Raw genomic sequence first — 247023 nt, 5'->3', positions numbered from 1 at the left:
ATGGATCTAAGGGTCTTGTGGGACCAGCCGTGGAGCACAGGCCCACGAAAAACAGGGCGGGGAGGGGTGGGTAAAGGGAGACCCTTGCCCCATTCAGTGGGCACCCCGAAAGGCTAGACCACACAGAGAAGCATAATTCAGGACCCCTCACTCTGCACTGCCTTTTTTAAAAACCCCCAAGAAGGGCTCAAGCCACACGTGGAAATAACCTGTAAACTTGCTGCTCTCTAGAGAAGAAATTTCATAAAGGTTTCCCAAATTTGACAATGATGGTAAACATTTTAGACACTCCAGTAACAAGCTGTGGGATTGAAAGAAACTTTCTTTTACGTTTATATAGAAATACATCTATTTTTTAGTTTCTTAAACTCTAAAAATAAAAAGAAATTTCCATCAGTTGTGCCAGTGGAAATAATGTCTCTTCTTTCCATTCTCTCTATTTGAGATATAACATACTTATAATTAATAATATTAGTAGTATCATATTAATATTTATTAATATACAAGATAATTCTCCTATAAAGAATCAGCCCAAAAGTGTGGGGAACAGGTGTTACACAGGTGTGACACACAGGTGTGCCTTACTATTAAGAAAAGTAGTCTGTAATTTTTCTGAATTGACTTATCTTTTGGTTTGGAGCATTTTAGCTTTTATGATTGATGAACTATGTTTTCTTATTTGAAAAGAAACTAAGATGTGTGCCTACGTATGTGACCTTTAAGAAATATGTATATTTGGTCTTCACCCACAGTTCCTGACTCACAGCTCCTAGAACACCTGGAATTTTCTGATCCCATAGGACATATGGGAGCATCTTTTGCTATAAGATTTGGTCTTTGTTCTCAGTTCCTAAAAGCACTTTAGGGCCAAACAGGTGACATGGGTGTCCCATTTTGTACTTGGGTGCCACGTTTGTATTGTATTCAGTGACATTTTTTGTTCCGAGGAGGGATCTCAACATTTGTATAAATGTCAGGCTCCACAGAACCTAGGACTGGCCCTGCTGCTGGATCCAGGTGAACAAGAGGATGAGCTCTATCCCCTCACTCCACACCTGTTGCAGGGGACATTGCTGAACAAAGCAATGAGGGCTAGGTTCCACAGACTTGTGCTGCACAAATTCACAGCAGGTGGTGGTCTAGCAAATCTCAAGCTGGGATTATCGAAGAACAAGAAACAACAAGTGTTGGTGAGGATGTGGAATAACGGGAATCCTTGTACACTGTTGGTGGGAATGTGAATTGGTGCAGCCACTGTGGAGAACAGTATGAAGGTTCCTCAAAACTAAAAATAGAATCATCAAGCACTTTCGTTTTTGAGTACTTATCTTTAAAAACATGGAAACAACAATTTGAAAAGATATATGCACCCCCATGTTCATGGAAGCATTATTTACAATAGCTAAGACATGGAAAGAACTTACATGTCCATCGGTGGGTGAATGAATAAAGAAAATGTGCTATGTGTACACCATGGAGTATTCTTCAGCTATAAAAGAGAAGGAAATCCTGCTTTTGCAACACATGGGTGGGACATGAGGGCATTATGCTAAGTGAAATAAGTTAGACAGAGAAAGACAAATACCATATCATCTCATGTACATGTGGAATCTTAAAAAAAATCAAAAATCAAATAAACTCATGGATACAGAGAACTGATTTGTGGTTCCCAGAGGTGGAGAGTTGGGTCATGGGCAAAATGGGCAAAAGTGGTCGAAAGGTACAAACTTCCGGTATAAAATAAATCAATCATGGGGATGTAATGTACATCATGGTGACTAGACTTAATAATACTATTAACTATAATAGTATAGTTAAGAATACTGTACTGTATATTTGAAAGTTGCTAAAAGACTAGATCTTAAAAATTCTCATCACAAGAAAAAGTTTTTAGCTATATGTAGTGATGAATGTTAACTAGGTAGATTTGGTGATCATTTTGCAATATATACATGTGTCAAATCATTGTGTTGTACACCCGAAACTAACATAATGTTATATCTATATCTCAAAGAAAATATATATATATATAAAAGATTTTTAAATCTCAAGTTGGGTCCTTAGATTAGAGTGGTCCAAGGCTACCAGGCAGTGTTCCCTAGTTGAAAGGCTCCACTGGCCTTTAAACACCTGCTTAATGAATTACTTATGTTAAATCCCCTCTGCCGAAATACATAGTGTGGCTTTTATGTTCACTATTGGCCCTGGACTGATAAACTCTCAAGAGATGAAAAAAAAAAAAATGGGGTGATTTCAAATGCCCTTATGATAAAACTCACAGTCAACTGGAAGTAAAAGAGAAGTTCTCTAAAAAGATAAAGGGTGTCTTCAGAAACATCATATTTAATGGAGCAGCAAAGGTTCTACCCTAGGAAGGCAATAAATATAGGTAAAAGGTATAACAATTGACAGGAAAAATAAACCAAAGAGGTTTCTCTTCATAAAGGTTTATGCATACAGAAAAATCCAGAAGTATATACACACACATTTGGGGGCTTAATAAGAGAGCACAGGGCTTCCCTGGTGGTGCAGTGGTTAAGAATCCGCCTGCCAATGCAGGGGACACGGGTTCGAGCCCTGGTCCGGGAAGATCCCACACGCCGCGGAGCTACTAAGCCCATGCGCCACAGCTACTGAGCCTGTGCGCCTAGAGCCCATGCTCTGCAACGAGAGAAGCCACCGCAATGAGAAGCCTGCACACCGCAATGAAGAGTAGCCCCCGCTCGCTGCAACTAGAGAAAGCCCGCGAGCAGCAACAAAGACCCAATGCAGCCAAAAATAAAATAATAAATAAATACATTTTTAAAAAATAAATAAATGAGAGCACAATTACAAGAGACAAATTGCAAATTTTAAAAATCAATTGCATTCCCATATCACAGTAATAAATAACTGGAATTTTATGTGAGAGGCCATTGACAATAGCATCAAAAATTAGGATATACCTGACATTTAGAAAGGAATATAACAAAAGTATAATGTGCATGACCTCAGCGGAGGAAATTATAAATCGGTCTTGAAGGACATTAAAGACGGAAATAAATGCAAAAATATGCCACATTATAGGTGTGGAACAACAGAGTATAAATATGCATTCTACCCAAGTTCATCTGAGGAATGAAAACAATACGTCACCAAAACCCCAAGGGGATTTTTCTGTGGAATTCGATAACTCCATTGTAAAATTTATAATGAAGTAGACATTTCAAGGATAGCCAAGGTTACCAAGAAGAAGAACAATGTGTGAGGCACGGCTCTGCAAGATATCAATAAGTAGTACAACGTCGTAGAAGATAACTTATGTATAGAAAGAGGGATAGGCCGGTAGACCGATGGAACAGGAGAGGGAAGCTGGAAATAAACCTCAACCACAGGAAGCGTCCTGTGTGACAGAGAAGGTGATACGAAGAAGTGACAAAGAGATAGCCTTTTCACCAACTTTGTGGGCAATAAGGGATCTGAAACAGTCAAATGAAATTGCACCGCTAGCTCATACCAGGCACAAAATCAAGTGCAGATGCTCTGAAGACCTATTGTTTCGGAAAGACAAAACAATAGAGCTGTTAGAAGACAATCTAGCAGGAGGTGTCCATGAACTGGTGGTAGGGAAAGATTCCTGAACAAGACAGAAATAGCACCATCTATAAAAGAGAGACATTGAAAACTCGAACTGGATGAAAATGAAGAACTGTTCATAAAAGACACCACAAGAAGTGCCGAACCATCAGCCGTCAGGTGGGAGCAGGTACTTACAACACGTATAACCATCAAAGTGTCAGTATCCAGGATATAAGAATTTCTATGAATACATAAGGAAAAGGAAATACAGAAAAATGGGCGCAATTGAGCAGGGGCCTCAGAGAGGACAACATTCAACAAGGCCATCAATGAATGGAAAGCTGCTGCACCTCACTGCAATCAGGAAAGCGCACACATTAAGACAATAATAGGCTATTACTATACGTGCTCCAAGTTGGCACCTATTAAAGTACCTGCAAACACCAAGTATTAGGGAATGTGTGAAATATAAATTGGTCCAAGCATTTGAGAGGAAATCGGCATCATCCAAGTAACTGACGATGTGCTTGCATCAGGGCCCAGAAATTCCACTCCTTGGATGCATGTTCTAGAGCAGCCATGACCAATGGCAGCCAAACCCCACATGTGGCAATCGACTGCTTGAAAGATGGTTATAAGGATGGGTGCTGTAAGGGGCTACACGAAGTGCTGCTATAAGGGCTAAATACACACTGGAGTTCCAGACTTAGTACAAGGAAATGAATGTAAACTATTTTGGTATTCTGAGGCCAATTCCGATGTGTCTGTAATTTCACCCACACCACCAACAAGCAATTCTCAGACACCAGCAGGGTGCTCTAGAATTCAATTCAATCCAACTCAATTCCGACAGTGTCTACCTGTAAATAGCATCATCCCACAGGTTAAGAGTTCAGTCCTTAAAGACTGCCCCTCCCTCCCACCTTCAGATGCCAATTTCAACTCCAGGTTGTTACCTGTACGTCTGATCTGCTGGCTACCGATAGAGGTTCCCAAGACTCTCTCCTCAAGTTCAATAAATCTGCTAGAGCAGCTCACAGACTCAGAGAAACACTTCACTTCAGAGATTACTGGTTTATTATTATGAAGGAATACAACTTAGGAACAACTGAATGGAAGAGAGGTATAGGGCAAGGCATGGATCAGGGCACAGAGATTCCATGCCCTCTCCAGACCTGTCACTCTACCACCACCTCCACCTGTTCACCAACTTGGAGTTCTTTTGATCTTCCACACTTCTGCGTTTTTAAGGGAGGCTTCATTACATAAGCATGATTGATTGGATCACTGGCCATTGGTTATTGATCCAACCTTCAGCTCCTCTCCCCTTCCCGGAGGTTGGGGGGGGGCAGAGATGAGAGTTCCATCCCTTTAGTCACATGGTTGGATCCTTTGGCAACCAGTCCCCATCTTTAGCTATTTTCCAAAAGTTGCCTCATTAAAATGACAAAAGACACCTTTACTGCTCTCAGCACTTAGGAAATGCCAAGGGTTTTATAAGTTCTGTGCCAGAACAGGGAAGAAGACTAAATATATGTTTCATGTTATGAATCGCAATATCACACTACCACATTGATAATTTCATAATGATTACAGATTGATGAAATAGAGTTTTTAATTTATTTTATGGAAGTATAGTTGATTTAGAATGTTGTGTCAATTTCTGTTGTACAGCAAAGTGATTCAGTTATACATATATATGTTCTTTTTCATATTCTTCTTCACTATGGTTGATCACAGGATATTGTATATAGTTCCCTGAGCTATACAGTAGAATTTGTTATTTATCCATTCTATATATGATAGTTTGCATCTGCTAATCCGAAACTCCCAATCCATCCCTCCCCTTATTGCCTTCCTCCTTTGCAACCACAAGTCTGTTCTCTATGAGACAACAGAGTTTTGATATACTCGTTAAAAAAAAATATTACAAAAATTAACTTCACCTTTAAAACTTTTTCTTAATATGGCATTTAGAAAACTTTAAATAACACATATGGCTCCTAGATAGAGCTAACATTATGTTTTTTATCAGATAGTGACCATAGAAAAAATATTTCCCATGTTCACCAGGATATATAGTCAGGAATCCTCTGGCCTTCGTACCACTGACAGTAGAAGCAGCTCTCAAGATTGAAATTTCAGATGTTGCCTGGGGACAGCCTCATTCCACTCACCCCACATACTCTGTCCTGGATGTTGGGAGTCAGAAACAATTGGGGTGGATGAGATGGGAAGAAGCTGCAGCCGGAAGCCACAAGGTAGAGACAGAAATGCAGAAGAGGAAATTTCCCCATACCTTGGGCAAGGAAAGCTGGCCCCTGAGGCTAGGGAAGAGGCCAAGCTGGCCCACCTCAGGGGCACAATGCCCACCCTAATAAAAGTAAAATAGGGCTTCCCTGGTGGCGCAGTGATTGAGAATCTGCCTGCCAACGCAGGGGACACGGGTTCGAGCCCTGGTCTGGGAAGATCCCACATGCCGCGGAGCAACTGGGCCCGTGAGCCACAGCTGCTGAGCCTGCACGTCTGGAGTCTGTGCTCCGCAAAAAGAGAGGCCGCGATAGTGAGAGGCCCGCGCACCGCGATGAAGAGTGGCCCCCACTTGCCGCAACTAGAGAAAGCCCTCGCACAGAAACGAAGACCCAACACAGCCATAAATTAATTAATTAATTAATTAATTATTTTTAAAAAAGTAAAATAACCCAAACGATTGAGTTGGGGAAATGAAACAACTATTTTTACATTCGAGGAGAGTTACAGACTTCGTATCAGTGAAAGGAGTGTGTATATCATACATATACTTAAAAAAACAAATTAATAATTATATTTTTGTTGAGGTGGTATTCACATGACATGAAAATACTAATGATAACTTTGGATGTATCCACTTTTGGAGGATGAGATGAAGAGGAAACTAAAATGACAGTGGATGATGAAGTAACTTCAATGAGGAGGCTCCCTCTTGTGGAGGAGAGAGGAAGCACAGTTGAAAGTTCTAGACCCCATGACAATGGAACGAGGATTTGGGAGATGCCTCTTGGCGCCAGCAGCATGGGCACCAGACACAGACATCCAGGAAAAGACTTTCTATGTTGAGAATGAATGGTGAGTTTTTGCAACATGATACCTAGTATCCTATTGAAACTGTTTCCTGTCATGAAGGACTATTTTCTCCTGCTGCCCCCAACACTTACATGAAATACACTTGTATTTAGTGCTCTGGAAATGCAAGAAGATATCTAGCAGAAAGAAAACTTTAAAAAACATTCCCATGTACAACTGCATCGAAAAGAATGAAATACCCAGGAATAACTTTCACCAAGGAGGAGACAGATCTGTACTCTGAAAACTATAAGACATCGATGAATGAAATTGAAGAAGACACAATGAAGTCAAAGATATACCATGCTCATAGATTGGAAGAATCAATATTGTTAAAGTATCCATTATACCCAAAGCAATCTACAGATTCAATGCCATCCCTATCCAAATACCCATGGCATCTTGCACAGGGCTAGAACAAATAATCCTCAAATCTGTATGAAGCCAAACTCACAGAACATAAGTCAACTACGCTCCAATTTTTAAAAAAGACTCACATCCAGAATAAAGAACTCAAATCAATATGAAAAAGATTGCCCAATTTTTATTTTTAAATGGGCAAGAAGCAAAACAGGAATTTCACAAAAGAACACATTCAAATGACTCAACATCATCACACATAAGGGAAATAAATTAAAAAGGCAATGAGGGACTTCCCTGGTGGTCCAGTGGAATAGAATCTGTCCTGCGATGCAGGGGAAGTGGGTTCAATCGGGGAACTAAGATCCTATGTGCCGCAGGGCAACTAAGCCCAAGCGCCACAACTACTGAGCTCGCGTGCCTCAACTAGAGAAGAGAAAACCCGCACTCTACAACTAGAGAGAAGACCACGCACCCCAGTGAAGAGCCCACGTGATGCAACAAAAGATCCCGTATGCCACAGCGATGATCCCGCATGCTGCAACTAAGACCCGACACAGGCAAAAATAAAAATTTTTTAAAATTTTTTAAAAAGATAATGAAATACTGCCACAAATGGATTGCAATGCTGAATATTGAGCAGGCAAGTAATACAAGTGCTGCTAAGGATGTAGACAGATCAGAACACTCATATATGATGGTGGGATGTAAATTCATTTGACTACTCAAGAGAACTCTTTGATGGTACCTTCTAGAACTAAATATATGCCGACCTTATGATGAAGCAGTCCCATACTCACCAGGAAAGTGGTGCTAGTCCTCCTATTTTCATCACAATATTCATAACAAAGTTATTTTGAAAAAGCCAAAGTTTGGAAACAAATGCAATGTCATCATATTTTACAGTCGATACATAACTGGAGAAATAGTCACACGTAAAATACAATTTTAAAGACAAAAACTATAGCAAAACCAAAAATGAATTATCGATACATGTAAAAACATACATAATCTGAAAAACATAATACCGAGAGAAAGTACAAAGGTTGGCACACGCATCCATCGGGACAGAAAAGGGAGAGCTAAACAATGAATACATATTTCTTCTTCTTTTAATTTCTTTTTTATCTCATTTGGGGACTGTTGGGATTTCCCTGGCGGTCCAGTGGTTAAGACTCTGAGCGTCCACTGCAGGGGGCGTGGGTTCAATCCCTGGTTGGGGAACTAATATCCCATATGCCACATGGCCAAAAAAAAAAAAAAAAGAAGAGGAAGAAGCCTTATTTGTAACAGATCACTCAAAAATAATGGTAGATGAAGAGATCATTTTGCTGAAAACTCTCACAGGAAAACTAAAAGGTAAGAATGATTTTATTATTATTATTATGTTACTTAATAATACGTTCAAATAATGAAATGTTGTGATATTTTACACTAACTATTATGAGGTAAGCAACTTGAAACCAAGAAAGAAAATCTGTGTTCCTGATTCTACTGTGTGTGGATGTCCCCACTGATAGGGAAGTTTTGGAGACCAGAAACTCAGGTGTTAAGCAGGTAACTTCCGGGTCATGAGAGGAGAAGCCCTCTGCAGGGCTGGCGATGCAGAGAGAGGAGCCGGGTGGAGGAGAGGGCTGAAGGACGACCCACGGCACAAGCAGGGTAGCAGATGGGGAGCGGCGCTTCAGAAACAATGGGGCGGGCAGTGAGGGTGCGTCATCAATAACCATGTTTTATTTTCTGCATCTTATGACGTTTTGACATCTTAAGAAGCTTGCTGGCCTGAAAAGGACAGCGCCTCGCAACTGTTAGAGACAGAAAAGGGCTGTTCCAGGACCTCACCTTTAAAATGCAAACCAATCAATCGCTACCCCATAATCCCCAACCACCCCTTTGGCTACCCCTCACTCGCCAAGCCACCATTTCCCTTACCCGAAGTCACTCACGAACAGGTAACAGACTACTACAGATCACCCCTGCCGCCCAAAGCCCACCAGAATTATTCAAATGAGCAGATCCTAAAGAAATTTCCCTGCGCAGCCCTGCCTTTCCCGTGGAAACCCCAATAAAGGCTTCTCCGCACCTGCTCCTGCTTCTTGAGCAAAACCAGGTGCTTCCCCTTTGGTCCTGCCCAGCGTGACGTGCCACCTACTCTTGGAAGGTGTAAGTAATAAAAGTCTCCTTTCAACGGTATTGACTCTTCATGTCCTCACGCAAATTAAAAGCTCGTGGTTGCAAATGAGGGTTTGAGTCGAGCGTTTCCGGGGAGAAGCTGACAGTGATGGCCCCACGGCTGCCTTCCGGGCTCCGCATCCTCACGTGAATCCCGTCTTGAGAAGGAGGGAGGCTCAGCCCTGCTCCCTCGTGGCCTCCACACCTGCAGACCAACACTGTCTCAGGTCAGAGAGTCGGACAATTTAACTCTGGCTCCAGGCAGGATGGGCCAGCTCAGCCCCACCGGGAACTCGAGGGCCATTTACCAGACTTCCCTGGAGAGGAACGGGTCTGCTGACCTGGTGTAGTAGATCCAGGTGAGGCCATAGGTGAGCAGGAAGCCAGCCCCCATGAGGGCCCCTCTGATCAGGGTGAGGACCAGGGGCCAGGAGCCCTGCTGAGCCTCAGTCACGCGGCTGCGGCAAGACGGGCTTTCTGGGGAGGGCAGAGAGGGGTGAAGTTCTGTCCCCAGCCCCCAGCCCCTCCCACACTCCAAACACCTGCCCAGGCTGCCTACCCTGGCACCTGTCCTGCAACTCATTCTGCACAGCAAGGCTGACGGAAACTTGCTGGGAGCCCAGGGGGTTCTGAGCTCGGCAGGTGACTTCTCCTTCTGCAGCGCCTAAGCCTGGCAGCTCCAGGATCTTGGTGCTGGAGATGCGGGTGGCGTTCAGGGCTGGGGACGGCCGGAACCAGCCCAGCCGTGCGGGGGGGTTGCTGTCAGCCACACACAGCAGCCGCAGCGCCGGGCTCTCCGAGATGAGAAGCGCCGCCGAGGCCCTGTTCTGCAGAGCCTTGAGGGCTTTGGGGGAAAGTGCAGCGAGAGCTCGCGGACGCCGAGGTCTCATCCCTCCCGCCCTCCCAGGATCTAGTTGGCCTCTCCCTCTCCTCCCCTGGCCCGCTAGCTTGCTTCGGTGTGGCTTCCCAGGCTGGACCCTCACACCCGAAGGAGCTTGACCCAACGTGTCCGGGCCTCGTATCTTCAGGGGAGGCTCAGTGTCTCAGTGGGACGTGCCCGGGCTGCTTGGTGGAAAGAGCACAGAGAGCCTCAAGCCTTGGGAAACTGAGGCAGTGAAGGCACCAGGAAATGGGCCTCAGGAGGCTTCTGTGGAGGAAAGCCACAGAGCAGAACCGTGGTGAAGCGAAATGGGCTTTGACCAGAGTGCGTGAGTGCGTATGTGTGTGGTGTGTATGTGTGTGTGGCCTGTGTGTGCATGTCCATGCGTGCATAGGTGCATGTCTGTGTGTGTGTATTGCATGTGCATGTGTGTATGTGCATTTCTGTATGTGTCTGTGTGTATGTGTAGAGATGTGGATTGGATATCTGTGTATGTGCATGTATATATGTATGTGTGTGCATGTGTATATGTGTATTGAACCTGTGTGTTGGGAGGTGGGGGAGGGAGGGTGGTGATTTTTATCCTTGCTCTTCCCATACGTGATGGCAGTCAAGCCCTAATCCCACCCTCTCTGCTTGGAGGTGGTCCCTGGAGCTGGACCCAGCCCTGGAGAAGAGCGGTCCTTTCCTACCTGTGACATTTCTGAAGCACAGGTTGACGCTGAGGTTCCACGGAGCATCTAGGATGGAAAGATACGGCCTTGCTTCAGAGGCGAGGAGTGGGATGCAAACTGACCCAGCACCCAAGGAAGGAAACCAGGGAGCGGGGATGGCTGCCCTTCATGGCCTCTCCCCACCTCGGCTCCCAACGCTCAGATCCATAAAAGAGTGAGCTGGCCCTCGTTCCATCCCTGCCCTCTACACACACACACACACACACACACACAGACACACACAGGCGACTGCCCTCAGGGACCCAGCCCCCCTCCAAACTCACAGGAGACATTGAGGCGGATGGTTCTCTCCATGGTCACTTGATCTCCTTGGAGTTCCACACGACAGGTGAGGTTGGTGCCATGGTCCTGGCGCCTCGGGGTGAAGGTCAGCACCGAGGAGTGGAGGGTCTCTGGGTCCACGGCGTCAAGGGCATCCCCCGCCCAGGAGAATGAGAAAGCTCTTCCCCCATCACAGACTAGTGACAGGCGGCAGGTCAGGTTTGTGGGGCGGCCGGACGCCAGAGCCTCCAGAAAATGGATGTCAGGTTTCTGTGTTGGGGCTGAGGAGGACAGAGGGAGAGGCCTGGGCCCCGGGGGTGGGGGGCCCAGAGTGTGACCCTGAGAGGGACCAGTGCCTCAGAGCCACAGCTCACCCCAGGTCCTGTGTCTCTTCTGAACCCCTAAACCCCGAGACCTGGAGCAGGCAGTGGTCCTGTGTCCTGTTCCTGTTCTAATACGGGAGTCTCCACGTCCCAGGGTCCTCTCCTGGGCCCCTGCCATACCTGTCACCTGCAAATTCAGCTTCTTATCTCTATAACTGTATTTCACATCTTTTGCCTCCACTCGGAAGAAGTAGACTCCTGTGTCGCTCATCCTGGCATCTCTGATGTTCAGGGACCAGTTCTTTTTCCTGGGGTCCCAGAGGAGGTGGAATCGGCCCTGGGTCTCTGGCTTCACTTGTCCCCCTGGGTTGTTTGTGGCCACAGGATCACTGCGGTGTATGTTGTCCCCTTCCCGGAACCAATAGATGACGGGTTCGCCAGAGTAGTACCACGACCTCCGAGGGTAGGAGAAGGAGAAGGGCACGTGGACGCCCAGGCACACCTGCACCGTCACTGATTCCTGCACTCGGAGCTCGTACCCTTGGTCGTCCTGCAGGGACCCTGGGGGACACAGAGGCTCCGCTGCAGCTGCAGCCCCTCCCCCACCCTCGCCGCCCCTCCTCCCTCGGCCCACTCACCCCCCCACAGCAGGGGCAGCAGGAGCAGGGGCACCATGTCCGCGTCCGCCAGCGCAGAGCCCGGGTCCAAGTGCTTCCGTCAGGGAAGGAGGCGCCGCGAATGTGGGGAGCGACCGAGGAAGCCCCAACCGGAAGCCAGTGGGTGACAGAGAGACAGCCTTGGCCCAGCACAGAAGGGGAACTTGGATGCCACAGGCCAGAGGACGGGGAAGGTCAGGCTGGGAAATCATCCTGTTTCCCTCATCTCTCCCATTTGCAGCTGCAGACCGTGAGCTACTGAAATGTGAGGCTTGTCTAGGCTCCCGAGGCCCCGTCGCTGCAGCCCTTCCCCGTGCGCTGTTGTCTACACAGGGAAGACAGCATCATATGTCCGGCTCCCTGGGGATCAGAGCCTCTGGGGGGGGTCAAAGAGCAAATTCCTTATCACATGTGGGAGGGAGCCCAGTCTGAGGGCCCAGGTGATGGAGGCCCGCCCCCAAGTCAGGAGAGAAGGTAAGTTCTCAGCAACAAGCGTGTCAGTTGGACATGACTTGGTCCACAGTGGTCACAGAGCTGCGGTCCCCACCAGCGACCCTGGAGCCTCCCGACCCCTCGGAGTCAGGTCTCCGTTCCCATCCCTGTCCTCGTCCAGGCAGCCTCAGACTCTCGTCCTGGTGTTGGTGCCCAAGGCAGACCGAGCGCAGGGCGTTTGGAATGTGGGAGTTGAAGGCAAGGAGTGCCCGGGTTGGAACCCAGACACCTGCCTACCTACCACCTCAGCTGCCACCTGTTCAACTTTACCAAAGTTACTTAGCCTCTCTGTGCCTCCGTTTGCTCATATGAAAAACAGAGACACTAGCAGAAATGCTGTGTGAGGATGAAATGAGCTCATATGTGTCAAGTGCTTAGGACACAGGCTGGCACTGATACCCGCGCATTCAACTAAGGCTCTGAGGGCACCTGCTGTGTGCCATGCCCCCATGTAGGGGCTACGTAGGGGCTGGAGATACAACACAGGATAAGCTCCTAGGATGGAAAAGGTGGGTCAAAACTCTGAGTGGGTAGACCAACATTTAATAAGAAAATTAAGCTACACAGTCTCTTGGAGAATGATGTAGTCTAAGGAAACAATCATAAATAGGAAAGCAGGAACTCCCATGGTGGCGCAGTGGATAGAACTCCATGCTCCCAACGCAGGGGGCCCGGGTTCAGTCCCACAGGGAACTAGATCCCACATGCATGCCACAACTAAGAGTTCGCATGCCACAACTAAGGAGCCCTGGAGCCTTAACTAAGGAGCCTCCCTGCCACAACTAAGACCCAGTGCAACCAAATAGATAAATATTGAGAAAAACAGGAAAGCAGAAGAGGAATTGTTGAGAACTGCTCAAAGTTTTTAAAACGTGGCCGGGGCAGGCCTCATGGAGAGGGTGACATCTGAGTAAACACATGAAGAAAGTAAGAGAATGACTCCTATGGGTATCCAGGCAGAAGTGATCCACCCCGAAGGAAGAGCGCATTCAGAAGTCCCAAGGTGGGAGCGTGTGTGGTGTGTGTAGCAGCAGCTGGATGACAGGGTAGCAGAGTGATTAATGGGGTAAATAAGGAGAGTAGGACTGAGAGGTATCATAGGTCAGATGATGATGAAATTTTGAGACTATTGTAAGAACCTGACTTTTACTCTGGGTGTATTAGGGTTCTCTAGAAACAGAACCAACAGTATGTGTATACGTATATAAAGAGATTCATTATAAGGAACTGGCTCATGTGATTACAGAGGTTGACAAGTCCCAAGATGTGTGGTCAGCAAACTGGAGACCCAGGAGTGCTGATGGTGTGGTTCTAGTTTGAACGTATGCAGGCTTGAGACCTAGGAAGAGCTGTTGTTTCAAGTTCGAAGGGAGGAAAAATACTGATATCCCAGCTGGAATGCAGTCAGGCAGGAGGAGTTCCCTTACTCGTGGGCAGGTCAGCCCTTTTCTTCTATTCGAGCTTTCAACTGATTGGATGAGGCCCACCCACATTCAGGAGAGCAATCTGCTTTACTCAGTCTCAACTGATTGGATGAGGTCCGCCCACATTCAGGAGAGCAATCTGCTTTACTCAGCCTACTGATTTAAATATCAATCTCATCCATGGGGTGTATATATATATATACAATGGAATACTACTCAGCCATAAAAAAGAACAAAATTTTGCCATTTGTAGCAACATGGATGGACTTGGAGGGCATTATGCTAAGTGAAATAAGTCAGACAAAGAAAGACAAACACTGTATATCACTTATATGTGAAATCTAAAAAATAAAACAAACTAGTGAATATAACAAAAAAGAAGCAGACACAGATATAGAGAACAAGCTAATGGTTACCATTGAGGGGGGATATAGAGGTGGGGGAGCGGGAGGCACAAACTATTGGGTATAAGATAGGCTCAAGGATGTATTGTGGGGCTTCCCTGGTGGCACGGTGGTTAAGAATCCGCCTGCCAATGCAGGGGACACAGGTTCAAGCCCTGGTCTGGGAAGATCCCACATGCCGCGGAGCAACTAAGCCCACGCGAGCCACAACTACTGAGGCCCACACGCCTAGAGCCCGTGCTCCGCAACAAGAGAAGCCACCGCAATGAGAAGCCTGCACACCACAACAAAGAGTAGCCCCCGCTCACCGCAACTAGAGAAAGCCGGCGTGTAGCAACAAAGACCCAACGCAGCCAAAAAAGAAAGGATGTATTGTGCAATATGGCAAATATAGCCATATAGCCAATATTCTGTAATAACTGTAAATCGAAAGTAACTTTTAAAAATTGTATTAAAATTTTTAAATTTTTTCAATAAATAAAATAAAATTAAAATGTAAACAAAACAAACAAACAAAACCCAAACAAACAAATATCAGTCTCATCCAAAAACACCTTCACAGAAACACCCAGAATAATGTTTGAGCAAATGTCTGGGCACCTCGTGGCCCAGCCAGGTTGACACATAAAATGAGTTATCACACTTGACTGACTTGTTGTGATTTCAACAACGATACTGATGTGTGTGTGTGGGTTTCTTCCGCATCACCAAGCAATTAACTCAATTCTGACACCACCTCCCTAAAGATAGCACCAGATCCCACAGGTTAAGGGCTCAGTCCCACAAAACTGCCTCAACTTCAGACACCAATTACAAGTCCAGGTTGTCACCTGTGCTTCTGACCCACTGGCTATAGATCAGAGGTTCCCATGATCCCCTCCTTGGGTTCCATTAATTTGCTAGAGCAACTCACAGAACCCAGAGAAACCAGTTTACTTACTATCTTACCAGTAATCTAGATTACTAGATTATTACAAAGGATATTAAAGGATACAAATCAGCAGCCAGATGAAAAGATGCATAAGGCAAGGTATGCGCGAAGGGGCATGGAATTTCCACGCTCTCCTGGGTACACCATTCTCCCTGAATCTCCACCTGTTCACCAGCCTAGAATCTCTCCAAACCCCATGCTTTTGGATTTTTTGGAGACTTCACTACATAGTAATGATTGATTAAATCAGTGGCCATTGGTCATCGATTCAACTTCTGGGGTCCTCTCTCTTCCCTAGAGGTCAAGGGCATGGGACTGAAAGTTCCAACCCTCTAATCACCTCTAGGGCTTCCCTGGCAACCAAACCCCATCTGAAGTGCTTCTCAAAAGCGGCCTCATTAAAATAACACAAGACCCCTTTATCACTCTCATTACTTAGGAAATCCCCAGGTTTTTAGGAGCTCTGTGCCAGAAACAGGGATGAAGACCAAACATATATATTTCTTATTATAAATCACAATATCACAGGTGTGAAGGCAGTTCAGGGCTTGAGCGGAAAAGGGGTTAGGCTCTGATTTGCTTTCAGCTGATCACTCTACTTGGCTGTACTGAGCCTAGACTCCTCCGCCAGGGCTGTTGCAAATGCCTGGGATGTGAGATGGGGGTGGCCAGCTCAGACCAGGTGGAGTTGGTGAGAAGCAGACCAGAACCTGAACACCAGAAACCCTTTCAGAAGCAAAGGGTCTACTGTCCAGGAAGATCTGGAGCTGAAGCACCCGTTATATACCTTCCCACAAACGGCCTCCGGTCCAGACCTCCCCTATCATTGGTTCTGCATACCAACCTCCTCCTCCCCTAATTCATAAAACTTTGACCAAATCCAACTTGGGGAGACGGATTTGAGCTTTGCCTCCTGTCTCCTTGCTGGTCGACCCCTCAGTAAAGCTTTTTTCTTTTCTCAAAAGCCAGTGCCATCATATTGGCTTCTAGGTGCATCCAGCAGTGAGCACTTTGCTTGGTAACAGTTGCCGATGTGAAGCCACCATTGCCACAGAGGCAAAGACTTTAAGGGATTTTTTTTAAAATATTTATTTATTTATTTAGGCTGCTCCGGGTCTCAGTTGCGTCCTGCGGGATCTTAGTTCCCTGACCAGGGATCGAACCCGGGCCCCCTGCATTGGGAGCACGGAGTCTTAACCACTGGACCACCAGGGAAGTCCCTAAGGGATTTTTAAAGAAGAGGATTGGGCACTCTACTGGGAATGTGTGGAGTGAGAAATGCACATTAGACAAACAAATGGAGAATCAACAGATGCTCATTCTATGAGTCTGGAGTTTAAGGAAAAGTTCTAGCTGGACACACGAACTTGGTCTGTCACCATGCAGACAGCATTTCAAGTCATGAGCCTAAGAGAGATCACAGAGGGAGTGAGTTTAATTGGAAACGAGAAGGGAGTTCCCTGATGGCGTAGTGGTTAGGATTCCAGGCTTTCACTGCCGTGGCCCAGGTTCGGGGAACTGAGATCCCGCAAGCTGCGCTGTGCGACAAAAAAAAAACAAAAAAAAGAGAAGGAAAAGAGATGAGGACCATCTCCAGGGGCTCTAGGAGCTGCATATCAGACCCAGCTTCCTGCTGAAAATAACTAAAAATACAATTTCATTTTAAAATAAATAATCACTGTAACTGTTCTGAAAATCCTCAAAGCGCTGGCAGGAGAGAAGAATTTTCAGTCCGAAATCTAGGAGAGGGTGGAAATCCAGAGAGGGAACCCAAGTCACATATGCCCTGGGGGAATTCTGAACATGAAGAACTTGAATTTGAGGCTTCATGGACCTGAGGATCCAAGTCAGACTAGACGTCAGGGAAGGGAAAAGCTTGGGGCTCGTGGTCACACGTAGCTTCTGCACAATCTCAGGCTCTGTCTAGGGGGATGGAGACTAGAGCAGGGCCAGCCCTGCAGGTGGGCCTGCACTCCCCACTCCCCGCCCCCACCCCGGGGTTACCCAGTCATTAGTAGGGAAGGCAGAAGCATCTCTAGGCTGGAAGGTCAAGACCCTGCCCTTGAGACACTTGGTGACCTGGCATCTGGGACCTGGGACCATTTACTGAAGTGCTTGCACCTGGAGAAACGTCTCACTCAGCAATAAAATACAAAGAAACTATAAGGGACTAAAAGTAACTGCATGCATGGGCAAGTGGAGCAAATTATGAGCAACAAGATACAAAAAGACCAAAACCCAACTGCCACTTCTGAGGTGTGGGGAGCAAAAGTAGGGTCCTGCGCATGATTCCTGCACACGGCACCAGCAAGGGGGTGGGCAGGCCACCTAAGCTACCCCCTCCAGCCCACCCACTGATCTGCCCCTACCCTCACCCCATGTAAGGGACCAGCTCGCCCCCCTAGAGAGCGAGCAAGGGCACCTTTCTGCAGCCCAATAAAGCCCAATAAAGCCTTACCTGAATTTCTCATCTGGCCTCTCATCAATTTCTCTTTTTTCTTTTTAATGATTATTTTATTTATTTATTTATTTATTTATTTATTTATTTATTTATTTATCTTGGGCTGTGTTGGGTCTATCGTTGCTGCATGCGGGCTTTCTCTAGTTGCGGCGAGCAGGGGCTACTCTTCGTTGCGGTGCGCGGGCTTCTCATTGTGGTGGCTTCTCTTGTTGCGGAGCACGGGCTCCAGACGCGCGGGCTTCAGTAGTTGTGGCACGTGGGCTCAGTAGTTGTGGCCTGCAGGCTCTAGAACGCAGGCTCAGTAGTTGTGGCGCACGGGCTTAGTTGCTCCGCGGCATGTGGGATCTTCCTGGACTAGGGATCAAATCCATGTCCCCTGCTTGGCAGGCAGATTCTTAACCACTGAGCCACCAGGTAAGTCCCTCATCAATTTCTATTGATTAAAGGGTCTAAGGACCTGGGTCTACAACACCCTGGTATTACTTCATTCTCTTACCCCATGTTCTGATTCATCTATCAGGAATGGGAGCACAGACAAGATCAGGGAGCGGGAAGGAAGTTGCTTCTAGAAGCCGCAGCGCATAGACGGAAGGACCAGACGCAGGGATGCTGATTGAACAGAAAAGGAAGTTTCCCCGTAACATTGTTACCAAACGCAAGCTCATGTGCCCGATGCACCGTGAAGCCAAACAAACCCAAAAGTCAGAGTTTGGAGAAAGGTTTATTGCAGGGCCATGCAAGGAGACAGATGACTCACGCTCAGAAAAACCTGAACTCCATGAAGGGTCTCAGCAAAGCATTTTTAAAGGCCAGGTGAGTGAGGGGTGTCCCAGGGTGTGTGATCAGCTCGTGCACAATTCTCTAATTGGTTGATGGTGATCAATACTTAGGCGCCAGAAGGTCTGGGGGCTACATGTTCCTGATCATCAAGTAGTTAATTTCTCCCATTTGGTGGTGGTTTTTAGCATCCGGAAAACTCAGGAAATATACATGAGATACTATTGTCGGCATACTTCAGAGAAGAGCTACGGCAGAGGGTGTGGGGGAGGGGGTCTTTACCAGGAAGGCCCCATAGGGTCCTGCTCGGTTGCAACATCTCTGGGGAAGGAAGAGGCTGAACTGGACATCCTCAGAGCTCGATACTTGGTGACAGCCTGCCTGAGAACAAGGCCAGCAAAGCTACAGGGTGAATGATTTTTTTTTCTTTTTTTGGCTGCGCTGCATGGCATGCGGGACCCTAGTTTCCCCTCTCCCCCCACCCCCTCCCACTCCCACCCTCGCATGGAACTTAGATCCCTAACCAGGAATCAAACCCATGCCCCCTTCAGTGGAAGCACGGAGTCTTAACCACTGGACTGCCAGGGAAGTCCCAACAATTTTTTTTTTCAAAAAAGGAGTTTGGTGACACTGACCAAGTCCCAAAACCCTCAGTGCCTGAAGCCAGTACACTTCAGAGCTTTTCAAGCTAAGTGAGTCGACACTTTGTTTTGTTTTCTCCATCAGGCCAACTTGAGCTGGAAAGATCTCGCGTGTGCCTAACACAACCTTGCCCCTCACTGCCAGGCGCACACACCCTTACCTCCTCTGCCTCAGCCCCTGAAGCTACCCCAAACCTCCCCGTGAGACTTGCTTTCAATTTCCCAGTTCACAACCCTTCTGTGGACTTCTGGGAAACACGCTGACCTATGTTCATCGTTTTTAGCAACTCCTTCTCTGATGCCCATTAATATGAAATAAAAATGACCAAAACCTGCCGTAGAAATAAACAAAGACCAATGTCTTAGTTCAGGCTGCCATAATGAAATACTGGGGGGCTTAAACAAAAGGAAGTTATTTCTCACAGTCCTGGAGGCTGGAAAGTCCGAGATCAAGGGGCGGGCTGATTCGGTTCCCTGGTGAGGGCCCGTTTCCTGGCTTGCAGATGGCCGTCCTCTCACTGTGTCCCCCTGCAGCAGAGAGAGAGAGATTGAGAGAGCAAGCACTGCTCATTCTTCTTATCATAAGGACACTAATTTCATCATGGGGGCTCTACCCTCATGACCTCGTCTAATCCTATTTACCTCCCAAAGGCCCTACCTCCAAACACCATCACTTTGTGGGTAAGGGCTCCAACATATAGATTTGGGTGGGGAAGCAAACCTTCAGTCCAAAACAACCAACCAAATGAGAACAAGCAGGGGCCACTTAGCCAGAGCTTGCTGTGACAAGGGAGTTGGCCACCATCATGTATGTTTTGGCGGACACTCAAAGGTAGGCAGAGCAGTGGGGGAGAGTCATAGAGGAGAAAAGAGAAGGCTTCAGGTGTGCGCTGATGGGGACTGTGGACCTGGGGAAGCTGGAGGTGGGCTGAGTAGAAGTGGGGCATGCTATGTGATTGGTTGGGGGTACATATCTGGCTTGTTCTGATTGTTTCTAAATTGGGAGCAGGGACCAAAAACTAGGGAAGCTGCCATCAAGTCCTGCCCATTTGGGACTGATTGATACAGGGGTTGTTGTTTAGCTTCCTGAAAGGTTGCCAGAGATATGGTCTGACTTTCTACAAGTCTGACTTGTTGATAGCAGGCTGGCATCGTGGGCTGGTTTCTGTAGATGATGGGTTGGTTTCCTGGGCTTGGTGCTGCCCATTGTGGGTTAAGGTTCTATTTTGACATATGTTCTGAGGTCATCCATTTGTATATTCAGACTCTCACAGTGTTGTAGAACAAACCCCACATTCAAGAAGAGCTGCAAAATCATCTCAGGGAAAGGACCTACACAGTTATTTTTTCAAAACAAATCAGTTACCTTCTTGAATGTCTAAACAGAAGACGCAGGACTAGTCTGGTGGTTGAGCTAAAGAACAGGCTAAAATTTCTCTGCCTGGGCTTCCCTGGTGGTGCAGTGGTTAAGAACCTGCCTGCCAATGCAGGGGACACGGGTTCGAGCCCTGGTCCGGGAAGATCCCACGTGCCGCACAGCAACTAAACCTGTGTGCCACAACTACTGAGCCTGCACTCTAGAGCCTGCAAGCCACAACTACTGAGCCCACATGCCACAACTACTGAAGCCCGTGCGGCTAGAGCCCGTGCTCCACAACAAGAGAAGCCACCACAATAAGCCCACGCACTGCAACGAAGAGTAGCCCCCCGCTCACTGCAACTAGAGAAAAGCCTGCACGCAGCAATGAAGACCCAATGCAGCCAAAAATAAATAAATAAATTAATTAATTAAAAATAATTTCTCTGCCTAATTAAATTATGTGAAGCCTAAGATTATGGCTTAGGGAAAAAAGACTGGGCAGCCCTGGTCTCAGCGGCAATGGATGGTGGGGACAGGACCTCATCTTGTGTCACGAGAGATGAGGTCCCAGCAGCATGGTGACAGGAGACTCACAGCTGGTATGGGGCTTCATGGCGTGGAGAGAGACACTGGGGATTAATATCCCATTTAAGTTGCTTCCTTTTTTGTGGGGTCATTCCCTGCTGCAGTCCCCAAACTTTAAGTATGTTACACATAATCCCATTGGATTCATAGTGCTGGGGAATGCCAGAAAGAAGTTTTTGTTCCCATATTGGGAGAAAGGACATGACGGCAGATGATATCTAGGAGAATGACATCATCCACAGAAAGCCTCTCAAATAAGATGCAGGGCTGGTAGTTTTGCATTTCCTGTACTTTTTTGGCATGGGAACTTCAGTTATATTCTCCTGATATTAAAATCCTGGAGGACTGCAAGATTTGGAGGACCTCGTTTTGTACCATGCATGATGTTAAAATCCCTGAGGGTATCAATCTGAAATACGACAATTTGGACATAATTGAAGGAGGACAGAAGGAGCCAAGAACAAAGGCATAACCACTGTCTGAGGACATGGTATGATGTAGTGAAGTTAAAGAGTGGGGAGGAAATCATGCAGGGCTCCGCTTAGCATGGATGTCAACCGTGGGAAAGATGGCATCCACACTCGAGCAGCAATGACTCCAGGGCTGAGGAAAAACACGAGGCACCTGTGAAGATCTGGCTCTGATTTGGTTTCTGGTGAACAGGCAAGGTCTAGCTCATATTTGTGTTTTATTTGGCTGAAACGGTTTGGAAATATTTTAACTAAAAAACTTAGAATATTTAAACATTGGGAAATATCTCACAATAACACGAAAGCCTTCTTGAAAAAATCGGAAGGTCTGATATTCTCACAGAGTAGCCATCAGCCGAGGCTGAACAATAACTGATCTCCTTTACTTTGCTACACTCCCCACCATGCACTCTCGTCTCCCTCCGCTAAAGCCAAATCCAGGTACCATTTGTCAGAACACGTGCCCAGTTGTCTTCCTTACACTAGTCTACTTCACTCATTTACCATAGCTGCCTTGTCCATGTAGAGATTTGATCTGGGAGGCCCTGAACCTACCAAACAAAAATCCCACAAGCTGTAAGGTGTCTCTAACTGGACTTAGCCAAGGTCAAGCACTCCTTGAGAAAGGAGAAGAAACCAAAGTTCAAGGGCTCCCCCTGCTGGACTTGGCGAACTTAGCATGTTTAACATATGTCAGAGGTTCAGTTTAGGGAAACCATGTTCCCAACGTGCAGATGCGATAGGCCCAGCCTCCAACAAAAATATGACACACACGCAGAAAGAGAACAAAAATGACATAGCAAGAGGACTTCTGGTGTCAGTCGTAACATTCAAATTGCTTGGAAGTTGTCAATCTCATTCTGACAATGAGAAAAATGTGAACAAACTGGGAATCAATGATTTTTCTCAGACCCATCAGAGAACTGAGATCACAGAGCAAGCCACCACCCCAAAATCTAGAGAGACTGGAAAATCCAGAAAGTTACAACTGAGATCTTTCTCTTCACTTTCTGCTCAGCTTTGCTGTGAACCTAAAACCGCTCTAAAAAACTGTCTATTATAACAACACCACTACTACAGTCGAAAGAGATAAACCAAGCATCAGAACAAGACTCTGAAATGACCCAGATGTTGAAATTATCACACAGGGAATTTAGAATAGCCATGATTACTATGTTAAAAGTTCTAAAAGAAAAAAAATAGACAACATGCAAAAACAGATGGTAATGCAGCAGAGAGATGGAAGCTCTAAGATAGAATCAAAATGAAAGGCTAGGAATCAAAAACACCGTTAACAGAAATGAAGAATTCCTGGTCTGTCTGACTGACAGCAAACTAACGCCTCCCCTGCAACACTGAGATGGGTCCAGGAGAGAAAATCCCTCAAGTCCTCGGGTCCTGGCTTGGGGAAGTATTGACTTTTTAAAAATATTGAATATTCTAATTCATGAACACGATATATCTCTTATTTAGGGCTTCTTTAATTTCTCTCAGCAACATTTTCCAGTCTTCAGGGTAGCGGTCTTGAAACTATTTGTTAGTTTTACTTTTAGATATATTGTGGATTTTCATTCTTTTTAAAAAGATATTGTATTTTTAATTTAATTTTCTGCTGTTGCTAATATGGATGTAGAAGTTATTTCTGTGTATTGATTTTGGTTACAGCTACTCTGCTAAATTACCTACTAATTCCGATAGTTCGCTCGTATATTTTGTTTGCTTGTTTTTCTTTTTGGTTTTTGGCCACGCCACGCAGCTTGAGGGATCTTAGTTCCCCAACCAGGGACTGAACCCGGGCCCATGGCAGTGAAAGCGCAGAGTGCTAACCACTGGACAGCCAGGGAATTCCCTCACTTGCATATTTTGTGTTTTCTCTGTACACTGTCTTGCCATTGGAAACAATAATGTTTTGCTTCTCTCTTTCCAATCACTATGCCTTTTATTCCTTTTCCTGCTTCATTGCACCCTCTAGTAATTTCATTACAATGTTGAATAGAAGTGGTTGGAATAGACATCCTTGTCTTTTTCTTGACCTTAGAGGAAAAGTGTTCAGTATTTCACTATTTAGTATAACTGAAAGCCCATGTTACATAAGTACAGTGAATCCAGGGCTACGCACCAAAAAAAAAAAAAAAAAAAATTCTAGATAGTAGTTTGTATTTAGTTTACATGCAGGTTTTAAAAACTTTTTAAATTCATCAGTCACAGTTTAACACTTGGAGATATCTCGAAACAGTCTGAATGGCTAACTTCTCTTGAAAAATTTAAATATCTGGCATTCCCATGTGACAGAAATCAGCTGGGGCTGAGGGGGAGCTGCCCAGCTTTACTTTGCTGCATTCTCCCCTGCTGCGGTCTCCCCTGCACGGAGGCCAAAGTTCAAATACCATTTGTCAGTATACTTGTCCTGTTGTTTTTCTAACCCAAGGCCTCCTGCACTGACTTTTTTTTTTTTCATGATTTTTTTAAATATATATTTTAAAATTTATTTATTTTCTTTATTTTTTTTCCGCTGCATCTGGTCTTCGTTGCGGCCCGCGGGCTTCTCTCTAGTTGTGGCTTTTGGGTTTTCTCTCTCTAGTTGTGGTGCCCGGGCTCCAGAGCTGCAGTTTTTGCGGCACGCAGGCACGCGGGCTCGCGGACTCTCTCGTTGAAGGCGTGTGAGCTCAGTAGATGTGGTGCACGGGCCTAGTTGCCCCGTGGCATGTGGATCTTAGTTCCCTGACCAGGGATCGAACCAGCATCCCCAGCACTGGAAGGCGGATTCTTTACCACTGGACCACCAAGGAAGTCCCTGCACTCACTTTTATACCTGCTTTTCTACTGTGGGGACTTAATTTTGTATCTCCTGGGAAAATAGATGCACTGACGCATCAAACAAAAGTTCCTCCAGCCAGAGGCTTACTCTCTAACTTCATTCCTCAAGAGTGGATTTGCTCAAGCTGAGGTAGGAAAACAATCAAAGTCTAAGACCGCCCCCTGCCGGACAAGGCGCACTCAGCAAGCTTGACTGGTAAGTTCAAGGAGAGACCAAGATCTCCAATTTCTTCCAAAACACTTCTGATAAAATTCTTTAGAAATTTATTTTATTGAAGTATAGTTGATTTACAATGTGTTAATTTCTACTGTACAGCAAAGTGATTCAGTTATACATATATATACATTCTGTTTCCTATTCTTTTCCGTTATGGTTTATCACAGGATATTGAATATAGTTCCCTGTGCTATACAGTCGGACTTTGTTGGTTATCCATTCTGTACATAATAGTTTGCGTCTGCTAATCCCAAACTCCCGATTCATCTTTCCCCCACCCTCTCTCCACTTTTTACAGATAATAAAATATAAAAGGAATATAGCACGAAAAAATTAGAGAGTATTTTAATTGATTAACTGTATCAAACAAAAAATGGTAGGCTGTAGCAGCTTCCCACTTATTGGAAATTACAGAGAATTTTCTTTTTAGATATAAGCAATGATAAGACACCAAAATCAAAACAGAACTAGAAAACCTAGGGGAAATAATTAAGGAAAAACAATGACAATTAAAAATTAAAATGGACTTAGGAGAATAAAATACAATATTTGGCACACAGAAAATAAAAACCAGTGGCGTAGACTCCAGGGTTGGGACAATCACTCAGGATGAGGGGGAAAGAGCCAACCGTGAAAATGATGAGAAGAAAGGGGCTAGCTCGGGAGGAACCTAATTACTCGGAGAATTCTTTGTTCAGTTCATTGTTAATAACTAGAAAATTGGGGATAAATGGATGATTTTTCAGGAACATGTAAATTTCAAAAAAAATCTCAAGAAGAGATGAACATGTTAAATAAATTAGTAACTATAAAATAAACTGACAGAATCATATTAAATTATTTCAAACTATCTACAAACAGACAATGCTGATTCAATGTAAACTAAACATAAAAATGAAAAGTTGGGGACTTCCCTGGCGGTCCAGTGCTTAAGAGCCTGTGCTTCCACTGCAGAGGGCGCCAATTCCATCCCTGGTCGGGGAACTAAGCTGCCACATGCTGCAAGGCACAGCCAAGAAAAGAAAGAAAGAGAGAAAGAAAGAAAGAGAGAGAGAGCGCGTGAGAGCGAAGGGGGGAGGGAGAGAGGGAGGGAGGGAGGAAGGAAGAAAGAAAGAAAGAAAAAAAGAAAGAAAGAAAGAAAGAAAGAAAGAAAAGTTTTCCCAATTATCTGTATAGAGCCAGCATCATTAAATATAAAAACCTAATATGGTAACATGAAAAGCATTAACTACAGATGAATCTCCCTTTTGAAGGTTGATGGGGAAATTCCAAAATAGATAACTAGCAATAGAAACCTCCAGTAAATTAAAAATATATACCATGGGGAGTTCCCTGGTGGCCTAGTGGTTAGAATTCCAGGCTTTCACTACAGAGGCCCAGGTTCAGTCCCTGGTCAGGGAACTGAAATCCCACAAGCCGCGGGATCACATATATGTGTGTGTGTGTGTATATGTGTGTATATATATATATATATATATATATATATATATATATATATATATATATATATATGTATATCATGGCCAAATGGATATTACCTAGGAATACAGACATGATTGAATATTCGAATATCTATTAAAATAAATCTTCATTTAAATAGATCAAAGGACACTGTGCATATCACTGTGTTACATGCTGAAAGGGAGCTATTAAAATTCAGGTATCATTTGCAACAAAAATCCCCTTATATAGAATTATTTTCTTAATCTAGAATTCTATCTACCTACCTACCTATCAAGTCACATAAAACCAAAAACAAGCTAAATGCTTCTATGTAAAACACTGCATTGGCCTACCCTGGGATTTTTCTTTTCAGTCTTTACTCATTTCCAAAGCAACCTCATCTAGTCCGAAGGCTTTAAATACTATCAAATATTGACAACTCCCAAATGTACATCTATGTATATCTTCATCCTAGTCCTCTTTGCAGAACTCCAGACTCATTTTTTTTTTTTTTTGGCTGCGTTGGGTCTTCATTGCTACATGCGGGCTTTCTCTAGCTGCAGCGAGGGGGGGCTATGTAGTGCACGGACCTCTCATTGCAGTGGCTTCTCTTTGTTGCAGAGCACAGGTTCTAGGCACATGGGCTTCAGTAGTTGTGGTTCACAGGCTCTAGAGCGCAGGCTCAGTAGTTGCGGCTCACAGGCTTAGTTGCTCCACAGCATGTGGGATCTTCCCAGACCAGGGCTCGAACCCGTGTCCCCTGCATTGGCAGGTGGATTCTTAACCACTGGACCTCCAGGGAGGTCCCTGTAGATGTATTTCTGATGTATTTGTGGGGGGAGCTGAGCTCCACATCCTACTACTCTGCTATCTTGATTCTCCCCCCACTTCTCTTCCTCTTCTGATCAGTAGATCTCAGGTGTGGCAGAGCAAGATAGATACCTGTGCAGAGAGGTGACCTGGAATGCAGTGTCTCAAACAGAGTGAGGAGAGTGTCTACCCAAGAATGTCAGAGAGAAGTGTCAGAACCTCACCTAGGCGAGGAGGGCATTTGCGTGTTGAGAGCGTCAGGGTTGGGTGGGGACATCCCAGTAGGGGAAGGGGAGCCGAGCAGAATAAGGACCACCGCACTGGGAAGGAATAGTGGCTGTGATGGGGAACTAGTTACACTCAGAGGAACTAATCAAGGGAATTCCCTGGCGGTCCAGTGGTTAGGACTCCAAGCTTCCACTGCAGGGAACACAGGTTCAATCCCTGGTCGGGGAACTAAGATCCCACATGCCATGCGGCAGCCAAAAAAAGAAAAAGAAGAAAAAAAAAAGAGGAACTAGTCAAATAAGTAAACACATTATGGCTAAGGGGAACAGATTTCCCTTTCTCAGAGAAGGGATTTTCACATATGGGAAGGCAGAAAACCAGAATGACCCAAGTGGTATTGGGTTGGAACTAGAGGTAAAGGAGTGAACTCATGAATTTCAATATGTGTTTTATGAATGGATTAATGAATGTGTGCAGACGAGAGACTATTTCCAACTAAGTCAGGAACGAGACAATAAGCTCCCACTGTCACAATTATTATTTAACATTCTAACCGTGGGGTTCTTGGTTGTGAAGGAAACCAATTTGGGTTAACTTAAGCAAAAAGGGAATTCATTCATAGGACATTGGGCAGCTGACAGATAGGATGAGAAAGCTTTAGTTCCAAGTTTAGAAAATGGGTCAAAACCCAAGGAAACAATGGAAGGAGAATCATCGCCAAGTTTGCCGAGGGACAGCCTCGTTCAGTGCCAAGGCCATCAGAGGGAGCACAGGACCCTTCATGATGTCTTTATAAAGTCTCAGTTCATTCAGACACCTGCACACTAGCCAGTAGGTTTCAGGGAAAGCAAGTGTCTAGCCTTTAAGTCCTTGGTGGTAGGAAGTAGAACTTCACCCAACGGTGGAATTCCCAAACAGAGAAATATAGTTCAGCTCCTCAGTGCAAACTATATTTGCATACCCTCATTGTTCTGAGAATGCTAGCTAAATGCAATTATAAAACAGAAGCAAATAAGAGGTATAAATACTGGGAAGGATGTATCCTCATTATTTGCAATTACTGTGATTATATACCTAGGACATTCAAAAAGTAACTGGAAATCTATTAGAAGCAATATGATGATGCATTAAGGTGTCAAGTTATACCACAGTTTTTCAACTTTGACACTATTGATATTTGGAACTGGACAATCCCTTGTTCTGGGGGGGGAGAGGGAAAATGTCCTGTAGGATGCTTCGCAGCATCTCTGTCCTCCACTCACTAGATGCCAGTAGCAGCCCTCTCCCCCACTCAGTAAGGACAAGCAAAAACGTCTCCAGACTTTGACAAACGTCCCCTGGAGGGAGAACAAAATCACTCCCATTTGCATCAGATTAATTAATTTATAAAAGTCAATAACTTTCATCCATTAAAAAATGACCAATGGAAAATTATTTTTGTTCCATCTGGAATGACATTGTGTATGGTGTGAGATAGGGATCTAATTTTACTTGTTGCTTCTTCATCAGATCTTGATTAGTGTATATAGCTTATATCTTGCCAAGTCAAAGAACTTGATAATGAGTTCTGTTTTTCTGTAAATTCTCTTGGGTTTTCTAGGTAGGGGATCCTATCATCTGTAAAAGATGACAATCTTGTATTTTCATTTCTCACTTTTACACTGCTTGTTTCAATTTCCTGTCTAGCTGCCTTCCCTGGTACTTCAGGAGCAATTATAATTGTGTTAATAGTGAGACTCTGCCCCAGTGTTCATAGTAGCACTATTTACAATAGCCAACACATGGAAGCAACCTAAGTGTCCATCGACAGATAAATGGATAAAGAAGATGTGGTATATACACACACACACACACACACACACACACACACACACACACACACACACACACAATGGAATACTACTCAGCCATAAAAAAGAATGAAATAATGCCATTTGCAGCAACATGGATGGACCTAGAGATTATCATACTAAGTGGAGTAAGTCAGACAGACAAAGACAAATATCATGTGATATTGCTTACATGTGGAATCTAAAAAAATGATACAAATGAATTTATTTACAAAACAGAAATAGACCCACAGACATAGAAAACAAACTCATAGTTACCAAAGGGGAAATGGGAGGGATAAATTAGGGGGTTGGGATTAACACATACACACCACTATATATAAAGTTGATAAACAGCAAGGACCTACTATATAGCACAGGGAACTGAATTCAATATTTTGTAATAACCTATGAGGGAAAAGATATAATTGAATCACTGTGCTGTACACCTGAAACTAACACGACATTGTAAATTGACTATACTTCAATAAAATTTTAAAAATAAAAATAGGGACTTCCCTGGCGGTCCAGTGCTTAAGACTCTGCATTCCCAGTGCAGGGGACACGGGTTCAAATCCCTGGTCGTGGAACTAAGACCCCACATGCCACATGGCTCAGCCAAAAAAATGAAATAAAATAAAGTGAATTTAAATAAATTTTAAAATAAAATAAAAATGAAAATAAAACTTTTTCAAAAGATGAAAAATAAAATCTTAGATTCTAATCAGCTCTGTTGGGGGATCGCAAATGAATGAATGTTCTGATTGGCCCGTATTGGGTCACATGCCCAAGCTATGTGTTTTGGGGGAGGGAGGAAGAGCGTTTTGCTAGAACATTCTTGTTAGAGTGACCTGGAGTGGGTGTCTCACAGGAAAGACAGGCTCTATTACCAGAGGAAGGGGAAGTGGATGGCTTGAAAAAACGGTACCCAATCCCACTCCCACTCCAGTCTCCTTGAACCTCAGAACCACCTTCCCTCCCTTTTGCTGAGATGTGAAGAGTGGAGCAGCTGAAGGCTTTCACCATTCAGATGACTAGAAGGCATGGCCCTAAGGGGAAAGAGATAGGCTGTGGAGGAGCCCTCCCTCAAAAATTACACCAACCCCTCCAATCCAGGAAAGGGTTAACAGTGGGAGTAAGATTTGTCATCTTCGTCCCACCCACCACCACCACACACACAAAGAAAAGGTGGCCCTGTCCCCAATTCCTGCAAGTCCACCAGGGCAAATTGCCATTTGGGATTATTTAATGGCACGATGGGAGTATCTGTTGCATTTGGATCCTCTGGTATTTTTGTGCTCTGCCAGCCTGAGGATTATCGCACCTGTGGGGATTAAGTGGTGCTGCAGGGGATTGTCTTGAGTTTGGAGTTTAGCCCTCACATGGCAGCATTCTCTGACGGTGCTGTAGGATTATCTCCGGTTGGGGGTTGATTCCTCCCATGGAAGGATACTCTGCTACTTGGAAGTTCTTCAGAACCTGGTGCCCCCTTTTCTACAGCATTAATAAATGAGTCCTTGATCCAGACCTACTTCAGGGCAGGTTGAAATGTCTTTCTGGCTAACAGTTCCTGTTCCAGGAAATTGGGGATGGCCTTATGAAGGGTGGGGTGTTTCTATTTTCCATTGGCTTGCTGTTCTGAAGGATAATAGGAAAGGTGGAACTCGTGTCTCAGGAGTTGATGGGAATGGTGGTCTACCTGTATCTTAAGGGGATGGGAATTATGGATGTTGGGTACCAAGGGCTGACAAGAACTGTAGTAGTTGTGTGCAAATGTCAGATGGGAGTGGTGGATCCCGAGGCTCAGGGGCTGATGGGAATGAATGGTGAATCCTGAGTCTCAGGGGTTTATGGGAATGTTGGATCCTGAGTCTCAGGGGCTGATGGGAATGTTGGATCCTGAGTCTCCGGGATTTGTGAGAATTGCAGTAGCTAAGTCTTAGGTGCCAAGGGATTTGTGAACCTTGTATATCAAAGAAGGATGGAAATAGTGGTTCCTGTGGGTCACTAACCAATGGTAATGGAGGGCTTATGTTTCAGGAACTAATGGGAATTATGTTCTTTTATCCCAGAGGCTTAAGCAAGTCCCAGCCTAACCCATAAACCATTTGTTATTCATCCAACCCTCCATTCATTCATTTAGCAAACATTTTCCTGAGTCTCTGCTCTGAGCCACACCCTATGCTGAGTGATACTGAGGACAGAGATGACTCAGACCTCAATGGTGCCCTCATTGAATTCTCAGAGACAGACCCAGACATCGAGAATCACAGCACAATGGCGGGGGTTGGGTGGGGGAGGTGGGGGGGGGGAAACACTTCCCTGGCAGTCTAGTGGTGAAGACACTGCACTTCCATTGCAGGGGGCAGGGTTCGATCCCTGGTGGGGGAACTAAGATCCCACATGCCACATGGCGCAGCCAAAAAAAAAAAAAAAAAAAGAGAGAGAGAGAGAGAAAAAAAAAAAATACAGTGGGACCAGGGTTAGTACCAGGAGACGGCAGGGTGGTGTGGTTACTATCCTGAGCTGACTGCAGGGTATCTGGGGTGAGTGTAGACTAACAGTAATTCTGGATACCAAGTCAAGGTACAGGGTCTGACAAAAGGTCCTTTTATCAAATGTGAATTTGTGTGCATGACAAGTCTAACCTCTGCTGGACAGCAATCCCAGGTGAGTTGCACATTTTCCCAGAGGCAGCCCATCTCCAAAGAAAGGGCATAGAACTTGGAGCCAGAGAGGCGTGGGTTCGAATCCTAGCTCTGCCATTCACTTTGTGAGCTTGGGCAACTCACTGTTCAGAACTCAGTTCCCTCAGCCTTACATGAAGATAAAACAGTTCCTAAAAATAAGACTGCTGTGTTAACTGAATGACATAATGTATAACAAATACCCAGCCCAGGGCCTGTCCCTAAGTAGACATTCAATAAAGGGTATGGTTGTCATCATTATTATTCCTATCATTAGTAATTAATGACAAAATGTAAAGGCCCTAGAAGTATTTATCAAATATCTGGGTTCAGCAGCTTAAGAGCATTGTAAGAAATCAGTTCTTTAAAAAGCCCAGTAATTTGCATATTCATAAGCATTAGTTTCTTTATGTTAAAAAAAAAAAACCCCTCCTAATTGATTGAATAAGTAGGGACGAATAAATTTATACAATGGAATACTATACAACCACTAAAATGAATGAGGTACCTCTATAAGCTATATAAATATAGGAGGATCTTCAGGATATAGTGTTTAAAAAAAGCAAAGTATAGAATAATATGATCCCACCTGGGGACAAAAAAGGCGGGGTGGTATAATATATGTGTATAAATGTATAGAATTTCTCTGGAAAGATACACAAGAAACTGGTAAGCATAAGCTGTCCCCAGAGAGAAGTGGGTGGCCAGGGACAGGGCAGGAGGAAACTGCATTTTTCACTGGTTGAGCTCCAGAACCCTATACCCACCACATGTCTTCCCTAAATGTCCTCCGGCCCTTGATGTCCACAAGGTCCCAAGCTGCACACAGCATCTTCCCTCTCCTGTACTCCCTTCTTCCTACTGGTTCCCCATCTGGAACAACTCCTGTCCCCTCACTTTCAGGGCCAGACTTCTGGCTGTTGTATCTTCTTCACCTCCTCCATCACCCCCCTCACATTCTCTGCCCCACCACCTCCTCTGGGTCCCCAGGGTCCCAGCCCCTGATCAAGCATCCTCTTCCCCAGCCTCCCAGCCTCCAGTAGTCTCTCCCCCTCAGCTCATCCCCCACGGCCCTCAGAGGGGTCTTTCTGACACCCAGCTCTGACCCTGCCCCTCCCCTTGCTCACAGCCCTCCAAGGATCCGGGTCACCCTCACGGGAAAGTTCCCAGCCCGGCCTTCCGAGCGAGGAGGAACCCGGCCCCGCCCACCACCCCAGCCTCCTCTTCCAGGCTCCTGGGCTCCCGTCAGACCTGACTGCCTGCCCTTCTCCCAGAATGGCCCCTGGTTTCCTGCCTTTGGCTCTCTGCTTGAGCTGTGCCCTCTGCCTGGAACGCCCTTACTGCTGTCTCTCTCTCTCTCCCTCTCCTCCCTCTGTCTCTCAACAATTCAGATCTAACTTCTCCCAGTTCTTGGAGGTCACAATCACAACCACGGCCTTCTCTGGAGGTCCTTTCAGCTGTGCCGAAAGGATTCCTCCCACAGACGCTGGGTCCCTCCCTCTGTCAAACCCCGACCGCCCTGAATTGGAACTGTCTGCGTCTGGGTCTGTCTCCTCCGTAAGACTGTGAGCTGCGTCTGCAAGGGCAGATCTGGGTCTGATTCACCCTTCTCTCCCCAGTGGGTGGGTGGGTGGAGAGCCCGAAGCCGAGGGAGGGGAAGGAGGCCGGGAGAGCAGGAAGGGGGAGAGAGACGAGGGGGGAGAGGAGCAGACCCTGATTGGGGGGGCGGGTGATGTAAGGAGAAAGAGAGAGACGCGGAGACAAGAGACAGGGAAACGCACAGGGCCAGGAGGAGGCAGGCAGGCAAAGAGAAGGAAAGGGAGGAGAGGTGGAGGGGACGAGAGAAAACGGAGAGAGAGGAGAGAACCGGCCCCGGCCGAGGGAGGAGGGAGGGAGGGAGGAGTGGGAGCGCTGCCGGCTCTGCAGCCTCCCGGCCCCTTTTGTCCCTTCCCTCCTCCCTGCGTCACGCTCCCCGGGCCGGCCTCCCCTCCCTGCTCCCTCCCCCGCCCCGCTCCTCCTCCCCGGGGCTGGATGGAATTTTTTCCCCTGGACCGGGGCCAGCTCCGGGGCGGGGGGGTGGCGGCGTGGGGGGGGAAGCCAGGCCGGACTGGGCCTGGCGATGGGGAGGGGCCGGGGCGGGGGCCCCCTGGGGAGGGGGCTGGTCCGGCGGGGTCCCGGGCGGGGGAGCCGGGCCCGCAGAGCCGGGAGGAGGCGCAGGCCGGAGGGAATCGGGGAGGAGGGAAGGAGGATGGCGGGGACGCCGGGAGGAAGGGGAGAGGCCGTCGGGCGGCGGAGGCGGGGAGAGGATGGAGAGCTGTCGGCGGCGGCGGCGGGGCCCGGCTCAGCCCGGCCCGGGCGCTGCCCACCGAGACCCTTCCCCCCGACGCTGGAGCTGCAGAGCCGTGAGTCTGCGGAGAGGGAGGGGGATGGGGCCCGGGACCCGAACTCCAGGGTCCCTAAGGGGAGGAGGCAGCCGGGGGCCTGGATTTCTGGGTTCTTGGAGGAGGAGGGGGCTGGGAACCCAGAGTCCTGAATCCTTGGAGGAGGGGACTGGGGGCCTGGATTCCGGGATCCAGGAGGAGGAGCGGGCAGGGAACACCTCCTGGTTTCCATTGGGAGGAGAGAGATGGGGCTGGGGTAGCTAGGTTCGGAGCTGGAGCCGACTAGGGCGAGATGCCCTCCCGCGCCCTCAGGGGAGGTGGAGGGAGAGAGTCTGGCTTTGGAGGTGCCTGTGGCAACGGAAGGGTTAACGTCTGGCTGGAGGGGAGGGGGAGGGGCAGGGAAGGGGCTGCGGGGCTTTGAGGGGTCAAGGGTGAGCCGTGCAAGTGGGAGGGGGCTGCAGAGGAGTGGGGGAGGCTGTCTGGGCTGCCAGACAGGCCAGGGTCAGCGGCGGGGGCAGGGGATGTCTGGCGGAGGAGAGGCCCAGCATCCAGGCTCCCCTGGGGACCCGGGATTCCAGGCCCCAGCCCCCTCCTCCCTTAGACCTGGGAGTCCGCGACCCAGCCCCCTCCCTCAGAATTCCAGAATGCGAACCCCTAGCCCCCTTTACCCCAAGATCCAGGAGTCTGGGCCTCCAGCCTCTCCTCCCCTCAGACCTGGGGCTCCACGTTCCAGCCCCCGCTCTCCACGAAAGCCCAGTGTTCGGGCCCCCAGCCCCTTCCTCCCCAGAACCCAGGAGTCCCCACCTCCTCTTTAGCCCCAGCTGGAGTCCAGCCCTCTGGGGGTTAAGGGGGCGGCGCCAACTGGTTGCCATGGTGCCAGACTGTTTGGGTCTGCTCTCTGACCCTTGGGGGCTCCCCAGGGTCTGCAGAGAGGGGGAGGGGGACCCAGACCTGGGGGAAGTCCAGCTCCAACCTTTTCCCCAAATCCGGCCTATGGGCCCAGGGAGTTCAGGCCTCCACCAAGGCCTTGTCCAGTGACCTTGAACAAGTCCTGACCCTTCTCTCTGGGCCTCAGTTTTCCCTAGGAGAAATGTGTGGGAGGAGTGGGGAGATGCTCAGGTCCTGCAAATCTTTAAGATTCTCAGCTTCCCCTCTGCTCTCACCCCCCTCCTCAGGCCCCAGGCAGCCCCGGGGCATGCTGGGAACCCAGGCCTGGGCTCTGGGCCAGGTTGTTGGGTGGGGGGGCGGCGGGGGCAGCCTCCTCCCTTCCCCTTCCTCCCCACCTTGGCCTGACTCTCGCCCCCGCCTGAGGGTCTGGGAGGTTGGGAAGGAGGGAAGGGGAATGAGAGCTGGGACCGTAGACCCGTCTCTGGCCCCTTCCTCCCCCCTTGCCTCCTCCGCCCCCTTCCCGCCTCTCCTCCCCCTCCTCAGTAGGTCGCTACCCCAGCCCTGGGCCCCTTCTCTGAGCCACCCCAGCTCCAGACCTGGCTCCGAGCTGCTGCGAGGGGGAGGGAGAGAGGGAAGGAGAAAGGGAGAGAGAGAGAGAGAGAAGGGGAGGGAGGGAAGGGAGGAGAGAGACCTAGGAGGGAGGGAAGGAGAAAGGGAGAGAGAAAAGGAGAGAGACAGAGGGGAGCAAAGGAGACAGAGGGATGGAGAGAAGGCGGGGAGGGAGAGGGAGGCAAACAGGAAAAAGGGGGAGAGGAGAGTGAGACAGGGAAATTGAGGGAGAGAGAGAAGGAGAGGGACAAAGACGGGGTGGGGGGGGGGAGAAGAGGAGGGTGAAAGACAGAAGGGAAAGGAAAAGAAAGAGAAAAGAGAAAGGAGAGAGAACCAGGAGGGGGGGAGAGGAGAGAGAGACGGACTGAGAAAGGCACCGTGAGGAGGAGAAGGCAGAGCTGAGGGGGAGGATGGGCAGCGCAGAGCCGGGGAGAAGCACGCAGAGGCTGGAGGAAATGGAGACCAGGTAAGACAGAGACTGAGCCAGCGGCAGCAGAAAGAGACACGGCAGGACGGGGAGAGAGAAGCAGAAAGATGGAGATGGAGCCGGAGACAGTGAGAGCAAGACAGACGGAGCGCTGGACAGAGGCGGAGGCTCTCAGGTGCACAGACTCAGCCCAGGGGTGGGAAGGGTGGGTGCTGGTCCCGCTGCCTTGCAGGCCTGGCCCCTCCCACTCACCAGCTGGCTGGGGCTCAGCCTTCCCACCTGCAAAATGGGGGTGTGATGGCACCTTGAGCCCCTGCCTGCCACATGACAGAGGCCTGGGGCGGTATCAGCGCTCAGGGATCGTAGCTGTCAGTGTTGTGCATGATGAGAGGCCAAAAGAAGGGAAGAGAGAGGGGAAAAAATACCCAGAAAGGCTTTGACGGTTTTATATCCCGTGGGCGGTCTCCACACCGGTCCTGGATTTCCAAATCTGACAGGTAGGTAGGGAACTGTCTTGTCCAAGGGACCAAACTCCAAAACAGGTGAGGTTCCCTCTGACCCGGGATCCAGGAAACCAGGCTGTGTCTTCTCCAAGGAGGCAGGACTGGCCGGACTCCCAGGTCTGAGGGAGGGGGCTGGGGGCCCGGCTTCCTGGGTCCCCAGGGGAGAAGGGGGGCTGTGGACTTGGACTTCTGAATCAGGGGGAGGAGAGGGGGGTAGGGGGCCTGGATTGCGGGGACCTATGGGGAGGAAGGGGCCTGGGGCGTGAATTCTTGGGTCCCTGGTGAGGAAGGGGCCGAGGGACTGACTCCTGGGTTCCTTGGGGAGGAGGGGGCCGGGGGCCCGGATTCCTGGGTCCTGGCACCCACCCGTAGAACCGACCTTGCGGGGCCTTCGCCGCACACAAGCTCGTGTCTGTGGGTCCGTGTCGGGGGCTCACCATCGCGGCTGGGGCCTCCCCGGCCCTCCCCGCCCTCCCTGGCCCCCGTCTGTCCGTCCAGTCCATCCGTCTGTCTGTCCACCTGCCGCGCCCCCCGGGCTGAGGTAGGAGGTTGTATAGTTGAGGAGGACACCCACGGAGATCACTATACGGCCTCCTAGCTTTCCCCAGGCTGCGCCCTGCACGGGACGGCCCGGCGGGGACCCCTGACCCTGGTCCCCTGCCCCACCCCGCCAGGCTGGGGAGAGGGGCTGCCGCAGGGATCCTAGGAGGAGAGGCTGGGCTGCTCCTCGTGTCCTCGTCCCTCCATCCCTTCCTCCCCCTTCCCTCGAAGAGTTCCTCTCCCATCAGGATATCTCTGCTTTGCTTTCTCTCTGTCTGTCCATCCCCGCTGCGTCTCTGCACAGTGACCTCTGAGACCCTGTCTCCATCTGTCTCTTATGGTGCTTTCTGGGTCTCTGACGCTCCCGATGTCTCTCCATGGCTCGGTTTCTGTCTTTCGGGCCCTCACGGTGTCTCTGTGCCATGTCCGTTTCTGCTGCACCCCACTACCACACCCCAGGGCCTGGCGGGCCCCCGCACACCGTACTGCCGGCCTCTGGGTCCCTGAGACCCTTTAACCTGTGAGGACGTCCAGGGTCACAGGTGAGGTTCTTGGGAGCCTGGCATCCGGCCCAACCATCAGCCTGGGGTCCGACCCCTGACCCCTGACCACTGACCCCACACACCCTTCCTCCCTGAAAACCCTGGAGCCTGACATTGGACTGGAGACTGAAACCTGACCTCTGACCCCGTATCTTGAGCCCCTCCCCCACACCACGGTGACCTCACAAAAGTCTCCAGCTTCTCCACAGGCTGAGACCCTCCGCTATGGCCCTTCTGGCCCCAGGGAGCGCTGTGCCGTCCGCCCTGGTGGCCCTCACGGTTTTCAGGGCCTCCGCCTGGGCCTGTCTCCTCTGCTTCACGTCTTACAACGAGCGCCTCCAAATCTGCCAGATCTTCACCGGCCTGGAGAGCCCCGACCTCGGGAAGTGTGAGGAGGCCTTCACAGATGCCTTTAAGGGCCTCCTGGACACTGAAATCAGTGAGGCGACCCCCCCACCATCCTCCAGGGCCCCAAGGGGGGCATGTGGAGGGAGGGACCAGAGAGGCCTGGAGAGACTGAGGGGGATGAAGGCTCAGAGACGGGAGGATGGAGACTTGGGGGGGGGCAGAGACTCAGAGACAGGAGGACAGAGACTTTGCGGGGGCCAGAGACTCAGAGACGGGAGGACAGAGACTTTGCGGGGGCCAGAGACTCAGAGACGGGGGACCAGAGACTCAGAGAGAGGCAGAGGAAGGTCCACTTTGGGGACGTGGTGTTGGGGGAACCGCTTCGCCCCAGCTCCTGCCTCCGACCCCCAGACTACGATGAAAGGAGCCACCTGCACGACGCCTTCACCCAGATGAGCCACTCCCTGCAGGAGGTGGCGGCTGCCCAGGGTGAGTGGGGCGGGGCCGGCAGCGGTGGGAGATGTGGGCTTGGAGCCCCCAGGAGATGGATGTTTTTGCGGGGAAAGCCCAGAACTTGACAGTGATCTCGGAGGAGGTGACGCTTGAAGCTGAGGGAGCTGGGCAGCCTTGTCGGGGAGAGGAGATGGGCAGGGGCTGGTGGGGACAGTGCAGAAGTAACTTAGAGTCTCAAGCCAGCTGAGATCAGGGAGATGTGCGTTCTGACCTCACTGTGTGGCTTGCCCTCTTCCTGGCTATGAGATTCTGGATGCATCACGCCCCCCCGGCCCCCCCCGGGCCTCAACTTACCCATCTGAGAGATGGGGCAATCTCCTTGCCTCCCAGGGTGGCCTCAGAGCTCAGTGGGAGGGAGGGGCACCCCCAGTGAGACAGACTTCAGGGAGGAGATCTTCCTCTAGGATAAAACACACATATTCCCTACAGTTAACAAAGTAATGCCACATTTTTGACATGTGAGGCTATTAGGGGGCCGGAAGACAGGTAGGAACAGGGAGAGAGAGGATGATTCAGGTGACAGCTGTGAAGGGAGACAGGCACACGTGACAGCCTTGGGGTGGGTGAGACACACACTGTAGAGAAACACATGCGTGTGCCGGTGGGGAGGGACCTCAGGGCTGGGGCGGCCTTTTCGGCCCAGGGGCAGCCTGAGCAGTGATCACAGCAGGCCACCGTGGTCACGTGACACAGGATCCCCCCCACCCCCATGCCCACAGTGTGCTGGAGACTGGGGGTGGGAGCGCTCACTGCTTTGCAGCATAAACTGGCCACGTCAGTGGTCTGGGGGCTCTGCACTTATTTCTGCATCTTAGCTGTTAACTTCTTTTGCTTCCTGCTCTTGCCACGGAGCTTTTTGACAAAGATCCCTAAACATGACGAGGTTCCCATCTACCCAGGGGGCGCCCGGGGGGTCCAGCATGGAGAAGACTTCAGCTGCGGATCCCCCGCCCCCAACTGGAGAGCTGAGGAACTCAGAGCTGGCTGGGGAGGAGGGAGGAGGATTCCGGGAGATGCCTTTTCTCCCCAGTGTAGGCCAACTTGTCACAGAAGGTTTTGAAAAGAGCAGAAACAAGTCCAGCTCTGGGTGTAGAAGACCCTGGCGAGTGCTGTGTGTGGGACCGACTGGAGCAGGGGAGAGAGTGGAGGCTGGGAGGCCTGGGCGGAGGCTGCTGTGAAGGAGGCCAGAGCTGGGGCGGGGGTTGTGAAGGTGGAGAAGAGGGGATCGGGTGGGGAGAGTCAAGGGCAGGAGGGATGGGGCTTGGATCTGTGAGCTCTTCAGGAAAAGGGGAAGAAGAGGGTTAGGAGCCGTGCCCGGGGTCCGGCTCCATGCCTGAGGGGGCAGTGGGTCATCCCTGAGACGGGGAGCCTGGGAGGAAGAGCAGGGATGGGGGCAGATGGCCAGCTGGGCGAGGATGTAATGACTGCGAGGGGCCTGGGGGACATCCAGGGTTCAGCTGGGAGTCAGGGAGACTTGACACTCTGTCCTGAAGGAGCAGGGCTGTGAGCTGGGGAAGGGCAGGGTCAGCTCTGGGTGTAGAAAGATCCTCTGGGGCCATATGGAGGACGGACTGGAGGGAGATTGGAGGCTGGGAGAAGCTGGTACTCCACAGGTATTTATTGAATGTGACAGGGACACAGCTGTGACCAAAAGTGCAAGCCACCTGCCCTCAGGTTGCTTATGTTGATTATTAAACATAATCAGTGAAATGCCATTGATGTCAGTTGGTGATCTGTGCTGTGGAGGAGAACAGAAGGGGAAGGGAATGGGGTGGCCGATGGGGTGATCAGGAGAGGTGCAAATGGGAAGGTCCAATTGAGCAAAGACTGGAACGAGGGGACAGTGAGAGCCATGAAGATAACCTGGGGAGAGAGCTTCCAGGCAGAGGGAAGAGCCAGTGCAAAGGCCCTGGGGCCAGTGGTTCTCTAGCCCCACAGTGTATGTCAGAATCTCCCGGGAGCTTATTAAAATGCAGACTCCTGGGCCCCACCGTCTGTTTCTGAGCAGTAGGTCTGAGGTGGGGCCCAGAAATGGACATTTCTAACAAGTTCCCAGGAGCTGCTGCTGCTGTTCTAGGGACACACTTTGAGAACCGCTATGGCGGGCCCTTGGTCTGACTTTAACTGAGGTGGCTCCTCTTTCCAGCTTATACCCAATGACCGTCACTTTAGCCAGTCTCTTCGGCTTTTGCTCTTGATATGGGGAAGCCATTGGAAGATTTTAAGGAAGGAGGGTGTCTGACTAAGGCCACGTGGGTCAAGGGCTGAAGCAGAGAGACCAGTGAGGTCAGTGGTGGCTCGGACCAGATGCGGTGGTTCAGGTGGGCCCAGACCAACCTGCCCCTTACATGGAAGATGCTGTGTTTTGTTTATATATTTTTTTGCTGGCCATGCGGTGCGGCATGCGGGATCTTAGTTCCCTGACCAGGGATCGAACCCGTGCCCCCTGCAGTGGAAGCTCAGAGTCTAAACCACTGGACCACCAGGGAAGTCCTGGCAGAGTTACTTGTTAATTATCTTCCTAAAGGATATCCTTGCATCAGCCCTATGAGGTGGAGTTTTATAGCCCCATTTTCCAGATGGGCAAGTTGGGGCTCAGCTGGACAGGGAGGATGGACCCAGGAGATATCTGGACCCGACATATATGGGGTGAGGGGTATGGGAAGAATCGATGATGACTCCCGGGTCTCTCCCAAATGGAGGACCTGAGAGATGGACGTGCTGACTCAGAGTGGCTCCCGGTGGTGGCAGGTGACACTGTTAGTGTATATAAACTATGGAGTGGCTAATATGGTGTCAAGGAGGGCAGTGTGTGTACCACAGGTAGTGGTCGCATGTGGAGGCTCTGGAGTGGGACCACCTGGGTTCAAATCTAGCTTTGTGACCTTGGGCCGCCTTCCTAACCTCTCTGTGCCTTGGTTTCCCCATCTCAAACTTGGGGATGGGAATACCAGTAGGTGACCCTTCTATAACACGGTGTGCCAGGCACCCTTCCAAGCACTTAGAGACATTATCCCACATGGTCATTAAATGGTACCTGGCGCATAGTTTGGAAGGGGAATGCTTTTATGTTGTATGACATTAAATCCTCCCCGCCAACCCTGTGAGGTAGACACCAATATTGTCCCCGTTTTATGAACGAGGAAACTGAGGATCAGGAAGGTTAAATACTTGGCCGAGGTCACATAGGCAGGAGGATGTGTGATGGCTAGCTCAGGTGTGAGACAGGTGTGCTTATAATTGGAAGAGACAGGACTCAAACCCAGATGATCAGAAACAGTTGAAGTTCCTAATGAAGCACCTCTTTTGGGGGAGACTTTATAACATCCACCCGCGCCCCCCCTGGTGGTTCAGTTGATATAGCCCCTGCCCCTTGGCCTCTCTGGATATTTCACTCCATCCCTACTTCACTCCCATGCTTCTCCCCTGCCCCATGGCTAACTTGGTGTATCCCTTCCCCATGAGTCATTTGGTTTGGTCCACAGATATTCCTTAGATGCGCCTCCTCCAACATCCTGGCCTCTCATTTGAGCACCCAACTCGGACCACATCCTCCTGACCATCCTGCCATCTCCAGACCACACGCCTGCCTTGTGGCCAAGGAGAGACCACTAAGTCCTTGACCCCTCATTTTAAACCTGCTTCCTGGCTTCAGTGCCCCCTCCAGCTTCTACCCAATGATCATCACTTCAGCCAGTCTCTTGCCAGTATTCTCAATTCCCTCCTGTTTTGTATGGTTTTAAATTGCAGAGAAACCTGCAATGGCTTAAGTAAGCTAGAAGCTTATTTCTCCCATTAAAAAAAAGTCTTGAGGTAGGCACTTAAGGCTAGTATGGCAGCTCCATTTTCCTGGGAACCCAAGCCTGTTCCAACTTTCTGCCTTACCATCTTAGAGTATACCCCCTTATCCTCATGGTCCTTTATAACTGCTAGAGCACCAGCCATCAAATCTAAGTTTCAGGCAACAGGATGGAGGAAGGGGAAGGGATCAATAATATGGCACCATTTCTCTCTTAAGGCTACTTTCTGTAACTCACACATGACATTTGCACTTAATCTCAAGGAGCAGAAGTTGGTCATATGATCACAGCTAGGTCACATGACCACAACTAGCTGCAAGGGAGGTTGGGAAATGCAGTCTTTTAGCTGAAGCTGGGAAGGGTGCTTTCTCAGCTAAAATGCAGTATTATGTTACTAAAGAGAAAATAGATATTTTGAGGCAACTGGCAATCCCTGTGTATTTGTTTGCTAGGGCTGCTGTAACAAAATACCACAGACCGGGTGGCTTAAATAACAGAAATTTATTTGTTCACAATTTTGGAGGCTAGAAGTCCAAGATCAAGGTGTCAGTGTCAGCAGGGTTGGTTTCTTCTGAGGCCTTTCTCCTTGGCTTGTAGATTACTGTCTTCCCTCTGTGTCTGTGTCCAAATTTCCTATTCTTCTAAGGACATCAGTCATATTGGATTAAGGCCCACCCTAAAGACCTCATTTTAACCTAATTAACTCCTTAAGACTCTATCTCCAAGTACAGTTACATTCTAAAGGCCTGGGGGTTAGGACTTCAACATATGAATTTGGGAGGGACACAATTCAGCCCATAGGACCCTGCCACGTTTCTTGACTTCCAAAACCACCTCCCCCTGTAAATCATTCCACCCATCCACTTTGAAAAAGCCCCAAAACCTTATAGCTTGGAGGCCATTTCAGTGGTCAAAACTCAAACATCCATAAGGACAGAGAACATAAAAAGAGTGAGGGACTTCCCTGGTGGTTAGGACTCCATGCTTCCACTACAGGGGGCACAGGTTCGATACCTGGTCGGGGAACTAAGATCCCACATGGTGCCATGTGGCATGGCCAAAAAAAATAAAGAAGAGAAAGAAAAGGGGAAAAAAAGGAGTGCAAGAGGGATAGAAATGAAGAGGCTGGGAGCTCTGTAAAAGTGAGTGTGTGCCCTGTCTGAAGGGGAAGGCTGCTACTAAGCTCCAGCTAGCTGCTGCCTCATGGAAATACCGTCTCTCTTACAGCTCTTCCAAGTTTCTTAAAGGGATGCCAAACATTTTATGTGACTTTTCCCAAATTTTACATGATGGCAACTGGTTCATTTTTAAAAATACTTTCCAGGCCAAATATAACACATCCAAAGGATGGATTGGGGCCACTGCCTCCAGCTGTGGTCTCCATTCCAGTTGGATCCTGGAATTCATTCTACACATACTTATTTCTAAGACTCAGGGCCCTCTCCTGGGTTCTGAGGACACAGCACTAAGAGACAGACTTAAATGATCACTATGTATATATAAATGTATGTATTTGCAAACTGGTGAGAGCTATAATGGAATGAATGGGGCACTATTAGAGACAAAAATAGGGGACTGGATTAGATTATACTTGTGGTCAGGGAAAACCTCTAAGGAGGTGACACAGGGTGTGACATGAAGGATGAGTAGGAGTAGGGGTAGAGATGTGCTAGAAACTGAAGGTGGCATGTGCAAAGGCCCTGAGGTGCTAGAGAGTATGGTTCTTTTCATATTAGGGGGAATGAAAGGTGGGTATTAGGGATGGAATAGAGAGGGAGAGTAAGCCAGACCATATAGAGCCTCGTAGGCCTTGAAAGAAATGTGACCTTTATCTTCCCTTTCCCCTCAACAAGATAACACAGATGATGCTGAGGGGTTCCATCAGAGAGATTAGTCCAGAGTCAGCAGAAGGAAGGAGATGTGGGGATTTGTCAGCCTTTGGGGTAAACAGGGTAGGAGGATGTGGCATATACCAGAGACATGGGGGTGGAGAGGGGTTGGGGGAGGGGCACAGGCACGATGACAGCGAGTCCTGTCAAGCTCGGCCAGCCTTGGGGAAGGGTCTTTACTACAAGGACTCCCTCTACCCTCCAGGGTCCTTTCGGGTTGCCTTTCCTCATGCCGCGGAGAAAATACAGAAGATTATATTACAGCTTAAAGAAGGTAAAATAGACCATCTCCTTCCCCCAGGCACAGACAATTAGAAAACCCCACTCCCGAGACCCCCATCTGCTCCCTTCAGCACAAACCCCCGGCCCGATCTCTGAGCCGAGCTTCCCTTGGCGGGTCACTCGGGACACAGCCTCTTCCTCTGCTCGGACCACTGTGGGTCCGGCCCCGCCCCTCCGACGGAAGGTTATCTCTAGCTGGGACCGCTTCTTAGGACGGTCCTGTCCCAGATTAGCCCGGGCCTCTTCCTGGATCTCTGTGTCTGGCCCTGTGCACTCCCTGAAAGGTTTCCCTTCCAACCGGGCCGCCTTAGGGCCTACTTCCAGCCTGACCACACCTCTAACTGGGCCCCCTAGTTAGACTGTCCCCTCCGAGCATCGCCCAGGATCTAAGCCCGCCCCGCTTGACGGAATACACCGGAGCTGGCCCTGCTTCCTTGGTGAGAGCAGCAGGCCTGCCGCCCTTTTCCCCCGACCCCGTCTGCCTGACCTCTTAGTGGAATGCTGCAGGCCTGGCCCCGCCTACAGGTGGAATGCTGCAGGCTTGGCCCCGCCCCCTAGGTGGACCGCGGCAGGCCTGGCTCTGTCCTCTTGGAGGAATGCATCCGGCCCAGAAACGTTTCCTCTAGGGGAACTTCAGGTGGGCACCTGCCGCGACTTACAGGGTAGTAACGCTTGCTCTCTCTCCGCAGTCCAGGCCTGCATCCCTCCCTGCGGTAAGCACATCATTCAAAGCTCAGAATTGCGGGGGAAGGGAGGTGGTAGGGGTCGAAACCTGGGACAAATGGGAGAGGATGGGTGGGCCTCTGATCCTAAGGGGCCAATACGAGCCATGGGGAAAAGTAAGTAAACCAGGTATTGTTCACAAACCTCATAAAAGGTGGGTCCGAAAACCAAAGCAAACCAATAGGAATCCTAGAGGCTGGAGAGTGGTGAGAGCTGGCCAATGAGCACAGGGAAGGCGGGGCCCAGATTCTGTCTGGCAGGTAGAATCCAAGGAGGTTAAATAGACCTTAAGGTGGCCGAAGGGACCCGGGCTAGGGGAGGCAGATGGAGCCCAGATCCAGCGTTCCCGTCCCATAGGACTCCAGGAGGTCGCCCGGCGTTTCCGCTGCCGAGGGTGCTACTCCACGGTCTGCGACCTCCCGCTAGACTGCCCAGGTGAGGGGCGTGGCCTTGAAGGGCAAGAAACCTGAAAAACTGGAAGAGGGAGCTGAGTGAGGAGGAGGCGTGGTCTGGGGGTGGGGCCGGACGTGGGCGGGCCGAGGCGGTGATGCGGACTTGTCTTCAGTTCAGGACTTGACGGTGACTCGGGGTCATCAGGCTATGTTCTTTTGCACTGTGAACTTCCAGCTGCCTAAGGAAGAGATCACCTATTCCTGGAAGTTCGCAGGAGGAGGTGTGAGTCGGGGAGGGTCCAGCATGAAGAGTTTAGGAGGCGGGTGATGCTTTACTAGAGGATGGGGAGTCAGGATGCAGAGGGTGGGGACTCGGTCTAGATTCAGACTTCGTGCAAGGGGAGGGTCTCGGCATTTAAGGGTAAGGGGCAAAGCTCACAATGCACAACCTGAGCTCAGGGGTGGGTTATCCGTAAAGGTTTTCGGCGGGAGAGCAAATACTAGGCCCAAGAGGCGGAGTCAAGACTTAGGAGGCGGGACTATGCGTGAAAGATCGACAAATAAGAGCTGAGGGTGGGGCCAGGGCTCAGGAAGGCGTGGTCTAGCTCGGGGGCGGGGCTTTACGTTGTGGTTTGGCGAGTCGGGGCGGAGAGAATCTCTTCTGGGCGAGGGGCGAGGGGCCCCCCTCCTCTCGCCGCTCCAGCCCGAGCGTCCCGCAGCTCCGGACTCAGGACCTGTCCTACTTCCGAGAGATTCCGCGGGCCCGAGGATACCTGGCACGGATCCGGCCGGTGCAGCCCACGCACCGCGGGACCTTCTCTTGCGTGATCACACACGACCAGCGCCCCCTGGCGCGGCTCTACTTCTTTCTGAACGGTGCGGGCGGGGCGGAGCTGCGCGGCAGGGGCGGGGCTACGTGAGGGGTGGGGCTCGCGCCCGGCTGACGTGCGCGTCCCCGCAGTGACAGGTCCGCCACCGCGCGGGGAGACTGAGCTCCAGGTCGCTTTTCGGGAAGTGTTGCGCTGGGCGCCACGGGAGGGGGAGATGATCGAACCCTGGACGCCCAGCCTGGGCGAGCTGCTGGCCAGGCCCGAGGCTCTGACGCCGGGCAATCAGTGCCTGCTCGCGGTCGCTGTGGCCTTAGCCTCAGCCAGTGCGACCGTGCTGGCGTGGTGAGTCCCTGGGACCCCAGAATCCCAGCATCTGGCTCTCCTTTCCCAGACCCAAGGGTCTGGGTTTCCAGCCCCTCCTGCCTCAGATCCAGAAGTCCGAGTCTCCAGACCCTCTTACTCAGGAGTCCAGGCCCCCACCCCCTCCTTCCTCAGGCCAGGAGTCATAACCCCCAACCCCTATTTTCTCAGATCTAAGAGTCCAAGCCCTATCACCCACCTTTGGGACCTAGGCTCCAGGACCCAGATCTCTGGTCCCCAGCCTCTCCCACACACACACGAACATCTCCTTTTTTCCCCAGGATATTCTTTCGATGGTACTGCAGCGGCGACTAACAAAGGTATCTTTTTTATCCTATTTCCATCCCTAAAATAAAGAATCTTATTTCAGCTCTCTAGATTCTTTCATCTTCGAAGGTGGTCACTACTAACTTAGGAGGAAGAGCGGCACACCCCAAAGGTGCCCAGGTGCCCATGCCCCCATAACGACGGTAAGAGGCGCAGCTCAGGCTCCTGTACTGAGGCTTTAGGTGCAAGCCCAGGCCCCTCCGCAGATTTGTGGCAGCATCCTGGACATTTCCGCCTGCAGCAGTCACCCTTAAAGAGTTCTTGATATCGCCCTGAAAGCCTGTTCCTCCCCCAAGACTTTCTTGCTGTCGTAAAGGGCACCATCATCCACGCAGCTGCTCAACCAGAAACCGAAGTTGCGTTTAATTCCTCCTCCACTTCCAATCTAGGTCCAAATCTCAGCCTTTTTAATTCCTAAATATCTCATGGAGCTGCGCTGTCTCCGTGGTCCGCCACCATCTCTTGCGTGTATCACTGCGGCAGCCCGTCGCCACTGGCCTCCCTGGCTCTGCTCAGCCTTGTGTCAACGCAGTCCATTCTCCACAAAGCAGCCAGAGTGATTTTTTTTTTTGCTACTTTGGCTAAGGTTTTATTTTTTTAATTTTTATTGGAGTGTAGTTGACTTACAATACTGTGTTCCTGCTGTACAGCAAAGTGAATCAGTTATACACATACATATATCTACTCCTTTTTAGATTCTTTTCCCATACAGGTCATTACAGAGCATTTAGTAGAGTTCCCTGTGCTATACAGTAGGTCCTTATTAGTTATCTATTTTATATATAGTAGTGTGTATATGTCAATCCCAGCCTCTAGAGTGATATTTTGAAGTTTGTCAGATCAGGTCACTCCTCTGCTCAGAACCCTTGAGTGGCTCCCCATTGCCATTGGAACAAAATCCAGTTCCTTATCAAGGCCTCCAAAGGCCCCCAAGGTTCTGGTTAACTTTGTCCCACCCCACTCTTCCCCCTTGATCTTTCTATCTTGCAGTTCCTCTGGCCTTTGCTCATTCGTTGTATTCATCATGATTCTTCACATTCTCTCCAGGACCTGGGTACATACTATTTTCTGCTTAGAATAATCCCTTTTTTGTCTAGTTAACTCAGTTATGATTTCCCCTGAATGGCCTTTACATGCATTAACCCATTTAATCTCCAGGACAGGGCTGTGTGGGCGGGCACTGTGTTTATGTGCCTGACTCCACCTTCTTCTCCTCCCCCTCTTTACTCTCTAGCCCCACTGGCCTTCTTTTTTTTGCTCCTTGAACATGCAGAGTTCAGTCCTATCCCTGGGCCTTTGCACATGCTGTTCTTCCTACTTGAAATGACTTTACTCTGAACCTCACAAAGCCACCTCCCTCTCATTGCACAGGTCCCAGCTCAAATGTCACCTCTGGCTACTCCCCTCCTCCCACATGACATCCTCCTATTTTATTTTATTTTTTAAATTTATTTTTTATTTTTAATTTTATTTATTTATTTATTTATGGCTGTGTTGGGTCTTCGTTTCTGTGCGAGGGCTTTCTCCAGTTGCGGCAAGCGGGGGCCACTCTTCATCGCGGTGCGCGGGCCTCTCACCATCGCGGCCTCTCTCGTTGCGGAGCACAGGCTCCACACGTGCAGGCTCAGTAGTTGTGGCGCACGGGCCTAGTTGCTCCGCGGCATGTGGGATCTTCCCAGACCAGGGCTCGAACCCGTGTCCCCTGCATTGACAGGCAGATTCTCAACCACTGCGCCACCAGGGAAGCCCCTTATTTTATTTTTTATTTTTTAATTTTTTTTGGCTGTGCCACGAGGCTTGGGGGATCTTGGTTCCTGACCAAGGATCGAACCCGGGCCCTCAACAATGAAAGCACTGAGTCCTAACCACTGGACCACCAGGGAGTTCCCAACATCCCCCTATTTTAGCTTGTGCATTATATGTGTTCAGACCTAATGTAGCCTTATTTTTTAATTTGGTTTTGTGTCTTCCCCGCTTAAAAGGTAAGATCCTTCATGTTCTTATTCACCGATGTGTTCCCCTTCACTGATTCATTCAATCAGCAAATATTTACTGAGCGTTTACTATGTGCCAGGCATTTTCAAGGCACTGTAGACACAGCAATGAAGAAATCAGAACAGACAAAAATCTGCACCCTCAAGATAGGCGGAGGGGATTAAGAGATACAAACTATTATGTATAAAATAAATACGCTACAAGAATATAATGTACGGCACAGGGAATATAGCCAATATTTTATAATAACTTTAAATGGGAGTATAACCTATAAATTATTGAATCACTCTGTCGTATGCCTAAAACTTGTATAATATTGTACATTAACTGTACTTTAATTAAAAAAAAAATTCTGCACCCTCATGGAGTTTAGATTCTCATCGATGGTCAAAAAATAAACAAGAAAATTATGCAAAAATGTGCACCAAGGCATATGATAATATATGTGATGGAGCAAAAAAAGCAGGGAAACAGATAGGGGGTGTTAGGGGGAGGAGGGTAGCAATAGGATCTTTGGAGAAGGCCTCACCCAAGAAGGTGCCCCTAGAATAAAGACTTGAAGGGGATGAGGTATGAGCCATGTGGATATATGTGTAAAGAGTGCTCCAGGCAAAAGAAACAGCAGGAGCAAAAGCCCTGAGGCAGGGGTGTGCCTGGTGTGTGGAAGAATAGCCAGGAGTTCAATCCACTGGGAGCAGGGCTTTAGGAAATGAGTATGCAGTGAGGTCAGAGAGAACACGGGGGGGACCAGTTCATGCAGGACCTTGGCCACCCTAAAGTCTTGATTTTCCTCCGTATGAGATCATGGTAGTTTTTGAGCCAAGGAATGTCATGAATTGATTTGATTTACATAGCTCCTGCATGGATAACAGACTGTAGGGGGCAAGGGTGGAAGCAGAGGTCACTGTTAGGTGGTAATCCAGGCATGAGATAGCAACTTTAATCCAGGGAAGAGATGCAGCTCGGGGACAAAGCAGTGACAGTGAAGGTGAGGAGAGTGGTCCTAGGTCTGTCATGTAGGTAGAACCAGTGGGATTTGCTGATGGGTCAGAATGTTGGATAGGAAAGAAGAGACAAGGGTCAGGATCAATGGTCAGGACAGCAGCAATGTCCAGTAGAACTCTCTGCCTTGATGGAAACGTTCTAGACCTGCCCTGTCCAGTATGGCAGCGACCAGCCACGTGTGGCCATGAAGCACCAGAACTGTGGCCAGTGCAACTGAGGAACTGAATTTTTAATCTTTAATAGTTTTAGTCATTTAAATCATCCCACCTCTGTGACAACAGAAGTCACAGAGGCATGTGTCTGGGTATCCTTAACTAGGGATCAGAGTCTCTTTGCTTAATTGACTAGGAGCTCCTGGAAGGCAAATTCTGCCTCTTAATTGCTTCTGTATTTGCAAACCTGGCAAAGTGTGTGGAATTCAATAGGAAATCGATAAATGTTTTTGTGGCCGATTGAATCAAAGAATGAATGAAATGAAATGATGGTGTCGGGTACATAGTAGGTGCTCTGTAAGTATCTGAATGAGGAGTTGAGAAATTCCACCCTCAAAACAGCCCTAATCCACGGGACTCCTATCCCTGTGTTCCAAAGAGGGAGTCCAGGCTCCGAGGAAGGAGGGTATCCTGTCTAGTTTCAAACAGCTGGCACCCCAGACGGAGCCACGAGTTCCCAGTTCTCAACCATTCAGCCCCCTTAATTCTCAAAAAAAAAATAAAGAAAAAGAAAACGAACGGAGGAGGTAGGCTCGGAAGAAAATAAATAAAATTATTATATCCTAATCACACAGTACAAATGGAGGTTAAATAAGAACAGGGAGAAATCGGGGGCCCCAGGACAGCATATGGGGACCCCTTTCCCCCCCTGCCCCTAAAAGCCCACACCCTGTTCAATAAATACCCCTCCCAAGAGACCCAGAAGTCCCAGCCCCCTAAAGAGTCCAGGCTGAAGAGTCTTGGGTCGAGCCCCTCACTTCACAGAGGAGGGCAACTGAGGCCCAGAGGGTCACCCGGCAAGTTCGTGGTTCCGGGGACCCTGGTAGGTCTCCTCTGGCCGCCCCCGGAGCCCCGCTGAGCGGGCGCCCCGCGCATTGAACTCACACCTGGACGCGGTAGCCCCCCGCCCGCCTCCGGCAGAGCCTCCGCACCCACACCCAGTAGAGGGTCAGCATGATGGCCCAGTAGCCCACGTAGGCGCCGGCCCCCGCGGCCAGGTGGCGGGCCTCGGCCGCGCGGGAGGCGCCGCTCCAGTCGGCCCGGGCCTCGTGGACCACGCTGCGGACCAGCCCGCCGAGCAGCAGCAGCGCCCACAGGGCCAGCGGCAGCACCGGCACGTAGTTGGCGGCCAGCCGGCGGCGGCCGGACGTGCCCCAGCCGCTCTGGCTCATGGTCGCCAGCGCCAGGAACTTGGCGGGCAGGAGGCCGCCCATGTAGAGCGGCGCGTAGAGCGAGAGCAGCAGCAGCCGCGGGCAGCCCCGCAGCCAGGCCGCGAAGGCCGCCTTGGCCAGCGCCACGCCCTGCACGCACAGCAGCACCCAGAGCAGCGCCCACGGGCGGCCCGCGTAGAAGAGCCGCAGCACCGTGGCCGCCACGAAGAAGGGGAAGAGGCCCGAGACCACCGCCTCGTAGGTCATCCACGCGTGGTGCCGGTGCCACCAGAGCGCGTTGTACAGCCACTCGCGGAAGTACGACTTGGACCAGCGCGTCTGCTGGCTCAGCCAGCGCAGGAAGGAGGAGGGCGTCTCCGAGTAGCAGCGGGACCGCGAGGTGTACCTGGACGGGTGGGGGGAGACAGGGCCGTCAGCGCGGCTCCCCTTGGGGCCCCCGGACAGAGAGCGGGAGCCGGAAATGGCCCCTGGGGCAAGTTTTCTCAACCTCTGTGGGCCTCGGGGTTCTTGATGCCCACCTGGGTCCTTGGACTCTTTCATCAATAGAAATCGATAAAAGGCCAGAGGAGAAATTCCAGTAAGGCTTTATTGCGACTCCTGCTGCAAGTAACAGGTTCCCTTGCTCGCTGGGGGAAGGGGGAGGGGACACGGGGACGAGCTGGTCCCTTACATGGGGTGAGGGTCGGGGCGGATCAGTGGGTGGGCTGGAGGGGGTAGCTTAGGTGGCCTGCCCACCCCCTTGGTGGTGCCGTGGGCGGGGATCTTGCACAGGACCCTGATTTTTCTCCCCACACCTCAGAAGTGGCTCTTGAGGTTTGGCCTTTTTGTAGCTTGTTGTTCATAATTTGGCCCAGCTGCATATGTGTGCAGTTATTTTTAGTCTCTTATAGTTTCTTTGTATTTTGTTGCTGGAGGAGATGTTTGTTTAGGCGCAAGCACTGCAGTAAAGGGTCCCAGGTCCCAGCCTGTCTCATTCTCCTATGTAAAATGGGGTCAATAATGGTTCCTACCTAATAGATGAGGATTAAACGCTAAGTGCTTAGGGCCAGTATATAGTACTTGCTCAATAGATGATAACGACCGCTACTATTTTTATTATGACGAATGTAACTACTGGCATTACTAATATCACTGCGGTATTACTAATGCTATCACTAATCCATCACGAATACTATTCTTGGCAGGCACCATGGTGAGGAACAAGCCAGGCATGGTTCCTACCTAGGGTGGCCCATGCGTTAGAGCTTCTCGATGGAACCACTGCGCTCCCTTCCTGTGGCTCTGGCAGACATGACTAATCAATCCCTCCCCGGTTTCCAGCCCAGCCGACGCAAAGCTAGAATCGCTTGTACGGAGCATCACCTTAGGTGGCCTCCAGCAGTCAGTTTGTTAGGAGGGGTCAAACTAGTCTATCCCCGCGGGCACTGTTTGACAGTGTCCAGTCTCCTTCCCCTGTGTCACCTGACATCCTCAAGGTCCTCCCTGCTAATCCTCTTCCTCCCTGCAGTCTGTACTCAAAACAGCTGGAGGGATCCTGTTAGAACAACATGCCACCCCTCTGCTCAAACCCCCTCCTCGTGGCTCCCTCATCTTAGTTCACAGTTCTTACTGTGGCACACAAGCCTTTCATGCGTGGACACCTCCAACCCCAGCCCCGTGAACTCTCCGTCCTCTCCTGACACTCTCTCCCTTGCTGCGCTATTTCCCGCCCATCCTTATCTTACCCTAATTTAACATTTCACTCCCTACCTGGAAACTTCCTATTCCCCTTCCTGGCTTTATGTGTCACCTTCGCGTGTATCGTTATCTAATACACTATATGTTCTACTTACATATTTTATTTATTGTCTGTCTCCCCAATCAATGTAAGCATGAATTTGCATCTCTTTTGTTTGCTGCTGCATCCCCAGAGCCGAAAACATTGGCAGCACTTAAAGAATATTTGTCAAGTGAATGAATGCATGGGTTCCCTTGGTATACCCCGAGTTGTCTCTGGTGCTGTCACCGAGTCTAACTTCATAGAAATCCCTTTCCTCTGAACTTCACTGGTCTAGCCCATACACCCCCTGAGCCTCATTGAATCACATCTCTTCTTCCTGAAGCACTTACTAGAGTTTAGGCACTCCCCTCCTCTCCCACTTGAATCTTCTCACTCACTCTCTCACTAGCTAGATCCCACTCTATTGATCTCTTTCTCTCCCCACAGATTGGGGTAATCTGTGCTCTCCATGGTAGGGCCATCTGGCCCCATCTGAGGTTGTATCTTCTAGGCGGAATTCCCACCCTCACCTTGCCCTACTAAGTAGAGTCCACGGGGTCACATGGTTCAATGCAAATGCCCCTGTGGTATCTTCCACTCTCCCCTAATGTCTCACTGGCTGTTGCTCCCTGATTCAACACAAATGCCACTTCTGCTCCATAGGGTTTCTTTCCCTCTCCCCTAAAATCTCACTTGATAGAGCTCACTTGAAATTTACTTTAGGTTTCGAGAGTTTCCAGCACACGCACACACACACACACACACATTTGCTGGGACTCAACCACCCTAACCCTCAGCTTACTTGGTGGCATAGCCCATGCTGAGCATGCGGTTGGTGAGGTGACGGTCATCCCCAAAGGTGCAGTGGGTGCCCAGGAACTTCTGGTTGTACCAGGCCTCAAGGAACTGCTGCAGGAGGTTGTTCCTGTATAGGCCTAGGTGGGGAAGGGAGTACAGGAGCATCAGCCTCTGCTGTTGCCAACACCATCCCCAGTCCTATCTCCAAACCAACTCGTCTCCAATCCCAACCCCATCCTTAACCATCTTCATCCCATTCTCAACCTGTCTCCAGTGACAACTCCAGCCCCAGTCCTGTTCTCAACCTCAAATCCTTCCTCACCCCCACACCCATCCCAAACTTGCCCCAGTCCTGTTCCTGACCCACACCCACTTTGACTGCAAACCCATCCCCAATCTCGCATCCATTCTCAGCCCCATCCCCTACCCATCCTCATCCAAAAACCCATCTCCAACCCTAAACCTAGCACCAACACTGTCCTTGACTCCAAACCCATCTCTTCCCCTTCCCCAAACCCTCCCCCAGCCCCAATCCCAATCCCCATCCACACCCTTTCTCCAACCCATTCCCAACACCAAAAACCATCCCCACCTCCAATTTCCAATCTTATCCCTATCCCCAGTTCCTGCCCCAGCCCCATCTTTGTCCCCAGTCTCAATCACATCTTCAATCCATTCTGGCTCCCCTTCTCCCGTCCCTCTCTGCCCCATCCATGGCCCTCCCAAGCCCTACCCCTGCTCACCTAGGGGACCACTGATGCAGGACACGCAGTGGAAGTAGCTCTGACAAGCCCGCTCCACATTGAAGGCCACCCAGTACCGCAGGCTGCTTAGGAAGCTGACCCAGGAGTCCAGAGGGTTAAGGATCCGCACGTCGCCCCCAACAGCCCCTACCCGGGGGTCCTCGTCCAGCACCTGCACCAGCTCCAGCAGTGCCACAGGGTCCAGCCTCGTGTCTGAGTCACAGACCTGTCAGGTGGAAGGGACCAGGGTCAGCCAAGATCCCTGCATGGGGTTGGTAATTGAGGGGAGGGCACCAAGGGATAGGGAGGAGCTGGGACACTCTGCAGCCAATCTGAACACAACTTTGAATTTTTTAGTCACTTTCAATATCTAATCACATTTTAACATGACCTCTTCCCCAACACCCATGCTCTTGTATAATACCATCTTCTGGTGTGTGGGCAAGATCTGTAACTTGCTTCTAACCAATAGAATATGGCCAAAGTGATGACATATAACTCTCATGATTGTATTACCTTGTATGGAAATGGTGAAGGAGTTTTGCAATGTAATTAAGGTCCCTAATCTGTTGGCTTTAAGTTAATCAAAGGGAGAGTATCCTGGGTGGGCCTGACCTAATTAGGTGAGCCCTTTTTTTTTTTTTTTTAGGTGAGCCCTTTAAAAGAGGGTCTAGAAGTCAGAGACTTTCCCTTGCTGGTCTTTTTAAAAATTAATTAATTAATTAATTAATTAATTAATTTTTGGCTGTGTTGGGTCTTTGTTGCTGCAGGCGGGCTTTCTCTAGTTGCGGCACGGAGGGGCTACTCTTCGTTGCGGTGCGCGGGCTTCTCATTGTGGTGGCTTCTCTTGTTGCAGAGCACGGGCTCTAGGCACACAGGCTCAGTAGTTGTGGCGCTCAGGCTTAGTTGCTCCGCGGCATGTGGGATCTTCCCCGACCAGGGCTCAAACCCGTGTCACCTCCATTGTCAGGCGGATTCTTAACCACTGTGCCACCAGGGAAACCCCTCTCTTCCTGGTCTTGATGAGGCAAGCTGCCATGAGTTCTATGACGGCAAAGAAACAAATTCTGCCAACAAACACATGAGCTTGGAAAAGGCCCCTGAGCACTAGATAAAACCCAGCTCCAGCTGACATCATGACTGCAGCCTGATGATACCATGAACAGAGGATCCAGTTAAGCTTTGCCCAGACCCCTAACCCATGGAAACTCTGAGATAATAAATGTGTTTTGTTTCAAGCTGCCAAATGTGTGGAAATTTGTTACGCAGCAATTAAAAAAAAATAATGCAGTGCATTAATGAATGAATCACTACATTGAATGGATGAATGAATGACAAAATGAACAAATAAATCTCTCTATTGAATAGATAGGTAAATGGATGGGTAAATGAACAAGAGAATCTCAACACTGAATGAATGAAGAAGGGAAGAAACAGAATGGACCAATCTCTACATTTAATGGATAAGTGAATGAATAAATGAATGAATGATCTCCATACTGGATGGACAGATGGATGCACGAATGAATGAGTGAAAGAAAGAATCTCTACATTAGATGAAGAAAAGATGGAATCTCTCCATTGAATGAATGAATAAATAAAGGAATGAATGATCTCTGTATTGGCTGATTAGATGAATGAATGAGTGAAGAAAAGAAAGGACTACAATGAAAGAAGGAAGGGAAAGAGGTAGGGAGACAGTCTATATTGAATGGATGAATGAATCTTTATGTTGAATGGATGGATAAAGGGATGGATGAGTGAATGAGTGAGTGAAGGAAAGTCTCTGCATCAAATGGATGAATGAATGAAGAAACGAGGGAAAGAAGGAAGCAATCTCTTCGTTGGATGGATAAATGAATGAATAAAATGAAGGAGTGATTTCCCTATTGGATAGGTGGATACATGGACGTGTGAATGATTGAGCGAAGGAAAGAATCTCTCCACTGAATGGATGAATGAGTAAAGGAAGGAAAGAAGAGGTTCATTCCGATCTCTAGATTGAATGAAGGATCCGAGGGAAGTGGGTGGGATTCGGGGTGTCAGGGCCACGGATGCGGCGCGGGTGCCTTCCACTCACCTGCACGTAATCCACCGAGTCGCCGAGCGCCTTGAAGGCGGTGTACATGACCTCGCGCTTGCCGCCCCAGCGCTGCGCCACGCACACGCACCTGCGCGTCCTCACCAGCGCCTCCACCGCCAGCCGCCCGGGATCCTCGGCCTCCACCTCCCGGTAGGCGCCCTCGCCCGCCGCGCCCGCCGCCGCAGGTTCCCACGGCTGGTGGTAGTTGCTCTCCCACACGTAGGTGGCGGGGTCCTCGTCGGCGAAGACCTCGCGGAACATGTCGACCATGTAGAGGTCCTCGGCGCGGTTGCCGTCCACCACCATGAGGATGCGCAGCCGCGCACGCGGGTACACGAGGGCGCGCGCGGACACCAGGCACTGGCGCAGGTACGCGGGGTCCTCCTGGTATGCGGAGATGGTCAGCGCCACGCTGCGCGCCGTGGCCGCGTCCGGAGGGCCCCGCGCCGCCGCCCGCCGCGCCGCCGCCGCCGCCACCCGCCGGTGCTCCAGGTACGCGAAGAGGCTCTGCGCCACCAGGTGCACCGAGAGGAAGGCCCCGTAGAGGCCGAAGGCCAGGAGGCCGTAGCGATCCGAGGCCAGCGGCACGCCGGCGGCGTAAGCCCAGGTCATGAGGCCCAGGATGAGCAGAGCGAAGGCGATGGTCAGCACCCTCCGGGCCAGGCCGGAGCAGTGGCGGGCCGCGGGGCTGGGCTTGGGCACGTCCTGCCAGGGAGCGGAGAGAGGGGATAGGAAGGGGAAGAGGGTCCTGAAATGCCTCCCCGGGGGAAGGGAAGCCCTCCTGGGTTTTGTTTCCAGGCCAGTGATATAACATACCCTTTTCGTAAAGAAAATCCCCTGGGTACTGCAAAGTTATTTTCATTAATGAAAATAAATGTGGAAAACAGTTATCAAGGCTGAATGCCTGCTTATATTGATTCTAATACATTTTTTTCCACATTTTTAACAGCTTTTAAATCCACGAGGATTACACTCAGTGGAGTGTCACAGTTTAATAAACAAAGGTTTCCCTCCTCCTTCTTAGTGGCACAGAAAATAATGATTCATCTCATAAAGGTTTCTTAGTGTTAAGATAATACTAGTAATACTAATATACATCTAAAAGAAGAATGCAGTGTGATATGCGCCAGGCAGTGCTCTAAACCTTTTATAGGAACTAACTTATTTGAATCCTCGCAACAGCCCTATAAGCTAGGTACTATTATTACCATCCCCATTTTACAGATGAGGCAACTGAGTCACACAGAGGTGCAGCAACCTGCCCAAGGTCTGCCTGGAAAGCAGAGAAGCCAAGGTTTTGTTTGTTTGTTTGTTGCATTAAAAAATTTTTTTATTGAAGTACAGTTGATTTACAGTGTTGTGTTAATTTCTGCTGTACAGCAGTGATTCAGTTAAACGTATATATTCTTTTTCATATGCTTTTCCATTATAATTTATCACAGGATATTGAATATAGCTCCCTGTGCTATACAGGAGGACCTTGTTGTTTATCCATTCTATATAGAATAGTTTGCATCTGCTAATCCCAAACTCCCAATCCTTCCCTCCTCCCCCTTGGCAACCACAAGTCTGTCAGAGAAGCCAAGATTTGAACCCTAAGAATCCAGTCACTAAACCACAACCTTATATACTGGCTTTACTCCTCAGGAGCGCCCCGGGGCACAGATAGTGTTTCCTGCCGCCACCATACAGATGGCAAAACTGAGGATTGATTAGCAAGGAGGAGTGGCTGGCAGGGCCAGGTGTCCAGTACATGTGGATGGAACAGCTCAGAATCAAAGGGGAGGAGGTGCCTCTGTTTTCTCATCTGTAAAATGGGGGTTTAGCCCCTTCCATGTGCCAAGCACTGCTCCATGGGAGGTAGGTACTGTTACCCCCTCCTGTTACAAATAAGGAAACTGAGGCACCAGGAGGTGTATTCTCTCGTCCAAGGTCACTAGGCTCCACCGTCCTCTACGCTAAACCGCCTCCTCTGTCACCAGTTCCCATCTCTTGGGCTTATGATGAGTTAAATGAATCACTAAGCTGTAGAGCTGCACTGTCCAATAGGGGACCCACCAGCCACATGTGGCTACAGGACACTTGAAATGTAACCAGTACCACTGAGGAACTGAATTTTTAATTTTATTCAATTTAAGTGTTTAAATTTAGATAATGATCCTTAATTCAGTTATTGGAAAGCTTTTATGCCTGTTTGGAACAAGTAGGGTCTGTGAAGCTTCTTTTTCAACTAAATTTTACAAAATCTAAAAATACAGATCAAGTATCTCCAGTGAAAATATAGCATCTGCATGAAATGTGCCACACATCTGGATTGTGAAGCCTGAATGCGGAAAAAAAAAAGAAAGTAAAATATCTCATGCATATTTTTGCGTTGATTACATACTGAAATGATAATATTTTTGATATATAGCAGGGGTCGGCATACTATGGCCTCCTTTTTCTCTACGGCCCCGCAAGCTTAGATTAGTTTTTATGTTTTTAGAAGGTTGAAAAAAGTGAAAAGAAGAAAAATACTTTGTGGCACATGAAGATTTTATGAATATACACACTATTATGTATAAAATAAACAAGGACCTAGTGTATAGCACAGGGGAGTATATTCAATATTTTGTAATAACCTATATGGGAAAAGAATCTGTAAAAAAATATATATATATAACTGAATTACATTGCTGTACACCTGAAACTAAGAGGACATTGTCAATCAACTATACTTCAATAAAAATAAAGAAATAAAGAGAATTACATGAGATTCAAATGTCAGCGTCCTTACATCATATTATTGGCACACCACGCTCATCTGATTACATATTGTACACAGCTTGATTTCTCACTATGCCAAAGTTGAGTAGTTACAATACTCAACTGTATGGCCCTCAAAACCCCAAATATTGACTGTCTGGCCTGGTACTGAAAAAGTTTGCTGACTCCTGATAACTTGGGTTAAAGAAAATGTTATTGTTAAAATTAATTGCACCTGTTTCTTTTTCTCTTTTTAGTGTGGCTACTAGAAAATTTTAAATTATGTGTGTGGCTTATATTATGTTTCTCTAGGGCAGAGCTAAGGTACAGCTTTTAGCCTGGTTCTAGTAATCGGTCAGTATTAGCAAGTATTATTTCTTCTGGAATCCTCCTTCTCTGTCTCTGCCTGAGTTTCTGGGGGTGGCCCAATTCATGCTGGGGATCAGCGAGATGGCTGGGTATCTGGAGGGTTCTAAACCCAACAACAGTCATGATAACACGTGTCGGCTATGGACACACAACTCCACACGTATACTCACACATGATGAGAGACACACAGAGCGTGCCCCCATAGGAAAACACTCATGTTCTGAAAGATGACTTCAGACACCTGCCCTTAGAATTTAGTGATCCTGAAACTGACATCAGCTCCCCACCCACCACCACCACTGACAGCCACACAGGTGAACTCCAGGACACACGCCCTTCAGCAGGAAGGAAAAACACCAGGAAGAGATGCCCAGGCGGCAACCAACACACAGACACCCACCCGTGGGTCTGGAGCAAAGGGGCAGATGCAAGTTGCAGAAAAAAATAGTAACAGTTGAGACTGAACCATATGAAATTGCCATTTTCACCAGTCAAGAGAGACCGGAGATTGGCGATTTCATTTGGCTCAACTTAATATTTACTGAACACCTGAAAGTAAAATCCAGAGCCCCGTGTCAAGCCAAGACAGCTCTCCTCTCCCGTTCCTGGGCGCACAGACGTACACGGATTTACAGCCAGGTCAGCACCGGCAGGCCACACCTGACGTGCGTACAGGCGGGATGGCACACGGACTCACAGGGTCGCTGTCCGGCTCAGGAGCACACGCGAGGTCCCCAGCACTGGCGGCTCCCCGCACACACGTGGTCACACACGTACTGGTATTCCCCCCGGCACAGCCGCAGTCACACACACACGCACTCACGCACACACCTGTCTCATCGCTGTGGGTCCGGCGGGCCTCTCTCCTCGCCTGCTGGCTGCTCCCCGAGTCTCTCTGCTGCCCGAGGGCTGGGGGGCGATTTGAAGAGAAGCGCGGGCGGGGGCGGGAGGAGGGGCTGACGTCAGGGCTGAGCTGGGCCAGGGGACCTGAGGTCACGGCGGAGAGCCAGGGAGCCCCACCCGCTTCCCGCCACCGCCCGCCCCGCGCCGGGCCTCCCTGCCCAGCGCCCCCATCCTCGCCGCCCTTCCGTCTCCCGCTGAGCTCCCCCCGCTCGCACCCCCTCCTTTCCCCGTCCCTCCCCTCGATTTCTTCTCTCTCTCTGCTCTCGTCTCTCCCTCCACTTCTGGATTTCTCTCCATCACTTTCTTTCTCCCCACCTCCCTCTTTCTGCTCTCTCCCGCGTGGCTCTCTCTTTCCCCCTCTCCCAGATCTCCTCGCCTCCCCCCTTCTCCTCCACCTCAGTCTCCCCACACACTGCCCCTCCCCTCGGATCCTCAGAATCTGTCTGGGATTGGGTTCCCCGGGGACTGGTCTCGGCCACTGGCAGATGCAATCAAATGCACACACGTGAGTGCTTGTGGGTGTGACTGTGTGTGCGCTGGCCTGGGGGGCCTTCTGTCTGGAACTGGAGCTGTGAGTGAACGTCTGAACGTTCAGTGCCTAATTGATTCGGGTCCACGTGCGTGTGCTTGTGTGTGTGTGTGCGCGCGCGCGCGTGTGTGGCACGAGCGCGTGCATATGTGCCAGGGTCTGGGGAGGGGGTTGGGACATTGGGATTTGTCTCCTCAGAGCCTCCAGGGTAAACTCAGAGTTGTTGGTCAGCTGCCCCCAGGGAGCCTGGGAAACTGAGTCAGAGCAAAAGTGGAAGTGGCCTCGCTCAGAGACCAAAGAGACGGGGCGGGGGGTGGGGGGTGAGGGTGGGGGTGGGGTGGGGTGCTGGGGTGTCTGAGTCCCCAGCTCCTCAGGACTAGACTCAGTGATAAATGTCATTGTTTCCATGCCCTTCTTTTCATGATTTAAAGAAAAAAAAATCTCTGTATCTAGTTCTTTCTCTCTGCTCCTCTTAGTATGAACTGATGATGTCTGTCTCTCTCCCTGTGTCTGTGACTCTGATTATGTATTTCTGTACCTGACCATCTCCTCTCTCTTTGTCTCTGTCTTTCTCTGAGCCTATCATTTTGTCTCTGTCTCCCTGGCTTCGTTTCTCTGTCCGTCTGCCTGTCTGGTTCTTTCTCTCTGTGTTCCAGTCTCTCCTTGGCTTCCATTTCTACCTGCTTCCTTCTGGGTTTGTGTCTGTCTCTAAATTTCTGACTCTCCATCTCCTGACTTTCTTGTTCTGTGTCTCTCTTTCTTTCTCTCCTTGACTTTTTTATCCTTTTTCTCTCTTCCTTCCTCTCTTTGTGTTTCTCTGCCTGTGTCTCTCTTTGTATACTTCTATCTCCTTCTTTCTGTTTCTATCTGTATCCTTAGCTTTTTATTTTTCCCTGTCTCCCAGTTTCTGTTTCTCTGTTTCTCCCTGATCTCTCAGTGGCTGCCTGTTTCTCCTTTCTCTGCTTCTGTCTGTCTGTCTGTCTGTCTCTCTCAATCTCTCTCCTCCCTCTGTCTCTCTGCATCTTGCTGTATCTCTGATGCTCTATCTCGGTGTGTGTTTCTCTCTCTCTGACTCTCTCTCTCTGCCTCTCATACTGTTTCTCTCTGTTTTTCTGTCTCCAAGTCCTCATGTCTCCCTGCTGCCCCATCTCTTCCAGCCTGTTCTGGAGCTTTCCCCTGCAAGATGCCAAGTCCTCACTCCCTGGGTTTCCCCGGACGGGCAGGGTGTGCTGCGCCCTCACCAGGTTGGGTCTCTGCATGAACCTGGCTGTTGGGGAGAAGAAGGCTAGTTCAGGGCCCCAGTCAGGGGCACCCCGCCCACCTCACTAGGGCAGGGCCGCCGTCTCTGAGTCTCTGACGCCGTTGCCGGGAGCCTAGGCCACCGCCTGGTGTCTGGCTGTGTCAGGATGATGGGTCCTCCAGTGGGAGCCCAGCCCAGAGGAGGAGGGGAGGGTGATTCCTCTACCCCAGGATGGGGGGTGGGGGGCAGCCCAAGCTCCACTCAGAAGCCGGGCAGTTGGCTGCCCAGCCCCCCACCCCGCCCTGCCAGGGTGGAGCAGCTGTATAAAACCAAATGTTTCCAAAACTGGAGTGTGGATAAGGGAGGAGGAACCAGGACTTTAAACCCCAATGGTTTCTTCCACCAGAATCCAGGAGTCCAAGCCCCCAGCCCCTCCCCCCTCAGACCCAGGGGTCCAGGCCCCCAGCCCCTCCCCCCTCAGACCCAGGAGTCCAGGCCCCTGGCCCCTCCCCCCTCAGACCCAGGAGTCCAGGCCCCCAGCCCCTCCCCCCTCAGACCCAGGAGTCCAGGCCTCCAGCCCCTCCCGCCTCAGATCCAGGGGTCCAGGTCCCCAGCCCCTCCTCCCTCAGACCTAGGAGTTCAAAACCCTAACCTCTCCTCCCTCAGACCCAGAAGTCCAGTCTCCCAGAATTCCTTGCAGGGAGAGATGACCAAGGCTGGGAACAGCCAAGACAAGAGCTGAAAGACAAGGACAGACCAAGTCGGCACTCCCACAGGAGGCAGGGTCTGGTAGTGGCGGGACCACCTCCTGCTCCCCTCGCTAACAGCCATCTCTCCCAGAATCCTACACTCCATTGGTGACTGATCTCAGGTCCCCACCCTGGGTCCACAGTGGCCGTCCCAAGACTTCTATCATCATTGCAAAACCTCAGGGTGTGGTTTACAGAACACAGGACCAAAGAGCGAAAGCGGGGAGATAATAAGGCCAAAATGGAGAAAAGGCAGGGGAAGGAACATTTGTTCCCTGTAGGGACATCTCCTGTGCCCCTCGTGGGCCAAGCTCTCAGCTGGGCGATGCTGGGCACACAGAAATGACTCAGACCCGGGCCCTGCCCTTGAGGAGATGCCAGTCTGGTGGAGGAGACAGTTGTGTAAACAGAGGATCACAGACCAGTGCGAGGACAAGGACGCATGAACCCAGCAGGAGAGTCAGGGAGGGCTTCCTGGAGGAGGTGATCTCCTGGAGGAGGTGAGTCCTGAATGTTGAGAAGTTAGTCAGGGTAAGGACGGCGGGGGTGGGGCTGGGGGTTGAAAGGTGGAACCTGACGGGCATCCGAGACAAGAAATGTCCTAGACAGTCCGGAAGGCACCTGGGAGTTGATGTTGTCGAGGCTGAAAGGGGGACGCACAGGGGTGGGTGCATAGCAGGGCCCACCCCACGCAGGGTTCTGAATGCCAGATTCAGAGGCTGGGACTTTGTCCTGGGTGCTGGGGAGCCATGGGAGGGCTGGGAGCAGGGGAGAGACAGGGTCAGCTCTGGGTGCCTGTGAGGGACACACAGAGTGGACAGACTAGGAGCTTTTGGCCCGGGTGTGTGGGTGGCGGGTTCATACCAGGGTCTTCTCTGGGAGAAGGAGAGCAGAGTGTGAGCTTGGATGCAGGCAGCAGCGGCGGGACCCGCGGAGCGCTAGGGCACCTGCAGAGTGAGGGAGAACAAAGGCCGGAGAGGAAACCCTGAGGATGGAGGAGACAGGGAGGTGGGCAGCAGATGTAGGGGGCAGACCCACTGAGCCTCTCGTCTGAGCTGCTTCTGACTACCTTTGCCTCCTTTCGGGACTAGGGAGGGTGAGGATTCTAGGGAAGCAACTTGAAGAAGTCTGTGTTCTGTCCAATGCTTGAGTCCAGGGGTGCGATTTCTCGGCAAGGTGTCCTGAGGGGGAGGGAAGTGCTTTGGGAGAATCTAGGCACTGAGAGTCAGAGGAGAAAGGAAGAGGGGGAGGAGGTGGGGAGAAGGGAGAGGGGAGGGGAGGGAGGAGGGGAGGGAGGAGGGAGAAGGGGGAGGGGGAAGGGGAGGAGGGAAGATGGGAGGGAGGGTGGGAGGAAAGAGGGAGGAGGATGAGGGAAGTGGGAGGCTGGCTCACCTGACCACCCTGCTTAATGTGGAAACCTGCCCCACCCTGGGGCTCCTGACCCTCTCTACCCTCTAATTTTTTTTCCCCCACAGCATTTGTCACCTTCCTACATAAAGTATAACTTGCCCGTTGATTCTCGTTGTATAATATGTGTCTCCCTTGTCAGAATGCAAGCTCCACACAGGCAGCAGCCTTTGCCTGTGCTGTTGGTGACTCTGTTTCCTTGGGGTCTGGACCCGTGCCTGGTACACAGTAGGTGCTCAATAGATAAATACGCGGTGAATGAATGAGTGAGATTGGGATGGAGAATCAGAATGGTCGATGGAGACAGGGAAGAGGAAGAAGAGGAGGAAAAGGGGGGGATGGGAGGGAAGGAGGGAGGGGGAGGGAGGGGAGGAGGGAAAGAAGGAGGAAGGGGGAGGGAGGGGCAGGGAGGAGGAGGGAGGGAGAGAGAGGGAAGGATGGGGAAGAGGGGGGAGGGAGAAAGACCAGAGGTGGGATTCTACCCCACCCCCCCACCGACTACCCAGCACCTGGGAGGGGTAGGATGAGGAGTTCCCAGGGACATGGGACCCTAAGTAAGGCTTCCCAGGAACAGCAAAGATCCCAAATCTGGAAGCGGATTGCCTCTGACTTCCAGGAATTCCAGGGCTTGTGTCCCAGCCCTCTTGGCAGAGCCCTGGCCAGGCTGCAGCTGGTTACACAGGGCCATTCCTGCCAAACACCCATGTTCTGGGAAACACCTAGGTCTCCAAATTCTGCCGAAATCCTGGGTGGGAGGGAGGGAGTTGATGACTGTACACCCACCTGCCTCTGGGAAGAAGCTGGGGGACCTTCGAGGCCGCGAGGAGAGGGACAGCCCCGTCTGGCTGCAACCCCATCCCTCCAGCTGGAGACACCGCCACCCCGCTTCCTCTCTGCTCCTACCCTTCTCCCCAGAGGGGAACAGAGACAGAAAGAGCCAGAGAAGGACTTCCTTTTCAGCAGCTCTATCCTCTCCCAGGGAAGCAAGAGGGGAGTCTCATTTTCCAAAGAGGGAAACTGAGGCCTGGGAAGAGTTGTTTCCTGGCCAGAGTGATACAGCATGGAGTCAGCAGAGCCAGGTAAGTAGGTCACTGGGGGAAGAGGAGGCTGGGGGCTGGACCCCTGGGTCTGAGGGGGGAGGGGCTGGGCACCTGTACCCCTGTGTGTTGTAGAAGATGCCTGGGCCCTGGACCCTCGGGTCCATCATCTTCAGAGCTCTGACAGAAAAAATTTCAAGGCCCAGGTTACTCTTGCATATACGGCTTTGGCTCTGTACCTCCCCGGCTCCCTTCCCAAAGTTCCCGTTGTCCACGGTGAGTCCTGGGTCCGCCTCCACCACAGACCAGGGCCTGAATAGCCTCTCGTGGGAGAAACGCAACAGTCTGAGTCAGAATATGGAGGAGAGGATGATGGGGGGCCGAGGGGATGGGCTGGGGCCCCCAGGTAGGAGCCGGTTACTTGCGTGTTATTGATTCCCCTGAGCCTCTGTTTCCTCATCTGTAAAATGGGAACATCTCAAGTTGTCCCTCGCAGGGTAGCCCTTCAGGTTAAGCGAGAGCGTCTGCCCAGCACACTGGAATTTGAGGTGAGTTTTAGCTGTTCCTGAACCAGCAGCAGCTGAGGGTCTGCATGACTGACTCAGGTGGCAACAGGGGGATCCTTGACCTTCCCCGGCGACCTCAGCTCTGACCTGGGGACCAGACCAGTTGAGGGAAGGTGCCCAAGGGCACACAGACAGAAACCTCCTCCACCATCTGCTCTTATCACCTATCCAAGCCTCCGGCAAACGGGTCTGGGGGCACCAGAGCATCCGAATCAGCTGTGTGCATTTGCTAAAAATACAGATTTCTGGGTCCCACTCCCATATATTCTGACTCAGTGAGCTCAGGACCCCGCAAATGACTTAAACATATGCCCCCATGGAGTTCCCTGGTGGCCTAATGGTTAGGATTCCAGCTTTCACTGCCTTGGCCTGGGTTCAATCCCTGGTCAGGGAACTGAGATCCCACAAGCCCCATATGGCACAGCCAAAAAAATAAGCCCCCAATGGTTCTGAAGTGACATTTTCCCCCCTTCCCCCCAGGCTCCTATTTCATGCCTACTCTTATTTAACTCCCTTGAAAACCATTTGAGGCAAGTATTATAATCCCCATTTTACAGATAAAGAAACTAAGGTCTTGATATATTCAATGTCATGCAGAGAGCTGGAAATACCAGGCATGGAACCTGGTTTAAATGAATTCCCAGGGAATTCCCTGGCTGTCCAGTGGTTAGGACTCCACACTCTCACTGTGAAGGGCCTGGGTTCGATCCCTGGTCGGGGAATTAAGATCCCACAAGCCGCACGGCGTGGCCAAGAAAGAAAGAAAGAAAGAAAGAAAGAAAGAAAGTAAGTAAAATAAGTGAACTCCCAAACTTGCTGATAATTTGCTATTTCTAGGAAATATTTGCACAAGATTGCTTTCCGTGCCCGTTACTGAGTTGCTTCATTCATTCACTCATTCATGCATTCATTCATCAAACACTGTTACTGAGGCCTCCTCTGGGACGGAGCGTGAAATAGCAGCAGGTTGGAGGGCCCTGTATTATAATCCCACCTCTGACCTAACAGTGTGACTGTGGAAAAGTGACTTGTTCGCTCATAGCCTCGGTTTCCCTCCTCTGACTCTCTTTTGGAGCGAAGATTACATGAGAGGATGTACATTATATGAATCCCCAGATATAGTGGGTTGACTGGTGGCCCCCCAAAGACAGGCCCAAGTCCTGACCCCTTGTACCTGTGAATGTGACCTTATTTGGGAAAAGGGTCTTTGCGGATGTGATCAAGTTAAGGATTTTGAGATGAGATCACCCCTACCTAAATCCAACGACAGAGCCCTTATAAGAGTGAGGCAGAGGGAGATTAGTCAACAGTAGTCACGGAGGAGAAGGTGATATGAAGACAGAAGACAGAAGCAGAAATTGGAGGGATGCATCTGTAAGCCAAATGTATTCGTTTTATAGGACTTCTGTACAAAGTATCACAAGCTTTGTGGCTTAAACAGCAGAAATGTATTGCCCCACAGATCTTGAGGCTGGAAGTCTGAGGTCAAGGTTTTGACAGGGTTGTGAATCTGAAGGCTCTGAATCTGTCCCAGCCTTCTTCTCTAGCTTCTAGTGGTTTGCTGGCAATCTTCGGCATCCCTTCTCTTGTAGAAGCATCACCCCCATCTCATCTTCACATGACGTGCTCCCTGCATGCGTGTCTGTGTCCCAATTTCCCCTCTTCATAAGGACACCCAGTCCTATTAGATTGGGGCCCACCCTACTTCAGTATGACCTCATCTTAACTTAAATAACGACATATGCAACAACCTAGTATCCAAATAAGGTCACATTCACAGGTACTGCAGGGTTAGGACTTCAATTTAGGAATATGGGGGAGGTTACAATTGAATCCATCACACCAAGGATTGCTGGCAACCACCAGAAAGCAGGAGGAAGCATAAAACCGATCTCCCTAAGAACCTTCAGAAGGAACCAACCCTCCTGACACCTTGATTTCAGACTTCTAGGCTCCAGAACTGTGAGAGAATACATTTCCGTGGTTTTAAGCCACCTAGTTTGTGGTAATGAGTTATAGCAGCCCTAACAAATCAATGCATCAGCACAGGGCCTGGCATACAATAAAGCAGGAACTGGTTTTTGCCCTGGAGACGCTCACAGGGACCTTCTTCTTCTAAGGTACATGGGACCAGAACGTGTCCCCTCGCATCTCTCCCCAGGTCCAGGGATTCACAGGAAAGTCTGCTGAAGGATTTCCCAACGTGTTGATTGGGAAAGGGAGGTCCCACGAGGAAGGAGGATTGTGAGGATGAGAGGGAAGGGCCACGTCACTGTGGTGTGGATCTCAGAGGACAGAGAAAGCAGAGGGAGAGCAGGCTTGTCTCCAGCAAGTGGAAAGAGCCGTAATGTTGATGGTGGCTGTGATATATACCAAGCCCTGGGCTACCCGCTTCATACTTACTAGCTCCAGCCAAAAGATCACCCTCAGTGATTATAGCTTCTGTATTAAAGAAGAGAAAACTGAAGTCCAGAAAAGGGGGATGACGTCTCTAAGGTCACACAAGTAGTGACAGAGCCGAGATTTGAACACGGTTCTTACAGAATCCCAAGCACAGGTATTTTCAGCACTGTGGTATGCTGGTAAACATTTAACCGCCAGCTCTAGAGGGGAAAAAACAGTATGCCTGTATATAAATACATATGTTTATGATAAATTTTACTGATTATAAATGATATGTAGCAGTTTACAAATCATAATACAATACACGATACTCTTAATTGTAAATTTCATACCACTATAGTTTCAGGGCGACTTGCTATTTCTTACAAAATCCAGTACCAGTTTTCATCATTCTGTCTTGAACAGGAATGTCACAAAATCAGACTACCAATAAATGTCTGGTTACTCTCCAGTCCAGCAAAGAAGTAGCTCCTGTTATGGATGCCACAAATGTAGTTCCTACATGAGTGTCGGCTGATATTTTTGTTTATGTTAATGAGAGACAAACATAAAAGCGGGAAGATGGATGTTGGAATTTCACTGGTTCATCAAAATGTAGCAATGTAATTAGGAAGGGCTGAATTTGAGAATTTGTTACCTTTGTTTTGAATATCACTTATTTCATTGTAATTTTATATGACTGATTTCTAATAATGGCTCATAAAATTCCTGAAATGTTAACAAACAAACAAACAGAAACATAACCTAATTGAAAAATGGGCATAAGACCTAAACAGACATTTCTCCAAAGAAGAAATACAGATGGCCAATAGGCACATGAAAAGATGCTCAACATCACTAATTATTAGAGAAATGCAAATCAAAACTATAATGAGGTACCACCTCACACCGCTCAGAATGGCCATCATTAAAAAGTCTACAAATAACAAATGCTGGAGAGGGTGTGGAGAAAAGGGAACCCTCCTATACTGTTGGTGGGAATGTAAGTTGATGCACCCACTGTGGAAAACAGTATGGAGGTTCCTCAGAAAACTAAAAATAGAATTACCATATGATCCACCAATCCCACTCCTAGGCACATAGCCAGAAAAAACTATAATTCAAAAAGATATATGCACCCCTATGTTCATAGCAGCACTATTCACAATAGCCAATACATGGAAAAAACCTAAATGTCTATCGACAGATGAATGTACAAAGAAGATGTGCTATGTATGTATATATATATATATATATATATATATATATATATATATGTGTATATATATATATACATATATATATATATAATGGAATACTACTCAGCCATAAAAATGAATGAAATAATGCCATTTGCAGCAACATGGATGAACTTAGAGATTATCATACTAAGTGAAGTAAGTCAGAAAGGCAAATACCATATGATATCACTTATATGTGGAATATGAAATATGACACAAATGAACTTATCTACGAAACAGAAACAGACCTACAGACATAGAGAACAGATTGGTGGTTGCCAAGGGGGAGGGGATTAGGGGAGGGATGGAGTGGGAGATTGGGGTTAGCAGATGTAAGCTTTTATATATAGGATGGATAAACAACAGGGTTCTACTGTGTAGCACAGAGAACTATGTGTAGTATCCTGTGATAAACCATAGTGGAAAAGAATATTTTTAAAAAGTATGTATAGGAACTTCCCTGGTGGTCCAGTGGGTAAGAATCTGTGCTCCCAATGCAGGGGGCCCGGGTTCAATCTCTGGTCAGGGAACTAGATCCCGCAGGCATGCCGCAACTAAGAAACCCACAAGCTGCAACTAAAAAAAATAAAAAATAAACAGTTATGTATATATATGTATAACTGACTCACTTTGCGGTACAGCAGATATTAACACATTTTTTATTGAAGGATAGTAAATCAACTATCCTTCAATTAAAAAAAAAAAAAAAATCCTGGGGCTTCCCTGGTGGCGCAGTGGTTGAGAATCTGCCTGCCAATGCAGGGGACACAGGTTCGAGCCCTGGTCTGGGAAGATCCCACATGTCGCGGAGCAAATGGGCCCGTGAGCCACAGCTACTGAGCCTGCGCGTCTGGAGCCTGTGCTCCGCAACAAGAGAGGCCGCGACAGTGAGAGGCCCGCGCACCACGATGAAGAGTGGCCCCCGCTTGCCGCAACTAGAGAAAGCCCTCGCGCAGAAACGAAGACCCAACACAGACAAAAATAAATTAAAAAAAAAAAAATCCTGAAATGTTAACAAGTGTCTGTGAGCTGGCACGAGCCATCTCAACACGCTCTTATATATGGGTTGGGGGTGGGTGGGACAGACGTGGGGCCTCCATCATGTCAGAGTCCCAGGAATCGTGGGCCCTGGCTACTCTGAGGCTTGGGAGACCGAGGCCAGCTCCAGCCCATGGAAATAGTATTGACGACAGAGGGCGCTTGTCAGTGGCGGCCTCTCTGGCTCAGGCACTGTCCAGCTGCTTCAGGTCACTGACGACTGTGCTTGGAAGCCGGCTATTTCTGTCTGTGGTGCTGGTGTTTCTCCCAGCCTCCAGTTGTGTGGATGGGGGTGGGGGTGGGGAAGGATAAGAAATGATTTCCACTGACTCTACTGAACCCTGTATCAACTCACCCCACGTCATCCGTCTCGCTGCAGAAGATTCTAAGACTCGCCCTTTCTTTACCTTCGCTGTTCCAGGAAAGTGCTCCTCCCTCCCTTCCTTGTTTCTCCATCCCTCTGTTCTCTCCCTCCCTTTTTTTTCCTCTCTTCCTTTCTCCTGCCCTCCATCCCCTCCCCCTCCCTCCTTCTCTTCTCTCTCCATCGCTCACCTCTCTCTATCCCTCCCTCCTTTTTCTCTCTCAGTAAAATTTTCACTGAAATGTAATATACACCCAAACCATTGCACATATCATAAATGTCTCATCAATCAATATTCCCAATGTTAAGACACCTGAATAACAAGCAGCCAGATCAAGAGGCAGAATGCCCCCACTGCCCCCTTCCAGACCTCCTACACACACACGTGGGGATAAACAACGTCCTCACTCTAATCAGCATAGGTTAGTTCCCCTGTTTTGAAACATCACGTAAATGGAATCGGACAGTGCATCCTCTTTTGTGCCTGGCTTCTCTCCCTCTATGTTATGTCTGTGAGATTCAGCCACAGTTGCGCATGTTATGATTTGCTCCTTCTCATTCCCATAGAGGAACATTTTGTGGTGCGAATACACAATGTCTCTTTTCGTTGTGCGGACAATCTTGCACAGGAAGGATTGTTAATAGACCCAATTTACAGGTGAGAAGACAGAGGCTCAAAGAGAGGAAGCCCTCAGTGCTGGGAGTCTGGGTCCCCAGGACTCCCTCTTAGTCACCTGAGAGCTGAAGTTCTCAGTTCTTTACCCCTCATGGATTATTTTCTGACCTGGGCAAAGTTTCCTAAGCTTTAGCGACTTCCGAAGGAGCAGAGCTGAGGGGCCGGAAGGGGAGGTAGATCTGGGGCTGCCTGAGTAACAGGAACTGGGAGGGATCACTCCTGGTTTCCAAACAGCCAAGGATATGCTGCCACAATGCCTGTGTTAGTGACTTTTGGGGGTGCGCTGGAACCTCCTTGGAATCTAAATATCCAATTCACTTACCTCCATGCTCCTGATGTCCTGTGACCCTCTGCACATCTGGGCTGAGGACATACAGGTCTCTTGGAGGTTTTTGTTTTTGTTTTTTTTAATTGCTGACCCCTGATTTTTTTTTTTTTTTTTTTTTGGCCACACCACACAGAATGTGGGACCCTAGTTCCCCGACCAGGGATCAAACCTGCGCCCCCTGCAGTGGAAGCTAGGAGTCCTAACCACTGGACCACCAGTGATGTCCCTCTTGGAGGTTTTAAAGGTGATCAGGAAATGTTAATGGCTATACCACAAACACAGTTGTCGAAAGCAGAGAGAAAACTGGGAATACGAAGACAAACAGGACAGTGTGAGGATGCTTGTTTCTTCATGTTCCCTGGGGCCTGTGAGCCAGCTGTCTGGCCAGAACACACAGGCAAACTGGACCCAGAACAGCCTTAATCAGCTCAGATGTGATGGGAGAGGAGAGCGGGCAGCCCTCAGTCACACTGGCCAAGCCCGTGGCCACTAGCTACATGCAGCTATTAGATGTAAATGGATTAAAATTAAATTAAATGTGTTATCTAGTTCCTCCACTGGAGATTTAGACTCTGGGAGGGATGCATGGCTGCCATGAAAAAGAGTTTGGTCAACGAGGAAGAAAGTGGGAAGGGGCTTTTGGGAGGTGCGATGGTCTGATTCTGACCCTAATTCCAATATATGGATTTCTTCCCAAAGCAAGCAGTTCTCCAGCACCAGCTGGGTGTCCTAGTGAAACCAAGCAGGACCCTGTGGGGCTCCTGGACATGGAAGCCTTTCTGTGTACCCCGTTTCTTGTTTGTAGAGAATAGACTCCAGCCTCCGTGACCTTCCCTGAGTTCCTGAGGCCAGATTAAAGGAACCAGAGAAGCTCATCAGGAGACCACCTGAGGCCAGATTAAAGGAGTGTAGGCCTGACCTTTATCAGCAACCCTGCCCTTGAACCACTGCTATAAAACTCCTCCCCAAATCCCTCCAGGTTGGGTCCCACAGTTTTTCAGGGCACAAGCGCCATGGTGGCACGTGGAAGCCTTCTGGGTTTTCCCCAACCTGGAAGCTCTCCAAACCCCGTCCTTCTGAGTTTTTATGGAGGCTTCATTACATAGGCAAGATTGATTAAATCATTGGCCATTGATGGGGATTGACGGAACCCAATCTCCAGCCACTCATAGGTCCAGGGGTGGGGCTGAAAGTTTCAACCCTCTACTCATAGGGTTGGTTCCTCTGGTGACCATCCCCCCATCCTTAGGTGCTCTCCAGAAGCCTCCTCATTAACATAACAAAAAGGCACCTTTATTGCTCTCCTCACGGGGAATTGCAAGGGCTTGGGGAGCTCTGTGGCAGGAACAGGGATGAAGACCAAATATATATTTCTTACTGTCATTACAGTATCACAGATGCTCCCACAATTGCTGATATGCAAGACACCTACCAGACAGATTACTTAGCTGAAGAAGATAAATTTCTTGCCCTCCAAGAGGACATACTGGGCAAACGGTGCGCAGAGAAAACAGGCACTCCAACGAAAACGTGTGCACAGGTGTTCATAGTATCACTCCTCACAATAGCCAGAAGGTGGAAACAACCAAAGGTCCATCAGTGGATGAATGGAGAAACAAGATGCACCTGCACCACTGCACCACTCTTCTCTGTCTTCACCTCCGTGATCAGAAAACAAGTATCCCTGCCCAAGATCTGTCCTACTTGTCCTCTGAATCCCACTCATCTCATTTTCTCAAGAACTTCCTTCCTTCACTTATCTGCTCTCTCTCCTGCAGCATCAAATCTTTCCCTTCCCTTCCATCATTCCCAACAGCACCCAATAAGGTCTAGAACCTCTTTTTTTTTCTTTTTAAGTTTACCCTTCCACTCCACATTCTTCCTTAGTTTCCAACCAGTTCCTTGGCTCTCCTTCTCCACAGCCAAACATCCCAAAAGAGTTGTGTATGTTTGCAGTATTCATTTCTTCACCTCATAGTTGTCTATGACTCTCTCCAAAGAGTCTTTTGTCCCCACCATTCTACTGAGCATGCCCTTGTCTAGCTCCCCAGCCCCCAGGGATATGTTTTTTCACCTGGACTTTCCACCAACTGTGGTCCTTGCTCTGGACAGTTCTAAGCCCTGGTCTCCTGTGGAGAGTGACTCTGGTTCTAAAGGTCTTCATAGAACATACACCAGGGAATTCCCTGTCGGTCCAATGGTTAGGACTCAGCGCTTTCACTGCAGGGGCCCCGGGTTCGATCGATCCCTGGTTGGGAAAGATCCCGCAAGCCATGCATGGTGAACCCCCAACCCTCCAAAAAAAATGATACACCAAAGGAACAGGGAAAGGGGAAGGGAACTGAAACCAATTGGGTAACAGAAAACTAGGGCTCTTTCTGCTTCTCAATGGGCCCGAGAATACACCAATACAGTACTTGTTTTAAGAGCCTTTGGGGAGTAGACTGGGCACTTTTAGAGACTCAATCACCTGACTGTTGTTCTCAAGCTCCATCCTCTGTGGGATGCAGAAGTTCAACCCTCTCAACATCAAGAGTCAAAGAATCTGGGTAGCCAGGTCCCTTCTCTCTCAAGGAATCAGGATAAAGAGAGAGGCAAGGACTGAGGTGAGAAGAATCAGAGATAATAATGAAAGGCAGAGATGAAGATGAGAGAGACGAGAACCAGAAACACAGAGAGTGCTCCGACAGGTGGGAGGCGGAGGAGCCGACAGTGGGACAAGACAGAACAGCCCCCATCCGCTCACCACTACCAAGATTAATGCCATCATCCTCTGCTCCTGCGGAAGCACATTAGTAGGCTTCTAGACCAAAGAGATGGCAGTCTTTCTGAAATTTTAAGAAAGTGTCATCCAAGGGTATCACGGTGATATGGGGGAATATGGGGAAATAGAGACAGAGGTAAGGACAGTCATCCTAAAAACATTATTCCCAAGGTCTTGTATCAATTACGGTGCTTCCAATTATAAGTAATCTGCAATTTACAATTACACCTAACAATGGCTTAAACCAAGACAGCGTTGATGGTTTACTTTACAAGCATTTTGGAGATGGGTTAGGCTAGTACTAGGTTAGTCTAAATAATGTCTGAATAATATCATCAAAACCACATTTATTTTATTTTTTTTATTAAAGTATAGTTGATTTACAATGTTGTGTTAATTTCTGCTGTACACAAAAGTGACTCAGTTATACACATATATATTCTTTTTCATATTCTTTTCCATTCTGGTTTATCACAGGGTATTGAATATAGTTCCCTGTGCTATACAGTAGCACCTTGTGGTTTATCCATTCTATATATACTAGTTTGCACCTGCTAATCCCAAGCTCCCAATCCTTCCCTCCCCCACCCCAAACCCCTCCCCTTGGCAACCAATTTTTACAAATACCCAGGGACCTCCCTGGCAGTCCAGTGGTTAAGACTCTGCACTTCCACTGCAGGGGGTGTCGGTCTGATCCCTGGTTGGGGAACTAAGATCTCACATGCTGCGTGGTGCGGCCAAAAATAAAAATATAATAAAATAAAAAGTTTTTAAAAAGCAAAATACAAATTTCCACGTGCTTTACCTTTTTATGAATACCTCTGGTTTTAAATCTCGGCTTCAAGTAAAGTACCCTTGTTGCCTGATGACTTTGTTTTGAAATAAATCAGTTTACAAGAGCACTCAGCCTTTCCCTTGCTTTCTGCAAATAATCACTCACGAATTGCCCTTCATCATATAACACACTCCTGATGAGTTGGCAAAAGAAAGAACTCAAAATGAATATTAGCTAGTCTTGTTATCAAAAGTCCTTCACCCACTCCACTGTTTTTACTCAGTCATCCTTTTTTCTCCCTTCCCCTCATGTCACCCCTAAAGTTTTTGCATTTTTAAGGCAAAGAAGTTTACCCATCTCATTTGCATTCTTGACTCTTAGAAATGCTTTTTAATTCCCAAGAAATGTATACTCTTCAATGCCCAACTAAGATGTGACCATAGAAAACAAGGAACAACTAATAAAGACAAGAGGGCAAAGCCAGGAGTCATGAAGGATGGTGTACATCCTCTAGATAGGAGAACGAGTGCTTCCAAATTGAGTGCCAGGACAGGGAACTCTCACTATTCCTGCCCATTGGCCTTGGTTGAAATAGAACAGCGCCTGCTGTATCCTCCCCAGTTTTCTCTTCTTCATTGGTAGTTTTCATTGTGGATGCCTATTCTCATTGCACCATTGTATATTGGGTCTCTGAGGATTCTTTTAAAGTTTATGGACTGATCGCCACAAATATTTCTAGACCTGATTGAGTCTAAAACTCCAAAATAAAACTTTGGAGCTGTCTCCCTTGGGAAGGATGGGACTACTTCTGTTTGGGGAGAAGAGTATACAGGGGTGTGGGGTAGACAAATGAGTAGGATGTGGTAGAGACTGCCAGCTTCCTACTCGATAGTCACCCCTCTCCTTCATGGCCAGAAGTGAGTGAAAATTCATCCGCCTGAAACAATGCTTTTGGCAGCCATCCTTTCAGCTAGATGCGAGTAAATTCTAAGCAATGAGAGGCAACTGGTTGTATTGCATCAGTACATAATTAGGACAGAGCTGAGGGGTCAAAAAGCAGCAGCAGTAAACAATCCTGGCATGACTGGCTTTGGTATCGTTCAGTTTGTCCCAAATGATAATGAAAAACTAATGAGATCGAGCTCCACCTCGTGGCTGCCTAAAACAGAAAGCAAGGAAATGGGAGTCGCCTCATCCCCAGCTCTCTGACCCTCATTGGGAGAGGACTTTTGGGAGACTTAGATTATTTTCCCTGGGAGCTTCTAGAGCGAATTTCTGGGACCACCTGAATGAGGAACTTTTTTTTCTTTTCCTTTATGGTTTAATCACAGGATATTGAGTACAGTTCCCTGTGTGTCCCAGTAGGACCTTGCTGTTTTTATCCAAGGAACTTTTTTGTTTTCTGTTTTGTTTTTAATCCAGGAAGTCCCCTTCATTCCAGAACGTACATTCCAGAGACTGGAGATCTCTCCTGTATTTCATCCCACCCTAAGAGTTACCACTGCTACAAGATAAAAGAAAATCTGTGTAAATGCTTCATAATCTTGGAACGCTGTGGATTGTTCAACTGTGTTTTTCCCCTCACATTCCCATCTCAGGCCCCTCCCAGCTCCAAATACCATCTAGATAACTGTTTCCCAAATGTTGGATCTACAACTGATACTGTTCCAACAGAATCGCTTGGGGAGGTATTTTTTTAAAATATAGGTTAGACCACAATATTGTAAATCAACTATCCTCCAATAAAAAATAAAAATTAAACAATTAAAAATAAAATAAAATATGGGTTAGGTCACTGCAGCATCAAGGCATCTGATTCATAAAGTCTGGTGCTTAATGCAGGAACCTGTTTTTTTTTTTTTTTTAATAAACTTTTTAATTTTTGGCTGCGTTGGGTCTTCGTTGCTGTGCGAGGGCTTTTTCTCTAGTTGAGGCGAGCGGGGGCTACTCTTCGCTGCGGTGTGCGGGCTTCTCATTGCCGTGGCTTCTCTTGTTGCGGAGCACGGGCTCTAGGTGCACAGGCTTCAATAGTTGTGGCTCGCGGGCTTTAGAGTGCAGGCCCAGTAGTTGTGGCACACGGGCTTAGTTGCTCCGCGGCACGTGGGCTCTTCCCAGACCAGGTCTTGAACCTGTGTCCCCTGCATTGGCAGGAGAATTTTTAACCACTGTGCCACCAGGGAAGTCCTGAATTTTTTTTTTAAATTTATTTTATTTTTGGCTGTGTTGGATCTTCATTGCTGTAGGTGGGCTTTCTCTAGTTGTGGCGAGCGGGGGCTACTCTTCGTTGTGGTGCACGGGCTTCTCATTGCGGTGGCTTCTCTTGTTGCGGAGCACGAGCTCTAGGCGCGCGAGCTTCAGTAGTCGTGGCACGCGGGCTCAGTAGTTGTGGCTCACGGGCTTAGTTGCTCCGCGGCATGTGGGATCTTCCCAGACCAGGGCTCGAACCCGTGTCCCCTGCACTGGCAGGCGGATTCTTAACCACTGCGCCACCAAGGAAGTCCCAGGAACCTGTATTTATTCACAAAACTTCCTGGTAATTGTAATATGCAACAAGATTCCTCCGATTATTAGCAGTTGAATAAATGTTCTCTTTACAACAGAATAAGAATTAATGGTAGATCTCGCAAACACAGAAACATCTTTATAGCCCACACCCAAGAACAAATGGTCTTCTTCAAGCAAAATAAACTTTGACAGAAAGGCTGTTGTCCCCAATATCTTGTTCAAGGCCCTCTGGGGCTACTCAGGTCTTGAATTGGCAGATGTGGGCAAGTTAAGCTCTCAATAGTTTATTCTTTCGATGAGGTGAGTTTCTCAGGAACAGTTAACAGAATTATTAATCTCTCAGAAAGAAGTCTTCCCCACCCTTTCCACCTCCAAATTCTCAGCTTCCATAATCATGTGAGCCAATACCTTATAATAAATCACACACACACACTATAGGAGAACCTGAATATATTCAAGAAATACTGTCTATTTTGTTGAGTATAATGGTGACTATAGTCTTTTTAAAATCCTTATCTGTTACAGATACATATTAAAGTATTTAAGGAGGAAATTATACTATATGACATTTGATTAAAAATATTCCTGGGGCGGGGGGAGGAAAGGCAATCAGTGAAATCAAAAAATGTTTAAAATTTTTGAATCTTTCTACTCTTGCATATTTTTACATTTTCCACTTTAAAGTCTTAAAAATCACTCTATGGCCCAACAAATCCACTCCTAGATATATGCCCCACCAAAAAAAAAAAAAAAAAAAAAGTGTGCCTATGAACACTAGGATAAATAACAGGTGAGGGAAAAACACATTTGAACAACAGTGTGCCCAAGATGATAAAATATTATTGTTACTTCTTCATTATCAATGTATGAGTTGTTATACCTGTAAATAAATGAATTTTTTCACATTACTTTTTCATTTTTGATGCTTAGTGTTAGTAATATGTATAATATCTACAGTGTTTTGTATCATATAACATTGATGTAGATACTGACAGATGATTCAGCTTGTAAACGGATGATGTAAACTTATGGTATTGATAAATACAGTGCAGTACTTTAAACGTATGTTCTCTTCCCTATGACTTTTCTTTCTGGCCACGCCGTGTGGCTTGCAGGATCTTAGTTCCCTGACCAGGGACTGAACCTGGGCCCACGGCAGTGAAAGCACCGAGTCCTAACCCCTGGACCACCAGGGAATTCCCCCTTATATGACTTTCTTAATAACATTTTCTTTTCTCTAGCTTCATTGTAAGAATACAGTATATAATACAGATAACATATAAAATATGTGTTAATCGACTGTTTGTTATTGGTAAGTCTTCCAATCAAAGAAAGCTATTAGTAGTTAAGTTTTGGGGGAGTCAAAAGTTATATAACGATTCCCGACTGCATAGGGGGTCAGCGCCCCTAACCCCTGCAATGTTCAAGGGTCAATTGTACTAGGAGTTTTGGATGAATCGTGTATCCACTCCCCCCATCCGAAAAGAAGTATGTTGAAGTCCTAACCTCCAGTACCTCAGAAAATTGAGTTGTTATAGATGGAGTTTAGTTGAGATGAGCTCATCCTGGAGTAGAGTGGGCTCCAAATCCAATAACTGGTGTTCTTAGAAGTTGGCCATGTGGAGACACAGAGGCACACAGGGAGCATGCCATGTGATGACAAAGACCGAGGTTGGAGTTATACAGCTGCAGGCTAAGGAAAGCCAATAGTTGCCCATAAATCACCAGGAGCTAGGAAGAGGCAAGGAAGGAATCTTCAACAGTTTTCAGAGGGAGCATGGCCCTGATGACACCTTGACTTTGGACTTCTGGCCTCCAGAACTGAGACAGTAGTAAATTTCTGTTGTTTAAACCCGTTCAGTTAATAGTATACTTTGTTACAGCAGCTCTAGGAAACAAATAAACTAGGTTTTCATGGAGGAAAGCCGTGGCAAGCACGTCTGGCTATAAGTCTAAGCCATATTCATTCCCCATTTCAGCACAACCACCAAGACAAGAGACATTTTAATCTTCATTTCTTTGAAAATAGCAGCTGCTTCCAGTTTTTCAGAACTCATTTGGGGACAGAAGAGTTGTGATTATTTATCACTCTTAAACCTCAATATTTGTAATGGAGTTTTTTTTGGGTTTTGTTTTTTTGTTTTTTGTTTTCTGAGTGACAACCAGAAGACAATTTGTTTTAAAAAAATTTATCATTCCTAAGGGCTGAAAAGTACCAGATTCATTTACAATACCAGTAACAGTAAAACAAAAACCAAAAAGGTGTAAATGGTGTTATAGTCTTGTTTAATGTTAAGCTGAATTACTTCCCTTGTGATTTATATATTTCACTATGTTGACATTTTTGGTAGATATTAGACATACAAACTGGAACAAGAATTTCGTGGTACACAACTTTCAATACCTTGTGAAATTTGAAAATCATCATATACATGTTCTACAAAAATACTCAGACACAAAGCAAATACATACATCTGGGACCTTTCTTAATTTACTTCTTTGACTATGCAATATATTCAAACATGAAACAAAGTGTCCTTTGGCATGCTAAAGTTATCTGCTCTTCCTAACTGACAACTTTGTGTTACATTTTCTATAAATACATGGTAATACGATGATCAAAATTTTTATTATAAAGTTGTTTATATGTAAATAAACTTTCCCACCATCATTACACTCTACTAATTCTCCTTAAAAAAATATTATCTGATGCATGATAAGTTTGGACTTCATGCCAGAGGCATCCCTTATCACAAGTCTTCAGCCATCTGTATTCCTTGGTATGAAAACTCATTTGTTTGGAAGCTACTCAAGAATTCACAATATTTGTGAGATTTTTTTCCACAGTGAAAACTGACTACTTTACGATAGCCTATCAAAAACATTTGTTGTACCCAAAGGTTTCATTTTGTGCGATGTATAATGGGATCTCTTCTCAAGAAGAGATTTCAACTTTTCATTCATACTGCCTTTTTTCTCATGCAATATGAGGCTACATTGGTAGTAGATAATTTTCCTATATTCACTGCATTTAAAAAATTTCTCTTCTGGGTAAGTTTTGAAACTTACAAAGGCCAAAATTAATGGAAAAGTACCCTAACTTTCCCTGCATTCATAGGGTGACTCTCGTGTGAATTTTCTTATATTCAGGGAGATCTGGCATCTCACTAAAGTCTTCCCAGTGCTGTGTTCCTGGGATTGTTTTCATGTATGAATTTCCTCATGTGAAGTGAGAAAGAACTTGACAGAGAAAGTTTTCCCACACTCACCACACTGATAAGGTTTCTGCCCTGCATGACTTCTCTGATGGACACTGAGGTATGATTTCTCAAAAAAGGCTTTCCCACATTGAGTGCACTGATATGGTTTCTCTCCTGTGTGATGTCTCTGATGTCTAATGAGCTGTGACTTCTGGTTGAAGATTTGACCGCATGGAATGCATCCATAGGGTTTCTCTCCAGTATGGCATCGTTGATGGATAATAAGATGGCTTTTTTGGCGGAAAGCCTTCCCACATTCACTGCATCCATGGGGTTTCTCTCCTGTATGAATCAACTGATGTCTACTGAGCATTGCCATACTGCTAAAGGCTTTTTGGCATTCAAGGCATACGAAGGGTTTCTCTCCTGTATGTGTCCTCTGATGGACAATGAGCATTGCCTTTCGTATGAAAGCTTTTCCACATTCACTGCATTCATAGGGTCTCTCTCCTGTATGAGTTCTCTGATGGACAATGAGGTGGGACTTGTCTATAAAAGCTTTTCCACATTCACTGCATTCATAAGGTTTCTCTCCTGTATGAATTCTCTGATGTGTTATGAGGGATGACTTTTTATTAAAGGCTTTCCCACATTCCTTGCATTCATAAGGTTTCTCTCCCGTATGAGTTCTTCTATGAACAATAAGCTGTGACTTGTCTATAAAAGCCTTCCCACATTCACTGCATTCATAAGGCTTCTCTCCCGTATGAATTCTCTGATGGGTTATGAAGTGTGACTTTTTATTAAAGGCTTTCCCGCATCCCTCACATTCATAAGGTGCTCTCGCTGTATGATTTCTCTGATGTAGAATGAGCTGTGATGTGTGTACAAAAGCTTTTCCACATTCACTGCATTCATAAGGTTTCTCTCTGATATGAATTTTCTGATGTGTTATGAGGTGTAAGTTTTTATTGAAGGCTTTTCCACATTCCCTGCATTCATAGGATTTTTCTCCTGTATGATTTCGCTGGTGAACAACAAGCTGAGACTTACTACAGAAGGCCTTTCCACATTCTTTACATCCATAAGGTTTCTCTCCTGTATGGATTCTTTGATGGATAATCAGGTTTGACTTTTGCATAAAACCTTTCCCACAATCACTACACTCAAAAGGTTTCTCTCCTGTATGTGTTCTGTAATGTAATCTGAGCTTCGTCTTTTCCCTGTAAGCTTTTCCACATTCTTTGCATTCATAGGGTTTCTCTCCTGTATGAGTCCTATGGTGTAGAATGAGATGATATTTTGTTCTAAAGGATTTCTGACACTCGATACATTCATACGGTTTCTCTCCTGTATGAGTTCTCTGGTGCAGAGTGAGATGACATTTTGTACTGAAACCTTTCTGACATTCACTGCATCTGTATGGCTTCTCTCCTGTATGGGTTCTCTGGTGTATTATGAGCTTTGACTTATACCTGAAGGATCTGGGACATTCACTGCATTCGTAAGGTTTCCCTTCTGTGTGAATTCTGTGATGTCTTTTAAGATTTGTTACTGTGCTGAAAGACCTCACACATAAATTATGTTCATAGTACTGGGCTCGAGGGTGGGAGGTTTCATGTAGAGTATGGAAAAATGACTTCCCATAACCATTTAACTCATCAGAGTTCATTTCTGCATAGCTTTTACTCTGATAACTTGGGTCTGAATTTTGTTTCAAACTTATTCCTCTTGAGACACATTTATGGGGTCTTTGTGTAAATGAAACAAAGTTTTTGCTCAAAGGAAATATTTTTCCCAATGCATTGTTTTCATGGTCTCTCTCCACAGGTCCACCCTTCCCGTTATCTTCCCGATGCCAATCATAAACTTGCCACATTACTTCTAGAAAAAAATCAATGAATACTACCATTATCATGAAATGGAGAGGGATGAAATCTCAAGTCAATATCCAAAGAGATGGAGAAAGTGATACAGCAGGTGCACAACGTAAGTCTGAGGCACCCAATAAAAGAAACAGTAATAAGTAATGAACTGAAGGACATGGGTGTCATCAAACATTGGAACAAATCTATGAATATTTGAAAGCAAAATAGAAGAGGTATATGAATATGGATAAAAGGTAAAAGAGGTTGGTTGTGTCTAATGAGCTACCCTAAAAGAACAACTAAGCAAAAAAGGAAAGACCAAATGAACTAGGCAAAGATCTGACCCAGGGTAGATACAAGGAGGTAAGTCTCCTCCTAGGTGGCTAGCAAAAGAGAGTCATATATGGAAGGGTAGTAAGAGAAGCAGGCAACATTCATACTGAAGACTTCTTTTCATTCAAAGTCACTTCTAAAGGTTCAGAGACTATGAGAAAAAAATATTAAAATGGGGGGAGGGATAAATTAGGAGTTTGGGATTAACAGATACATACTACTATATATAAAATACACAAACAACAAGGACCTGCTGTATAGCACAGGGATCTATATTCAATATCTTGTAATAACCTATAATGGAAAAGAATCTGAAAAAGAATATATATATATATAACTGAATCACTCTGCTGTACATCTGAAACTAATATAACATTGTAAATTAAATATACTTCAATTAAAATAATATATTAAAATAACAAAGTTCCCAATCCAACAATGACCAACTGTTACTTTGCTTCCGCGAACTCCCACTGCATTGGTTTCACTCACCTGGACCACACTGACTTGGGAATTCCCTCTCTACTACTGCTTTTTCTTTTTCTTTTCCTTTCTCCAAGTGCATCACTGGTTCTGGCTTGGTAACTTGATAACCTGTCAAGGGGGGTAATCACAGAGAATCTGAGCAGTATTGGGTCCTGTGAGGAAAAGTTCTGTTTCAGGGAATGTATAGTTTAAATCTCAGCAAAATTGAAACTTTTCACTTGGAAAATGAAATTAAGTACAGTCACTGTATGATACTAAATAAAATAAGCTCTGTTACCTACCTATACTAGTCCAAGTCCAAAATCATTGACGATATCAGAGTATGCATAAATTGTAGCAATGGAATAAAGACAGGCAATAAATGGGCTTACGCTGAGATATTTAGGAAAGTTGTCTTTACCCAATGACATTAGGTTGCTATAATTTTCCAACATCACATCCCGGTAGAGGTTCTTCTGAACAGTGTCTAGCAGCTGCCACTCTTCCCAGGTGAAATCCACAGCCACATCATTGAATGACAATAAGCCCTGTTGTAACATAATCCTTTTTAATCTGGAGTTAATATAATGGAATAAAATAGTAACGATCTATAGGATATTATTCTATTTTTACTATGAAAATTTATAAACATATATCATTCTGTACCTAGTTTTGATTGACACTCTGTGGGCTAAATTCATTAAAGCTCTCCTTTCTTTGTGCATTCTTCATTCACTTCTTCACTCACTCACCCAATGTAAAATGTCATTGAAACTTTAAACTACCTAAAGACAATCTGTAACCCACCTTACAAGCATTTAATGTTACTTACTATACATTTTGCATTAAAAAAGGAAATAGAGCATGGTCCTGCCGTCAAATGCCTTCTGATCTATTTGAGTTCAAAGAACTGCATATAGTTCAAAGGGACAGGAGAAGAGGCTGAAAGGGACAGATGCCCAGGTGACAGGCAGGAACACGTCTTGGAGCAAGAATGCACATGTCCTGCAGACACTTGGTAGCCCCTGCAGTGTTTTTCATATACAAAAGTATGCTACGCTCAGAACTGCCTGTTAGAAATCGGACTACGTATTAAATCACAATACTCAAAAAAAGCAAACACAGAGCTTTCACTGTGTGCTATGTATCGTTCTAAGCATCTTACATACAGTAACACAATGATCTACACAGTAACCTTTATGTAAGCACTACTATTACCTTTTTTTTATAGGTAAGGGATTTTTAAAGTTTTCTATCTGTGCCTGTTATACCTCCCACATTTCCTCAGGAAGATGACTTTTCACTGGGTCCACTGTCTGGATGAGAAAAAAGTAACAGAAAGACCCATCTTCACACTTAAATGTCCAGGAAATCTTTCCTGAATTCATGTGCTTCCTTCTTAAATACAAAGTAAATCTTGCAACTCATTTTTATCTTTTGTGATGGTTTCCAGTATTAACAGAGAAATGTAGGCAACCCACTTCTGGATCCTGCTGCTTATGTGGCAATGTTCTAATTATCAGCACTTTGCAGGACCCTATGACATGCAGATGAGTTTCCCTTCCTGATTGGCTATTCTGGATCATTCATTCTATCTCCCAATCTAAGCACGTCCTTCCTAGCCACAATGTATCTATATATATTATTATCTTTGATTGGATACATTTTAATAAAACTCCAAAAATCAAAAATGCAAAACAAACTGGGGAAAAAACCAAACAGCTCACCTGGGACTTGGTCATTTTTAACAGCTTTTAGGAAGTGGCCACCACATTTAGGATCTGTCCTGAAATCCTGGTAATGGTGTCTCATCAAGGGTATCCTTAGCAAGGATGAATTTCCGGACTTGAGACCTACTTTTTTCCTTTATAGGAGTGGCCTTATTCTAGGAAGCCGGCATCTATGGATTCAAGAAAAGATTTGTTTAGTATGGAAGTAATGATAAAAGCAAGTTCCAATACGTGCAAGGAACTGTTTCAAGTATGTTCTTTTCTCACTTAACCCTCACAACAACCCTATAGCGTACAGATGATCATTATTCCATTTTAGAGAAAACTAGCAGAGGAAAGGTTAAGCACCTAGCTAAAACCCAACAGCTAGTAACTGGCGGAGAAAGGACTAAAACACAAACCAGAATCAATAGATCCCCTGAGTCTAAGGAGAACTACCAGAATTATCCTTTCATCTTAACCAACCAACACAAAAAGTAGGAAAAATATCTAGAACAACTATTTTAAGACCCAGAAGTCAGAGAAAAAGGAAAACAAACAAGGTGAGAAGTCTGTGCTGCAGCTCACTGCCTGGAGAGACTTTCCAGCTCAGATCACAGGGAGAAGGAACCCCAAAACTGTCCAGCAGTCTTGCTGAGTTAATGATACAGAATTTCAAGTCTGAGAAGCAAAGGTGGCTAGAGTCTGCCAGGCAGTACCTCAGAAAAAAGAGAGAAAAGTCACTCTGTAGATATGCAGAGGGCTCCTCTGAGTCTCTGGCTAAAAATTGGTGAACTGAGGAAATTACTAAGGCCCCTGGAAAGGAGGAGGTGGAACAATTCCTGGAGCTCACACAAGATCAGGAATACTGAGCATTCCCACTAGCCAGGGTAGAAAGACCTTCCACCAGGACTTCAAACAGAGGCCTCAGAAGAGCACTGCCTCAGTAATAGGTACAGAGTAATCACAGACAAAAGACTGTTTCGGCCCCACCTAAGAAAGTTGAAAAGAAAGCCTCCAAAGAATCAAACCTTTTCAAAGTAACTTGACTACATGCCAGAACAAACCTCAAAAGTAGTTAAAGGAATAAAAGAAAATCCTGTAAACAACAATATCAAACTGACAATATCTGAAATCCAATCGAAAATTACCAGACATGCAAAGAAGCAAAAAAATATGACCCAAAGCCAAGGGAAAGTTCAAGCTAGAGAGACAGACCAAAATGACAAAAGGGATAGAATGGGTAGACTAGTACATTTCTTTAAAATTATACACACACACACACACACACACATATATATAAAATATGGAATATGTATATATTCCACATATTCCACAAGAGAAAAGCATGAGCATGATGAGAAAAATAATAATAAAATATTTAACAAGTGCCGTTGAAACAAACAGGATATTCATGTTTGCCTCAAACCAAAATTAACTCAAAATGGATTATAAATGTAAGGGTTAAAACTATAAAACTTCTGGAAGAAAGCATAGAAAAATTTTAAGTGAGGCAAAGATTTCTTAAACAGGGCACAAAATGTATGATAAAAGAAAAAGTTGATAAATTGGACTTCCTCAATACTAAAAATTTGTGATATTCAAAAGACACTGCTAAAAAATGAAGAAGGATCAAGCCACAGGCTAGAGGAAAATACTAACAAAGCATGTACCTGACTAAAAGACTTCTATTTAAAAAATATGAAGAACTTTTCCAACTTAATAAAAGAAGAGACAATCCAATAAAAAGGAACAGAAGTTTCAAACAGACACTTCATCAAAAAAAAAAAAAGAGATGGCAAATAAGCATATGAAAAGTTGCTTTAAGTTGTACAATAAAAGCAAATTAAAACCTAGATAAAATATTCCTATAAACCTGCTAGAATTGCTATAATTTAAAAGACTGAATATACCAAGTACTGACAAGGATGTAAAGAAGAAAAAAAAAAAACCTGTCATGCATTGCTGGTGAAAATATAAAATGACAAAATGGTACAACCACTTCGACTGGTACATCAATGTACATTACAGCTTCATTCAAAATATCCAAAACCTACTCCCCCAAATCCAAAACATCCATCAACTGGGGAATAGATAATATCGTGGCTTATTTGTACCACTGAATATTACTCAGTGACAGAAAGGAATGAACTAATGATACAAGCAACATCATGGATGAATCTCAAAAGCATTACTTTAAGTGAAAGAAGTCAGACATCAATGACCTCTTACTGTATCATTCAATGTGTATGAAGTTTTAGAACATATATAATTATGGAAAGCATGTGATGGTGAGGGAACAGGGGATGGGGGTATGGTCTCAATGAAAAGAGGCACAAGGGGACTTTTGGGGTTGATGGGAAAGTTCTATACATTGAGTCGAGTGATGGTTAAAGAATGGTATAGCTTTGTGAAACTCATCAAATTATACCTGAAGAACTGGTGAATGTTACTGTATATAAATTTTTTTAATTGAAGTATAGTTATTTACAATGTTGTGTAAGTTTCAGGTGTACAGCAAAGTGATTCAGTTATATATATAACTTACAGGTTATTTTCCCTTATAGGTTATTACAAAATATTGAGTATAGTTTCCTGTGCTATACAGTAGGTCTTTGTTGGTTAACTATTTTATATATAGTAGTGTGTATATGTTAATCCCAAACTCCTAATTTATCCCCTGCTCCCCTTTGGTAACCATAAGTTTGTTTTCTACGTCTATGGGTCTATTTCTGTTTTGTATATAAGTTCATTTATATCTTTTTTTTTTTTTTAGATTCCACATATAAGCGATATCACATGATATTTGTCTTTTTTCTGTCTGGCTTCCTTCATTTAGCATGATAATCTCTATATTGTACATAAATTATACCTCAGTTAAACTAACCTCTTGCCTACAAAAAGCAAAACAAATACAGGCTGTCTGCCTCTGAAGACAAAATCCATGACCTTAAACTCTGCAATGGAGTCTCAACTGAAATCTCAAATTCATGTCTCTTTTTGAGACTTCATCTTCACTCAAAACCCCGGCTGGATCTCTCGGCAACTCTAATCAGTGCTGACTGTTAAAGAATTAACTCTGGTGATGAAAAATTAATTCTAACACTGAGAATAACTTAGAGATGCCAGAATACCTGAGAAATACATTAATGCAACTTACTCTCAGTATCACATTGCTGAGAACTCCAAAGGACAATGCAACACTGTGTCTTAGGCGGACAGAGAACTGAAGAAAACAGATCTGGATTTCAAAGACAATATGTGAAAGAAATTTGTGGCCAAAGAAATGAGGCCAATCTCATTTATAAACTTAGTATAAAAATCCTAAATATTTAAAAGATGAGGAAACCATGTTCACTGATAGAGAGGAAGAATACTAAGAAAACTGAACATAGGAAGAATTATACAATGCACAGATAACTTTATTCCAGGAATGCAAGAAGAGTGTAGTAAGAACTATTTTGTTATCTCAATAGATAAAGAAAAGACATGTAATAAGATATCATAGCCACTCACAATTTTTAAAAATGTTATTAAACTAGAAATAGACAAGAACTCTGTTAACTTGATAAAAGAGTATCTACAAAAAAAAATTCACGGCATTTCTTTAAACTTAGGGACATGACAAGGATTCTCAGAACATTTAGACAAAACTGTATCACATTTTGGCTAAATGTAAAATGGGGAAAATAAATGGAAGGAATGGAAAAGAAGAAGCAAGACTGTCACTATGCAACTGCTTTAAGATCAACATAAACATTAACTGCAATTTCGTATTCAAACAACAGTAAGATTTATAAGGAAAAAACACTATTCACAATACCAAGAAAACGTATAAGGTACCTGAGGGGGAAATGTACAAGAATAAAGTTTTATTACACCAAAAGAATACAAATTATAACCAGTCAAATGGAGAGACACAATAGGGTGAGTTCTGGGAGGGTCCCAAACCAGAAGCTTCCACTGTCCTTTCCTCTTGGAGTCAGGACCCGTTGCTCATCCAGCATATCTATGTGTGACAACATGCAGGGTATTGCCAACCACAGAAACTCACCTGAGCTTCAGTGTTTACAGTTTGTATTAGAGTTTCATGAAATACACATGATGGATCTAATCATTGGCCATGGAACTCAACCTCCAGCACCTCTACCCTCCTGGAGGTTGGGTTGATATCACCTGGTTGGTCTTTCTGGCATAAACAGCTCCAACCTGAATCATCTCACTAGCATAAACTACAGACTCACCATGAGTTGCCTCATCAGCACAAACTATCAGGGCCCACCATGAATAAAGCAGTCATCTCTATCATTCAGGATATTCCAACAATCTAGAGGCTACCTCCCAGGAACAGGAGACAAAGGACTGCCAATGGTTTATTACAAAATAACCAGCAAAAGCCTAGCATTCCATATATGGGACTACTTTCTAAATATGAGTTAGGAAGAGACAAACTTCTCAGGTTTAAAATTGGCCAATGAGGGAAGAGATATGGGAACATATGTATATGTATAGCTGATTCACTTTGTTATAAAGCAGAAACTAACACACCATTGTAAAGCAATTATACTCCAATAAAGATGTTTAAAAAAAATTGGCCAATGAACATATAAAAAAGATGACCAACCATGTTAGTGACAAGAACAGTGCATATGGAGACCACAATGAGATAGATGTCTTCTATACTCAAAAGATGGTCAAAAAGCAAGAATGAAAATACTAAGTATTGGAAAGCCTATGGATCAAAAGGCACTTTTATACATTGCTGATGAGAGAGTTAATGTGGTACAAAAGCAATTTGACTTTCCCTTCTAGGTAAAAATTCATCTACTTTATATTAGAAATTTCATTTCTAGGTATACACCCTAGACTAACAAATTCTCACATCAACTGGGAGACATAAGAATGTTCGGAACTTCACTACTTGCAGTAGCTGAAACCCAGAAACAATATAAATGTCCAACAACAGGAGAATGGTATGTTGTATTTATGCAATGGAATTCATATTAATGAAACAAACCTACCTCCAACGTGGATAAATCACACATACGTAATAAGTCAAGAAAAGCAAGCTTCAGGACTTCCCTCGTGGCGCAGAGGTTAGGAATCCGCCTGCCAATGCAGGGGACACGGGTTCGAGCCCTGGTCCAGGAAGATCCCACATGCCGTGAAGCAACTAAGCCCATGCGCCACAACTACTGAGCCTGCACTCTAGAGCCCAGGAGCCACAACTACTGAGCCCGCGTGCCACAATTACTGAATCCCGTGCGCATAGAGCAACAAGAGAAGCCACCGCAATGAGAAGCCCGTGCACCACAACGAAGAGTAGCTCCCGCTCCCCGCAACTAAAGCAAGCCTGCATGCAGCAACGAAGACCCAACACAGCCAAAAACAAATAAATTAATTTAAAAAAAAAAAGAAAAGCAAGCTTCAGAAGACCACATAATAATATCCTTATTATAAAACTTACAACCAAGAAAAACTAGAGTGCACTTTTAAGGTATCCATATACATGTGATAAAACTATAAAAGTCAAGGGAATAATACATTCTAATTTGTGAATAGTGGTTCCAAAGCTTGGGATGGTTCGGTGGGACTCAGAAGATGGAACAAGGATGGAGGACTTTCCCATTTTCCAATGATCAAACATGACATTCATTAAACAAAATTATAAAGAAAAGCCAAGGTAATCAAATTTCTAAATTGGGCTATCATATTAGAAAAGAATAGAAGGATGATATGCCCATTGTTGCTAAAGATGTAGAAAAATCTGGCACACTGTGTGTAGAAGCATTATAGAATAGAAAGTTATTGGGGAAGTTTGGTAAAACTAAATCAGAAGCCTCTGAAATATGCACTTAATTTGACCTACTTTTATAAATTAAAAACAGAAAAATATCCACAATATATAATTCAGTTTAAAAATACATTTCAAAACATTACAGGTAGTTTACAGATAGTAAATTGGGGGTTAATTTTTTTTTTTTTTTACCACTCCCTGGGGCTTGTGGGATCTTAGTTCCCTGACCAGGGATCAAACCCGGGGCCAGGGAATTCTCCGAGGGTGATTTTTATTTCCTGCTTTTTACTGACAATAAACATACAATGATATTCTGATTTAAAAAACTTAGAGATCTCCATTTAATATCATATATAAATTCACATAGGAAGAGGATTTTATTATTTATTATTCTAACTTAATAAAAATAAGTTGAAAGTATTGTTTTGAGTAGAAAAAAATCCCATTAGAAAGCTATACATTTGAATAATAATAGCTACCTTCTGTCAAATACCTACTTGTTATATGGACTTCATATTTGTGTCCCTCAAATTCATACGCTGAAGCTTCAATGTGATGGTATTTGTAAATGGGGTCTTTGGGAGGTAATAAGCGTTAGATGAGGTCATGAAGACAGGGCCTTCATGAGAACTGGTGAGGCAGAAATCAATTTGTTTGAATGGGAAAACTGAGACGTACAGAACTTGGTACTTTATCCAAAGTCACAGAAATAAGTGGCAGAATTGACATAAAAAGCTAGGATTAACTTGATTTCAAGCGCGTACAAACACACGTAAACTCTTAAGTATTCATGGGCACGATTTTAACAGTTCATGGATCTAGATGGCAGGTATACAGCAGAACATTTGGCTATTCTTTCGGCTTTTCTGTATGCTTGAAATTCTCCAGTATAAAACGTTGGGAAATATAATACCCCAATGCTCAGCACACACCCAAACGTCTGTCCACCTGAGGCCTCTTTATGTCCCAACCCCCCTCAACCTCTCCTAAGGATACCCACACAGCTCCCCAACCTGCACTTCGCTGTCGCACCCATTCACAGCTCCCCAAACATCTATTTTTCACCCACTGGCCCCTCCGAAGCTCAAATTCCAACCACAGGAATCCCAGGTGACTAACCCCCAAGCCCTATTCTCACCAACCAATCCAGATGGACCCCTTTGATCACCAGCTCTTCCACCTCCTCTTTCCACCGCCTGGGGTGGGGGCGGGGGCGGGGGCGGGGGCGGCGATCCGGCGCCGACCTGTCACTGTCAACAGCAATGGTGTGTCTCGTTACTTCCTCAACCCACTCCTCAACACTGATGCTGGCCCAAGCCACCCACAACGCCCCCAAAACTCCGAGGCCGCCTTCAACAACAATCCTCCACGAGTACCCACCACAAACCACATCTCAAGTCACAGAATTCCCACCACGCGGGATCCTTAAATCCACTCGCAGCAATCTCACGTAGCCTCAAACGCCAATTCTGTGACAGTACGCTCGGGGAAGCCAAGCTTTGGACGCCACTTCCGTTTCCGCTGACGTGAGTGGCGGGCCCCTGTTATCACTCGCATTCAAGGCCACTTTGGAAGTGAGCGATGGGTTCTGATGCCCGGAGGAGTTAGTTCCGTGCAGTATGGCCGCGCCCGTGTCGTTACATTATGTTGGGGGCGGCCATGTTGGATCGTGCGCTGCCATTTTGGACCGTCCTGCCGACCAATACGGAGAGGCGCGAATTCAACCGGTTCTCTCCAAGATTTTTCATCCTGGGCTGTTCCATCTCTGCAGCCGCTCAGCTACACGTTCAGTAGCGTTTCAGCACTCTCGCCTACAGTCTTCCGACCTGACCCGGGAGCTAAACCAATCACAGGCCAGGCCTAAGCAGAATGGCCCCGCCCACTCTCTTTCGGATCCCTTTTTATGCCGCAGGAAAGACGTGGCCGTGTTGGGAAGGTTGGGGCTTCGGGACAGAGAAATGGGGAGCGTTTGCAGACAGGATGCCGGTTCAGCGTTGGAGAGAGTGGGGATTAGGAGGCTAGAGCTGGAGCTGAAGGAGCAGAGGTGTTACGAGGAGAGAACTCTGGATGTACTTCGTGACGCGAGGCCGTGAGGGGGTGAGGACCGGGGCAGATGTGTTTTATGGAGCAGACACTGGCAACCGCAGTCCCCGCCAGCGGTATCACTTCTGTCTCACGGTACAAGGTAACTCTAATAGAGGCGGAGCGGGCGCGCAGCGCTTAGCTCCAGGGGTTAGAGGTCCCGCTCAGCCGACAGCTCTCGCAGCGGAGAGAGTGCGGTGAGAGGCGGATGGGGACCTCCTCCGAGGGGCCCTCGAGGACTCCTGGCCTTGGGCCTGGCGGGTGAGGTGGGGGGCCTGGGGACAGTCTGAGGGCTGTGTCCTGCAGAGCTCGAGAGCCCTCGCCACTGCCGCGCGCTGGCCGGGCCCGGGCCTCGAAGCAGACGGGAACCTCTCCCCCATCCCTGCCTCTGGGACCTAATGGCGGCTGTGGTCTCCATGGGTCGAAGTCCGCAGGACCCTGCCCCTGTTTGCGCTGCCGGAGGAGCCTTAAGGCTGACTGGGGCCGGGGCACCCGGTTCCCTCAGTGATGACAGCTGGGCAGGGTCTGGAGGCCTGGCCCTGAGGGCGCCGCCAACTGAGATCCACCTCTTCAGCCAGGCCTGGGCACTGGGGGAGCATCTAGCCTGGGTGCTGGACCAGCGCTCCTGGGCAGGGTAAGCGGCCTGCGCAGGGACCCCCTCCTCTTAGCCCGGGCCTGGACCTCTGAAAGCTGAGCCTTGGGACCTTGCCCTTTCTTGTCAGAACAGAGAATAACATTTGTTTTGGTGGAGGTTTCCAGGAACGTCGTGACCTGACCTCAAGAACAAGGGATCTGATAGCAAGAAGTGTGCAACAACTAACCACACCCCTCCCTCACCCTTCCTGTAAAAGGGCTTTGCTGAAAGCTTTCAGGGAGTTCAGGGTTTTTATGGCATGAACCAGCGGTCTCCTTGCATGGCCCTGCAATAAACCTTTCTCTGCTCCAAACTCCGACGTTTTGGTATTGTTTGGCCTCACTGTGCGTCGGGCACGTGGACTTGCGCTCAGTAACAAATACATTCAAGAAGGATTCTGTGTATCTTGAATAGTCACAACCTGCCTAGTCATTTGTTTTTGTGAATACTGTGATACAGGGATCAACTTTCTTTTTTCCTCTGTATAGATAATTGTCCCAGCAGCTTTATTTAAAGTTAGTCTCTTCTGCACTGTTGGGCAGTGCCATCTCTATCATAAATCAAGCGTCCATGTCTGTATGGCTCTGATTTAGGATGTCGTTCTGTTCCATTGCTCTCTCGTTTATTCCCGGGCCAATACTACTCTGTTTTAGTTACGGGATCATTTCTAAGTCTTAGGTCTGATAAAGCAAGGCCGCCTACTGTATTCTTTTTCTACAAGAGTGTCTTTGTTCTTTTGGCCCTGTATATTTTCACATAAAATTTTACCTCAACTTGTCAACTTCCACACACACGCACACAAAAAAGTCTGGGATTTGTACTGGGGCTGCATTGAATCTATAAATCTTTTGGGTAATGACATATTTATAGTATGAAGGCTTAAAATTCATGAACACCACGTACCATTCCATTTATTCTTTAATGTCTCTGAATAAAGTTGATGTTTCTTATAGAAGTCATTTTTTAAATTCATTTCATGATACTTGACATTTTTAATGCTCTTGTAAATGGTATTTTATAATTTCATTAACCTTTTTTGGTCATATACAGAAATACAATTAACATGCATGTTGATATTATACCAAGCAAACTTGATAAACTGTCTTATTAATTCTAATAGCTTTTGTGTAGATCGTTGTATTTAAATTTTTAAAACTTCATATTTTCCCTCTGCCTCAACATCCCCACAAACCAGCTCTGAGTACACTGACCAGGCAACCATGTACACCAGTGCAATAAGGTCGGTCCCTGCCTCGAGTTCCTCTTCCTACCTTCCCGTGCCTGTGACCTAGCGTCATTCAAATGCACCAACGAAATCTCCTCATCTTTTCTTGTGTACGCCACCCTGATCCGCCAATAAGGGCACTTCCCCATGGATCCTCCCACCCCCCTACTTGGTAGAGCCTGGTCCCTTGATGCTCTCTCCGACGTGACCTCTCAGCATGCAGTGACTCTTGTCTCTCATGACCTGTGAGTATAACAAACTTTTTTCCCCTGTAGCTATTCTGAGTCCCTTCTTGTGGTCTCACCTGACTGACCATCACCTAAGAGAACACAAAACAATTATTCTAGATTTTTATGTAAACAGTCATATCATCCTTAAATAGTGAGTTTTCCCCATCATTTCACATTTTAAAATCTTTATTTTTCTACCAATTGCACTGGTGAGAACTTCAGTCCAATGTTGAAAGAAGTGATGATGCAGCACTCTAGCCTTCTTCCTGATTTCAAAGTTTCTCCTTTAAGTATGACGTTCACCAAAGATTTTTGTAAATTCCCTTTATCAAACTTAATCATGCCTATGTGATTAAGCCTCCATTTAAAAAAATCCATAAACCACAGAGAGCTTCTGGGTAGATGAACGCATCCAAGTGCCAGGAGGGTGGGGCCCTCCACCTCCACAGCGACAGAAGCTCCGGCATTTGTCTGCACGTCACCCTTAGCCAGACCTAAGCTGACGATGATGTCTTCACTTAGCCCCATTGCCCTTTTGAGGGCACAAGGAAGTTCTGACTGTTCTGGAGTTCTGAGGTCTGTACAGCGAAGAACATATTCCCTGGGCAATGAAAAGAGCATCTGGCAGGGAGGATTCCAAGGGTGCCTCTGGCCCAGGGGGGATTCTGACACACCGTTGTCACACTTCCCTTCCGTTCTTCACAGATGCTTTCCTTTAGCTCCTCAAACATATTTATAATAGCTGATTTAATGTCTTCATGTAGTAAGTCTGACATATGAGACCCCTCAGATAGTGTCTATGGATTGCTTTTTTTCCTGTGTAAAGGCCATACTTTCCCGTTCTTTGTGTATCACTTTTTTTGGTCGAAGCTAGACGTTTTAGAAAATACAATGTTGTTACTTTGGGTATCAGATGCCGCCTCTCCTCAGAATTCGTTGCTACTGCTGTTACTGTTGTTGCAGTTTGTTGACATTCCTGGTCTGTTTCCCTTGCAGGGGGCAGTCACTGAAGTCTCTGCCTCGTTAGCTTCCTTAGTTGTCCTGAGTCAGTGAGTCCTCCACCGTTTGCCAAGGGTAGTTTGTGCCTTAATGCTCCACTACTTTATTTTTTCTTTAATTTTTTATTATTTTAACAAATTTATCTATAGTTGATTTACAATATTGTGTTAGTGTCAGGTGTACAGCTTCAGATTCTTTTCCATTATGTTATTACAAGATATGGAATATAGTTCCCTGTGCTCTACAGTAAATCCTTGTGTTTATCTACTTTCTATATGGTCATGTATACCTGTTAATCCCATACTCCTAATGTATTTCCCACCCCCTCCTTCTACTACTACTTCGATGCTTCGGCGGTTTACAAGTCTGCCCTAGCCTTCTCTTCCTGCTGCAGGATTTCAAGGTCAGCCCGAGGTGAATTACCAGTGACCTTCAGGTCTTTTCTGGGCATGTACATATCCCTGTGTAGGTGTGTGGCCTTTTAGATCCTCAGGAATGTGTCAGAGTGTTTAACAGCTCCTTGTGAACGTCTTATTCTTCAGACATTCCTTTTACAAATTTTGGCTGAGCTAATGTTTTCCCCAACTGGTTTTGCGGCCTTAAGCTACCACAGTGTTAAACAACTGAGACTGTTTTTTGACAAATGGTTTTCATGGCTACTGTAGCTGTGAGGTAGCTGTTTTTCTAAAGCTAGTGCAGAACTGGGGAGGGGGGATGGGAGTAAACAAAGTTAGAACTCCACAAACCCCACTGTTTTTACTGAGGTGCAAAATTTTTTCTTGACTAAAAATGCTCTTCAGGTTGTTTGTACGCCTTTGGTTAATTTCTAGAGTCGTAAAAAAGTTGACTTTAACCATTTTTCCAGTATTTTTAAATTTTTAAAAATATCTTCATTGGAGTATAATTGCTTTACAGTGTTGTGTTAGTTTCTGCTGTGCAAAAAAGTGAATCAGCTATATGTATACATATATCCCCATATCCCCTTCCTCTTGAGCCTCCCTCCTCCCACCCTCCCTATCCCACCCCTCTAGGTCGTCACAAAGCCCAGAGCTGATCTCCCTGTGCTATGCAGCTGCTTCCCACTAGCCATCCATTTTACATTTGGTAGTGTATATACGTCCATGATACTCTCTCACGTCGTCCCAGCTTCCCCTTCCCCCTCTGCGTCCTCAAGTCCGTTCTCTACGTCTGCATCTCTATTCCTGCCCTGCCACTAGGTTCATCAGTACCGTTTTTTTTTTAGATTTCATATATATGCGTTAGCATATGGTATTTGTTTTTCTCTTTCTGACGTACTTCACTCTGTATGACAGATTCTAGGTCCATCCACCTCACTACAAATAACTCAATTTCGTTTCTTTTTATGGCTGAGTAATATTCCATTGTATATATGTGCTACATCTTCTTTATCCATTCATCTGTTGATGGACACTTAGGTTGCTTCCATGTCCTGGCTACTGTAAATAGAGCTGCATTTCCCCAGTATTTATGTTGCTTTCATAAAACAGTGGGTTTACACAGGCCCTCTGCTATTTTGGAAGTCCTGCCTCCTCACCTCATTTAGTTTTGCACAATAATCTAATAGGATACAATTTATTAATTTTATAGGTAAATACCCTAAGTCTTATAATAAGCTGCTTTCCGTGAGTTATAATTATTGTTGGCACACAAAGCCAGCACTGCTTATCAATATACAATATTGCATCCAATTTAATAATTGCCCTAATAAACCATTAAATTTATGATATATCCCCAAATTATTTCTGTCCAACTTCACTTCCATCCTTCCATCAATGACTTCAAAGGAAAAACAATCACAAAGCATCAAGATAACACTAACGCTTATGCACTATTGTATTTATATGATTGTCTCTCTGCCTTCTGAGTGAAGCTGGAAGCCTCCACACGGCTTAGTCAGTGTCGTCCAAATCTTTCCATCATCAGTATCTTGGGTGTATGTCTGTCATGTGCTGGACATCCATATATCCTTGCTTGAATAAGTGATTAACCAGATGATGTGGAGAAAAGAGAACGTGTTGTGAATGGGCCATTAGTCATGTGGGATTTTTTTTTCACCATGTAAGAGCAGAATCTTGGCGCTTGGAGATCCTGAAGGAACAATATCAGGGGGCTGAGGGTGGGATAACATGCTGCCAGAAAGGTAGCAGTGTGCTGCACCCAGAGGTGAGATTTGGAAACAACATTACAGATTGTAAGGATAGAATGGGTGAAGTAAAACAGAATGAAGGTGATTGCTAGAAGCAGGACAGTTTGAGTGGCTTTTGCCTCAGGAGAGAATCTGTGAGAGTTTCTGAGGGTGTGAATATGCTTCACTCGCTGGTGGTGTCTACGTAGGAGAAGGCCCATGTAAACACTGGCCCCAATCATGAGTCCCATGAACACAACATCTGGCAAAGTCATGATAATTGTGAATTTTGCAGCCCTAGACATTTCAGGATTTTTAGAAGAACATAGCCCGTAATCCCATAGCTTTGCTGAATTGCGAATAGGCCGACGAGCCTCTAAATTTACGGGGACAAAGATGTTTATCAGCAGGTTGGAGATCCAACACAGGAAGCAGGAAGAATGGCTGTTCTTCCAAGCTCTGTCCTTGACCCCCATCCACCCACCAGTTCTGGGGCTGATGGTGATTGCCTGAAAATTGCTCAAGAGGCAAGTGGTGCAGAGAGAAAGGCCTCGGGCTAGTCTATGGATGTAATAAACAAGTTTACACCGAGTGTTGCCCAGGATGTGTGTCACTCCCCAGGTAAATATCATCTGGGGGAATCCCCTTGAAGAGAAGAACCAAGAAGTTGGCCACAGCCATGTTGGTAAGAATCAAGTGTATGGGCTTCAGGGCATGACCAGTGCAGGATGTGGAAGCATAGGTTGAGAGAAGAAAGGTATTCCCCAGGACCCCAATCCCAGTCTGGAGCAGGAAAAGTAGCCTCAGGATCGAGTCACCAAAAATCATTCTCAAGGGATCACGGGAACAAGCCGTTCAGAAAAGAAACTGAAGGTCATGAAGTTAGAATTCAGAGTGAGAGCACCAGTCACAGATTTGCTCCAATATTCCCAGTTCTGATAGGGACTCTTGGGTCCTCAGGAACTCCCCTTTCTGAGGATAGGAATTTCAATTCTGGGGAGGGGACTCTACACCAAGTAGCTCAAAAGTGCCGCTCAGAGTAGCCGTCTTGGCATATGTCTGTTTATGCTCATACAGCCATGCAAGATGGTTCATTATTTAGTCCATTTCCCAAATCCTTCAGTGTACATGTCCAGGACACAAGCGCCAAGATATAAAGCCTCATATTTCATTTCAAAAACTCTTCTTAAACATCTACTATATGCCAGGATAGGTTGCCAGTACTCATATATACAAAGATTACCTGACCTGGATCATTGTTTCTAACAGCAGAGGGCCTAGTGTGGCAGACGCATGTATAAAATACCATAGAATAAAACAGAAATCGTACCGTGAATAAAGGACATAAATGGTATCGTGGAAACATGTGTCAGGGATTCCAGCACTTAGGGATTCTGTGATAACAGACAGACATTTTTATTTTATTAATTTAGTAAAATTGTTCTTCCAACTTATTAAATTAATACGTGTATACCTTATTAAGGAATAAAGTAATACAAAGATATAGAGAGGAAAAAGTTCATCTGTGTCCTCTCTCATTTCTAGTCTTATTCCTCTCTCCCCTGAGATAACCATACATTTTAGGGGTGCATTCTCCCACACCTGTTCATACAACAGGTATGTGTGTGTTAGCAATCAGTAATAAGTACAGAATTAAATGTGTCACTTACGTTTAGAAATTTAAAGCATTCTTTCTCATAAGACATGGGCCAAAGAAAAAATCATACTGGAAACATGGCAGTAAGAAAACAATATACCATGGCCATGTAAGACCAGGAATGCAAGGAATTTTATTGACTAAATTCACCATATATATCTTTTTTTTTAAATTAATTAATTAATTTATTTTTGGCTGAGTTGGGTCTTTGTTGCTGCGTGTGGGCTTTTCTCTAGTTGTGGCGAGCGGGGGCTACTCTTCGTTGAGGTGCGCAGGCTTCTCATTGCGGTGGCTTCTCTTGTTGTGGAGCACGGGCTCTAGGTGTGCGGGCTTCAGTAGTTGTGGCACATGGGCTCAGTAGTTGTGGCTCATGGGCTCTAGAGTGCAGGCTCAGTAGTTGTGGCGCACGGGCTTAGTTGCTCCGCGGCATGTGGGATCTTCCCGGACAAGGGATTGAACCTGTGTCCCCTGCTTTGACAGGCGGATTCTTAACTACTGCACCACCAGGGAAGTCCAGTGGCCATTTTTTTTAATGACCACCTACAGAGTTAGTTCATTAAAGAGTGAACAACAGCAGGCAAATCCTGCTGGGCTGACACTTGGAAGAAGTGTGGGTTTTCCATTTTTTTAAAATGGGCTCTGTTCCTGAGAGCAGGCTGTAGTTGGGCACCATGCACAATGCCTAAAGCCCAAGTAAATCCCCCATAGCCCTGCTGGTCTAAAGAACCAAAGGACAAAGTTCAGGATAACCACAGAGGCTGCAAAGTAAAAGGAAATCTGAAAAAAAAGAGAGCCACAAAGGCAGTACCACAAATTTTAGATACAACGTCTATCTTAAGACTCTGGCTGAGCCCTGAATGTGCATGCATAGGGTAGATACCAAGCAGTCCCCCACAGCCTAAAATAACTGAGATTTCAGAATACGGCGTGTAAGTTTAGGAAAATTATCTGTTGAAGAAAAAATAACCTATACTCTTTGGGGAAACACAACAAAAATTCAACCTCTACAATGTATCAGTATACAATCCAAAATTACTAAACATACAAAGAAACAAGAAAATGTAACCCAAACTCAAGATAAAAAATAATCAATGGAGACTAAACCCAAGATAACTCAGATGTTGGAATTGGCAAACAATGATTTTAAAGTAGATTTTATAACTATGATCAAGGGAATAAAGAAAAGTAGTAACTATATAAGGAACCAAATGAAAATTCCAAACATCCAAAATTTAAAAATCACTGAATATGACAGAAGAGTCATTGGACTTGGAAAGAGATCAATAAAAATTAACCACTTGAAAGAGAGAAGAAAGATGCGGAGGAAAATAGAGTGGAAAGTACCTGTGAGAAAATATTTTTAAAGTATAAAACAAATAAATGGATTTTCCCACAGATAAAGAATTATAAAAACCGGATAAAATATTCATAAATGACTATTTAGAGGAACCAGAAAGCATCCCCAAACATACAGAAATTGAAGGACAGTTTATGCGTACTTGATAAAGTGCAACCACAAGGATTTATGGCCTGAAGCTAGGGTAGCAGAATCTATATTGATGGCAGTGGAACCTATGTCAGTGGCAATGGCAAACAGCAGGCCTTACCATCTCAAAGTGCCAGAGAACAGAACTTAGGGATTTTTTTTTCTTCTTTCTTTTTTTTTTGGCCGTACCCAGCAGCTTGAGGAGCTTAGTTTCCCCACCAGGGATTGAACTCTCACCCTCAGCAGTGAAAGTGCAGAGTCCTAACCACTGGACTACCAGGGAATTCCCAGGGATTTTTTTTTAAAAAAGCTGGAAATTTATAAGGGAAGTCCTGGAAGTGGGAGAATTGAAGAAGGAATAAACACTCAAAACTAAATATGAATTCTTCCCAAACCCCTGACACCAAAACTGCACAGAGGCGGGGGCGATCCCAGAGGGCCTGGGGAACTTCTCTGCAACTTCTAAATTATTTCTAAATAAAAAGGATTTTAAAAAGTGCTTAAAGTTAAATGATACAGAAAATACTCTGAGCCTTAGAGTTTCTATTAGAGCTACTCGTAGAGGTAAATTTATATCCTAAATGTTGATATAAGAAGAAAATTAAAACTGAACAGGGGACTTCTCTGATGGCTCAGTGGTTAAGAATCCGCCTGCCAATGCAGGAGACATGGGTTCGAGCCCTGGTCCGGGAAGATCCCACATGCTGTGGAGCAACTAAGCCCGAGCGCCACAACTGCTGAGCCTGTGCTCTAGAGCCCGCGAGCCACAACTACTGAGCCTGCGTGCCACAACTACTGAAGCCCACACGCCTAGAGCCTGTGCTCCTCAATAAGAGAAGCCACCACAATGAGAAGCCCACGCACTGCAACTAAGAGTAGACCCCGCGCGCCGCAACTACAGAAAGCCCACGCACAGCAACAAAGACCCAACATAGCCAAAAATAAATAAATAAAATTAAAAACAAAACAAAACAAACCTGAACAGAAAATACCAAACATTTAGTTAGTAAAACAAATATTCCCCTCACAAAAAAAAAAAAAAAAGCAGAAAGAAAGAACTTAAAATGGCACTTTTAATTACCACCATAACTGACCTAGGATAGGCATACCTGGAAGGTCTCTTTTAAGTATTGTTTTCTTTTCAAATTATTTGTCATTTTCTCCTCTAAATGAATTATAGGATCAGTTTAAGTTTTGGTTGAAATTTCTCTAAATTCACAGATAAAAACAGAGCAACTAACATCCATATAATATTGTGAGATATATTTCTTAATTATTTCCCCTTCTTTACTGCTTTTAAGGAAATGATTTTTACTTATTTTCAGCTTGCACATTTCTTCTTAACGTGTTTTTTTTGGGGGGGGGAGGCTGCATATTGATTTGCTTATTTTCTAATTTTTCTTGCTTGTGTACAAGAAAGCTATTGATTATCATCTCTTATCCCTCTAACAGAACAATCCCATTGCTATTCATATTCTTTCCATTGATTCTCTTGGACTGTCTGGCAAGGTTGTTATCAGCAAATAGTGACGATGTTGAATCTTTTCCCCCATTTAAACCTGACTGCACCCTTGCTTCCCTCCCATGCATTCTCCAAAGCAGGCAGACTGGTACATTTCACACCTGCTTTGTATCACATCACTCCCCTAGATAAGCTTTGACAGACTTCCCAGACTATTTAGGATAAAAGACAAAATCTTTCATCCTGTCCCAGCTTTATCTTCCACTGTTCCTCTCCTCACCCAGGACACTTCAGTTACACAGGTGTCTTTTTGATGACTTCAGTTTTTAGGCTCATTCCTACATCAGGGACATCTGACATTCTCTTCTTTCTGCCTGCAGCGTTTCCCACAATCTACTGTATATACCAGCATAGTCATTATTTTGGTCTCAGCGAACATCACTCTTATCTGAGAGGCCACCTCTAATCCTTCATTCTAAATTAGGTACCACCAGTTGTTTTCTCTTAGAGCAAAAATTCTTTAGCTTTCATCCAGGTCTCTTTCTGCTATTTACCTAAGATTCTGTACTTAATTTGCATTTCACCCCTTGAGCTTAAATTCAGTATCAGCAGGAGGCATGTTTGTCCTGGTATCTCTACCCAGCCAGCACTCAGCGGAGTACGTGGCCCGCAGGACATGGTCAGCAAATTTTTGTGAAACGATGGTAATTGAATTTCTTCGGCACCGTGCTCAACCACTCCCCCATGTGGCCGTCAATCACATTTCTGGAGGCACCACAGTTACTCATGGTCCCATAGGAGGCAAGGTATATGACTGAATTTTTGACATTTTTTTTCCTAGTTAAAATACACACACACACAAACACAAAGGATTTAAAATAACCCTGTAGATGAATTTAACACCATCTTTACCAACAAACACGAATGGTTTTCAAAAATAGTTAATAAGCAGCAAATTTCTCCAGGATTCTGCTTTTTCCATTTTAATGTCATTATGGTATACCAGGGAACAAAGAAAGTTATATACAAGAATAAGCTCTTACAACAATAGAAAATGATAGTTTTGTTTGAATATCATGAGGGACTCCACATACTAAGGGGAAAGTGCATCCCCAAAAGCAGCTGGGCCTGAAGTATAAAGGTTGAAGATCTGGGTTAGAGTCTGGGACTATTATATTAGATCTACCTACAAATCAGTTTGATTGCCACCATATCTCTGCATTTTGTGATCTATTTATGTCTTTTTTCTAATGTTTCTCCTTCAGCACAAATTGTAACAGGACCCACTTGCATGTCTGTCCGGAGAAGACTTTTCTACATATAAAGTAACAATGTTGGGCTTCCCTGATGGCACAGTGGTTGAGAATCTGCCTGCCAATGCAGGGGACACGGGTTCAAGCCCTGGTCTGGGAAGATCCCACATGCCACGGAGCAACTAGGCCCGTGAGCCACAACTACTGAGCCTGCGCGTCTGGAGCCTGTGCTCCGCAACAAGAGAGGCCACGATAGTGAGAGGCCCGTGCACCGTGATGAAGAGTGGCCCCCGCTTGCCGCAACTAGAGAAAGCCCTCGCACAGAAACAAAGACCCAACACAGCCAAAAATAAAATAAAAATAAATAAATTTTTAAAAAATAAATAAATAAATAAATAATAAAGTAACAATGTTGGCTCTAAAAGAGACCTAAAGACAGCACTGCTGAGCTCCTCCACAATTCCCTCTCCCACTGACCTTAGTCAACATGACCACCCTTGTTTACTCCAGTAATGAGGGGTCCTGCCAGGGTCAAAGACTCTAAAACATGAGAGAGAATGACAGCCGGGTTATGGATCAAATCAGGCCTGGGTGAATTAGTGTTTCCTTCCAAGTTAACTCTTAGAATGACACGTGGGCCTGATACATCAAATCCTACCATATCCCAGCCCCGCTCTAGGCTCACGATGAAACGTGCACTGTAATCCATGTTTTGTGAGACCAGAAAAATAAGGATACAAAGAGTGACAATGTACTGAGTATTGACCCTGCGCCAGGCACTGCTCTCACAGTTTTATTATTTAATTATTTATTTAGGCTGCATTGGGTCTTCGTTGCTGTGCATGGGCTTTCTTTAGTTGCGGCTGGCGGGAGCTACTCTTCGTTGTGGTGTGTGGGCTTCTCATTGCGGTGGCTTCTCTTGTTGCTCTAGGCGTGTGGGCTTCAGTAGTTGTGGCACACGGGCTCAGTAGTTGTGGCTCCTGGGCTCTAGAGTGCAGGCTCCGTAGTTGTGGCGCATGGGCTTAGTTGCTTCGGGGCATGTGGGATCTTCCTGGACCAGGGCTCGAACCCATGTCCCCTACATTGGCAGGTGGATTCTTAACCACTGCGCCACCAGGGAAGCCCCACACAGTTTTAAATATAATAGTTCATTTAATCCCCAGATAACCTAGGGAACTAAATCCAGTAATTATTATTCTCACTTGGCAGGTGATAACAATGAAACCCAGAGAGTTGAAGTGTCCTGCCCAAAGTTACACAATTAGTTAGTGGCAGATGGTGGGAGTTCAACCCAACATCAGGTTCTAGGGACCCTGTCTTTATCTACTTTGTTTTGCTATAGATGAAAAGTTTCTGCAATAGGACTCAAGATGTCTGCTGAATTTGCTTTTTCCACCAGGTGCTTGGTGCTTCATGGGTTTCTCTTTATGGAAAAAAAAGAAAATTAAACTGACAGCAGGGACAAGGGGGGAAAACCTTGAGTACTGCAAGTGCCACAGAGGCAAGCATCAGGCAGAAATAAATGTGAAAATGAAAATGGAATGGTGAAGAACAGGTCAAGAACTGGTGAGTCAGGCACAGTCAGACTTGCTCCTTGGAGCTGGGGGCAGTGATGTTTGAGAGAGTTCCTGGCTGCCAGAGTGCTGGAAATAAACCCTGTATCTTCAAGGAGACTGACTTGAAGACAATAAAAGAAAAGGCAGGATGGATTTGGAAGAGACCTAAGCACATAAGGGGGAAGTATAAAGAGAGATATGACAAGTGGAAGTGATTAGGAAGATAGAAACACAGATAAAGAAGGGGTGAAGTTAGAACAGAGCGACCAATTTCTGTATTTCGAATCCATTTTCCAGTAAGTGGCTCACAGTCTGTTCAGAGAAAATACCAGGAGATACAATTTATTGATGAGCTTTCGCATGTAGGGCTACGAACAGTCCCTTCATATAAGTTAATACTGAATGTTCAGTGTAAAAGAATATTCTTATCCTATTTTACATGGACGGAAAATGAGGCAGAGAGATTTTTTTTTTAACTTTCTCAAGGTCACTCAATTCCAGTAAATGGCAGGCTAGGTCTGATCTGACCCAAGGTATGTAAATACTGTCTGATTATTAGTTTTTAAAATAAATTTAAATCAGACTGGTTTCTCTTTTGTTACTAGATTAAAGGTGACTCAGGATGGAAGTTTCTAATTCAAAGTCAGTCAGTGGATAATTCAAATCCTACTAGCCAATTTTAAGAAAGCAGATTTTTGATAAACAACAAAGTCCTACTGTATAGCACAGGGAACTATATTCAATATCCTGTGATAAACCATAATGGAAAAGAATATGAAAAAGAATGTATATATATATGTATATATATACACACACACACATATATGTGTATATATATGTATATGTATAACTGAATAACTTTGCTGTACAGCAGAAATTAACACATTGTAAATCAACTACAATAAAATAAATTTTAAAAAAAAGAGAAAGCAGATTTTTTTCCCCACTTAAGGTCTAAGGGGCACTGCATCACAAAGCCAAAGCAAAAAAGAAAAACACGGATCTGTTTAAAGGGGTTATCCTTCTCTGCTATGGAAATCTTTGCTGAGAAGAAATTCCTAAGTACATCTTCGATAGCCTTCTTTGCTGAATAAGAGATAATGTTTGGATGTACTGTCTCATTATTCGTAAGTTTTCTTAGGATTAATTCACTGGTATACTGGTAAATGTGGGTGTGGTCTAGATATAGTCTCTCTGTCTGTCTCTCTCTCACACACACACACAAACACACAGAAGAGTCATTCACATTCATCCCACAAAACCTCCAAAACAACACAAGATGGAACTGGGAAATCAGTATAGATTTACAGAGAGATAGGGTGAAGTCTGATGACAGTGTGGCCAGCTGTGTGTCTGTCTGGCTGCAAAATACTGGCTCTAGAATCACACAGGAGAGACCGTCATGACTACCATTTGCTAGAGACTTGCTGTGGGCCAGCTTATCACCCTCTTTAATGTTCATTCACTCTATTCAGTATTCGGAGTGACACTGTTCCTATTCCTGGCTCACAGGTTGGGAAGCTGAGATTCATTTTCAGGAGCTCCCCATCCCCCAGACTGTAGGAGGCAGAGCCAGGAACTGAAGATAAGCCGCTCTCACCTCCAGAGGCTGGACTCTTACTCAGGATTGCTTTTAGACTGTGCCTTTCAGTGGCAAAGAAAAGCATACAATATTATAAACCCTCTAGGTCCCACGGCCGTGCGTTTCTCCAGGTCCATCCAGGTTCTGGAATCTGTCTATGAGGGCAATAGTGGAGCAGTGTGAGTCTGAGTGCAAATGTGTGTGCAGAGAACAGGGACCACAGCTGAACAGTCTGAACATTAACCCTGAACTCTAGACATCAAAATTTCTCAACTCTGAGTCTAGTTCTCAGTGGTTTGAGTTGATGGAGAACCTAGTCTCCAATCTTAAAGGGAAAGAACAGGAGGAAGAAAAGCAACCCTTACCCTCAGGCTGGCCTCAGCCTCGGCAATGTCCATTCCCCTTCCAGCCGAGTGCCCACGACCATCTACTGCTGCTGTGGGGTCTCCGCTGTTACACCTTCCCCACCCCTCTCTCGGTCCAGGAAAGAGTCCAGCTGAGACAGAACCGTCCTGAGACCCAAGGGGAAACCTCTGTCCTGTCCAGTTCCTCAGCTGCTCTCTCCTCTAAGGCACCGTCTCCCAAACCTTGCTCAAGTCCTAGCCACAAGGGAACACTCACCAGGGTTTATCTCTGCTTTGGAAACGGACAGCAGGACTGTGGCCGTCAGTAAATACGTGCCATGTAAGCCAAAGCGGTTATGTGTCTTGAGATCCCCTGAGTTCAGCTCCCCCCAAAGCGCTGCAATTACCCTGTCACCTGTGAGGTGCCGACACTGTCTGCAAAGGGACTGCGGTGTATCTGCAAAGAAGCTGTAAACGTCAGTCCCAAGCCAGCATCCGCAGTTCCTGGGGATTAAGACAGAATGAATTAAGGGCGGGTGCAGCTGAGGGGGAGACTTTCCTGAGTCCACTGCTGCGAACTGCGCGTGTGTAAGGCAGCGTGGGACAGACAGGGCACTCAGCGCTGTGCTGAGATGGCCAAGTGGCTCCTCATCTCCAAGTCCTGCCCCAACCTCACCCCCAGGGTCATGGGGATGAGATCTGTCATGTTCATACTGGACTCTGCGCTTCAGTGTTATAACAGGGAAGAATAACTCTGACTCCATATTAGATCTGTTTTTTACTTTAACTTTTGTGCTCTGTTGCCTGTGCTTAGTCATGCTGGCTCCGCACCTTTTGTACAAAAAGTTGCCGATAGCCTGAAATATACAGGATAGCCTATTCTCAAGACTCTGACCTTTAAGAGTCCATTCATATAGAGATAAAAAGTTGCCAAATAGAGAATAACATTTGTCTTGTTGGAGGTTTACAGGAACTACGCGACCTGACCTACGAGGACAGCTGCAAGAACAAAGGATTCCTACACCAAGAAGTGTGCAACAACTAACCACGACCCTCCCTCGCCTTGCCTTTAAAAGGGATTTGCTGAAACCCTTTGAGGAGTTTGGGTTTTTTGGGGTTTTTTAAGCATGCGGCACCTGTCTCTTTGCATGGCCCTGCGATATAACCTTCTCTGCTCCAAACTCCGACATCTCGGTTTGTTTGGCCTCACTGTGTGTCGGGCACACGAACTTGCATTAGGTAACAGTGTGTCATTGTTAAGGACACGACCTGTGCCTGGGGCGCTGGGTCATCTAGGTTTTGGGAAAGCTCTCATTCAATGCTATTCTCACATGCTTGCAGGAGCCCTGGGCATTCCTGCCAGTTACACCCACCTCTCATTCCCAAATTTGTCTTCTTGAACCGTCTTAGGGCCAAGGCAGCATAGCCAACAAAAGCGACTCCATTTGCCATTTCTGAAGGTGCTTCCACCCTAATTCTTGAGTCCCTACTATGAGTAATGATACAGTTCACAGAGTTCCACCTCCTCTTTTTTTCCTTCCACTGCCCAGAGTTAACCACAGACTTGACTTGATGTTTCTTTTTATACTTTATGTGTATGTGAAATAAAATTCACACTTTATGGCATGATAAGAAAATTTTATTTATTTATTTATTTATATCTTTATTTTTTGGCCATGCCGCGCGGCCTATGGGGCTTTAGTTCCCCAGCCAGGGATCAAATCTGGGCCCTCGGCAGTGAGAGTGCGGAGTCCTAACCATAGGACTGCCAGGGAATTCCCAGGAAAATTTAAACATAAAAAAATGTTCTCTGCCCTGTGGCCTCCCCTCTCCCCGCACTGTGCATTGTGTATCTGCATTAGGCATTGACCAAACCTGCCCCATCAGCAGAAATACCTGCTCAACCATAAACAGCAACATTCTCCCAGCATCAACAAGACAACTCCTAGATCTTCCATTTCTTTCTTAGATCAACTAATTTTTTGTTGACATGTACTTAGTCTTCTAATTTTTTATAAGTCAGTTTAGATTATATCTACCTCCCTCCCTAGACTAAAATGATGAGATCAATGTTCTTATATTACCTTTTACCTTCTTTTCCCATTTCTCTCCCAATTTTTTTACTTTTATAATTTTTTTTAAAAGTAATTGAAGTATTGAAGTATAGCTGATTTACAATGTTGTGTTAATTTCTGCTGTACGGCAAAGTGATTCAGTTATACATATACATTATTTTTTATATTCTTTTCCGTTAGGGTTTATCACAGGATATTGAATATATTTCCCTGAGTTATACAGTAGGACCTTATAGTTTATCCATCCTATATATAATATAATAGTTTGCATCTGCTAACCCCAACCTCCCACTCCATCCCTCCCCTCCCCCTTGACAACCACAAGTCTGTTCTCTGTGAGTCTGTTCCTGTTTCGTAGGTAGGTTCATTTGTGTCATATTTTAGATTCCACATATAAGTGATATCATATGGTATTTGTCTTTCTGACTTACTTCACTTAGTATGATAATCTCTAGGTCCATCCATGTTGCTGCAGATGGCATTATTTCTTTTTTTTTAATGGCTTAGTATTCAGTTTTATATTTTCTATAGTCATTGTTTTTAACACTTACATTAGGCTCTGTAAATAAATTCCCACAATCTACTAAAGGCTTGTATCTATGGTTAAACGGATTCGTTGCTTACTCTCAGTTCTTTTGCCATCGCTTATGTTTGTCTCTTACAGATACAATTCATGTTTTAGTAATTTCTTCAAGAAGTTCATGCATGTTCTTGGATGTTCAACAATGTTTATTTGCATCTTGGTACTTAAAAGACTTATTTATTGGAGGCGAACCATTATCTTTGTTATACTGAGCCTTCTCATTTAATAGACAATCTACTTCCTTTATTTTGGTCATCTTAAAGATCTTTCAATAAAGTGATATAAATCTTTCAAATTCTCTCGTAATTTTTATTGTGAATAGAGAACTTTTCAAAAGTGTTCTGATTATCGCTGGTGCCTAGCACTCCACTGAAGTTGCATATTGACCAAGTATCTAGAGAATTCTACTAGATTCTTTTTTTTTTTTTTTTTCTTGAAGTATAGTTGATTTACAATGTTGAGTTAATTTCTGCTGTACAGCAAAGTGATTCAGTTATATATATATATATATATATATATATATGTAGACACACACACACACACACACACACACACACACACCCCCATTCTTTTTTTAATGTTCTTTTCCATTATGGTTTATCACAGAATATTGAATATAGTTAGTTCCCTGTGCTATATGGTGGACTCTCATTATTTTACATGGTTGTCTGTGGGCTCTCCTCTTTCCACATAGGCAATCACATCATCTGCAAATAATGACAATTTTCTTTGTTTCCAATTTTTTATTTTTTTTATTTTTTTATTTTTTTTCCAATTTTTAAACCCTTTAGTTGTTATTACTGTCGTGCTGTGCTGGTTAAGACCTCCAGCAGAGTGTTAAGCAGGAATAGAGGCAGCAGACTTGTGTACCTCAATGGTGAGCAACTAAGGAACATCTTCCAAGTTTCATCATTAAATATGATGTTAGCTATAAAGTTCTGGTAGCTAACATCTATTAAGTTAAAGAAGATATATTTATACCGGTTTTGCTGAGCAGGTTTTTTTTTCTGTAAGCAACTTGATTTTTATCTGCATTTTGAGTGCCAAGGTTCTTGCAATGTTATTCTTTTCAAATATACTTTTATTGATGTAAAAATTCACAAAATATAAAATTTACCATTTCAAAGTATACAATTCAGTGACCACTTACTCCATTGACAATGTTATGCAACCACCACCTCTACCTAGTTCCAAAACATTTTCATCATTCTAAAAGAAAACTACATATCCATTAATCATTCAGTCTCAATTTCCCCTTCCCCCCAGGTCTTGGTAACCACCAATTTGCTTTATGTCTCTATAGATTTACCTATTCTTCACATTTCATATAAACAGAAATACAATATGTGATCTCTTGTGTCTGGCTTCTTTCACTCAGTGTACTGTTTTTGAGGCTTATTCATGTTATAATGTATATCGATACTTCACTTGTATAGGTGATTAATATTCCATTACACATATATGTATAGGTACATGTATATACACATACCACATTTTGTTTTTCCAGTAACCCACTGCTGGGCATCTGGGTTGTTTCCACCTTCTGGCTATTGTGAATAGTGCTGCTATGAATAACCTTATGCAAGTATTTAAGTACCTGTTTTCAATTTCCTTGGGTATATACCCAAGAGTGGAATTCCTGGGTCATATAGTAATTCTATATTTAACTTTTTAGAGGGACTACCAACTTTTTTTCCCATAGCAATGGAACCATTTTACATGCCAGCAATGTGCAAGAGTTCCAATTTCTGCAATGTTATTCTTAATATTAGAAAAATACCAGGCATTTTAGGAAATGCTAAGAGGAAAGGAAATGTTTGTAGTGCCCAAGGACATGTTATAATAACGATTCCAAAGTTCCTGTTAGACACAGCAGTGGAAATACATGCACTTGAGCTCACCACACATAACCCTGTCTTCTTCCCTCCTTCAGTCTCATATGCTGCTTGTTTTTTAGTATTTTATGTACATCTTTTATCATCTTTGGATATTTCAAAAATAAGGCTCTAGAAAAATGTAGGCTTCAAGAAGTGATGTATCATCACAGTTGGCAGAAATACTACAAAAGACAGTAAAGATAAAGACAACAAACTTAGGTGGTGTAATTCTTTAGACTTATTAATGAGTCAAATTACATATTAAATTTTGATTTAGAAGGAAATAGAACATTTCTATTTATATTAGATTATATGACTCAACATTCTATGCCTACGCTGGAAATTTATTAAACCCTAAAAATTACATTCTTCATGTAATTCCAAAAATAAAAATTAAATTAAATACATAAAGTCCATTTTATGTAGTATATAGTCTACAACATAACCCTTACAAACCTTGGTCGAAATCCAACTGATCCTTATGTTCTGATTTTTTTCTATATTCAAACAGCATTGCATTTGCAGTGAAAATACCTAATATTTGTAGTAGAATATTCTCTGGAATCCTTTCTAAAACAATTATATTAAACCCTTAGAAAATTATTTCATTCTAGAGTTTCCAGGTTTTATTTAATTACTCAAATCTAGAATGCCACCAAATGTAGAAAAGCCCTAACAATGAAATGATGACATTCCATCAACTGCAACATGCATCACAGTTTAAGATACAGTCAGATGTGAAGAAATAAAACCATGAAATGCAAAAATAAAACATAATTTATCATTGATGCTTTTGCCACATTCATAAAGTCTCTGTGTGGAGCAAATTGTTCCTATTTTCAAGAGCTCATGGTGCTTAATGATAGCCAATCCTCCAGAGGAAGAATTTTCAGTGACTATAATCACAGTTTTTCTGTAATGTATGAGTTTACTGAAGTAGAAGTTTACTGGAGTAGAACAGAAATATGATTCCTTAAGGATTTTATAACTTCATTGAATCTAGAAATTATCCCCCTGAGAACAGGGTCTTTCTGCTATATGAGTTGGTGGGCAATTAAGGAGCTCTGAAGTGTAAATAAAGCATTTTGACAATCACTGCAATTCGTACCCTTTTGTGGCCAAAGGCAGACTTTAACTATATCCACTGGATTCTCTCCTGAATTAAGTAACTGGTGTTTAATATGTCACTTTCAAAAGCTTTCCACATTCCTTGTTTCAAAAAGATTTATCTATTATATGAATCTGTGGATGATTAGTGAGCTTTGACATCTATATGAAGGATGTACTACATTTACTACATTAACAAGGCTTTCCTCCTATCTGGGTTTGTTGATGTAAGGAAGATATGCATTATCGGAAGATATGCCTTAAGACTACCACATTCACTGCACCTACAGGATCTCTCTCCTGTACAAGATGTTCATCTCCTGTACAAGATGTTCAAAGAGTTTTGACTTTCCAGGGAATACTGTCATTATCACAACATTCCTGAAATTTCTATTTTTATGTACAATGAGATGTAATTTTTCTAGCTTGGCTGCATTCACTGCAACTGTAGGGTCCCTCTCCTGAATGAATACCATAATGTCTAACAAATATGACTTGAAAAAGAATAACTTCCCACTTTCCCTGCATCCACAGGCTTTTGCCTCCTAAATGCATAGGCTGTGACTTTCAAATAAAGTCTTTTGACAATTGCTGCCTTTATAATGTTTCCTTTTTGGTGAGATTCCCTAAGGTATAATGAGGAGATGTCTTCAGATGGAAGAAGAACAATTTTCATTCCATATATGAGGTTTCTCTCCTACAAGAGTTCCAAAAGAATCTATATAATCAGAGCCTTCATAGGCATTTCTATTCTGTATGAGTTCTCTGAGTAGATAAGATTAATCAAAAGAGCTTTCTCACATTCCCACAGTCATTGCATAGAGGATTTTCCTCTATGCTGAGTTTGCTGATGATTAGCAAGAGCTGATTTCCGAAAGAAGGCTTTCTGACATTCATTGCACCCATAGGGTCTCTCTCCTGTGTGAGTTCTCCGGTGACCAATGAGAGTTGACAAAGTAGCAAACGCTTTCTTACAATTGCAGCATTCATATGGTCTCTCTCCTGTATGAATTCTCTGATGTACAGTAAGATAGGATTTAGCTGCGAAAGCTTTGTCACATACACTACATTTGAACGGTTTCTCACCTGTATGGGTTCTCTGATGTATAATGAGAGTTGACTTACAGGACAGAACCTTCCCACATTCACTGCATCCATACGATTTTACTCCAGCATGACAATTTTGTAGATGGTTAGTGAGACCTGACTTCTGGATGAAAGCTTGTTGACATTCATTACATCCATAAGGCCTCTCTCCTGTGTGAATTCGCTGGTGAATCATGAGATGTGCCTTAGTGGAGAAGGCTTTCTCACAATTTAAGCATTCATACGGTCTCTCTCCTGTATGAATTCTCTCATGTACAATGAGATGTGCCTTTGATGTGAAGGCTTTATCACATGCACTGCATTTGAAGGGTTTCTCACCTGTATGGCTTCTCCGATGTATAATGAGAGTTGACTTAGAGGACAAAACCTTCCCACATTCACTGCATTCATGGGATTTCCCTACTGCATGATGAGTTTTCTTATGATTACTGAGATCTGACTTCTGGACGAAGGCTTGTGGACATTCACTGCATCCATATGGTCTCTCTCCTGTGTGAATTCGCTGATGAATCAGGAGCTGAGCTTTTTTTGAGAAGGCCTTCTCACAATCTGAGCATTCATATGGTTTCTCTCCTGTGTGAGTTCTCTGATGTACAGTGAGATGTGTCCTAACCATGAAGGCTTTATCACATACTCTGCATCTGAAAGGTCTCTCTCCTGAATGAGTCCTCTGATGTAAAATGAGTTTTGACCTCCAAGGAAAAGTTTTCCCACATTTGTTGCACCCATAGGATTTCCCTTCTCTGTGACGGGTTTTCTGATGATAGATTAGTGCTGACTTTGTAATGAAGGATTTCTGACATTGACTACATCCAAATGGTCTCTCTCCTGTGTGAATTCGCTGATGAATCAGGAGCTGAGCCTTTTTTGAGAAGGCTTTCTCACAATCTGAGCATTCGTATGGTTTCTCTCCTGTGTGAGTTCTCTGATGTACAGTGAGATGTGTCCTAACCATGAAGGCTTTATCACATATATCACATATTCTGCATCTGAAAGGTCTCTCTCCTGAATAAGTTCTCTGATGTAAAGTGAGTTGTTTTGACTTCCAAGGGAAAGTTTTCCCACATTTGCTGCATCCATAGGATTTCCCTTCTCTGTGACGGGTCTTCTGATGATAGGTGAGCACTGACTTTGTAATGAAGACTTTCTGACGTTGACTGCATCCATATGGTTTCTCTCCTGTGTGAGTTTCCTGATGACTAATTAGCTTTAACTTACTGGGAAAGGCTCTCTTACAATCACAGCATTCATGGGATTTCTTTCCTGCATGAGTTCTCCAAGGCATGGTCATGAGTGGTTTACAAGTATTCACTGCACTTTTGTTGCATCCATATAGTTTCTTGCCTAAAGAAGTTGAGTCATAATTAGCAAGCTCTGACGTCTAGATTAAAGCCAGAGTACCCACGGCAGAATGAGCAAGACAGCAAAAGAAGGGTTTTTTTCATTTACTATAAAAAATATTAGTGAGACAATCAGTAGAATCTGAATAAACTCTGTAGATTGGATAATAGTTCTGTATCAATATTAATATTCTGATTTTGATAACTGTATTCTGTTTATATTTTTTAAATGACCTTGTTTCTAGGAAACACACACTTAAGTATTTAGGGGTAAAGAGTTCAGGAAAACAATATGTACCTCTGTGTGTGTGTGTGTGTGTGTGTGTGTGGTGTGTGTGTGTGTAATGACAGATAGATAGACTATGATAAAGCAAATGTGGTAAAATTACCACTTAAGGAAATCTGCAAAAACAATGTGCATAAAATTTGTGTATAATCTTGGGATTTCACATTAAGTCTAAACCATTTAGAAATAAATATTTTCAAAAAAAAAAAAAAGAAAAGAAAAGAAAGGAGGACATTTACCTAAAACTATATAGGAGGATTACTCATAAAGGCCTGAATGCAGAATGAATAAATTGTTTTATATTCACACAATGGCAACCGGCACAGTACTCTGGTATTCTTGATCTAAATGCTCGTTATACAGTGTGCTGATTGTAAAAATTAACTATGTTATACTTCAAACATTTTTATACAAAGAAGTAAACAAAAATGTAGGCAGTAGTCAGGAAATGCTCACGTGTAGGAGGACCCTGGAAGGAATTTGGATATTATACTAATAGTAACAGGATGCCATTCAAGGTAATAGGAGAGAGATGTCCTAGTTTTCACTTTAAAAATGTCATCCTGGACTTCCTTGGTGGTGCAGTGGTTAAGAATCCGCCTGCCAATGCAGGGGACACGGGTTCGATCCCTGCTCTGGGAAGATCCCACACGTGGCGAGCAACTAAGCCCGTGAGCCACAACTACTGAAGCTTGCACACCTAGAGCCCGTGCTCCACAACAAGAGAAGCCACCACAATAAGAAGCCCGCACACTGCAACAAAGAGTAGCCCCCGCTCACCGCAATTAGAGAAAGCCCACGCGCAGCAACAAAGACCAAATGCAGCCAAAATAAATAAATAAATAAATATAATTAAAATTCACCTTTAAAAAAAATGTCTTCCTTTGCGTATCTGTATCACAAGGTCTTAAATCTTGTGACATAAATACTTTTTTAGGTTTGTGGACTGTGGTTGTGAAAATTGGTAACGATCTGCTATGTCATATAGCATTTTTCTTAGATTATACTTTAGATCTTTCTCTCTACCCTTCCACTTGAAGACTGTTATTTCTGTATGACGGTTTATCTTCCCAAACCCCTTTTTTTCTTTCCAAGTAACTGTCAAAACCTTATGTCTTTAAAAATCCAGATGTTTCTGAAGTTTATGTTCATGACCTTTGGGGGAGAGTAGCTCGAAACACTGACTTTCCTTACTTACTATTTATAAATAAATAAAAATAGTAAAATTTAAAAAATCATCTGGTTATTATGTGGAGAATAGAGAGAAATAAGATTAAAGAAGTGAGAGTATCTTCAAGTAAACTATAAAAATTTTGGAAAAAAATACTGGACATTGAGGCTTGAGTGAAAACAACAGTTACAGAAAAGAGTGGAGGCCCTCGGGATATAATAAGGAGACAGGAAGACCAGACTTGGTAATGGATTAAATTTGTGGTGTGAGTGAAAAGAGGAACGAAAAGTGACATCAATTTGAGGTAGGTATTAGATCTCCAAGTGCAGAAAGGAAGTATCCAGGTGACTATATGAGGATAAGGGAAGGCTTGGCCTGTAGACAGAAATTTGGGGGTGATCAGCATATAAATAGTATGGTTAAGGCCATGAAATTTAATGAAATTACACTGCTAACAAATGACAGAAATAGACAAAGATGAAGCTTTATGCTTTCCAACTCTGAAGACTTTAGAAGATGCCCAGAGCATGGAGAAAGTCCATCCATCAGACACAACCAATGACTACAAAGGAAAGATGCCAACTAAAGTCTTGAAAAAATATCTGGGGGAAGCAGGTTAAAATAAAGGACTCTCAGCTTCTCACCTAAAGTGTAGTTAACCTATCCTACTGATTTTTTCTTCTCTAATTAATTCTGAAAGCAATAGCCAATGAACCTTCCCAAAGCTCCAATATCATACCTAGAGACCACCACTGTGGTCAACATTCCCACCTTCTAGCTTGCTGTGATACATTCTCACATGGCCCACAGAAAGCCACCTGCACAGTGGACCAAATCTTCTTACCCTGGGATAAAAGGTGCTGCTGTATTAACTGGAAGAACTTTTACATTATTTGACCAGGTAAAAGAACTGAAAACAAGAGATGTGGAGAAAACAGGAACTGACATTGCCAAAGAGGAAGCAGAAGAAAAGGAGGAAGTCTGGATGCTGCAAAGAAAATAATGTTCTACTGAACACTGAATCAAACCAAAAGAGAGAAAAACAGGCACATCTTCCTTGAAACAGCAAGCAAGAGAGCCTTGCCAATGATTTAGGTATTTGTAATGACCTTCAGAGTTTTAGCCTTGTTAAACACATATGGAAGGGTCAACACTTCATGGCTAACTACTTTACTTTCAAGGTCTCCCATCTTGCTGCTTCTCAGTTGCTCACTCACTTGAAAAGTACTGACATTGCATTTCATCTTGTACTCTCCATGGCTCTTTTCCGGGTTTGAAATTAAGGATTATATCTGCTTTGGTAGCCTGGTAGCCTGTTCATGGGCAATGACAAAGACTTAGACACTTACAATTGGACTTGGTGGGGACGTCTAGGAAGAGTACAGAATGTTTCAGGAATGGACACACTTTCACCTTGGCATATTAAAGACCTAATGGAGGTGAAAGCACGTTAATTTCCACCTGGGAACAGAAGAGGGTCTGAGAATCTATTGTCTATAAACTCAAGTTCAGTATCTTGAGGCCCTTTGGAAGCTAGGGCAACTGGAAAAGGAAAGGCTATTATTGGCTGTGTGCTCCGAATGATAGGGCAATCATCTTTAACTAGTGTCACAGGTTACTAGAATTCTCCAACAACACATCCTGGTACAGGTTCTTCTGAGCAGAACCTAGTGGCTATCACTCCCCCCAGGTAAAGTCCACAGAAATATCCTCAAATGATACTAATTCCTGTAATTATCACACATTCTTCTTCCAATGTGTGGTGACCATTACTGATGAGAAAAAGACCTACAGGTATATGTTCTGGCTGTTTTCATCGTAAGTTACAAAGGCTATATCTCTGTGTCATACTTCTCATTAGTCATTATGGAAAGAAGTAAAATGCCATTTTATCTATCTTGCAATTGAACACTTAATTATCAACTAATCCAGTAAATCAGAAGTTTCTGAAAGGCATATTCACTATATCCTGCAGGTAAAATATCCCTAAAACAGTAATCTCTGTAAAATATTTTTAACATATATTTAAAAGGTGGAGAAGAACTAAGTGCTCATATAAACACAGCAAAAATCTGTCTTCAAGGAGCTTTTATCCTGAACACTTTTCAACAGATAGAACAAACAACAGAATCAGATATGAAATGACTACACATGCAGGAATTATCAGCTCAGAATATTATGAATGTTTAATATAAAGCTTTAATAGGGGCTTCCCTGGTGGCGCAGTGGTTAAGAATCTGCCTGCCAATGCAGGGAACACGGGTTCGAGCCCTGGTCTGGGAAGATCCCACATGCCGCGGAGCGACTAAGCCCGTGAGCCACAACTACTGAGCCTGCGCGTCTGGAGCCTGTGCTCCGCAACAGGAGAGGCCGCGACGGTGAGAGGCCCGCGCACCGTGATGAAGAGTGGCCCCTGCTCACCGCAACTGGAGAAAGCCCTCGCACAGAAACGAAGACCCAACACAGCCAAAAATAAATATAAATAAATAAATAAATAAATAAATATTTTTTAAAAAGCTTTAATATATTGAGAAATAAGATATCTAAAATATGGGGAAGGAATAAGATATTATTAAAATGACCATTTAGATGTATATAAACCAGCAGAAAAATTTAAAAATAAAGTACAGTCGATCCTCATTATTTGTGGATTTATTGTGAATTCACCTACTTACTAAAATTTCTTTCTAACTCAAAATCAATAATCACGGCACTTTCATGAACATTTGCAGACATGCATAGAATAGTTTGAGCAATGAATAATTTGAGTTGCCCAATGTGTATGTTCCCAGCTAAGTCTGAACAAAATGATGTTCTGCCTTCTTATTTCAGCTCTGCTATTGTAAACAAGTGTCCTTTTCGTGGTCTACTCAGTGTCACGTTTTTCACATTTTTATACTTTTTTTTGGTGGTAATTTTGTTGTTTAAAAGGGCCCCCAAGCACAGTGCTCAAGTACTGTCTAGTGTTTTTAAGTGCAAAAAGGCAGTGATGTACATTATGGAGCAAATATATGTGTTAGACAAGCTTTGTTCAGGCAAGAGTTATATTGAGTTTAATGTTAATAAATGAATGATACATATTAAATAAGGTGTCTTTAAGCAGAAACACACATAAAACAAGGTTATCCATTGACTGACTGACGCAAATGTAACCAGCGGCTTGCAGAAACCTAGTCCATAATCCCCCTAGGAGCAATGGTTCAATATTGGCTAATTCAGTGTTCACAGTGATTTTATAGAATGTAAGTACAGTGAATAACAAGAATCAACTGGATACGGTAACTAAAATTAGAGACGAATTGACAAACTAATAGCCATATAGATACGGCTGAAGAATTAGTATACTCGAATAAAGAATTCAAAGAGATAAAGTATATGAAAGAGAGGGTGAGAAATAATGGAGTTGAGTTCTAAAATTTAAACGGATGTACAAAAGACTTGAATAGCCAGGGTGACCTTGAAGAAAAAAAAAAACTGGAGGGCATAACCCTATCAGATTTCAGGGACTTATTTCAGTAAAAACCTACTGTAATTAGACAGTGTTGTATTATTAGTACAAGGATAGTAAATACAACAATGGAACAAAATACAAAGATCCTGGAAAAAGATTCAGTATACACTACCATCCAGTTTATGACACAATGCCAATGTAATTCAGTGGGGAAAAAGAACGGTCTTTTCAATAAACTGTACTAGTTCAACTGGATAACAATATGGAGAGAAAAAGAAGGAACTTTCATCCCATGCCTCACACACAGGGAAAAATAACTTCAAAATGGATCACAGGTCTAAATATAAATAGTAAAATATTTAAATTTCTAGGGGAAAACTTACATGACTATCACAAGATATGCAAAGATTTCATAAACAAGATGCAAAAAGCACTAACTAGGAAGGGAAATATTGACAATATTGGGTTATTAGCGGGCATGACAGATCTTTACCAATTCTCACAACCATGGTCCACTTTAAAAACATCATTCTGTGTGTGCTTGTCAGTTATACTGGTAAGATCTTATGTAACATAAATGTAGCCTACCAGTGGTTGTAGGCAAAGTTTATCACTTTAATTGCTTGTATTAGAAAAAAGAGAAAGGTGTAAAATCAATAATCTAATTCTCACTTTACAAGGCTAGGGGGAAAAAAACCAAATTGAACCTTAAGTAGAAGAAAAAAACTTAAAATGCTATATAAGGTTACTAAATTTGGTACATCCATAGCAAGACTGATTAAGAAAAAAGAGAGATGACAAATTAAAACAATGTGATGAAAAACTAATCAACACTACAATTCCTAAAGGCATTACAAGGACAACTTGGTTTCTATTTTTTAGTGACAAAGCACATTTACACATATCATGGTGAAAGTGCTGAAAACCAAAGACAAAAAATAAATCTTGAAAACAACCAGAGGAAAAAAAGACACATTAGATACAACGAATAAGTAATATGAATGATTGTTGACTTCTAACCAGAAACAATTCTGGGAGGCCAGAAGATACTAGATTCACACTTTTTAAATGATAGAGGAGAAGCATTGTCAATTTAGAATTCTATCTCCAGGGAAAATATTATTTAAAAATGAGTGTGAAATAAAGACATTTTAAAATAAACAAAATCTGAGAGAATTCACTACCAAAAGACCTGCAGAATCCCACAGTAAATTATAATTTCTATAATCCACTCGACACAACCTTCTTGAGCATATGTAGTATTTATAATAGCTGTTTTAACATCATTTTCTGCTAATTCTATCACCCGTGTCATTTCTGGGTCTCATTTATTTGTTTCTTATTTATACTTTTTTCCTTTTTTTAAATTTTTTTTATTTTTTCATTTTTTTATTGGTTTTAAAATATTTGTTGTTTGTTTTCAAATTTTTTTCCTTTTTTTTTTTTCTGGGTCTCTTTCTATCAACTTTCCTTCATGTTTATGGGTGCTATTTTCCTGCTTCTTGGCATACTGGGGTAGGTGCTAATTAGATTTCAGACTTTGTGAATTTTACATTACTGGTTGATGGACTGCTTCCTATTCCTTTTGAATACTATTGGGCTGCGTCCTGAGAAGCAGTAAATTACTTAGAAACAGTTTATTTTTTTAGTGCTTTGCATTATGCTTTGGTAGGAGAGTTCAGAGGAGCTTTTACTCTAGATCCAATTTGAGCCACCCACTGAGACAATGCTCTTCTGAAGTTCCACTGTGAGTCTCCAAATGTTAAGGAGGTGTTTCCATTTCAGTGGGTGGAAACACAAATTATTCCCAACTTTGTGCAAGCTCCAAGGATGGTTCCGCTTGTTCATTTCCAGTGGTTCTTTCTCCAGCCTAGGGAGTTTCCTCACATATATGTGCTGATTACAACTTAAAAACTTGTGGAGGAACTCTAGAACTCTGACCTAGAAATTGCCCTCCTACTGCCCCTCCCCTGAGCTACTCAAACAATCTAAAAACAATACTCACCATAGCCCTGCTCCTAATCTCATTATTGGCAATTAGCCTGGCCTATGAATGAACTCAAAAAGGACTAGAATGAACTGAATATGGTATTTGGTTTAAAACAAATGATTTCGACTCATTAGATTATGACTAAATTCATAATTACCAAGTGCCTTTAGTATATATAAATATTATTATAGCTTTCACAGTATCTCTTGTAGGACTGCTAGAACTCTGGAACTCTCCCACTCTCTGGGCACAGCTCTCTCCTCTCCTGTCATCTGCCCCATGGATTGATTTCAGCCACACTGAATTCTACTAACTCTAAACTCTGTCTCAATTCAAGGAGACTGAGATCTTTTGGGGCTCCTCCTCCCTATGCTGCAGAATGGAAACTCTCTCCAGGCAGTAGGCTGGGGGCAATCATAAGGCTTACTTCATTTGTTTTCCTTCTCTCAGAGATAGCTGTTCTGAGCTCCCTATTATCCAACAGCTGAAAAAGTCCATTCACATATTTTGTCTTTTCTTGTTGTTATTTAAGGTGGGACGATATATACATCATACTGTTGAAGAAAAAGGAGTTGTTGGAGTTGGCTGTGAAAAATACTGGTCAGGATTTAGGTTCATTATGATATATGCGGATGTATTAATTTGTGCAATTTCAGAATAGATACAAACGTATGTTTGGTAGTATTTCTAGCAGCATAAATCTCATATTCCTTTAGGACATTTAAGAGTTCTTTTCCAGTGCTGAGAATTTGATTTATACATTTCAAGAGCATTCCACGGTGTTCACATCTAACAATCAGTGTAAGATTCTCTGATTAAAGAAAAAATGTTAATGTACTTAGATCATAATTACTTTAGATAATTATTTCTCTGGAAACATGCTTTTCCAAATTTACTTAAGGGCTAGGTAGGAATTTATTAAAGTGTAAATTCTCTGAAATCTAATGTTTTTGTGGTAGGCAAAATAATGGCAAATCCCAAAGATGTTCATGTCCTAATTCCTAGAATCTGTAAATATGTTACATTGCATGGTAAAGGGGAATTAAGGTAGAAGATGGAATTAAGTTATTTTAGGACCATATAAATTGTTTCTAGAGTTTTAAAGGTTCACAGAGAGAAACCTCAGAATGGATTGTACCCAGAACCTATCAACACTAGATTTAGAAGATGAGATTTGGCACTCCTGAGCTGATCAGTTTTAGGTTAGGTTTTGGACTCTGAGTTGGTCCTGTAACGGGCTGAGACATCTGGAGATGCTGGGATAGGATGAATCCATTTGCATGCGGGATAGACACGAATCACTGGGTGCCAAAGGGTGGCTTCTGGTAGGCAGAATGATGGCCTCCCAAAGATGTCTACATCCTTATGTCTAGGACCTGTGAACATGGTATATTATAAGGCAAAGGGGACACAAAGTAGCAGATGGACTTAAAGCTGCTAATTAGCTGACTTTAAGATAGATTATCCTGGATTATCTGGGTGGGCCCAATGTAATCACAAGGGTCCTTAAACGTGGGAGGAGACAGAAAAATGAGTGTTGGAGGGATGAAAGAGTTGACCAGCCATTGCTGGCTCTGAGGAAGGAAAGGGGCCACAAGCCATGGAATTTGGGCAGCTTCTAGAAGCTGGAAAAGCAAAGAAACAGATTCTCCTCTAGAGCCTCCAAGAAGAAATGCAACCCTGCGAACAACCTTGCTTTTGGCCCAGAGATGCATTCTGGACTTCAGAGCTCCAGGATAATAAATTGTGCTGTTATGAGATGCCGAGTTTGTGATAACTGGTTACAGCAGCCATAAGAAACTAATATAGCTGTCCTTCTACATTCATTATATTCTTAGGTTTTCACTGCACAATGCAATTCCTGGTGTCCAAGAAGATTTCATTTACAAAAGTCTTTCCCACTTTCCAAGGTAAAACTGTGATACACGACTTAGTTTGGTGATAGAATTTCCATTTTTTATTGCCTTTGGGGGATTTTTCTTCTCTATGAGTGCTTCCACATTTTACTAAACATGTCTTCCACCTTCAGCGCCTCTAGAGTTGTCTTTCTATGCTCCTATGACAAGTGATAAGGTACAATTTATCATTAAAAACCATCATACTCTAAGGTTTTGGTCCTGTGGGAATTCTTTGATATCAACTGCAATATCACCTCTAGGAAAAGGCTTCCCCACAAGAGCTGCATTTCTGCCCAATGTGATCTCGCTGATATTTACTAAGCCTAACTTCTCACAGAAGTGTTCTCCACAACCACCCCATCCACAGCATTTCTGTCCTAAGCAAGCTCTGACACATAATGAATGTGGGGAGGATTCTTGCTCAAGGCTTTTTCCCATCTCAGGTATCTGAGGATTTTTTTTTTCCTACACAATATCTGTAACATATAAGACATAATTTATTACTGAAGGGGTTGTCACATTCACTGCATTTGCAAGGCTTAGTCCCTGTGTAAATTCCCGATTTTCTACTGAGGCTTGACTCCTTGGAAAAGGCTGGTCCACAATCACCACATTTCTGCCCCCTAGGAACTCGCTGATGTTTAATAAGGGCTGGGTTCCCGAAAAAGACATTTCCACAGGCACTGCGTTCATAGGGTTTTGTTCCTGTACGAGTTCACTCATGAATAAAGAGCTATGACTCACTGAGGAAGGTTTCTCCAGCTTTGGGGAATCCACAGCTTTCTCTCTTGTATGAGTTTTCTTATGTTTGATCAGGACTGACATGTGGGCAAAGGCTTTGCCACATTCACTGCAGGCATATGGTCTCTCTCCGGTGTGAGTCCGCTGGTGCTGAATGAGCTTTGACTTGCTTCTGAAGGCTTTTTCACAATCACTGCATTCATATGGTTTCTCTCCCGTATGAATTCTCTGATGCTTGGTGAGGTCTGACTTAAAAAAGAACGTTCTTCCACATTCGCTGCATTCGTAAGGCTTCTCTCCTGTGTGAAGTCTCTGATGTGCAATGAGGTATGCCTTCTGGGAAAAGGCTTTCCCGCACACACTGCAACCATATAATTTCTCTCCAGTATGAGAGCGCTGATGTCTGTTGAGCTGGCACTTCCGGCTGAAGGCTTTTCCACATTCACTGCATCCATAGGGTTTCTCTCCTGTATGAGTTCGCTGATGGACCATGAGCTGTGACTTCCTGGAAAAGGCTTTCCCACATTCATTACATTCATGGGGTTTCTCTCCTGTATGAGTTCTCTGATGTTCAGTGAGCTGAATCTTCCTCATGAATGTTTTCCCACATTCATTGCATCCATGGGGTTTCTCTCCTCTTTCAGTTCTCTGATGTCTAATGAGCTGTGCCTTCCTGGAGAAGGCTTTCCCGCACTCACTGCATGTGTGTGGTTTCTTTCCTGGATAAATTTTTTGATGGTCATTGAGCTGTGATTTAGTGCTACTGGGTTTCACACAGCCATGGTATTTAATTCTGCTAAGAGTTCTATTATGCTGGAGGTAGAGAGATGATTTCCCATATCCACTGAACTCATCAGAATCCTTTCCTGCATATCTTCTCTTCTCAATAACAAAACCTAAATGTGATTTCAAACTTTTACAATGTGGGCCAAAATTATTGTATCTTTGTGTTAAAGGAACAAGACTTTTGCATAAATCGAAATTATTTCCAAGCGCATAACTTTGCTGACATCTTTCCAAAGTTTTAATCCCGTTTTGGTTTTCTGGGTGCCATTGCATAGGGTCAATCTCCCATATTTCTTCTAGGAAAAAGAACAATGAAAACATCCATGATAATTTTAGGGGGTAAAAAAAGGTACAAAAATGCCATGGTTTGGGCTAGCTCTTATAAGATCCCAGTCTAAGAGAAATGTCCACTATGGAAATGTATCCTATGCTCTGTGAAAAATGACAATATTGCATGCTGCAACTAAGGAGCTGGTGAGCTGCAACTAAGGAGCCCGCCTGTTGCATCTAAGACCTGGCGCAACCAAATAAATACATAAATAAATATTTTTTAAAAAGAGACAATATTATAAAACAGTAAAAGGAAAAACAGCTATTTTAGAAACAATGATGGGCAGTCTACAATGAATAAATATAATGTGGGTTGCTTTCCAAATAGAACCTCGCAAAATGGGGACAGAAGTAGAAATAGAACCACACTGTGATTGGAATACAAAAAAAGAAGATGGAAGGGATGGATCTATCCATCCAACAAACACTGAAAGGGTTGGTGTTTGGGAATATACTAGAATATTAAAATAATATATTAGAATATTAGAATTAGTATGTTACTACAGTTTGACTAATACATTCTGTCTCCATGGAGCTGTCATTCTAGTAACAAGAGAGAAAGAGAGCAAGAATCAAGAGGTAATCAAAGTAGTAAGAAAATTACAGAACATGAAAAATGGTATGAAGGAGGTGATAGAGTAGTGGAAGGTCAATCTTAGACAAAGTAGTCATCCTCGAGAGAAAAAAAAGTTAAGCTGACATCACAGGACTAGAATGAACAATGTTATGCAAATAACTACATGAAGACTATTCCAAGAGGAAACAGGCAATGCAAAAACCCAAAGGCAAAAAAAACTTAGGCATGATAGAGAAACATAAGGGAGGCTGGCATACTTGGACTATCCTGAACTTGAGGGAAGTAGAAATAGATAAGTTTGGAAAGGTCGGTAGAATTGAGAGCATATAGATCTTGTAAACTGTTCAAAATTGGATTTTATGCTAAGAACAATAGCAGGAAGCGACCAAAACATTTTTGACAGAAGTACAACGGGTTTTTAATTGATATTTCTAAAAGGTCACATGACTCATAGGGTGAATGAATTGGAGAAATGAAATTGTTGAGAAAACACACAGGAGGCTATGGTAGAGTTCCAGCAAGAGATAACAGTAGCCTCAGCATGGATGACTACCAAGGAGATGAAAAAATGTACAAAAACAAAGTATGCATGATGGAAGAGGAAAAGATAAGTATAGAGGAAGGAAAGCTAAGACTCACCATCACAATGAGCTCTGGAGGTAGAAAAGGGAAGAATCAAGGACAGGGCCTCAAGATGCGGCTGAAGCATCTGTTTAGGAGCTGGTGCCATTTAATAAGATGAGGAAGAATAAAGACATAGGTTTGGCATCTGTGGGAAATCAAGTGCTCCATTTTGAGGTACACATCAGGTTTGAGATGACTAATACACACTCAAGAGAAAATATGATGTACTTGGCTGGATCTATGAGTGTGGAGAAAGTTTTAGACTTAAGATAATAATTTTAAGTCACGAGTATACAAATATTATTTAAATATCTGGACTGCATGAAACTAGATGAGATAATTTAAGAAGAACGAGTAGAGAAAGGGGAGGGTGCAGGACAAGAGCATTCCAAGTTTTAGAGTTTGGGGAGAAGAATAAGCAGAGAACATGAAAAATCCATCCAGAGACATCAAACCATATCTATGCTGATCAAACAAATAAGCAACATGGGTTTTAGTAACAAAGGGTTACAACTGGAAAATCAGAATATAGGATCTACAGAGTCTGATTCCAAGAGTACTGAGGTAAAATATTCAATAATCGCCTTGTTACTAAATCGTTCCCCTCTCATTCCGACTACACACCAAAATGAAACTTTTCTAAGACACCAATCACCTATTTAATAGTAATAGTGTAGTTAATACTCCAACTTTCTATTAGGTATGATACAACCTCACATGATCTAATATATCCAAACACACATATAACCATCTGAAATTTAAAAATAAGTCCTTGGGCCGTCTACCCACATCCCATGTACTGACTGGTGGAAATACCACCTTCTTCAATCATATTGTAACTGTATACAGAGCTGCCCCACAAAAACTTCTGCAGTGATGGAAATATTCTATATCTGTGTTTTCCAATATGGTAGCCACTAGCCATGTATGGCTGCTGAGCACTTGAATGTGGCTAGAGTTGACTGCAGAAATAAATTTGTAATTTTACTGAATGTTAATTAAATTTAAATTTAATTAAATGTTAAATTTAAGTAGCCCACATGTGGCCAGTGGCTAACACACTGGACAGCACAGGTATAGACCATCATATCCTATATTTGCCATTATAATATATTTAATATACTCATCTCCAAATTTTCTACTTTCCACTAATGCCAGATTCTTCCTTGATCTCTGTTCCTACATCATCTCTGTCACCCACCAATGAAGAGATTCTGAAGAATCATTCCCATCCAGGAGGAAGAAAACATTCATCGTCCTTACCTTCCATTCATCCTAGAACTCCAAGCTATATTTTCCCATTGTTACAATGTTACCACCCAGCTATCAAGAAAGACTCTCTAGAACTAGCCAAAAAAGACAAGACAAAACCAAAATCACACTTTCTAAGCCAATTATTAACATAAAACCCAGAGTAATCAGCCATTTCCTTGCAGACAGTCTCCTACAGGCCAATCTGTTAAGAATCTCCCACACTGCTTTCCTCATTTCCATCTCCAAAGTCTTCTTTTTACATTATTACTGACCCACAAGGCCTTCCGTCAGCATTTTTACTTAAAACCCAGCTCTCTTTCTTGCAGAAATTATTTTATGTTTTCAAAAAGAAGCACACTTTATCCTCTAACACTTTATCAAAGCTCAGTTTTCTCTGATTTTGTAAATCAATCCTTGTCTATACCTCATAATCAAATGCTAAAAATTTTAGAATTTTATGCACCTACGTCAACCCTTTCCAACAGAGATTTTTACACTTGTCTTTTATTTCATCTGCATCTCCCTCAGAGCACATTAGAGTGGTGGTTCTTCAATGACAGGGATCAAAGCAGAATTGCCTGGCAAGCCTTTCAAATACCTCATAGGCTCCGGTCACTCCCCACACCTAGCAAACCAGAAGCCGAATCTCCAGAGACAGAGCCTGTAGTTGGAAAAGGCTCCCACATAGTTCACACACATCCCTGATGAAAAACAAAATTAAAACCAAAATGCAACCAAACCAAACCTGTTTTGGGGATTCCCTGGTGGTCCAGTGGTTAGGACTCCACGCTTTCACTGCCCAGGGAGCAGGTTCAATCCTTGGTTGGGGACCTAAGATCCGGCAAGCCATGCACCCAGGGGCGGGGTGGGGGACCACCAAACCTGCTTTCATGAAAGATGTGATAAATGGATGCAAGTGATACTGTCAGTGAATTATTCTGTGGTTATGCTAAGTAAGGAAAAATAAGATACAGACCCTTTCCTCTATATGGAAAAAGCCTCATACCAACCAGTAAAACAATACAATAAAATATACGACCAGGACTGAGTTAGTGCGGTGTAGATACGAAAACAGATAGGAAGTCAGGAAAGAGGGAGTTCCGAGTGTGCACTTGAACTTCACGGACAGAAAAAGAGAACTCAGAGTGAAAGAAGACGGCATCTGGATGTAAAAATGCAATATAATCAAATGCGTAGATGCCAGTCTTCGGGTTATTTGACATAATCTGTGGCATTCAGTAAAATATATCACTTCCTCCTCTTTGGAGTAATTTTGTCACTTGTTTCCAGGACATCTTCTGACCCTGTTTCTACCACAGCCCAATGCTTTTCTTTTTATTTGGCTGGGTTCTTATCTTCTCAACTTCAAAAAATAAATGTGAAACTCTTGTTTTCTCAACCAACTCTCACTCTTCATGTTTTCTCATCAAGTCCCACTGCTTTCATGCCCCCTATCCACAGAGGAATACAACCAGAACCTCAAAAGGAGCTAAAAGAAAAACTGAAATCAACCTATATATGTAGGAATTGGAACAAAGCAAGTCTATATCATCATGGCCATCAGGGGAACTGAGAGGGTGGAATTTCCAAAAGGCCTTTTGAAAACGAAATTCAATAGGAACAGCAGAGACCTTCAGAAATATAGAGTAGAGTAAATAGGAAAGACTCAAGGCAACTCAAAGGTGACCGGGCACCAGGGTGTAGAGCAGTACGGGAGAACCTAAATAAAATGCACATGGAGGAAAAGGATTCACCAGGAGGAAAAAAGATCTCATTCTTGAAGGTGAAGGAAAAAGGATCTCACAGGACGGATATCTTGGGTGCAGGCAAAATATAGAATGAGAGGGCAGATCAGACTATAGAAAGAGAGGTGGGAACTGTCAGAGTGCAGAGAGGTTAAATCTTCCGTATATACGAATACACACTCTGATGGTGAAGAAATTATCTGGGAGAAAGGAGGGTTCTGGTTTCACATACAGGAAGTAGAACATCACAGGGCAGAGGCCCTGGTGCCTGGCAACACACAGATGATTAGAGTGCAGGTCATATATTAGCAGGAGTCAATGTGGGACTCTCCAGCAGAGAACAGAAAGCTTAGGCCTTAAGAATGAATTAAACTTTTAACAGAAGATTAAAAAAACAAAAAAACAACAGAATCTGAAAGCTGGGGAAGCAGAGGGTGAACTAGTAGACAGAGGTGCCCTGGGAGACGAGGGGTGTGTGGTTTTCAGATGAATGAAGCTGAGGTGGATTGTCACGGAAGGATATTAATCAGCCCTTTCAAAAGGGGAGGGGATATTGCACAGGTAGGGAGCAGCGTTAAGTGCAAAGCAATGTGAACAGGTAGTGAGACGTATCTCATAGCAGGTAAGGTGAAGAACAGGAAGTGAGGCCCCTGCAGACAAAGAAAAGGAGAAGGCATGAGGGAGCATGTTGGGAGGAATGGAACCAGGTTAAGACCTCAAGGTCCTGGATGAGACAAACTGCAGTCAGATCCAGAAAACTGAAAAAAAGGAAGACATCATCCTTCAGTGGCAGGCAAAGAAGAACAGCCCTAATAAAGAACATGCAGTACTTCCCTGGCGGTCCAGTGGTTGAGACTCCGCGCTTCCACTGCAGGGGGCACGGGTTCGAACCCTGGGTGGGGAACTAAGATCCCACATGCTGCGCAGCATGGCCAAATAAAAAAAGAACATGCAGAAAGGTGTTAGGCTTCTGGGCCACCAACTGGTGTAAGGAAAGTTCTCTAGACAGCATTTCAGAAGTATCAATCCTTCACTGACCAAGTGGAATGTCCATGTCGTTTCTCCCCATCTTCTTGGTTGTCACTCACTCACCTGGATAGGTTTGACTCTGGCCTGCTCCCTCTACCGTCCATGGGGGTTCTCCTTGTTCCAACTGGAACAGTGAATCTGGTTTGGGAGTCTGATATCCTGTAAATGGGAAATCACAGAACGCTTGGCACCGAGCATTTGAGCCTGGGGAAACTACGAAAACTGGAGAAAGTTCTATTTCAGGGACTGCACCCTTCGTACTTTGGTAAAGTAAAAACCTTTAACTCGGAAAGGGAAAGAATACACTCTAGAACCTATGATGCTTTAGTCCAAACCATGAAATATTCCAGGAACCCTACAGATTTCACTGAATGAGAAAGAAAAGGCAACGACTGTGATGCTTCCTGTTGGGCTGCACCCTGCAGGCCTACAAGGCCGTACTTGCCCAGCTTCAAAACTGAAGAAAGAGCCTGGAGTCAGAGACAGAGACATCCATGGTTTAATGGATGGGGGAGCTTATGTGTCTGAAGCAAGGTCCTGGAGCGACACCCCACCATGTGCGGTAGATGGCGGGCAGGACATGGCGGCAGTCTGCGCTGGGGGTGGGGGATGGGGGGGTGTGTTACCAGTTACAGGGGAAATTGACGTCAGGTTGGCTCACTGGTCACCAGGGAAAAAAGCAGAAGGGCAGGCTCCTCACCACCCCTATGATAGCCTATCAGAGTAGAGATGCTCTGATCTAAAGCTAGAGCGATCAGTAGCTGGGGCCTGGAGCAAGGATGCAGAAAGGTCAGTCATGTGAGTAGGGTTCAGGCAAAGCAGGCACTGGTCAAGCAGGGGATGGATGGAGAGCAAAAGAACAGCCATCCTGGGCGGCCTGACCATACACTGCCCTTACCTACTGACACTAGGTTGTAGTAGTTCTCCAACATGACATTCCTGTACAGGTCCTTCTGAGATGGGTCCAGTAACTGCCACTCCTCCCAGGTGAACGCCACAGTCACGTCCTCGAATGACAAAGATGCCTGTAATAACAAATTCCAGTGCAATCCGAGGTGGAATAAAATGGTGTGGAAAAGAGGGACGGGAACACGTTCTGCGCATCTTCCCCGTGATAAATCATGTGCACTGTGACTGTGACTGTTTCACATACCACAGACCACGTGTCTTTGTCCACCTGGGTTGCTATAACAAAATATCACAGACTGGGTAGCTTATGAAAACAAATTTATTGGGACTTCCCTGGTAGTCCAGCGGTTAAGACTCCACGCTCCCAATGCAGGGGGCCCGGGTTTGATCCCTGGTCAAGGAACTAGATCCTGCATGCCTCAACTAAGAGCCCGCATGCCACAACTAAAGATCCCGCATGCTGCAACTACAGCTCCCGCACGCCGCACTGAAGATCCTGCACATGGCAACGAGGATCCCGTGTGCCGCAACTAAGACCCGGCTCAGCCAAATAAATAATAAATAAATATTAAAAGAAAAATTATTTCTCACAGTTATGGAGGCTGTGAAGTTCTAGATCAAGGTGAATGCGTGGCTGCATTCTGGTGAGGGCCTGCTTCCTGGTTTGTAGTGGGCACCTTCTCACTGTGTTCTCACGTGGAAGGGAGAGGGATCTCTGTGCATTCTCTCTTATAAGGACACTAATCCCACTCGTGAAGGCCTCACCCTCATGACCTACACACCTCCCAAAGGTGCCACCTCCTAATACCATCATCTTTGGGGGTTTAAGATTTCAACATACGATTTTGGGTGGAACACAAACATTCAAACCACTGCCCCACAGAATTCTACAAATTAGTCCTTCCCAGCCTAAAAAAGTACTAAAATAATATTTGCATAGAAATAAAAAACACTGTGCAGTAAGAATGTCTTTGTTTATAAGTATGAAAAATCTATCAATAATTTAGATATCCATCAGAGGCAGACAGGATATGCTATACCTCCATGATATGAAATACTATGCAAACATTAAAATCAATGAGGTAGACTTATTTTTCATTTTTATTTTTTAATTTATTTATTTTTGGCTGTGTTGCGCCTTCGTTGCTGCACGCGGGCTTTCTCTAGTTGTGGCGAGTGGGGGCTACTCTTCATTGTGGTGCATGTGCTTCACATTGCAGTTGCTTCTCTTGTTGTGGAGCATAGGCTCTAGGCGTGCAGGCTTCAGTAGTTGTGGCACATGGGCTTAGTTGCTCTGCAGCATGTGGGATCTTCCCGGACCAGAGATCGAACCCGTGTCCCCTGCACTGGCAGGTGGATTCTTAACCACTGTGGCACCAGGGAAGTCCTCAATGAGGTAGTTTTAAATATACTGGTATCAATGACCTTCAATGAAAAAAATCAAGCCCCCAAATAGTACATACAGTAGGATCCCAGACATGTGAAAAATCTTAATAATATATTCAAATATATATGTATAAAAACACATATGTATGCATATAAAATGCATATATAAAAATATATATGGAAATTAATGTAAATGTAAATATAGATATATTTTACCACACATCAATTATAGAAAGACACTGGTGGGAGACCCAAACTATTAACATTTGTTAACCTTTGGGTTGGGAGTTTGGCAAGAAAAGGTAAAACGGGATATTCTCTTTTGGTGCAGATACCTCTGTGTGCTTGAATCTCTTGCATGCCAATGTAGCCATGTATCATTTGAATAATTAAAATACAAAGACCAAACCAAGAATAATTGGCTCTGACTTCATTTTTTGAACCTAGGGTTAAGAAGATATAAAGAGAGAATTTTCGTCAACATCTGTTACACCAAGCTGCTTGCAAAGAATGGAACTATCAGCTGTCTCCTGCCAAATCAGTAACAAAAATCTGGTTGAGAGAATTCTTCTTCGTGGAGGACCACTCAAAGGTCAAGCAGCCCATTCATTCTATTGGATAATCCAGGCTTTATTCCTGGGTAAAGTCAGACTATTAGAAGGCTCTGTTGTCAAGGCACACTGCTTTAGAAGAATTTTGTCCAATTGAGTTCTGCTCTGGCATGCCTAGTCAGAGGAACATGATAAGAAAAAGCCAGAGGAAACATCTTAGGCCTTTATTACGAAACTGATAATGAGAATTCTGTCTATCACAAAACGTCTCTGAAGAGTTAGCAAAAGAAATTTCTTAAGATTGAAGAGTGGACTTCCCTGGTGGTGCAGTGGTTAAGAATCCGTCTGCCAATGCAGGGGACACGGGTTTGATCCCTGGTCCGGGAAGATCCCACATGCCACGGAGCAACTAAGCCCGTGCGCCACAACTACTGAGCCTGCGCTCTAGAGCCTGTGAGCCACAACTACTGAAACCCACGCACCTAGAGCCCGTGCTCTGCAACAAGAGAAGCCACCACAATGAGAAGCCTGCGCACCACAACGAAGAGTAGACCCCGCTCGCCGCAACTAGAGAAAGCCTGTGCGTAGCAACGAAGACCCAACACAGCCAAAAATAAATAAATAAATTTATTTATTTATTTAAAAAAAAAAAATTGAAGAGCAGTGAAATGTGTACTTCCCGTGAAGAACTGGTGTGCCTTCTCCTCACAGACAATGCAAATCATGTAACGTTTCACCTTTTTCCTGTTATAATGGCTGCCAAGAAAAGTAGACTCAAGTTCAAAACTAAGGCAACCCAAGGGTCTTACACAGTCACCTACCTAGGCTCCAACCCTAAGAACTTTGTACAAACCCTAGGGCTCTCATATCTTGCTTCTGAACTTGCCTTGATTTTAAGATTACAGGCCAAATTTGTTTTCCAGTAGATCCTGATTTTTATCAACATATACTGTTCTCATTTCACCAGACTTTTTTAGAAGCATCCACATGTCCACCGGGAAACAAAGGATAAAATCGATAAAACAAACCTCACCTGGACCTTGATCATCTTCTCCAGTTAAGAAAGGGCGTGTCAGGAATTCCCTGGCGGTCCAGTGGTTAGGACTCTTGTGCTTTCACTGCCGAGGGTGTGAGTTCAATCCCTGGTCGGGGAACTAAGATCCCACAAGCCGAGGGGCTCGGCCAAAAAAAAAAAAAGGGCATGTAACTCTAGGGTGTGCTCTGGTGTTCTGTCTTCTATCTCTGTGGGCCTGCCTGGAAGTTGTGGTCAGAGATCTCAGGTCAGGCTACTGCCAGAAATGATGATCTCCCAAGCCTTGAACCTTCTTCTTCTTCTATTACTGAAATGTTCCTTCTTCCTTTTCTATTACCAGAACCTGTGAATTCAAGAGCAAATTCAATGATTGAGCCTGGGACCACAGCTCTCCCTTGCTATGTGAACTTACAGTAAGAGAAGGCCCCAATAATTCATGTCTCTTTAACCCTCTGAAAGCGTTTACATCATGGGGCTGTGCCCCACAGGAAGATATGGAATGGGCGAGAGGAATGCCTTTTATTTTGGTAAAGTTGGAAGAGAGTGAAGGTGGAAGAGGAGGTGGGAAACAAAAACCAGCTCATGGTCTTGTCACGTAGATCCATTTCAGGAAAGATAAGGTACAAAAATGGTGGCTCTATAAACAACAAGGTCCTACTGTATAGCACAGGGAACTATATTCAATATCCTATGATAAACCATACTGGAAAAGAATACAAAAACACCAGAATGTATATATATGTATGGCTGGATCACTTTGCTGTACAGCCAAAATTAACACAATATTGTAAAACAACTATACTTCAATAAAAAAAATTTAAAAAAAAAAAGGTGGCTCTGGAAACTGACTTAAAACCACCTGAGCCCACATACATCTAAATTTTCTGTTTACTGTACTGAGGCAATTATCCCAGTTTAAAGATCAAGGTACTTAACAGACCACAAGCCATATCTTACGTAATCCTCAACACTGCTCTGTAAGGTCTTCATTATTATCTCCAATTTTAAACACCAGTAAGTTGAAGCTTGGTCAGGTGAAGCGTGTTGCCCAAGTTAACACCCTTCCTCAGGAGCAATGTGGGAATCTGCATTCATATCTGCCTCTCTCCATTATGACACTTCCCTCTTCCAACAGCCTCACAATACAAACTTGCTCTCTTTCCCAGGCACTTTAAGAACTAAACTTCCCTGGTGTATCATACTGTGAGGGGGCCATACAGTCACAGTTGCAAAAACAGGGCCTTTGGAATCAGCTCTTGTCATATTCCTTGTGCACATCCAGACAGCTCCCTCCACACAAGGAATGCAAAGGCAGCCCCATAACATAACTTATGTATAACATAACTTATGTAAACTTGTAAAACACACAAAAATATTATATATTGTTTGTAGATACACACACACACACTTAAAAGTCCAAAAATAATCATAATGTAAAATTCCAAGTTAGTGGTTACATCTAGGGAGGAAGAGGAAGGAATGGAGTTGGGACTTGGAGTTGACATTTTAGTTGTATACGTAACGCTTTATCTCTTTCCAAAATTAAAGAAGAAAAAAGGAAAAAGATTTAAAGCAAAACAAAAACAAAGCGAACATTAAACACTTTATATGCCCAACTGAGAGCCAGTGACACTTTGTAAGCATTCCTACGAAGCATGGAAGGGGTGCAAGAATCACTGTTCTCATTCACCACTGGTCCGACCATGCTTCCAAATGCAATTAGAAAAAAGAATCAAATAGCACTTGTTAATAGTAGAAAAAAAGAGTTAAATAACCTTCTGCACAATATTACTATAGACCCAGAAAACCCAAGTAATTGAAATGGACAATAATGAAAAATAAGAGTTTAGTTAGTGCTTGAAACTGACATGAAAATGACATGAAAAATGATATCACTCCTTTAGATAAATACTGTTAAGTATTATATGATAGAATATTACTGGGGGATATTCTCACATTATGTACTGAACATTTTCAAAATAAAATCGCTTCTGATCCAACATTCTGTTTTGGGGAATTTATGCAAAGAAAAGAGTGGCAAAGTGAGCAAACACATATGTAAGGTTCACAAAACATATGTAAGGTCCACTGAGAGACGATTAATTGAATGAATAGTTATAATCCATCTAATGGAAAACTTTGTAATAATTTAAAATTTTAACATACTTCCTGAAATTAAAAATGGCCATAATATACAGCTCAGTGAACAAAGCACATTTCTACTCATTACATATTATATGATTCTGTATTTCACAAAAGGAAATATAACAATGTTAAAATTATTATGGTAGGGGCTTCCCTGGTGGCTGAGTGGTTAAGAATCCGCCTGCCAATGCAGGGGACATGGGTTTGATCCCTGGTCCGGGAAGATCCCACATGCCACGGAGCAACTAAGCCCGTGTGCCACAACTACTGAGCCTGCGCTCTAGAGCCCGCATGCCACGACTACTGAGCCTGTGCGCCACAACTTCTGAAGCCCGCACGCCTAGAGCCCATGCTCTGCAACAAGAGAAGCCACCAAATGAGAAGCCTGCGCACCGCAATAAGAGTAGCTCCCATTCGCCGCAACTAGAGAAAGCCCGCGTGCAGCAACAAAGACCCAACGCAGTCAAAAATAAATAAATAAAATAAATAAATTTTTAAAAATTATTATGGTTGGTCCAATAGATTAGGATGTGAATTTTACATCTTTTTCAATGAGCACAAAATATTTTAAATGAAAATTAAAATTTTAAATTTTAAAATTTTAAATTAAAAAAATCCCCACTTGAAATAAAAGTAAAGATGTTGCCAAGTCATTATAAGTCAATAACCATATGTGCTTTGGAAGGAATGGAGGGAGGGCAGAAGGGAACAAGTCATTTGTCCCATAGGATATACTACCTTCTGGATTTGGCTGATTGCTTCCTTATCCTTCCTCACCTCCCCTACTCTCAATTTTTCCTATAAACTGGGTAGTTAAATTAGAGGTTTGATTACTTCTATATTTAACATTTTAGGCAAGAATCCTTCATTAACGACGCTGTACGCTTCTTAGCGCAACATATTAAGAGACATGAGGACAAAAGAAAAAATGGAAGAGGGACTGTTATAGAATAAAAGGGATCTAATGGATAAACAACAAGCTCCTACTGTATAGCACAGGGAACTGTATTCAATATCCTGTAATAAAACATAATGGAAAGGAATATGTAAAAGAATATATATACGTATAACTGAATCACTTTGCTAGACAGCAGAAATTAACACAACTTTGTAAATCAACTATACTTCAATAAAGTATGTTTAAAATAAAATAAAATAAAATAAAAGGGACCTAAGAGATATAAGAAGCAAATGCAACGCACGTACATTACTTGGCTCATGATGCAGACAATCCAATGTTAAATGACAACTTTGAGATGATCAGAAAAACACTGAATATGGACTGGGTATTGGGTGAAATAAAAGAATTGTTATTAACTTTGATACATTTGAAAACAACCTGCTGGTTATAATTTTTTTTTTAATTTTTATTTTATTTAATTTAATTAATTTATTTATTTATTTATGGCTGTGTTGGGTCTTCGTTTCTGTGCGAGGGCTTTCTCTAGTTGCGGTAAGCGGGGGCCACTCTTCATCGCGGTGCGCGGGCCTCTCACTGTTGCGGCCTCTCCCGTTGCAGAGCACAGGCTCCAGATGCGCAGGCTCAGTAATTGTGGCTCACGGGCCTAGATGCTCCGCGGCATATGGGATCTTCCCAGACCAGGGCTCGAACCCGTGTCCCCTGCATTGGCAAGCAGATTCTCAACTACTGCGCCACCAGGGAAGCCCTATAAATTTTTTAAGTGACCTTACCAGTTAGAGATGCATACTGGAAGATTTACAAGTTTAAGGACATAAAACCTTGGATTTGCTATGAAACCCTCCAGAGGAAAAACAAAAGTGGTGGCGGCACAGATGAGCATGATTGGCCACGCTGAAGCCGAGTGATGGGTACATATTATACTATTCTCTCTACTGTGAGTTTCCATGAAAAAAAGAAGAAAAAAGTCATTAGGGCTTTATGAGTTCTACCTAATCTGTACAGTATAGATGATGCCGATATTATGTAAACTCTCACACATCACAGAAAACGATGAAAAGTTTCTCAACTAATTGTATGAAGCAGGCATTTCAAAGTACTAATTGATAGATTAGAAGAAAGAGAACTATAGAGATAGATGTTTATTCATTGATTTTCATCCTTCCTTCTTTTCTAACATATGTATTTGAGGCTATAAATTCCCTCCACTGACTCCTTTAGTTGAATTCAACAAGAATTGACATGTAGGATTATTATTAAAATGCAATTCACTCAACTATATCTCAATTTTAAAAATGCAATTTAGACATTTCCACTGTAATTTTTTTTTATTCATGGATGATTTAGATGGGTTATGGCATACTTGCCGAACAAATGGGGAAATCCTAGGTGTTGTTTTGGTATTGCTTTAGAGCTTAATTCCACTGCAGTTAAAGAAAATATTCTGTATGATTTCAATCCTTTGAAATTTGTTTAGACTTGCTTTATGGCCCACCATACAGTAACGTTTTAGAAATGTTCTATGTGCGTTTGAGAAAAATTGTTGAGTGAAGAGTTTTATATTGGTCAATTTTTTAATCATGTTATTCTAATCTTTTAGGGGTCAGCACTGGTGGGCTGGTGACCTGTTTTTGTAAATAATGTTTTCTTAGAACACAGGCACACCCATTTTTTTCTGTATTCTCAAAGGCTCCTTTCATGTTACAGTGGCAGAGTTGCGTAGGTACAGACAGAGACCATTGGGCTTGTAGAGCTTAAAATATTTGCTATCTACCCCCTTACAGAAAAAGTTTGCTGGCCCCTGTTAATCTATAGCCTTCTGGCTTTTTGTCTCCTTGGTCTCTGTTACTGAGGCAGGTATATTAACAAGTACCTGTTACGACTGAGCATTTGTCATTTCTCCTTGTATCTAGCATACTTTATACTTCAGGAATTCTACTAAGTATATATCCAACAGCACCAAAATGCATGTACAAAAATGTTCACATAAGCGTTATTCATAATAGCCACAAGCCAGTAACAAGCCAAATGTCTATTAATAGCAGAATGGATAAATAAACTGGGGTATAGTCATACAACGGAATACTATATAGCAATGGAAAGAAACAATCTACTGCTATATGCAATAACTTAGATGAATTTCACAAAAAAATATTGAACAAAGGAAGCCAGACACAAAAGAACATGTACTGTATGATTCCACTTATATAAAGTTAACAATCAGGCAAATTCAATATGATGTTTTTAGGATAATAATTGCCTCTGGAGAGGAGGGAGGAGATTAGGATGAGGTGGGGGCTTCTAGGGTGCTGTAATATTCTATTCTTTAATTTTTAGTGTTATACTTGAAAAAAACTTTTAAAGAAAAGTACAGATCAGTTTCACCTATAAATTTTCACAAAAATTTTTTAAAATGTCAAGCAAAAGGTGGAACAGTATAATTAAACGTCTTCTACAAAAAAAAACCCCAGCAAAGAACAGTATAATCAAACTCCACGCATCCATCATGTGACTTCAATAATTATCAACTCAAATCTAATTCTATTTTATCTACACCACCACTCACTTCCCCACCACCACTCGATTATTATTTCCCCCCCGCAGATTATTTTTGATGCAAATCCAAAATATCTCTTTATTTCTAGATCAAAAATATTAAATAAAATATTAACAAATAGAATCCAGCCCCAAAAGAATAAATCACTATGAACAAGTATGGTTTCTTCTAGGAATATAAGATATTGGGAAATCTAGCAATATAAATCAAAGGAAATTTTAAAGAGAAAGAAATTATGAATGAAAATAAAATTAAAAAGCCTTTGAGGGGAATCTAATATACAGCATACTGATTACAGTCAATAATACTGTATTATATACTTGAAAGTTGTTAAAAAAAAGTAGATCTTCAATGTTCTCACCACAAAAGAAATGCTAATTATGTGACATGATGCAGATGTTAGCGAACTTATGGTGGTTTGTTTTGCAATATATAAGTGTATCAAATCAACACATTGTACACCTTTAAACTTACAGAATGTTTTATGTCAATTACATCTCAATAAAGTTGGGGGTGGGGCAGCCTTGGAGAAAGAATAATAACTTGATAAAGTGCAGGTACCATTTATTCAGACTACACAGTGTGCCAGGCACTACACTTTGTACTTAAAAACTTTTGCTCATTTAATCTTTCTAACAGCTATGAAGTGGGAACCATGACAGCTTTCTTCACAACTAATGAAGCTTCACAACTTCTTCAGTGATTAACCTACCCAGGTCAGAGGCAGAAGCAGGTTCTTCTTACTTCAATCCCATCACTTGCTATCTGGTCAACATTATTTGCAGATGACAAAAATGCTCAACTAGAAAAGATGAAGTAATCAGTTTGAAGCTATCAGTAATAACATGAGTGGAATGAGGTGACAAAATCAGCATATCTTTTAAATTTTTGCTCCTGTGCATTACATAAAAGAAACAAAAAAGAGGGAGCGGGGTCATATGGGGAAAAAAATGACACCATTTACAGTTACAACAAAAGCGTAAACGATTTACAAATAAACATAATAAAACATGTCCAAGACACATACAAAAAAAAAATCACAGCTGGTCAAAGAAACAAAAAAAAAACTTGAGTTAGAGGAAATCCATCACGTGTTCCTGAAAGTGTAGTACCTAGATCTACATCAGTTCTACCTCAATCAAAACACCCACTTGCTGGAACATAACTGGAACAGTTTTTTAAAAAGAAAAGAGGGGCTTCCCTGGTGGTGCAGTGGTTGGGAATCTGCCTGCCAATGCAGGGGACACGGGTTCGAGCCCTGGTCTGGGAAGATCCCACATGCCGCAGAGCAACTAGGCCCGTGAGCCACAATTACTGTGCCTGCGCGCCTAGGAGCCTGTGCTCCGCAACAAGAGAGGCCGCGATAATGAGAGGCCCGCGCACCGCGATGAGTGGCCCCCACTTGCCGCAAATAGAGAAAGCCCTCGCACAGAGACGAAGTCCCAACACAGCCATAAATAAATAAATAAATAAAAATTAAAAAAAAAAAGAAAACTTGCAAAGAGTTTGTAATATGGAAATGGTTATGACAGGTTAGATAAAAATATATAAAATCATATCAATACCTACACACCTGATCCCAGCGCTAAAAATGAGATATACTAAATTTAAACAAGAGTTGTTTTCTGGAGGCGTATTTAGGAGGATGAGAATGTCATTACTTGGGTCAGGATGAACCTGAAAATCTATTTTCAATAGGAATATACAGTAAACATGGACGCAAGAGGACCAGAAACCACATTTCTAAATTAAATATGCGATAAGCTCCCCAAACGCTGTCCCCAACGCGGATACGACTCCCAATTCCTCCAACCTCAGCCACCCCAAACGCTACTCTCCAAAAAGCCTCCCAAGTTCTCGTCCCAACACGGAACCCCGTGACCTCCCTTTCCATGGGGAACTCTCAACACGGATTCCCCGACTGATCCGCTAACACACAACACCCCAGCGAGGATCACCGCTCGCTTCCCCCCAACACCGACCTCTACGTCGTTTGGAACAAAAACAACAAAACACCCCGAGACACGCCCAGAACCGGACACTGACCTGATGGATGAACTCCGTCTTCACTGTTGGAGGCATATCACGATACCGCTGTTCTAAACACTTTGCCTCAATGTCAGTAGCCCGGCGATCAACCCCCTCGGCGGACACGACCCACAGAAGCTGAAAGGATGGTGGCCGACGAGGTCCAAAAGCCGCGGTTCCAGAGATTCGGAATCTGTCTCCTCGCGGTCCTTCTATGACGCAATATTTCCGCGCCGGGTTCGAGGCTCTTCACCGGGAGCCGCCGTTTTTCCACGTACGGCCGAACTACGGGGGAGGTTTTCCTTTTCCTGCCTTCCGCGGGAAGGTCAAAAACGGTGAGAAGCTGTTGAAAACGACCTATTTCACCCCCTTTCCACGTCACTTGACCCGCTGGGCCCCGACTTTGTAACATTCGCCAGGGACGCTGCACAAAAGCTTAGCTTATCACAAAGTCAAGCCTGCCCGGATCTCTCTGCAGGAAGCGCAGAGATGGTCGCGGACATGAAGGCACTTTGATTTAAAGGATAAAGAGAAACTAAGAAGCGCAACCATCTCAAAGAAATTCGGGGGTGGGGGGGCCCGAGCCAAGCCTAGCAACAATTGAAGGAGAACCGGCTAGTGGAATGCTGGCTGGAGGGGGTGTTGGAGGAAGCTGCATTTGAGGCCATTGTAGGGTTTAGAGAACCGCTGAGGAGAGCATTGATATGAGAGTGGACAAAACTTAGAATTATACAGCTCTTGTTCTGACTGGTGTGGAGGGAAATGGGGAACACGGTCCATCAGGGGCCGGCAAAAGGGGCTGAGGCTGCGGAGAAGCGTGGCTCCCCCAGCCACGGTGGGAAGAGCCAGGCCTTCCACAAAGATGGGAAATACTTTAAAGCAAAAGCTCTCAGAAAGGGGCTTCCCTGGTGGCGCAGTGGTTAAGAATCCACCTGCCAATGCAGGGGACACCGGTTCGAGCCCTGGTCCACGAAGAACCCACATGCCGCAGAGCAACTAAGCCCGTGCACCACAACTACTGAGACTGCGCCCGGGAGCCACAACTGCTAAGCCCGTGTGCCACAACTACTGAAGCGTGCGCACCTAGAGCCCGTGCTCTGCAGTAAGAGAAGCCCCCGCAATTAGAGAAAGCCTGCGCGCAGCAACGAAGACCCAATGCAGCCAAAAATAAAATTAAATAAATTTATTAAAAAAAAAAAAAAGCTCTGAGAAAGGGAAGTGATTCTGTTAAGTACTGGAGCCCAACTGATTAAGCCCCGCTCCCTATAATTGTACAACCTGGCTCAGAACCTTCGAAGTAAAGGGGTTAATCATTCATTTATTGACCCAGCAGATGTTTATAAAGTGCATACTCTGTGGCAAATACAGGTCTGGGTGCTGGAAATATGAAAAATATAAACGCAGACAAAAATAACACTTTTTTTTCCGTGGAGCTGTACATTGTACTGTTACAGACCAGGGTTCTTGGACTCTATAATCAAGAGAAATTGGTAACAGGCCACATAAGAAACTCGGGCAAAGCTTTATTGTGACTGGTGCTGCAGCAGGAGGGAGAGAAAACAAGTAACAGGTTCCCTTTCTTGCTGGGGGTAGGGGGGTGGGGAGCTGGTCCCTTAAATGGGGTGAGGGTAGGGCGCAGGTCCAGGGCTGGGGCAGGAGGGTGGCTTAGGTAGTCTGCCCACCCCCTGTAGGGCTGTGTGCAGGGATTAAGCACAGGACCCTGCTTTTGCTCTCAGTACCTCAGAAGTGGCAGTTGGGTTTTGGTCTTCTAGTATCTTGTTCATAATTGGCCCCAACTGTGCATGCACAGCAGTTATTTTTAGTCCCTTCTATTATAGTTTCATTGTATTCTGTTGCTGGAGGAGACTTGTCCAGGTGCAAGCACTGCAGCAAAGTGTCCTAGATCCCAGCCTGTCTCACTACTGGTGTGCAGAAAGGAAAAGTAAAGTTACTTGGTTTTATTTCCTCATTATAGCGAGTGTTATGATTCCCACCTACAACTGTGACCTAAAATGCCTGGAGGGTAGAGCATTGAACAAAAGACTTTAGTCTGAAGCCTTAAGATCTAATGGAATTTGTTTCTCTAGGTTTTGGATTTGCGTGGGACCTGTCACCCCTTTTTTCCTTACGATTTGTCTCTCTTAGAATGGGAATATCTATCCCACCTCTGTGCCACCACTGTATTTTGGAAGCACATAACTTACCTGTTTTCAGGGGTCCAAAGCTGGAGAGGAGTTTTGCCTCAGGGTGAATTGTACCTCAAATCTTACCCATATCTGACTTAGATGAGACTTTGGATATAGACTTTATTTCTTTTTTTAACATTGTATTTTATTTTATTTTATTTTGGCTGCATTGGGTTTTCATTGCTGTGTGGGCTTTCTCTAGTTGCAGCGAGCGGGGGCTACTCTTCATTGCAGTGCGTGGGCTTCTCATTGCTGTGGCTTCTCTTGTTGCGGAGCATGGGCTCTAGGCGCACGGCTTCAGTAGTTGCACTGATGGGCTTAGTTGCTCCACGGCATGTGGGATCTTCCCGTCCCAGGGATCGAACCCATGTCCCCTGCACTGGCAGGCGGATTTCAACCACTGCGCCACGCGAGAAGGCCTGGATATAGATTTTAGAGTTGGAATGAGTTAAGACTTTGGGGGCTGTTGGGATGGAGTGTATGTACTTTGCATGCAAGAGGGACATGAAATGGAGGAGACAGGGCCAGTGGAGGAATATTATGGACTGACTGTTTGTGTCTCCTCAGATTCACATGTTGAAGCCCTAAGACGTAGTGTGGCTCTATTCGGAGATGGGGCTCCTAAGGTAAGAAATTAAGGTTAAATGAGGTTGTGAGTGTGGGGCTCCAGGAAGTTTAGTGTCCTTATTTATAAGAAGAGAAACCAGGAAGCAGTGTCTCACCAGAAACTATATCTGCTGGAACCTAGATCTTGGACTTCTAGCCTCTGGAACTATGAGAAAATTAATTTCTGTTGTTTAAGCCACCTACTCTGGTGTTTTGTTATGGCAACGAGAGCAGTCTAATACAGTGGTGAATTACATTGTTTATAAAATTAGACAACTTTTAACCAACTTGGCATTCTTTGGATACACCCAATGTAGTCATGAAGTATTTATCTTTCTAAAATCTTGCTTAATATGTTCAGTAGAAACCTGGGAAACATTTGTGGGGTCATGGTGGAAGGAATATGATTTTGGATCAAGCAAATTTAATATGGGCTTACTATGAATTGATTCTGGCTTTAATGTGTGAGCTCAGTGAGAATGGCTCTAACAGTTTGCTTGGTTGGTTGACTGAAACTTGACTCAAAGGTGAACTACATTAAAGTTTAAATGCCAGAAATTCCTTGTTCCATATTCTGTAAAGTATCCAAAAGTATATGGAGTTAGGAATGCTAATGTAGATTTATCATGTAAAACCAGCTTACCCATCCCTTAAATACATATCCCAGGAGCATCCAGAAGACAGTCTCTTCAATGAAGCTAATCTGGCTACAGAAAATGGAAGTATACTATTATAAGATTCTGTTACTATACATGAAGAGGTATATATAATAATACTTATACTGACAAGTTAATGATACATGCTGTAAACTAAAGGAACCACTTAAATAACAAAATTATGGGGAATTCCCTGGTGGTCTAGTGGTTAGGACTCCGTGCTTCCACTGCTGGGGGCCCGGGGTTCAATCTCTGGTTGGGGAACTAAGATCCTACAAGCCACGCATGGCGCAGCCAAAAATAAATAAATAAATAAATGCTAATAAGCCAACAAAGAAGATAATCATAAAACATCCTCAGTTACTCCAAAAGATGGTAGGAAAAGGGGAGCAAAGAATAGATGGGGGCTTCCCTGGTAGCGCAGTGGTTAAGAATCTGCCTGCCAATGCAGGGGACATGGGTTCGAGCCCTGGACTGGGAAGATCCCACATGCCGCGGAGCAACTAAGCCCATGCGCCACAGCTACTGAGCCTGCGTGCCACAACTACTGAGGCCCGTGTGCCTGGAGCCTGTGCTCTGCAACAGGAGAGGCCACTGCAATGAGAAGCCAGTGCAGTGCAACAAAGAGTAGCCCCCGCTTGCTGCAACTAGAGAAAGCCTGTGCACAGCAACAAAGACCCAGCACAAACCAAAAATATAAATTAAAAAAAAAAAAAGAATAGATGGGATGAATAGCAAATTGCACATTTTAAATCTCAACCTAACTACATTCTCACATTAAATAAAAAGACATATTGTCAACTCAATAAAAAAGCAAGGCCTAACTGTATGTTGCCTTCTAGAAAACCACTTTAAATATTAAGTGACAAATAGGTTAAAAGTAAACCATGTTAAATAGAGATGTGAAAGATATAAAAAGAAAGTCCCAAGTCAAATTTCTAGAGATTAAAAACTACAATTTGAAAGAAAACATACACTGATGTAATTAATGGCAATTAGACATTGCATAAGAAAAGATTAGTTAACTTGAAGACACAGCAATAGAAACTATCCAAAATGATACACGGGGCTGTGCTGGGGGATCTTAAATAGCATGAGCAGTTTTTTAACCTATTTGGGTATGCAAAAGAAAAGACCAGTGAAGTTGATGACAAGGCAAAAGAAACTCAGGTACGAACAGAACAAAAGCTAATAAAAGCTTTTATTAAAAAGAGAAAAGTTGGGGCTTCCCTGGTGGCGCAGTGGTTGAGAATCTGCCTGCCAATGCAGGGGACACGGGTTCGAGCCCTGGTCTGGGAGGATCCCACATGCCGCGGAGCAACTAGGCCCGTGAGCCACAACTACTGAGCCTGCGCGTCGGGAGCCTGTGCTCCACAACAAGAGAGGCCGCGACAGTGAGAGGCCTGCGCACCGCGATGAAGAGTGGCCCCCACTTGCCGCAACTAGAGAAAGCCCTCTCACAGAAACTAAGACCCAACACAGCCAAAAATAAACTAAATAAATAAATTAAAAAAAAAAAAAAGAGAAAAGCCTTGAGTTCTCGGCCAGTGGGGTAAGAGGTATCATTGTGAGGAATGCCAGGTGGAAATCTCTCAAACTGCCCTCCACTCTTTTCAAGATAGTGAATGAAGAAGCAATATTATGGGAGGACTTATAAAATATGAACACGTAACGTATAATATATTTTTTAAACCCCATTACACATTGTTATAATTAACATGTTAATCACTTCTCTACCTTTTTGATCCAATGGAATACAGTTATAACTGTTTATACAGTTATCATACTGTCCTTGTTTGCTCAATCTAGCATCGTTAGTTTCAGGTCACTTCTGATTGGTTTTTCTCAATATTGGTCACACTTTTCGGCTTTTATGCATGCTTGGTAATTTTTGGTTGGATGACAAACATTGTTAATTAATGTGTTTGCACTCCTATAAATATTCTTGAGGTTTGTTTTGAGATACATTAAAGTTACTTGGAAACAGTTTGGTCCTTTCTGATCCTACTTTAGATCTCAGTTGAGCAAGACCAGATTGCTTATTGGATGAGACTCAGCCAATTAACAATGAGTGCCTACTCTATGTCAGGCATTCTAGACATTGCTATATAGGGGTTAACAGAAGGTCCCTAAACAGTAGAAGTACTTGTTACTTCTTCATGAAGCTTACAGTCTAAATTTTACAACTATAACTTACATTCAAGACCTTATATTTGAGCACAAACTCAGGAAGATGATATTTGTTATTTGATATTTGTTATATTTGTGCTTTGTATTGAAACTTATATAGTAATGTTTATACATGACCTAAGATCTTCATATATTCCACATTACAATCCTTAAGAAAACAATTGAGATGTTCTCTCCAAGTGATTCTAAGTTTTTACATCATGTGTTTTTTTAAAATCATTTACAATGCCATTAAGATACCTCATCTACTTACATGCCTCCACTCCTAGCTTCTCCCTAAGGGACCTGACCTCATGCCCTTCCTCAAATCCCAGTTTTCCAGCAGTAGACTTGGTGTGAACCTTAACGCTACATCAGTTTTACGCCAGTCCCTACTGACATTACTTCTGTCTACAGCTCAGTAATTATAGAGATTCTGAAAATATTTGCCAGATTGGTTAAAGGCCTATAGTATTCCAGTCTAGAAGCAGATTCAGCCCACACTTCCAGAGCTCCTTAATCTATTCCCAATCGGATTCAGTCGATCCAGCTCTGTGGAGTATGAGATACCAGGCCAAAGTTGATTCTCTGAAGATCTACTTTTCTCTTCCTCATGTGACACTCAGACATGTAAGACTCAAGAGTCCCTGAGTTGAGAAGAAATGGAACCACCCCAACATTCTTCCTGACATCTATATCCATTCCATCAATGAGGCAAAGGGAAGGGTTGGGCAGGGAGCTATCTCCAGAGGGAAGAATGCAGCTGAATAGTTATCCAGTTTAGACTTTCATATTCCCAGGATTCTGAGAATAATTTGGATAATCAGAGAAGGGGGAGAGCTAGGATGGAAGCAAGAAGAGTCATCTTAATTTGTGTTCAAATTGCCCATCTTATTTTCATGTTTTCAGGAAAATTACTACCGAGAGTTATGTTGGAATGTATTTCATTATTTAATTTATAGGTTTAAATTACTAATTGTCCTTGGGCTTTCAGTTCATTTTGCAAACCTGATTTCACTACCTTTTCAAGTCTAGAAAATTTTAAAAATCACATTTATAGTGACCTTTATGGTATAATGCTTAGTCTTATTTATAAATTAAACTTAAGCTCATCCAAGGACATTAAGTTACATTTATGAATTTAATATTCATTTCTGTTGTGAGGGAATTCAGTTGTCTGAAATAATATTTAAATAAATTTAGAGCCTAAGAAATGCAGCAGCTAATCATATATTGGGTGGGCATTGAAGATAATTTTTTTTAAAAAAAGAAAAAGAATCCACAATTAGGAGAAATGAGTATAACGTGATAACCTTAACCAGTGATGTGAGGTAGACTGTCTTTCTCCTTAAAATTATGGAATCATAAGCATAGTAACTAGGAATATGGTTCAAGGTTTCCTGTCCAAAAATGTACATCAGGTATATTGTGTAATGTATTATGAAGTGGGAATTGGTACATAAAGCTCTCGAATATTTCTCATTTTCACAAGCTTTGCTTCACAAGAACTTTAGTAAGATATTCCACAATTAGTGTGTTCAGTGTTTTACTTGTATATGATTTCATCAGCTAATGGATGGGGCGGAAAACCCTGCCACATTCACTGCCTTCCAAGTTTCTCTCCAGTATGTAATGACACCTATTGAGGGAAGGACTTTACCACTCTCATATTTTTACACACTATAAGCTCGCTGATGACCTTTGGTAATCACTGATAATAGGGTCTATCTTCCAAAACACAGCTTTCCTAACCTCTGCCTTCATAGGTTTGCTTTTTGTACATAACCATATAATCAGCTATACATTATTGCTCAAGGCTTTTCCAAATAGAATGTACCAGTTTTTTCTTATGTGTTTTTTGTGACATAAAATAAGATGTAATTGACCACTGAAGGCGTAACCACATTCATCACATTCATGAAGTTTCTCTCCTGCACAAACTCTCTGTTATCTCCTGAGGGTGCACCTCTGGCATCTGGCTGTTCCATAAGGACTACATTCCTATCTGCTAGGAGCCCACTGATGTTTAATGATGTCTGAGGGGTTGCAGAAGGCATCTGCACAGTCCCCATATTAACAGGGTTTTCCCCCTGCATGAGTTTACTAGTATCTAATAAGCTGTGACCCTTTGTGGAAGGATATTCCACCTTCAGTGAATCTACTTGTTTCTCTCTTGTGTGTGTCCTCTTATGTTTAACCAAGCATGACATGTGGGAGAAAGCTTTCCCACACTCATTGCATCCATAGGGCCTCTCTCCCGTGTGAGTTCTTTGATGGACAATGAGCATTGTCTTTGTAGTGAAGGCTTTCCCACAGTCACTGCATGCATAGGGTTTCTCTCCTGTGTGAATTCTCTGATGTTTAATGAGTCCTGATTTCTGTGAACAAGATTTTCCACAGTCAGTACATACAAAGGGAGTCTTTCCTGTATGAAATCGCTGATGTGCTATGAGGCATGCCTTCTGGCTGAAGGCCTTACCACATTCAGTGCATCCATAGGGTTTCTCTCCAGTGTGAGTTCGTTGATGTATAATAAGATTGCCCTTCTGTATGAAACCTTTTCCACATTCACTGCATATATAAGATTTCTCTCCTGTATGAATTTTCTGGTGCAGAAAGAGCTGTGATTTTCTGGAGAAACCTTTCCCACACTCATTGCATACATGGGGTTTTTCTCCTCTTTTGTTTCTCTGATGTATAATGAGCTCTGCCTTCCTAAAGAAGGCTTTGCCACATTCAGTACATTCATAGGGTTTCTCTCCTGTATGAGTTCTCTGGTGTTCAGTTAGCTTGAACTTTCTGTAGAATGCTTTCCCACATACACTGCATACATGGGGTTTATTTCCTGTATGAGTCTTCTGGTGTTCAGTAAGCTGAAATTTCCTGAGGAAGGCTTTTCCACACTCACGGCACTCATGGGGTTTCTCTCCTTTGTGAGTTCGCTGATGTTCAGTGAGCTTGAACTTCTTGGAGAAGGTTTTCCCACACACACTACATCCGTGGGGTTTCTTTCCTGTATGAATTCTCTTATGTTCATTGAGCCGAGACTTCTTGAGGAAGGCTTTGCCACATTCAGTACATTCGTGGGTGTTCTCTATTTTGTGTATGTCCCGATGTTTAATTTCAGTATGAGTTTGCTTATGATCAGCATGGAGAAAGGATCTCCCATCTCCATTAAACTCAGCAGGCTCCATTTTTTTGCAGCTTGTACTCAGTTTGATTACACCTAAATATGATTTCAAAGTTTTCCCATGTAAATCAAATACATCATGATTTGGCCTTAAAGGAAAACAACTTTTGCTCTGATAAATAATATTCTCAAATGCATTCTGTTCATAACACTGTTCCAACCTCTTCAGTATATTTTGGTTTTGCCAGTGTGGCTGCATATGATCATCCACTTTCTCAATTTCTAGGAAAGAGAACAATGAACCCTTCCATGAGTATCATATGGAATAAAACTACTTCAAAAATACCTTGGGGGACTTCCCTGGCGGTCCAGTGGTTAAGACTTTGCCTTCCAATGCAGGGGGTGCGGGTTCGGTGCCTTGTTGGGGAGCTGGGATCCCGCATGCCTCATGGCCAAAAAACCAAAACATAAAACAGAAGCAATATTGTAACAAATTCAATAAAGACTTAAAAAAAAAATACCTTGGGGTGAGCTGGCTCTTTAATGGAAAACCTATGATATCAAATATAAAAGAAATTCCAAGTATAAAAGTACCTTATCTTTTTTTTCAAAAACTTTTCACAATTGTAATTAAATATATATAAGATAAATTTTACCATTTTAACCATTTTTAAGTGTATATTTATGTGGCATTAAGTACAATCACATTGTTGTACAACCATCATGACCATTCATCTCTAGTTCTTTTTCATCTTCCCCAACTGAAAAACTCTGTATCCATTAAACACTAACTCCTGTCTCTTGGAAATGGTTAAAGACTTAGTAATATAAAACACCAAACAACCCAAAAGATAACAGCCATCAGGGTAAAAATTCTTTACTTTCACTGAAGCCATATTCTATGGGTGGAAAGGGAAACAATAAACAAATAAGATAAGGAATAAAGCAGGCAGTTTCAAGTGTGACAGTGGTTTGAAGAAGCAAAGGAAATAAGAAATGGAAGATATCAGGATTTATTTGGAAGGAAGGATAAACAAGACTCACTAATGGATTTGATGTGAGAAGAGGTAACAAAAGAGGGAATCAAAGTGTACGCCTAAGTATTTGGCTTGACCCATTGGGTAGTTGGGTAGTGCCTTTTAACAAGATGAGGAATATCGCCGAACTTCAGAATGTGAGGGAAACCAGGTTCAGAATGTGAGGGAAACCAAGTACATTTTGAAACATATCATCTTTGAGATAATATCCAAGCACAGACACGGAAAACCCAGTCAGATGATAAGACTTGAGTAAGTTCTTGACTGAAGATAGCAATGTGGAAACATCAGTATGTAAATATTGTTTAAGGGGACTTCCCTGGCAGTCCAGTGGTTAGGACTCGGCACTTTCACTGCCACGGGCCCAGGTTCAATCCTGGTCGGGGAACTAAGATCCCGCAAGCTGCACGGCACAGCCAAAAAAAAAAAAAACCCCAAAACCAAAAATATATATATTATTTAAGGTCAGAGTATTGTATGAGATCACTTTCTGAGAAACACAAAGACTGAAAAAAGATGAAGGCACAGACGAAAGCTTTCGTCATTCAAGACTTTGGGGATTCCTAGAGCCCGCTGAAGAGACCCTAACATAACCATGCTGGTAGAGAAAGAAGCAGACGTGGGTGTTAGAACATATACGTCAAAGAGGCAACTCAGAATGTTGGACATACAGGTCATGATTTCAAGAAAATTCTAACAGACTCTTGGGTGCTCATTCTGTTGCTAAAACATGCCATTCTTCTTCATTATGTAGACCATCATCAAATTCACTTTCCCAAAGCACCAATCTCACATTCTAACCTTGCATGGAGCTGTGACACATTCTCATATGTTCCCACAGAAAGAGGGACATGATGATCCTGATGGACTTTCACAACAGGCTAGTGGGGCACAGTCTTTTTTAGAAGCAGATCTGCTGCACCAGACATGGGAATGCTCACCTTCTTCACTATTCTGTACCTGTATGGATGTCATGGTGGAATTTTTCCCATTTCATTGTCCCTGATATACTAATCTCTCAACTTGCCAACAACAGCGTCTTCTTCCTTAATCATACAGTAATGTCTCTGCTGGCATTAATTAAAGGGTCTTATAGGACCACCTTCCTCCTGAATCAAGACTTGTGACAATTTTATCTTTAGTTTTTCTTAGAACATCTGGCTATACCTTATTATTTCTATAATGCTGCCACCGAGGTTAAAAATAAGACTATCTAGAGTTAGAATATACAAAACCTAACCTCCACCATGCCTCCTTTATTATTAACACATAAAAGTCACAACAGTAAGCCTGGTGATAAAAGTTTACATTACCATGATGTACCCAGTTTATCTAAGTTTCCACTCCACTAGCTCCCCAACAAATACCTTCAAATATTGGTCTCCACATGGCTGGTTTCAGGCCAATCTTTTGACAGTCCCCACATGGCCTTGCACATTTCCAGTTTCTTGCCATGTTTCCTTATCATCTTATTTCAAAACTGAGCTATTTTTCTCACCTAAGATACTTTATGATACTATCACTCTTCATTCTCTCTATACCACTTTAGGCTACTTTTCTTCTAAATTTCTGAAATAGTCTCTATATTTACTATTTACTTGAATTTTGTATAGCCTTCAATGATAGCAGGAACATTTCACACGTTCAAAAGCTTAATTTGTAAATATTACATGAAGATTTGTCCTAGCTTTGCTCATAAAATCTTTGCTCTGAAAGACATTTCTTTGCTTCCCACTAAATTTAGTCTCTTCTATCAAAAATCCTTAGCATCATCTCCCATCTGTTTTTTTTTCCCCCCTCACACTCCGTATTGTGGGTTGAATATGTCCCCCAAAGAGATATGTTTAAACCCTAACCCCTAGTAGCTATGAATGTGACCCTATTTGGAATCAGGGTCTTTGCATCTGTAATGAAGTTAAGATGAGGTCATAATGGATTAGAGTGAACCCTAATCCAATGACTGGGGTCCTTCTAAGGAGAGGGAGATTTGGCTACAGACACACAGAGACATACAGGGAGAAGGTCATGTAATAACAGAGGCAAAGACTGGAATGACGTGTCTACAATCTAAGGAACATCAAAGATTTCTGGCCACTACCAGAAGCGAGGAATAGACAAGAAAGGATTCATTCCTAGATCTTTGAAAGGGAGCATGGCTCTACCAATACCTTGATTTTCAAATTCTAGCATCTAAAACTGTGAGAATACATTTCTGTTGTTTCAAGTCACCCAGTTTGTGGTAATTTGTTACCTAGGAAACAAACATACCCCATACCTACTTCAGTGGCAAATTCAGTCTTTATTGTTCCAGAATCTTCTCATACTATCCTCAAGCTGGGTTGAAGTCACCAACAACCAGGTCTCACATCTCGTTTTCTGCTTCAACACCTGCCTATTCCAGTCTATTTTCTACTGACAGCCAAGGTGATACCTCTAAAACATAAATTATATCACGTCACTGCTATACCCTAATCCTTCTAAAGGTTTTCTCATTAGGAGGACAATCAAGTGTTTGAAATGGATGACAAGGCCCTATGTGACCAAATGACCTATTGCAAACCCCCAGTTATGACCCCATTGACCTCATCTCCAATCATTTTCCATGCTGATGGTTTGGTGTTTACAGTCGTTTTCACCACCAGACATAGTATCTGTGTACTTTTTCCCACTTATTTTTATTGTGATAAATTACACATAACACACAATTTACCATCTTAATCATTTCTGAGTGCACAGTTCAGTGTATTAAAATGCATTCACATGGTGTATAACCATCACCACTATCTCTCTCCATTAACTCTTTTCATCTTATAAAACTGAAACTCTATTTTTGTTAAATTTCTGCCTCCTCTTCGAGAGTGGGGACTTAGGTGTTTGATAGAAGAGAAATTTGTGTCATAGTAATATGGTCAACTGGGACTTAATGCCGTCAGACTATGAGGAGGAAAAGGATAGCTTTAGGGAAAAGAATCCAGCAACAAAATCTAAAGTTTAAGAGAATGATTAATTAACAAATATAAAAAGGAACTACAGTAAGGTGGGCATGAGGTTTTATGATTTCGTTGAGGCTAGGAAATCAGAATGAGAAAGTTTAGAAACGTCTTTCCTAATTAAACAAAGAACAGGAATAGCAGAGGCATTAAATACAGGAGCCCAGAGGGTAGAGCAGATTCAAGGTAATGCCAGGATTTAAGATGTACAGAAGTACAAGAGAATCTCAATTTTAAAAAGGATGTTGGAAAGGGATTTTCTGGGAGGGAAGATGGTTCTAGTTTCTCACACAAAAAGAGTGAACTCATTGGGAATTGCCATGGAGACAGGTTAAAATATATGGTACCAGCGGGTATATTAGACAGTGTTAAGGGACATGTCAATTGCAAGTCTCCACAAAGAGCTTAACACATTTGAATAAAGTAAAGTTTTATAGCCTATGAGACAGAGCAGAGGGATGACAACAGAACCTTTGAAGAATCTCAGAGGGGGTAAAAAGAAAAGTCAAGCAAGCAGATAAATACACATTAAGAGACCACCTTACTACAAGAGTAAGGCACCTGAGGTGCAGTTGGATGTCATAAAGGGAAATAAATATTTCCCAATGGAGCAGGAAGGTGTATGAGTCAGAAGACAATGATGAATTCAAAGTTTTCTCTTAGAAGAGAGACACGGAAGGAGGAATTTCATACCAAGAGACGTGAAAGGAACATAAAATCAGACTCTAACAAGTGAAGAATGGGAGGATTTGAAAAACCAAGCAAGAATAATCCTAGGAGGGGGAAAGTTGACATCTAAGAAGAAATAAACAGGGATTCATTCCAAGATGAGATAAAGTGGTATATTTTCCTCTAAGTTCTTGCACAGAAAAAGCTCTCATATGAGGAAAGGGATACATGGAGGCTGTTTCTGTATCCTCAGACACCCTCACCACTGGGATGCCTTCTCTAAAGGACTAGAAAGTGATTTACACAGCCTTCCCCCTCTTGCTGGTTCTCTCTCACTTACCTGGATGGGGGTGACTGTGAACTTCATCTTCTAAGGTCCATGGTGGTTCTCCTTGTTCCAACTTGGAGAGTATATCAGGTTTGCTAACTTGATACCCTGTTCGTGGGAAATAACAGAAGACTTAGGCTCATCAAATGGCACTAGGGATCTGTGATGCTATGAGAATGGTACACTTTAGGGACTGCACGATCTGCATGTTTGGAAATTAAAGGCTTGTCTCTAAAACGCGGAGAGATTATACCTTCTCATCTGGGGCCGGGGGGAGGACTGAAAATCTCCCACTTCAGAGCACCACAGACACAACAATGCTTTCAAAAGCTGAAGAAAGAAAAGGCACCATCCAAGGGACCCAGGGGAGCCGTCCTCACCCACGGACAGCAGGTTGCTATAGTTCTCCAGCAGCACGTCGCGGTACAGGTCCTTCTGATCAGGGTCCAGGAGCTGCCACTCCTCGCACGTGAAGTCCACGGCCACATCCTCCAGTGTCAGCGATCCCTGTAACAACACAGTCCATGTGATAAGAGTGTTTCTCTCATTATTGAAATGGAAGGTGTGAAATAATAGAAAATATATATAATGTTCTCTGTCCCTGGTTGCCGGCTTAGCGCTCCTAAAACCGTTGTAGTCGCCTAAGTGATAAAAGCACTAGGAGCATCTTTTGTTCTAACATTTGGTCTTTGAATTCAATCCTAATCTGACACTAACAACTCAGAGTTACCATCAGGCTCCACAGGCTAAAGAGCTCAGTCCCACAAGACTGCCTTCACTTCAGTCACCAGTACAAAGTCCCAGATTCCAGGTTCCCTGCACTTGTGTCCAACTTAGCTACAAATTCGGGGGTTCCCATAACTTCCCTGCTAAGGTTTGATAATTTGCTAGAACAACTCACAGAACTCAGGAAATTGTTATGCTTACTCTTATAGTTTATTATAAAGGACACAAATGAATGGTCACATGAAGAGGCTCATAGAGCCAAATCTAAAAGGGTCCTGAGTGCAAGGGCCTCTGTCCCTGTCGAGTTGGGGTGAGTCACCCTCCCAGCAAGTGGACTGTTTGCCTACTTGGAAGCTCTCTGAACCCCGTTGGGGTTTTTATGGACGTTCCATTACATAGGCATGACTGATTAAACCACTGCCTACTAGTGATAGAGCTCAATCTCCAGCTCCTCTCCTGTCTACTGAGATCAGAGGGTAGAGCCAGAAGTTCCAATCAAGGCTTGGTCTTTCTGGGGATCAGCTCCCATCCTGAAGCTCTCTAGGGGCCCATCCTGAGTCACCTCATTAGCATAAACTCACATATGGCTCAAAGGGGCTTGTTATGGATAAAAAAAGACACTCCTATCTCTCAGGAAATTCCAAAGGTTTTAGGAACTGTGCCAGGCACCAGAGACAAAGACTAATATATATATATATGTATGTGTGTATATATATATATATATTTATTTATTTATTTATTTATTTATTTATTTATAATTATACCACAACGAGTCACTTGTTTAAAATAAAGGCAATAAGGAGGTGGGAGGTAAAAACTAGATTCTTGGGGGGGTATTCTCTTTCATTTATCAAAATTTTATAAGCAATTGAACTCTTTCTGGTTAAATTTTCCTTATTACTTGATCAATTATTTCATTTTTAATAGCTTTATCAACTAGGGAATTTAAATTTAGTGTCAATATATAATAACCATCATCACTCACAAAAATACTGGTATCTCGTTGAATGGCACAATAGCAGTACCAGGATTAGATGTAATTGCTTTAAACTGACCAAACATCAATTTGATGATGATTATTTTGCTAGTTTCAATATTTAGATGAGTTCTTCTTTTCAATATAGTTCACTAATTTTATTCCAATTAAATATAACAACATCTAGCTGTTTCCTATCTACACAAAATATTTAACTTTTTGGGCATGAAAAGTACAGTAATAACTAGATTTTGAACACAGGGAAGGGCTCTGTATTTTCTGAGATAAGGTAAAGTTCTAAAGCAAACTCTGTGGGTCTCAAAAACCCAAGCCATTACCAAACAAGAATTTATAACTCCCCGTGGCCAAATCTGTACTGAAGCACCCGTTCTACAACCTGTTCACAGATGTCCTTTGATAACTGTGCAAGCCTTCCATTTTCCTGGGCACTTTAGGTTTTATTCAAGGATAAAACCAGCCCAAAACAAGTGTGGGTATATAAGTCACCAAGCTGTGGTCTTTTGAAAAACTGTGTGCACTGAATTCTACTTGGTCTAGTCCAGCAGAGGACTCAGAATAATCATATAAGAAACAGCCATACACAACCTGCTTGTATATCTGTCAATATTAGAAGAATGCTATGAACACAATGAATGTTATCACCTCTAGAAAGAAACCATCAAAGAGATTTCCCAAGACTTAAGTACCATGAAACAGTGACATCTCCTGAGGAAATGATCTGCCTTCTCCTCAGATTCAATGCATATCAAATAACTTATCATGATTCTCTGGTTGCAATGGCTGACAGATTACATGCAAGTTGATGGTTTATGTAACCAGGAGGGACCTGCAGAGTCATACATTATATACCAACATTGGTCATGTAGTCCGAAATCTATGAACAATATATACCTGATTCTACTTCATCATGATTTTGAAGGTACAGTTTATTTCTCCCCAGAGCCCATTTTTTCCCAATTTATACTTTTCATTTAATTGGACTGCTTTTTTTTTTCAGCCTTCTGGAAATTCATGAGGGAATCAAGAATAAAACAAACCCAAAGTCACCTGAGCCTTTGTCATTTTCTTGTTTTGGGAAATGCCAAGTAACTGGGATGTTGTTTTTAGTCTCTTCTGGATCTGCCCTAAATTTCTGTTCCAAAATCTCAGTCTCAGGTAACGGATGTCCCACGAAATGACCATATGCAACTACAGGAACCTTCTCCTCGTCCTTTACTTGATTTCTCTTGCTCCTCGAAGCCAGGACCTGTGGAGTGAAGAGTAAGTTCATTTGGGTGATATATTCCCTCTGGACCCAGATGCTGTCACTGCTGCTGTTCACCCACCTTAAGTCAAGGCCAGTGCTTCTAACTGTCCCTTTATTTGATGCCCCTGCGGCAGTAAAACATAACAATCTAAATGGGGGGGGGGGGGGGGAGTATGACTTCTGTGAAGTACAAGTAGCATGAATGAGAAAGGGAAGGTGGGAAAGGAAAACCAGCACAGCACAAAGCCTGGCAGAAGAATGGCAGAAGACTTCTCACACAGATCAGTTTGGGGAAAGAAGACATATAGAAGTGAGGCTCTGGACATTTTTTCCCTTAAAATCACATGTGTCCACATACTCCTTTGTAGTGGGTTGAATGGTGCCCCCCCCCCCAAAGATATGTTCACATCTTAACCCCATGAACATGTGAATGTGATCTGATTTGGTAAAAGGGTCTTTGCAGATGTAATTATAGGGATCTCAAGATGAGAACGTCCAGGATTATCCAGGTAGGCCCTAAAATCCAATGAGTGTCCTTATACCAGACACACTGAGAAGAAACACACAGGGAAGATGAGACCATGTGAAGACAGAGGCAGACATCAGTTATGCTGCCACAAGCCAAGGAATGCCTGGGGAATCTGGCAGAAAAGGAGAAGGAAGTGAATGGACATTGGGCAGGTGTGCTGGAGGTCCCTAAGACCACGCCCAGATTCAGTGATTCCTTAGGACTCCCAAGATTTAGCACATAACTGATTTATTACCATGAAAGTATACAAGGCAAAATCAGCAAAGGGAAAAGGTGTGGCAAAGTCTGGGGGAAAATGAGGCACAAGCTTCCAAGAGTCCTGTCTCCATGAAGTCACAGAGGATAGGCTCAGTTCCCCAGCAACAAGTTGTGATAACTCATGTGAAATGTGTTAGCTTATTAGAGACTCGGTGCCCATGGCTTTTATGGGGGGCTAGTCCTAGTACATACCAAAATTCCAGAATCCCAGAGGAAAACAGGTGTTCAAGAAAAACCATATTGTTTGAAAGAAGAGTCTTGGCACAGTGAGCCACTCTTGATAGGGAAGAGTGGGAACCCTCCCAAAATCTAAGTTCCCAGATGCCAGGGAAGGCATCTTGTCAGCAGGCCTTTCCAAGGAGAACAGTCTCAGGTCAGCTATGTCAACTCTTTGCACAGCAAGGAACCAGGAGTGTCTGTTACAATATATTAATAGATTAGAAAAGTCACATGATCGCCAAAATCGATGCTGAGAGAAATATTTCATAAAAATCCAACATCTATTTTAAATTTGAGCCTGGGGTGGGTTAGGAATTCATTACTGCCTTAGCATGAAAAAACAAAACATGACCTATAGTTTTTTAAAAAAATACATTCAATATACTACCATCCTCATCTGTTTCTAAAACACAAAACAAGAGTATGTATTGTTTGTGGATACATACACATCTAGTAAAAGTATGAAAATATGCATAATATATAACAAGATAGCAGTTATCCATGGGAAGAGAAGGGGAAATAGAAGATGATATGACTTAAGTTGTATTTGTATAAGTATATCTTTCAAAAAGAAAAAGAACCATAATAAAAAAAAAAACTGAATAAATCCCACATATGTCCAGCTGAAAGCCAGAGATAAAAGCACTCACCATGAGGACGGGTGGGTTTGTGTGTGTGTGTGTGTGCATGCACGTGTGTTTGCATGCGTGTGCACGTGCTAGTGCAACAATACCATTATTTTTCACCACTGTTCTGGAAACACTCCCAATGCAGTCTGATAGAAGAATCAAGTAAGAATTACTAACATTAAAAAAAAAGAATTACTAACATAAGAGATGGAGGTCAATTTTAGTGAACGCCAAAAATAAGAGTATTAAGTTAACTGACCAGTTATACAATCTATATGTAAAAATTGACAGCATCGTAGAGTGACATTAGCAAAAATGGTGGAGTACAGACCTCCAGGGGATTCCTCAGGAGCACTAAAAAAAACTGACAAAAACTGTCAGAATCAACCTTACTGGAACTCTGGAAGATAGTCAATGGTTTACAGAAACAAAGTGAACACTTGACCAGGAGAAAGGTCACTGAAACAGGAGACTTTTTATGGCATTCTAAATTAGCCTTGCCCCCACAGCCACTGTGACAGAGCGGCAGCCTGTATTCCTGGTGTGGATGGATACCTGGACCTGTAGGGTGCAAAATAAATCTTGTTCCCAAGGAATTGTTTGTTTTTACCTATTTGTGGGTTCCCTAAAGGACAGACACAAGAGGCCTGCATACAATATACACACGGAGAAGAACATGCGCTTTCACCTCTGTCTGGTACTTAGGCTCAGCAGAAGCAGGAAAAGAAGCCTAAGGCACTGTTATAAATGGACTGGCTAAGTTTGAAGGAGTGCCCCAAACAGAACCAATATGCATTCTTTTCTTTTTTAAACTCAAAGAATTCTACAGTGAGACACATAAAGTTCAAACTATCAAAAGCCAAAGATAGAGAATCTTCAAAGCAGCAAGAACCAACTGTCATATGCAATGGATATGAAATAAGATGAACAGCTGATTTCTACCAGAAATCATGGAGATCAGAAGGCAGTGCCTTCCTGGGACTTCCCTCGTGGTTCAGTGGTTAAGAAGCCACTTGTCAGTGCAGAGGACACGGGTTTGAGCCTTGGTCCAGGAAGATCCCACATGCCACGGGGCAACTAAGCCCATGCACCACAACTACTGAGCCTGCCCTCTAGAGCCCACGTGCCACAACTACTGAGCCTGCATGCCACAACTACGGAAGCCTGTGCGCCTAGAGCCTGTGTTCCACAACAAGAGAAGCCACTGCAATGAGAAGCCCACACACTGCAACAAAGAGTAGCCCCCTCTCGCCCCAACTAGAGAAAGCCAAAAATAAATAAATTTATAAAAAGAAAGAAAAAAAAAGACAGTGCCTTCTTAAATCTAAGTGCCAAAAGAAAACCGTAGGAGGTAAAACTATTAAACTCTGACCTCAAATTTGGCAACAGAGCCTTACATATGACACCAAAAAATACAAAGAACAAAACAAAATAAGACTTCATCGAAAAAAAAATTTTAATTTATTTAATTTATTTATTTTTGGCTGCATTGGGTCTTCGTTGCTACGTGTGGGCTTTCTCTAGTTGCGGCAAGCAGGGGCTACTCTTCGTTGTGGTACGCTGGCTTCTCATTGCAGTGGCTTCTCTTGTTGGGGAGTGTGGGCTCTAGGTGCGCGGGCTTCAGTAGTTGTGGCTCGCAGCCTTAGAGCGTAGGCTCAGTAGTTGTGGCACACGGGCTTAGTTGCTCTACGGCATGTGGGATCTTCCCGGACCAGGGCTGGAACCCGTGTCCCCTGCGTTGGCAGGCGGATTCTTAACCACTGCACCACCAGGGAAGCCCCTAGACTTCATCAAAATTTAAAAGTAGTCTGTATAAGACGCTACCAAGAGAGTGAAAAGGAAACCCACAGAATGAGAGAAAATATTTGCAAATAATATAACTGATTAAGGGTCTAGTGAGCAGAATATATAAAGAACAATTACAATTCAATAACAAAAAGACAATTTAAACAATGGACAAAAAGGCTTGAATAGACATTTCTCCAAAGAACTTATAAAGATGGCACATAAAAAGATGTTCCTCATCATTTGTCATTAGGGAAACAAATCAAAACCACAATGAGATACCACTTTACCACTTCATACCCATCAGCATGGCCATAAAAATAAATAAAATAATAAGTTTTAGCAAGGATGTGGAGAATTAGAATCCTCATACATTGCTGGAGGCAATGTAAAATGGTGCAGCCTCTGTGGAGTACGGGTTGGTGGTTACCCAAAAAGTTAAATACAGAATTACTATATGACTTAGCAATTCTGCTCTTAGGTATATGCCCAGTAGAATTGAAAACCGGTATTAAAACTTGTACTCAAATTTCGGAGCTGCTCTACTCATGATAGCCAAAAGGTGGAAACAACCCAAATGTCTATCAACAGATGAATGAATAAACAAAATCCATAAAGTGAAATATTAGCCATAAAAAGGAATAAAGTACTCATAGATGCTACAACATGAACCTTGAAAACAGTATGCTATTTGAAAGAAGTCAGAAATAACAGGCGACATATTATATGATTCCATTAATATGAAATGTCCAGAATAGGCAAATCCACAGAGACAAAAAGGCATTTAGTGGTTGCCAGGGACTGGCGGGGGAGACAGGAATGGGAAGTGAGTACTTAATGGATGCATAGTTTCCATCTGGGATGATAAAACAGTTCTACAACTAGATAGTGGTGATGTTTGTACAATGTTGTGACTGTACTTAATGTCAGTGAATTATACACTTTAAAATGGTTAAAATGATAAATCTTACGTTAAGTGTGTTTTACCACAAAAAGAAATTGATAGAATTATATAAAAGAAAATTGATGTCTGTTACATGGTGGAACATTTTAGTGGAATACTTTAACACTGTATACTGAAAATTTCAAAATAGTTATCACTGGTAACCAAACATTTTACTTCTAGAAATTTCTGCAAAGGAAATAATGGCATAAGCATGCAAAGATACATATTCCTATAAATGTGTGTATATATATTTATACATAAATGTATACATAATATATTTATATATTTATACATAAAGTTATACATATACATAAAGTATTATATAGATGCAGTGATAGAGGATTAACTGATTAGTATAAACTTTCAATGGAATACTGTGTAGCTATTTAAAAACATTCTATATTTAGTGAAAAAGTATGTAACTCAAAGTTATATGTAGCATAAATGTTTTTCTGCCATAATACAAAATGTGTAAAACATATGTCTGAAGAAAAATGCACAACCTAAAAGTTGAGAGTTATGTGTTATTCAAAGACCTTACGGGGACTACAGCCTGGGAGGCAACCTCTCAGGTAGCTGAGGAACTGCTGAGGTAAGGTAAAGAGGACCCAGGACATATACATAAGTTTTTGCCGAAAAAGAAATATGTAGTTAAATGTGAAAAGATAACTGCTAATCACAAAAAAACCATATCTCAAGTTAATGATTTTAGTGGTTTTCTATGTATGGGAAGATGCAAGAGCCTGGGCTCGTTGAAATTATTCCTTAGATATGCATCTTAACAATCTAGGGCCAGTATCCTGTTTTTCCCCATCCTGAATTCCCCCCTTGGTGCACCATGGTCGGGGTGGGGGCGCGCTGATGCAGTGGCTGATGGCAGGCAACATTCCTTGTTTACTGGAATGGCAGGTGACATTTTTGTATGCATATATTTATACAGACATACCAAAAAATACTGATACCAAAAAGTTAATGTGATTATACCTAGATATCATTAGATAGGTCATTTTATTTTCTTAATTATCTTTTCACAGGTATGTAAAATATGTGTAATAGAATATAAAATTATGGTTGCCTAATTATTACTGTAAGTTTATAGTCTTTTAAGTTTTCATTACAAAAAAATTTGTAAATGACATGAGTGATATATTTTACAAAGTATGAAAGTACAAACACAGAAAAATAGCAGCTGTTTATTTCTACCATCTATGTGCCACTAACCATTACAATTTTATATATTTTAATTCCCTTAATTCTCAGCAAACTTGAGAGAGGGACTAAATTTTATTTGCACAAATGAAGAACAAGACTCAGGTTCAGTATCTAAATAAGTGTTGTGGACCCAATTCCAACTTTTGGTGGAGGGAAGGGGGTCCCCCCCATACCACGAAGCAATTCTCCTGACACCAGCTGGGCATCCTACTTCAGTTCAGTTCTGACACTGTGTGCCCAGAGACAGCATCAGATCCCACAGGTTAAGGGTTCAGTCCCACAAGACTGCCCTCCCCCCCCACCCCGCCCCCCACCCACCATCACATAAGACGCCATTCTCAAGTCCAGATTATTACCTGTACTTCTGACCAACTGGCTATAAATCACAGGTTCTCATGATCTTCTCCTTAGGTTCAATTAATTTGCTAGAGTGGCTCAAGAATTCAAATATTTTACATACTAGATTACCGGTTTATTATAAAAGAATATAACTCAGGAACAACCTGGTGGAAGAGATGCAGTGGGAAAGGGTGTGGAGCTTCCATGCCCTCCGAGAGCCACTCTCCCGGTACCCCCACGAGTTCACCCCGGAAGCTCTCTGATTCCCTTCCTTTTAGGTTTTTACAGAGGCTTCATTATATAGGCATGATTGAGTAACCGGCTGGCCATTGGTGGTTGATTCAATCTCCAGCCCTTTCTCCTCCCAAGAGGTCAGGGAGTGGGACTGAAAGTTCCAACCCTCTAATCACATGGTTGGCAGTACAGACAACTAGCCCCATCCTTAGGTGCATTCCAAAAGTCACTTCATTAACATAACAAGAGACACCTTAATCACTCTCAAAACTTTGAAAAGTCCAAAGGTTTTAGGAGCTCTGTGCCAGAAACGGGACAAAGACCAAATATTTCTTATTGAAAATCACACTATCACAGTTATTCACCCAAGTCATCAGTAAGAGCAAGAATCCAGATTTTTAAAAGCCAGATTCATTTCATTAGCAAATCCATACATTTGTCACTGGGACAATATTATTTGGAAATGCTCAGATCATTCACTTGGAAAATATAAAGGAATTGGTTAAGCTATTGGTAGAACTGTAATTGATAGAAATGTTTAAGTATTTAGGGGAAAGTATACTGATGTCTGCAGTTTACTTTGAAATGCACCAAAATTTTTTTTAAAAAAGAAAGAGGGACTTCCCTGGTGGTCCAGTGGGTAAGACTTCGAGCTTCCACTGCTGGGGGCGAGGGTTCCATCCCTGGTCGGGGAACTAAGATCCCGCATGCCGCCCGGCGCGGTCAGAAAAATAAATAAATAAAAATAATCAAAAAAAGAAAGAAAACAAGATGAATTAATGAATGGAGGGATGGATAGATAACTGACAGAGCAAATATAGTAAAATGTTAATGGTACAATCTAAGTGGTGGGTATAGTACATGTGCGCTGTAAAATTCATTCAACTTTGCTACGTTTGGAATTTTTCATAATAAAATGTTGAGTTCATAATTTCATAATGAACTGTTGAGTTGGAAAAAGCTATTAGTAATCATAAAATTTCAGTGTAGTAACCAAAAAAAAAGTATTTAATAATATATTTTAAAATTGTTTTACTATGTTAAAGAAATTGAAAGGAGATAAAAATTAGAAGGAAAAAAAAAAAAAAAAGACCCTAATTTCAATTGCAACAAAGGCAAAAAACCAGGAAGGAGATGTGGGTCAGGGAAACAAACCCTCGGGTAAATACCAAATCCTAATGTAATCCTAAAAGTAATAACTAAGAGAATTTGTATTATGGAAATGTTTAGAATATGAAATTAACTTTTTTAAAAGAGGCAAATTACACCTGTGTTTCCATAGTTTATCTGAATTATGAAAATTAAGAAGAGAAAATAAAAAGACAAAAATTGAAATATACTAACATTTGAATAAGAGTTGTGAAACAGAATTTGAGGGACCAGAAGGGTTATTTTACTGGTGTCAAAAAGAATCTGAAAAGAAATATCCAGGTAAACTCTCAGTAAGGAGGAAAGAAACCTCATCTTAAACAGAAAGTTTACCACTTTAGATTTGCTTAATGCTTGATCTCCCTAAATTTCGTATCTGTGGGGACGAAAGGAGAAGGTGATGTAGGACCCTAAGGAGACTTCCAAAGCAGTCTTTGGAGAGGAAAGGGGGCTTCAAGGACTGAAGGGAATTGTAGCGTTCATCTGGTCTATCTCACCCCTGGCTACTCCGTCACTGAGCGCCAAATGAATTCAAACACCACTTACATTGACAAATACCAACCCCCCTCCCGTTCCCAATTACTGAGCCCTACTAACAAAGTAAACTACAAAGACCCTAAACTCTGACCTCAGGACTCTGAGTCCTTGATTTCGATGGACCTTTAATGCACGACCACGAGAGCTCCCCCATGCCCGACAGCAAAGGCATCCCAACTTCAGACCCATGGTGCCAGACCACCAGCTCTCCCCGCGGACTCTGCGGCTCCTACCTACACGGACGCCCACAGATCCTCTCTCACCCCTTAACCTATCCCACGGAGAGAGTCACACACTGACCTGATTTCCTCTTGATCCCACTCCGATCTCCTAGCGGCTACACTTGTCAATCCTTTCATTTCAGGTTCCCTAAAGCCAGCTTCGGCACCGGACTACGGCGGCCGATGAGGGACTGAAACTCTTCTAAGCAGCCCGGACAATTGGACTTCCGGCTTCTCCTTCGAGGGTAATGTGTCCGCGCCCTCTGCGCCTCGCCACCCTGGGGGCAGCCATCTTTGAGTATTTATCATGCAGAACAGAGGTGGCTGTTTCTGCGCCACTAACCCGGATGGCTCGAGACCAGCAAAGGGCCCCTGAACTGTTCCCTCACCTGATACTTCATCCCCTGTGCGGCCAGGCTGGAAGAGTTGCAAACCACTGCACAAGCTGCATAGAGTTTCAGAGGCTCGAGCTTATACAAGGCAAACATGGCGCGTGCGCCGTCCACTTCAGCGGTCAAGAGTAATAGTAGGCCCCATGACAAGTCCCTGCATCTCAGCTTGTGAGGTTAGACTTAGCAGGTGAGTGCGGCTCAAAGCGCTAATTCATCGTCAAGGTTGTCTTTTGTTTCAGGCCAGTTCGGAAAACGCCAAGTGTTGAAATTTGAAATTGTGGTCTATGAAATAAGTGGATACAAAAGCTACTGTGACGCTGTCAGAGCATCAGCAATGCAGTGCCAATATTTTTTGAAGAAATTGTTGTTGAACACAAATTCGTGTGCTAAGCAAACCAAAATGTTGGGCTTTGGAGCAGAGAGAGGTTTATTGCAGGGCCAAGGACGGAGAATGCGTGGCTCGTGCTCAAAAAACCCGAGCTCCCTGATGGTTTTGGAGGAAGAGTTTTTAAAGGCAAAATTTGGGGTGAGGGCTGCAGGATGTGTGACTTTCTTCTGATTGGTGGTGAGGTAACAGGGCGGTGTCCAGGAATCTTTTGCTCAGCCTGAAGTTACCATCCTCTGCTTGGGTGGGGGGCCTTAGTTGCTACAGAACTCAAAGGTATATTATTATGTGTATCCCTTGAGGAGGAACCAGGACCCTGCTTTACTGCTGCACTATTGTTTCTTGACTGCTTTTCCTTTGTTACTGCGTTCCCTTACTTCCCTAATTAGAAACTATTTGAATCTGCCCTTTGGAACTCATGGAAGGTCTAGGAGGCTGAAGACTTTTTCCTACGAACAAGAAAGGGGGAGCATGGAAAGGTTTTATACCCGGGAGAGCCCACAGGGTTCTGCTAGGTTTCAAAATTACACACAACCATTCTTTCTGGGACTATGTCATCAAGGCCTTAGCACCTCTGCTTGCATCTAAGATTATTGGGAGACGATTCTGGGGCATCTATGTGCTGCTTTGTCACTTTTTTACGTCCAGCCCCTTCTCTCTGTTCACCCCTTACCCTATCTCTGCATCTTAGCCCAAGCTCCTTCCAGCTATAGCAGCAGTGAGCTATTATTGCAGGAGAAGGGGGGAGCAAGAGAATGGTCACATCCCAGGTCTCAGGAGAGTCCTTGGCTTCTCGCAGGAAAGAATTCAAGAGCGAGCAATAGTAAAGTGAAAGCTAGCTTATTCAGAGAAGTACACATTCCATAGGCAGAAGGTGAGAGCGGCCCCGAGTAATTTCATAGGCTAACAAGTGGGAGGATTATTCCAACTGTTTGGGGGAAAGGGCAGGAATTTTCAGGAATTGGGCCACCGCCCACTTTTTGGTCCTTCATGGTCAGGCTTGGAACTGTCATGGCACTGGTGGGTGTGTCATTTAGCATGTTAATGTATTACAGTGAGTGTATAATGAGGCTCAAGGTCTATGGGAAGTCAAATCTTGGGCCTAGCAAGTTCTAACCAGTTTATGTCATATCCTCAATGGCTGTGTCATTCTTTCAATGGCTGTGCCCTGCCCCCTTCCTTCCTGTTTCACTAAGGCAGAGACAAATCAAGTATTCCTTACAAACTTTTAAGACAATATAAGTCGGTCAACGGTAACTTTACAGATATGTCCCCAAAAGCTATTAAAACTATCCTATCAGGTAGGAATTGCTATAATTTTTTTTAAAAGATGAAAGAAATAAAATCTGAGAACCGGCCCTCCACAAATTGGCCTGCTTCCAATTAAAAGTGAAGTTTAGTGTCTTTTCATGTTAATTGGCTATTCAGAATCACCTCTTCTATGTATATTTGCCTATTGATTTTTACTCTGTTGTCATTTTCTTATTGATTTGTTGACTTAAAGACACACTACATAAGAGTTGTAAGTTCTAAGTTTTATTCGGGCTCTTGCTGAGGATCATAGCCCGGGAGGCAGCCACTCAGTTAGTATAAGCATATAGGTTAGGGGGTCCTTGGAGACAGAGAACCAGGAATGGCTTTCTTGACATGAGCGGACCCATTTTGACCTAAGCCATTTTGTCATCTAAGCCTGGCCACAATTCTTGTCCTTGAACAGGTCTCAGTAATCAATGATCTTAAGGGAACAAAGGAATGCAGGAACAGAGAAAAGGCAGTCAAACAATAGCGCAGTGATAAAGCAGAATCCTAGTTCCTCCTCAAGGGATATACATAATAATGTATCTTTGAGTTGCACAGGAACTAAGGCCCTCACTTAGGTGGAGGAGAGAATGATGATCTTGACTCTCCTGACTTCAATCAACTAAAGTTTGGACACTGTCAACTTTTGCCCCAGTTTTATGCTGAATTCTCCTCTGCTCAAGCCCCTTCTTGAATACGCATGTACCCTTAGCTTAAAACTTCCCCAGTTTTGCTGTTCCAGGGAGACACTGCTTTGGGAAAGATCCCTGGTGTTCTTTTTACTTACTGCAAGTAATAAATCCTTCCTTCTCCCCATCTTTGGCTTGGTTGTGCCTGTTGGCTCGACAGTCACCAAGGGGTGAACCCAGTTTTGTGGTGACATTAGCTCTGAGGAAATCGCTCTGAAGAGGTAGGGGAGAAGCCCTTCTATATATGATTTTTGGCTAGGAACTACATGCAGTCAGGCATACATCTTGGTAAAAGATTTACTGCTAATCATAAAGAAAAAAATGTCTCAAGTTAATCTTTTTAGGGCTTATCTCTGTATGGGAAGATGTGAGAATCCAGTGTCATTAAAATTCTTCCTGAGATATTCATCTAACTACCTATGGGGCTTGCCTATTCATGTGCATTCTAAGCCCAGAGTGCCTCATACTGTTTTCTATTTAAATTCCTCTCAGAGTGCACTGTTGATCAGCAACTGCAGTGGATTACAACATAACCCTTGTCAAACTGGATGTTGAGACTCTTTGTCTTAGTGATCCTAATTTTTCTGCATCCCCAGATTCATAAGAGCTCTTTTTACAGTCTAAGTTTTCGTCTTTTTCAGTTAAGTGTTGCGATATATGCTTCCAGTCTGCAGCTTGTTCTTACTGTTGTTGATGTCTGTGTTTTATTTTAATGTAAAATGTCATGCTTGAAAAGGAAACCAAATCTTGTAAAGTTAAAGTCAAGCTCATTGTAACTTGAGTTTAATCCCCATTTCAGAAAAGAATTTGAGACTTTGCAGTTACATTCTAGAAAGGGATTAATAAAAACATATCTAAAGTTTGGCTTATGCTCTTTCAAAAGGAAGTACATCTTGTGCCGTATGGGGGAAATAGACCATTTTATTTGACCATAGGAACAAAACACATTATCCAATCAAGCAATACCAGGACTCAGGCTAATATTTAATTTTATCTTCTGATACCGGGGACTCTCTCTCAAACTGTTTAGAACTCAAAGGGGGTATAAAACCTGTGAACAGTCATCATCTTCAAACCCTAAATATGTGGCTGGTTTAGAAGAAAGAAAATTATAAAGATGATGACTTCTACTGTATTTCATCCAATCTAAGATAACTTCGGTTGTATGATACACTACTATTTTATGTACCAAGTTCTCCATTTAAATATGTCAAGCCATCAACTGTATGCTGTATTTTAACTTCAGAGTTATTAATACGTGGGAAAAATATTCCATCTTAGACTCGATGAAAAAAAGTTTCACTCAAGAGAGACTCAAAAATTTCCAGGCCCACTTACTAATACCAGCATACAGTGGGGCGTGGTAGAGGTGGTGAGATATTCAGTATTAAGATTTTTTTTTTTTTTTGGCTGAGGTGGGTCTTCTTTGCTGCGTGCAGGCTTTCTCTGGTTGGGGCGAGCGGGGGCTACTCTTTGTTGAGGTGCTCAGGCTTCTCATTATGGTGGCTTCTCTTGTTGCGGAGCATGGGCTCTAGGTGCGCAGGCTTCAGTAGTTGTGGCACATGGGCTCAGTAGTTGTGGCTTGTGGGCTCTAGAGCTCAGGCTCAGTAGTTGTGGCACACGGGCTTAGTTGCTCTGCGGCATGTGGGATCTTCCCGGACCAGGGCTCGAACCCATGTCCCTTGCATTGGCAGGCGGATTCTTAACCACTGCGCCACCAGGGAAGCCCTTAAGATTTTTTACTAAAATACTGAACCATGTAGTTCAGTTACAATTTATGTAGCATTGTAATGATACAAAGACTCAGTGCAGATATTCTATGGTAAAGTTTTATGACATTTAAGCACATGGACTAGGGAGTCACAACTGTTATGCTAACACACGCAATTTCCAAATACAAACAATCATTTTATAATAAAAATAGGTACAAAACACTTACATATTCTCACATGGTTCTGATATAACTTTTGCTTTGTTTTCTGACTACTGTATTTATTTACATATTTAATACTTTCTATAGTGCTGTTTATTATGTCACAGTTACAGAAAATGAATTCCCTCATAAAATGATACCCATGAAAGCATGATTCCAAGATTCTTTAAAGTATAGACTTTTCCCCTGAATGTCAATTCTCTGATACCAATGTAGCTGAATTTCATACCAACAACATCCCCACAATTAAAACATACGCAGAAGTTCCTATTTATTCTCTCTGGGCTACATCCAATTGACATTCATCGGGAAAGGTATTTCCTCCTGTCTGGCATTCTATGCAGTACCGCTCTCTGATAAGTAATAAGTTGTGATTCTGAAAAGAAAACAGGTCCACATCTGCTGCAGTCTTAAGGTTTCAGTCCTATGTAAACTCTGGAGTGTAAGGAGCTATTTCCTTTCAATGACAACTTTTGGATATCTACTTTCTTCACAATTTCTCTCTATGATTTTTCTGATGTAAAATGAGGCTGAACTTGTGGGAGAAAGTTTTCCAACACTCACTGCATCCATAAGGTTTCTCACCCGTGTGAGTTCTTTGATGTATAATAAGATGTGACCTCTGGGCAAAAGATTTCTGACATTCACTGCATTCATGGGGTTTTTCTCCTGTATGTGTTTTCTGATGTAAAACAAGGCTAAACTTGATAGGGAAAGTTTTCCCACATTCACTGCATCCATAGGGTTTCTCTCCTGTATGGATTCTCTTATGAATGATGAGGCTAAACTTGTGACAGAAAGCTTTCCCACATTCGTGGCATTCATAAGGTTTCTCTCCCGAGTGAATTCTCTGATGAATAAGGAGATATGACTTCCGGCTGAAGGCTTTGTGGCATTCACTGCACTCATAAGGTTTCTCTCCGGTGTGAGACCTCTGATGAATAGTGAGATGTGACTTTTGGGTGAAAGCTTTCTGACACTGACTGCATTCATAGGGTTTCTCACCTGTATGAGTTCTTTGGTGTAGGATGAGACTAAATTTGATGGAGAATGTTTTTCCACATTCACTGCATCCGTAGGGCTTCTCTCCTGTGTGAGTTCTCAAGTGAGTATTGAGGAGTGACTTTACACTAAAGCCTTTTCCACAGTCACTGCAATTATACGGTTTCTCTCCTGTGTGAGTTCTCTGATGTCTAATGAGCTCAGATCTCTGGATGAAGGCTTTCCCACATTCACTGCATCCATAAGGTTTTTCCCCTGTATGTGTTTTTTGATGTAAAATGAGGCTAAACTTAAGGGGAAATGTTTTCCCACATTCACTGCAACCATAGGGTTTCTCTCCTGTGTGAGATCTCTGATGAATAATGAGCTGTGACTTATTGCTGAAGCTTTTCTGACATTCTTCACATCTGTAGGGTTTTTCTTCTGTGTGAGTTCTTTGATGTAAAGTGAGTTGTGACTTATCGCTGAAGCCTTTCTGACATACACGACACTCAAACCGTTTCTCTCTTGTGTGAGTTCTCTGATGTTTATTAAGGCATGACTTATCAGTAAAGGCTTTCCCACATTTGTTGCACTCATAGGATTTCTCTCCTGTATGGGTTCTCTGGTGTAAAATGAGATGGGACTTCCGCCTGAAGGCTTTCTGACATCTACTGCATCCAAAGGGTTTCTCTCCTGTGTGTGTTCTCTGATGCTTAATGAGGTCTGACTTCTGAGAAAAGGCTTTCCCACAGTCACTGCAGTTATAGTGTTTCTCTGCTGTTTGAGTTTTCCAATATTTAATAAGCTGTGACTTATGGCTCAAAACTTTCATATGTTCATTATATTCATTGTATTTTTGTCCAGTATGAATTTTCTCATGCTTAGTGTAAAGAAATAATTTGTCATATTGATTAAATTCAACTTCATTTCTTGCATAGCTTTTATTCTGAGTAATACACTCTAGATTAGGTTTCAAATGTTTCCCAAGTATGTCAAGTGTATGAGATCTTTGTGCTAAGGAGATATCAAGGTTTAAGCTCAGAGAAGGTATTTTTCCAAATGCATTATCTTTGTGGTAACTCTCCATAGTTTCCAGGTTGCCATGGTTTCCTTTGTGCCAGTCTCTATGATTATCAACTTGCCAGGTGTCTTCTAGAAACAGACCAATGAATCCATAATGACCATGTAATAGAAGGAGTAGAATCTCAGCAAAGGCCAAAGAGAGAAGAGGAAAGGAGACTGTGGGTATATACCCAAAGTCTGTGACATTTATAAGTGAAAGGAGATAAAGAAAATGAAAAAGAAAAAAAAAAAAAAAAAGAAGGAATAAACTACAAGAGGCATGAGAGATACACAGAATGGGAAGAAGGGAGAATTTATGAATGCTTGAGTATATAAGAAAAGAGAGCTATAACCATGGATTAGGGAGGTAGAGACAAGGAGAAGGCAGGTAAACTGAGGATAATAGGGAGAAAGATTATTTAAGAGAGCAAGTTCCAAGATGGACTAGAGAGGGATCTGATCAGAATATCTAAAACAAGGAAATGTGCTTTTTAAAACCAGGCAAAAGAGACCTAATACGGAGAGATTAGAAAGTGGAGTCATGGCGCTTTCACTGCCGAGGGCCTGGGTTCGATCCCTGGTCAGGGAACTAAGATCCCGTAAGCTGCGCAGTGCAGCCAAAAAAAAAAAAAGTGGAGTCATTGTTAATGTATATGGGAGCTCACGTCAGCTGTTCTGAGTCACAGTCAGAGCTTAAAAATTTCAATATTTCTCCAGACATTTCAGAGGTACCTCCCTCTTTCTGGCCAACTAGGATTTTAACTTCCTTTTATCCCACAAGGCTGTTTTTTCACTCACCTGGATGAATCTGACTCTGGCTTTCTTCTTCTATTATCTATGGTGTTTCTTGTTCCAACCGGTAGAATGCATCTGCTTTGGTAACTTGATACCCTACTCAAGGGGAATTACAGAGGACCCATGGACCCAAATACAAGCCCTCTGTAAACTGGGAAAGGTTACATTTAAGGGGCTGAACAAATTGCATCTTGGCCAAGTAAAGGACTTTTGCTTTGGAAGTGAGAGAAAAATACTGTTAGAGGCCACAAGGTACTGAAATCTATGATGTATGAAACTCAAGTCTAAAAGAGTAAGGCAGTTGTAAGCCTCCACCCCTTTCATCACTGAGAAAGAAAAGGCAATCCGTTGCCTACATTACCCAGGGAACGCTCTCCTTACCCACTGATACTAAGTTGATATAATTTTCCAACATCACATCTTGATACAGGTTCTTCTGAACACGGTCCAGTAGCTGCCACTCCTCCCAGGTGAAAACCACAGCCACATCCTTGAATGACAGTGAGCCCTGTAATAGAACATTCCTATTCATCCTAAAGGGATCATCATTGGTTCATACTAGGAAGATAAATAGGAATTTCTTATTACTTCTCCCATGGTAAGCTATTTGACTGCTTTCTATGTAACTAGTTTTGCATTATACTTTGTAGGAAAACCAATGTTTTACTTAAAATATCCTATCTTTGTGCTTCCATCCAATCATTCACTGACTCACATGTTCATCCATTCACAAAAAAGGAGTAGAATAGAGAACATGCTTAAGTCCTTTAATCTAGAAACCACACAACCTGTGTGTATGCACCTATATGTCAGACAGTATATCAAGCATTCCTTTGTAAATAAGACTCACTTCTACCCTGAAGGAACACACTAGCTTGCAAAGAGAGAGATGTAAGTGCACAAGAGAACAATAGATTTATACATGTCAGGTAAGTATTTATAAATATATACCATGTGGGCATCAATGGGGAGGAGAAAAATTGTAAAGGGTAAACTTCACAGAGGTGAATCTGGAACTAATTCTTATGAGATCAAGTCTATGTTTTACGGCGAATTGCAGAGGGAAGAGGTGGCATGGCATTCCAGAAAGAAGTAACACGAATGATAGCACAGTGAAACCATGAGCATTCAAAACACTGAAAATATGTTTCCTCCTAAGTTGAAATAAAATGACTGAATTTAGAGCAGGTGGTGCACTCAAAACATTTTTCACTTATTATTATTTGTTAGTTATATGCTGATAATGGAGAGACTTCCAAATAAGTGGTTAAGTGTATATATATTAAATGAAAGTATATAAACTGTAACCTTAATTATGACAATATGTATATTTAGGTACTGTGTAGTAAAGCAGAGCTGGGTTGCCCAAGCCCTGTACATTCCAAAGAAAGGCCTGTCCTTGATTTGCTCCTGGGAGATAACTTTGAACCCCTGAAATATCCAGCCTGATGAATGTTTTTATATTCCTGAGGTCTTGGGCTACACTATATCAGTGTTCTTTGTTTTTTTTTGTTTTGATATATAGTCGATTTACAGTGTTGTGTCAGTTTCAGGTGTACAGCAAAGTAATTCAGTTAAAAATGTATATGTATGTGTGTACATATATACATATATATATTCTTTTTTAGATTCTTTTCCATTATAGGTTATTACAAGATTTTGAATATAGTTCTCTGTGGTGTACAGTAGGTCCTTGTTGGTTATCTATTTTCTATATAGTAGTATGTATATTTTAATCCCAAACTCCTAATTTATCCCTGCCCCCCCTTTTTCCCCTTTGGTAACCCTAAATTTGTTTTCTATGTCTGTGAGTTTTTCTGTTTTGTAAGTAAGTTCATTTGTATCATTTTTTAAAAATTCCAAACCTGGAAGCTCCTGCCTCTGTGTATCTTTTGCCTTTGCTGATTTAATCTGCCTCTTTTCACTTTAATAATCCATAACTGTGAGTATAACTGCTTTCTTGAGTCCAGTAAGTTCTTCTAGAGAATCATTGAGCTTGAGGGTGAGCCAGGGACCTCAACTCAAATTCATATGAATTCACATTTACATATGTAAATAGTGACATGGGAAGTCAGAATAATACACATAAACATTTTTGGATTATTTATCCTGATGGTAGAGAAAAAGAACTGATGGAGGACATAAGGGTTTAGCTCTATAAACTTCTAGACTATTTGAAACTTTGACACAGAATATTTTAAGCTTCGCTAATATTGGATATTTTTAAAAGAAAGAGGTTAAGTATTAACTATGAACTGAGAGTTTACACTACATTTTTGGGTGTGAAGAGATCATGATGGGAATATTCTAAGACTTTGCTAGTAAAGGTAACTTGGAACTGTTTGTTAATTAATATAGACTGGGATTTCTTAACCTTGGCACTATTGACATTAGGGGTTGGATAATTCTCTGCTATGGAGACTTTTTGTGTGTGTGTGCAGGCTTTGTGCATTGTAGGATGTTTAGCAGTGTCCCTGGCCTCTATCTACTAGATCCCATTAAGATCCCTCCCCAGTCATGTTAATCAAAAATGTCTCCAGACATTCTCAAATGTACCCTGGGGGGACAAAATCATCCCCAGATGGGAACCACTGATTTAAATAAAAAACTGAATTTTGAGGACTGTTAGTGGAAGACCATTTGATAGTCACAGAATCCATCCATTCTTCTTGATAATCTAGGTTTCACCCCGGGCCACCAGGAGGCCATGGATTTGGGCTACACTGTTTTGAAACCCTGAAGCACTCTGATCACTCTGATTTTGGCTTTGTCAGGACACCACTGGCTTATCTGAGGCCTGCTGAGAAATAACCAAACGAAACTTACCACTTTATCAGTGGCTTGCACTGAAGGCACTGAGCACTATATGATCAAAATAATGACCCATCAAAGAAATTTCTTCCTACTTAAGGGACATGAACTGTTTCACTTTCCTAGAAGAGATTTCTCCTTAAGGCAAAACAAATCACCAACAATTTTTTCATTATGGCCATGTGGTAAATTATATTTCCCAAAGAAGGCCACAATAGTTTATCTCCCATTCCAAAAAACCTTCTGCAAACCTTCTGCCACTCCCCATCAAGAGGTGGAGCCTATTCCCTTCCCCTTGAATCTAGCTGGTCTTAGTGACTTGCTCTTAACCAATGGACTGTAACAGAATGACAATGCTAACTTCCAAGGGTAAGGCAGAAAAGGCAGTGTAGCTTCAGTCTGTTTCTCGCAGGATACAGCATCATACTGTGAGAAGTCCAAGCCACATGGAGAGGCCATGCATAAGTGCTCTGGTCAAAAGTCTCAGCTAAGCCTAGCTTTTGAGTCTTGTGGTCCTGGAAAACAGACATGGGAATGAAGAAGCCTCCAGATGATTCCAGTCTCCAACTTTCTGAGTCTTCCCAGCTGAAGTTCCAGACATCATGGTGTGTAAGACAAGCTGTACAGTAAAGGATTAGCACAGAAAGTCTGGATTGTCCATATCCTGCACATGCCAAAGAAAGGTCTGGCTCTTGCCAGTTTATGGGAAGTAACCTCTAAGCCCTTGAAATATCTTTGTTTACATGGGAGCATTGGGCCACACCAAATAGTCTATTGCTATCAATGTGATTTATGGTGGAGGCCTTGGGCCACACTGTAGCAACTTGACTTCTGAAAGGGCTGGACACTAAGGTCAGCCATTCATGTGGTCAGCCTTGCCTATGTAACCAACCTCATATAAAAAGCCTAGACACTAATTAGCAATACCCAATATGTGTTGTTACAAATCATTGCTGGGAAAATAAAACAATGTCCACATGACTCCACCTGAGAGGGAACAATGGAAGCTTCTGCCTGGTGTCTCCTGGACCTGGCCTTGTGCAACTTTCTCCGTTGCTGATTTTAATCTGTATCCTTTTGTTGTAATAATCCATAACTGTGAGTATAACTGCATTGCTGAGTACCGTTGAGTTCTTCTAGTAAATCACTGAACCTGAGGATGGTCTTTGTAACCCAGAAACATAAAGCCATCACCATAGGGTGCTGTCTCACTTTCTGACCCACTGAATCCATGAGGATGATCAAAATAAATGTTTACCACTAGACTTTGGGGTGGCTTTTTAGGCAGCAATAGATAACTAGAACAGGGGATACTAGAGACAAGTTTGTGCTCAATTTTATTAAATATTTAGAGCCTCACAGGCTATAATCTATGTTCTAACTTTAAACAATTTGTATAAACATATGACTTACATATTCTCATTGCATCCTTACTGTGAAGTTGATCTTTTGTCTCAGTACTTTTTCCTGAATTCTGACATTTATCTTTTCATGCTGATCTGGTATAGTGTAGTCTTCGTAAATATTGAATAAACATATATTTTAAATATATGTATTTAACCTCCTAAAATCCACTGGAAAGCCAAATGGAAAATAAATATACAAAAAAAAAACAACTCACTTGGGACTTGGACATTTTCTGGAGCCCTTAGGAACAGCCAGCAACTCTAATATCTGCTCTATTGTTGATTCTGGCCTCTTCCCTGAAGCTCCAGTACAGAGTCTCTGGTGAAGGATGTAATGCTGATCTTGGTACCTTCAGTTCCTTCCTTCACTGGAACTATTTCATCCCAGGAAGCCAAGACCTGGGGGATTACAGAAATTCAGTGCTGTAATAAACTATAACTGGGAGCATAATATTTTTCTGAGTTGAGTGAGTCCTTATTTGTATGTGTGTATATATTTTAGATATACACACATATATAAAAATCTAAAATTTAATTATGTTTTCTTCAGGTGGTAGGTTAACGTGATAAAGAAAAAAAGTAACATAATATTTGATGGTTTATTTTACAACAAACATTAACTATTTTATAATAAAGAAACACCAACAACAAAGTTATCTTCATTAAATTATGTAATTGTGCTAAAACTATTCAAAACTGATCTACATTTAGAGAAGGACCATTATATAAAGAAATTTTTTTTTAAAAAGAAAAATTTTAAAGCCTAAAATCCAGAGAAATGGTATATATATACTGGAATACTGCTTGCTAAAACGTGTCTTGGGTACTTACTATGTGCTAGGTACTCTAACTATATGAGTAGTTAGTACTGATTTTTTTTTTTTAACAAATGGGAAAAGAATCACAGGTTGAGAAATGCCCAAGTTCACATAGTAAGTGGCAGAATATGGAGAAAAACTTAGGTCTGCCGAAATCCAAAGTCCCTATTCTTTTCTCTGAGTTAAAATTAACTGCAGCCGACTGCTTACCTGGAAAACCTACAAGAATCAATTTAAACACATTAGTAATAATAAGAGTTCAGTAAGGAAATGAAAAAGAAAATGTTTTTTTAATCATCTACTTTTATACCTATAAAATAAAAATAATTAAAAGTTCAAGGAAGCGAATTCCCTGGTGGTCCAGTGGTTAAGACTCCGTGCTCCCAATGCAGGGGGGCCGGGTTCGATCCCTGGTCAGGGAACTAGATCCTGCATGCTGCAACTAAGAGCCTGCATGCCGCAACTTAAAAAGATCCCGCATGCCACAATGAAGATCCCGCACGCCGCAGCTAAGACCTGGCACAGCCAAATAAATAAATAAATATTTTTTTTAAAAAAGTTCAAGGGAAAGAGAAGCTATTTGCAACGGCAGCAAACATAGATAAGATCTAGGAATAAACTTAACGAGCAATGTGCAGACCTATATGAATATTTTAAAGTCATGTCTATCCAAATTATTGTAAAGATTTAATATAACTTCAGTCAACATTGCAACGAGATCCACATTATATAATACTGTGCAGCTATCAATAAGACTTTGTACCAAAAGTCAGTAATCTGGAACAATTTTATCGTATAAGGTTAACTTTCTTTTTTGTAGGTTAAGTTTCTTTAAAAAGGCAAGTTATAAGCCATTTATGCAGTGTTATCACATCTTTGTAATAAAATGAGTCACAGAAAAGTTTGGAAAAGGAAACATATCAAAATTTTAACAACGTGTATTTCTGGCTATCAAGATTTTGGATGTGGGAATGTCCTCTCATGCATCAGAAGGTCCAAAAAGGGAGGATCCCAGAGAAATATGCGGTAAATTTGAAAACTAGAGGGCCAGATACCACATCTTTCGTAAAAGCATTTTACCTTGGATTTTATTTAGATCTTGGTCATTACAAAGCACCATGGAGACAGAGGAGGTGATTTAGAGCAGCGGTCCCCAACCTTTTTGGCACGGGGGACCGGTTTCCTGGAAGACAATTTTTCCACGGAAGGGGGGTGTGGTTCAGGCGGTAATGCGAGCGATGGGGAACAGCCGATGAAGCTTCGCTCGCTTGCCCACCGCTCATCTCCTGCTGTGCAGCCCCGGGGGTTGGAGACCTCTGATTTAGAGGACAGGGGATGTTGGAAAGCAGGTTTTGAAAAAGGCACTAATGTAGTCTATGAGAAGTCAATGGGCTTTAAAACCCACAAAGCCCTCTAAAACGCAGAGACTGCTCAAGCTCCAACTCCCATAAATCTCTCAGGTAACAATGCCTAACTACATCATACCCAAAATACGGGCCACATGGCTACTTCATAGTTCATGACTTCTAACAGATTATCATTAGCCTATCCAGACCCAAACACCCAGATCCCCATGACTCTCAGTGACCACTGGAGACCCTCAAAGACAAGAAACAAAGCTGCCCCAGGCACTAACCTCCCCACAAGGCCACCCCATTCACTGGCCTTGGGGTGAGTTGGGGAAGGATACCCCAATCACCGACCCCCTCCCCTAAGTACATCGCAAACACTCACTAAGCCAGGGACATCAAACACGCTGAACTGCCAACCAAGTATGTCTCAATCACTGACATCCCCTCATGGACACTCCCGTTAGTGAACCTTCCCGAAGACGTCCCAATCACTGACTTATGTACCAAGGATTCCCCAGTCACTGACTCTCCTGGGATGCTCCAATCGCTGACATCCCTCTAAGGCTGTCCTAAGAACTGATCTTCCCCCAGAAGACCTTTTCAGGCTCTGACACACCCTCAAAGACACCCCAATTCCTGACTTCCTTCAAGGAACACCGAATCACTGATCTGTCATTCACCCCCAATCAACCTTACCCCGAAAGATGCCCCAATCACAGACCTGTCCCCTAAGTGCATCCGAATCACTAGCCCACACCCTAAATCATGCCAAACACTGATCTGCCTCCAAGACCGCTCAGTCACTGACCTCTCCTATAAATGCTAACCCCAAGCCATCCCAATCTTTCTGCACGGTACTCCGATACCCTGACCATCCCCAGGGCTGCCCCATTTCCCACCATCCTGCTCCCTCAATAACGGAATGCATCCCCTGCCCTACAAGGTCCTGCTCCTCCCACAGACTCCCCGTATCCCTCCCCTACCTCCGCAAAGCTCAACCTGATTCTGCTCCCAGAACGCGAAACTGAGACCCCGTAATAGATCCTTCGCGCGCCAGCTGGGTGGGTACAAATAGGCACAGTCCATTACTTTCTTCAGATTCACAAACCCGGCTGTTCCACCTCGCAGGTCAAGTTTATCCTCTGTAGCACCCGAGTCTGCAGGCTGCCAACCATCACCCCGGGGCGTCCTTCCACCGACCAAGGTTCCATTTAGCTTTCGCGTCTTTTAGACAAAGACACTATGACAGAGTATGGCGGCGCCCTGTTAGCTGATTTATGTGGGACCCGCCATCTTGGAAAACCAGCCGTACAACCACTTTTCCTGCCCCACAAAACTTGCCTGCGTTATGTCAGTCGCTAGCGTCGCAAAGGGCAATACGCATGCTCTAGCCCATCTCCACCGGATTCAGGTCTCTTCCCAGTAAGGCGCCCCAAGCCCAAAGATGTCTGCCTCCGCTTTGCAACTGGTACCTTACGAAGCTACATAACATCAGAGCGGGCGCAGCCATCCTGAAAAAGTTGCTCAAATCCGTAGGGGAAAAGGAGTCTTCCTTTAGGGAGTTGGGAGCAGGTGGAGAGACTTCCGGGAATGCTTCTGAAGAAAGGTTTAGGGTCTGGAGAAGCCAAGGTGGTAGAGGAAGGTAGCATGCCTCACTGTGGGCACAGAGTAAACAAATTTAGTTGAAGGAAAAGATCTTCTTCAGCCAAAATTGGTGGTGGAAGTTTGGTGACACCTCCAGGGTGAAAGGTGAGAGGGCTGCAGGGAGGGTGGAGCTAATAGTGAGGGAGGGGTTATGTTTCTGACTGAGGTGGAAATTGGTGAAATTTCTGGTGGAAGACCAGAAATTATTGGTAGAAATTTCTGTGCAGGCTTTCTGTCAATTCATATATTTTCATATAATTTTTCTCATGCAGAAATTATTAGAATTGGAATTGTTGAGTCAAAGAGAAGAAAAAATTTTAATTGGATAGATTATTCCAGATTGTTGTCCAAACATGTTTTGTTAGTGAATACACTTTACTGGCTGCTATCCAGCTTCGTCCAAGAACTCCAACTGAAAAGTAATAGCTAGTTTTTATTAAGTGTATACACATTTTTTTTTTTGAATAGGGGACATGTTCAAGCATAATAATTGCACTATCTTGCTTAATATTCTGAAAGCCATTGATGGTGGACATAAATATTACCCTCATTTTATATATGGGGGGAAAAGGGCTAATTCTCTTAGAGTGCCTATTTTCTAACCACCTCATCAACCTTTTAATCTTTGCCCAACCTAAGGGAGACTAAAAATATTATTTTATTTTTATTTCTTATTTTATAAATTGATTATTTACTGGTATTATTTTTTCTGTTTTAGGTTGGTTATCTTTTTCTTAGTCATATTGTGGATATTTATAACTATCAATTCAACTTCCATTCTCCCCATGTCTAAGCAACCACTAATTTACTTTCTGTCTCTATAGATTTACCTATTCTGGACATAAGTTCAGTCATATAATATGTAGTCTTTGTAACTGGCTTCTTTCACTTAGCATAATGCTTTCAAGGTTCATCCATGTTGTAGCATGTTTCTGTACTTCATTCCTTTTTATATCTGAATAATATTCTGTTGTATGGATGTAGCACATTTTATTTTTCCGTTCATCAGTTGATGGATATTTGTTTCCACTTTTGGCTATTATAAATAATGCTGCTGTTAACATTTGTGTACAAGTTTTTGTGTGGACATATGCTTTTATTTCTCTTGGATATAAACCTGGAGTGAAATTGCTGGATCATATGGTAAATATGTTTACTGTTTGGGGAACTGTAAGACTGTTTTCCAAAGTAGCTGCACAAAAGGAATACCAACTAAAGGAAAACTGTTTATTCTCCCCAAGGGTACTTCTCACAACAAACGTTTGGTGGAGTCCAGTCTACCAACTCCATTTTAAATGACGTTTCTGTTTATTAATTTTCACATGATGATAATGGAGTTTTCATTTGGGGGTACTGTCTGTGGTATCCTGAAGGAAGCTTCAAAACACCTCTCCCTACAAACACAAGCATTTCCTTTTTCCCATTCTTCCAACAGAGTTATATCTTAATTATGGTTGGATCAGATTTAGTGTTTACATTATGATGACTATGTAAATACTACATATAGTTCAGCCACTAGTATACTATGATTACTTTTCCTTTCTTGTACAACTTTCTATTCTCCCTAGAGTTGTCTCATTTACTCCTTACAGAATTTCTGGCCTTTTGGTTCTCAGAAAGCTCCGCACTTGTTATTGGCTCCGCCGCTGGCAGAAGGGAAGCGGGGTGTCACGTGTGAAAAACTCACTCCCCCACCCCCGGATTCCCTCTTCCCATTGGCTCATGACTACTCTCCTCCCCTTTACTGGGCGGTAACCATGTTCCACCCCCAAATGTATGCCAGGTTTCTGACAGTTGCCGTTTTTTTTTTACTTTCTTTGACGGCGTTATGCTGTCCCCATTACCGCGAGTGCTTCTCCAGACTCTTTTCTGTCATCAAAGTCATCCTCTCACCGTCCACACTGAGCCAGAAGCGTCCTCGGGGTATTTGCCTTTCGTCTTATACGTTTTCTCCTTTTCCTTTGGCTGTTTGTTGGTTTTTGTACGGACCCCTAACTTCTAAGATGGCTGTGCCCACTGTGTCGTTTCCCAATCTTCGTGCAAAGTGGATTACTTTTCTCCGCAGCCCGCTGAGGCGGACGTATCCTACCCCGTTTCCCTTGTGTGAGCTCGAGTTTCTGAAAATCCGTGCAGTTTGCGGCGCAGGCTTTAAGTGGGGGTAGTTTGGATGGCTTTTATCCGTTCCGTGCCTTCCCTGGCTACTTGGGCCGAAACTGCCACTTCGCTTTCTGTACGGCGAGTCCTGAAAGGTGGCGGCCCCGAGATACGTGGCGAGATGGGCGCAGACATTATCTCCTTGGCTGCTCCGTACAAACGCTGCAGGGCCCTCGTCGGCCGCCGTAGTCCAGCGCGGAGGCTGGGCGAAGGCGCAGCAGTAAAAGAATTCACGGAAGTGCGGATTCTAGGAGGTCGCGGTGGGATCAGGAGAAAATCGAGACCGTGGGTGGATCTCTGCGTGGAATAGGATGAGGGAAACGAGGTGTCTGTGGGCGTCCGGGTGGGGTGGAGCCGTGGGGTCCGTAGAGGGAGAGGAAGCAAGTGGGAGTCGGTGACTGGGGTATTTACGATTGGGGTGACGGAGTCAGTCCTGAAGGATTCTGGTGTTAGTGATTAAAGGCCAGTCGAAATCTAGGACTGAAAGTCCGTAATCAGAGTTTTGTGTCTGTCTGCAGTGCTCTGTGATTGAGGGCTGCGGTAGGGAATGATTTTTGTCAATGAAAGCGGTGTCTGGTTTGGATTCGGGATTCAGTAGCGGGCTCAATGACAGGAGCGGGGGTCTCATGGTCAGCGAACCTGGGTATCTAGTCCAGATTTCGAGATTATTCCGAGTGTATGTGTCCAGTGGTTGCGGTGGGTGGTCCAGGTGTGTCAGTCGTTGAGAGGTTTGTGAGAGCTGAAGCTGGTCGGTGGGTGGATGTTTTCAAACGTGACTTTCTCCTTCAGTTCCTCAAGTCCAAGGCCTCCTTTGCCAATCGCCTTTGGCTTTCCACATGTTCTCTCGACCCCGTAGAAATGAAAGCGTTGTTGGAGATCGAGGATTAAGCACACCTAAAGTGGTAAGGTTTCTACTAAAGATGAGGATTTTGCCCTTCCTGCAAGTTTACTGTGTGTGTGCATACACACACTTGTAAATATTTCCTTTCAGAGTTGTTCTAGCACAAGTAAAATAACATCTCCGTTACCCCAATTCTGTTCTCCAACGATAACATTTGTTAAATTTTCCATATAGTTCCTTTTAGTCTTCATTTTTCTATGCTTGATTTTCACAATTCCAATAAACTGCAGAAATTTTAGTATAATTTGACTAATCATTTAATTTCCTATCATAAACATTACTAATAAATATATCATAAAATTTTTTTCTGTAAGAATTGTTTTTTAAAAATTTCTGACAGATACCAAGAGACAAACCTGTGCCATTAATGACTGGAATCACTCAATATGTGCATTCATTTAGATAGAATTTAAATGTTTAAATATTCAGTTATCACGTCTGAGAACAGGTTATGATTCTGCATTTACATAAGGGTGTGGTTCCCTGTCCCTCATCTCCACGATGATTTTTAATTTTTTTGCCATTGTGAATGGTGTCTTTCTACTTTCGATCTTTTTATTCACTTTTAATTTACTATTACACAGAAGAGTAATTACATTGAAAAGATTTGTTTCTGCTCACCCTACTGATCTCATTATTACAAGCTTTCCCATCTCCCATGATTTTATTATGAAAAATTTCAAACATATAGCAAGGTTTAAAGAACTATACATTTGAATTCCTGCATGCCTGCCACGTGGATTTTATCATCATGATTTTATTGAGTTTCCTTTATCGTATATGTATCCGTATATCACTCCTCTAATCATCATCAATCCACCTTTCTACATTTTTGAGGGTATGTTTTGTTGTAAGTTGCAGATATTTATACATTTTCCCCTAAATATTTTAGTAAGCATATAATTAGAGTTCTACTCATAGCTTTTTTCTAATGACAGCTTTTTTTTTATTCATACACCGTACAGTTCATCCACTTAAAGCATACAATTCAGTGGTTTTTATTGTAATCACATTCCTTGAACTCGTTTTATGTAATGCATGTTTTTATACTTTTACTAAATGTGTATATATCCACAAATAGTAATCTTGTTCTATATGCTTTAATTTTTTCTCTTGGTTTTTCTTTGTTTGTTTCTTTCACATAATGACGATTAGTGAAGATGGTTCAATGACTTTGAACAGGTCCATGAGCACACATGGTTTCCAAGGAATAGCTGTCCAGGTCCTCACCTTTTATATGTTCTCTTTCCAAAAACTGGTCTGTGATAATTCCCCTGCCGTGGGGGCATCGTGTTGTGCTGGTTCTCCTTTCCCATCTCCCCTTTCACAGTCACCCCACTTCCACTTCACAGAAGGAAGAAATAGCACCCACACATTCACAGTCTTCTATTTTATTGCTCCAGGGTGTAATAGCCTCTGGGACCCCAAATAAAGGAACAGATGGCTTTGAAATCAGGTGGGTGACAGTGGCAGTGACAACATCTGGGCCCAGAGGAAATTTACACTCAAAGTGAATTTATTTTTCAGCTCACAGGTCGTGGCTCCTGGAGCAAGATACATCACGTGACGTGAGAAGGTTTCACGACCTGGATATCATCATTTGTGGGGACATCACTGCCTGGAGACTAAGATTTCTAACCAGAAATTTAGGCCAGTTCAAGAAGAGGCTCAGGAGACATCCTAGTCTTTGGCCGTTTCCCAATAACAGATGAAAATGATCAAGGACCAGGTGATTTTTGGTTTGTCTTATTCTTTCCTTCATTCTGTGATTGATTTCTGGGGGGACTATAAAATGCAGTTGAATTCAATAGAAATAACAAATTGGAAAACTAGAACTTGTGCAGAAATAAATTTAGATTTAAATTCAACATCAAGGCAAAGTAGCATCAGGAATATGTTGTTCGTGGGATCTACACTAAATGACTAATATTGGAATATCGTCTGTGATTGGAGTATCCAGTGGGTTACATGCACTGTCAACTTATGTCTAATATCTCTGACAGTCATCACAGCCAAAGACTCCTGATGATGATGGGATAGGCATTGACTCTGAGGAGAAAGCTGACCAGTTCCTCAGAGGATGTCACTGTATATTTCATGGCACTCAGGTCTCGGGACTTTTTAAATGGTTTGTCCTAGAGGTGATATGGCAGACAGTGTCCTTAACTACAACCTTCTCATAAATGCAAAAGCTGGTTCCTCAGAGACCCCTTTGGAAATAGACCAAGAAAACTCAGCGGGCACAGTGCTTCATGGGACCATAGCAAGGTGACCCATGGACCCAACCTTGTAGCGGTCAGGGTTAGCTTGGGAATAAAACCTAGATGACATAAGAAAATGGAAGGGTTGCATGACTTTCCAAGGTCCTGTATGAACAGGTGACCGAACAGGTGTTTGAGTATAGATTTGGCAGGAGGGAGTTGAAAGTATCTGTGTCTGGTAAAGTTGTTGCGATCTCAGAGGGTTTGCTTTAGAACTTCCTGCTATTAAACATAGGAAACAAACTTATGGTTACCAAAGGGGAAAGGGGCAAGGGGAGATAAATTAGGAATTTGGGATTAACAGATACACACTACCGTATATAAAATAGATGAACAATAAGGACCCACTCTGTAGCACAGGGAACTATATTCAATATCTTATAATAACCTATAATGGAAAAGAATCTGAAAAAGAATAAACATATTCAATATGTATATGTATAACTGAATCACTTTGCTGTACATCTGAGACATTGTAAATCATTGATACTTAACTTAAAAAAAAGAAAGAACTTCCAGCTATTGAAGGTAGTCCACTTCCCCTCCCTGTGTTCAAAGCCAAGTCCTACTGCCTCATCTTTCATTACCTTTAAAAAATTTCATAATACAAATATGCGCGAATACATTTGTAAAACTCCAGTGATGACAAAGTACATCTAGTGAAAAAGTAAAAGTCCTCTTCATACGCTTCTTTCCTAATCCCCTGGTGTCGCTTAACAAATGTGCAGGAGTGTGTACTTCCAGTCACTGAGCTGTGTGTACATCTGTGTCTGTATGGATGTTTGCAGGTGGATCTAACAGCTCTTAGGTCTTTGGATAGTGCCTTTCCATTACTGTATTTACTCTTTCATAAACTGAGTTGGGGAATGTGAGACCTCACTTTATCCTCTATATTTATTATTCTCTCTTTTATATATTCCATCATTTTGTCCTTGTGCTGCATTTTGAGTAATTTCTTCAGATCTACCTTCCTGTTTATTATCTCTTCAATGTATCTGATATGCTGTGAACCTGACTGGAAATGTAAATATAAATAATGTACCTATGTATATATGTACTTGTGTGTTTTTTGAAGGATGCTATTTATTTTCTTATTTTGCATAATGTTCTTTACTAGTCTCTCATTCTTTTTATTTTTTTTAATTATTAGCACCTTTAATTATTATTTATCTATTTATTTGGCTGTGTTGGGTCTTCGTTTCTGTGCGAGGGCTTCCTCTAGCTGCGGCAAGCGGGGGCCACTCTTCATCGTGGTGCGCGGGCCTCTCACTATCGTGGCCTCTCTTGTTGCGGAGCACAGGCTCCAGACGTGCAGGCTCAGTAGTTGTGGCTCACGGGCCTAGTTGCTCCGCGGCATGTGGGATCTTCCCAGACCAGGGCTCGAACCCGTGTCCCCTGCATTAACAGGCAGATTCTCAACCACTGCGCCACCAAGGAAGCCCCTCTCATTCTTTTAATATGTTTTAGAAAGGTGTTTTTATTCTTCCTAACATATAAAACATACTTAATACGTTGTATCTTTTAATTATAGTGTCTGGAGTTTCTTCATGGTTGATTCTGATAATGGTTATGAAGATTCCTGGTGAATGTAGGAATATGTTTTGTTTGTCCTGATGTCACAAGAATGTACTTAATACCTGGCAAATATGTACTTGGTACAAAATATATATATATACAACAAATGTTTTAAATATATATTGTATATGTTTCTAGTTTAGCAAGAGGATTAATGACTACTTATTACAGAAACTTCCGATTTGTTGAATGATGGTTGACTGTACAATTACAGAATATTTTGCGATACATAAGTTAGAACATGGATAGATTTTGCTTCTATGACAACATAGTTTTAAAAAATCAGGGGCGTTCCCTGGCGGTCCAGTGGTTAGGACTTGGCACTTTCACTGCCAGGGGCCTGGGTTCAATCCCTGATCAGGGAACTAAGATCCCCCAAGCCTCGCAGTGCAGCCAAATTTTTTTAAAAATTCAAAAATAAAAATAAATAAAAATCAAAGCACCTCCGTATATAGATGTAGCCTAAATGGTGAAAAAGAGCAGAACAACTTCCTTCACATGCCTTCCATTTCAGTAACGAGAGAAACACTCATATTTTTTTTTTTAATTAATTAATTTATTTATTTATTTATAACTGTGTTGGGTCTTCGTTTCTGTGCGAGGGCTTTCTCTAGTTGCGGCAAGTGGGGGCCACTCTTCATCACGGTGCGCGGGCCTCTCACTATCGCGGCCTCTCTTGTTGCGGAGCACAGGCTCCAGACGCACAGGCTCAGTAGTTGTGGCTCACGGGCCCAATTGCTCCGCGGCATGTGGGATCTTCCCAGACCAGGGCTCGAACCCGTGTCCCCTGCATTGGCAGGCAGACTCTCAACCACTGCGCCACCAGGGAAGCCCGAGAAACACTCATATTAAACAGGACCGTGTCGTTACAGGGATCGCTGACACTGGAGGATGTGGCCGTGGACTTCACGTGGGAGGAGTGGCAGCTCCTGGCCCCGGCTCAGAAGGACCTGTACCGGGACGTGATGCTGGAGAACTATAGCAACCTGCTGTCTGTGGGTGAGGACGGCTCCCCTGGGTCCCTCAGAGAGTCCCCAGTCAGTGGCCTCTCCTTCTTCAGCTTCTGAAAGCTTTGCAGTGTCCATGGTGCCCTGAAGTGGTAGATGAGTCTCAGTTCCTTCTCTGGTCCCAGACTAGAGTATAACGTGCCCTCTCCTGAGAGACGAGCCTTTCCTTTGCTGAGCCGCAAATTGCATAGTTCGTAAAATGTAACATTCTTCCATGTTGGCAGACCACAGCCCAATTCACGAGTCTGTCTCTCTGTCGTTTCCCATGAACAGGGTATCAAGCCAGCAAGCCAGATGCTCTCTCCAGATTGGAACGAGGAGAACCGTGGCCAGCAGAAGATGAAATCCACAGTCGAATCTGTCCAGGTGAGTAAGAGAACCGGCACTGGTCGGCCAAGGGAGTCATATTCTAATCATTCAGAGATGTCACAGCTGTGTATGTCTGAGGACATGGAAACATAGCCTCCACAGAAGAGCTCTTTTTCTTTTAGCGGTGTCGAGGAACGTATCTCTTCTTGGATTTGATTCCTATTTATTTCACCTGGGTCTTGATTTTTTTTTTTTTTCCTCTAAGTTTCTTAGAATTCTCAAATCTTCCCATCCTTCTTCCCCCAGCACTGTATCACTACCTGTTCCTTCTACTTGTCTTGCTATGAAATTCAACCTTCAACACCTCTCTCTAAAGAGAGATGTTTTGATTTCAGTGCTGGCTTCTGGCAACTGCACCTTCTTGCCCCTTTGGATAATAATTGATTTCCATTCCTAACGTTCACGCCATCTTTGATTGGAGGTTAGGATTTCAACGTATAAATTGTGGTGGGAACATAAACGTTCAGTCTCTAGTACCTTCTGTTTCTTTCTTCGTATATCCTGGCTGTGCTGGAAAAGCCTCAGTCCTCCCCTTGTGTTTCTTCTTTGTTCTCACACCACTGCCACACTCACGGCACTTCTGACACCAGCAATTCTCTGTGACGCCAGCTAAGTGTCCTACAGTTTAACTCAATTCTGACACTGTCTGCCTGGAGAAAGCATGAGATCCCACAGGTTAGGGGCTCCATCACACAAGACTGCCCCGACCTCCACTTCAGACGCCAAACACAAGTCCAGGTTGTTTCCTGTGCTTCTGACCAACTGGCTGTAGACCGGAGCTTCCCAAGACTCCCTCGTCCTCAGGTTCAATTCATTTGCTAGAGTGGCACACAGAACTCAGAGGAACAATTTACTTACTCGATCACCAGTTTGTTAGGAAAGGATTTAAGTCAGGAACAGCCAGGGGGAAGAGATGCACAGGGTACGGGGAAGGGGCGTGGCGCTTCCATGGCCTCTCTGGGTGTGATGCTCTCCCAACACCTCCTTGTGTTAGCCACCTGTAGGCTCTCTGAACCCCGTAATTTTTAAAGGAGGCCTTACTGCCCTGGGCATGACTGATCATTAACTTCATTTCCAGCCCTGCCAGCAAATGCAGCCATGTGTGAGGGGGCTAAGTTGTGTTCTTGGCAGCTAGGAATTTAGCTTAGGCCCCCTCATCTTACATCCGTCAGGAAAGGGAATGTCTCTGGTAAGATGCCTTTAAGCAGCTATATGAGGGATGTGGGTAGGTCCCTTGGGTGAATTGCATTCCATGAAGACAAAATAGCAAGGTCAGAAGCCTGAGGCAGGAGCATGTTTTAGGAATCTGGAGGAAGCCTGTATGAGCACAGTGGAGTGAGCGAGAGGGACAGTGGATGGAGAAAATACGGAGATGACGGCAGTAAGGTAGTAGGTGGAGTTTGGAGTAGACAGGTCATGTAGGACCTTTCAGGGCCACTTCAAGGACTTGATTTTTTTGTTTGTTTTTTTAAGATTTTTTTGATGTGGATCATTTTTAAAGTCTTTATTGAATTTGTTACAATATCGCTTCTGTTTTATGTTTTGGTTTTTTGTCCGCGAGGCATGTGTGATGTTAGCTCACCGACCAGGGATCGAACCCACACGCCCTGCATTGGAAGGCGAAGTCTTAAAGCACTGGACTGCCAGGGAAGTCCATGATTTTTTTTTTTAATAAATTAATTAATTTTTTTGGCTGCACCGCGCGGCTTGCAAGATCTCAGTTCCCCAACCAGGGATTGAACCTGGGCCACAGCAGTGAGAGGCCCGAATCCTAACCAGCAGGCCACGAGGGAACTCCCAAGGACTTGATTTTTTAAAGATAATCAGATGAGAAAACAGTAGGGCATAATATAATTTATATTTAAAATGATCACTTTGTGAGACTTCCTTGGTGGTCCAGTGGTTAAGACTCCGTACCTCCACTGCAGGGGGTGCAGGTTCGATCCTTGGTCGGGGAACTAAGATCCCACATGTTGCGTGGTGCGGCCAAAAAAAAAAAATGATCACTTCGATATGGGAAAAGAATCTGAAAGAGAATAGAGATATATATATATATCTGTATAACTGAATCACTTTGCTGTACACCTGAAACTAACACAACATTGTAAATCAACTATACCCCCAATATAAAATAAAAAATTTAAAAAATAAAATAAAATGATCACTTTGGCTACTTTGTAGAAGGGAATTAAAGCCTGAAATCCAGTCAGCGGAGCCCATTGCTGTAGTATAAGACAGAATGCTTGTCTTCAACCTGGGTAGAGGGGGTGAGGGTTAGTGAGCTTAGAAATTTATTTATAAAGGAGAGAAGGCGTTTCCTATTGAAGTAGATAATGGGTTGAAAGAAAAATACAACTGAAGGATGACTCTAAGTTTCTTGGCATGAGTCTGGGGAAGAGTGGAGTCACCATTTCTGAGATGAAGAAGGTGTATGGAGGAGGAGATGTGGGTTGAGAAATCAGGAGTTTTGTTTTGAACATTGTAATTTAGACGTGTTTGTTCACATCACCTTGGATGCAAATGCTCTGTTGCATTTGGATCTACCCGAGGAATTCAGGGAGAGTTTAGGACTAGAGTTAGAAATGTGGACGGATTGAGATCTCCTATGGGATGAGTACAGATTAAAAAGAAACTTGGATTTAAAAAAAAATTGTGGGCACTATACTCAATGTTTTGTAATAACCTATAAGGGAAAATAATCTGAAAAAGAATATGTATATATATAAAAATAATGAGGATTCATATAGATAAATATATTTATATAAGTAAATTTATGTAAATATAACTAAATATATTTATAGAAATGAACTTATATAAATATGTAAATAAATATATTTATAGAAATTATATAAATATGTAAATATATTTATAGAAATTATATAAATATGTAAATATATTTATAGAAATTATATAAATATGTAAATAAATATATTTATAGAAATAAATTTATATAAAATATATTTATAGAAGTAAATTTATATAAATATATAAATAAATATATTTCTAGAAATCCTATACTAAGGATTTATATATATATAAAACTGAATCCCTTTGCTGTACACCTGAAACTAGCACAATGTTGGAAATCAACTATACTTCAATACAAAAATAATAAAAAATTAAAATTGAAAAATAAAAACAGATAGTAGAATTGAAAAAAAGTGCTATATGTATACAAATATCAAATCATTATGTTGTATACCTGAAACTAATATAATGTCGTATGTCAATTATACCTTGATCTGAAAAAAAAGAAAGGAAGAAAGATTCCCCTGAGTAGAGATTACATACATGCAAGGTAGAATTAAAAAAAAAAAAAAAAAGAAGAGCCTTGGACCACTAGCAGTCAGGAAGATGAGGATTTGTGAAATGCATGGTTTCCTAATACATGTACTAGGACCTCTTATTTTCAGAGTGTGTATTTTTGGTAGATTTGGGGTGGACGGCCTGGACTAGTCTATACATAATGTTGTAAGCAGGCCCTCTGGAGCCTACTTGGTGAACCACAGCCTTAATATGTGCTAGAGGAGATTAGTGAGAAATAAAGCAGTACATTCTAGGAGTAAGATTTTAGTAACAAACAGAGGATAAATCTGCAGGTAATATGTGGAAGTTTCCTCTTTTGAATGCAGCATCTTTGCTATAGTTCAGGGCTATGTGAACTAAATTTTCCAAATGAACAGTAAAGATGGGGACTACTTTAGAAATGTAGGGGAAACAGAGCTTACAGTGACATAGAATGATAGCGTGATATATAGGGGTCATATCTGGGATTTGAGTAAAGATGAGGAAGGGCAAGTAATGAAGGTGTGAAGTTGGAAATGTGCAAGGCCTTGAGGAAACTGTCAAAAGACTGGCCTGAAGCCACTTGAAGGCCAGTTTTAGAAGGTATTTGTAGAGGAATGAGTGGAGTGTGGACATGGATAAATGGAGTAAAAGTTGGTAATGTAACTTTTATTTCCAGGCTGTTCTGGACTTTGTTAGTATAGTTGACCCTTGAACAGCACGAGTTTGAACTGCATGGGTCCACTTATATGCGGATTTTTTTCAGTGACTACATACTGCAGTATTACACCATCCAAGGTTGGTTGAATCCTCAGATGCACAACCTTGGATACAGGGGGCCGACTATAAAGTTATACCTGGATTTTTGACCACATGGAGGGTCTGTACCCCTATCCCCCGCCTTGTTCAGCCGTCACCTGTAATTGAGGTATAGTGGTGGCATTGTGAACTTGATCTCTATTATCCTTGGATACGTAGTCTTTCTTTTGAACTGGGTGACAGCAGTGTGAGCTATAGTTAAGTACATCCAGTAGTTCTAAGACAAATGGCAGGCAAAACGGTCAAGAGTCTTGGTCCAGGATCAGAAGTGTGATCCTTTAGGACCCCTTAAATGGTAGAAACCAAGATGGGTATGCAGACTTTTGAAAGAAAATGCTATTAGTGGCAGGATGTGGGTTTAGGGATCGCTACAATGAAATGGGAACAATTTAAATGTTCCATATATACAAGTACAAAGGGTGAATGAAAAAGGTGCCAGTTCCCTAGTATGATATTGTAATATAAGATATATATGTACTTGGTCTTTGGCCCTGGTTTCTGGCATAGAGCTCCTAAAAGTCTTGTAGTTTCCTGAGTATAGGATCACTTATTTCCTTTATTAGTATTGGTATAGTCAATGTTTGGTGCTCCTCCATGGGCTTTTTAAAACCCAAAGTCTTAATGTTATATTAAATGTAAACTTGGTCACACGCCTTCATCTATTGATACTTTCAGTCTACACATTTTTCCATCCTGTTCTCTATCCTTATATATATAATATTTATATACAAATGATTCCCACATTGTTATCTCCTTTCCCACATGGTTAAGACCTTTCTCAGGATCTTCATATCCAATTGAATTCTTCATGTCTGTTTTGGATATCCAAAACCCACCTGGAGGTTGATATACTTTGAAATGCACACTTGATTTCCCCACATTGTGAACCTCAATAATAGTCCCGATCTCATTAAAAACCACTACTCACCTATCCAGTGGCCTAGGTCACATAATTAGGAATAATACTTGATTCCTTGTATTTGAGGATTTATGCATGTATGAATGTGTCCCACAGCATTTGGAAAAAAATATCCCTCTGTCTTCTGTGGTCTAGTGCTCATAATAACTTGATTTTATTTTACTATCAGCATAATTTATAAGGTTACAATTAGAAAGCAGCCAAATCTCTATTTGCTCATTTTGAATGCTCTAACCTCGTTTATGCCCTGTTTTTACCTTTTATTTTCTTTGTTTACATTATTGTATTTTACCCTTGTCCAAGTGATAACAAACATATATTGGAGTTTCTTTTTTTTTTTTTTAGTTGAAGTATAGTTGATTTACACTGTTGTGTTAATTTCTGCTGTACAGCAAAGTGATTCAGTTATACATATATATATATATATATATATATATATATATACACACACACATTCTTTTTCATATTCTTTTCCATTATGGTTTATAACAGGATACTGAATATACTTCCCTGTGCCATACAATAGGACCTTGTTGTTTATCCGTCCTATATATAATAGTTTGCATCTGCTAATCCCAAACTCCCAATCCATCCCTCTGCCACCCGCCTCCCTTTTGGCAACCACAAGTCTGTTCTCTATGTCTGTGAGTCTGTTTCTGTTTCATAGATAAGTTTATTTGTGTCATATTTTAGATTCCACATATAAGTGGTATCATATGGTATTTGTCTTTCTCTTTCTGACTTACTTCACTTATTATGATAATCTCTAGGTCCATCCATGTTGCTGCAAATAGCATTATTTCATTCCTTTTTATGGCTGAGTAGTATTCCATTGTATACATGTACCACATCTTGTTTGTTCATTCATCTGTCAATGGACATTTAGGTTGTTTCCATGTCTTGGCTATTCTGAACAGTGCTGCTATGAACATGGGGTGCATATATCTTTTTGAATTATAGTTTTGTCTGGATATATGCCTGGGAGTGGGATTGCTGGAGCATATGGCAACTCTATTTTAAGGAACCTCCATACTGTTTTCCAGGGTGGCTGCACCAATTTACATTCCCACCAACAGTGTAGGAGGGTTCCCTTTTCTACTTGGAGTTTCTTTAGATATATTTTTTTAATGCTTTTCTATTTTTTTTTTAATTAATTTATTTTATTTATTTATTTTTGGCTGCACTGGGTCTTTGTTGCTTCACGCGGGCTTTCTCTAGTTGTGATGAGCAGGGGCTACTCTTCGTTGGGGTGTGCGGGCTTCTCCTTGCAGTGGCTTCTCTTGTTGCGGAGCATGGGCTCTAGAGCGCAGGCTCAGTAGTTGTGGCACATGGGCTCAGTAGTTGTGGCTCACGGGCTCTAGAGTGCAGGCTCAGTAGTTGTGGCTCGTGGGCTCTAGCGTGCAGGATCAGTAGTTGTGGCACACGGGCTTAGTTGCTCCATGGCATGTGGGATCTTCCCGGACTAGTGCTCGAACCTGTGTCCCCTGCATTGGCAGGTGGATTCTTAACCACTGCGCCACCAGGGAAGCCCTGGAGTTTCTTTAAACTGAAGTCATAGTGTTGTCCATAAAGAGCCAGCCTACACAAAGGCGTTTGTTAAGTAGTTTCACTCTGTACCAAGCTATGGGAAGATTCATTCTTCTCTTCTTTCCTAGAAATGAGGAAAGATGACTGTCTTCTGCAGGAGGACTTGCAAAATCAAAGATGTCCAAAAAGAATGGAACGATGTCGCGAACATAATGCACTTGGAAACATTGTTCATCGGAGCAAAAGTAACTTTCCTTTAAGGCAAAATCATATGTTGGACTTTCATGGGAAAACACTGAAATCAAATTTAAGTTTAGTCAACCAGAACAGGAGCTATGAAGTAAAGAACCCTCTTGGAGATGGGGAATCCTTCCTCCATGCAAAGCATGAGCAATTTCATAGTGAAATGAAATTTACTGAATGTGGAAGTTCTATGAACACAAATTCACAGTTCATTAAGCATCTAGGAACTCAAAAGATAAATAAACCCCACTTATGCACTGAATGTGGGAAAGCTTTCATCAAGAAGTCCCGCCTCATCGATCATCAGAGAGTGCACACAGGAGAAAAACCTCATGGATGCAGTATATGTGGGAAAGCCTTCTCCAGAAAGTCCAGGCTCACTGAACACCAGAAAACCCATATAGGAGAGAAACGGTATACATGCACTGAATGTGACAAAGCCTTCCCCAAGAAATCACGGCTGCTTATTCATCAGAAAACTCATACAGGAGAAAAACCCTACGTATGCGAGGAATGTGGAAAAGGCTTCATCAAGAAGTCTCGGCTCATTAATCATCAGAGAGTTCATACAGGAGAGAAACCTCATGGGTGCAGTCTGTGTGACAAAGCATTCTCCAGGAAGTCCCGGCTCATCGAACATCAGAGAACTCATACGGGAGAAAAACCATATGAATGCACCGAATGTGACAAAGCCTTCCGCTGGAAATCACAGCTTAACGCACACCAGAAAACTCATACAGGAGAGAAATCATATATATGCAGTGATTGTGGAAAAGGCTTCATTCAGAAGGGCAATCTCATTGTACATCAGCGAACTCACACTGGAGAGAAACCTTATATGTGCAATGAATGTGGAAAAGGCTTCATCCAGAAGGGCAATCTCCTCATACATCAACGAACTCACACTGGAGAGAAACCCTATGTATGCACTGAATGTGGGAAAGGCTTCAGCCAGAAAACATGCCTCATCTCACATCAGAGATTTCACACTGGAAAGACTCCCTTTGTATGTACTGAATGTGGAAAATCGTGTTCACACAAGTCTGGCCTCATTAACCATCAGAGAATTCACACAGGAGAGAAACCCTACACGTGCAGTGACTGTGGGAAAGCCTTCAGGGATAAGTCGTGCCTTAATAGACATCGGAGAACTCATACAGGAGAGAGACCCTATGGATGCACTGACTGTGGGAAAGCCTTCTCCCACTTGTCATGCCTCGTGTACCACAAGGGGATGCTGCATGCAAGAGAGAAACGTGGAGATTCGGTCAAGTTGGAAAATCCTTTCTCAGAGAGTCCCAGCTCATCACGTTCGAGTGATATTGTACAGGGGAAAAGCCCTGTTAATATGGTGAGCATGCACACACCTTCTGTGGCAGCTCAGACTCCATTCCACAGTGATGGGTTCCTAGCAGATAGGAATGTAGTAGCCCTTGTGGGACAGCCAGGTACCACAGGTGCAGTGTCAGCAGATAATAGCATTTGCACAGAAGAAAAACCTAATGAATGCAGTGAGTGTGGTAGCACCTTCAGTGATCAATTACGTCATATTTTACATCACAGAAAACACACAGAAATAAACTGTGATACAGTGAAGGCAGAAAACCCTTGAATAAAACCTTCTAGGTCATCCTGTGGCTGGCGAGTGTATACTGAGACAAACAGTATAAACACAGAGACTGGGAAAGCCTTTTGTGGAAAGATAGACCCTATCAGGGCTTCATAGGTCACATACTGTCAGTGAGGACATAGTTGGTAGAAATGTAATGACCGTGGAAAAGTCCTTCCCCAGAAATAAGACTTCAGTTGGTATCAGAGAGTTTACACAGGAGAGAAACTGTTGGACCTTTGAAGGCAGTAACTGTGGCAGGGTTGTCAGTGGTACATTCTGCCTCATCGGTTGGCAGGGGAAATCGTGTAGAAATAAAACTGAACACACCAACTATGGAATGTCTTTGGCAAAATATCAAAATGCATGAAGCAAATAAGCCCTGTGAAAGTGAATCTTTTAGAGATTTCTGTCACAACCCTAACATAATCATATATAAGATTATATACATAGTGTTCATTTTAGGACGGTATACCTTGAATCAAATGCCTAGTTGATACGTCAGTGACGCTTTAAATCAAAGGAGGGTGTCTGTGTTGCACATCATTGATTAAAGTTATAATGCAGTTCACCCCCCTCGTTTGGGGGACATGGGTCTTCTTTTCCCACCCAGGATCATTATATGGTTAACTCTTGGATTTCTTCAGTTCTAAATTTATTCAGTTTGTTATTTCAGTCTACCAAAAGTCCTTCAGAAGGAAACTGAATACATTTAATCTGATAATGTAACATAGCATGTTTGGATATGCTTAACTTTATAAATCTCACCTGGAGGAACAAAGCTCAAAATTCATGAATAACCTATCAGCCAAGCTCTTGCCCTAGAAGATAGTTCCCATCCTGTACACACACCACTCAGAAAAACTTTAACAACTGTTTCCTTGACCTGGGCCTGTCCTAGGACCTACAGATGATGTCAGTGATGAACTTAACAGAAAGTCCTTGCCGCCTTTGAGCTGGAAATTTTTTTTAAGCTAGGTTTCATGCCTATAGCAATTTTACCCTCTGGCAAAGATAATCAAAGGATGTGTACACCTACATTAGTTGAAAAGGACATATAGTATAAGGAACAAAGTATCCTGATAATTTCCTGTTTAAGGGACGTATCAGAGGGGGAAGGGGAAAGGATTTACTTAATTTTACATAGAAAAAGGTATGGATACTTTTTAAAAAATTTCACATCCACCTAGATTATAAATTCCTTGACAGTATATAGATAATTGTATATTCCCCAGCACATAGCAAAATAGGAAATGAATTATATGTAGATTTGAAAAATGAATGAAAGTGAATGAATGACCTCATGGACTAACCAATCAAAATTATTTTTGTCACTGAAGGAAAGGAGCTACTGGCAAGCAATTCTCAGGCTCAGTATTATTCCAAGAAACATTTGTTTCTTGAATAGAGGCTCCTGTCCGACTATAAAAAGGGCAGATCAAAGAAGGACTAGGATCCATAGAATAAGCCCAATTAATGGAAGAAAATAACATCACTAAAAATGGAGGACTGGGGAGTTCCCTGGCGGTCCCAGTGTTTAGGAATTGGCAGTTTCAACTGTGGTGGCCCAGGTTTGATCCCTGGTCGGGGAACTGAGATCCCACAAGCCATGTGGCACGGCCAAAAACTAAAATTAATTAAAATGGAGGATGGTACGTGAGACAGGTGGTGGTGAGATCCCTTTGAATGTTTTGGAGAACAAGCCTTACATTTGTCCACAGGCTTATCACCTTTTAGAGTTGCCGCCATTTCAAAGATCTAAGCTCCTCTGTAACTCAATGAATTGAGATGTGATATAGCCTCATCATTCCTTCTCTCCTGGGACTGGGGCCCTTGTCCTCTATTTCTATTCCTAGGGTTCTTTCCCTTGATCCAATAATGATGATCCAGCTTAAAAATAGTGAGTCCTGCTTATAAGGAAGAAAAAAAAAAAGTGGAAGTTTGCCATGGAGTGGCTGCCCCATAATTGAATTTCCAAACTCTGGGTGTGTGAGTAACTCACCACAACAAATATATTTCTGAGCATCGGCACTGTTGTAGACACAGGATACGCTGGTGAACAAAACATGCAAAGTAGTGGCCTTTCACAGGATGGATTCAGGACAGATGCTCCTCAGCAAAGCATCAGAAATGGATTATTCTTCAACTTGGAGTACAGCTCCCTTCCACTTCTTGTGAATTGCACATCCTATCATGGCAGTCACGGCGTCTTTCCCAGTGAAGTCGTCCATCTGGGTTCCCGAATGGGCTGCCCAGGCCTGCCCTGAGGACGAGGTACTGAACTCACCTTTCAGAGGTTGGCATTCCAGGTAAATGAAAACGTTAATGGGATAGGGAATTCCTGGTCGCCCTCTTTAAGAAGGCCATACCAGCGTCTATCCTCTACTGCTCTATCCCTTGCATTCATAAAAACTATAGCTAACAGTTATTAAGTGTGCTGTTTGCCAAACAGTCACCGTATCATTTATTTAGCACTCTCCAATGCTCCATCTTTGTGTATTTTAGGCAAACATTTGTATACATTTGAAGGCTAATTCCTTTCTCCTTAGTACAGGCAACCACCTACTGTATGCAGTTGTACGTGTCCGTCAAATGAGAGTTCCAACATCAGGGTTTGGAGTCTTAGTGGGTTGCTCTACCTTGTGTGTCTCAATGATGGAGAACTGGGGTCGGGGGTGCTTGTGTTAGTTGGCTGGGGCTGTCATAACAAAGTACCGCAGACATTTTTTTCTCACAGTTCTGGAGGCTGGAAGTCTGAGATCACAGTGTCAGCAGGGTTGATTTCTTCCAAGGTCTCTCCTCAGCTTGTAGATGGCCATCTTCTCCCCGTGTCTTCACATTATACCAGTTATATTGGATTAGGACCCACCGTAATAACTTCACTTAAACTTAATTACCTCTTTGAAGACCTTATCTCCAAATACAGTCACATTCTGAGGTATGACTTTAACATATGGTTTTGGGGTGAACACAGTTAAACCCGTAACAGTGGTATTTGTCAGTGAATGCCATTCAAGTTTATATTGGGCTAACTGATGGAGCTGTCTGGTCGTCAGTAAATGGTAGTGTCTTTTCCAGGTTTGACAGTTAACAACGGGTCCTGTGGTCAGTACCTGGGGAGGCCCACGTGTGTCTGTGTTGAGAAGCTGGAGCTTTGGAGGCCCAGGATCCCTGGGCCACTGGGACAGACAATGAATGTCACTTTCTCTTCAGTCCTTCAAGTGAGTCCTTCTTTAGGGAAATACATATACACATACACAGACACTATACATACAAACACATGTATTTTCTGTAAAAGTAGTTGCTCCCTTGGGGACAAAGATAAGAAATAGCCACTATAGGCAAGAGGAGAGATTCCATTGTATGGAAAATGCTTTAGGCTGAAAAATGTAGTAGAAGCTCTTCAGCTGTTCCTTCCTCAGTGGAGGACCATGGATGCTCGTTGGAAGAGTCGACTTTTGAAGGAATATACCCTGGATGCCTCTAAGAAGCTTCATTCACTCATTTCTGCCCCTGAGTAGCACTGCATTTGGGCTGTGCACATTTTCCTTTAATGGTGTTGCAAAGAGTCAGATATGAAGGTCCTGGGACCTCAACCTCAAGTCCTGATTTTTGAGATACAGGATGGGAGGTGAGGGCCCCTGTGAGCTGGGAGGATGCAGGAAAGTCACAGAAGCTCATCATCAGAGAATGATTTGTGGCCATGTTTGGTGGAAGATGAGATCAAGATGATCCAGAAAGTTGGTGACTTACCCCAGAAATTTTTCACCCAGGCTCCAGGGTTTGGGCTGTAGAAAGCCGTGGAAGTGCTAGCCTCAGAGCTGATGCTCTTGGAGCAAGCGTGGAGCCTGAGGTTTATGTGTTTCTATCTTTTAAAAAAAAAATTTTAATTGAGATATAGTTGATGAACAGTATTATGTAAGTTTCAAGTGTGCAGCATAGTGATTCACAGTTTTTAAAGGTCAACTCCATTTATAGTTATTATAAAATATTAGCTCTATTCCCTGTGTTATACAATATATCCTTGTAGCTTATTTATTTTATACATAGTAGTTTGTACCTCTTAATCCCCTACCCCTATCTTGCCCCTCCCCACTTCCCTCTCCCCACCGGTAACCGCTAGTTTGGTCTCTGTATCTGTGAATCTGCTGCTTTTTGTTATATTCACTAGTTTTATTTCTTAGATTCCACATATAAGTGATATACAGTATTTGTCTTTCTCTGACTTATTTCACTTAGCATAACACCCTCAAAGTCCATCCATGTTTTTGCAAATGGCAAAATTTCATTCTTTTTTATGGCTGAGTAGTATTCTATCATATATATATACACCAGATCTTCTTTATCCATTCATCTGTTGATGGACACTTAGTTTCCTTCCATATCTTGGCTATTGTAAATCATGCTGCTGTGAACATAGGGGTACATGTATCCTTTTGAATTAGTGAGTTCAATTTTTAGATATATACCCAGGAATGAAATTGCTGTGTCATATGGTAGTTCTATTATTAGTTTCTTTTTTTTTTTAATTGAAGTATAGTTGATTTACAATGTTGTGTTAGTTTCAGATGTACAGCAAAGTGATTCAGTTCTATATAGGAACTTTTCCGTTATAGGTTATTATAAGATATTGAATATAGTTCCCTCTGCTATACAGTACGTCCTTGTTGTTTATCTGTTTTATATGTAGTAGTGTGTATCTGTTAATCCCCAACTCCTAACTTATTCCTTCCTCTCTCCCCGCTGTTTTTAGTTTTTTGAGAAACCACCATACTGTTTTCCACAGTGGCTGAACCAATTTGTGTGTGTTTCTATCTTTGTGGAAGAAAGTGGTTTCACATGTACCACAGTGTTATAAGGGATGATTTCAGAAGTTCAGGTTTTGCGTCTGTGACTATGTGGCCATCCTCCAAGGGAGCTCTGGGTAGTAAACTCCTTTAAGGAAGTGACAAGGAGAGCTAAGTTTTATTCTGAGGGTATCTGGTAAGAGAATACAACCATTGTTAAGGTCATGTGCTTGGAGAAAGGCAGACCTGGGTGCAGATTGTAGTTCTAACACATAGAGTATGTTCCTGAGCGAGATACTTAATCCCAAAGCCTTAATGAGACATAATGAGAAATATATATATTTGGTCACTGCCTCTGGTTCCTGACACAGAGGTCATGAAACCCTTGTAATTTCCTGAGTGATGGGGGTGATAGGAGCATCTTACACAGAGCTGTTAAATCCCTTGGAATTTCCTGGGTGATAGGAGTGTCTTTTGTTCTAATAAAGTAACCCTGGGTGGGCTCCTGAATGGGGCTGGTCACCAGAAAGGCCAAATCATGATTAGAAGCGTGGAACTCTCCACCCCATCCCTTATACTATGGGGAAGGGGGCGGGACTAGAGATTGAGTTAATAATCAATTATTCATTTAAATATATATATATATATGTACATATATATGTAGTCATTTATCTTTAAAATGTATCCATGAGTCAAGTGGGTCATTTTGTTAAAAAGTAAAGGCAGTATATTTTTAATAATATATTTAATGATATATATATGTTTATCAAACGAGGAAGTTCCCTTTTGTTTGGGGGGTCCCCAAGACCCCCCTCAGGTTTGATAATTTGCTAGAAGAACTCACAGAACTCAGAAACCTTGTTATCCTCAAGGTTACATTTATTATAGAAAGGATAGAGACTAAAATCAGCAAGGGAAAAAGGAAAAGCCACACCCACAATGTGATTGAAGGTGGAGGCTGTGGATCCCGTGGTGTCAGTGGACCTCTGCAGGGACTGGAGACTGAAGTCAAGCACGTGGGTGTCCTACCAGGCTGATGTGACCCAGCTCCAGTTAAGACTCTGGACATCGGGTCTCAGGGAGCTCCCCTGGTTGGTGGTACTCCCTGCCTGCTGTCACACATTTATGCCAAGAAAGTAATGCTCACTACTACATATGAATAAATAACCAACAAGGGCCTATGGTAAAGCACAGGAAACTATACTCAATATTTTGTTAACCTATAAGGGAAAAGAATCTGAAAAAGAATATATATATAAATATATATATAAATGTATAACTGGATCACTTTGCTGTACACCTGAAACTATCACAACATTGTAAATCAACTATACTTCAATTAAAAAATCAGTAAAGGAAAAAAAAAAGTCACACTGCCCATGACTCCATTGCGGGAGGGCAGCTGGAAGCTCCATGTTTGCAACTTCCCTGGGCTCTGCCCTTCAAGCCTCTTCCCTTGGCTGATGTTAACCTGTATCCTTTAACTGTAATGAACCCTCACTTTCAGCAGAACAGCTTTCAGTGAGTTCTGAGCCCCTCTTGCAAATTATTGTGGTCTTATGGAATATTGTCCCTAACTGCAGTAGCTCTGTGCTGCCTTTTGGGTAATTTCTAGTTCACTAATTATCCCTTCAAGGCCTATACATAAGCTTTTAACTTGTGTGGACACATGCCACAGGCATATATGTTTCTTTACTTTTTTTTCTCAAATCTGCCTAATTTTCTCTTTATAGTTTCCTGTTCTTTTTTTTTTTCCAAGGATTTTGACTTTATTATTGGGACTTCCCTGGCGGTCCAGTGGTTAAGACTTCGCCTTCCAATGCAGGGGGTACAGGTTCAACCCCTGGTCAGGGAGCTAAGATCCCACATGCCTAGGGCCGAGAAACCAAAACATAAAAGAACAGAAGCAATATTGTAACAAATTCAATGAAGACTTTAAAAATGGTTCACATTAAAAAAAATGGATTTTAACTTTATTATTAACTGTTGTATCTCTGGGCCAAGAATAGTGCTTGGCACACAGTAGATGTTCCATAAATATTTTTGAATGAATATACAGTCAATATTTCTATGAGGTTTAGAGGTTTCTTATTTAATTCTTATTTTTCAAGGGAAGGATCATTTTAATCCCTATTTTATAAATGAAGAAAATGAGGTTTAAAAGCATTCATATGTGTAGGGCTTAAAGCCCCCTACATTTTCCTGTTCTGTAGACTTTTTTTTTTTTTTTTTTTTTGGCTGTGCTGTGCAGCTTGCAGGATCTTAGTTCCCCAACAAAGGATAGAACCTGGGCCCTCAGCAGTGAGAACGCAGCGTTCTAACCACTGGACCGCCAGGGAATTCCCTAAAATACTTTATTCTTTATAACGTTTTAAACACATTTATTAAACATGTCATCTCTTGTAATTCTGGCATCTCTTGTCTCTACATGGTGAATTCTGATCCACCAAGTCAGGGAAGGCCCTTGATGAATGTAATAATATGTTTTATTAATCTTGATATCACCCACATGTGTATAGTGTTTGGCAAATAAGTACATATATGTAGAGTTATGTATATATAGTTCTTGGTTAGCAAGAGGATATAATGGCTACGCATTATGGAAATTTCTCATTTGTTGAATAAATAGAATTATGAATGTATAATTACAGAATATCCCAATAGTGTTTTCCTTCTACTACAAGGTGTTTTTCAAAAAACTACTTGTATTTATGCAGCCTATTTGGTGAAAATAACAAAATAACTTCCTTTACATGCCTTCTTCCTTACATCAATAGAAGGGAAACACTTTATATTAAACAGGACCATGTTGGGACAGGAATCCCTGATATATGACGACATGGCTATGAAGTTCACGTGGGAGGAGTGGCAGCTCCTGGACCCCGATCAGAAGGACCCGTTCCGGGATCCTGTGATGCTGGAGAACCATAGCAACCTGGTGTCTTGTGGGTGAGGACGTGTCCCCTGTGTCCCTCAGAGAATCTTCAGTCAGTGGCCATTTTTCTCATCTGCTTAATGCTTCAGTATCTGCAATGCTCTCAAGGAGTAGATTCTCAGATCCTTCTCTGGCTCCAGACAAGTGTATAATGTTCCCTCTCCTGAGAGAAAAGCCTCTCCTTTGCAGATGTGAAAACTTCCCTCAAAGGTAGCTTTCTCCTGTCTTGACATCCCAGCCCAATTTGATGTGTCTAAGTCTTCTGTCGTTTCCCGTGGACAGGGTGTGAAGCCTGCAGACCCGATGCATCCTCCAAGTTGGAACGAGGGGAAGAACCGTGGCCAATAGAAGATGAAAACCGCAGTTGAACCTGTTCAGGTGTGTAGCTGATAACCAGCAAGGTGGGCGGCCAGGGAAGTCATATTCTAGTCAGTAAGAGAAAGTCCCATGGCTGTGAGAGTGTTTGAGGATGTCTAAACAACCGCACCTCGTATCTATTTTCCCATATGAGAGCTTTTTCTTCATAGGTGTTTAAAGGGAAATAGACCCCCATTTCTTCCTCTGAGATCTGATCCCAGCGGTCCCTGTTTATTTTACATACATCTTGATTTTCTTTGTTGTTTACCTACTTTTCTTCTTAGGTTTCTTACATCTTCTCCTTTTTTGTCCTCTGTCACAGCATCTCTGCCTATTTCTTCCACCTCCTTTGCTACAAGATTCTACCTTCCAGCTCTTACTCCAAAGATCTTTGAAGGGACTTCCCTGGTGGTGCAGTGGTTAAGAATCCTCCTGCCAGTGCAGGGGACACAGGTTCGAGCCCTGGTCCAGGAAGATCCCACATGCCACAGAGCAACTAAGCCCATGTGCCACAACTACTGAGCCCACGGCCGCAACTAGTGAAGCCCGCGCACCTAAAGCCCATGCTCAGCAACAAGAGAAGGCACCACAATGAAAGGCCTGTGCACCGCAATGAAGAGTAGCCCCTGCTCGCCTCAACTAGAGAAAGCCCGCACACAGCAACGAAGACCCACTGCAGCCAAAAATAAATAAATTTATTTAAAAAAAAAAGAAAAATGATCTTTGAATTCAGCAGTCTTCTAACTAGTGCATCTTCCTGCTTCGTTGGGAAATAGTGATTTCCCTTCCTGACATTTAACCCCACGTTAAATGCTGTACCCACACCATAACCTGATCTCTGTGTGTTTATATGGTTTCTTAGCTTCTTGCTATAGATTAAATATCGGGGTCCCCCCTAATCATGTGTTGAAACCCTAACCACAAGGTGATGGTATTAGGAGGTGGGGCCTTTGAGAGGTGATTAGGTTATGAGGGCCCAGAGAGAGCTCTTGTCCCTTATGCCATGTGAGGTGAGGGCTAGAAGGTGCTATCTATGAGGAAGCAGGCCCTCACCAGGCACCATATCTACTAGCATCTTGATCATGGACTTCTTAGCCTCTGGAACCATGAGAAATAAATTTCTGTCCTTTATAAGCCACCCAGTCTATGGTATTTTGTTATAGCAGCTCGAATGGACTAAGACTTCTCTTTGCCCCAGTCTGGAATTCTCCAGAGGTTCTGTTTTCTTTTTTCCCTCTCCCACAATTTGAACTCATCAGGAAGCCATGTCTCACTCTTTCATATATCCTCATTTCCTCCACCTCTCTCCATCTCCTTTGCTCCTTCAGACCACTTCTCATAGTTTGTAGCTTCTTCCTTTTTTTCTTTGCTTGATTGTTTTTTTAATTAATTAATTTATTTATGGAAGTATAGTTAATTTACAGTGTTGTGTTACTTTCAAGTGTTCAGCAAAGTGATTCAGTTATATATATACACATATATATATATTCTTTTTCAGGTTCTTTTCCATTATAGGTTATTACAAGATGCTGAGTATAATTCTCTATGCTGTATGGTAGGTCCTTGTTGTTTATTTTATATATAGTAGTGTGTATATGTTAACCCCAAACTTCTAATTTATCCCTCCCCTGGCTTGTCCCTTTGGTAACCATAAGTTTGTTTTCTATGTCTGTGAGTCTATTTGTGTTTTGTAAATAAGTTCATTTGTATCATTTTTCTAGATTCCTCATATAAGTGATATGATATCTGTCTCTGACTTGCTTCACTTAATATGATAATCTCTAGATCCATCCATTTATTATTTATTTATTTATTTATTTTTTATTATTTCATTTTTGCTAACCACGATGTCAACACAAGTGAGAAGAAAGAATATGTTCGTGTGTCCCCAACACCAGCACTATGGCCAGTACATAATAGGCATTTAACAAGGATTTGCTGAATGAAAGAAAGCAGCCCTTGTAATTTTTTTTTTTTAATATTTATTTATTTGGCTGTGCCGGGTCTTAGTTGTGCCACATGGGATCTTCATTGCCGAGTGCATGATCTTTTAGTTGCAGCATGCGGACTCTTAGTTACGGCATGCAGGATGTAGTTCCCTGACCAGGGATCCAACCCTGGCCCCCTGCATTGGGAGCGCAGACCCTTAACTACTGGACCGCCAGGGAAGTCCCAGTTCTTGTAATTTTGGATCAGGTTTTTCTACCACCTCTATTTTCTCTTCTAACAGTGACTTTCTTGTTTTTTTTAGTACCTTTGCACATTTTGCAAGGCAGTATTTAGAAAGCAGCCAGATCTACATTTATTCATTGTGAATTACCTCAACTTGTTTGTACACTTTCTGCTTTTGTGACTTGATTTTTGTGTATTGTGGTTTTCCCAATGTCTAAGAAACAAGGAACATTTTTTTTAATTTTATTTAAGTATAGTTGATTTATAATGTTGTGTTAATTTCTGCTGTACAGCAAAGTGATTCAGTTATACATATATACGTATTCTTTTTCATATTCTTTTACATTATGGCTTATCACAGGATTATAAGGAACATTATTAAAGATTGTTTTGTACTGAGATCATGCAACCAACACTAAAGAGCTGATCCACACCTAAGCATTCACGTTCTCATCTTTTCTAGAAGTCAAGCAAGTTGACGATCAACTGCGGGAACACTTGCATAATCAAAGATGCCTAAAGCGGATGGGACAATGCCATGAACATCATACCTTTGAAAATACTGTTCATCCAGCCCAAAAGCATTTTCCTTTAAGGCAAAATCATGGAAATTCTGCAAATTTAAATGTAGTAAAATCAGAACAGAAGCTATGAAATAACCCTGTGGAGTGTAATGGAGATGGGAGATCCTTTCTCTTTATAAAGCATGAGCAAATTCATACTAAAATTGCCTGAAATTGGAAAACTCAGCAGCACTGAGGCTCAGTTCATTAAGCATCAGAGAGATCGCAGAGTTGAGAAATTCCATGTATGCAGTGAATATGGAGAATCCTTCATCAGGAAGTCTCGGCTCACTAAACATCAGAGAATTCACCTGGGATAGAGACCCCCATGGATGCAGCATACGTGGGAAAGCATATACCACAAAGTCCAGGCTCACCGAACACCAGAAAATCCATACAGAGAGAAACCTTACGTATATGCTAAATGTGGCAAAGCCTTCCTCATTGAATCACGTCTCATTTTACCTCAGAAAACTCAGACTGGAGAGAAACCCTCTATATGTAGATTGTGGAAATGGTTTCATCCCGAAGGTCAGTTTCATTGTACATTGGAACAAAGTATAGGAGATGAAAAGATGTAAGATCCCCTTGGGAGGTACTCGAGAAGAAACCTTGTATTTATTTGTTCACAGGCCTATCACCTTTGAGAGTTACCATCACTTCAAAGATTCCATCCCCTCTGTGACCTGCTCAATTAGACATGTGATTTTCCTTATCTTTTTCATTCCTTCTTACTCTTATGAGCGGGGCTCTTATCCCCTCTTCTTATCCAGAGTCTTTCCCTTGATCTGTTAAACATATCCTGCTAAAAACCCTTAAGTCCTGCTTAAAGAACAAGAAATGGAAATTTGCTATGCAGTAGCTGTCTTACATTTCCATCACAAACCCTGGATTATCGGGTAAATTTACTCCAACATATTTTTAAGCACCTAAACTTGGCCATCTAATATTTATTCAATCCTGTAATGTAGTCATTAGATAACTGAGAACAGGAAAATTTCATGATTGATTTGCGTTTTACAAGGATCACCTTGCCTGTTCTATGAAGATGAGATCATATGGGTCAAGGATATAAGCAGGGACAATTCTAGTATCTCAGGTGAGAGATTGGGCCAGCATGGTAATGATGGTCCAGTGAGAGAAAATGAAACTGACTTCCTGCTTTGACCTTTCGTTATATGACATTTATCAGGTGCTTTCTGAGACTTACAAGGTCCTATGGGGTTGAACGTAATTGAAGAAAGTAGGTGAACCTTGCATCTGTGCCACAGCCTGTGTTCTCAAGATCTGTTTCCCCAGGGTGAATGAGCGTTCTAGCTCAGGGCTGGGGTGAGAGGAGGAAGAGAATATGAGCTGGAGCAGGGCTAGAAATGGGTAGCAGGCCTGTAAATGGCTGGCAAAGACTTCTTGGTGACCTGATGAAGATGCATAGGACTGTGGGAAAACCAGTTCTTTGAGGTCATTTTATTTTTTGCACACAAATGTTCATAGAAGTTCCACTGGCAGTATCCAAAAAACTGGAAACAATGCAAAGGTCCACCAAGTGGTGAATGATTAAATTTTGGAATATCCAACAATGAATACTAAAGCAACAAAAAAGGAACGAACTATTGATACTTTAAAAATGATGAATTTCAGGACTTCCCTGGTGGCACAGTGGATAAGACTCCGCCCTCCGAATACAAGGGGCCCGGGTTCCATCCCTGGTCAGGGGACTAGATCCCACATGCATGCCACAACTAAGAGTTCGCATGCCACAACTAAGGAGCCTGCCTGCCGCAACTAAGGAGCCTGTGAGCCACAACCAAATAAATAAATATTTTTTTTAAAAACGATGAATTTCACAACAGTCGTGCTATGTGAAAGAAGCCAGCACAGACACTACTAATGTTATGAAAAGAACGCAGACTAATCTGTAGTGACAGAAGGCGGTCCAGTGCTGCCCAGGATGTAGCAGGTTTTGCATTTGGGCTGGGTAAGGAGCACGGTTGGGAAGAGGCTCACACCGACCACCGTTTCCGCTCACTTTGTGATCGCTGCATCCCCCGTACTGTCACTTTTCCAAACCTTGGTCTTCCCCAAACACTTCCATCTGCCAGTTCCACGCCGAGCTCCGCAGACAGCATTTGCCCCGCAGTACGGACACCGAATCTCCTCTAAGATGGCCGCGTCCACGGTGCTCCTGCCCAACGGCGCAAACCCGAAACGGCTACAGCGCGCCGCCAGGTTTTTTTTGCCAAGCACGCTTAAGTTTTCATACGGCCTCTAAATCTTTTCGCAATTAAACCAGTTACCGAGGTGTCCAGAAGCAATTTTAATTTCCCACGGAGCCGAGACGTCACAGCTGTAACAGCCGCTCAGAATGTACGCCTGCGCCCTTTCGGTCTTGATGGGCTCCGGCCTTTGAAAAACTGGCGCCGTTCACCGTCCACAAGCGGGCCCTGTCCATTCAAACGAATTTACCCCCACGTCACGTTTGCTTTGTATGAGCTCGAGCCTCTTAAAATCTCCCCATTTTCCTTTAAGGGGCTGAGGTACCAGGAAACAGGAGAGCTTTCAGCCGTGGTCTCTCAGGGACCCCCCACGCCTTCTGTACGTCAGGTGCGCAAAGATGGCGACGCCAGCGCGCCGAGGCGGTGGTGGCGGCGCGGACGTATTACCTCATAAGGAAAAGCCGGAAACCGCCAATCCGTTCCCCATAGAAACGCGGTACAAACGTAGCTGACCCTTGTCGGTTGGTCTCGGGAGTGGGGGCTGGGCGAGGGGACCAGAAGTAAAAGTTTGGGGGCTAAAGTGAGGCCCTGAAGAGGTCGCTGCAGGTTCAGGAGAGAACCAGGTGGGTGTGTGGGTCTGGCTGCAGAAAAGGCGGGGATGGGGGCGGTCTGTCGGCCTTTAGGTGGGCTGTGGCTCCTTTGAGTCTGGGAAGGTAGCGCGAGGACGGATGGTGGTTTGGTTTTGTTTTTGAAGGGAGCGTGGAGGAGTCAGTACAATCTCTATGATTGGGGTGTCTTTGGGGTCAGTCATGGGGGGCTCTGGTGGTCAGCGATTAAAGGTCTGAACAGATCAACTACCGAGAGTCCTGAGGTCAGGGTTTAAGGTCTCCGGGGGTGATTGACAACTGGTGGCGTGGGGTTCGTCAATGAATGCGGAGACTTGTTCGGATTCTCGGATAATTTGGAGCTCAAAGGTCGGGGAACCGTTAAGGGAGGTCAGTGTATGTGTGTATCTGACCTGGTTTGGTATTAATCCGGTGGGGTAATGGTCACCGTCTTTTGTGCAGGGATGTGTGACAGCCGAAGGCTCGGAGGCTCAGGAGCCCTGGTAGGTGCGTGTGTTGAGCCCAGACTTTGGCTGCTGGGACAGACTTGGTGAACGTTAGTTAACATTCCCTGAAAGCTTCAGGTCCAAGTCCCTGCCCCACCACAAATTTTCTAATCCCTTTTGGCTCCCTACAGCACCCCTTCCTTTTGAACCCGAAGAAATGAAAGTTTGGGGGAAGAAAAATTCAGCATATTTCAATTTAGTAATCTTTTTTTTTTAATTATTTATTTATTTATTTATTTATTTATTTATGGCTGTGTTGGGTCTTTGTTTCTGTGCGAGGGCTTTCTCTAGTTGTGGCAATTGGGGGCCACTCTTCATCGCGGTGCGCGGGCCTCTCACTATCGCGGCCTCTCTTGTTGCGGAGCACAGGCTCCAGACGCACAGGCTCAGTAGTTGTGGCTCACGGGCCCAGCTGCTCTGCGGCATGTGGGATCTTCCCAGACCAGGGCTCGAACCCATGTCCCCTGCATTGGCAGGCAGATTCTCAACCACTGCGCCACCAGGGAAGACCTCAATTTAGTAATCTTTTAATTTAAGTTTTGTTTTTATCATTCCTCCTGCAGGTTGACTGCATATTTCATTTCAGGTTCTATATGTGAATATTTAAAGGCTGCTCCTTTCCCAGTATTTATAATTTTTGAATTGTTTTTAAAATTTGTATTTATGGCTCATGTTCCTTTTCTCTGTCTTCTTTTTTTGATGTGTTCATTGTCCCTCATATTAAAATGTGTATGTAAACAGGGGATATGAAGACTTTTAAAGAGGCTTGAGGGCATCAAAGTTTAAAGGAAGAATTTACAGTTTCTCACTGCCCAGATGACCTCATTTCTATACTTGTCTGAAAATTACCTGCTACTGAAATATAGTACTGCGCTGATTCTCCTATGCCACTTTCCCTTTCAAATTCATGCTACTTCCATATATTCAGGGAGTTAGGTTTCATTGGCCCAAGGTGTGAAATTCTCTGGGGAATCAAATGAAGAGACAGAAATACTGGGGACCACGTGTTAAGGTGAGTGCACAGGAAGAAGGAATATAATTCCAGAAGTAATTTTGCTTTTCAACCCACAGGTGCTAACAAGAGACAAGATATGAATGAAGAAAGAGGAGTTTCCAGGACCTAGATATTGTTATTTCTGGGGATACTTTGGCGACTGTTATATCTAACTAGAAATTTCGGTATATCCAGAAGAGACAAAGACAGAGCCTCTGCATTGCCAGCTATTTTCAGAGAACAGAAGAAAATGATCCAGGCCCAGGTGACTCATGTCTTGTTTTATTCTCTCCTTTATTCATTAATGGATTTGTACACGCCTGTAAAAAAAAAAAAAAAAAATCAGTTCGGTATCTAGAGAGAAATAAACTTTGAAGATAAACTCCAACACCATGGCAAAGTAGGATCAAGAACATAGTGTTTATATGATTCCTAGTAAATGACTAGTGTTGGAACATAATGTGTAACTGTTACTCTGTGTGTGCACCTGTAGATGTGTGCCTATTTATAAATGCATGTGGGTTCATGTACATATCTGTGTACATAAATACGTCTGTTATGTTTTGTGCATCAGTGGAATTATACTCTAAAGAACATCCCTTTGGCCTAAGATAGTATAATTTGAGCATCTAATAGAATAATGACTGCAATGGTTTTGTGAATATTAGCTGTATAAAATTCCATTCATCTATAATTGTACTCAAAGAAATGAGTCAAACTATGTAAAGCATTTAGATGAGTGTCTGTTACCAAAAGTCGGGTCTGGCTGCTCGCTGCTTGAAAGCCAATAACTCGAGAGGCAAGGTTGGCGGAAAGGAAAGTTTGTTTTATTCCAGAGGCTGGCAACTGGGGGAAGAGGGTGGACTCATGTCCAGAGGCCAACTCCCCACTGCCAGTCAGTGGGCCAGAGCTTTTAAAGGGGAGTTTCAGGGCTGTATAGGCAAAGGGAGGGGGCTACATGCAGAAACAGCATAGTCAGCTCTGGCAGTCATCTTGAAATGGGTCATGCCATGGTCTGATCGGCGTCATCTTGATTGTGTTCAGTACAGTTAATCTTTAGTTCCACGGTTGGTTTGTTCCCATTTCTTTGAAGCCAGTTTTTGGAATTTTGGCAGCTTATGTCATGGCTACAGTCCGGTTATCATGTAGTTAACTTCTTCCAACTGGTGAGGGTTTCAGTATCTACAAAACAGCTCAAAGGATATGGCTCAGAATATTATCTGTACCCCTAGAAGAGGAACTAAAGGTCCTTGACTTTGTTTAATGACTAAACTATTATTATTTGGTCTTGTTGGACTGTTTCCTTTGTGTCTGCATTTTCTCACTTCTCTGATTAAGTTTATTCTTTAAAGTTTTTCTGCAGACAAAAGGCAGGCTGAGGACATGGTGGTGTGTGTGTGTGTGTGTGTGTGTGTCTATCTGTCCTGGGGAGGCCCCATTGGGTCCTGCTCCATTTCATGCCTGCTACATAGTAAGTGATGGGTGAGATCATCCATGCCTTAAATCTTTGCCAGTACTTAATAATAGGACATTATCAAATTGTATAATTTCATCAATCTGAATGGTCCATTGTTTATTCTTTTACCTTATTTTGCATTTACCTCATCATAGGTGAGGTTGAAATCCATCTTGTATATTTATTGGCCAGTTGGATTCTTTTTCTCTTGTGATATGCCTGTCCTTATCATTTTTACATTAACAAAATGATTTTTTTTCTTACTGATTAATAGGAGTCATGCCTATCCACTACATATTGATTCTTTCTTTTGTTTATAAAAAATATTTTCCCAGCTTGTCACTTTTCTTTCACCTTTATCCACGATAACTTTTTCAATGCAGACATTTTAATTTTTCCTCTTATAAAGCTTGCTCCTTATTTCCTTTTATGGTTTTTGGTTTGTGACATGAACATAATTCATATTTGTCTCTATTCCTTTCACAGATTCTTTTGTTTTATGGCTAGGACTCTAAACAGGAGAAAAACTATTTTTGAGTGTGAAATTAGGTAGGAACCTAAGTTTTCGTTTTTCCAAATGGATCTACATCTCACGTGAAAAAATTCAGAAGGTGGTAAGATCAGCAGTGTTAAGAATTTGCCGCCTCTTTTAAAAAAGAAAAAGAAAAGAATTTGCTCAACCAGGTAACTCTCTTCTCTATGATGTAATCTCTGCAAGAACACAGGGATAGATTATCCCATCAGATTTCCCCTCATTTGGCAGCTCGGTTGACAAGCAGGTCTCATTTCATTCCCTGGTGGCATTTGGGCCTAGGCTGCATGGCCACAGGATGAGGACATTGAAGACTTCCCACACTGCTGAACTGTTGTTATCCAGGGCACTTCTAACACCAAATGTGTGGGTATTTTCCTCACACCTCCTAATTCTGTGACTCTCCAGACACCAACTGGGTGTCCTACAATTCAACTCAATCCTGCCACTAACTACCGGGAGTTAGCGTCAGATTCCGCAAGGTAAGAGCTCAGTCCCACAAGACTGCCCCTACTTTAGGTGCCTGTCAAGAGTCCCAAGCTGTTACCTAAGCTTCTGATGACCAGCTCTAAATCTGGGAGTACCCACAACCCCCTACTCAGGTTTGGTAATTCACTAGAATGACTCACGGAACTCAGGAAAGCTCGTTACGTACATTCACTGGTTTATTCTAAAGGCTACAACTCAGGAATAGCCAGATGGAGGAGATGCATAGCGCGAGGTATGGGGGAAGGGGCGCGGAAGTTCCTCCCTGGGAGCACCAGCCCGCCAGCACCTCTATATGTTCACCAACCCGGAAGCTCTCTGAACCTGATGTTTTAGGGGTTTTTATGGTGGTTTTCTGATGTAGGCACAAATTGATTAAATCACTGGCTATTGGGGACTGAACTCAACCCCCAATGCCAGTTCCCTCCCTGGAGGTTGGGGGTCTTTCTGGAGACCAGGCACCAGTCATCTCATGAGCACACAAAAGATACTCTTATCACCCTAGAGAGCCCACGGTTTTTTGGAACTGTGTTCCAGGAACCAGGGGCAAAGACCAAATATATATTCATCACAACATTTTTCTGGCTTCTGTTGTTTTCATTTCATCAACTTTGTCTTTCTTTTGATGGTAAGGAGTCTTTTCTTTTTTCTTTCTTTTTTTAATCCTTTCCTCATCACTTCTTTTTTTTTTTTAATTTATTTTAGGCTACATCGGGTCTTCGTTGCTGCGCGTGGGCTTTCTCTAGTTGTGGCGAGTGGGGGCTACTCTTCGTTGCGGTGCACAGGCTTCTCATTGCAGTGGCTTCTCTTGTTGCGGAGCACGGGCTCTAGGCGTGCAGGCTTCAGTAGTTGTGGCACGTGGGCTCAGTAGTTGTGGCTCGCGGGCTCTAGAGTGTGGGCTCAGTAGTTGTGGCGCATGGGCTTAGTTGCTCCACGGCATGTGGGATCTTCCTGGACCAGGGTTTGAACCCGTGTCCCCTGCATTGGCAGGCGGATTCTTAACCACTGCGCCACCAGGGAAGCCCAAGTCTTTTCTTTCTGGTTGGTTTCCGAATCTGACTTTTGCAAGTGATGTTCTATAGTTTCAGTGTCACTCGTCTAGAAGCAGATTTCCTGCTTGGCTTTGCTGGCTGGCTGAGTCTGAGTTACAGGATGTTTAATCAGTTCTAAAATTTTCTTAATTCCTGAGATCTTCATATAGCTTCTCTGTTTCTCTATAATCTCTTTCAAAAACTACGTAGAGGCCTATGTTAGACCTCACTGTATTCTCCATATTTAGTAAACTCTCCTTTATATTTTCTATCTCTTTCTGTGTCTGCTTCATCTTTAGTTATTTTTTTAAATGCATATTCCAGTTCACTCGTTATATTTTCAGTGTATCTAATATGATGTTAGCCTTTTGTGAAATAATAAGAAATATCCACATTGGTCTCTGCCCCTAGTTCCTGACATGGAGCTCCTAAAACCCTTATAAATAAGGGTGCTCTGAGAATCTTCTGGTCTTTGACCCCAATTCCTAGCACAGAGCCCCTAAAATCCTTGTAATTTCCTAAATAATAAGAGTACTACGGAAAAAAAAAAAAAAGAGTACTACGAGCTCCCATATGACATCACTTATATGTGGAATCTAAAATATGACACAAGTGAACTTCTCTACAAAACAGAAACAGAATCATAGACATAGAGAACAGACTTATGGTTTCTAAGGGGGACTGGGGGTGATGGAGGGATGGAGTAGGAGTGTGGGATTAGCAGATGCAAACTATTCTATTTAGAATGGATAAACAACAAGGTCCTACTGTGTAGCACAGGGAACTATATTCAGTATCCTGTGATAAACCATAATGGAAAAGAATATGCAAAAGAGTATATATGTAACTGAATCACTTTGCTGTACAGCAGAAATTAACATGACATTGTAAATCAACTATATTTCAATAAAATTTTTTTAAAAAGAGTACTAGGAGCATATTTTGTTGTAAAATTTGGTCTTTGATCCTGGTTTCTGATACAGAGTTCCAAAATCCCTTGGAATTTCCTGGGTGATAGGAGTGCCTTTCTTTCTAATGAGACAACACTTGAAGGGCTCCTGGATGGGACCTGGTCACCAGAAAGACCAAGCCATGATCAGAAGCTTGGAACCTTCCATCCCATTCCCCATTATCCACAGAAGAGGGAGGGACTAGAAATAGAGTTAATGATCAATCACGCCTACGTGATGAAGCCTCCATAAAAATCCCAAAGGTATGGGGTTTAGAGAGCTTCTGGGATGGTGAACACATGGAGGTGCTGGAGGGGCACCAGGAGAGGGCACAGAAGCTCCAAGCTCCTTTCCACATAGCTTGCCTTGTGCAGCTCTTGCGTCTGGATGAAATCTGTATCCTTTATCATATGCTTTTGTAATAAACTGGTGAACAGCAAGTAAACTCTTTTCCCGAGCTCTCTGGGCAGCTCCAGCAAATTAATCAAAGCCAAGGAGGGGGTCACTGGAACCTCCAATCTATAGCTGGTTAGTCAGGAGCACAGGTGACAACCTGGACTTGCATTTGGCATCTGGAGTGGGGTGGAGGTGGGGTCTCATGGGACTGGCCTCTTACCCTGTGGCATCTGATGCTCTCTTCAGGTCGATCATGTCAGAGTTGAATTGTAGGACACACAGCTGGTGTCAGAGAATTGCCTGGTGATGTGTTTAAAAAGACGTACACATCGGAATTGGTGTCAAACTCATAGTAATATGAGCAGGACAGCTTCCTTTATATTCCTTATGAGTCAGCCAAAGAGAAACACTCGCATTAAACAGGACTCTGTTATTACAGGAAACCCTGTCATTCAAGGATGTGGCCGTGGACTTCACGTGGGAGGAGTGGCAGCTCCTGGCCCCTCCTCAGAAGGACCTGTACCGGGACGTGATGCTGGAGAACTATAGCAACCTGCTGTCCGTGGGTGAGGACGGCTCCCCTGGGTCCCTCAGAGGGTCACCAGTCAGTGGCCTTTCCTTCCTCAGCTGCTTATACTTCGAAGTCACTGCAGTGCCCTAATGGCAGATTCTCAGTGCCTCCTCTGGCTCCTGATAAAAGGGTGTATACAATGTGCCATGAGTTGTTTTTACTACCGACACAGCTGACACCAAATGTGTGGGGGTTTTTCTATCCCCAAAACCAGTTCTCCTGCTCTCCAGGTATGGACTGGGTGTCCCGAAACTCAATCCTTTTCTGACACTAACCACCCAGAGTCAGCATCAGATCCCACAGGCTTACGGACTCAGTCCCGCAGGACTGCCCTCACTTCAGACGCTAGTCGAACGTATTGGGTACCCAGGGTGCCCACACTTCTGTCCGACTTGACCTTAAATTGGGCATTCCCACTCCCCATCCCTCAGGTTTGGTAATTTGCTAGAACGGCTCACAGAACTCAGGAAAGCACTTTGCTTACCATTACCAGTTTATTATAAAGGATAATAGCCAAATGGAAGAGATGCCCAGGATGAGGTATGGGGGAAGGAGTGTGGGCCTTCCATGCCCGCCCCAGGTGTGTCACCTTGATGTGATCACCAACCCGGAAGCTCCCCCAACCTGGTTTTTTAGGCGTTTCTGTGGCGATTTCATTGTGTAAGCGTGATTTCTTAAGTCATTTGCCACGGGTGATTAACTCAGTCTCCAGCCCCTTCCCTCCCCATGGAGGGGTTAGGGAGTTAGAGCTGAAATTTCCAACCTTCTACTCATGCCTTGGTCTTTCTGGCATCCAGCCTCCACCCTGAAGCTCTCTAGGGACCCCCAGCCACCAGTCATCTCATTAGCACACAGAAGACACCCATCACTCTGGACACCAAGGGTGCTAGAAGTTCTTGTGTCAGGAACTGGAACTTAAACCAAATGCTGTAACAGAAGAGGTTCCTGCCAGCCCGTCACATAGGAAATTACAAGGGCTTTATTTTATTTTTATTATTCATTTATTTATTTATTTTAAAATTTTATTTATTTTTATTTGCGTTGGGTCTTTGTTGCTGCATGCGGGCTTTTCTCTAGTTGCGGCAAGCGGGGGCTACTCTTCGTTGCGCTGCATGGGCTTCTCATTGCGGTGGCTTCTCTTGTTTTGGAGCATGGGGTCTAGGCACGCGGGCTTAGTAGTTGCTGCACGTGGGCTCTAGGGCACACGGGCTTCAGTAGTTGTGGCTTGCGGGCTCAGTGGTTGTGGCTCGTGGGCTTAGTTGCTCCACAGCATGTGGGATCTTCCAGGACCAGGGCTCAAACCCGTGTCCCCTGCATTGGCAGGTGGATTCTTAACCACTGTGCCACCAGGGAAGTTCCTATTTTTATTTTTTGGCTGTGCCACACGCCATCTTAGTTCCCTGACCAGGGATCAAACCCACGCCCCCTGCAGTGGAAGCACAGAGTCTTAACCACTGGACCACCAGGGAAGTCCCCACAAGGGCTTTAGAAGCTCTGTGCCAGGAACTGGGGGCGGAGACCAAATATATATTATTATATCACAATATCCCATGAGTCTCTCCTGAGTGAAAAGCCTCTGCTTGACAGATGTGAAAACCGGTCCCTCAAATGTAACATTCTCCCATCCCCACAGACCCCAGCCCAATTCACTGGGTCTCAGTCTTCTATCGTTTCCCATGAACAGGGTATCGGGTCAGCAAACCAGATGCACTGTCCAAGTTGGAACGAGGGGAAGAACCGTGGACAATAGAAGATGAAATCCACAGTCAAACCTGTCCAGGTGAGTGAGGACCAGCTGGGTAACTGCAGACATCATAGTCAGTCAGTGCGAGAAGGCTGGGAGGGTGTCTGGGGATACCGTGCCTCCGTGTACCTGTTTCCCCATAAGAGAACTTTTAGGTCTTGAGAGGTAAATATACCCCTTTTTTCTCTTCTGAGATCTATTCCTTGCTGATTTTATTTTACATCTTGATTTTTGTTTGTTTGCCTCGTTTTCTTCTTCCTTGGATTCTGTAACCCTCTCCTTTGAACCCTGTCACAAATCCCTTCCACCTCCCTGGCTATGAAATTCCAGGCCTCGCTCCAAGGAGAGATCTTTGAATTCATCACTGTTTTCTGACTACCGCACTCTCCTGCCCCACTGAGAAAGACAGACTTCCCTTCCTGACATCCAACTGCACCTTGTATTTTGCACCCTCACAGTAACCTAGTCTATGACTATGCATCAAGCCGGCTCCTTACTTTCTCCACCGCACTGCCCCCCACCACCATTCTGAGGTTCTTCAAAGGTATTGCTTTCCATTTTCTCAAAATTTTCCTTCAGTCTCATGAATTAAGCTCTGTTTTCTGGCTGAGACTCCAAATTGCTATGTCCCTTACTATTGTCTATATTGTCTATACTTTGAGTTCTAGATGTTCTAGATCTTTTATTGGCCTAAGATTTCTGAGTTCCTGCATGAGGAATAGGAATCATCTTCTCTCCACAAAAAAACCCTTTCCACCATCCTATTTTAATGTTAAATTCTCTTTTAATATTGCACATCTTACCCTGTCCATGTTGGTATTATCTTGAATGTTATTCTCTGCCTATGGCGTTCTCATCTTAGAGGTCTCTGCTGTTGACTGTTTTAACTAGAAAAGACTGTTTTACATCTACATCAGTTCTGCCTAAGTCGCAGCTTATGTCTCCTTCAGTTTACTTCCTTCATACATTTGCTATTTCTGATTTTCCTTTGGCTCATGATAGGTGTTAGCATTGTATTCATTTCCCTAAATCATTTGTTTTTCCCATTATACTCTTGTTTTTTTTTAACAGCTTTACTGAGGTAATTCACATATGCTACAATTTGCCAACTTAAAGCATACAATTCACTGTTTTGTAGTGTATTAAGAGAGTTATATAACCATCACCAACAGCAACTTTGGAAGATTTTCATCACTTTATAAAAGTTTCCTCCTAAGCCCTCAGCCCTAGGCGAGCACTAATCTACTTTCTATCTCTGTAGATTTGCCTGTTCTGGATATTTAATATAAATAGAATCATAAACTATGTGGTCTATTGTGAAAGACTTCTTTCATTTATCATGTTTTTGAAATTCTTCCATAGAAGTTCTAACATGTATCTGTAATTCATTCCTTTTTATTGCCAAATAATGTTCCATTGTATGGATATACCACATTTTATTTACTCATTTATCTATTGATGGACATTTGGGTGGTATCCACTTTTTGGCTTTTTTGAATTATGCTGCTATGAACACTCATGTACAACTTTTTTGTGGACGTATGTTTTCATTTTTCTTTGGTATATATCTAGGAGTGGAATTCTTGGGTCATATGGACTCTTGGAAGGGTCCAAATGTGGTGCTTCCAGACTCATGGTCGGCATTATGTCCTCCCAGCCATGATGTGTGATAATACACAGAGTATTACCAACCAAAGGCTCAGCCTTTGTTATCCAGAGTTTTCATTGGGATTCAATCACATATTTCCCACATGGAAATATGTCTTTTGCCCCTCCAGAAGTCAGGCTAATACCTATAGTCTCCATTTCCTCCAAAGGTTGTAACTGATATGGTGTGGCCCAAAGCCCATGTCATAAATCACATTGTTAGACTGTCTGGTGGCCAAAGCCACCAGGCAAACAAAGACACTCCTATCAGGCAGGACATTCCAGGGGCCTAGAGATCACCTCCCAATAGCCAAGGGCAAGGGCCAGACCTCTCTTAGGGTGAGGTTCAGTCTTCACTGAAGGTAACTGTACAAATGGACAATAAAGGGATTCCTTTAGAAAAACAGAGGAAATAGAGCTTATAGTAATACAGTCAGAGTGGGAATGACAGCATGATATGTACAAGGTGTATCTACATTTTGAATTAGGAAGATGATGCCATGAGTTAGGAATGAAGGCATGAAATAAGAAATGTGCAAGCCCTTGGGTTTGACTATCAAAAGAGTGGCCTGAAGTCAGGCAAATGAAAGCCAGTGTTAGAAGGTCTCTTCAGGAGGAGGAGTGGAGTGGAAACATGAATCCATGGAATATTCACGGTGATGTATACTTTTCTTGCCAGGATGACTGTTTGGATTTGCTATGTGAGTAATTGAGGTAGCATAGTGGAGGGTTGGTAGGTTTTGTATTTTTATAGCTCTAGGCTGTCTTACCTTTCACCTGGTGGCAGTAGGATAGCAATAATAAGGAACAGTCAGATGTTCTTTAAAAAAAAACCCTGAAGGTAAAGCTGACACAACCTGGTCTTAAAGGAGGAAGTTGGTTCTTTAGTACAACCTGTTGCCAACCTAGATGCAAATGTAGAGTTACTGAAGTAGATGCTGCTGGTGGCAAGTGAAGAGTTTATTAGGGATGTTGACATGGGAAAAATTTGGATATGACTTCTCTACTGAATGCAGAAAGTGATTGAAAAAGGCGACAGTTTCCATATTCCATTAGCTTCCGAAGATGACTACATGGTACACGGCCAGTTGCAAAATTTCCTAACAGTCATTGTTGCCCTGTTTCACTATGAATGGAACATAGGATAACGTGACACAGATAGACTAAAGGTTAGAGTTTTGATTATACGAGTTATCCACTAATATGTTTGATGTTTTTGGAAAGTTAGTTTTGATGGTGGTCTACAGAAGCAAATTTAGGAACAGGATTACAACACAAGAGATTATCTCAGTTTACAGTCCTCTACAGTTACTTGCCAGGTTACAAATACGTTTATTCTATACACCTCAGTATGCATATTTCCCTGATTTCTATAGTCAGAATTTGGATCCTCTAAGTGGGCTTAAAGAATCCCCAAACTCCTGAGTGTTGGAATGTCTAAGACGTTGGTTCTGTACCGTCATCATCTTTCATTCTACATGTCCTCCCAACACATCCAGTCCTCTTTTCTTGAATAGTATGCACATATTATTTCCACATTGTTTCCTCCACTTATACCTCTACCTGGCTTCTTGATTTCTGTACTGCACATCTAATATCATCTCAAAGTTTAGGTTCCACAATGCACACTTTTTTTTCGTACATGTGGATTTCAGTAATCTTCTTCCTCATCACAATTGGAGATGCTTTTACCAAACCATTGGCTCAGGCCATACAGTTAGCAGAGTAATCCTGGGTTCCTCACTTTCAAAGACCACTCTCTGCATTGACCCCATCAGTTAACCTTGCTTTTTCTCTCTCTTTTTTTTTTTTTAACATTAAAAAAATTTTCTGGCTGTGCGGCATGCGGGATCTTAGTTCCCCGACCAGGGATGGAATCCACACCCTCTGCAGTGGAAGCGCTGGAAGTCCGGAGTCTTAACCACTGGACCGCCAGGGAAGCCCCAACCTTGCCTTTTCTTTATGCAAGTATTCAACATATCCTCATTTCCTCCGCTTGCCACCATCTCCATTGCTCCTTCAAACCACATTTAGCAATCTCCAACTCCCTACTTTTTTTCTTTCCTTCTTTTTTATTTGGGTTTCCCTAACAGGAATTTATGAGAAGTGAAAGTAAATAAGGCATATTTTATATATCCCAAACGCCAACACAGTGCCTTGCACATGGGAGCCATTCAATAAATAGTTTTGGAGTGAACAAATGCAACCCTCATCATTTTGGATCAGTTGTCTCTTCCACCCTGTGGTCTTGTGTCTTTTCAAGTTCTGTTCCTCCATACCCTCTCATTTGCTGCTAACAATGACTTGCTTGGCAGTTCCCTGGTGGTCCAGTGGTTAAGACTCCGTGCTTTCACTGCTGTGGGCCTGGGTTCGATCCCTACTCAGGGAGCCAAGATCCTGCAAGCTGCACAGTGAGGCCAAAAAAAAAAAAAAAAAGACTTGCGTGTATTTTACTACCTCTGCATGTTTTGCAATTTCCTATTTAGAGAGCAGCCAAGTCTACATAGATTGTCAACTGCCTAACCTTATTGGTACATTAACTGCTTTTTTCCTTTTGGTTTGTTTATATTACTGTGTTTTTACCATGTGTAAGAAATAAGGAACATTTATACATGGTTTCTTTTATACTGTTATCATACGGTTGCCACTAAGGTGCCATTTTTTTAAGAAAACCAAGGAATTTTTAAAACAATTTTGTTCCAAACAATAATAAAAAGGGCTCATTGTTCTCTTCTTTCCTAGAAACTGGCAAAGTTGGTAATCATCTGCAGGGTGACTGGGAAAATCAAAGAATGCTGAAAGGTATAGAACAATACCAGGAACATAATGCATTTGGAAATCCTGTTCCTCAAAGCAAAAGTCATTTCTCTTTCAGGCAAAATAATGATATGTTTGAGTTCTATATAAAAACTTTGAAATCACATTTAAGTTTAGTCAGCCAGGGCCAAAGCTATGAAATTAAGAACTCTACTAAATGTAACGGAGATGGGAAATCATTTCTTCATGGTAAGCATGAAGAATTTAATTCTCCAGTTCAATGCCCTGTAAGTGCAAAACCCATCAGTAGTAAGTCCCAAATCATTAAGCACCAAGGAACTCACAACGTAGAGAAAGCCAACATATGCGGTGAATGTGGGAAAGCCTTTGTTAAGAAGTCTCAGCTCACTGACCATCAGAGAGTTCATACAGGAGAGAAACCTTATGGATGCAGTATGTGTGCAAAAGTATTCTCCCGAAAGTCCAGGCTCAATGAACATCAGAGAATTCACAAGAGAGAGAAATCCTTTATATGTGGTGATTGTGCAAAAGTCTTCACCATGAAGAGCCGTCTGATTGAACACCAGCGAACTCACACTGGAGAGAAACCTTACATATGCAGTGACTGTGGAAAAGGCTTCCCAGGGAAGCGTAATCTCATTGTACATCAGCGAAACCATACTGGAGAGAAATGCTACGTATGTAGTGAATGCGGAAAAGGCTTCACTGGGAAGAGCATGCTTACTATACACCAGCGAACTCATACAGGAGAGAAACCCTACATCTGCAGTGAATGTGGGAAAGGCTTTACCACAAAGCACTATGTCATCATACACCAACGAAACCATACAGGAGAGAAACCCTACATATGCAATGAATGTGGGAAAGGTTTCACCATGAAGAGTCGTCTGATTGAACATCAGCGAACTCATACAGGAGAGAAGCCATATGTGTGCAATGAATGTGGAAAAGGGTTTCCCAGGAAGAGTAATCTGATTGTACATCAGAGAAATCATACAGTAGAGAAATCCTACGTATGTGATGAATGTGGAAAAGGCTTCACTGTGAAGAGCATGCTCATCATACATCAACGAACTCACACTGGAGAGAAACCCTACATCTGCAGTGAATGTGGGAAAGGCTTCCCGTTGAAGAGTCGGCTGGTTGTGCATCAGCGAACGCATACGGGTGAGAAACCTTATAGATGCAGCGAATGTGGGAAAGGCTTCATCGTGAATAGTGGACTGATGTTACATCAGCGAACTCACACTGGAGAGAAGCCCTATATATGCAATAAATGTGGAAAAGGTTTTGCCTTTAAGAGCAATCTTGTGGTACATCAGCGAACTCATACTGGAGAGAAACCCTTTACGTGCAATGAGTGCGGAAAAGGCTTCACAATGAAACGCTATCTCATCATACACCAGCAAATTCATATGGGAGAGAAGTCCTATATATGCAGCGAATGTGGAAAAGGTTTTGTCATGGAAACAGAGCTCATTTTACATCAGCAAATTCATACTGGAGAGAAACCTTATGCCTGCAATGAATGTGGCAGAGGCTTCACTGTGAAAAGCCGTCTAGTCGTTCATCAGCGAACTCATACAGGAGAGAAACCTTTTGTATGCAGTGAATGTGGAAAAGGCTTCTCCTCAAAGAGGAATCTCATTGTACATCAGAGAACTCATAATGGAAACAAACCTTAACAAAGCAATGAATATGGTCACACCTACAGGAAGAAAATATGCCTTGTCCAACATCAGAGGGTTTCACATAGGATAAACTACCTTTATATGTACTGACTGTGGAAAATCCTATTCATAATTGGTATTGGTCTCATTACCCACCAGAAAATTTACACAGGAGACAAACTGTATGTATGCAATTAATGTGAGAAAGCCTTCAACACAAATTCAGCACCTGTTGTACATCAGAGGACTCATAAAAGAGAGAGACTCTGTGGATTCAGCAATTGGGGGTAACCTTTCTCTCATCTGTCAAGCCTTGTTAATACACACGAGAAACGTATAGGTCAAGGTACATAATCCTTTGCAGTGACTCTGAACTCATTATATACAAGTGAACTTGTTCAGGGTACAAACCATGATAGTTCAGTGAACTCATTAAACATCAGTGTGCTCTACTTGACTATCGTCAGTGTAGATTAGCCTGTTGCTAGATTTCACCCTTGGGAAACCATGGAATTTGCATAGGAGTGAAATTTAATGAATGCAGAGAATGTGCTGGTGCCTTCAGTGATAAGTTACCTCACACTATATGTCTAAATTAACATGTAGGAAAAAGCTCTGATACATACAATGCAGAAAAGGCTTCAGGAAACATTTCTAGGTAATTATATGTCTGAAAAGTATATACTAAGATAAATCTTATGAATGGAGAAAATAGGAAAGCCTTCTGTGGGAATAAAAACCCTATCTCATCAGTGATCATAATAGATCACCAGTGAGCTCATTCATAGTAGCAATATGATGATCGTAGAAATAAAACCTCAATAGTTGCCTGATATGCATGCTGGAGAAAAATTTTCAGATGACAATGAATATGGCAGGATTTCGGTGATACATTCTGCCTCATCGCTTCTCATGAATTCATACAGAAATAGAATGGTTTATGAACCCACTAAATGTGGAGTAACTTTAGCAAAATATCAGAGAATACTGAAGGAAAGAAGCCTCATGAAAATGACGTATACTTGAGTTTTCTCTCAGAAATCTGAACTTATTGTACACCTGATGTCCATTTTGGGACACAATACCTTGAACCATATTATCAATGATTCCATAATTTTAAAGTGGGCTCTTCTAAACACTGGTTAAATTTTAATGTTATATACAATGCAGGAGTGTTCTGTGCCCACCTCATATCATTATATGATTCACTCTTGCATTTCTTAGACTCTAAATTCATCTCTTTCAGTCTATGTATTTCAAAAGGAAAAGGAATATATTCATATATGTAATTCAACATGTTTGGATGTATTTATCCAAGTTTATAAGTAGCATTAAGTAGTTTACAAAAACACCTTAAAAATGATTTTTCTAAAATTTGTTTTGAGGGCTTCCCTGGTGGTGCAGTGGTTAAGAATCTGCCTGCCAATGCAGGGGACACGGGTTCAAGCCCTGGTCCAGGAAGATCCCACATGCCGCGGAGCAACTAAGCCCGGGTGCCACAGGTACAGAGCCTGTGCTTTAGAGCTCACGAGCCATAACTACTGAACCCACATGCCACAACTACTGAAGCCCGTGTGCCTAGAGCCCGTGCTCTGCAATAAGAGAAGCCACTGCCTACGCACCTCAACAAAGAGTAGCCCCCGCTCACTGCAACTAGAGAAAGCCCGCACGCAGCAACGAAGACCCAATGCAGCCAAAAATAAAGAAATTAAATAAATAAATTTTTAAAATTTGTTTTGAAATAGTTATAGACTTACAAGAAATTACAAAATATACAAAGTTCCCGAATACCCTTACTCAGCTTCTTCAGTGATATTATCTTACATAACCATAATACATCATCAAAACCAATAAAATGACATTGGTATAATACTGTTAAGTAAACTATAGACCTTATTTGGATTTCAATAGTTTTTGCATGCATTAATTTGTATGAGTTTTGTTTTGTTTTTTGGTATATAGAGTTCTAAGAAATTTTATCTCATATATAGATTTCTGTAAACCCCACCACAATCGGGATGCAGCATTGTGCCAACACAACATCCTCCTGCTACACTCTCCCCCAACCCTGACCCATGGTGACCACTGATCACACTCCATCACTCCAACTTTGTTATTTTAAGAATGCTATTAAAATAGAATCATACAGTGTGTATCCTTTGAGATAGGCTTTATTTCCCTCAGCAAATTGCCCTTAAGATCCATCCAATTTGTTGGGTGTATAAATAGTTTTACTTTTTGTTACTGACTAGTAATCTTTTCTATGGATGTACCATGGGTTTGTTTATCTGTTCGCTGTTGACGGATGTCTGGGTTGTTTCTGGTGTTTCACTGTTTTGAATAAAAATCTATGAACATCTGTGTACCCAATTTTATGTGAACATAAGAATTTGTTTCTTTGGGATAAATACCCAGGAGTCATATGTATTTGTTACGCTTGTGTTTAACTTTGTAAGAAACTGCCAACTTTTCCAGAGTGGCTGTACTAATTTACATTCCCACCATCAGTGTATGAATGCTCTGGCTGTTTCATGTCTTTTCTAGCACTTGGCACTGTCATATTTGATTCCAGCCATCCTATCAGGGGTGTGGTAGTATATAATGATGGCCTTACTTTACAATTCCCTAACAGCAAATGATATTCGACACTTATATACAAATTGAGAACCATATCAGGTAAACTTGTCATGTTTGCTTTCAACCATCCAACATAATTTTTAATACTCAAAAGGAGAATAGCCTATTATATTTGATGATACATTCACCCTTTCCATTCCTTTTTCTTCATTCCTGATGTCACATATGTTTCATATGTTTCCTTCTGTTATTTCTTTTTTGTCAGAGTCTCCTTTATCAATTCTTTTTGAAAAGGTCTACTGGCAACGAATTCTTACTTTTCCTAGCAGTAGGGCTCTTCTTCTCTTGTCTCTATCCAGAGTTATTTCTTTGATATAATAAGGATATTTAGTCCAGTTTACAAATGGTGAGTCCTGCTTTTGGGGAGGGGGGAGAAAAAGGACATCTGCCAGACAGTCCTGTGGCAGTATTCAATCCCCAATTCTATGTTGAGTAATTCATTCCTTTAAAAATATTTTTTGAGCATCTAGACTGTGCCAGGCACTGTTTTTGTCACTGGAGACACATCAGTGAACAAAACAGGCAAAGCCATGGCCTTCATGGAACATACAGTCTAGTGAAGGCGACTGAGTAAAATAAACACGCATCAGAATTTCAGTTCTGTTAAATGCTGTGGAGAAATATTAAGCCTAGTATACAGGCTGTAATGGAGGAGCTATTTTAGAAAGGTTTCCAAAGAAGGCTATTCTGCACAAATGTAATTTGAAACAATACCTAAGCGTACTGAGGGGAGACAGCCAGCATAATATTTGTGAGCCAAGAACACTCCAGATCTGTTTCCAAGTGTTTTCTCTGGGCTTCCTGCCTCAGGATTCTCTGAGAAGCTTGTAAAAGATGCACGTTCTTGAGTCACACCACAACCTAAGCCAGAACCTGTGGGACTGGGACCCAGGGCTCTGGGTTTATAAAATGAGCTTTCTGATCTATATTTATTTATTTATTTACTTGATCTATATTTAAATTTGAACATCTCTGCCCTAATTCCTGGATTAGGGCTCCCACCCCCACCCCACACTGTCACAGGATGGATTCTGGGCAGATATTCTACAGCAAAGAATTAGACATGAGGGCCCCAGCAACCAGGTCCTCAGATGCTAGTATCTTGTCCTTCTGTGAACCTAAATATGTTGCCATGGCAAGGTCAGAGCAGCTCATTCCTGAAATTGATCAGTCAGGATCCCAGAATGGGCTGCCCAGGCTGCCCTGAGTTCTCTGGACCACATGTGTAACTCTACTTTTAGAGCTTGACATCTCAGGTGAATGCAGCTAAAATTTAATCCCTGAAGGGAATGTAATATTATTAAGAAATTATGAAAACAATAAATTCTTAATGTATAGAAATTAGAAAACATATATAAACAATAAAGAAATTTTAAATCACCCATATTGTACCTAAGAGTCAAACACTGTTAACAATATATTCTCCAAATTTCAAATGCATGTAAGTATATTTTTACAAAAGAAAAATGGGACTAGTCTCTTTATGTTTGCTATATTATGAACATCTACATCGTTCAGTATTCTAAAACTTTTCTAAAATCGACATTTTTATAATACTAAAGTAATACATAATTATTATACAAAGATATATTAACAATGGAGAATTGCAAAAATTGGGAATGTGAAAACTTCTGATATGCTCTACCCATAAGCAAAAACCCTAAAGTAATCCAAGCTAAATATTTTATTTAACTAATTGCAATTTTCAAAAAGACAAACACTTATGGTTTGTTCCCATAAAAGGATCATAATATATGTACTATCCTGCAGATGCATTTTATCCTCTGAAGAATATTTACCTTTCCTTATTTATACTGACAGTCTTTCATTGTTATATACTGCTATGTTGAATGGATGTTCCATAATTTACCAAAGTATTCATCTATCATTGTACATTTAGGTTTTTCTTTTTTATTACAAAAGCCTCTGTGGTTAATATTAAGAAAACTTTCACCAAATAAATTGTTGGAATATAATTGCTGGGTCAAAGAGAATGAAAAATTTAAACTGGATCCAGGTTGCCTTCTAAAAATCCTCTTTAACTTAAATCCTCTACAATTAAACCTCCCACAGCTGCATAAAAACATTTTAAAGTGTGCTCTTTTTTAAATTTGTGAACTATGCCAAGTATGATAATTGCATTATCTCATAATTTTATATTCTCAAATGTCCCACTGTCACCATCTATTTTTGGAAGGAAACATGTAGTTCACTCATTTGCACCTTCACTTCATCCCCTTACCCACTAGAGGTTGCTATGTAACGATCCCACGCAGGTATTAGCATTTTTATCGAACTCTGCCTTATTGGCTAGGCCTGTACAAAGGCTGTCTTAATTCCTTCTGAACTACAAAGGCCTTACCCACTCCACACACAACCGCTCTCTCCACAAACCTAAGATATTAAGTGACCACTGCTTTATGTCAATTCCGTGGCCCCCGCCTCTCCAGTGATGTCTCGGCTTCTACCTTTTTTGTTTGTTTGTTTGTTTTATTTATTTATTTATGGCTGTGTTGGGTCTTCGTTTCTGTGCGAGGGCTTTCTCTAGTTGTGGCAAGTGGGGGCCACTCTTCATCGCGGTGCGCGGGCCTCTCACTATCGCGGCCTCTCTTGTTGCGGAGCACAGGCTCCAGACGCGCAGGCTCAGTAGTTGTGGCTCACGGGCCCATTTGCTCCGCGGCATGTGGGATCTTCCCAGACCAGGGCTCGAACCTGTGTCCCCTGCATTGGCAGGCAGACTCTCAACCACTGCGCCACCAGGGAAGCCCGGCTTCTACCTTTTTTAATCTTCCCAAGCAGCCGGGGGTCTAAGCCCTTTTCTGCCATAGGGACACCTGCCTTCTTCTAAGATGGCCGCGCCCATGGCGCTCCAGAGTAACGAATCAGCTCTAAAGTGCACGAAGGGCGCCGCCATCTTTCTTTGTTCCTCAGCCGGCTGAACGCGCCATGTTGGCCTTGGATAGGCATCGGTCTCTGAAATCTAGCGCAGTTAGCACAGCATTGTTGACCATCCCTCGCAACCGGCAGGTATTGATAAAAGCATTGAGAGGGCCAGGAATGATTTCGATGTCTTCCTACAGCCGTTACGGCCCCCGCCCGTCGGAAACGCCGAGGTGGGCGTGGCCATGTGACGTCATAGAGCAGAGCGCGCGGTCGGAATTCGGAAATCCGGCAGCGCTCCAAGGTCCTTGCCAGATGCCCTGGTCCCAGCCGGTTCAGGAGAGCATCCGAATAGCAGGTGGGTTCAGCCTTTTGTCGCTGCCAGTGGTGTCTGGAGGGGTTTGGGATCAGGTGAGTCGGGTTGTGGGCTTGGATTCACGGCCTGTTGGGTCTGTGAAACGTGAGCGCGTGTGAAGGACCTTAATTGGGATTTTATTTAGAATCATTCCCAGAGACGTCTGGACGTTAGTGATGGGGCCTTTGGCAGTCAGTGATTAAGAGTCTGAAGAAATCATCGACCGAAAGTCCGACTCTGTCAGAGTCTGGAGTCCACTTGGATCACTCTGCCTGTGGGACTCAGGGCTTGAGAGCTGTGGTGGAAAGTTTGTATCGGTGAACGCGGTGTCTCGTCCGGGTTCGCGATTTAACCTGGGACTCAGTGTTAGAGAGGCCCGGGTTAGGGAGATGTCCCTGTTGGTTTCTTGGTCATGTTTGGAGTTCAGACTGGCATTTAAAATAGGACTCAGTCATAGAGACGCCTGGTGGGGGCTCTCAGTATTTGAGGAGGTTCAGGGTCAAACCTTGAACGCCAGAAACAGACTTGAAGGCTGCATTTCCCCAGTTCATCCAAGTACGGTTCACTCCTTCTAGTCTGTCCTCACGGACCTTACTAACAACTTTGTCTCCCCACATCACCACTCTCCTCGCTGTCCTCACAAAATTCAATGTAGTTCGGAGTGATCTAGTGCTAAGTTTACTATTTTTAATGAAATTTAATGTAGTTTTCGTTCTTCTTGTCTCCAAGTTTACTATACTTCTTTTGGATATTTCCGTTTAGGGTCGTTCTTACTCAAGTAAAAGCATTTCCTTTACCCTATATTCTGTTCCGCAGTGAGAACTTTTTTTTTTTTTTTAGAACTTTTTTTTTAATGCTAGGTTTTTTTTTTTCATTTGAGATAATCTGTATAAACATAAAGACAGTTGATTGTATCACTTAATTTCTCCGATCTCAACATATTTGCATTTGAGATATTTATACTTTTTAAAAATAGTTTCAGGGACTTCCCTGGCGGCGCAGTGGTTAAGAATCCGCCTGCCAACGCAGGGAATATGGGTTCAAGCCCTGGTCCGGGAAGATCCCACATGCCGCGGAGCAACTAACCCCCTGCGCCACAACTACTGAGCCTGTGCTCTAGAGCCAGAGAGCTGCAACTACTGAGCCCGCGTGCCACAACTACTGAAGCCCGGGTGCCTAGAGCCTGTGCTCCGCAACAAGAGAACCCATTGCAATGAGGAGCCCTCGCACCACACCCCTCTCGCTGCAACTAGAAAGTCCGCGCTGCAACGAAAACCCAATACAGCCAAAAATAAATAAATAAATAAATTTTAAAAAAATAAAAATAGTTTCAATAGTATCAACGCAGGTTGGTGAACCAGTGGCATGGTGTCTGGAATCAAATGTATTCATTAATGTAAGTAGTATTGACATACAATATTTTAAAGTATTTAATTATAATTTCAGTAACCCATTTTGACTTTCTGATTACTTTCTGATTCTACCACTCCACTTAAAAATTTATGGCACCTTTTTTGTTTTGTCCCAGAGATTTCTGGCTATCTTGGTAAACTCTTTTCCTTGACCTTTTTTTGCAATTTCAGTTGGTGGGTTTTTTTGTTTTGTTTTTTTGTACTGTAGAAAAGGAAGTCTTTTATTTATTTATTTATTTATTTATTTTTGTCTGTGTTGGGTCTTCGTTGCTGAGCGTGGGCTTTCTCTAGTTGCGGCGAGTGGGGGCCACTCTTCGTTGCCGACTGCTGGCTTCTCATTGCGGTGGCTTCTCCTGTTGCAGAGCACGGGCTCTAGGCGCGTGGGCTTCAGTAGTTGTGGCACACGGGCTCAGTAGTTGTGGCTCGCGGGCTTAGTTGCTCCTCGACATGTGGTATCTTCCCAGACCAGGGCTCGAACCCGTGCCCCTGCATTGGCAGGCGGACCCTCAACCACTGCGCCACCAGGGAGGTCCCGAAAAGGAAGTCTTTTTTGTTGTAGTTTTATTTACTGTAAAATTCACCTAGTATAAGCATACATTTCAGTAATTTTAACTGAGTTTCTAGGATTGTACAACCGTCAGCACAATCCAACTTTAAAACATTTCCATCACCCCAGAAAGTTGTCTTGATCCTCTGTGCACTCAGTTTCCACCCCTACCCAGAGCCACACACAACCACTGATCATCTTCCTGCCTCTATTGATTTGCAATTTCTGGACATTTCATAGAAACAGAATAATAAAATATGTAGTCTTCTGGGGCTGTCTTTTTTTCATTTAACATAATATATTTGAGGTCTATCTATATTATAAGTATCAGTAAGTTTTCCTTTTTTCCCCCCAAGTGATTTATTGAGGCAAAATTGACAGACAATAAGCTGCGCATATTTAAATCGTACAGATTAGTAAGTTTGACATACATACTCATGAAACTATCACCACAATGAAGATAGTGAACATACCCATCACCTAAGAAGTTTCTTTGTGTCCCTTTTTAATCCATCCCTCTTACATTCCCCACACCTCCCCAAGCAACCACAAATCTATTTTTCATTACTATAGGTTAGTTTATAGTTCTTAAAAGTTTTATGTGAATGGAATCATACAGTGTACACTCATTTTTATTCTGACTTGTTTCACTCAACATTAATATTCTGAGATTCATCCTTGTGTGTATCCATAGTTTCTTTTTATTGCTTTGTATTCCATTGTAGGAACATTAGTTCATTCTATAGAGTTTATTAATTCACCTTTTTAAAAAAATTATTTATTTACTTATTTGGCTGCGCCAGGTCTTAGTTGTGGCACGCGGGATCTTTGTTGCCATATGTGGGATCTTCATTGCAGCATACGGGGTATTTAGTTGTGGCATGTGGGATCTAGTTCCCCAACCAGGGATCAAACCCAGGCCCCCTGCAATGGGAGTGCAGAATCTCAACCACTGGACCACCAGGGAAGTCTCTAATTCACCTGTTGGTGGGTAGTTGTGTTTCCAGTTTTTAGCGCTTACGAATAAAGCTTCTGTGAACACTCATGTTCAAGTCTATAGTTACATGTGTCTTCTTTCTCCTGCATAAATCACCAGTAGTTGAATGGCTAAATCATGTGGTAGGTGTATGTTTAACTTTTAAAGAAACTGCTAAACTGTTCCCCAAAGTGGTTGTACTTTATTTATATCTAGGAGAAGCAGATGGATGGCTGTTGGGTGGCTCCACATTTTGTATTGTCTTTCTTTTTTTTTTTTTAAATAAATTAATTTATTTATTTATGGCTGTGTTGGGTCTTCATTGTTACTCGTGGTCTTTCTATAGTTGCGGCGAGTGGGGGCCACTCTTCACTGCGGTGCGCGGGCTTTTCATTGTGGTGGCTTCTCTTTTTGTGGAGCACAGTCTCTAGGCGCGCGGGCTTCAGTAGTTGTGGCACGCGGGCTCAGTAGTTGTGGCACACGGGCTTAGTTGCTCCACGGCATGTGGGATCTTCCCGGACCAGGGCTCGAACCCATGTCCCCTGCATTGGCAGGCGGATTCTTAACCGCTGCGCCACCAGGGAAGTCCCAAGAGTATATATAGTTTTGTAAGAAACTGCCAAATTGGGTTTCCCTGGTGGTGCAGCAGTTGAGAATCTGCCTGCCAATGCAGGGGACATGGGTTCGAGCCCTGGTCTGGGAAGATCCCACATGCCACGGAGCAACTGGGCCCGTGAGCCACAATTACTGAGCCTGCGCATCTGGAGCCTGTGCTCCACAGCAAGAGAGGCCGCAATAGTGAGAGGCCCGCGCACTGCGATGAAGAGAGGCCCCCGCTTGCCACAACTAGAGAAAGCCCTCGCACAGAAACGAAGACCCAACACAGCAAAAATAAATAAATAAATAAAATTAAGAAGTGTTGTAAGAAAGGTTTAATTAAAAAAAAAAAAAGTTAGGCAACAGAAACATTAAAAAAAAAAAAAAAAAAAGAAGAAAGAAACTGCCAAATTGTCTTCCAGAGTAGCTGTACCATCAGCAATAAATTAGAGTTCCTGTTGCTTCATATCCTCTTCAGCATTTGGTGTAGTCATTGTTTTGAATTTTGGTTATTCTAATAAGTGGGTGATGGTATCTCTTTTTTTTTTAATTTGTTATTTCCTAATTACATATGATGTAATTTCCTAATTACACATGTTTTCATTTGCTTATTTGCTATCTGTGTATCTTCTTTGGTAAGGTGTCAGTTCAGGTCTTTTGCCCATTTTTCAACTGGGTTGTGTTTTCTTATTGTTGAGTTTTTAAGAGTTCTTTGTATATTTTGGATAACAGTCCTTTATCAGATATGTCTTTTGCAAATATTTTCTCCCAGCCTGTGGCTTGTCTTCTCAATTTCTTGAGGTAGTTTATATTTTTAGTTATTACATTTAAATTTATTATCCATTTTAATTTAATTGGAAATGGATATTCAGTTGTTCCAGTATATTTGTTGGAAAGACCATCTTTTCCCTCATTGCTTTGTCTTGCACCTTTGTTGAAAATCAGCTGACCATACTTGCATTTATTTCTCAATTCTCAATTCTGTTGCACTGACTTATGTATCTATCATTATGTCAATACAGTACCTATTTTATTACTATGGGTTTAAAATAAATTTTTTTCAATATATTTTTATTTATTTATGGCTGTGTTGGGTCTTCGTTTCTGTGAGAGGGCTTTCTCTAGTTGCGGCAAGCGGGGGCCACTCTTCATTGCGGTGCGCGGGCCTCTCACTATCGCGGCCTCTCTTGTTGCAGAGCACAGGCTCCAGACTCGCAGGCTCAGTAATTGCGGCTCATGGGCCCAGTTGCTCCGTGGCATGTGGGATCTTCCCAGACCAGGGCATGAACCCGTGTCCCCTGCATTGGCAGGCAGATTCTCAACCACTGCGCCACCAGGGAAGCCCTAAAATAAATTTTGAAATAGATTAGTATAAGCACTCACCAACTTTATAATTCTATTTTACAATTGGTCTAGCTAATCTAGATTCTTTATCTTTTAATGCAAATTTTAGTATCAGCTTCTCCATATTTATAAAATTCCTGGTGTACCTTTGATAGTGATTGCATTGAATCTGGGGAGAATTGCCATCACCATACTGAATCTTCCAATCTACAGGCTTGGAGTGTCTCTCTATTTATTTATATCTCTTTAAATTTGTCTCAGAAGTGTTTTACAGTTTTCAATATACAAGTCTTACATTAGTTTTAATTTATTCTTAAGTATTTTTTTTCTTTTTGATGCTATTGTGTGTGGAATTGCTTCCTTAATTTCCTTATTGGCTGGATCATTGCTAGTATAGAGATATGCAATTTACTTTAATATATTGTTACTGTATCCTGTAACCTTGCTAAACTTATTTACTAGTTCTAATACATTTTTTTGCATGTATTTCTTAGGATTTTCTATATACAAAATCATATTGTCTATGAATAAGAACAGTTGCACTCTGTATTTCCAGTACAGATACCTTTACGTTTTTAAAATGTATTTATTTGTTTATTACCTATTGAACTGGCTGGAACCTTTAGTATAGTAATGGATAAAACGGGTTAAGGCAGCTATCCTTGCATTGTTCTCAATTCTAGGAGAAAAACATTCAGAATTTTACCATTAAGTATGATGTTGGTTTTGGTTTTTCATAGCTGCCCTTTATTAGTTTGAATAACTTCCTTTCTGTTTCTAGTTTTTTGAAAGTTTTAATCATGAGTGGGTATTAAATGTGGTCACATACCTTTTCTGTATCCTTTGAGAAGAACATGTGGGTTTTGTCCTTTATTGTATTCATTTGGAGTAGTACATTACTTTATTTTCCCATGATAAACCAACCTGGCATTCCTGGGATAAATCCCCCTTAGTTGTTGTCTATAATCCTTTTTATATTATGCTGCATGTGTTTTGCTAATACATTGTTAACAATTTTTCACCTATATTCATGAAGGAGATTGGTCTATAGTTTTTTATTTCTGTGATGTCTTTGTCTTGCTTTGGTATCTTAGTAATCCTGGCTTTATACAGTGAAGCCAGTTGAGAGTAGGCTTTTTTTGTGTGTGACGATTTTTTTTTTTTTTAAGGCACTCCTTTATTTATTTATTTATTTTTGGCTGTGTTGGGTCTTCGTTTCTGTGCGAGGGCTTTCTCTAGTTGCGGCAAGTGGGGGCCACTCTTCATCGCAGTGCGCGGGCTTCTCACTATCGTGGCCTTTCTTGTTGCGGAGCACAGGCTCCAGACGCGCAGGCTCAGTAGTTGTGGCTCACGGGCCTAGTTGCTACGCGGCATGTGGGATTTTCCCAGACCAGGGCTCGAACCCGTGTCCCCTGCATTGGCAGGCAGATTCTCAACCACTGCGCCACCAGGGAAGCCCCTGTGTGTGATGATTTTTAATTACTAATTCAATTTCTTTACTTGTTACATAGGTATTCAAATTTTTAAAAATATCTTGTTGCAGTTTTGTTTCTTTCTAGGCATTTGTCCATTTCATCTAAGCCATATATATATACACACACATAACATTTTATACAATTTTTAAAGGTTACACTCCATTTACAGTTATTTATTACAAAATATTGACTATATTCCCCATGTCGTATACCTTGTAACCTACCTTTGCTTTGAATTTATTGACAGTTTTATACCCTAGTATATGGTCTTTCCTGGAGAATGTTCCATGTACTTTTGAAAAAATATATATTTTGTTGCTGTTGAGTGTAGTGTTAAATAAATGTCACTTAAGTTGATTGATTATATTGTTCAAGTCTGCTGTATCCTTGCTGGTTTTGTTTTTGTTTTTGTTTTATCATTATTGCCAACCAGGGAGAGCTCACCTAACTCTTAGTGTCCAGCGTTTTTTGTTTTTGTTTTTTAAAATTTATTTATTTTATTTATTTTTGGCTACGTTGGGTCTTCGTTGCTGCGCTCGGGCTTTCTCTAGTTGCGGCGAGCAGGGGCCACTCTTCATGGTGGTGTGCGGGCTTCTCATTGAGGTGGCCTCTCCCGTTGCGGAGCACGGGCTCTAGGCACGCGGGCTTCAGTAGTTGTGGCACGTGGGCTCAGTAGTTGTGGCTCGTGGGTTCTAGAGTGCAGGCTCAGTAGTTGTGGCACACGGGCTTAGTTGCTCTGTGGTATGTGGGATCCTCCCGGACCAGGGCTCGAACCCTTGTCCCCTGCATTGGCAAGCGGATTCTCAACCACTGCGCCACCAGGGAAGCCCAGTGTCCAGCGTTTTTACTGGGGCCCAGTGAACATAGACATGATTGGCTGAACTTAGTCTCCAGCCCCTCTAGAGGTCAAGCTGATACCATGTGGTCCAAGGCCCCTCACCATAAATTACATCATTAGCGTAGACTATCTTGTATGGCCCAAGCCTCCCAGGTAAGCAAAGCCATTCTTATCAGGTGGGGCATTCCAAGGGCTTATAGGTTCCCTCTCAGGAATTGAGGGCAAAGCCAAACCTCTGTTGGGTAAGATTAATCCTTTAGTATACAAAGAGAAATAAGACAATCTTAATGATTTGCTTAGTACGGTGGTCTTCAAAGTGAGGTGTGGGGACTTCCCTGGTGGCCCAGTGGTTGGGACTTTGCCGTCCAATGAGGGGGGTGCGGGTTTGATCCCTGGTTGGGGAGCTAGGATCCCACATGCCTCGTGGCCAAAAAACCAAAACATAAAAACAGAAGCAGGGACTTCCCTGGTGGTGCAGTGGTTAAGAATCTGCCTGCCAATGCAGGGGACACAGGTTCGATCCCTGGTCCAGGAAGATCCTACATGCCGCGGAGCAACTAAGCTTGTGTGCCACAACCAGTGAGCCTGTGCTCTAGAGCCCGCGAGCCACAACTACTGAGCCCGCACGCCCAGAGCCCATGCTCCACAAGAAGAGAAGCCACCGCAATGAGAAGACCACACACTGCAATGAAGAGTAGCCCCTGCTCGCAGCAACTAGAGAAAGCCCGTGCACAGCAACAAAGACCCAACGTAGCCATAAATAAATAAATAAGTAAATAAATTTATGTAGAAAAAAAAGAAGAAACAATATTGTAAAAAATTCAATAAAGACTTTAAAGAAAATGGTCCACATAAAAAAAAACTTTATAAAAAAATACTTAAAAAAAAAAAACTGCGGTGTGTGTACCTACTGAGCATATACTTTTGAAGTGGTACCTGGGCACACATACTTTTTAAAGGCACAATGTCCAGCTCCTTGGAAACTTTCATGTGACCTCTTCTGTAAACTTGATCTGCTTGTGCTTTCACCCGAGGCATCATGTTCTGCTGATTCTGCTTTCCCTCCTTCCCTTTAATAGTTATGCCATTCCCTCTTCACAAAAGAATGGCATACATTTCACACATTCAGAACCTTGTTTTATTGCCCCAGAGTATGAAAGCCTCTGGGGCACCAAATAAAGGAACAGTTGGAAATATTGGGGTCCCTCATTTAAGGATAAGTGACAGCATCTGGGCCCAGAGGGAATGTACACTCAAAGTCAATTTGCTCTTCAGCCCACAGGTCCTGGCTCCCCAGGAGAAAGAGTGATCAAGTGAAGGAATGAGGGGAGAAAGAGGAGATTCTTGGAGTTGGATATCATCATTTCTGAGGACATCTTTAACTGGACGCCAAGATTTCTGTCTCTAAGAATTACATGGCAGATGCAGAAGAAACAAAAGACAGAATCCATGTTACTCACTATTTCCTGAGTGTAGAAGAAGATGATCAAGGTCCAGGTGATTTTTGGTTTGTTAGATCTTTCTTTTGTTGTCTAATGGATTTGTGGTGACCTGAAAAAAAATCAGTTCAACTAAAAGAAGTATAAATTGGGGATAATGGGGTTCTGGGGAGAAATTAACTTAGACTCTGAATTCAAAATCAGGACAAAGTGGGATCAGGAATATATCGTTCATAGGGGTCACATCAAGTGACTAATATTGGAAGATAATGTGTGACTGTGGTGGACCCTGTGGGTTACATCAGCTGTCACTTTGCATTATCTCTGGCAGACGTCACAACCAGAGAAACACGAAAAGCTCTGTGGTATGTGTTGACTATGAGGAAAAAGCAGACCGCTCCTTGAGGGAGTCAGTGGTTTATGTCACTTAGGTGAATGGAATGATACTCCTAACAACATCGATAACTCTTAGGGGCTCCCCACTAGCCAGAGTACCACTGGCCTGGTACCACTTGAGCATCTAAAAGAAAGATGAGTGCAACTGACTGAAGAACATTACCTATATAGCTATATAAAATTCCATGAGTTTATAGTCATACTCAAAAAAGCCAGGTACAAGGTAAATAAGTACTAGGGATGTAATGTACAACATATGACTATAGCTAACACTGCTATATGATATATAGGAAAGTTGTTAAGAGTAAATCCTAAGAGTTCTCATCACAGGGAGAAAATCTTTTTCCTTTTTTTCTTTTCTTTTTGTTGTATCTACATGAGAGAAGATGGATGTTAGTTGAACCTATTGTGGTAGTCATTTTGCAATATATGTAAATCATACCATCATGCTATACATCTAAAACTTATACAGTGATATATGTCAATTATTTCTCAATAAAACTGGAACAAAAAACCATTGGAGTTTGATAGAAATCAAATATTGGACCTTTGAAATGATGAAGTAACATAATCAAACCTATGTTTTGGGGAACAGTGGTGGAGATTCACTCTCAGTTTAAGAAATAGATTCAGTGTGAAATAATTCAAGCTTCACAGATAACAGATCAATACTCCTTGACCATGAATTACACTCATATATGAACCACCTCTGCAGGGTGAGCTGCCATTGTCATTTTCATGACATCCTCCAGCCTGTTTTCAGTGTACTGGAATTCTTTACATTTTGGTGTCTACGGGCCAGCTTTCTTCTTTTTTACATGATGCAATGAACACCAAATGATATATGTGTGATAATTCAATAATTCACGTATTGATGAATATTTAGATATTCTTGTTATTACAAACCATGTGACATTAAACATTCTTGTTAATGGCTTTTTGTGAAATTGTATCTGTACTGCCTCAGAGTGGCTATAGTTTCCACAATCCCTTCCTCAGGTTTGATAATTTGCTCAAAAACTCACAGAACTCAGGAAAGCACTTTTCTTAATTTACAGATTTATTTACTTACATTTACATGATACGACTCAGGAACAGTCAAATGGAAGAGATGCATAGAGCAAGGTATGGGGGTGTGTCACCCTTCCAGTACCTCACTGTGTTCACCAACTTGGAAACTTGCCAAACCTGTAGTTTTGGGGTTTTTTTTGAAGGTTTCATTACTTAGGCATGATTGATTAAATCATTGGCCATTGGTGATTGAACTCAGTCTCCAGCCTCTCTCCCCTCTCTGCAGGTTTCATCTCATGGTTTGTTCCTCTAGCAACCAGCCCCCATGCCGAAGCTGTCTGGGTGCCCTCCCCCTACCTGTCATGTTATTAGCATACAAAAAACACTTATCGGTGTGGAGATTCTAGGTGTTTTAGGAGGTAGGGTACCAGGAACCAGGGACAAAGACCAAATGTTTATTTTTGTATCATATAATTGCTGACTACTTTGTTTCAACGTCTATCGTGTGGCTGCAATCAAAGTGTAAGCCCTAGGATGGGGTCTGATCTGAAGGCTCAAGTGAGGAAGGATGCACTTCTAAGCTCACTTACATGGTTGTTGGCAGAATTCATTTCCAGAACTCAAATGAGATCCTCAATTTCTACCTGTCTGCTCATGTAAGACCACTGATTTCCTTGTCACGTGGGCCCCCCTAACATGCCATCTTGTTTCATCAAAGTCATCAAAGGATAGATTCTGTTAGCAAGCTGGAAATCATATATAGCCTAATTTAAAAGGGGTATCTCATCACCTTTGCTCTATTCTTTTTTTTTTTTAGAAACAATTCAGCCCATGCTCAAGGGAAGGGTACCTCACAGGGGCATAAATACCTAGTATGTAATAAGGAATTTGACTGACTTTTGTCTCTGATTCCTGGGAGGCAACCTCTAAACCCTTGGAATTACCCATGTGATAAGAGTGTCTTTGTTTTTCATCTTGGACCACTGGGACCACACTTTATAGTTTATGCTATGAGGTGACTCATGTGGGCCCTAGATGATTTGTGCTCATGAGATAACTCAAGATGAGGGGTGTCCATGCCAAAAAGACCAACCATGTGATTAGAGGCTTGTGGCTTTCAGCCATATGTAACCAGTCTAGCCTCCAGGAAGGGGGAAGGACCTGTGTTCAGCCATGTGGTCAATGATTCAATAAATCATGCATATATAATGAAGCTTCAATAAAAACTCTGGACACTGAAGTTCAGGTGAGCTTCCTTGGTTGGCAGTACTCCTGAGGACTGTCACACAATGTGGCTGGGAGAAGATAATGCTGTCCAGGACTCCATGATGAGAGTCATGTGTTTCAATACCAAGTGGCCTTCATGTGTGACCTTTCTGGCACAAAAATCAGAACTTTGAAGATAATATTCCATTTTTTTCTGAATTCTATTGTTTCTGTTGTAGGTAATCTGTCTTTTGTCTCTGGATGCTTTTATAGTTTCTCTTCATATTTTGTGTATTATAGTTTTAGTCTGATGTGCCTATATATAGACTTCATGCTTGGAATTTGTTGGGATTACTGAGTCTGAAGTTCAGAGTGTTTAATCAGTCTTGAAATTTTCACCTTTAGATCTTTGGATACTGCTTCTCCATTACTACATTTTCTCTTTGTTTTTGTTTTCAAATCTTCCTAATCAACTTTAATTGTCTTTTTTTTTTGTTGCTGTGGACGTATCTTGTATAGTTTCTGGGGTTTTTTACATTTATTAAAAACACTGTTGTAAATTCTGGATGTAGAGGCTGTTCATGGTTGATTCTCA

General features: G+C 43.2%; 9 protein-coding genes and 3 long non-coding RNA genes across 52 annotated transcripts in view; 5 read left to right on the top strand and 7 right to left on the bottom strand.

The window, feature by feature from the left end:
- Positions 1-6250: 6250 nt before the first annotated feature.
- On the bottom strand, positions 6251-12166 carry LOC309648585 (sialic acid-binding Ig-like lectin 14). Its single transcript, XM_082437345.1, has 7 exons — positions 12029-12166; positions 11571-11951; positions 11070-11348; positions 10765-10812; positions 9752-10036; positions 9534-9669; positions 6251-9397 (listed from the first exon to the last, which is right to left on the bottom strand). Exons 1-7 carry the CDS (start codon positions 12063-12065, stop codon positions 9205-9207), a joined length of 1359 nt encoding a protein of 452 aa, XP_082293471.1. The 5' UTR covers positions 12066-12166; the 3' UTR covers positions 6251-9204.
- Positions 12167-34441: 22275 nt separating this feature from the next.
- SPACA6 (sperm acrosome associated 6) lies at positions 34442-49334 on the top strand. Of its 11 annotated transcripts, none has more exons than XM_082437321.1 (10): positions 34442-37951; positions 38272-38349; positions 44268-44336; positions 45034-45057; positions 45425-45502; positions 45633-45742; positions 46179-46335; positions 46421-46631; positions 47020-47119; positions 47366-49334. In XM_082437321.1, exons 1-9 carry the CDS (start codon positions 37738-37740, stop codon positions 47057-47059), a joined length of 981 nt encoding a protein of 326 aa, XP_082293447.1. In that variant the 5' UTR covers positions 34442-37737; the 3' UTR covers positions 47060-47119; positions 47366-49334. The 11 variants fall into 11 exon arrangements, with proteins under 11 accessions (XP_082293447.1, XP_082293448.1, XP_082293446.1 ...); XM_082437322.1 differs by having other exon boundaries at positions 34448-37951; positions 46931-47119; XM_082437320.1 differs by lacking the exon at positions 34442-37951 and having other exon boundaries at positions 37962-38349; positions 46427-46631.
- On the bottom strand, positions 42656-45436 carry LOC309648579. The gene is made up of 2 exons (XR_014256721.1): positions 45212-45436; positions 42656-42811 (listed from the first exon to the last, which is right to left on the bottom strand). It is a non-coding gene; the product is annotated as an uncharacterized lncRNA (long non-coding RNA).
- Positions 47537-93240, bottom strand: HAS1 (hyaluronan synthase 1). Of its 4 annotated transcripts, XM_082437276.1 has the most exons (9): positions 93111-93240; positions 85952-86124; positions 84646-84772; positions 84252-84353; positions 64143-64225; positions 56741-57448; positions 54661-54886; positions 53922-54054; positions 47537-51745 (listed from the first exon to the last, which is right to left on the bottom strand). In XM_082437276.1, exons 2-9 carry the CDS (start codon positions 85964-85966, stop codon positions 51070-51072), a joined length of 2070 nt encoding a protein of 689 aa, XP_082293402.1. In that variant the 5' UTR covers positions 85967-86124; positions 93111-93240; the 3' UTR covers positions 47537-51069. The 4 variants fall into 4 exon arrangements, with proteins under 4 accessions (XP_082293402.1, XP_082293400.1, XP_082293399.1 ...); XM_082437274.1 differs by lacking the exons at positions 47537-51745; positions 53922-54054; positions 54661-54886; positions 56741-57448; positions 64143-64225 and adding exons at positions 80628-83442; positions 92873-92980 and having other exon boundaries at positions 93111-93203; XM_082437273.1 differs by lacking the exons at positions 47537-51745; positions 53922-54054; positions 54661-54886; positions 56741-57448; positions 64143-64225 and adding an exon at positions 80628-83442.
- Positions 93241-93836: 596 nt separating this feature from the next.
- Positions 93837-95235, top strand: LOC309648578. The gene is made up of 2 exons (XR_014256720.1): positions 93837-93915; positions 94240-95235. It is a non-coding gene; the product is annotated as an uncharacterized lncRNA (long non-coding RNA).
- A 16869-nt stretch (positions 95236-112104) lies between these two features.
- LOC309648572 (uncharacterized protein) lies at positions 112105-120131 on the bottom strand. The gene has a single exon (XM_082437309.1). The coding sequence runs from the start codon at positions 116424-116426 to the stop codon at positions 114840-114842; it is 1587 nt and encodes a 528-aa protein (XP_082293435.1). The 5' UTR covers positions 116427-120131; the 3' UTR covers positions 112105-114839.
- Positions 120132-121518: 1387 nt separating this feature from the next.
- ZNF577 (zinc finger protein 577) lies at positions 121519-144204 on the bottom strand. Its single transcript, XM_082437308.1, has 6 exons — positions 143904-144204; positions 142570-142659; positions 134988-136579; positions 133256-133382; positions 132421-132516; positions 121519-127094 (listed from the first exon to the last, which is right to left on the bottom strand). Exons 3-6 carry the CDS (start codon positions 135024-135026, stop codon positions 125737-125739), a joined length of 1620 nt encoding a protein of 539 aa, XP_082293434.1. The 5' UTR covers positions 135027-136579; positions 142570-142659; positions 143904-144204; the 3' UTR covers positions 121519-125736.
- On the top strand, positions 144107-160188 carry LOC309648580. Its single transcript, XR_014256722.1, has 3 exons — positions 144107-144220; positions 146639-146697; positions 160028-160188. It is a non-coding gene; the product is annotated as an uncharacterized lncRNA (long non-coding RNA).
- LOC309648569 (zinc finger protein 350-like) lies at positions 148851-169257 on the bottom strand. Of its 8 annotated transcripts, XM_082437292.1 has the most exons (6): positions 168763-169257; positions 161605-164045; positions 160427-160625; positions 158037-158163; positions 157669-157764; positions 148851-152914 (listed from the first exon to the last, which is right to left on the bottom strand). In XM_082437292.1, exons 3-6 carry the CDS (start codon positions 160559-160561, stop codon positions 151350-151352), a joined length of 1923 nt encoding a protein of 640 aa, XP_082293418.1. In that variant the 5' UTR covers positions 160562-160625; positions 161605-164045; positions 168763-169257; the 3' UTR covers positions 148851-151349. The 8 variants fall into 8 exon arrangements, with proteins under 8 accessions (XP_082293418.1, XP_082293413.1, XP_082293414.1 ...); XM_082437287.1 differs by having other exon boundaries at positions 160427-164045; XM_082437288.1 differs by having other exon boundaries at positions 160427-164040.
- Positions 169258-169268: 11 nt separating this feature from the next.
- On the bottom strand, positions 169269-184352 carry LOC309648570 (uncharacterized protein). 13 transcript variants are annotated; one of them, XM_082437298.1, is made up of 4 exons: positions 183593-184352; positions 180655-182573; positions 176604-176730; positions 169269-175517 (listed from the first exon to the last, which is right to left on the bottom strand). In XM_082437298.1, exons 2-4 carry the CDS (start codon positions 180667-180669, stop codon positions 173872-173874), a joined length of 1788 nt encoding a protein of 595 aa, XP_082293424.1. In that variant the 5' UTR covers positions 180670-182573; positions 183593-184352; the 3' UTR covers positions 169269-173871. The 13 variants fall into 13 exon arrangements, with proteins under 13 accessions (XP_082293424.1, XP_082293426.1, XP_082293428.1 ...); XM_082437300.1 differs by having other exon boundaries at positions 176604-181773; positions 182338-182573; XM_082437302.1 differs by having other exon boundaries at positions 176604-181773; positions 182416-182573.
- Positions 184353-186185: 1833 nt separating this feature from the next.
- On the top strand, positions 186186-231045 carry LOC309648568 (uncharacterized protein). Of its 4 annotated transcripts, none has more exons than XM_082437286.1 (13): positions 186186-186732; positions 187197-187309; positions 188836-189037; positions 192017-192143; positions 192425-192517; positions 208512-208658; positions 208927-209022; positions 211637-214572; positions 216132-216319; positions 217997-218059; positions 221345-221471; positions 223161-223256; positions 227610-231045. In XM_082437286.1, exons 11-13 carry the CDS (start codon positions 221438-221440, stop codon positions 229328-229330), a joined length of 1851 nt encoding a protein of 616 aa, XP_082293412.1. In that variant the 5' UTR covers positions 186186-186732; positions 187197-187309; positions 188836-189037; positions 192017-192143; positions 192425-192517; positions 208512-208658; positions 208927-209022; positions 211637-214572; positions 216132-216319; positions 217997-218059; positions 221345-221437; the 3' UTR covers positions 229331-231045. The 4 variants fall into 4 exon arrangements, with proteins under 4 accessions (XP_082293412.1, XP_082293411.1, XP_082293410.1 ...); XM_082437285.1 differs by having other exon boundaries at positions 217997-218194; XM_082437284.1 differs by lacking the exon at positions 217997-218059.
- Positions 231046-234749: 3704 nt separating this feature from the next.
- The window catches only part of ZNF614 (zinc finger protein 614), a 16678-nt gene continuing 4404 nt past the window's right edge, over positions 234750-247023 (top strand). For 2 of the 6 annotated variants that reach the window (XM_082437278.1, XM_082437277.1), the window contains exon 1: positions 234750-235243. In XM_082437278.1, coding sequence (XP_082293404.1) covers positions 234899-235243 — 345 coding nt within the window. In that variant the 5' untranslated portion in view covers positions 234750-234898. Of the gene's footprint in view, positions 235244-243651; positions 243874-247023 lie in introns of all 6 variants that reach the window. The other 4 variants (XM_082437281.1, XM_082437279.1, XM_082437280.1 and 1 more) reach the window with 4 other exon arrangements.

This window comes from Balaenoptera physalus (assembly GCF_965194825.1).
Source record: "Balaenoptera physalus genome assembly, chromosome: 19".
In the NCBI taxonomy this organism is placed as follows: domain Eukaryota; kingdom Metazoa; phylum Chordata; class Mammalia; order Artiodactyla; family Balaenopteridae; genus Balaenoptera; species Balaenoptera physalus.
The sequence above is the reverse complement of the archived record's forward strand: the minus strand, read 5'-3'. Positions and strand labels throughout refer to the sequence as shown.

What these genes read in the sequence shown, in the direction of transcription:
- LOC309648585 (XM_082437345.1), bottom strand. Translation starts at nt 12,065, where the DNA reads ATGGTGCCCCTGCTCCTGCTGCCCCTGCTGTGGGGGG. An exon ending in CATCCGCCTCAATGTCTCCT is followed by an intron (nt 10,813 to 11,069) that starts GTGAGTTTGGAG and finishes TTTCCATCCTAG; the next exon opens with ATGCTCCGTGGAACCTCAGC. An exon ending in GTTGCAGGACAGGTGCCAGG is followed by an intron (nt 9,670 to 9,751) that starts GTAGGCAGCCTG and finishes TGCCCTCCCCAG; the next exon opens with AAAGCCCGTCTTGCCGCAGC.
- LOC309648569 (XM_082437287.1), bottom strand. Translation starts at nt 160,561, where the DNA reads ATGGTCATTTCGTGGGACATCCGTTACCTGAGACTGAGATTTTGGAAC. An exon ending in TAGCAACCTGCTGTCCGTGG is followed by an intron (nt 157,765 to 158,036) that starts GTGAGGACGGCT and finishes TCCCACGAACAG; the next exon opens with GGTATCAAGTTAGCAAACCT. An exon ending in TCACAGTCACCCCCATCCAG is followed by an intron (nt 152,915 to 157,668) that starts GTAAGTGAGAGA and finishes TCTCTTTCCTAG; the next exon opens with AAATTGAGAAAGTGGATGAT.
- LOC309648570 (XM_082437295.1), bottom strand. Translation starts at nt 176,754, where the DNA reads ATGAATAGGAATGTTCTATTACAGGGCTCACTGTCATTCAAGGATGTG. An exon ending in TATCAACTTAGTATCAGTGG is followed by an intron (nt 175,518 to 176,603) that starts GTAAGGAGAGCG and finishes GTCTGTTTCTAG; the next exon opens with AAGACACCTGGCAAGTTGAT.
- SPACA6 (XM_082437316.1), top strand. Translation starts at nt 37,995, where the DNA reads ATGTGGAGGGAGGGACCAGAGAGGCCTGGAGAGACTGAGGGGGATGAA. An exon ending in GGAGGTGGCGGCTGCCCAGG is followed by an intron (nt 38,350 to 44,267) that starts GTGAGTGGGGCG and finishes TCTACCCTCCAG; the next exon opens with GGTCCTTTCGGGTTGCCTTT. An exon ending in TATATTACAGCTTAAAGAAG is followed by an intron (nt 44,337 to 45,033) that starts GTAAAATAGACC and finishes CTCTCTCCGCAG; the next exon opens with TCCAGGCCTGCATCCCTCCC.
- ZNF577 (XM_082437308.1), bottom strand. Translation starts at nt 135,026, where the DNA reads ATGGCTACATTGGCATGCAAGAGATTCAAGCACACAGAG. An exon ending in AGAGATTCAAGCACACAGAG is followed by an intron (nt 133,383 to 134,987) that starts GTATCTGCACCA and finishes TTGTTATTACAG; the next exon opens with GCATCTTTGTCATTCGAGGA. An exon ending in CTACAACCTAGTGTCAGTAG is followed by an intron (nt 132,517 to 133,255) that starts GTAAGGGCAGTG and finishes TCCCATTTACAG; the next exon opens with GATATCAGACTCCCAAACCA.
- LOC309648572 (XM_082437309.1), bottom strand. Translation starts at nt 116,426, where the DNA reads ATGACCATGCCTTGGAGAACTCATGCAGGAAAGAAATCCCATGAATGC.
- HAS1 (XM_082437273.1), bottom strand. An exon ending in TAGCAACCTAATGTCATTGG is followed by an intron (nt 84,354 to 84,645) that starts GTAAAGACAACT and finishes CCCCCTTGACAG; the next exon opens with GTTATCAAGTTACCAAGCCA. An exon ending in CCCAAGTCAGTGTGGTCCAG is followed by an intron (nt 83,443 to 84,251) that starts GTGAGTGAAACC and finishes ATTTTTTTCTAG; the next exon opens with AAGTAATGTGGCAAGTTTAT.
- LOC309648568 (XM_082437283.1), top strand. Translation starts at nt 189,017, where the DNA reads ATGAAAATGATCAAGGACCAG. An exon ending in TAGCAACCTGCTGTCTGTGG is followed by an intron (nt 192,144 to 192,424) that starts GTGAGGACGGCT and finishes TCCCATGAACAG; the next exon opens with GGTATCAAGCCAGCAAGCCA. An exon ending in CCACAGTCGAATCTGTCCAG is followed by an intron (nt 192,518 to 199,198) that starts GTGAGTAAGAGA and finishes CTTCTTTCCTAG; the next exon opens with AAATGAGGAAAGATGACTGT.